Here is a 288,358-nt window from a genome sequence, read left to right as displayed (position 1 = left end):
CCTGAGAGGCCGGACTTGTTGTCTTCCAATAAAGCCAGTCTGTGGCAGCAGAATGTTTCATTTCCTCTTGGAGATTGCCTCAGTAATGCAGAGTGCTTATCATAGTCCTGGAAAAGGACTGCAACAACATAACATTCAGAGCTTGATACCCAGATCAACCTGAATCCAGTGCACACTGCACTTCTGAGAGGCATTTGGACCTTTTTAGTTTCACTGAACCACAAACACTTAAACTCAGAAAGCCTCTTCCTTTTAATTGTCTGTTTGATTTATATGTTAATAATTTTACTGTTTAACATTGTCAGTTAATATACATATTTTTATTATTTAAACCAATAATCACATCATTGTAAGGCTTTTATGTTAAGGTGATTTGTTTTTTGTTTTTTTGATGGGGTTCGGAGGGACGTGTGGTATTTTTGAATACTGTGAGTGGTCTTTCTTGTGGTTGTGTCTGTTTGTGCAGATGAAATGAAAAATGGTGTCTGGAAAGGACAGGGTTGTGAGGGGCCAAGCTGTCCCTGGCCATTCATTCTCTTTGGCCCCTCTGTCTAATTAATGGTCCACGTTCATACACGTTATTGCACCAGAGGGTTTGTCACTCATTAATCATGTGACCTTCTGTGGCACAGTTAATGACCTTGGAGGAGTAGATCAGCTGGAGATGGCTGAAGCTGTGGAATTAAATTGTTTCTGGAAGTGGTCATGGTCACATCAGGCACTTTAACTGCCTCTCCTGTTACACCTAGACTTGTGCCTCACCCACAGGTTCTTGCGGCCTCTGCTACAGGGATGGGTAGGGGGAAATTCAGAGGATAGGGCTCAGGATTAGAGCAGGCACAGGACTGAACCAATGTTGAACTCAAATCACTCAGTTATGACTTTATTGGACAATTTCCTGCATGACCACTGCCTGTCACGCTGCAAAAAATGGTTAGCTCCCACCAGTTTTATAAAAACAATTGTCTCATCAGAGTATTGAGAGTTTCAAAATCTATTTCTCATAATAATTTACACTAAATTTAATTAAATTGTTTTTCATAAAGGTTCATTATGGGCATAACTATTACGTCCCTCTGGAGTTTGCAGCTGCCTTGCAAGTTGATGTGTAACTTGTTGGTCTCGATTTGGTACAAAATAGTTTAATACAGCATCTAGAAGACGTGCATGCTAGCAGTCTAGCTGTCACGTGTAGTTTAGAGCTGAAATGATTTTTCGATCATTGGTAAGTAGAGAGAAACAAATCAAATGCACATTTTTGTGAACATTTTAATCATTTAAGTCCTTAATTAACCACACATTCCATGCCAGAGCAGAAAAAATAACAGTGCAATCAACATGATGAGTGAGTGCAGTATTCTGACAATTAATTGAAACACGGGAAGTATAATGTGCACACTTCAAATAAAAGCAAGTCACATTTTTAATTGAGACTTAAAATATTCAACTCAAGTGGCTTGCTTAATTTTGTCACGCAGGAAGGGGCCATTATGGAGAAAGCTAGCCAGCCTTAGCATTTGGATGGTAGAGCCCCAGCACAGGATTGAGACTGGCAGCACTCTGTGTTAACTGCCGATAACTGCAGATAAATGTATAGTTAATCAAGGGAACCATATAATCCATGAATGATTGTCTTGCAGCCAAAAGTATATTTGTCTGTAGAACTTTTTTTGAATTCTTCTGTTTCTTCCCTGAGAGTTCCAAAATCTGAACTAGTACAAAGTAGGACAGTATATTTAGAATAAAATAATATCAATAACAGATCAGGAGAAATCTAAAATAGTTCTTCCTTAAGCAAGGCCATAATAGGGAACCCATGAATTGGGAGGATTACTATACCGCCCTCGTCGCTGACGCAAGCGCAACAATTATATCTCGCTTGCCACCATATTTATAATTAACTAGTTTTGAGAAAAATAATAATTTCACCATGTGTCCAAAGTTTAACGACGATCTCGTTATGGCTGCCACCTCCTGTTCACAATCGCAGCATAAAAATGTTGGCTTTCTTCTCAGTGACATTGAAATGGAGGGATTTTGTTTATCCCCGTCTTTGTTTATTTAACATTTTGCTCAGCGGGGGAGTTTCAGATAGATTGTTTTCAAGACAGTCCCTGCAGACAGCGAGCAACACTCTACAGCTTCATCAACAGAACAATCTTCAACTTTCCCCTTCTGCAGTGTGCAGGGAAATGTGACTGAGAGGAACATCATAATGGAATATGATTGAAAATGATCGTCATAATTTTGCTTCTGAGTCTGTAACAATATGCTAGCACTGGTTTTTAGAGGATTTATTTAGAACCATGTGTAAGTGTACCCTCGCGCGCGCACATGCAAACACACTGATGGATGAAAACATTTCATTTTCATGTGGCAAACATTTGCAAGTTGTGTTATTAATGGATACGGGCTTGTGTGATTGATTGTAGATATGTAGATGGATTGTTTTATTTCCTCACTAAAAAAGCTTCGGCAGACACTGGGCCACATGAAATTCAACCTGGAATACAGAGAGGAAGCTAAAACAAATCTTTGTGAGCTGTGAAGTGAGTTTAACCCCGTATGAATGAGTTCTGAATTGAGTTCATTTCACATTTGTGACTCCTTTTTGTGCAAATGTGAACCTTTGAGTTTTGATGGTAGCACTGTAAAAAAAAAAAAAAAAGTTAAATACTCCCCCCCCCCCCCCCCAAAAAAAAATGTCATACTCAATAATGCATATTGATATTCAAAGCTTGGTAGGGACAGTCATGAGCCTTTGCAGCTGTACTCATTAAAATACATGAAACCAAGCAAACACACAAGCGCATACAGTATGGAGGGAGCGTGCTATTGTCCCCTCTCCATCTTTTACCACCCTGTATCTCGTCGCTGTCTTCCTTCTATCTCTTCCTTCCACCATCTTTTTCCTTGTTGCTGGCTGATTAATATTTTTCACTGTTCCGTAACCATGGCAATAAGGTCACTGCATATGATACATAATTGAATCTTCTCAGTGCTTTGTGTGCTCCTCCAGTGTCCGGACAATGAAAATCTTGCACTGATGACTACTTCAAACCCCCTTCTTTTGCCTCCACTCCCCTCCATCTTTCTTTCATTTTGTGCCCCATGAATTTATTCATTTGTTTCCTCTGCTACCTCTTTCTTGTACTCCCTTTCTCTCCTGGCCTCATCTTTGACCTAGTCTTCCTCGCTCTGTCATAGTGTTTTTACGCATTTTTTTCCCCCTCTCAAACATTGTTCTTTATGCTTTGTCCTTCAGCAGGATAGTGACATTGTTGTGGTGTAGAGCTAATCAGCTTTTTGTTTTGTTGTTGTTGTTCTCTCTTTTGTTTACACCCACATGCTGGAACAATATGCTTGATGAATTTGTGCTCTTTTAGTGCCAAAATATGCACAGTCCTCTTTCCTTGGCCTTTTTTTTTTTTTGTCCCACTCTTATCTTCTTTCATTGTATATTGCTTTTCTCCTTTTCCTCCCCATGCATCATTGCATACTCAAATCAGTCTCAGGCACAATCATTAAATTGATTTCAAAATGACACTGATGGCTGAAGTGGGGAAACAAAAAGCCTGGCAGTCATGAAACCACTGGGACACCAAAGTGAGCCACTGACACAGGCGGCTCTCTGAGCAGGTGTTCTGATTAATGCCTAACAAATTGGGGTCCTCTAAGATCTGGACATAAGTGGGAGACACATTTCCTCTTCACACAACACATGGACCAACACATAAACACATGCTGACTGAGTCTTTGTTCATGCAAGTATGGAGGCTAATCCATGACAAGAGGGCATACAGGTTCACAGGGAGAAAAAACACTGGAGTGATAAGAGTGGAGTGGTGAAGAGGAGGTGGTGGTCTTTTTTGGGAGCTGGCCTTTCAGCACACCACCACGGACACAGAAACGCACTTTATCGATGTCGATTGCTCTGAATTAGCGGCGGTAAATTTGAGTTTTTTGCACTTTATTATTCAGATTTATAAACAGCTCAGTCTGCGACAAAAAGAAGCATCCATTTGTTTATATTGCAGAGTGCAATAAATTTTATGCCACTGCTAAATTACAAACAAGTGAGTTATAATATAGTAAATTCTGCAATCAGTAATATATTCAGGGACAAAAAATGGTTTTGCAGCTTGTACTTCACAGGTCATTTCCCAAAAGGTCATTTTTTTTTTTTTCAAAGTGTTACTGGATAGTAAGAGCTTTTGTTTCCTTTTTTTAATAAATGTATTTAAGTGATCTTGAGAAAACAGAAAAAAGATACAGTGGGAGAGAGGATTAAAAAAAAAGTACACATCAGATGTCACATATGCGCCATAAAATAACCATTAACAGTACCTACAATCTGAAGCGACAGGCTATCAATAATGTCACTCTGAAAATTGGACAGGTTTGTTGCTGTGTTTAAATCACCAGAAACTCCACACAGCAGAAAAGCATGCAGGTATAAGAAAGGCATCATGGCTTGATGGTAATGGGTTTGGTGGGAGCAGTGGGACACGAGGGGCACGAGAGGACATGCTCATTTCTCAGTGAGCTACCAACCATCTAGCTCAGTCGGTAGAGACAATATCTACAATGACATAAACTCGGTTTGTTCAGTAACGCTGTCATTTACTGTCTGCTTTGATAAGATGTGTTTTCATCTCAAAACTCTCCAAAAATTAATAAGATATACATGGTTTAAAACTGTTGCATTCTAAATAAGCTCAAAATACCAATTGTATGTATGTTAACAAACAGCAGTGGCAATCTCTGTAAACTGTTAAAAAAAAAAAAGTTCCATTAAATTTCTTTATCCCAACCCAATTTAAGTGTGTAATCTCCAAACTCAACTCAGCCTAATACAATCCCTTTAAGCATACCCAAAGCAAATGCTGTCACTTTCAAAGATATGCAAACACGTATGCAAACACTCGCACGCAAATGCCCCCTTCCTCCCTAATGGGGCATTTGTGTACAATCAAACTTGTGTTGCATATGAATGGACCTATTAATGAAAGGGACATGCACACAGTGTCTGCCAGCTTTGAAAGCTGAGAGCAGAACACGCTTCCTTTCTGCTTCCATGTTTAAAATAGGAGCACGTGGAGACTATAGTATGCCCATCTGCTCCTCTCACACATCCCTCAGCTGCCCCAGTTCTACCATGTGCTGGCGTAACAGGCAAGCATTATAGCAACAAGTGTCTCCACATTACCACGCTTGCCAGCTCCCCTCACTTGGCAACAAGCCTGCTAAGCTGCCCGCCCCCTTATGAGAAAAAGACTTTATTGTGCCAAGGGAGAGAGCTTAGGGGGCAGAGTGGGGAGAGGAATGAGGTGGGGGATTTGATTTACATACTCCAGCTTATGTGACACTCATCTGATTTTAACAGCTCCGGAGCAATTAAGGGTCATTAGTCCTTTTGTTTTGCTTTTTTCTTGTTTTGTTCTGGCCCATGTAGCAGTGACGGCATCTGAGGCAGTGTCCCCTGTGGAGGCTGCCTGTGGGAAATGCCAGCACTATACAGGGTCTGTCTGCCGTCGTTCCTCCCCATTCGTGTCTGCTTTTCTGCCACCGACACAGCTTTCCTGTGTGTGTAACAAACATCTGCACCAGCCTGGTACTGAGAGGAAAGCCACTTTGGCAAAGATCCAGCTCTGGAATATGCAGCTAGCAATGGTGGAAAACTCAGGGGGGCACAGGCTGCTTAACCTAATTGTTCTAATCATGACAACAATTTCTTTCATATAACATAATCAAAAATTGTTTTTTTTCAGTAGAAGACTCATAGAAGCACATTGTAAATGGTAATGTCTCCATTTGAATTTTTGCATGTGCTTTAGTTTTCAAGCCACTCGCAGTATGTTGGATAATGTTCTATTAATCAGTTCAGATCAAATCAAAATAAGATTTAAATGCAAATAACTACACAATTTTAACACAAATAATGATTTAGTTTCTCTACATAGATGCAGCAATCATGTCTATTGTGATTGCTCTCTTTATGCTGACTATACACTACTCTGACAAGCGTGTGAGAATGAATACTGTGAAATAATTCAAATTGTGTTCCTGAATATAATAGCATTCCAAAGTGTGGATGTAATGAGCAGGTATTTTAAATAAGATATAGTGCAGAAAACAGCATTGCCTCAAGGTCAGTCGTGCAGCTGTAATGAAGGCTGGGATGTATTCTTCAATATGTTTATGTCTGTGTCTTCCATTACTCACCTAGCAGGCAGTGCTGTGTTAAGCACCTCCTCTACTGTGAAAAAGGTGTCAAAGGCAGCAAAAACATGTGTGGTATGGAATGTGAATGTTCACATGCCCATCTGTGGGGCTCTAAGACCCTCCTCAGTTGGTATAGAAAAACACTTACTGCTAATGTAAATAGCAAGGGCAGCATAAATCAGAAGACACGTGCGGCCCGGGAGAATATCGTGTAATAGTTATTGCGAAATGAAGTGGCATTGGGATCAATATCCCACTATATCTCACTCTGGCGTAATGGCGCAGAGGGAAGCTGGAGGCCAAGGGAGTCTGGTCCCTCCACCCCACCATGGGCCCATAAATCTGACTGACCTGCAGCCTGCTTATTAAAGTACATACACAATCAGCAGCCAGCATCCAAAAATACAAGCTTACTTACTGACCTGGAGTCAGGGGAATGCATGGCTTTACCTTGTCTAAGGGCAGAGGTTAAAGGCTGATTGGCATCATCACACTGCACTATACACAGAGGCAGCCAACTGCTATTTCAGTATTGATAATATCTAATAACATTTAAAATAAACTTTTAATGTCGTGACCCCCCCCTCGGGGAATTGCGAAGATTAGTTTCTGACCATTGTTGCAAGCTCAGTGTGTTGTGTTTAAGTTTTAATATTAAATTAATTTATGAATTAATTTGTTTTTATTCATAGTATCTTAAGGCAAAACGTCTCTGCCAAAGAGAGTAGAGCAATTATGCTTTCTAAGCTCTGGCATGCTCGCCAAAATTAAACTATGGTGTACTGTTCACTGAGGAATCTGCTGTGCTGTCAGTAATTATTTCATAATAAATGAAAGGAGAAAGAAAATTGTTTTCAAGGTTGTGATTCCAAGGTTGAGATTTTCCTTCTTGAAAACTGCCTTTTCAACTTCAAGTTTGGATTTCATCGCCACACAGACACAGCTTCTGGAGTTTGCCTTTGGCGCAGCGTTTGTGAGAAAGGGCACACGTCATTATCACAATTATACAACACAAACACAAAAGGAACGACATATAAAAGCTTAATGAAGAAGCAGTTTCTCTGATACCAGTGCAGAAAAGCCGTTATTTGAAACTGTTTGTATTCGATTGTGCAGTGTTTTGTGGGTCTAATCGAGCACAGTATACACTATAGAATGTCGAGATGAAATTATTTTCTCTGCTCAGAATTGCTAATTACAAACAGTCTGAATGGGAGACCTACATTTTAGATGACCAAGGAACAATGAGCTGGAGTGTGTTTGTGGTTTGGATGACAGGAGGAGGTAATGGATAAAAAGAGGAACAGTTTTTGCTTTCTCTTTTCGGACACTTCCTCTTTTCTGATATAGAGAATGCCTTTTAGGTGTCTTTTTATATATTTTATGCATAACACGTTTGCAGAGTGTCCTTTTCTGACCCCTCAGGTTGTAATGTAATTTCATAACAAACAGTATAGAGGCTGCAGACAAAAATGAGTGTAAAATTACAATGTAATGATAATGGCTGTCTGTGATTTACCAGATTATTCTGGTGTTATCCACACATATATAAGTTGCAAGCTTACTCCAGTCTTGGGGAGATAATCTTGATCACTAAGAAGGATGTTGGCAAAGGCTTATTGATAGTAATGGTAATAAACAGTGAGACCTGTGGTTCACTTTTGATGCTTTACAGATAAGTGTTTGATGGATACACAATTGAAGACTGAACAATAATGCACTTCCCTTGTGTTTTGCAGGTCTGTGAAGGAAGCTTCTCACTGCTTCACAGTTGGTAAGTGTTTCCTTCGAACTTTTTTTCTTTCATTGTAGTTTCAGTGCATGTATGAGTCTTTAGAGGGAGTACTTTCTTTGAGAAAAGTTCACATTTTTTATATTAAAAATCTCTGACTAACCCCTTTACAACTTGGCTGAAAAGAAGTATCTGCCAAAGCTTCGCGTGTTTAAAATGAGAAGAGAACGTATGCGGACTGTTTTGCTGACACATTCTCTACAGCCACATCTTTAATTAATTCTAATATATAATGTAAAATTAAAGTAAATAGGACTACAAAGCCTTCTCTTTTTTTGTTCCCCTCAATTACATTAAACTGTGAATGGAGAGTCCGTCATAAAATGATACAAGCAAATAATCCAAAAGATTGGTCAGCCTACATATTTTGTTGATTCTTGTGGTGAAAAGAAGTAAATTCAACCACTGCAGTAAAAAGACAAACTTGATGAGTCATTTAAATGTTAAAAAAAAGAAAAAAATTATCAAATATGTGGCACATTCAGAAAGTTCAAACTCTTGTAAACTCAGGCTTCATAGACTTGGCAGGCCTTATCTGACTCATTAGGACTTGTAAGGCAGGTGAAGAACTGTCCTTAGGAATTGTCAGCTGATGACAGTACAGAGCTTGATCAATTCTCTGACTGTTTAGACCTTGTGGTAACAGTCAACATCTGTGGGCTCCTCTGAGCAACTGACTGAGGATCTGAAAATGAAGCTATTTGATGTCTACAAAGCAGAGGAAGGCTATAAAAAATATCAAAGCACTTCCACCTTGCAATTTCCACTGTCCGAAATGTCATTAAGAAATTGCCGGAACTGTGGAAGTAAGAAGATCTTTAAGACCATGAAAACTTTCAGATAAAGCTGCATGTCTGCTGGGCAGAAAGGGAAAGCAAAAAACTTTGTATGATTGCAGAGGAGCTGCTGATACAGGAGGGGTGATGCACATTTCCAATATGGAGCAAGGATACACAAATATAGTCTGCTTAGAAGAGTAGAAAGAAACCTTATCATTTGAAATATGAAAAGTTGCATGTGAATAAGCCAGAGTCATTTTAGAAATAAGTGCCGGACAAATGACCTTAAGCTGAATGAGCTTTTTATTGATAATCACTAAAGATATGTTTGAAGAAAGAAAATATTAAGTTTTGGGGTTGTATGCAAGCTATTGGAAGGATGTTATGGAAAAAAATATTCCATAAATTTCATGTAATTATTGAAGAAACTGAAACTGACTGAATGTTCCAAAGTGTACCTCAAAAATTCACCGTGAACTACTTAAAGAATTATAAGCAGAACCTTTTGGACTGGCCCTGACAGTACCCTGGCATAAGTATCATTAAAAATCTGTAGATAGATCTTGAACATGCCGTGTGTGCCAGACAGTCTAAAAAATATGTCAAAGGTTGAACTGAACTGCAAGGAAGAGTGTTGAAATGTTCTAATTTTAGAATTGGAAGATTCCTGGCTTGGCTCAAAAAAATGTTTGCAGTATTGCAGGATTTGCATTTATTCACTCCAATAATCAGCAGAACTGCAATTTGACCAAACCTTTGCATAAAACGACTAATAGGTAAACTATATACACTCACCAGCCACTTCATTAGGTAGCAATCAAGCAACTGCTTGTTAATGCAAATATCTTATCAGCCAGTCATATTTCAGTAACTCAGCGCATTTAAGCATGTAGACACGGTCACGATGACCTGCTGAAGTTCAAACCAAGCGTCAGAAAAGAAATAAGATAATCCAGGTGACTTTGAATGTGGCATACTTGTTGGTGCCAGATCGGCTGGTCTGAGTATAACAGAACATGCTGATCTACTGGAATTTTCTCACATAACCATCTCTAGGGTTTACAGAGAATGGTACGATAAGGAGAAAATATCCACTGAGTGGCAGAGGAAAATGGCCAGACTGCTTTGAGCTGATAGGAAGACAACAGTAACTCAAATAATAACTGATTACAACCAAGGTATGCAGAAGATGCATCTCTGAACCTACAACACGTCGAACCTTGAAGCAGATGGGTTAGAGCAGCAGAAGACCACATCAGGTGCCGCTCCTGTCAGCTAAGAACAGGAAGCTGAGGCTACAGTTCACACGGGCTCACTAAAACTGGACGATATTGGGAAAATGTTGCCTTGTCTGATGAGTCTCGATTTCTGCTGCAGCATTTGGATAGTAGGGTCAGAATTTGGCATAAACAGAATGAAAGCATGGATCCATAATTTCTTGTATCAATGGTTCTGGCCTGTGGTGGTGTTATAATGGTGCAGAGGATGTTTTCTTGGCACACTTTGGGCCACAGAAGATCAGCTGAGCATCATTTAAACCCCACAGCCTGCCTGAATATTGTTGCTGACTGCATCCATCTCTTTATGACCACAGTGTATCCATCTTCTGGATAACATGGCATGTCACAAAGCTCAAATAATCTCAAACTGGATTCTTGAAGATGACAGTGAGTTCACTGTACTCAAATGGTGTCCACAGTCACCAGATCTCAATCCAATAGAGCATCTTTGGGATGTGGTGAAACGCGAGATTCATATCATGAATGTGCAGCAACTGTGTGATGCTGTTATGTCAGTCTGGACCAAAATGTCTGGGGAATGTTTCCAACACCTTGTTGAATCTGAGGCAGCTCTGAATGAAAATGTGTAACTAATAAAGTGATAAGTGGTGAGTGTATATATCAATGCAGCTACCTTTTTCCAGGGTTTCCAAGGTTGTTAAAAGAAACATCCAATCAAAGGTACAGAATTACTTCTTATTACAATGTAACAGAAACATATGGTGACATATAGTCAGTAAAATGTGCAGCTTAGTCTTAAAAAAAGACATATTTATAACTTTAAATCACTCATTTCAGAATTGGACTGATATCAAGGCAAGCTGATAATTATGTTAATAGAACTTATTCCCGTGAGATCATATATTGTTGTAATGTAAGTGATGATTTAAGCAGTTCCTTCTAATTCAATACCAGTAAAATTCTACTTTACTTAGTGTAATTCAATAATGGACTCAAGTGTAATTTTATAGCTGGGAAGAACACTTATTGTATTAACATGATCATTTGTTTTATTGCACATACATGCATACAGAATGGTGCTTTATGGATATGTCTGCTTTATTTCCAAAAGTATTCACTCACCCACCCAAAACATTGAATTCAGGTGTTCCAATCACATCCATGGCCACAGGTGTAAAAAAATGAAGCACCTAGGCATGCAGACTGCTTCTACAAACATTTGTGAAAGAATAGGTCGCCTTCAGGAGCTCAGAGAATTCCAGCATGGTACTGTGATAGAGTATAATTGATTATTACAAAGTTGAAGCAGTTAGGAATGACAGTAACTCAGCTATGAAGTGGTAGGCCATGCGTGGAGGTCACCAACTTTCTGCAGAATCAGTTGCTACAAACCTCCAAACTTCCTGTGGCCTCTTCAAAGTGGTTGTAGACAAAAGTACATGTGAATAATGTACGGTTTTCTCAGGAAATGCTGAAAAAATACATAACTATGGATTTCCTCAGATTTCTGAAAAGTTTATGCAGACTAAATGGCATGAGATACAACCGGAAAAGTTAAAACAATAAATAAATAAACTATTCTTTATTTTTTTATATAACGCTTGATCGCTCAAAGCGCTTGATGCAACATTCCTTATTCGTACAAGTGCTTCAGTATTTTGCCCTCGGATACTTTGGCTTGCTGACCGGAATAGCCTGGGATTGAACCATTCCAGATTAATAGATTACTGTTCTACCACCTGAGCTACGGCAACATTACCCACGGACATGACCACATGACATACGAAGCAACAGGTAGGAGCACTCATTCTGGAAATGTACACGTTTTGGATTGGAGGACATGTTGGGTTTCCATGGCAGAGCAGCTGCATCCAAGCCTTACATCACCAAGCACAATGCAAAGTGTCAGATGCAGTGGTGTAAAGCACGCCATCACTGGACTCCAGAGCAGTGGACACGTGTTCTCTGGAGTGATGAATGTTTGAAGGAGGGGGGATTATGGTGTGGGGGTTTGCGTTTAGTGAGTTTGGCTCAGCCCCTTAGTTCCAGTGAAAGGAACGCTTAATGCTTTAGCATACCAAGACATTTTGGACAATTTTAGAGCAGAGACTGCTAGCCAGGCCCTCTCATCCAACCAGGTCATCCAGTGTCTGACCTCACAAATGCGCTTCTGGAAGATTGGTCAAAAATTCCCATAAACACACTCCTAAACTTTATGGAAAGTCTTCCCAGAAGAGCCGAAGCTGAAATAGCCAACATCATATTAAATTGGATTAAGAATGGGATGTCACTCAAGTTCATGTGTGTGTGTGTGAAGGCAGATGAGTAAATACTTTTGGCTATATAGTGTATCTGTGAATGAACACTCAGTACAGAGCTATTTGATTGTCAGTATCTAAAGGTTTGCTTATAGTTCTTCAAGAAACTTGACCTATTAGAAATACATGCACAAACACACAGTATGCTCCTCTTGAACTCAGGGTTCTGTCACTGCCTTGAACTTGAACCTGGCTTACTGTAGCACTTCATAGGTCAAAGGTAAGGATGGTCTGATTGTTAAGATCAGAGCAGAGGCTGGTTTGCAAGTATGACATTATGAAAAACATTGAGGAAGTGGCTGTAGCCAGATCAGACTGCACTACAAGTCTGTACCACAGGTGATACTATTAACAAGATCTGATGTGTGGAAATAACATGTAAATGAGTAGACAGACTGACCTTTGCCCTTTGTGTGAGAGGATCTGTGACCAGTGGCTGACCTGTAATCCTCTCCTAAATGATTTGACAATAGAGAGATGTATTGATCTGGCCACTCTTCTGGCAAGTGGGTCAAGAGCCTGACAGACAGCCTAAGTCCTCTTGTAGGCAGAAAGGTACTCTTTAATTTTTCTACAGACTGTAGTCATGTGCTAATTCATGTGTGGATCAGTCTTCGCTTTCAATTCCCAGGACAGACAGGCTTCATACGTCGGATCCCACGTCACTTGCTTTGCTGCCTTAATTAGGATTACAAAGAGGCTATGTGTAAAAAGGGGAAAAAAATAACACATTTGGGGTCATATGACAAGCTCAGGAAATAGCTTCTTTTTTTCCCCTTTAAGACAGCACAAATTGTTTTAAGTAAAGCTTATGCCTGAGAGCTTTGGTTACCTACACGATCAAATACCCCCCCCTTTCAACAAAATAACACATGCCTGCAAACTCCCCCTTAGATCCCCTAGCTTTCCCCACTGCGCCTGGGCGGCTGCTCTCTTCTGAGTTCACCCAGAAAAGACTGGCCAGCTCCACATCTGCACAGACACAAGAACAGAGAAAACAAAAGGAAATTCTCCTGCTGACCACTAGTTCCACCATCTTGCATAATGAAACCATCCCTCTCTCTCTCTCTCCCTCCCTCTCTCTTACTTTCTTGGATTCTTTTGGAGTGACTGGTTAGAGAGCAACATCTGGAAGGAGCAGCAGTTTTCTTTCCCTGTATTTTTTTGGGGAGATTTAGGCCCCCGATAATCCGTCTCCCTGCTCATTAAAGGAGCTGAATAAACACTGGCCTCTTCCAGTTGTTCCTATGAATTTCCTCACCAGGCGTCAGGAGACCCAAGCAGGGGCTACTGGATCAAAGCAGCCAGCGGCCCCATGTGTGTAGAGAGTGAGAGTGCGTTCCGGGTTGGGCCCATTACCTTCTCCCTTGGAACCTCGGAGGCTCCTAGGTCACTGCCTGTCAGCTCTTTGGCCCAAGCTCAGCAGAGGAGGAGGAGGAGGAGGAGAGAAGAGGAAAAGAGAAGAAAAACTTAGAGTCAACCAGAAGAGATCAGTATATATATATATATATATATGTGGTATGAGGGAAGCAGAGGGTGTAGGAGAAAGCAGATGGAATGAGGATGCAGGTACATGAAAGAGAGCTGTGATGTCTTAGTGAGTGTTTTGACAATTTTTGGGTCAACACAAAACTACTTTTTAGTTGTTCTGGGTAAGCTTTTGGTTTCTGTTTTAATCTTCATCAAACAGAATCGTGCACTTTCAGTGCTAGTGAGATGTATAGTCATTACAAGTGCCTATGTAAAATTTAGTCGCAGGTTTTCCAACAATATGAAAAGAGCAGACACATTTTGAGTTCATGTGCATGCCACTCTGATGCACTGACCCCAGTGTGACATTAATTTTCTAATTCCCTGCACTTCCTGGCAATCAACTTAGAGGGGCAGTGGTTCGCTAGAAAAGTTTGTAGTGGAAGCAATTAAAGACAGAAATCTTAAAAGTGGCAGGAACAACAGAAGCAGCAAAATCAACGCAAGGAAAAAATGATGCCTTTAGCTATAATATGTTACTCACTTGCTCAGAAAGATGATAAAAAAAAAGTATCAAACTGTATCCGCTGCTCACCAAATAAAAAAAAACACCAATTTTAAACGGTCAGTGTAATTAACTTGCTAGGCTACTAGCTACATGATGGCTACAGCTGCTGCTGGAAATTGTGTTTGTGTTTGTATATGCGCACCGTGTGTGTGTGTGTGTGTGTGTGTGTGTGTGTGTGTGTGTGCATGTGTGTGTATGTGTATGTGTGCATGTGTTCACAAATGGCCCTGTGGTCGTCATCAGGCTCCCATCAGCCCCTCCATTAGTTACTGAGCTGTGGGTCCATGCTGGAGCTTACCTGCCCTGAATACAGATTAGGGTATGGGTAGCAAGCACAATGAAGACAAACACACATGCACGCACATGCTCACACAAAAGATTGCATTAACATATTATCTACTTTGACATACAGTGGCATATTTTGACACATACACTTACAATCAAAGTCACTGTATTTCACAAACCTAAATGACTGAGCTTTTGGATCATATGCATGGAGTAATAGTAAAAGCATTAAAATATTTCAGCATTTTTTTTTTCCCTGATAAAAGCATGATTTATATACTGGATACTGAAACACCAGCGCCTGTGGAGTACACTTCATCTGGTTCAGGCACATCATAGCTTACACATTCTAAAATAATGTCACACACAGCAGAGTACACACACTGTCAGCCCAGCACAAAGGCAAATACTGTTGCATAGTTCGCCTTCTGGAGTCGCAGACTCACGTGCTCCTGACAAAAAATCTGCAGTCAATCATTACAGCTAGCCAAGCAAACACACAGCCGCCATGTGTAGTGATAATGCTTTCACATCTGCCACTGTTATTGAGACAATTATGGCCTGAAAGGATTTCATTTCTTTTCATTTATTTCAAAATAATTAATTTGGGTTTTATTGGTCTGTTTTGTGGTTAATACTCCTGTGTGATTAAAATATTAAAAACTGATTTTTAAACATTCTTACCTGTGAGGTTTGAACAGATTAAGACGTGATGCTTTAGACAGATCAGTAATGATGCTTGTGTTTAAAGAGAGAAAAGACAAAGGAGTTGTGCAGGTTGAGGTCATGGCCGAAGACCAGGCCGCTGCCTTGCAGTTCAAGCAGGAGCTGTAGGGCATAAAGGTTGAGGGTAGGGGAGCGGGTGTGTGATGGCTTCTGCGTGTCTCTCTGGCAGCGCAATGGGACTCTTGGGAGACCTGGGTCAGGAGGCCTCCCTCCAGACCCCGCCCCGTGCCCCCACCCCACCGCATTACTGTGCCATTTAAAGCCACCCAGCATCTATTTCCTCCAATAAAAACTAATAACCTTTTCTGTCGGAAATCACGGCAGCTCTTGAGTGCTGGAGCAGAGGCCTGACTGGATGGCCTGTAATTGCGGTCCAGTAGTCTCCCTTTAGTTTATTTTTTGCAGTGTTTTGGATTTGATTTTTTTTTTTCCCCAGTCCTTTTGGTCCTCTGTGCTTTGCGGCTGATTGCCTGTGCAGCTCACCCCACACTCAGTAATCAGACAGGAGCTGGAGAGGGGGCAAAACAGCAACTCAAGGACCTTTTATAATTGGGAGGGATTTGGAGGGCAGTTGGACTTTACATTTGGTGTCAGAATAGGTTGTGATGGTGACTGTGCTAGCTGAATAACAGAGGTGCCAAAGCCCCCACTGCAGTCAAGTGGTTCATTGTGAGGCAGCTATGAATAGTCTGCATGTATATCTGCTCTGCTACTGTCCATTTGTCATTGGGAGTGTGGAATATTTTTGGAAATCAGCTTCTCCATCCACTATATTTTTAAAATAGAGCTTCACACACATTTTCACATGGGCTTGGATGTTATTCTAGCTATGTTATTAGATATACTGTATATGTCTTTAAATCATATTGAACAGAATAAGAAACCTACACTTTTGTTTCAGGTCTTTTTTAAAATATAAAATGTAAAAAATATAAAAAGTTACTAAAGCGGCTCTGGATCACCTGGAATAAACATTAATGTTTTAGTGTAAAATACAGCATTTTAAATTAGGTTATTTTTCTATATTACAATGACATGTAGAAAGGTCTCAAAGCATTTATTAATGTCTACAAACATGCTTCAAATTTAGAGTTTATGCAGTTTATCTAACGTCACAAAAACGCACAAATTTGATATCAAATCTAAATAGAAATCTGTTTTTTTTTTTCTCCTTTTGCATGGTCACAGCTGGAGACTGTCAACCATAAATGCATGTAAGTTACTCTCCTGTTGGGTAATTTATATGCATGTGGCTATATGATACAATATTTTAGTGAAAATATTAGCTAATTCTAGACCAACAGTACAAACAAGAAGTTAGAGGTCGTGGGCATTTGGGAGGTAAAGAAACACTACATTTGGGAGTGGTAAAAACTCCAGGATTCAATATACCATACTCCTAATATACTGCATTAGGAGAAATGTATGCTCAGGCAGGCGGCTGGATACTAATTTAAGGCAGCCATAAGCGCCCTCAGGTTCACAGTTCTGCCTTTGGGTCTCATGCACTGCACAAACAAAAAACACAGCATGATATCTCTGCTACAGAGTGCCACTCCCCTTTGGGACATAGAGTCCACAGCCCAGACTTGCTCTCTGACAATACAAATGAATATCTCTGGTCCAAAAGAACTGGCGTAGTTGCTTCCACAATACACTGAACTGAATGCACATATCTTCTCAGTTAAAAAGGGGCAGTGCTGTTCATTTGTGTTCTTGTGTCCTTCTGATGTTTTTTTCTTCAAGGTATTTCTGAGAATTAAAAAAAAGTTGCAAAAATATGGATCTCTTAAAGGCGAATGAGTATAAATGGTGCATTCACCTTGTATATTAATAGTTGATTATAAGTGAATGTGCCATCTGGAAACATTTGTTATGTTACAAAGCTAAATGAAATAGTGTTGTGCAAAGATAGCAAAGATAGAAATGATCAAAAGACCACTAAATATCTGTGAACTTTAACGTTTAAGGCTACCTTGTTTTGTAGTCTTTTCGTTTATCTGTACTATGTGGGGCATAGTCACTGCCTGGAATATTTTCAAAGGCAACACTTTTTCCTATCTTATTTTAATTTTGTTTTGTTTATTTTTGTTTTGTTTTAATGATCGAAGGGCTGCATTTATTTGATTTTTTGGGGGGGGGCTTCTTGGGGTTGATGGTAGAGCTGTGACTTCTACAAAAAGGCAAGCAGAGACAAGCCAGTTTGGACCAAATTAAAACAAACCGGTCTGACAACCTCTTGCCGCACTCTTTCTGGACGTCTTCGCCTTTCTCCACACCTTCCTTGCAGAAAAATTGTATTACTTCTATAGTTATCATCGATTCATTAATAGCTGACAATGACAAGTGGTGGAGGAGTTCTTTTTAGAACTTTTTTTTCCCCCAAAAGTATCAATAAAACATAAAACAGCTCACTACATATTAAACTGTATTATTTGCAAATTGTACATAAAGTGTCAAAAGTTAAAGTAATTGTTCTGCAGAAAAATATTTTCCATCTGTGTTATATGGATCAATATTACTGCTGAAGATGTTTCATCTAATTTTAAACACTTTATACTCTATTTGCTCTACAGTAATACATAAATGATATGAAATCATATCTTTTGTAGGGTCTGTCCTGTGAGGACCACTGATCTCTAAATAAATAGCTTTTAATTATCTCAGAAACACAGGCATACAGATTGATTTAAAAATGTATAATAAATATATTGATTAAAAAAGTTAAATAAAAGGCTTGAGCAGTTTTTGACATGGTTAACTTAATATCTACAGAGAGATTATAAAAATTAAGGTGATATTTTAGCAGAACAATTTATTAAACTTAGTATATTTGGTCAACCAAGTGATTTGAAAATGTTGGTGGTACCTTTTACCTGTTCAACCAGATGTGTCAGGAGCTGACGTCCCCTCTCCATCATTAAAGTTTTATTGCTAATGTGATGAACAACTTATTAAAAAATTCGTATATCACACCTTGGCCAAAGCGGTTAGCAAGAGAAAGCTCATCTGTTAGAATCATAAATGAGAGTGCTCATTTACTTACTAATGCTAACTGTTTCTATGCGCAGATGGTAACTGATCTTGGAGCAGTGAAAGCAGAGCCATTGGCACCTTGTCCAACACGCTAGCCTCCCATCAGTCTCCCGTCAAAACCTAGCGGTTTATCCATAATGCTCATTCGCAAACAATCTGAAAGATCTGCTGGCCTCTCAGCTTGACAAACTCCATTCATTGTTGACGGGACACGGACACGACCATGAGAACACCTACCCCATACAGATTTAGTGGCTCTATAATCAAGTGGTGTTAATTCTGCTTCCAGAGACAATAACCAACTGAAACCACAAGATGGCAGTAATGTTATGGATGGACGTAAATAGGCACAGACTTTTATGACAGAATGCTGGTTGAGATGAAAAGTGAGAGATTGCTTTGTTTTGCTGTGTTTTGATTAATGCCTATTTTTATATTTCATTAGCCAAGCACTGCTTGCCTTGCTTTCCATGATGAAACATGCCTGGTGGGTGTAGTCAGTCCTCGACTTAAAATGTTGAATTTTAGGAGATTAAAAAGCATGTTTACATTTTACAACAAGGTACAACATTTGTTTTGTTTGGGGTTTTTTTGGCCTCCATGGATAGCCTCCCCCTGTGTAACAGCTCTACAAGGGGTCATTTTAAATTTATTTGGTAGCTCATCTACCTGATTACTGGAAATGGGGAAAGGTCAGTTTTCTTGACTTAGGCATCTGGAGCTCATGTACCTGCTAGGCCTCACCTTTGCTTATTGGAGTCACTGAACTGGACCACTCTACTATGTTTGTGCTGTCAGTGCCTTTTGGAATCGTATTATCTGACTAATATTATGGGTTATTGTGCGGCTCACATCATCCAATCTTTTTTTAATTTAGTCTGTCTGTTAATTACCACTAATTAGCCAATATCTGTGTCTGTGTGCTGCAGTTTATGGTGCATCTTGCTAACCAAGCTTGCTAGTGTTTGCTGATAACAGCAACAACATGGCAACAGCCAAAATGCTAATGTTGGATCTGTAGTCTAAAGCCAATGGGTGACATCACAGTTGCCATGGCCATCTTTTATACTGTCTATGATTTACACTGACAGTTACAGCTACAGGTGTAGTGTGGAATACTGTACACATCTCGCCCTCATTAGTCCCCATCTTGGCTATGTAGCAAAGGGAAGATTGTCAGAACTGATAGAAATGCTAAAATTAGCCAGCAGTGGCAAAAGCTATCATGAGCAGGCATAACATGAACACCTACCTAATATTGTGTTGGTCCCCCTCTTGCTGCCAAAACAGCCCTGACCTGTCAAGGTATGGACTTCACTAGACCCCTGAAGGTGTGCTGTGGTATCTGGCACCAAGATGTTAGCAACAGATCCTTTAAGTCCTGTAAGTTGTGAGGTGGGGCCTCCGTGGATCTGACTTGTTTGTCCAGCATACCCCACAGATGTTCGATTCGATTGAGATCTGAGCAATTTGGAGGGCAAGTCAACACCTCAAACTTGTTATTATGCTCCTTAAACCATTCCTGACCCATTTTTGCTTTGTGGCAGAGCACATTATCCTGCTGAAAGAGGCGACAGGGAATACAGTTTCCATGAAAAGGTGCACGTGGTCTGCAACAATGCTTAGGTAGGTGGTATGTGTCAAAGTCATATCCGCATAGTTGGCAGGACTCAAGGTTTTCCAGCAGGAGATTGTCCAAAGCATCACGCTGCCTCCGCCGGCTTGCCTGCTTCCCATCCTGGTGCCAGGTGTTCCCCAGGTAAGCGATGCACATGCACCTGGTCATCCATGTGATGCAAAAGAAAATGTCATTCATCAGACCAGGCCTTCTTCCATTGCTCCATAGTCTAGTTCTGATGGCACAGTTCCTTGTTGGCACTTTTGGTGGGTGGCAGGAGTCAGCATGGGCACCCTGACTTGTCTGCAGCCCTGCATGCAACAAACTGCAATGCACTTTTATTCTGACACCTTTCTGTCAGAACCAGCATGAACTTTTTTGACAATTTAAGTTACAGTAGCTCATCTGTTGGATCAGACCACACGGGCTAACCTTTACTCCCCACGTGCATCAATTAGCCTTGGCCACCCATGACCCTGTTGGTGGTTCACCACTGTTCCTTCCTTGGAACAGTTTTGATAGATACAGAATACTGCAGACTGGGAACACTGGGTGCACCCCACAAGAGCTGCATTTTTGAGATGCTCTGACCCAGTCGTCTAGCCATCACAATTTGGCCCTTGTCAAACTCGCTCAAATCCTTATGCTTGCCCATTTTTCCTGCTTCTAACACATCAGCTTTGAGGACAAATTGTTCACTTGCTCTCTAATATAGGCCCCCTACTAACAGGTGACATGATTAAGAGATAATCAGTGTTATTTACTTCACCTGTCAGTGGTCATAATGTTATGCCTGATCGGTGTATGTTCACCTGTAAACTATACAAGCAAGGTAATTGTGTTTGTGTGTTAAGTACATGGATCCTAATGCTATTTTTGTCATTTTCAGTGTTTGGTATTAATATTTTAAAAATAGTTCCTGTATTAGATTGTTTAACCTCCTCTGACTGGGCAGCTTTTCATCTGTTCTGGCTTGGATTGGCTTTGGTTTGCCATCCCACAAAATATTAATAAGGGTATTGGAAATATTAGCCTTACCACACAATGCTAAAGAACTAGAAAGTAGTGGAAAGATATCCCAATATATTCCCTAGCGCATCTCAGTAGGGACTGTAAAATGATCTTTGCTGCCTTAACTCAAATTAAAAGTTGCTACCACCAAAAATAACAAGAGGTGTAATTTACCCACAAATGACAAGGTGGTTGCACATGCAAAAGTCCTCTACAAATACAGGCTATTCACTTCTCAAACTGGTTTAAGTTTGCAGTGATGTAATGAAGTCATTCTTGATTTTAGATGATCATACAGTGCTTGCAATTACATACTGTATGCCAGAGGCTTGGGGTTAAGTGTTGGAGCGTGACTGTTATAGCAAAAATATCCCAGTGTGTCCAAAGGCCTATCATTTTAGCTTGTGAGTCAGAGGCAGCATGTGTCTGTTTTCATTTATACTTCAAGGTGTGTGTTGTTTATTACATCAAACTATTTCTCCCCACATGAAAAGAAAATTTTAGGCTTATTTGGGAAAGGTGTTTCTTCTTCTAACTATGCCGCATGCCTGTAATAGTTTTATTCTTCCTGCTGTGCTCTCTTCACAGGTAAACACATAAAAAGTGGTTTGTATGTTCATTTTTCCAATCTAAACCTAATAACTAAAGATTGGGAACTTTGCTTTCTTAAGTATGCTTTACACACAGAGAATGTACATATATCTTTGTGTATGTAATTTTGCTGTATTTAAAGTAAAATGCAAGATTACACTCTTTCCTGAGAGAAAGCATTTCAGGCTTTTATGTTTACATTTTTAAATCACAACATAAAATAGTTTAGCACCAAAAACTAGAGTATGAAATGGAGTGGCATAGATAAAACAAGTAAGCCAAGAGCTTGCACTGCCTGATAATTTCTTGTTTTCCACTTGCCTTTTTTCCCTTTTCTATGTGTTCCTGTTTTTGTGTTTCAGCCTGTTACTGTATGTTTGTGTGCACACTTCCTTAATTGCATTAAGACGATGACGCACTTTCTTACTCTGTTTAAGCTCACTTTAATTGCCTCTGAATGGTGCACTGGGGAAGCAGGGACTGACGGTACAATGTGGACATGCAATTAGCTATCTTTCATAAGATGCTCAAGGGGAAAAGAGAGGGCTCCAATTCATAAAGGAATTTCACACAGACGGCAACAAATGCTATTTTGTGTCACTGCTGTGGTGGCATCTTGATAGAATGGCATTTCATTCATTAAAGAATCAGACTTTCAGAGAAGGCAAGACAGAGATATCCATTCAGAGGGGAAAAGGAAGGATAAAAAAAAAAAAACTGATGAAAGGGAAAAAAATGTGCAATGGTAGCAAGAGACACCAAGATATAGGTGAGGTGCAAATAAAAAATGAGAAGAGAAAGAAAGCATTATAGAGACAGGAGGAGGGGTGAGGAAAGAGTGATTGTCAGAGATTGCACTAGAGACACACTGAGATATGTGTGCCCTTGTGACTTTTCACTTCAGTTTAGAAAGAGTGCACCACTGATGGCACAATGACAGAATGGCTCTGGAAACTGTGCGGATTGAAATTACAGACACGTTTTACATGTAAGACACCAAATGTTTATAAAGCTGGTGTGAGGTAAAGCATTCAAGCACGGTATACAAAAAAATAATATTATTTTCAAAGGAAATGCTTTACTATTGATCAAGCAAATGATAAAAAAAAAAAAGTGCAACTGCTTCCTGGTTTTGTTCCATAGGAAATTAAAATGAATGTGAACCCCTTTGTCTTCTAATATAAACTTTTCACATGCCTTCACCAGTCATTATTGGACCTGCGATCCATAAAACGGTTATACATTGTAAATATTGCTTTATGTCTTTTTTTGTGATGTATCTGAAGTAGATTGACAATAATATGCTAAGTAGCTCTTGAAATGTGATATTAGTTTACGATCCTTTATTTCAGCTGAGACAGCCTGCACATGCATTTTTCATGTGTATAAATTTATAAGTGTAAGGCATTAAGTAAATTACGTCATGCATTAGGTTAATGGCATTGTTGCGACACATATCAGAAGCTTTTAATGCCATGCAGTGCATAGGTAGCTCAAATAGCACTACTATCTCTTCCTGCTGCCCCTCCTTTTCCTTCTCCCCCTCCTTGTACTCATTTTTCTACATTTTTTTCCCCCATTTTCATTTTTCTATGCCCCCCACTATCCCACCTCTGGTACCCCTACTCCCATCTTGGACAATCTCTCCCTGTCTCTTGCTGTCTCTCCTGTTCTTCCTCTCTCTCTCTCTCTCTCTCTCTCTCATCCCAACTCCATTCTCCGTATCCCTCCCTCCACTCTTCTTCATTTAATAGTGGACCTCAGAGTGGTTGCCATGTCGACCAGCTGGCATATTACTATGGCAACCAGTCTGAGCGAGACGAGGCTGCTGATTAGGGAGCGATGTCTAGTGTAGCCAGGCCAGCGGAGGGTGGGGAAGAAAAGGGGGGAAATGGTGTTGGGGTGCTAGAGGGGGGTTGTATATTATAGGTCTGAACAGTGTGTGTGTGTGTGTGTGTGTGTGTGTGTGTGTGTGTGTGTGTGTGTGTGTGTGTGTGTGTGTGTCTCAAAAAATAATGTGTTGTGCTTGATCAGTTCTCTTGTAGTAAACCAAAGGACATTCTACCTTAGATTTCAAATCACTCTGCTACCTGCAGCTATCTACTGTCTTAGTGTTTTGATTTCTTTAAGTATGACTTTCTTAATCTCTCACTGTTCTCACCATCATTATGTGTGGGGTTATATAGGTTCTGGCTCAGTCAGCTTGTATGTGGATATGTTTTAGTTTTCTTTTTCATCAAAAGCTTAATTATGAAAAAGGGTATATTTCCATGTGTATTATACACAAACTACCTTTACATTTCCCCCAAGGCCCGCAGTCCTGAGCTACTTTGTTTTGGTGTTTATATAGGCAAAACAGAGCCAGGCTGAAAATGTTTCTCTTATTGTATTTGGGCAGAATCATATCTGGTGTTATGACATGTGAGGGACGAAGCAGGCAGAGCTTTTAAAAAGCTGCACCCTCCTCCAAGAACACTAATGAACGCTGTAGAGGATGCCTCAGACCTCCCAGATCCATCAGAGAAACTAATTACAAGATCCAATTAAAGAGAGAGAGGAAGAAGAAGGGGAAGAGAAGAAAAAGAGAGAGAGAGAGATGGGGCGGTGGGGGGGTCTCTCTTTACCGTTGACCTAGCCAAGCCGTCAGCTCGTTCAAGACAGTAATTATAGCTTATTTATTATTCATCCTTGAGCTAAATAAGAGCATGACATTTCAATAACAATAATAAGGGCAGAAAAAAGGCAGCACAAACTACAGACTTACTAATTGCAGTGCTCAGAGATTAAACGACTGGAAAAATGTTGTTATTTACTTATTCATAACATCTAGACCAGTCATAAGAGCCTAGCAATGCACTTTGCTGTAAATGAGTCTAAGGGGCTCTTTCATGAGATCTCCCTGGTGGACATAATCCTCAACAAAATCAGGATGCCATGCTTCCCTTAACAAGTGTTTTTGGGGTCTGTATCACAGGGCATGGACATAATGACTTTTTCTGACTGTTTTTATTGTGACTACGGCTCATTAGGATGACCAGAGCTATTTAGTGGCTTGAGCTTAACGCTTTTCACAATCAGTTAACTTATTCAGGTAATAATTTCCCAAACATTGTTAGGGTTACATTTTTTATAATTTCTTAAAATTATCATTATTGCTACATTATTATCCAGCTTGCATATGGCCTAAATTCCTTTTCTTTCCATCCACCCATCTTCCCACCTCTCCTTTCCCTAAGCTGAACTTTGAGGCACCTCATTAAGGCTCCCAGCTCTTGGCCTCATTGGCTATGGCAGAGGTGAAGAATATCACATAATCATAAAGTGGAGATGGCATTACACTCATCACAAATTATAGATGAGTTTTACTGTGTGGTGCCCTGGCAGACTAGTGCTTAACTTAAGTGACTGTTACACGGGATCTACAGACTGTGTTTTGCCTCCTCTTTGAAACACTCCTTCCTCTTGGAAGTAAAATTTATTGAGACTGTCTGTACTACCATCTGGAATTTGTGCATTATATCACATATAACAGAATATTTTCTTTGATTTTTTTTTCTCTTGAAATGGCCCCTTCCTGCCTTGCTTTACAGAGACTTAGCCAGATCGAATGTCAGAAGTGGTTTAGTGCATTAATACTGAGACTCACAAGATGAGGTGCTATTTTATCCAAGTCAGATCATTAAAAAGGCACCTAAGCTCAGTAAATATGGATATTTTTTAATAGCATTGACCAGGCTCAATTAAAATCCATAAACAAAATCCATGAGTGTTACAGCTGATTGGGTGATACATACAGGGGTTGGACAATGAAACTGAAACACCTGTCATTTTAGTGCGGGAGGTTTCATGGCTAAATTGGACCAGCCTGGTGGCCAGTCTTCATCAATTGCACATTGCACCAGTAAGAGCAGAGTGTGAAGGTCCAGTTAGCAGGGTGAGAGCACAGTTTTGCTCAAAATATTGCAATGCACACAACATTATGGGTGGCATACCAGAGTTCAAAAGAGGACAGATTGTTGGTGCACGTCTTGCTGGCGCATCTGTGACCAAGGCAGCAAGTCTCTGTGATGTATCAAGAGCCACGGTATCCAGGGTAATGTCAGCATACCACCAAGAAGGACGAACCACATCCAACAGGATTAACTGTGGACACAAGAGGAAGCTGTCTGAAAGGGATGTTGTGGTCTAAAACCAGGTGTTTCAGTTTCATTGTCCAACCCCTGTACCTGTATCAGAGAGTATTTTGTTGTCTTCTGTTATTTACTTGCTTGCTAGACACTAAAAATAACTCATCATACAATTCCTATGTTGGGCCTTATGGTAGGGCTATTCCATTTTGGCACTTAGCTGAGGAATAATAATAAAATTTATAGTGATTTGCCTTTGATTTTATCTATTTGAATTTATATGTTCCTCCAAGCCTCTCTTGAAGTCTTAAACCGCTAATGGAGTAATGTATAATAGTACAATTTAACGTAAGCCTGCAGTTCACTCTTCAGTCCCCTGCTTCCTTTTCCTCTTAATGCCTTTGTCCTTGAATCCCAGAGGAGCCTTGTTAATATACTTCTGTTAGGTGTATCAGGCAGCCACAGACTTCAGCATAGATGAATAGTCAATATTTGGAGTTTGGTAAAGCATGAAAACATCAAATTCATATGTGCAAATTGGTGTTTTAACTTAGAATGTTTCATCTCATGAAAAATGAGAGCATGATGCAATAGCATGTTCCTTATATTTTACATACGTGCTGTTGCACATAAGCAAAGACAGAATGCACAAACCTTGACCTTGCAGAATCAAAATAAGGGGATTGCAGCCCAGTGACCTGTGGAGGATGGGGGTTTTTCATCCACAGGGCTGGAAAGCTAAATCCCCCCCACGCCCTTTCATGACTTTCCTCTTCTCCCTCTTCCAGATCCAGTTGTGTGCCTTTCTGTACCTTCCCTGTGTATGAGTAGAACAAGAGGGGGGAGGCTATGCCACTTATCAGCTGATATAGGACATGTCCTCAGACAGTGGCATTGATTTTATTGACTGATTAATCTGTGATTTTCCCATACAGTTGACTGCTTGTAGCTTTTGACAGAGGGACTGAGCTTATGTGGAGTTATGACATTTGCTTGCAGAGCTTGGCGTTTGCTGTACTTCATAAATGAAAAAGTTAAGAAAGCATAAGAGTCCATCTTATATGTTTGCATTTTTTTTTCCAAAACAGACTCAAGATTGATAAAACAAGAAGGCAAACATCAATTCTTCTTATTCTTCATCATCACGACCTTCACTTTGACCTCTTTGCCATGCAAATGATGCGGAAACTGTCCACATGATTACACACATACGCCATACTTACAGGATCACAACAGATACACAGACAAATGCACTGCCCTATTGCTCTCTCAACACACTAACAAACACATACACACTGACCAGATCACACCCCCTTGGGGCTGTGGGGCAGTGCTTGAGTGATGTCTCCCCAGGGGGCTGATATTTTATAGTTTGTGTCCATCAGTGCTGTAGCCCGGGGCACCAGGGTTGACAGTAAGTGCTCTCAACCCCGGTGACACTGATTCATCTGCGCTATGACACAGATGAGAGAGGAGAGAGGAGGGACAACCAGAAAATATTAAACACATAAAGTTTCTGTGTTCTGTGTTTACATGAGTGTATACTCTGTATACTTAATCATAATCCAGTCTATCATAATGCTAGTGAATACCCAATTGTCTTTTGTGGTGCTTGATTCCGGGTTGTTCACGACACACATGGTTGTGTTATGATATGGCGCGCTAATATGGGCTAGACCAGGCTAGACTAGAGTTATTGGCTTGAGGAAGGGACTGCAATCTAACATGGCATTTCAATTTCTCATTCTCCCTCATGGCTGTGCTGTGCACTGCTGCACCTCTTCTACATATATATAGGGAGGACGCCTCTGAACCCCAGCCTTCTGGATGCGCATACTAAGCAATCAATGTGTCACCTCTTCCTGACAATCCTATTTTTTCATATGGGGGCCATGCTCATTTTTTCTTGTCAGCAGAAGGTAATTTGCTGTATTGTGATTCAGTCCTAAAACTTGGTGACGAGGTGTCTGATAAGTCTCTACCTCCCCTCTGTCTCCCCCATTCCCTCACAGCATCCCATGCATCACCCACACTAAGGAAAAAAAAAAAAAAAAAAAATCCAAAAAGAAGCCCCCCCAACCCCCATTCTGTCTACACCCAACTGCACCCCCACAACCCTGTCCCTTCTTTCCACACCAAGCCGAACATAGTTGTATCTGAGGCGGGCTGCTAAATTAGATAAGCGGGGCTGTGGCGCAGCGCCCCTGATTAATAAAAGATGCAGTGCTCCCTGGGGATGGCCCCTCTGAGGGCCGAGCAGAATCTACCCACAGACAATGGAGTTTGCTGGCACACAATGAACAGGAAATGGAGAGAATAAACCAATCATGGAAATATAACATTTAAAGCAGGACTATCCTGTGACCCTCTCTAACATTATGCATGCATCATAATAGATAATAACAAATGTTGGAAGAGAAAAAAAGAACAAAATATTAATATATTCATTTATTTTGGAAGCATATCCTTCTATTGACATATGTTGGATAGACGGGCTGAGTTCCTGCTGTTTTAGGATATTCAGGAGAGCATTTGCAAGTCCTCTTGCAGAAAGCCTGCATGGTCAGTGTTGCTCTTGCCATAGATAGTGCACATGTAAAAACTACACTTAATTTTTTTTTTTTAATGATGGTCAAACTATAAAAATAGGGGACAGAACCTTAATAGCTGGCATCATTTGGTTTCAGACTTGTGCGCTGATAACGTTGTGCGTTTTCTGTGTATAAATAAGGAAAGACTCCTAATGAGTTCAGAGACAATCCTAAAGCAAACTCAGCTGCAGACAGCTAGAACAAATTGTTGTTCCATTTTTGTTTTTTTGTTTTTTATTTTAAGGATGATGTTTTAAAAATAAAAAAATCTGTAGTCTAAAGAAAGTCAGGCCAGTAACCAATGTTTTAAATGCCTTTGTTTTCCAAGTCTTGTCTTCAGTTCACGCCTGTCAATAGTTAACAAATGTGATAAATTTCAGTGAAGTTAAGTTTAATTCAAGCTAAATAACCATACTCCATGGCATTCCTAATTAAACGTGTTTTTCTTTCAGGAACAGTCATATGAGGTTCTGGTTATTTGACTACTTTTCAGAACAGCTTAGAGCAACGTTTTTGTAGCCTTAGTCATATCGTGATAAAGTGCCTACCACATGACATATAGGATTGTCTTTCTGTTTGAACAGTATTTTTTTAATATAGCGATTGATTGGGCAGGTTTGATTATATTAAGCCTAGTTACTTTCATAGAATATACTTAGAGAATTTGCCCAATAGGAGGAAAATATGTGCACTACTACATGTAGTTAATTGTTACAGCTATTAGTTTCTGTATATTTGGGGATTCTGAAAAACTAAGGTTAAAACACAATATGAAAAAGCACATGGTTTAAGGAAAGACTGGTTGGTAACTCCTTTGGCTAACATCAGGACATAAGTACACAAGTAAATGGATTAAATCTCTCTTCTTAAATGTTAGCTTTTACGTATATTGTTGGCCCACAAAATGCTGTTTACCTCTGCGGGAGAGTGTGCAAAAAGGCTAACACATGCTCAGCTACTTTTCACACCCACACCATCATGTTGTCATGTCATTTTGGTCTTACATCAGTTCCACTCGCGTTTGCCACCTAATCGCTTTGTTACCAGGAGAATATTATCCCTCTCACTACTCATGTTTATAAGACAGCCAGCAGTGATCCTGTTGCCTATGGAGACCACTGAAATCAAGGCTATATAACTATCTGTGTTTCCTTTCAAAATTTGTCCTCTAAATTGTGCATTTAATGCTGTTCGCAAGAGTACTTACATAATAATACAAAAGCATCCCCTGAAACCTGCCTTTCTAACACTGACAGACGGGTTTACCAGACGAATGCCGAGATAAATTTGCACTAAACAATCAACAGGAATCCATCAGCACACGGCCTCTTATGTGCGCATGTGCACTCACGCAGCCACCAGGCTTTAGCAGACGCGTTTCTCCTCTGCTCTGTGTTAGTGGTGATCCATGTGATTGCAGCATGGATCATGAACACTAAAGCATTTATCTTTAAATAACCTCCACCCCCCTGTCACTACTGAACAATAGCGAGACGCTTCTAATTTTCTGCAAGGTAATGGTAGTCATATTGAGATGAAAAAGGTCAGGGGTTGGCTTGTGAGGTTCTGATTGGTTCGGAGCATCATACTGCCCCTGGAGAGAAAAAAAAAAATGGAACGTGATATTTCATTAATCGCACCACCCTACGACACACTGCTTTGCAATTTTAGTTGTCGAGGAGGCCCAGCTCTGCAATGGATCTACCGATAAAAGACTAAACAAAAAAATTCTACTGTGAAGTCATGCATCAGCAATTTTTGCTGTTTTTCCATGATCAGTGACACACAAACTGGTTTTTAAAATTTAGCGATTCAAATGACCTCCCCCCCCCCCAACAACCAGCAGGGCTTGATAGGTTTTGTTGTGAATAAGCAGTTGAGCCTGCCTTTGACCTTCATCTGCTCACACATATTTACTGAGCTACTGTTATAACACTCTGCACTGCACTGTTTTAAAAGGGGAAAATATTTCTTGTTGGAGTAGATAATGTAAGGTATTACACACTGATTCCCCTCAATCCTCAAGCCGTTAGTGGAGCTGCACCAGTCACATGCACCTAATTTAGGACATAACTCATACACTTACATCTGTGTGATATTATGTAAATTCCCCAAAGCGTTAGAGATCAGCAGCGGTAAAGAAACTTGCATTTGTTTGTCATTTTTTGTTTTGTTTCTCCTTGCTCGTCAGCTTTTGCATAATCTGTTTGGCGAGGTGTCTACATATTTTTTTTTATTCCAGCCCGAGGGCCAAATGTATCACGCATTATGCACTGACCCAAACTGCATTCTCCAAACAGCAGTTCAGCCAGTGGGAGTGGTCTGAGCTTGTTGAGGAAGCTGCCCTTTAAGGTCATTACAATGGTCATGTGATAGGCTAGCAGAGCCCCCTGGGCCAGATGACAAACCGAGCTGCCAGGCCGAGGTGTGTGTCAGGGGTGTTTTTCCACAAAGCATTCCATAAAAGTGTAACTGGGCTGTATTTGCCCTTTCCTCCTGCTATGCGTTCAGCCAACAGGCCCCTGAAGATCTCTTAAAAAGTGCTGATCCAGAGAGCTGGGTTGGTGCTCTTGTAATCCTTCTAGCTTTGCTCCACCTCCCTTCACATTCCCACCCTCTATACCTCCTGCATCTTCCCTCACATTCCCTCACTGTCTCCTGTGGATGCATTGCTCTGGTGTGAGCGAAAAAAAAAAAAAACTGATTGGATGAAGAGGCTTGCTTAGGCCCCAAGCTAATTACCACACATGAGAGCATGACTAAATAAATCTTAAGTGCTGCTAATTGCTTGGCAGTGAAAACAATAACTGTGGTACTTGCCCAGAGGCTCCAGGGTAGTGAGGGGCCGGGGCACTGGGGACCAGGGGCCCTGGCACTGGGCCAGTAGAAGACACCAGTCGACTGCCTCACCCGATCTGCCTTCATGTTGAAGTCACACGCCACTTGGCACTGTCACTACATGCACCATCTGCCCCACACCCACCACTGAGACTAACACTAACACACTCCCTACAGCCCTCATCAGCAAAGAATAACCCATACATGACAGGCACAGACAAACTCAGTCTGTCTGTGGAGCCATCATACATCACTGCATTAATAAACATGAATTAGTAATGGCACAATTAGATGGGGTTGTTCTGACATTTACTGGTACAATAATGGTGTTCTCCTCTCTGCAACCCCCTTTAGCCTGTAGTGGAGCACCATCAGACTGCAGACATTTAGATGTGAGGGGTGAAAAGGGTAGAAATGTCCCCGTTGGTCTTTTTTTTTTTTCTTAATCAAAAGGATCTGTATCAGTGTTGTGTGTTTATATTTTATATTTATTGCCAGACAATGATACTGGCCAATATATTGGCTTAAAATCTAGTACGAGTCTAGCTTGACTCTTTCTCTCTCTCTAAGCATGTGTATATTGTGTGTGTTTGTTTCCCTATAGGTTGCATCCTGTGAGTGAAGAAGACGTTTGGTGTGGCCCAAAGGTATGTTCAACACAGACGTACTGGCAGCACTGCTGCACTGAAGTTTTTAGTTTTGCCACAGCACTCAGCAAAGATAAATGCCCTGCGTGACACAGTTAATTCAACAAATTCTCTGCACTATCTGAACAAGATTTGCCAAATGTTGTGTGACTGCGTTTCCAAGTAGTCTTCATTTAGAGTTTAGGCTCAGCCAGTGCAGTCATTGTGCACCATTATATGCTGTTAAATATGCACAGAATCAAGACAATTAGTAAAACACCTTTCCAGGTTTGATGCTCTTATTTAATTAAAAAATCTAAAACACAACAAAGCATAGTTTAATATGAATATTATGAGCAGTTTTTGACTTTATATTCAGTGTCCCCCATCAGAGGAGCATTGTGCCTTATTTTTCCACGTTTTTGAAATAAAAAATATTGCCCAGAAACACCTGCAAATGTCCCTATCAGACCATGCAATTTAAAATTTTATTGCAGCTCTTAGAAATTTCTGTCTACCATCATTTTTTTTTTTTAATTTCCTTTGTGAGTCTTTATACATGCCTTATTCAGTTTTTAATTATTTCATTTGTTTTCCTCAAAGATGACTGCGGTTCATAGTGATCTTAGCGCCACATTTACCTTCTGCCACTTTCTCATCCTCCTTTGCTAAACAAGTCTCTTCTCATTTGTACTGTCACTCTTCTGCAGTGTTTTACAGCTTTCCCAGGGGACTCGTGCGCTTTTGTTGGCTTTTCTGTGTACACACACAGCCTAATTGGTTGATTAGTTCAGGTTGACTGCCTTGTTAATTGAATAGTAATTTAGATTTGATGTGTCTAATGAAGACCCTAATTTATTGTTTGGCACTCATCCAAGGGTTTGTTTTTGACAGTAGGAATCAAACGAAAAGGATAAAAGGAAACAAGGAAATGACTGCAGCGTCCCAGCTCTGCTTTGATAGCACACAATGTTTGAGAGAGGTGATAAGACTTAAGTGTTTATCTTTCTGAAACTGAGCAGATGTAGACAAAAGGACAGCACCAATTTAAGTAAAAGCCATTAGTAATACTATACAGTCTTTTGGTTATTTGTCCTAATGGGCAAAACTATTTTCTTTATAAATGTTTATGTAACCACCCTGAATCGGGTAAGCGATGAAGATGATGGATGGATGGATGGATGGATGGATGGATGGATGGATGGATGGATGAATGGATGGATGGATGAATGGATGGATGGATGGATGGATGGATGGATGGATGAATGGATGGATGGATGGATGGATGGATGGATGGATGAATGGATGGATGGATGGATGGATGGATGGATGGATGGATGGATGGATGGATGGATGTGTAACCAAACACACTGACTTTAAAGTAATAATAATCATCATATTGATGTACAATGGGTGAAGCTCTAATGTTGAGGGTGTATCAATCAACTCTTGGCTTTAATCTTAGTTTTTAATTTTGTTTGTTTTACACACACAAACTGATTTAGGTAAAAAATAGATAATGCAACTGTAAGTATGCAATTTATAACTGTTGCTTGAGCTGTGACGGCTTTCTTTTGTCCACTCTTGTCATGGTTGAGAGATTTTTGTTTGTTTTTTTGCCAGCTAAGGTTATCCACTAATCAACTTTTTTTTGCATGTCGAAATAAGACTTTCATTCATTTGAATGGTGCCAGGATAGCGTTTCAGGAGGGATGCCAACATATCAACGCAGGGCTGTTTGCAGAATGACAACACAGTAATCCAACAATGGATTGCACTGGCCAGTCAAGGAAAGGCAAGCACACAGTGTTGGTGGAGTACTTTAAAGCAGGCATGTTGTAACTGTACTCTTTACCTTACAACTGCCACAGTTAGTTTGCACTGTTTCTATTTCAGCTTTATTTGAGTCCCATGATAATCAGTCACTGTGGCAGTGACGTGCAGTCAGGGGAGGCAGGTGAGGCACGGCCTCACCTGTCATCGTGGAAATATAAAATAAAAAAATAAATTAAATGGTTATATTCATTCAGTGATTTGTATTTTAAAGTTCTTTTCCATTTAACTACACCATTTTTAGATTAGTTTTTTCAAAATCGCTGAATTTTCGCATTTGCCGGTCAAATACTAAGAGACGAACGGTGAGGCACCAGCCCGGCGAGCCGCACCACGGATTGCGCAATCCGTGGTGCGGCTCAGTATAGTCATTGCCAATGACTACTAACTGTGCTGGCATGCTATGCAGTGAGACCGGATTACTTTCCCTTTGCATGTGGCTATTAAAATGTTCTAACACTTTTACTATATGAACTAAATTTCCATATTTTAGCTGGTGTATATAATGCACATTTTTTTTTTGTTTTTTTCATTAACAACTGTATGTGTGTGTAATGCATTCTTGTGTTGAGCGATCATGAAACTGCTGCGAAGAGACACTAGGTGAGGCACGCAGTTCTCGTGCCTCATGGTAGGGGGCGCTGGTGATCCCAGGGACTCTACGACTCCTCGGCGGCAAGCTACCATAAACAGTTAGCAAGGCCAGTTAGTTTTTCCTGTTGCTTGGCCTTATGTTCAACATTGAAGATTACATAACTCAACTGAAAGAATTTTCTAAACTGGACTTTCAATCGAAGCAGAAGATAATAATTAAAGGAAGACCAACACCAGAGCTAAAAGGTTTGCTTCAGACTATGTTAATGTTAAACAAAACAACTGTTGCCAATCAAATGGTGAATAAGCTATATGTTTGTAAATCTGATGTGATGACGTCTGTGCCTCACCAGTCACGACCCTCACCGCACGTCACTGCACTGTGGGGACATTTGTTTCAGAGAGCTGTGACCACTGCCCCCCCCCCCCCCACTATGAAACATCACCCCTGAGCTGAACAAGAGATTTTTATAGACTCTAAGCAGTGTGCATGTCAGTGTGCATGCTTGTTGTGGACATGTAATGTGTGCATTACATATATTGACAAAGTCTGATGCAAGTACCCTCGTCCTGTGTTGTTGACTTTCCTCTCATCATGTGAGTGGCCTGGTTACAGTACATCATCTGCTCTGTATCTGTCTTAAAAGTCGAGCTCAAGTGTAGTACAAGTAGTAACTCTGAGTCACAACAAATACGCCTTTAACTGCTCTGTCATTTTAAGAAGTATAGTCTGTTTAAATTCATATGAGATCAGTACAGTGAAAAAAATATATACATTCATACATGGAAAGTATAAAAGTTTATACATCTGTGATTTCATTTTTGCCTCATAATTAGAAAATGGTACAAATTAATTGAACTCTGTTGGCAACCACCCTGACACCCTTTCCCCTTTTTCATTCTGTTAAAGATACACATCACTGTCTTTGTATTAATATGAAGTATTGAACTAAGACACAGCAAAGGGGAAATAGTCCCACAGACATAGAGAGACTTCTATTGTTTACTGTGGTTTTTTTTGTTGTTTTTTTTTTAAATTTATTTGGCAGTTTATTTAAAAAAATGCACGTGCCTTTTGTCCTTGGTACATCACATTCGTTCTTAAGTCCAACTGATTGTTCACAAGGAACCTGTAGAGTGTAGAGGCCCTTTTCTCAGTGTTCCCACATCAGAACTCCAGTGCATAATGAGTTCAGAAGCATCATTGAGTATTTATCTCCCCTCAAATACACAGTTATGTGCAAGATAGTCACATTTAAAATCAATCAATGGAAACTTGATTTCCCTTTAGAATTGGAGAATGATCCGAAAAGTTTTTGACTCCTCCTGCAGTGCAGTTTGTGGCCTTAAATTGTGCGTACATTTTTACTGGGGAGCGTTCTCCACTAAGTAATCTCTTCTTTAAAATTCCCACACAATAAAAAAAAAAAAAAAAAATCTGTTTAATCCAATGATCTGTCAAAATGTGAAAACCAAAATCCCAAAGACAGCTATATCCGCACCACTTAAAAATTGCGACACTCTGCTTTTTTTCCATAGCGTAAACTATCTTCATTCAGCCATTTTGATTTTTTTGAACTGTATTGTTTCTTCCTCTGTGGGTGTGTCCAAGTTGCAGACTATTGCTTTCCAAGAGGTCCAGGATTTCCCAGGAATATCCAGTTTTGATTTAACGTCATCACCTGAATTTATGACAGCTAGGTCTGCTGGGCCTTCTCTGTCCCATGTTGTCACCAAGGAAAAGTGCAGAGCATTCCAACTACTACTTTTCAAAGAGAACAGAAGGTAGGGTGTTCCTGGACAAAAACAAGCAAACAAACAAAATAAAAACACAGTTAGTAATAAATAAATTAAGCCAATTATTTTCTTTGGTTTTGCTGTGCAGAACATCTTATTAACTTATCAGCAGGATTTCTCACCTCTCCACAAACTCAGTCTGTTTGAACCTCATGCAGTCATGAACACTGCACATGCAACAATGTACCTTAAAGTGTTACATACTACAGCAGGCCAAACTCATGCAGACATTAGCAATCTCAGGTGTTGGAGTCACCCCATTTTGTCCACACATATACACATTTCTTCACACTATTTCTACCCTTCCGTCGCTTACCCGCAGTAGTCATTAGTCGCCCTTACCCCCTCCCCTCCCATCCCTTAATGAGAAAGCAATTACCATTGGTTTCTCCCCAATCCCAGTGGCCTGGCAGCGTTTTCCGAAATCTTCCTTCCACCTGCCTTCAGCTCTGCCTCTGCCTCTGTCTCAGATTCCCTTCTCTTCCCTTGCACCTCTTCTCCCTTTCACTGTGGCTGCAGACTCTCTCTCTTTCTCCATCCTCTCTGCAGCCTCTCTCTTTCGCTCCTCCCATCTCTGAGCTCTAGGCTGCTCTGGGTTTTAGACGGATCACTCTCACAATGGTTGATCAATACAGGTATTGATCCACTGGCAAAATGTTTATAAAATCATTCTGGGCAGCTGCGGTGCAGCAGGGAAGGTAGGCGGGGCGACAAGAGGGCCAGTACGCCATGCCATTCGCCTGCAAGAGAATCAGCATGGCCCTGATTGGCTGTCTGTCTGATGCCTTGCCAGGAAGAAGGCTGGCATAGTCTGCATTTGTGTGATTGTTGCCTGGTATAGCACAGCCTTCCTTAGCTTATGCTGCTAAACTTTCCAGACCACCAAAGGAGAGTGCAGCTGTTTAACCTTTTTGGCATTTGATGTTGACTGCCTGAAAAGCGTTGGCATCAGCAAGGAAATTAATTTGCATAAATTAGCAAGCTGCAGTCTAATGATCCACTGTCATCTCACTTCCCCATCCTCCCTGGGGAAAAGACTCTTTCTACTTAATACCACCCTGCTTGTCTGCATATCCACATGCCCACTCTGGGAAATATGCCAACACAGAAGCCTTGTGTCGGTTTCACTCGCACAGAGCAAAACACTTACAACACCATAAATCCAAACATTAGTAAACACGAGGAACTAATAGTTTAGCCATGCGAGGAACACCTATTCACAGCATGTCCCACTTGTACTGTGGAGAGCATAACATAGTGCAGTTTGGGGACAGGACTTCCCCCTCGCTCTCATCCTTGCCTCCATCTAGACTCTCACACTTTGATGAATGAAAAAAGAGTCTTTTCCAGTCTTTGTCAGTCATTAACAACATTAGCAGCAGTACACCAACCATAACAGGCTGCTGTGTTTTTGCATGCAAAAGCATGCTGCGACTCATCTTGGCAATAATATACTATTAGGCCAGCCAGCTCAAACACTTAAATACTTTAGTCCCATACAACTGCAGATTCAAGTAGCATAGTTTATCAATGACTTTGTAATCCGGGGAGGGGCTTTTGCTTATGACTTGTAAAACGATGATGTATGAGATGTTTCATTGCACAGAGAATATAATTACAGTGGGGAGCACAGTGCGGTGTAACTTTTTCCAGAGTCACAACTCTCGTTGAATCAGACTAACATCTGTCAGCCATAAGAACAGGCAGCCAAAGTGACCGACAGTCAACCTCACATCTCTGGGTTGTGTGGCTTTGTCCGTCCCCCTCCCTCTTTGGCACTAACCCTGGACCCAGATGCCCAAACACTGGCCCAGACCACAATGCCTGTGCCTCCCCGTGCCCATCTTCTTGTGAGGAACAGTGTTAAACTAATTGTGAGAGATTATTCTTGCTGCATTGCATTTTAATTAGCTCGCTTCTGTTTGGTTCACTGTGGAAAAGACCTCTTGGATATTTTTAGGCCGTATTCAATTGACTAACCCTGGATTCCCAAGATTATGATGAGCACACATGTACATACAGACACATGGCTTTCGTAATCAAGTGTCACTCACACATATGCTGGAGAAGGGCAATTACTCTTAACACATCCAGAACTAGCCACAGCCCATTCATTACCATAACATGGCGTAATGAAGTTTAATCCCTCATCATGTTGTCTGTGGTTGGAGAGTGGTGTGTGGCTGTTATCCTCCACTCCAGATGTCTTCCAGGCTGTGTCTTTTTCAGTGCTGTGCTAGTCTGAAGACATAGCATTCAGTCCCCCCACCTTTAGACATTTCCTTCATTTTCATCTCAGCTTTTTTTTTTTTTTATTTTACCCCCTTTTACTGTAAATTCATTTTGACCTCATCCATCTTTGTTTCTTCCCTCCTCCGCAATCTCATTTTTCACCTTCTGTTCCTTCTTCCACATACCCTCCCATCTCTACAAGAGTGTGTTATTTATTTCATCTGAATGCAGGGGCTCTTTGGTGCATGCTTCTCACAGAAATCAATTTCAGCTCAGACAGCATAACCAAACAAAGCACTGCACTCATTTCAGCACGGGCATAGATGTAACCCATCTCTCTCATTTTCTCCCTCCTGCTCCTTTATTGGAAGACATTTTGTTCTCACTCTGATGCCATTATGTCAATCACTGCAGACATGTGGTGATGTGTGAATGCAGCTGCTAAATGAGTCATGGCAAGCAATGATCATTAGAGACTACAGAGTTTATATATGTGTTAATATATATGTCAGTTTTGTTGCATATGATTGTCACCTTTCAGTCTGTGTGAATAAATACGAGTTTTCAGCTTTTAGTCTGTTTTATGACTTTTAGTGTGTGTGTGTGTGCAGCATGGTGTAGGTGTGTGTGGCTCAATTTTTTCATTCATCATTTTCAGAATCTCCTTGTTCATACGAGACGACAACACCGAGTGTTGGTAATAAGCAGATTTCTCTCACTTTTGTATGAATGAGAAAGACTTGAGCTGCCCGCTCTCCTGTATCCTTTTCTCTGCCAGCCATCCTCTTTGTACAGCCGTTGAGACCACCAGTTAATGCAGCTGCTGGATTGGCCTCTTTCCTTGCTCTGCTTTTATTGATTTCAGCCAGGCACAGAGACAGACAGAAAGAAAGGGCCTTTTCAGGAAGAAGTTAAATGGTCAAGTAGCGGGTGGAGGGTGGCTTTCACCACTTTATTGACGAGGTGGAAAAATGTCACTATTATGGAGGCCCTTGCAGCAGATAGCGAGCTGATTGGATGAGTGCCCCCAGGTCAGAGTGGAGCACGTTCCCCCTGCAGCCAAACGAGAGCAAATAAAAGGGCAGAGGAATCCGCTTGAACTGGAGGTGAGGTTTCTCTCTACCAGGCCTCTCTTTAGGCAACATTTCTCAGGGTGTATGAGGCAAAGTGCTTGGAATTTGGACTGAGGGCTGGTCTCTGGTGGACTTCTTGCCTCTGAACTCTCTTTCAAAGCATTGTGGGTTTGCAAGATTTTATAGCTCTTGGGACTTCCATGTTTTATGTGTTACACAAGGCCGTGATACACACAGATGTTGAACCTGCCCTTCACTGCCAGGACCCCAGTTTCATAGCAGGAGCTGAGAAAAGAGGGAGAAGGATGGATTGATGAGGAATATATGACTATTACATGGGTCACACAGAGAGACAGTGTGCGCGGTGCAGCTTCATCCAAGATTCTAAAATTAGAAAGAAATTTGGAAAAATTGCACTAGTATTGTATAGTATGCACAACTGATGTGAGTCTACAGTACTGTGAAAAAAAATACTTGCCCACTTCCTGACTTCTTAGGTTGTTTTTTTTTTTTTTTTTTTTTTTTTTTTTGCTTGTTTGTCACACTTAAAAGTTTCAACTCATCAAACAATTTTAAATTTTTGACAAAGATAACCCGAGTAAATACAAAATGCATTTTTTTCCCCTTAATAAATGGTCATTTATTAAGGGGAAAAATGTCCAAACCTACCTGGTCCTGTGTGAAAAAGTAATTGCCCACTAAACCTAATAACTGGTTGTGCCACCCATGGCAGGAAGAATTGCAATCAAGTGTTTGTGATAGCTGGCAATGAGTCTTTCACATTACTGTGGGGGAATTTTGGCCCGCTCTTCTTTGCAGAATTTTTCAGTCACACTGGAAGGTTTTCAAGCGTGAACGGCCTGTTTAAGGTCGTTTAAGTTGGATTTAAGTTTAGACTTTGACTCGGCCGCTCCAAAGTCTTAATTTTTTTTTTTCTAGCCATTCAGAGGTGGACTTGCTGGTGTGTTTCAGATCATTGTCCTGCTGCACAACCCAAGTGAGCTTTAGCTTCAGGGCATGAAATGATGGCCGGACATTCTTCGGGATTTTCTGGTAGAGAGCAGAGTTCATGGTTCCAGCAAGTCGTTCAGGTCCTGAGGCAGTAAAGCAGCCCCAGACCATCACACTACCACCACCGTGTTTGACTGTTGGTATGATGTTCCTTTTATGAAATGCTGTTAATTTTACACTCAGACCTTCCAAAAAGTTCAACTGGTGTCTTGTCAGTCCACAGAATATTTTCCCAAAAGTCACAGGGATCATTAAGATGTTTTTGGCAAATGTGAGACGAGCCTTTGTGTTCCTATTGTCCAGCGGTGGTTTTCTCCTTGGAACTCTCCCTTGGATGCCATTTTTGCCCAATCTCTTTCTTATATTTGAATTATGATCTCTGACCTTAACTGAAACAAGTAAGGCCTGCAGTTCATTAGATGTTGTTCTGTGCCCTCCTGGATGCGTCGTTGATGCGCTCTTTGAGTAATTTTGGTCGGCTGGCCACTCCTAGGATGAATCGACACTGTTCCAAGTTTTCTCCATTTATGGATAATAGCTCTCCCTGTGGTTCACTGGCGTTCCAAAGCCACAGAAATATCTTTGTAAGTCTTTCCGGACTGATAGATGTCAGTTTCTTTAGATCATGGCATGATGTGTTTCTTTTTGAGATCTTTGAACTTCATTTTTTCAGACAAGTTCTATTTAAGCCATTTCTTGATTCACCGGGTCTGGAAGTGATCAGGCCTGAACGTGGTTAGTGAAACTGAACTGAATCTCAATTAATTTATGATTTAACAAGTGGACAATTGCTTTTTTATATATATATATGTTTGATGATGTGAAACGTTCAAGTGTGACAAATGTGCAAAAAACTACGAAATCAGGAAGTGGGCAAATATTTTATCACAGTACTCTATATTTGACCCCAAATTGAAAATATTTAAATTTTGGTTAAACATATACAGGAGAGAGGAATGCAAGGCTTGCTGTGTCATTAAAGAACAAGTAGGTGTCTCTTTGGACTTCCTCTCACGGCAGAGGAAAAGGATTATTAATGTATGAAAATTAAAGGGAAAAAATGTGATGGGAGATTAAGAAAGAATGAATTGGTGTACAGTAGTGCAGTATATAAATGAGATTAGACACTGAGTCTGACTTGTGACACCAAGAGCCCGTGACAGAGATGCGGTTGTGAGTCCTGACAAATGGCTGAAGGTTCAAATACAAGCCACTTTCATGCCATGCCTGCTGACGTCAATCAGTCTAATTAGCCTAGCACATCATCTGGTTGGCTCCTCCTAGCAGCATAAGACAGACCTCTGGAAAGGTCAGCATGCCACAGCAGAGACAGAGCAGTGCTTAATCAGAGGTGAAATGGTTTCTTTCCAAATTGATTCCAGTTAGGATCAGACAAGAGTGTACTGTGTTGAGCCACTTAAAGACTTGAGGGAAAAGCGGCAGGCGCTTTTAAGGAGGCTTTTAAAACAAGACATTAACAAATAAAAACTGTTCTGGTGACATCTGGATCGGGGCCCAAAGAGCAGTGGGCCATATGAAAGATCTGTCTGTCTGTCTCTATCTCCATCTCTTTCTGGTCTCTTTCCCCTGTTTCACTCAGCTCTCTCTGTCTATCTCTTTATCACCTTCTCTGCATGAGGCACAGTATACATTCACATGTGGATGCACATACTCAGATGAACTGAGGAAATTCATTCAGACTCCGCAGGAAACTTTGTCCCTCTGCACTGTAAAACTTGCAAAATCACTTTTCTAATGTTGACACAAATATGGATGGAATAAATATTTTGTCTTTGTGCTCACAAAGTAAACCAAGTACCATTAACACCGGACCCCTGAGGCATTATAACTTTTTACACCCTCTTTAAAACTCTTTTTACAACAGGCATGTCACAGCCATGTATACATAGAGGGAAACAGCCGAGGCTGCCCGCACCCACACACGCATCTGCACACTGCACAATCACCAACTCTCTTATGCTGAATGCATAATACATGTAATGAAATAATGTTTCCAGTGGGGATGGTTGTGGCTGGGGGATGGAGATGTGTGGTGAATATCAATGTGACTACCCCAGACTCCCTGGTTCAATTGGTGTGATGGTGGGGGGTAAATGAACATGTGGGAGTGAGAGAAGCTTTATCCCTTTGCCCAAAGCTACAGCGAGGAGTCCACACAGAAAGAGGATGGTCGCTTCTCTGGCTCACTCAGTCATTATGAGCTTAAGATTCATACATTCCAACTGCTGGTCTGTCCCCTGTTGTCCCCTGCATTGACTAGATTTAGTCAGCTGGCCTAAAAAGAAAGTACTAGTTTCTCCTGATTATGAATTTGGAGCATATAGACAGATACACAAGCTGATGGCAGAGAGCAGGTACTATCCTTTATACCATGGTCAGTCCCTCTGCATAACACATTCAAGCTACATGATTTTAACCTATTTTGAACCACATATTCTCCACAGAATTCCCATGAAAATCAATGGAGAGACAAATTACATTTTCCCCCGTGCCTCACCTTGACTGACTCAAGTGAGCTCATCTGTTCCATCTTGTCAGAGTGAAGATGCTGTGTCTCTGTCAGCCAGGGCTTTGATGTTTTAAACATTACCATTAATAATGTTTTCAGGATCAAAATTAATTTCTTCGCTACTGCGTCCTGCTCTCTTCATTCTATGTTAAAGCTTGCATAAATCAAGACCAGCTACTTTTGTCTTGAAATTTTGAGGTCAGGAATTTGGGATGAGACCAATCCTCAGCGTGGCCAAGTGGAGTATTCTTTGCGTGTATCTCTCGGTGGCTGTGTGCTTGGGCTGCACTTTTTACAGCTTCAGGAGATAAGTAGTAGTGTTTTTGATACTTGTGTTTTACATATGTACTGTCATTTAAGCTGAGTACATGAACTTGTAGCACAGCGTTGTTGCATAGTGCGACAGTCTGTGTGTGTTTGTTTAAACTGTCGGTGCTTTGACGTACTTTTTCATGACCTTTCAGTCTAATGCTAAAAATTTTAAAGAGAGGGTGCTGTATGGTCTAGAATGAAACTTTTCCCAAATTACTGAAATGTCATTCAGAGATGCTTATGTATTTTTACTGCAAAAGTTGGAATATTGGAACTGTCACAGAGTTAGCTTTGGGTTGTCGTTCAGTGCAGGATGTGGCAGCTTTTGAATTAGTCTGGATTAGACGCTAGAGAAGTATTTTTGTGACTTCCAGATGTTCTGTTATCTATAATTCCCAGCTGTGTTCTGAGAAGTTAAATGAGCTGCAAAGTTCCTGTCCAAGTTCTGTTATACTCATCAAACTCAGGGAAATGTAATTAGTGCCTATTTGAGTTCTCATCGCTTAGCAACTCCCTCCTAAATAAACACAAAAAAATTCCCTTCCATTTTCATTTAGCCACACCTCTTATTTGCCAAGCACCTCCTCTTGAGTGGCTCTGGCCATGCCCTTACTCTGGGGCCCAGCAATGTGAAGACAGGGGGAGGAATGTGTGAAGCATCCAAGGAAACATGAACTGCTATTTTCCCACAAGTATGAAAAAACAGAGGCTATAGTGGTGGAATCTTTCTGACGCAGTCAGCTAGTGGGATGGCTGCTGTACATTTGGGATTTGGACAGGGGCTCAGGTCAGGGTGTTTTTAAAGCAGTAGTCTTAGGGCTTAAAGATCTTAGCTGGGACTGTGTAGGTGAGAGAGCTGCTGAAGAGGTTAAAACCTGATGAGTAAACCTGGATGGAAAGATAGCAGGAGCTGCTGGATGGCCCCTTCTGGGAACACTCCTGCTATTTCATTTTTAACAGCTTCTGTGGGGCAGCCTATTAATTGTTTGTTGGCAAAACCATCATTAAAAAAGCAGACAGCAGGGTGGCTTTTACCGAGATGTGAGTGGGAGCAGAGAGCTAAAACAGGAGAGAGGATCACTGAAGAGGCCCCAAGAGGCCCTCATAGAGACCCACATGATTATCAGACTACCGTTGGCTCTGTAATTCTTCATACATTAAGACACAAGGTTGAAAGGAATTCCCAAACACAAAAACAGAGCAAACTTCAATGAGTCTTTCTTTCCTGATCTAATTATCGCTGCCCCCATAATCGCTGTTATATTCATCATAGCGGTCCGTATTTATGGGGTCTGTTTTCATCATAGTAATAATGTCACTCTGGAATTCCCATGCAGAAGGAGAGAGAACGGGAGAGAGAGCGAGTGAGAGAAAGAGACACACATCACAGAGTATATAGAGGATGCAGCCAGATATCTTTTGATGTTAAGGAAGCCACAACAGGAGGACCGTTCCACCTCCCCGCAAATGTCCCTTTGTTTTGTCTGCACATCCCCCTGCCTCTCCACTGTGGAGTCTGCATATGATCAGTGTTGAGTTCGGCCCTAACCTCTGATCCTTGTCTGGATGTAGACTGCGTCCTGGAGCTGGCACTGAGCCTACCTGTGTGTCTACGGCCCATTTGAGCTTAGAAGCCTACACAAAGTCATTCATCTTCCTTTCTTCCCTTCACGTTTTGCCATTTCACTACATCAAAGGCCTCTTTCTTTCTTTCTTTCTTTCTTTCTTTCTTTCTTTCTTTCTTTCTTTCTTTCTGTCTTTCTTTCTTTCTTTCTTTCTTTCTTTCTTTCTTTCTTTCTTTCTTTCTTTCTTTCTTCATAAATCAGACTTGTTTCCCCATTCCCTCTCTCTCAGCTCTCCATCTCTCTCTGCACCCCTCCACCCCCAACCCACTCCAATTCCAGTGGAGCCCACTACCTTCTGTTCTCTGCCCCCACAATGCTGCTCCCAGTATTTGGATATATATTTAACACCCACATGTGAGGCCTGGTGAAAGTGCCTGGGGAATGGAAAGGAAAACAAGCATGCCCTCTCTCCCGGCCCTTTAGTGCTGCCCTGCTATAAATACCTCCGGGTGGCGCGCCAGTTCCAGCACCAGTGGCATGGGAACCTCTCTCCCTCTTGTCGTCCATTGCTTGGCCACTCAAGTCCAGTCTGGGAAGGCTTTAGTCAGTAGGCTGCCCCGGAGGGTGGGTGGTGAGGTGTGTTCAGTGTGAAGAGTGTAGGGAAACAGTATGGAGCTCTGTGTGTAGTAGTGATGGTCTTCCTGTTTGTTTTGTCTGTATCTCTGAGGAGTATCCCTGTGTCTTTTCCCTTTCTGCCGCACTGTCATCTTCCTTTTCAAAAGACTTCATGTATACTGCATTTATGCTGTTTTGCCTTATGAAGATTGTATGAATATGTGCTTTTCAAAATGTTAAAAAAGAGATCCCCTTTTCTTCACTGCACTGAAGCGTTTGTTATGTTACTCCCCCAAAAATTGATTTAGACTTTTCAAAGGTTTGTTCTTCACAGTGCTGTCTCCCTGTGTCGATGCACGACAGCCTCGGCTCATATTTTCAGAGTTTGAGGTAATAGTTTTAAACTGACAGACTAAACATCTCTCTCCCCAGCTGTTCCACTTCTACAGAGTAAATAGTTTTAGGTGCACAAACACGCACGTGCACACACGAGCTGAATGACTGACTTAGTCTAATGATTATTTATTTTTGATTTTTTTTTTTGGGGGGGGGGGGGTGTTCAGGAGAATTTGCTGGATTTTCAATGAAAGGATATGAATGTGGGGCCTCTCAGCTCATTTTCTTATCATTACAGCCTGTGCCTATTTGAGAAGCAGTTAGCCATTATACATATATACAGTAGATGCAAAGCAGGAAAGCAGGGACTATGATTGCGCTGTACTATTTCACATATTTTTGGTGTTTTAGGCCACTGAGAGCTCATGGATTCAGTTATCAATAAATGTCAGCACTGACTTAGGTTGGGCCCGCTCCAGCATCAACTAAAAGAGGTGCTTGAGATCAAAGCTTTTTGTTTGGTCATTTAACATGCTGAGTCTACAGATTAAATGTCTCTGTTGTTCCTTTTTTCTTCCTCACACCTCTTAACATTCTCCCTGTGTCTCTTTTTCTATCCCTCTCTTAATACTCTTCTTTTCTCTCTCTCTCACCCCTACAAGGCTCACTTGTTATTTTTTCGTACAAGGTCCTGTAATTAAGTTTGACATAAGCACAGGGATTAAATATGCGGTTGAGGAGGGAGAGAAAGGAGCTCTGTTACAATCTCAAGGCCAGCTGTAAAATGGAACCAGATTGCGACACTTGGAGTTGGAAAGTTTGGGAAAGGAGCTTCAGAGCACAGCCAAGAGACTACTGAGACTCTGGCCAAAAGAGCTAATATTAAAATCCTTAGGCAGAAGACTAACACTCAGTCTGATCCAATGATAATTTCTTTTTCAGCTAAAAGACTGCCATCACCTCCAGCTAAACATTAACTGTTGTCTCTCCAACCAGATGATTGATACTTTCACCCCGGCCAAACTCTGCTGCCAAAATAATACTAGAGAGCTAAATACTACCTAGTTAACTGCACATTTACAGCCTATGACCATAATGTATTGTTTCCCTTAACAACAAAACAACTAATTTGTCTGCCAGTTTATATTTAGTCATCAAAGCCAATAAAGGAAACATTTTTATTAAAACCAGATGCTATAGTCACATGTTTTTATAAGTGTGTAAGCAGCCAAATGAATTTTACAAGTGAAGAAAAAGGAGCTCACCCATTACCTTTTAATTGTAAGAACGGAAAGTGATTGCAACTCTAAACCATAATGCAGCAGGGGAAACCATTTCACATGCTATCACTCAATCACTGACACCAAATATAGAAATATAGGCTAAGATCAGCCCCCAGTGCACCAAGCGTGTCAATCGGATTTTCTTCTGTTCTGAACTCTGAGAGGTCTCACATGGAACTTTGCATTCTTAAATAACTCTGGCAAAACGCTTTAATCTTAATGAGTCTGAACAGCAAATCTCTCATCTGCAGCAAAAAGGATTAGGAATGCAGAAAAAAAGACTGCCGTTCCACTTTGATGAATTGTGTTTAGAAAATCCCTGGGCATGAAGTTCCCCCAATGAACAAAGCGTTAGGCGAGAACGGATGCTTTTAAACAACACAACTTATCTGGGAAAAACAGAACATGCATTTAAGTGAAAATACAAAAGCAGAGCTGATTCGACTTCTCTGCAAATGATAAAAGTGACTAACTTTTTTTTTTTTTTTTTTTTCCTCCTCAATCCACTTAGCTACTTTTGGAATCAAACCTGGAGTAGCTTTGCACAAATTACGTGTATTGTGTTTTCAGTGCTTCATCAGTGTTTATTTATTCCACATGATGCCTTCTGCCATTGTTAAAAGTAAATAAATGAATTCATAATTTTTCTTTTGCCTCTCGGTAAAAGTTCTTGAAAATGGCTGATGCAGTGATGAAAAAGGAAGCTGATGAACACAGACAGTTAAGTGCCGAGAGGTGTTGCTTCCAAACCCACAGAACTCTGCTGCTTCCACTGGAGTTTGCTGCGGTTTTCCTCATTGCTTAAACAAGTCGAACTTTTTGAGTTAAGCATGGAAGCGTGGAAATGTAGTTACTTAAGTATGCTATTATGCAGAGGTGTTTATTTGTACTTGATTAATACATTATTGATAATATGTTAATGTAATCCAAATCAAAGCAGTTCAGCGTTTACTTGATTAATTATTACTCTGTGGTGTAATTCCCTCAAACACTCTCTGAGTGGTATGGGTTAGAGCAGTAAGCCTCTGGCTAGTTCAGACTGCTCAAACTACAAAGAGCCTCACTGCACTGGGACCTGATCTTGGTTCCCCCTTTCCAACCCTCCACCCACCACCCCAAATGCCCCCAGGCCTTTGGAGATCTACCCCGGCTGATTTTTTGCTGTATTTATTTTACCTTTCCTTCCAAATCAACGCCTCCCTTTGTTTCTTTTAATGGACGTAGGAAGGAGATATTGCTGATCCAGGTCAAACCTAAGTTCCATATTAATGAGAAAACACCAGATACAGTATACATACCCTCTTGAAGGAAACAAAACACATCAGAAGTGTGTGGGGTTCTTTTTATTTATTTATTTTAAATACATAATTTTCTTCACAGCACAAGTCTCTCTGTTGTAGAGACATCAGTGCCCTGTGTGTGCAGTGTAGTGATAAATATTACCATGTACTTGACCTATATTGATCCCCCACTACGATGTGTACCCACTCCACCACCATGAGCCTAAACATCTGGTCACCAGAGTGTTTCTTTGAATGACAGATAACATCTGGGAAGACTGCTGCTATCACAGGAAACAATGTTCCTATCTCCCCCTCCCCGCCCTTCTGTCTCTCCCTCTTGTCCCCCTTTCCCCATGTCCTGCTCATAAGCACATCCCTCTCATTGATTTCCCATTAACCCCTTCTAGACTGTGAGTATCTGCCCACCCAGACAAGCAGACACCAGTGGATTGATTAACAACATAATGGCATCACTATTGCTGCCTGTTCTCATCAGTCTGACCAGGTCTGCAGACCGGTCCTATCCGTGTCCAGCTGACTGTCTCAGTCCTCCATGTTTTTCTCTTCTTGTTATATTTTATATTTATGTATATTCCTTTCATCATATCTCCCTTTATTCCCCCTTACTCCTCTTCCACTCTAGTCCTTCTGTTGTTTTTCATCTTTCTTCTTCTTTTTTTTTTTTTTTCCATCTTTAACTTCTTCTCATTGTGATCGTTTGTCCTATGCATCTCTTTCCCCTTGCACAGCTCACTCTTAACATTCACCTGCCATTCAGCCTCGGGGCACATATGTAGAATCACCAGTCGAAACACAGTACTCAAAGCTCTCAATGTTTGCTTTCACAATAGCGCGATAAACACGCGTGTGTCTGTGCACAATACATCTCATTCTGTGAACTGGCAGTTGTGTGCTGATTAGTGTCATTGAGGACAGTGCGTTGCAGCTCATTTTAAAGTCTGAGATGAAACTGTGGTGCACCCATTTAGCGGCATCAAAAATAACAGTACAACTTGAGCTGTATTTACCATAAAATAGAGCAGTGTTTAAAAATTGCTCACTGATGTGATTGCAATGGATGGGAAAATAAAGCGTAATATGTGTGGGTGGCTGTTTTGATATCTATGTATGTTTAGATTTTTTTTTTTCTTTGTTTTTAAATAGACTGTCTGCTATAATATGCACAGTATACATACATGAAAGGATTGCAGTATCTGTTTCGGCATGTATTTCCTCCTTCACTTTGGCAACTGCTTTGGTGGCAGAAATAAAGTAAATGTGTGTTGTTAAATTGTGTTTGTGAGCCACAACGGAGGAAGTTAGAAAAAGCCCTTCATTTAAGCATGGCGTGCCTCCATCAGTCCCAGTCTCTGATGTACAAAGAGCCCAGAGGAAGGAGCTTCACAGCTGTTTGTAAACTATGAGAACAGGAAAGGTCAACAAAGTAATGCTGTGCGTTTTTTGTAACGCATTTTCATCTCTCTCTGTTCCATAGTGAGACAGCAGGGCTGCGCCCTGCTTCAGTAGTACTGGTGCATTTAAATTACTGTTCTTGCCTGGAGAATAATGGTGAAAGCATAACCCCATTGTATTCTTTGATAAACTCTGGAAAATGCATGGTATAAGCTGAGGAAGAGGCGCGGTTTAAGGGCACAATTGCCTTGCAAATCTACCATGGCAAAGTTTTTCTGGGGGAGAGAGAAAGCGACAGGGAGGAAGAGAGTGGTGAGAGGAAGGGGAAATGTGGAATTGAGGGTTGAAGGAGAAAGAAAAGTGAGAGGGAGATGTAGGATCCAGCATGTGGGTAGAGTTGGGGTTGGGGGGGTGGGGGGTGTCTGCGTTGCAGGGACATGTGTTATCTCTGGGTGCAGAGGTCTTTGTTTGCAGGGCAGAGAGGTATAGATTTCCTCTCCATGTCAGCGCCTTTATTTAGGGCTCAGCATGGAGGGGACAATGGCAAACTAATCCACTACTGAATCAGGATTAATATTCAAGCTGCAAATATTAATTCACAGCCAAAAGGAGGAAATGCAGAATGTGACAAAATACTCAAACAAACAAACAAAGAACAAAAAAAAAAAAAGCCAGAGATCCTTGACCAAAAATTCCATCTTGAGTGCATTATTTTACTACGTCCTACAGTCTCTTCTCAGCATTGTGTTTGATTTCTGTATTAATCTTCATAATGATTTTCTATAGAAGAGTGAGAGCTGGGGGAAGCTGAAGAGCTGCATGTTGTTTTTGGCTATTCTCCTCACTAAGCTCTGGATTTAAGATCTGGATTTGAATATTTATGATAGAAAATAATGGAGGTTATAAAAATAAGTCCCTGCAGAGCTGGGCTGTAAGTTATAGGGGTAAGCAATGCCTCCCACATCAAAGAAGCCTGGAGATGTTGGCCAGTAGTCTGCTGCCTGTTGAAGCCTATAGCTCCACAACCCACCCAGCAGAGAGTGTGGTTCTGCTGAAGATGAACGATCCAGAAGTGCCATTCAGCATCAGAGTGCTCATGAGCATGCAGAATTTACTATTATTTAAGTTATTCAGTTCAATTTAGTTTTGTCTGCCTCAAAAACAATAAGAGAAAAGAAATCTGCCATCAGGGTGAGATCATTTGACTTGCATCAAATATAGTTTTACTTGTTTTGAGATTGAAACAAGTGACAGCATTTTTTCAGCGGCAGGTTCTAGTTTCAACATAATATCACTTGATCCGAGAAGATGTTTTAAACATGCTGGTTTGCATTTGAAACAAGTGACATTTTGCCTTCCATTTCCAGTTTTTCATTTTTTTTTTTTTGTTGGAAACTTAGATGTTAAGATTCAGTACCAATGACAATAATATTTCGCAGAACTGTGGAAATAAAATGTTGTCTGTTGTTCTCCTTTTGAGTGTCTCACTAGCCGGGTGACATGTTCAGTGGAAAGGTTAAGCATGTATATATCAATATATATCAAAAACTGTTATATGGATATAGTCCTTTATGTATTATATTTATTAACAGTCTTTCAGCAGACGTACACACAAACACACACCCCAAGGCGAGGTAATCCCACACTGGGGGGTACAGGCCTGTTGTAAACCAGCCTAAAAAAAAAAAACCCATTGTGATGTTCAAAGGGACTGCAGAGAGGCGCTAGCCATTGATAAGGCCTAATGTAATGAGACACTGTAAACTTCATCTTTTATACATGGCAACATAATGTGAAAGGTCATCTTATCTTAATCCCCAAATCTGCAGCATCCAGGCCCGTGGCCCCATTTCATGAAGTTAAAGAAATAATCTTAGAGACCACTCTGAAGACGGCCCTTATTATCTTCTCCACAAGGTCCAATCAGAAGATGTCATTAGAGTGTTCTATGAATGCACTGTAAGGAATGATTATTTCTTTTTTTTTCTAATCGGCCCCAATCATATCATAGAATCAGCTGGACTGTGCGCTCATGGTGAGAAGCTTTATTATGTCCAATGATTAATCATCAAGCACTACCTTATCCCTCTTAGACACACTGCACACTGCCGGCCTGGTTCATACAGGGAAAATGGGAATGCATCACCTTCATCAGCATCCTGCCTACCTGATTGTCTGTACTTTCAGTTCACCATCATCAGTGGTTTCATACTGTAAAATACAGACGCATATCATCTCACAGTTTTAACACCCTTATTGGAAAGCAGGGGTTATAAAGAAGCATACCACCACCTTTTGCCCATTTAATTCTTTTAACATACCTTACAGTCGTGATTTGACTTACTCTGGATTTTTATTTAACTTATTGATCTGTTTCTACAGTATTTATTTTTTCATTTGATTAATCACCGACAGAGGTAACAGTGTGTCCTTAAATTCCAAACAAATTGAGGACCAATTACGTACACAGTCAAGCTGAAGTTACTATTGTGTGAATTAATTCAGGTCAAAAAGGTTATTGTCTCAAGGACTAAGTTTGGGCAATTTGTTGTTTCAGAACCCTTTGTTCTCAAACTGAAAGTGTGTCAAATGTAGACAGATGTGAAATATTTATTCCTTGACTGCAGATCATATTAGAGTGTTATTGTTTTGTTTCGTTTTGTATTCCACCCCTAATTTGCCAGTGTTACAGTTTTTTGGCAAGTCTAACAAACACACCTCAACTTTAACAAAGGTGGATCCTATCCTGTAACTTTAATTAGAAGGAAATTGTAAACAGACGCATGCCTTTCTTTTACGGATTATCTATACTTTATGACTGAATGTTTGAAGTTATGAGGGATTCTGAATCAGCACTGCTCGAGTGGTGCTCTTATAGGACATTGTTGTCTTCAATTATTTTCAGTTATATTCCCGTCTGTAAGAGGCAGAAGATCATTTATTATTTAAAGATGCAATCGTGCTGTTTATCTGGGATTTTTAAAACCGGGTTATCTTTTCACATAGTTTTTTTTGATTAAAGGGAACAAAGTGTAATAAAATGCAGTTTCAAATAGATGCTTGTCTCTCTAGCGCAAGAGCTCATCTGCCATTATTGTGATTTAATATGAACGGTGCCAAGCAGCTGCCGAGAGACGGGATCTAACGAGCATCAGGGATGCTTTGGTATGTACATAAAGGGTCTCCCACAGACAAGCTGCCACAGACATGCATGCAAATACACATATAGGTGCTGACTAACAATCTCATATATCTTCATCCATATGTAGTAGCTAAACATGGCAAACTGAAAGACTCGCAGCTAACTTTTGCAGCTGGATTAGTTCATTTTCTTAGGAACGTAATAATGATTTGAGTAAAGACTTCAACTTAAACACATTAGGATAAAACAGCAGAAATAACAACCTATAAAGCAATGTCCATGCTGAATTCATTCATACGCAGACTGTTTTGCATCCTGTCCAAGTCTGTTTATGGAGCAGACACCAAGAAGGAGCAGACTACAACGCCACACTACTGTACAACGGCAGTAGTGTGGCATTATTCCTTACTTCATTACTCCATAAAATTGGCATTCGCAGAGCTTCATTCCTGAAGAGCAATGCAAGAATACAACTTTTTCCCCCCATATTTTTGTGTGTTTTTTATGGCCACTAGTATCCAGTGGCTTCACTCCTGTTACTTCCAGTACTTAACTTTGCACTAAAGCCTTTGCCCCTGAGACCCTACTGTCGGGAGATTAGTCTAGCGTCAGTTGAAGTAGACAATCTGCAATCAATACCTGTGATATAAGCAGTCTGCCTGGGTCAGGTGACCTTGCTGTATGGGACCCACGGCAACTCTAGTAAAGTCCTTATAGATTCTGGGTGACTGACCTCTCGTGACCTGGGCAGATAAGGTCAGTCTGACCAGAGTGACCTAGAGCCAAGAGGCCAGTGTCCAGTCAGTCTAGCTGTCCTATAATGAAGTGGTCAGTATTGCCTTTCTGTCACTCAGCAATTACAGGAAGAGATATGGTGCCATAGATAGGTGCTAAATGCACATGGAGGCAGTAGCCACAGAATTACATTCACGAGGACCGGTAAAGTGACATGTAAACTACTCTAATATGGGACGGTAATTACCGGGCACAACATGGATCAAAAGAAGTCTGACAATTTCAGTCCAACTGCATTGCTTCCATGCATGCAGGCTCAGGAAACACATCTATAGAGCTTGTGGTCATTAGCTGCTGACTTTATGACTTTATGTTAAGCAGTATAAACACTATTCTGTGTCTTTGTCATTGGAAGCAGCTTTACTTACATTATAATATACATAACAACCATTGCTAATAAATTGCAAGTTGAATCAACAAACATTGAATTCATGATTAATATCGTTTACTAGAATGGCCCCAAACTATACTGAACTATCACCATTTTTTTTAACAATAGTAATATAAAGTGTTACCATGCCAGTCAACAGTAACCTTTACTAAATACCTAATCATGTAATATCAGTGATCATCCTTTGATTAAATATGTTCCCAATTTATTAACAACACAGGTGTGACTCGCAGAATGGAATCAGCATTAAAAGACAAACAGACAAACACATGTCACAGTGTTTCTGCCCTGCCCTTTTGTGCTCTTCGACACAGGTCAGGGGCTCGGAAATCCCCAGCCATCCAGCAGCTGCCATCACAGACTCATAGCATTCTTCTGTCTGCTAACTATTTAGTTGTCAGTGATTTGGTTAAGTGGAATTGACTTTTATCTGCGGTGTGCTATGGGGCTGCCACTGGCAATTCAACAATCCCCCTTCCTCAGCTCTCGTCTTAGCCTGGTGTCACATCCAGCACATTGCTATTGGCAGCTGAGCCAGGCCTAATCAATAGCCCAGGTCAGGGATGGCCCGCGGCTCTGCTGTGGGTGGGCTATTGATCCGACACATACACTCCCACAGGTCGCCCTGACAAACCGGAAAGTCGTGGCGTTGGACGAAGTGAGAGAGCGGGGAAGAAGGAGATGACAAATTAACAGTGCTGCTTTCTGACTGCTGTAACCGCTGACAAAATCCTGCCATAAAAATTATTTATTTATTGCGTAGCAAGGAGCGCACTGTTGTACTCTCGATTTGAGATGGCTCAACGGATTATTATTCAAATTGATATTTTAATGGATGTGATTGGATGCCGTGAAAGGCCCGACCGCACATTTAAATCAAGACCAGGAGAAAATGGTAAAACATTTCAAGTGCAAGCCCGTCATAACCGCACAAGATGTCTGCCCCCCCCCATCTCCCTTTCTTTCTCTTCTCTTTGCACCTTCATTTCTTTCTCTTTGCTTTGTGTATCCTCTGTTGACACTCTATCAGACCTGTGGCCAATGAGCAGGAGTCTAGTTATTTTTGTTGCAGTTTTAAATGTTGCTCCCCAAGCTCCTTATCAGCGCCACACTAAGAACTCCTGGGAACAATTAAACATGGGCTTTAACTCAAGTCTAACCACAGAGGTAAAAATAATCGCACAATGTTTCCAAATGGAAGTGGCTTCAAAAGAGCTATTCAGTTATCACAAGCTGTCTGCCTCTCCCGCCTGTATTCCCAAACTAAATCTCTGTCGCTGTGGAACTATTGGAACATATGACAAGCATATTTACTCAGCTTCACAAACCAGGCCCATGTGGAATTCAAAGGCTTTTTTTTTTTAACATGTTCCTTTTTTTTTTTTTCATTGCTGGAATTGACAGTTGAATAAATATGTACTGTCTATGAGACTTTGTTGTCATATACTGGAGATCTTCTGCAGAACAGGCAATTATATATGCTATTACAGGAATATGTCTTGTTCCGGTTACAGGGAAATTAAGTTTCTCAGGAAATCTTTTTCATTTTTCATTTTAAAGAGTCTTCAGTGGTATGAGAAGAGAAATTACTCACAGCAGTTTCATTTGCTATTAATGTAATCTTGAAATCATAAGAGGCTGTCCTGCAGTAGTAGCATACAAATAATTATAGATTCATTTTGTTGACTCTAAAACAGCTGATTAATTTTGAAGTCTTGATGGAAGTCATATTGCTCTGGTCTTTCTCTCTTGAAAGACATTTATTATGTGCTCATATTTCCGGGATGAGGTAAAGATATTGTGGGCGCTCTCAGAAGACTGTAGCGGCACTCTTTCTTGGTTGTGATTTTTAATTGTGTCCAGAACATGCTTCTGATATTCTTTCTTTCTTTGTTTTGTTGTTCCAGGTGATGGCATCATCGTGAGCTGCTCTTCTTGTGACCCGGGAGTCCCTAAATCCCAAAACGTATAGCTTTGGAAAACCCTGGAAATACCTGGAATTCTAGGAGTAAATCACCAAAACTTCTTCAGGTGCCCAGGCACCAGATCTATAGCTTTACATTCTCCTTTGTTATTTTTGTGAATACAAAGAAAGAAAGCCTGAACATTAGCAATAGCGGCTGGCCATCCAACCATTGCTTCGACAAACCTGCTGTGACCAAGAGGGTGTGACCTTTCTGCCTGCTGACTTCAAACAGACACTTGAAACGAAAACACAGTCAGAGAGGCTTCTGTGTGTTGGAAACTCAGACCAAAAACCCCATCAGGTAAGGCTGTGAAGTCCCCCTTGCTCCTGCTGTCCAAGCCCAAAGCCCTTTAACTTCTCCAGGGCTTTGAAGCTAACTTGTCCCCTCTGTATCCCCCCCACATGGTTAGCTCACCCTCAGATTTGGGGTAAAGGAAAGTCTGGTTGATAAATGCCCCGCTTTCATGCTCACCCTGTTTATTCCTCTCAGATTAGAGGATCTGAATAGATGGGGCTGCTTGGTTGATAGATGCTTATCCTGGGTTCTTCACTGGCCCCTCGCCGACTGTGCCAGTGATCAGCCAGAGCTTGGTGTTGTGTGTGGTATGTGTCACACAGGCACGCTGTACAGATACATAAACTTGCTGACCAACATATGTAAATGTGCAGACAGGAAATACACTTTATATTTTTACACAATGACACATCTATAGTATACCCTCTCTTGCTTTCGATTACAGCTATCAGTATTCCTGTCAGTAATGGGATGTGGAAATATTCCAAGATGTGGGTGTTTTGAAGTTTAAAGGGACAAAAGTGATTTCCTGGCTGATAAAATGTCACCGCTGTGTGTGTGTGTGTGTGTTTATTGATGGTTGTATACTGTGTTTTACTGCATGTGTATAGCTGTGTACAAGAATAGATATACTGTGTGCTTTCGAATCTTGTTTCAGAAACATGCCACAGTGGCGCATTTCTGATGTATACATGCATTTTTTGGGGCTTCGTGGCACACAGTGCACATAGTTTTTGACTGACTAAAATAAGCTTTCCTTCAAGTTTCATTAGGGCTCGGTTTCCCAGTTGTTTTTGCAGAAGACTGACAACACATCTTCAGTCAGTGATTAAGACCTGATCCCAGGTTATCTGGACTGTATTAAATTATTCTGCTTGATAGAAAAATATGCAATATGCTTGTAGTTTTACCAGGCAGTGATAGAGCAGCGTAGCATGAATCACATAGCATCAAATAGCAAATAGTATATATAAAATAAAGACTGGGGATAAGGTTTGTAACAAAGCATTTCCTTTTTGCCATGCAAAAGGTAAAAAAGGTTCATCTTAGTCTGTCACCCAAAATAAATGCATTTTCTACTCTGAAAACAATGAAATTGAGAATATGATTTATTTATGCAATCTAGTGAATATACTGTAGCAACAATAAAAGCAACAGGACCCATTGAATGAGATGAGTTATGTCTTAAAGGATCTCAAAAGATCTGTTTGAAAAGTTCAATGTAATTTAACAAAATTTGGGTCACTGAAATTTTGTACTTAGCAGCAAGTCATTGTTTTGAAAAAGAGAGTGAAGGAAGAAAAAATAAGTAAATGAAAAACATTTTTTTTTCCTCCTCCTGCATCTTTAAATGGTATTTTTAGCCCCGGTAAAAATAATACACTTGAAAGCTCATGTAACAATATTTATCATCTTGGACCTAATTAAGGACGTGATCTGAAATATATTTTCTATAAAGTCTGATTTAGGACCCAAAGGGTCAGCTGCCTCACAAATAGGGCAACAAAAATACAGCAAGAGTCAGGAGTGGAAAGGGCTCCAGTCTGGGGGAAAGTAACTCCCCTCCCTGGTCTGTGTGCCTGATGGAGCTGTGCTATTGCCCAGGGCTCCAGAGCTCCAGGGCTCCAACACTAGACCTTATTTTTCAAGCGGGCAGCACACTGTTCTGCTGCAGTTGGGGTTGCTCCCTTTGTGCCAGCCCTCCCCTTTTAGAGAAAAGACATGCATGATTTCATACATGAAAGATTATGTAATTGGACAGTGGGGCCTATGCAATACATTTACAATTCTAACCAGCTTCCACTTTCTCTCCCCCTTTCTTCCTGAGGAAATGTATTTGAACCTCTCAGAAATATAAGATCAGAAAACAGACAAAACACAGGTTGCCGTTCGTGTTACATGCATGTGATGGTGTTTTGTCAGTGTGTGGCTCAGGCAGTTGTCTTGCAGCTTTAATAGAAACACAGTGTATTCGGGCTCTTTTGCAGTGTTGCTTCACAACAGTAAATCTGAAGCTGCCATTACTGTTTCACTCTTTTTGGCTGGGGTTAGGGGTTCATGTCAGCTTCACGGAAAGTAGCTAACTCATGTCAGGATATATAATGGTTTAGCTGACAATTAAAAATTTAATCCGTTTTTTACTTATAAAAATAGAAACGAGAAAAATATTGATATATAACGTACACGGAATAATCATTTTAATCTGTAAATACAAAGCAAAAAAATGCAAAGAGAAAATTTGGGGGCTTACAGATCCTGGTTTTAGATAATGCTGGTTAAGTTTCTGGTGGACATTTTCAAATGAACTCTTTAAGACACTAAAACAAACACTGCATCACATTTAAACATTTCATTGTGCAAAGTGAACCGTGCTTACTTTGGGACCTAAAAATCATTTAAAATGGTTTACAGTCACGTTGTACAGAAATCAGTTGACTGGGCTCGAGTCCGTTTGCAAAGATTTACTTCTGCTGTTTAAAACTGATCATAAATTTCAAAGGATTAGTTATAAGCTAGAAATAAAAGCACAATTATGCATGAAATTGCTGAAACTTTAATTGTAAAGTTCAAGTTTAAGATTAGACTAACTTGGTGATTCCAGATTAATTTACAAACTGCCATGAAGTGAATTAATGTGTGTCTGTGATTCAATGCGCTTATTTTATCCTCTAAGCTATGAAAGAGAATATCACATCACTGTCGCTCATTTGACCACAGGGAAGGTATGACCTTTTGGAATTCAAAGACAGTTTTTCATGTTGATATCTTTTTGCCCTTATAAGCAGCAAAACAACTGTTTAAGTGGATTAGATTCAGTGGATACACCGCAAAGTTGTAGCGGTGCACAGCATTGCACATTATTCAGTAACTACTTATCTCACAGAAGTTACTGCATAGTTCCTAATTTCTGCTAGCATGTCAGTCACTCTCATGTGATTGCCTCTGTGATCGCCTGTGTGCCTTTTAACACAGTAAAAAGAGGAAGAGCCCTTTCCTGCCCCCCCCCCCCCCCCCCCCCCCCCCCCCCAAAAAAAAAAAAAAACCCTCCAGTGCCATACATAGTAGGCACACAACAAAACAAAAAGTGCTTGAATTAAGGGACATTTCTGCAACAGGAATGAGCTCAGCTGATTTTTACGCACTGCACAAACTCATAACACAAAAGTGATTCGTGTGAGATGCGTGATGCAGGTAGCAGGTGCCATTGTCGAGCGTCCTCCCCGTGACATATGCGAGGCTTCTGACCTTCTGTGTGACAGCTCTGAGTCCAAGTTGTGAAGTTCATTTTCATCTAAAGAACTGCTTTTATAAGCCATCCTTTATGGTTATTGCATTCTTATGCATATATATTTGCATATATAGTGGTAACATGACACCGGTGATGATAGTGCTCATGCAGACCTCCTGGTTTGAGATCTCAGGCCAGTGCTCCTGTAATTTTTCTGTCTCTGCAAAGTAACACCTTTACTATTAAATCCTTTAACAAGCTAACACCTAAAAAAAAAAAAAAGAAACAGCACCATTAATCACTTGTTTTTATTGGCTTCAGGAACACTCACCTCTGCTGAGGTATTTAGAGAATATGACCACAACCCTTCCAACTCACCACACACAGCAAATATGGGTGGGGCTGCCTGCCACCAAGACAAGGTTTAGGAGAGCTGATAGGGGTTAAGCATCCATAATTTTGCCTCAGTTGCTTTGACCAGCTTAAATTGCTTTCACACATCCAGAGGGCTTCTTCACAGTTCTGGAGGGTTGATAGCATGAAGCTTTGGATGAGTTTGTGGCTTTGTTTCTTAACTAGATGCAGCACAGATGCTGTCTCTGCCTCAGTGGGGCGTTGTGTGGAGTGGTATGATATGAGTAGTTGATTTCCATGCAAAATTCCCTGTGATCCCAACCTTGTCTGTATTCACTTCTCTCACTTATCTGAATAGCAGCCTACTGATTGGGTGTAGTAAATAGGTCCGTGTCACTGTCAGCTACTGAAATAGCCACTGAATATATAAGAAAAATCTAAATCTGCTATTGTATACATTGTAGATAAGCTGCACCTGTGCATTCTAATATCTGTGGATCATGATTCTTGAACTACCATAATGTTGTTAACATGCAGCACATGTAACAACGGAAACTCATTCTGTCTAAATCTTTCTCCAACCATCACCAATTGTGTGGTTAATTTGGCATATTTAAAGCCTTATAATCGAAGCTGCTGTGTGCTCTGTTATTCAGACTGTCTACCAGGAGTCCTTCCTTTGTGCTTCTTTTTTTTTGGGGGTGGGGGGGGGGGGGGGGGGGTCTGTTTTTGCGGGATTATTATATTTTATTTTCATGACTCATCAGCAGACGAACTTGAAATTGCTGTCTTGTTTGACCCGGGCCATTGTCTGCAGATGTATGGCGCAGCGTCCCAGAGGCTGCGTGCGACGCAGGATTTGGATTTGACCTCTGGCGACAGTCGTAGATCTGTATTTGCCTCCTGTGTCGCTTCCACCTGTCATCTTTCATCTCGTTGTGTTGTTTGGGGGCACTTCTTGACATCGAGGAAAATTAACTCTGTTTAAGTTTCTCCAGTTCGAGTGAAAATGGAGCGAGCACGAAGAGGCATTTAAATAAGTTTGGCTTTGTGAGGATCTGTGATTCTTCTGCTCTGTTCTGTTTGGGTCGGTTTACCACCAGCTAGAGTAGCTGTTGCCTGGAGTGGTCATATGGCTCTGATTTGGGATCCCTCTGTTTCAGTGAGCCTCTTTAAAGCGCGTAAAACCCCATGAGTCCTGCCTGTCTCACACCCTCACACATCTGTGACAGCAGCTCTCAGGATTTCTCCATTATTCACTGTATCCCCGATCTGAAACATGCATTATCAGAAGGCCTGGTCTGCGCTTATTTCCTCTTCTCTTAAGGGTTCATTTCTTTAAAACTACGTTGGATGGTAATATTGTGCTTAAATTCGTGACTTAACGCAAGCCTCGCCTTTATGTTTTGTTTTTAGCACAATTTGGTGAGTGTGCGTGTGCATGCGTGTTCTTGCTCGGCGGTTTTGATATTTGTGAGTTTGGAATTTATATCCGGCTACACTTGCAAGATACTGAGATCTGCACACAACCTGTTAAGGCATCTTCTTCTGAAAAATGCGGAGAGGAAAAAAATGTATGCGTATGAAGGCAAACATAACGTCTTTTAGTGGATATCTAATATAAATCGTTAGTTTAAAAACGAAACTGACTGAAAAGAGGTGAGGTGTGATGAAGCTGGACTGTTGAAGATTAGCAGTGCTCACATGCACTTTTGTGTTGTTGTAGCTGTGCGTGTTTTTGCAGTGGTGTGTGAAACATTTGTACACGTGCATTTCACTACTACTACTACTACAATAATAATAATAGTTATTATTATTATTATTATTTTATTTTCTGCTTGTAAAATATGATGCCACAGAGTGACGTCCCACCACACACACACACACACACACACACACACACACACACACACACCCACACACACACACACACACACACACACACACACACACCCACACACACACACGCACCAGACGCTCCTGTACACCATGCACAGAGGGGAAGGAGGTAGAGAAACAGGAGAGTGAGAGAAGGAGTCACGCCGCTGATTTTGGGGAATCTGTACGTGGTGTGTGTGTGTGTGTGTGTGTGTGTTGTGTGTGTGTGTGTGTGTGTGTCCGTGTGTGTTCTTTGATGCAAATCAGTCGCAGTGGTCAGGGTGAAATAATCTGTACAATCAAGTAAAGACAGCAAAACATCGGGGATTTTTGAATGTTTTACGACATTTTCCGAATATTGACAGAATAATTACGGGTTAACACGACCGTCTTTCCCAAATCCAAACGTCCAAACTGTTTCTGAATAATACATTTGATCATTAATAAGGCAGTACTGGCAGGGCGAGTAAATGGATGAGAGAGAGGAATTGATATGCCTTCTTTTTTTTTTTTCTCATGTAAATGAGGCAGACTGACCAGACGGCCGCTCGTCATTTATTTCATCCCAAACTCTAAAATCACAACAGCAGCAGCAGAAAGCAGGTCCTGCTGCTATTTTTTTGCCCCCTCACTTCAAGTTGCATTCAAAAATGTGATGTAAGCTTTACCTCCGTGTTGCTGGTTTGCATATATCTATCGTTGACGTGTAGGTACAAAACAATTTGACATTGTCATCAGAAATATTTCAGTCACAGCATGCAGTCTTAAAAGAGGTTAAAAACAAACGTGCAGGGCAAATTTTGTCCAGGGGTAAATGTTTTTAATATTAATATCGTATTTCAAGAGCATTGAATTAACAAACAAAAAATAAAAGATATCAAAAAATAAAAAATAATCAAATCCCATAATTTAAACAAATTGGCTATAAACAAGAAGTTATAAAAACAGGCAAATACAACAGCAGGTATAATGTTTCCCTTATAAGACATACTGAATGTTTCCATCAAAAAATACAGAAGCAAACAGATGAAAACACATTTAAAACATTTCAACAAAAATATTCACCAGTGTGGAGAGCACAGGGTTTAGAGCAGATTTCTTTTTTCCTATGGTGATATGTATCTCTAATAAACCTGGAAACCATGTGAAATATGAATAAATGATCTCATACACTACGTGATATGTTACAGACAAGAGTGTAAGTGAAAGAGCAGCAAAGACAACTCCAAACGTTACATTTGATTTTGATAAACAAAAGATCCACCACAGTGATCAGTTCTATCTACTCAAGAATATTCTGCGGGTGTCAAATATGGAACAAAAATGGAAGAAAAACAAAAAACAAAAAACTTGAAGCCACAGGCGCATGTAGTATTGGATATTTTTTTAATGCTGGTTTAGAGAATAAAGCTGAGGAAATACAATTCTTATGATAAGTAAAGATTTGCAAAAAGATGTTTTCCCCCTGTCCACAGGGCACATATGCTCCAAGGATGATGGTGGGAAATCATGTAGAGTGCAAAGCATGCTGCATTTGTAGTCACAATTTAAACGATTCTTTTTTTTTCTTTTTTTAAAATGTATTTTAGAAATGGAATATTTGCAATTTTGATGTCATAAAATTAATATTTTTTTCTTAAGTTATGTATCAGCTGATTTCCGTCGGACGCAGCGCTAATTAGGCCAAATTTAAGTTTGATCCGAGCTGGGAATGTGTTCTTTGTCACTCCCGGACATTCAGGGGTTATTTTCAAACTATGGCAGCTTTCGGAGAGTGCATCTCCTCTCTTTAATCTTTGGTGAAAGTTTATCTGAAATGTTTGTGATTTCCGCCGTGGATATCCCTCACCTCTTTCGTCCACACAATAACCTGATCGTGTCTGTAGGATTCGTTTACATTCGAGTCAGTTTAAGATGCAGCCACAGATTGAAAGGCAAAGGTGCGCGTTTGCAAAGAGCTGGGTCCGCAGGTGCTTGGCTTCAGTGAAAGAGCTGATGCGCTACTTGATCCCAGTGGTCAGGCTGAACATAAGAGGGCGCTCCCATTGCACCTGGCTGTGCTGCCCCTATCCACCCGAGACACACGGAGAGCCGGACACCAGCCTCTCGTGAGTTGTGTAGTGATAAACAGCGCAGCCTTAACTGTTATATTCGATTGATTATTGAGAGGGGGGGAAACAAGAAAAAACAAATATGATTGTAAGATTTATATTTTCTCACAATTTCAAATTGTTTCGCCCCAATATACCCTTATGAAAATAATAATATGTGGAAAAGTTTTTAAATGTCTCTATTTACAAATGTTAAGAAGGGTGTGCCCTTCACAAAAACTAGGGTCTTCCTAGCCTATTATCAGCGCAGCTGGGACCACTGAGCGGAGACTCGAACCTGCGGGCCGTGCATCTTCACTAAAGAACCCTACTAATTTAATTGTCGTCGTTTAAGAAATGCAACTTTTTTTTGTTTGTTTATTTGTGTTGTTTTCTTTTGTGTCCCAGCTGGAGCTTCGAGTCCACACACAATTTTTTGTTTATTTTTTTCACAGCATAATCTCACTCAGACCGCTTCCTTAAGAATTTCTGATGCCCTTTTCATATCTGTTTACCGTAGCCTGAACACATGACTGACACCCTTCTTGTTAATATTGCAGCCTATGAACATCTTAAATCCCCAAATCCTTCGGAATATAATGGTCGTTATATCTTTATAAAGTTATATGACTTTTCCCGATAGCAGCTTTCATCTTTAAATACTTTCACCCCTGCTCATTTCCTCTGTTTCCCTTTGTGCTTTGTCTGGGATTCCGAGCGCACGCGTACACGCGCGGGCACGCGTATACGCGAGCACAGCAGCTGATCTGTTAAGTAAAGTAAATGTAATTTAATTTGAATGCATTAAACTAAATATTCCTAAAAGTTGACAAGTGGTACACGTGGGTCGGTGACAACCATCACAGAGTACCGGTCCAAGCACGTTAGAAACGATTATGGGGGCTTTGCCCTCTGAATGCGCAGTTTTGTTCCTTGCAGTCCTTCATATGGTCAAGTACTTTCATGTGCCCCGCATCTACGGAGATTTTTGCATTTTAAGCTACTCTGCCTTTCTTTGTCATATCCACGAGCTGTCATAGCCACAGGTTGTGTTGAATTTGCAATGCCACTCATCGATGTATGCCTATTGAGGCTGGCACGTGGACAGTTATCCTTCCCACTGAGAGGCGCAATTGAATGGTGGTAACACAAAAGCTTCAGACCCTGTCAGTTCCCCCTTTTTCTCTTTTCAGTGATGCATAGGCCCTAAAAGCATCAAGGCCTCTGCCTGGCTGGTCTGCCTTTGATTTAGCCTACACTATACTCAATATGGTCGCTGATGGAGTAATATCAATCAGGCCTTTGCATAAATTTGTAAACTGAAGTTTGCATTGTTAGGCTTTAGGCGACTGACTGGCTCAAAGCTGCCTCCTACAAGCCTCAAATTACACCAGACTCTTTTATTATCTCGTAGCCCCTTTAACTCCTCTCGCACGCTGTTTTCAACCTATTCATTTTTACAATCTCTTCTTCCCGAGAGAGCAGACGCGTCGCAAATCCTCGAGATTCCTGCAGACTGCCTCTCACACTGCAAAAATGCGAGCGAAGGGGCGATGCAGTTGTCTTGTTTTTCTAAGAGGGGCATGCTATACAGTCGATGCCGCATTGCTTAAAAACAGGTATCAGTGCCTGCCGTGGCTTGTGGAAGGCAAGTGCTGAGGAAATGCCGTGTTACAGCACACCATATATTTTACCAGCAGGGAGAGAGAGAGAGAGGGAGGGAGGGAGAGAGAGAGAGAGGGAGGGAGGGAGGGAAAGAAAGAGAGCAATGGGGGGTGGGGGTGAGATGGGGGGTAGTTGGGTCTTGGCCATATAGGATACAATGTAAGAAGTTTGATTTTCATAGGCTCTTCAAAGGAATATATGCTATTGGATCTGTAGAAACGCCGGGTCCCATGGGGGGTTTCATAACCTTTCTAACCTTTAAGTCAAAGGCCTCTGGAAAATATAAAATATAGTCTAGCTATTTCATCTACTATCTTCAACACTGCACCATCACAAAAGGCTAAACATATCAGCTGTATGAGATCCTCGAAAAATAAAACACATTAGATTTGTCTGTGGCATGCATTTCTCTCCGACACACACACACCAAACAAACAAACAAACACATTTTTCGGTAGTTTTATTTACCCAGTTAAACGTCATTTCTTAAAACAACATTGTATACTGGCCACTTTTAAATCTGTGGTATGATTGGGAAATGTTTGGTCTGGATGATATTTGCCTTTTAACTATTAACTCTGCGTCTGAATCCGCCATATAGACCCAGACTAACAAATCCGTATTGTTTCAATAAACATAGCACGTTGTGTTATCAGTGAAAGCTACTGCTTGTATTCAGTGGACCAGGACTCTATATGGAAGTGTTTGCACAGAAAGTGTGCACACTGGGAGTGAGGGATTGTCCATTTCCTCGGAGAATCAACAATAAAATTATCATAACAAAGAGCAGTGAGAGACTCAAAGGTTGATATTTTGCAATACAGTCTTTTCATTCGGAGGAAGCGATGGGAAATCAGTTACAGATGAGACGTGCTTTACGGAAATATTATGAAGACAAACAAACGTAGAACCTCAACAAATTCGTGTTCAGATCGATCATAAAGGCTTTCAGAATTTCCTGAACACGAAACACCTCGAAATGAGATGAGACACTGACCACCTGAGCTTCCTGTCATAATATCAGTATAATTATCATAGTATAGCAAATTTCATGCACACAGGCCGGACTTGACCAACCGCCTTACACAACTCTGTCACCCTGTCACGCATTTATAGTGTTATTGTTATTTAAGAGAAACTGCACTCATTGACATGATGTTGCCACCACACAAAATCAGTTTGGTAATAGATGTCTTGATAGCCTGTTTCCCCATCACTCCTGTGTGTTACAGCAAGTCTTTCACTGATGTGCTTGGGTAAGAAAAAAACCTATTCATATTTTCTAAATACTCGCTGTAGGCCTATACATATAATAAATAACCCTTAAAAAATATTATTAAGTCTCCCATATAGGATTGTTGTGGCTTCAAGTATTTTTTAGGAGCTGGATTTTCTTTGAATTCTTTACGAATAAAAAACAGCTCTCAGGAGTTTTCCAGATTTACAGGAAAAAATATTTAAACCTTTGTGTTATATAGGGTCCTCCTAATGCATTTGGGGAAAGAAAAAAAAAACACTCTTTTATATTACAATATTGTTATAACATGTTGTGCTGAATTTTACTTAGGCTGTTATTTCGAGCTGGCTGTAACTGTAAAAACGACACGTCTTTCTTGTCTTCTCCGTCAAACTTTCATTAAGCTCTGCCTTACTTTATAAAGCTGAATTTTACAATTTCAAATTTCGTTAGGTGTCATAACTTTGTTGCTTTATTTCATTTTAATATGTGCATACACGTTATATGTGAGTTGAGGAAACACCTATTGCTCTAAGTTGCAGTAGACTTTAATATCCTCTTACCATTAAGCCCGTCACGGTTAATATTTTTTTATTATTGAGAATAAACATAAGAATTCAAAAGGATTTCCCTACACGTTGTGCACAGGTCGATCTACATGAAGTTTATCAAAGTTTCAAATTTTGAAGCTGCGCAACACTTTTTACTGTCAATTTCTGGCTCTGTCAGTGGCATTTGTCTTAATGCTCGAAATGTAGAAATTTACATGCACAAATTAAGCTGTTAGTTCTGATAATATCCAGGTAAGTGAGCTCGCTTTTTTCTTTTTTCTTTTTCTTTTTTTTTTGCCGGTTACAATAGCCTGCATACCCTGCATGCTGCTGTTACAGTACACTTTTTTGCATAGATGTAGAAATCGCTTTAAAAAAATGCTTTCTGTTTGTTTTATTTGTTTCTCAACACGACAGTTGATTGAATGGTTACAGGTAGGCTGCGCTGATGAATACAATGTCAACTTCTCTGGCCATTTCATCTGCCGAAAGTCAGTTTTGTTTTTCAATAAGTTGTTTAATCAGACTCTAAACTCACTAAAAAACACAGCCCTGTGTGCAGCTTTGACGCGACCAAATTGGCTCACATGGACTAAAAGAGACAGAATAAAATAAAGCCGGATCGCGTCTGTGCTGTAAGTGGCCGAAACATGTGCATATCTTTCATTTTTAAAAGCAAAAAAACCGCGACAAAAACGTTTCAAAAGTAAAAAAAAAAAAAAAAAAAAAAGAGCGGAAGAAAAGCTGCGTCCGTGGCATCGGGCTTTGCCTGCTACGGCTGCCTGCTCCGCTATTAACTTTCGCTGCCTTTCCTCTAATCAAACTCTTACTTTCCGCTGTTCTTAATTCCATATTTTCAATTCCTGATCATTACTTTCCTCTTTTTTCTACTTGTATCTATCCATCCATCCCTCCCTCCCTCCTCTTTCTCCCTCCCTCCCTCCCTCCCTCTCTCTCCCGAGCTCTCTCCTTTGCTGAATCTTATTGATCCAGAAGGCGGCTAATTAGCCCTTCCCTTCGTGCCTGTGTAATGAAGCACATGCGCACTGAATTAATCACAGCCATTTTTTGCAGGAAACTAATTAGCAGGAATAAAGATCCAAAGAGTTTTTTCTTTTCAATCATCAGATCTCACTTTCACCTCTTCCTCGCTCCCTCTAACACAAGACTCATCGCCTGCTTTGCATCCAAATTATTTTTATATTGCCTTTAACAACTAATAGTACCTACTTCGTTTTTTACACTCCGCAACAACAATGATCTTTCTTTTGCCACCCTAAGCGCAAACTGACCAAAAGGGGACTGCCTTGATGGGATCTTTAGCTAAATCATCTCAATACTGGATTAAAAAGCGAGGATCACAAACCGGCAGCGAGAAATTGTAAGTTTCAACTTTGCGTTTGTCTCTTTTCCTCTCTGTTTCAGCGATCCTATTCTTTTCGCTGTCTGACTTATCTGAATCTCTCCTCTATCTGTTCGTAGTTTACGTGTAGCGGAGCTGGGTTATTCTCACGTTGTGAGAAAAGACTGGCGATCACAAGTTCATTTCATGCAAGTAGTTTGGTTTATTCTCAATTTTTATTCGTATCGTTACCTGTGTTTACATCAGCGTCCGTCCTCTCCTCCTCATGAATGGAAGATAAGAAATAGGCAAGACAGCGATCCACTCCAAGCAGTTGGTCGTGGAAAAGCACGGTTTTAAAACAAATATGTGCTTTTCAGTGGGATCGGGAAAAGGTATAGAGGGTTTGTGGTTGTCGAGAAACGTGTTTTAAGGCACAAATGCGATAAGAGAGGGCTGTGTTGAGCGGCGGACGAAGGGCAGCGGCAGCTCCACATGAACGCTGCCCAGAAAAGGAGCTCCAAGTCCAGCCTGTGGGTCCGTGTGTGTCCGGCAAATGGGAACATCTCTCGCTTTCTAATTTTGACAGATTTGACACTTGCCACATCCAAGGGGGTTCAGCAACGTCGTATGCTTATAAAATCCTCTTCTGGATAAAGACATTTTTGTTCTTCTCCGACACGTCTCTGTCTGAAATGGGCAATCCCTCCGCCCTGCCTTAGTTCCTCTAGCTACACTTTCCCCCTTTACCCCACTTTGTCCATCTTTTCTTTTTTATTTTTCATAGCGGTTTGCCTCTTTGAAGCGTTGTTTTTAAGTCGATTCTCGCTCATTCACTGACGAAGTCACATGCAAATCGATCGACATGTGTGTGTGTGTATGTGTGCGTGCGTGCATGAGCGGGTTTGTGTTAGCGAGCGTGGTGTGTGTTATGTGAATGTGGTTTGTTGAGGAAAAACGGAGCCCAGGGTCTCCTTCATGACAGGAGCGGATCAGCAGGACCTTGTACACGGACAGCCTGAGAGTCTGAGCTGCGTTGCACCGAACAGACACGTATTTTAGGCAAGACGGAGAAGAGACTGCGTCTCCTGCCTCGAACTACTTTGCCACCGTATCTGACTTTCAAGAGAACACTTTTTCCCCGAGAAATGCTGACCAGAAAGAAAACAAAAACATTGCCCTATTTGACTGACCTTAAGCAGACACTATCATTCCAAAGTTACTGCCGGGAACTTTAAGCGTGGTCCAGGCTAAACCTGCAGGTCCACTGAATGCATTTAGTGGTCGCTTGTAGGAATAATAATAACAAAAAAAAGTCAAAGTGGATATCTTCAACATACCCTGAATAGAACAGGCTGCGCTCTGAGTGGAAAACATACGGCTTTTGCAAAGAGATAGTCTGAGCTGAAGAGGCCTTTTTCAAAAATATAGTTGGTTACAGCTTTGGTAGGCCAGCTGATCTCCCCAGAAATGAATCTGATCGGGGAAAAAATGAAGAATTCGGAAATTCTGGTACCTTGAGTGTAATTGAAAGATGAAAATCTCTATAAATATCATCAAAAATACTGAGTACTTTTCGGGAGGACTTGGTCTATATACACTCAGGCAAAAAAAAAAAAAAAAAACGGCGAGAATTATTAGGCAATCTGCGATATATTTCGCGACAAAGAGTCGGAAAAAGAAAGAGAGAAAAAGGGGTTTTTTTTCCGAGCGAGCAGAGGCAATGATAGGATATGTGTACCGTTTGGGGAAGCAGAAAGGGGGGTGAGAGGCTGTGTGTGGGTGGGGGGTGGAGGGGGGGGGGGTAGGTCAGACAGCAAGAAACAGGGGGAACAGGGGTCATGGAGTGAGTGCAGAGATAAAAAAGAAAGAGAGGAAACCCCCTCGCAAACAGCCGAGGGATAATGGGGAGAGAGTGGGTCTGGCTGGGAGAACACGGTGATGGTAGGCTAGTTGTTGGTATGTTTTGGGAGCCACACAAAGCGCTTGTGGTTGTCAGCATCTGCAGGATTAAGACTTATTTTAGGATGGGAGAAACAAAAATAGATTGGTAACAGGTTTAATAAAATTAAACGTTCACGCAGTCAAGAGGTTGCAAGAGAAAGCCCCCCAAAAGGGAGGGAAGGGGGCGGGGGGGTGCTGAGGGTAGGAGTGCAGAGGGGTCAGATAGCCATGGGCCATAGAGGAGCAATCAGAGGAAGAGGTCAGGTAAACAGATCCCTACCTTTCAGGCTGGAGAGGAGCAGACAGAAAGAGATTAGCTCTGCCAGAAAGAGGAGACACCGGCATTCTTATTTTTTTTTTGCATTCTATCAGGAATCTGATTCATATTTAAGTAAAAAAAAAAAATTGTTCTGTACTTTGTATTCCAGTGTCTTTCTGTGTCTGCAACAGTGACTTTTATGTGCTTAGAATCTTAAAGGTGTTAATATAGGACAGGTAGGCTGCTGTGCCAAAACATGAGTGATCTCCCTTCCTCCCCTGCCTGACAGTAACGCTGCACATCCTCCTCCTCCTCCTCCTCTCCCTCTTGCCTTACAAAACAAAGACAGCAGAAATGTTTACTGTCATCTCACCTGTCTGATTTTCCAGTCTTGCTTCATTGTCATATTTATGTTTAATTATAACAGTTCTAGGTAAAGGTATAGGAATGTCACTGGCTTTATTTCTGTGTAATCTATTTCACATATTGTCAGGAGCTGTGTTTGGTGTCGCTAACTGTAGTATCTCAAGCTCATCTCTGACTGTGATGGTGGAAGTATTCCACTCAAAGTGCTACCAGATTGATGTATTTACCGCAGACAGCTTTTATAGAAATATTTTTGGGGGGAAAAAGGGACGTCATATTTATTTTTGATTTCATTTCTTGTGGTCAGTTATTGCTTTCTCTTTGTTAACACATTTATCAAGACTATTTTTAAAAATTTATTAGTTCTTTTAATTTTTTTTTTTTTTTTAGCCAAAAGCTTTTTAATATTTCCATGAATCAAAAACAGTTTAAGGAAAATATAGATATAGTATATTCTTCTGTTGACAGTAAAAAAAAAAAAAAAAACAATCTCCTGGAAGCATTTCCCAAATTTAATTGTAATTATTGTTATCATTGTTTTATTAGCATTGTGATTTCTTTGGGTAGGATTTGAGCACATCTTTTTGACCTCACACAGACAATGTTGGTTTGTGGATGTGATGGACATATATCTGAATTCTTTGTTGAAATCAACAGGATTTGATTTTTTTTTTTTTCCCCAGTAGTGTTGTGCATTTAGTTTGTGACGCGTAATTTCAGTCATGATTTATCATGTATTTACACCTGGTAATTTCTGTGTTCTTGCTGTCGTGATTGTTATTCATAACATGAAGTGAATATTTGGTGTTGTAAAGCTCTGATATGATGTCAGTATTTGCCGTGGAGATGTGCACTTGCCATTGATCCTGCACAGCAACAAATCGGTTGTCCACTGTTTGCACTTAGTCCGTTCATTACAATATTTGATGACAGGTATATTCAGAGAATTCAGGTGTCACTCGACTAAATGAGTAGGAACAGCAGGTCCAGTTTTGGAAACGAGATAAAGGGAGTAACAGTCATCACAGATGGGCTTGTTTCGTGGTTTGGGGGTAGCACAGAGAAAGGGGAGACAGCGCCTCTGGCTGTCATAACCCCTTCTCCTCCTCTTACTCTGCCTCTCCATCTCCCCTCTCTCTCTCCCTCTCTCTTCCTCTCTCTCTTTCCCTGTCTCTCTCTCCTCCCTCTTTCACTCACCATCCCATTCTCTGTGTCTTTGCGTTTCTCTCTCCGTAACTCCCACCTTTCTGTGTTTGGGTACCGGTGCCGTGGGAGAGCTCGCTGCCATGTCCTCTGTCGGAGAGAGCCCTCTTTGGGTGAACAGTAGGCTTGGGCCATACAGGAGAGATTCAACACAGTTTCTTTGGCGTGCCAGACAGAGTGTATGTGTGTGTGCATACAGAAAAAGAAATATCCACACACATTTATGCTCTCATTGCCAAAAAATAAAAACAAATTGCAAAATAGAAAATTATTATTATTATTACTAAAAAAATGGTCACCAGACAGTTACTTCCCTTTTTTTTTTCTCCTGTGTATTGTCTGTATGTAAGACAGACAATAAAATATAACTAGGGGACAGCTGTGAACACAGATGATGTCTTTGAATTTGTAATTTTGAATATGCAAGGTTGTTGAACAAAGACCAGTTCTTGCAGTTGTCCTGCAGCCGAGGCCAGTATTTGCAGTATTTGTGTCATGCTATCATAAAGAAAGAGGCGGGGGGAGGAGGGTGTCTTAGTTAAACACAGATAGTGAGAAAGTGGGAAGGGAGAGTAGAAGTAGAAGAGATGTCATATGCGTGTGTGTGTGTGTGTGTGTGTGTGTGTGTGTGTGTGTGTGTGTGTGTAAGCATGCCTACAGTGCATGAATTCTCTACCTGATCCTTAATCCCACTGGCCCCCAGTGTCCGAAAAGGTTTCCTCTTTATCCTCAGAAAGCATCCCCCTTTTCTTTAAAATTCTCTCCCTGTCTTTTTATTTAGTTTTTTTTTTTTTTTTTTAGCTTTTCTTCATCTTCAGTGGCATCGTTTTATCTGTAAGTGAAATTGGCTGTGTTTTTTTTTTTTTGTGGTTTACTCTTTCACAATATGTTATCATGTTAACAATCTTGGTTAAATCATTGTGGTAGACAAGATTTATGACTGAGAAAGATGCGCGTGTGTCTCTCTGTGTGTGTGCACGCAGCAGCATTCAGATTTGTGGGCATACTGCCGTTCTGAAAATCTAATATCTTTTGAGTGTTCCCCGTCAAGGTCTTTATATGATACCCTTTTGTTTTTGTAGTCAATACTTTTATTAATTTTAAACAGTTTCCAAAAAAATTTAAGCCAGCGTTCAAATCAGTGCAGACCTATGTTGTGATAACACAACATCACTCTCTGATCATACAGACGTTAGAAAGACGAGGAGAAGGAGAAAAATCTTTTTCCATTTTTCCGTGTTTAAAAGCAAAGTGTGGGCTCTAGTTTGACTTTCTCTGCTTTAGAGAAGGGTATTCACTGTCTGCCATGGAATAGAGTACAATAATGTGTGACACAAATTTATACAAATTTTCATTCAATTCTAACAATAAATTAGTGCTGTGGAAGTCACGGAAAGGGGATTATAATGTGTTTGTGGATCTCCGTCCTTGACTAGAATCTCAATATTGCGTCTGTAATAAATGTACAATATCAGTTTTGTAGCAAATAAGGCTGCTTGTTAGATAGTAGTATTGTAACAGTGATGAAGACTGTTTTATTTTTGGGTTGCTGTATCGACTGTGAGTAGAAAAACCTGCGTGTTGCATGCCTGTCCCGGACTGCCTGTATCATAAAAGGTATGTGTGTGAGTGTGTTATGCGTGTGTGTGTGTGTAGTAGCTATGACTGACTGTGCATCCTATTTGAGGCAGCTGCAGCTAGCTCTTACATTCAGGGATGGGAGGAACAGCGGTTTTGCGTCGGCATAGGCTACATATGCCTACATGCGGGCAGAGCAGGGATGACAGGGAGCACTCAAAGGGCTGCAAAATTGAACTGAGCTGCACCCCCACCACCACCACCCCCATCCCATAAGCCCACCCTTCTCTTGGACCCTGGAGGCCAGCATTCCACCCTCCACGCTAGCGCTTATCATTACAAAGGACAGAATGCATAAAACATGGAGGACGCTTAGACAGAGGCAGCCCAGGTTGCCTTTCTCTCTCTACACTGAGCCCGGGAACAATACATGGGCCCCTCTGGCCTGTGACTCTGACGACACACACGCCGTCTTTTTTGTCCTCCCCTATTTCTTTGTCATCCTCTTCCTCTTCCTCTGTGTTACTGAGCTCTGTGGAGTGATAACTGCCCTCGCATTGTTTATCTGTGTCTGTGAAATCTACTTTGTGTAACTGAAATGTAAGTGTGTGTGTGTGTGTGTGTGTGTGCATGTGGGTGTATGAGGGAGAGGGAGTGACGGGTTCAGAAAAGTGACAGTGCATCAGCTGCATAGCTCCTGCTTTCAGTTCAATAGTGTGTGTGTGTGTGTGTGTGTGTGTGTGTGTGTGTGTGTGTGTGTGTGTGTGTATATATGTATATATACACATACATACATACATGCATTTTTTATTATTCATATCATTTACCTATTGAATAGATGTCAGCACAGCATTTAATAATAAAAATTTCTTTTATTTTGGATAGAAGAAGATATGTCAGTCCAGTTGAGTCATCAGTTTGTCATTTTTCCTTGTTGTCAGTTTCTAGCTAGGTCACAAAATGAACTAAAATCATGGCTTGTATTAATAGCAATTAAAGTGTGTGTGTGTGCTTTTATAATAACTGAAATTACTATGTGAAAGTAATGCTAATATTGTCTCCTTATTTGTTTCCCCATTCAAGTCAATCTCTCCTGCTACTATGCTGTGTGTTAACATTGTAGCACATGCATGAACAAACTGTGTTTGACATTTTTATGTATTTATTTACTGATTGCTTTATACGAGGTGAACCTGAAATTTTAGCGTTTCTCCTAATGCAGTGTTATTCTATTTTTATTTTCAGTTCCTGGTTGCAGCTTCAGTTTTGATTTCAGATTTAGGTCATAATGATTTTAATTCCCTTTCTGTGTGAGCATAGCATCTACTCTCCTCTGTGACTGTGACAAACAGTAGTTATGTCTGCCTGAGAAGGTTGTAGTCTGTATCTGTCTATGCATTATGAGTGTCTGATAGCTGGGCGGTAGGAATGTACTGCTGGGATGTGCTGGACCCCAGCAGGTCTATGGCACTTCCTCTCTATGTACCTCACAGCTTATCCTCCTCAGGATTATAGAGAGAAGAAAAGAAAAGAGTGATGGCAGGAGCACCCTTTCCCTCTCACACCCGCTTTCCCATTTTTACTCGCACGCACGCACGTATGCGCACGCACACACACACACACACACACACTTACAAATCCCAACAAAAAGTGTAATTCACTTGCAAATGTGTAGTACCCTGACCATGTTCCGTGTTGAAGGGAGAGAAAGAGGGAGAGGGAGGGGGTGGACACGGAAAGACAGAAGGCTGTGGTGTATTTCAGCATTAGACAAGACTGAGGTGAAGCTATGGACGGCTTCTTCCTGCTCAGAAAAAGCAGCCGGCTTCATCTGCACGCTGATAGATTCTTTTGGAGTTTGTGTACATCATTTATCGACTGTGTGAATAACTAAATGTGCGCATGTGTGCGTTTCGAGTTCTTATACAGAAAGTATGCATGTTGAAACTTGCTGTTTGTCATTACCCTGGTTTCTCCTGAGGTGGCCTGGTGTTGTTTTCTTGTGGTGCCCTAGGCGACTGATCTGCCAGCAGTGAAGGGGTTAAGAAGCAAGGATAGCCCTCTTTTGTCTCTGCGGCCCTCTTTGCCATTGTTGTGGTGGAATTGAGCTCAGTGCACCTCACTTGACCACAGCAAAGCAATAAAATGGCCTCTAAGTGCTGTAGCCTCCATAGTCTTCAGATGTCAGCCTTCTTTCAGCTTCTGCTTATATTTTCCTTTTTTCCCCTCTGTGTTCACTGTACAGTATATATGCATACCTAGTGTATATTATATTCTTAGTAAGGCATTTAACATAACATGGTGACACATTTTCATTACTCACATAGCTAGATTTTTTTTTAATTGTGTAGTGAGAATGACTTTGCCTTTTTTTTTCTTTTTTGTTGGAAGATGCATGCAAATCACAAACTAAATTTTTGAAATTGATTTTGGTTTATTTTGACTTGTGAAGGTGCTTTGCTTAATTAGATTATATAATAACAAAAAGATGTGAAGGTCCTGTTAGAAAAAATTCTAACTTCCTAGAAACGACATTAATGTATATGTTTTGTTTTGTTTTAATTTTCCATGGATATGAAGTCACCTGGAGCTTTATTTAATAAAGAATTCTTATGGAATTTTTTATACATATATACATGCGTCTGTGAATGCCAGAAATTACATACACTGATCTGACAACCACAAACACCACCTCCTAACAGTCACCACTGCTAAAGCAGCTGAATGATAACAGAGTTGGATACCTCAGTTTTTCAGCTGTACACTGTTTTATTATTTTACATTTTCAGTTATAACACTAGTAATAATGATGCAAATGCTGTCCATAATATATATATATATATATATATATATATATATATATATATATATATATATTTTTTTTTTTTTTTTTCATTTGACAATGTATCATTATAATGTGGTGTTATTGTGTTTGAATGCACAGATGATTGTTTATTGCAAAGTCCCACCTCGGCAGACATTGTAATTAAAAAGAAGATATAGTGCATGTGTGCCTGTCGCCGTCTCACCTCGTCAAATAAGCATCTAGCTCTTGCAATGAGCATGTCCATGGATTTATGAAAGATTTCTGATTGGCTGAATTATAATTGGCACTGTCCTGAGTTAAAACCATTCACGGCAGGTGTCATACAGACAACATTATATGTGACACCAACCTGCAATTAAAGCAACATTTCTTCAAAACCACGATATTACTGCAAGCCTCTACATTATTCTGAATGGTGTCTCTGTCTTGTGTGCCTTTGCCTCTCCCGTCTCCTCTCTTTGCTTTCCTCCTCTGAAGACACGTGTGGTTTTCGCTCTGGGTCTCACTGTACCAAAAACAAATGCTGTTTCTCATTTTCCCCGTGTTAAATGAACAAACATAAGGACTTCAGTGCCTCATAATAAATTGATTAGAGAGTGCAGACTCCCACACAGCAATACCGAAAACTGAAGATGTACAGTGTAACCGTGTGTGTGTGTGTGTGTGTGTGTGTGTGTGTGTGTGTGTGTGTGTGTGTGGCCTGTAGAGGAGGAGGCATGCTCTCCTTTTCTCCCTAAGCAACTATAAATGTGTATTTATCCAGTTTAATGGCATTTGTTGTCTGGTAGGCCTTATATTTCCACATCTGCTCTGATCGCTGTTTTGCGTCCAGTGGCTGACGTCTCATTATGGCAGCACCATGGCATTTACGTGTTTGATGCGGAAACCTGGTAGACTGTTTGGTTTTCATTCTGATGTTTAGTGCCACAGACCTGAGATCTGCCCTAAGCTGGAGGGGGTGGGGTAGGTCCCATGGGGCTGAGACAAGGCTATAGGGCCGTAACAGACTGGTGACCTCGGCATTGTGACGTCATTCGCCTCGTCTGGTCACCATGGAATTCATTTTCCCTACTGTTTAATGAATGAAGATAGGGGCCCCGGCTAGTTTATGGAGCTATTAGATTTTCTGCTGAATATGGAGACCAATGCAAGAATACGACAGCATAATGGCAATTTATAATAATGACTTTAGCTTAAAACATCCCTTTTAGAACCTCTTCAGAGGCTTAATGTCTGCAAGTCTGTTAGACTTCTAAGTTTAATTAAAGTTTTCTTTCCCTCTTTTATTAAACTTAATGACTTTTCTGTTTTACTCAGGTCGCAACATGTTGCAAGCATTGTCGTAAAAAGTAAAACAAAACACACCCTGACCACATATAGGAAGTCAGGCTGAGGTAAGAGCTAGGCTCAAAACGGATACTGACTGTTATAACAGTTTTTCTCCTCTTTACATGCTAGTGCCAATTCTTTGACAATAAAAGGCTCTACATTTCCCCTCTCATGCTATTATTCCCCTCTTCCTCAGAGCAACATTAAAGTATCTTTTCCCCTAGAACCACTCTGCATCATGCAAATTTGATAGAGATTTTAAAAAGGCATCATTTGTGTAATTTGGGCATGTCAGTACATCCAGTGCTGTCCTCGCAAATCAGACAAGGTATCTGTATCAGGACGAGGAAGGCTGTAAAAAAAAAAAAATGCTCTTCTTACTGCCTGCTTTTGTTAGAGCCAGGTGTTTCCTCATGTCGGATCATGCCCTGATGGGGAACAACAGGCCACATGGTAGGTGAGAACCAAGTGTTTAATGCTAACGGATAGCTTTTCTTTCTGTGGTCTTCCTGTGCCATAAGCAATGCTCAGAAAAACTCGCAAACAAGCAGAGTAGACTGGTAAAACCGCTCTCTGTGCTGAGGATTAACACAGGAAGTAGCCCTTGTATGGTGCAAGAGCTCTGTGGATGAACTCTTTCCCTCCCAGCAGCACCAGGAGCAGGACAAGTGTGTAGATGACACAGCTTTTGTTTACACTGGAGAGAATATGGGTTTGGAGGAAGGAGAGAAAAGAGAGAGGCGGTGGTCAGGGAAGGGGGGAGGGCAGACACCAGTCTCATCACTTCCTTCCTTTCTGTAATTTTTCATTTTTTTTTTTCATAAGTTGCCATTGTCAGAACAGCAGTAGACAGAAGAGGAAGTGTCGAACTGAAGCACAAGTCCTATTAAAACATTGTGCATGAAACATAGTAATGGAACATAATGTATGAAAACCTTTTGTTAACACTTAGTAAATGTTGTTAGGTTGTCTCTAATCAGTCAGGTTATATTAAATAAGGCTATATGTTTTGACTCTGATCAATGAAAAAAGATTGTTTCTAGTGCTGTTTTATGCACGTGACCATGCTGATTTGCATGGCTGTTTAATTACACATAGAATATCTGTATGAGCTCTTTCCTGCCTTTTCATAACAAAACAGCAGACTGACACCTGCACTCTGTGTCTCGTTGAGCCCTGTGGTCAGAGTAAAATGTACTTTCACATGACAGATGGGTATGCGGGGCCTTCAACAGGAAGCCTGGCTTCAGTGTTTCGCAATCTCTCCAGAAACAAGAACTGAGTACCCGCGCTACGGTGAGCCGTCCGCCTTTTTTGTAATGCATGCCAGCTTGCCTGTAGTGGGTACAAGCACAGGGTGGAGGGAGGGGTACCCCAACATAAGTGGACCCCTGAGACCTCCTGGAGGGTAGAGGTGTGGCGAACGTCTGTTTTGGGCATGGCTTGTGTCAGCGTGTTTAGTGTTTGCCTGTGAGGGCATTTATATGCAAATGCTAAACAACCTATTGGGGTAGCTAATTACAGCAGGGCCTTTGTGTGTGCCTGCCAGTGAGAAGCAGGGAGTTTCTAGCACGCCAGGCCTGGACTTCCCCTGCTTGTTTACTCATTGTCTTTCCTTATTACCCCCTCATTGACACTCCCCTTTTGTGTGGCTGTGCCGTTTGCCTGCTTGCTGGCTCCTCCCCTTGTGGTGCTGGAGTTAATGTAGCAGATTAAAGAGGCAGCACTCTGGCCCTGTTTATTTCCTCTTTCATCTGGTGGCCCAGCTCTTCTTTACTCTGTAGCCATCCCTCCTGTAGCTTTTGTTCAGCCACCACCCATTCAGAAAGGATTCAGCCACATAGCACTCTCGCTCTCCTACAACTAATGCTCAGCTAATTACGTTGCATGATAAAAATGCATTTAGGTCAGGTTCTAATGCAATGCAAATTTATGAGCAGGCAGAAGCAAATATTAACTTGTAGAGTCACTGATAGTCATTGGTTGGGGACAAAGGTACACCTCCTGTTAACTGCCAAATATGAAGGTTTTTGTGTGGTTTTACTGTCACTGCCTGTTTTTTTTTTTGTTTTTTGTTTTTTTCTGTGTTGTCACAGTCTTAAGAACAGCAGGATGCATTGCTGATTCTCCAAATGTGGAGTCTCCTTCTAGAAACCTGTGTAAAGATGTGCCTGCTGATAGAATCACAGTGCCTTAAACCATAATCAAGGGTAGCCTGGTTTTTGTTATTGTATAGAACTCAACTTTAAAACATGAATGAAACTGCATTCTGAGTCATTAAGTGTTTTGGAAAGAGAGGCCTTATTTCTCCCATTTTGTAGGAAAATCCAGACACCTGAATTATCTGTGTGTGTGGTTTTCTGTTATGAGTTATTGCTTCTTTAAAAGTGTGCGAACTGTTCTCCTGTGTTCTAAAATCGCTACAGAATATGCAGCCGTATCAGGCTGGCCTTGCTGCATTTCTGTGAAAATGTCTTGTGCTAAAAAACAAAGAGAGAGGAAGAGAGTACAAGACCTGGTTCAGAGATGCCTCTCACTTCATTTTACGATTTAAGTTTCACTGTTTGTTCCATGGTTTGCCACTACTTGCACCCCTTGCTACACTTATTACAACTCTCACAGGCATTCGCTCTGCGGCTGACATGCACTTACTCTTACACATGCATACATACAATGATACATACGTGCATATTTGTAAGTGTGTGTGTGTGTGTGTGTTTGTGAGTTGGGGGGTGCAGCTTGGTTGGCAAAGGAAGGCAAACTGGATCAAAGGCCATGTGTGAAGGAGCCGGGCTACCTCATAGAAAACAGCTGCCCCTTGCTGTCTTTGCCTCTCACCCTGACCTGACAGCAGCCAGAAATATGAGGCCTCTCCAGACCTCTGTCCTGGGAAAAAAGAACAGGACAGCACACATACACTCTGAAAAGCTTTTGTTTCTGCTCTCTCTCTCACTCTCACTCGCTCACTCAGACATACAAAGAAGAAAGAAAGCCGTTTGTCTATGCTCATTCACTCATTCAGCCACAAATAGAAATCTTCGTTTCATATATACACTCCCTCTTTCACCCTCACAAAACCATTAAATTATCACATGCTTGATTTCTCTTTATTGTCTGTTTGTTAAACTGTTTCATTAGCTGTTTTAGTCAATTTGGCACAATTTGTCTGTCAATCTTCCTCTTCCTGCAACTGCTTTTCTTTGCAATTCTCTCCTGCCAGCAACATTGTGCCTGCTCTTTCTGTGAGCTGGGCCTTCTGCAACACTGTCTGAGGGTGCTTTTCTTCCCCGATGCTCTTGTCTCCACCTTTCATCACCACATTTCTGGGATTTCTCTCCCTCTGCTCTGCTTTTCTGGTGTGTTCAAACTCTGACTGAGTTGAGAAAGGCATTCAGCTCCCTAATCCGGGCTCCCTCTATCAGGAATGCTAATACGTGTGATTGTGTGACCCGTCGAAACCCGGCAACATCTGCAGGAGCCAATGGCGAGCCCCTGCCCTCCCACACCCACTGCTGTGCCCCCTGCCTTTGAGCGTTCACTCACTGCCATTATTTCATTGTTTCACTTCACGCCTGTGACTGGGCAGTGCGGTTAACCCTCTGCTGCTCAGACCAGGCTAGATACAGTCCCTCACACAGGGCCAGAGGGGAACTGAGGGGGTGTATGAGTTTGGGAAAGCCCTTTCCCAGGACGAGTCCCCCTGTCAGCCCATCTGGTCTTCTACACGCAGCCCTACCCCTCACACTGTTTACTTATGCATTCCACTACTAGTCAGTGTGCATTTGGGTGTTCATATGGTTTGTTTAAAAGTATGGTCACTTGTGAGTTGAGCCACAATAGCAGGAATTACCATTTGTGTCACTAAACATTCTACATGAGTTGATTTTGCTCTCAGAGACATCAGGAAATGGAAACTTGCTCTTGATAGGGTGAGATCTGAAAGGACTGTGATGTTAGCCAATAAAAACCCGTTATTAAATTTTCAGGCACCTCTTTTGCCAGGTATCAGAGTTGAAAGAAATTATTGTTGAGATAGTGTCTGTTTTCAGAAAGATGAATTACTGGTAAAGCTCAACTGACAAAGTGAATCTGTGTCATGCAGGAATGCTGCTGATTGAATTACCCTTTTCTTCAGCCCTGGCTGTACTCCTGCATATGTATTCAAGCAAAGCAGTAGATTGGATTTCTGTGTGCTTCTTTCACATTCAAACATTTACCTGTTAAAGCTTTCAGATCATCAGACCTGTCAGAATTCAGTCCACGTGACTTGTTTTTGCTAGATTCCAGTCAAAATATGCATGCATATATCACATACGTTGTAGTGATAAGGCTGTAATACTCAGCTATTAGATCAGGAAAAAAAAAAAGCCAAAAACAAATATTTTATATTTGAGTTGCACATCAGAAATCAAACTATTTATTAGCTTTATCACGCATTCACTGATTTTTTTTCGGTGCTGCTCAAGTTTCACTGTGTTAATTTATTGATGAGTGCCATTATGTTGAACTTCTGGTGGTAGGATTATTTTTGGGGGGCAAAAATATGCCACTTTAGCAGTAGTAGGCGTAAATAAATGTTACATTTGCAGCAGCCTGCACCAAATAAGAGGTTCTAATTGTCAGCTAATTCAATGTGAGACAAAAAAAAAAGCAGCTATAAATTGTTCCCAATTTATTAGAGAAAATCAGCTTAAGTAAAAGAAGTACAGAAATAGTGTAAACTCTGTACTGAGCTGCAGTGTCTATAGTAACCCCAGAAGAGATCCATGTTCTGTGACCAATTTTTTTCAGTCCCTGGCGCTGGAAAACACACATTAACATTAACGCACGTTCAAGTTGCATCAATGATTTTGTCCTTTGTTATCAAAACCGTGATTAATCATTACATTTTTGCAAAACAGGGGTAGAGTTACCATGGGGACATCAAATTATCCATGCTGCTTTGCATGTCAACTGAAAAGTTTACAATTGTTGTACAACTCTGGGTGGCGTCTAGAGCTGCTGAAGGTTCGCATAGTTTTAAAGAGAGAGTCCACTCTTTTGGCATTCTTCCACTCTTCTTGTGAACTCTGTGGTTTAACTCAATGTGGTGCTTGTAGTGCACTTAAACACATTATTGAGCGATTCAGCAGGAATGGAGGTGTTGTGTTCCTGCATTTCCTTTTTGTGTTTAATGTCAGTGTAGATTTTTAGCCATCACTTTCATAAATTAGGAAAAAAAATCTCTGTTAAACCAAACGTGCCAGTCAACCAAAGTGCAAATCAGAGGACTCACTTTTTGTTTTCTATCAAATACCTGATATAATTATGATGATCAAATCAGAGTTTCAGAATGTTCAAATCAAGTTGTCCTGGATTTGAACCAAAGTGTTTTAGTTCAGGCTTGCTGTCCACTGCTTTGGTCCCTGCAAAAATATTTCAAATGGTTACGAGTCATAAGGAAATATATGTGGGCCCACTATTCCAGTTCCCATGATGGCTCATTGAAACCAAAGATGGAAGTATGTCATCCATTTGTGAGATCAGAACTTCACATCAACTGAGTCTTCCTTCCTTCCTTCCTTTATCTACACCAACACACTGCTTTTGAATGATAATCCACTTTGTTTTGTGTGCACGTTTTTTGTAACCTGGCCATTTCATATATATATATATATATATATATATATATATATATATTATTCTACCCATAGAGTATATAAATGTTTCACTGAACTAATTGTAGATTACAGCGCCCTTATTCCTTTGTTTATGGGCATGTTTCAGGGTTTCAAGATGGTTTAAAAGGAATGGGCTCTACAGAGCCAAATTGGATCTGGTATGTAAATACTGCTCTGATGTTTAATGAGAAACAAAGTTAGCTAATTATAGCAGCTCGGAGAAACATGAGGAGGACAGTGGGAAATGTTTCCATCACTCCCTAGCTCTATAGATTACTGCCTAATTGCCTCAATCGAATCAGGCGGAGACATTAGCCAGAGAGGCAGAGAGTGAGAGAGAAAAACATGGGGATGGGGCTGATTACACATATCCGTCGGTGGCTCTTTAGATAATCCAGCAGAGGACCAGCAAACCGGGCTCTCTGACTTGGTATGAGCCCGTCTGTCTTCTTTAGTCTGCATGTCTCCTGTGTTCTGCTCCCCTCCCCCACTGCAGTTTTGAAGGTGAGGATAGCAGGGTACTGTATTCTCTTCTGCCATGAAGCCAGCTGCAGAGGTGATTCATGCTCCCATGCGGAAGTTTTTCGACTATAATTACGTGTAATTCTGACACATGTTTATGCCTGATTTTACCAGACAGCTTCTCCACTAATGACAAAGTAGTACAGAACATCCGCCCAAACATTTGTTACAACAATATTTTTCTACCTTATTATCGTATGGTGTAATTTTAAAAACACGAAAAACATGAGGCGCTCCTTCGACCAACTTGTTGACAAAGTGGAAGAATGGTTTCTCACTTTTTTCTTTTTTTTTTTTTTTTAACAATAAATCTGCTTTGTCAAATATCAGGAGTGTGAGAGTGTGAAACCTGAGTCAAATAGAAAATGAAGTCTGAGTGTTTTTAAGAAAATCTTGGTGTGGGAAACCCAGTTTGCCTGCTTGTGTTTATTTTCTGTCTCACTGAAAATGATGAGGAGGGAGGAAACTGACTTGCTGACTTTGTTTATGTTAATTCCTGTAATTCCTGTTAATTGTGGTGCAGGAATAAAACTGAAAACGAAGTGTGTCCCACTTATGTTTTGTAGGCAGGGTGAGTGGAATAAGGAGCTCCACTGGATCTGTTTCATCCTCAGAGCACAGTGATATTGAGGTCAGCTGTCCAAAATGATCTCATGTTAAGGAATCGGCGAGTCAGCAGGGTCAGAGCAGAACCGCCATGACGACACTTTCTCCACGGTGATAACACTGCCCTCCTTTCCCTCCCTTTTACTTCCTCTGCATGGGAACAGCAGAGAGGAGTCTAAACTGTATCTGTGCCCTTTAGCTGTGAGCCAGAACGGTACTACCATTGCCCTCTTACAAATCCGTATCAAAAATCAAGTGTGGAGAGTTACGATTAACTGGATGTTTACACTTTCGTTCGATTATTCATCGCTGCAGCGTGACAGATCTTTCCGTTATTAAAATCCTCAACAAATATCCCAGTTTCTGAAAATAAAGAACACAAAATAGTTGTTTCCTGGATGTCATATAAACGCGTCCCTATAAAATTCTCCCATCAGTTTTCCCCGGCAGGATGGTATTGTGTAAAAAAGGCATGCAGGAATTCTGTGTGGGGAACCCAGACTCCGGCAGATTCTTTTTTAAAGTTCCTTTGGGAAAGGAGGCACTGTAAACAGATAGTGCAGAAAGAGCCGGAAGTGGGAGGTCTCACTTTTTCAGGCCTTTAACATGATCACTCTGGGTGCCACTCTTTGGAAGGTCATGTAAAAGTAGGTGAGCTGGGCATTTTGCGTTAGCATTGCTGGTATTTTCAATCCACTTCTCCCTGTCTGAGGTAGACTGCACTTAAAGCCCAATGTTGTCAAAGCACATTCTCAGGTCATGTGATCCAAACCAAAGTGAATATTACAGATCCTATCTTTATTCTATCCTACAATCGGTCAAATATGACCTAGCTCTTTAAATTTCTCACTCACGCACTACTTTCTCACCCTTTCTCTCTGTCTCCCCCTCGCTCACACACACATGTTCCCATAATTTATGGCTGCCGGGTCCTTGATCAATTGATAGCAGGGAATCCTTTGGTAAATAGAGTTTTAGACACATTGCCAATAGACCTGGGCTATTGATTGGAGTGTAAATTAAAAACTTAATCAGGTCTCCGAGATAAGATTTATCTCCGCTCCAAGCAAATTACAGGGCTGACTTGGAGACATAAAGGCAGGCCAGTGGGCAGATGAGCATTGCCCCTTCATGGGTGCCACGTCTGGCCACAATTCTCTGTCCTCTTTCACTGCTAGTGCCACCCACCTCCACTTCTAGGCTCACGCTTGTCTTGAAGAAAAGAACATGTGCACATTTGTGTTGACATAATGGACAAATGCTATTCTTGAAGTCTTTAATTAGAATGAAGACTGGCTTGGCTAACAAAGTTTAAAGCGTGTGGTGGACATATTTATCCAGTGTGTCTTACTGTTCCATTATCCGCTTTTAGTATAGCTGACCTGAGTAGGAAGTAGTTTTTTTTCTTTATCATTTTATTCTGTTTAGCTGTTTGTCTTGTTCGGTCTTCTCAATACCGCCTTCCTTTCTCTCGTTCTCTGTGTTTAATCACTCACTTTCATTGCTGCCTGTGATGAAATATGTAAATCATTACACCCAGCTTTTATTTCTTCAATAATATTCTCATCTTGTTGAGGTCATTTTCCGCTACAATAAATTCATGCACATTCATACGCACATGTGGTGTTGTCTATATTTTATATGTATTAAGACAATCCTTGGGATTGCACATTGATCAGTATATGGATTTCTGCGATAATTGCTGAGGGAAATTTTCTCAGTCTCCGCTCTTGTTCATTATTAACAATGGGAAATGGGTATACATTCAAAATGAGTATAATTTCATCTTAAAATAGCAAGAGCTCTTCTAATTCATGCTGGCTAATACAGAGCAGAGTGCAGACATGCAAGGTTTTCTCAGGTTTTACAGATAAGACATGCTCACTAAGGATCCTGGGATAGGTACCTCACAGGTATCTCTGTAGATCTTTTAGTCCGTAATTAAAACATATACTTTTTCCCCCTTGTGATTAAGGCTGGTATTAGGCTCCTCTCAGGGATTATAGCACTTCCCATTATCTCTGGTTATAGTCTTCATATAGAGAACCCATAGAAATGACATTGACCCAGAGAGAGAGACACACACACACAGTGAGAGAGGAAGATGGAGAGCAGATAGTTGAGGAGGTCATGAGTCCATTAGTAGATAACCGTAAATATACATATAAATAAAATGTGCAATACCCCTAAGGAGTATTATGTAGTGGTTATATGGACATCATTTTGGGTTTGCAAAGTGCTGGATAAGTGTTAGAGGTCTCCAAAAGTACGATACAACCAAACCCATCCAGTGGCTACATAATGGTGGTCACCCTTCCTCTTTGTCTAGTTGTGGGGGAGGCTGAGACCATCAGTAATAGGCTTTTTGCCTGATAAGCCCGGAAAATACTCGTTTAGTTAGTGAAAGTGCAGAGGGATCCTGGCCTGATAAACCCACTGTTTCCTTCTGTAATACCCAACAGCTAAAATCAATAGTTGGGATAATTCTCCTGCTAGTCGTCCAGTCTCCTTTATCTGCAGCCTTCTTCAACTCATGTACATGGGGGTGGTGGTTAGCTGGAGTAAACCTCTGTGCATATAATAGGTTATATAGTTATACTTAAATATGACTTACTTTAACTGCCACATTTAGGAGGAGTAATAGCGCTCCAAAGTATTTGGCCACATATGCTAAATGCTTACCTTAGAAAGTTGAATGTGTTCAGCTATTCACTGCAGTTTTCCAGGTATGACACTGGTGCATCAGGTACCTTATTTTGTCATTTTATTGGCGTAAGGGTTCTCATGATAAGGGTAGAACTCTCAGCAATCACCTCAGGTGTTGTCTAAGCTCGAGTGCACGTATAAATCTGGAGAGAGGAAGTGGCTGTCAGCACTAAATTCACCCTTGAGAAGAGCATTGTGCTCTGTCAACACAAGCTCTATGTTCTGTCACAGGTGCTTGATTAGACTTAAAAATACAGCGCAGGTAGAACATCAAACAAAGCCACAGGATTGAAAGGGTTCTGACAAGTGGCAAGAGTTTTTATAATGCACAGTTCCTGGAATTTTCTTCTCCGAGACCGCCTCTCATCTCCACGCGGCTTGCTCGGAGGTGAAGTTGATCAGTGTACAGGATTCCTAGCGCGTCACTCCAATGTCCCACTTTAGTCAGCATTATCATTTCGCTGACAGACTTTCCCAGAGTTAGTTTCTCAGTAATCTCACTGGCCATCACAGCACTGCTGTAAAATACTGCCTCAGGTGTTAGTAGCAAGGGTGGTTAGCCTGCGACACTGTTACCTAAAGTGCAGTGTATTAAAAAGCAGTCAGGGCCCTGGATCACAGTATATCACAAGGGAGAGGCAGTGATAAGGCCTGCCTGCCTGGCCGCAGATCAATGAAGGTTACTGACATCATATCACAAAGTGAAAGCAACTGCTGCACCCCTAGCTATTTATCAGCAGCAGATCGGGCATGAGGGGGTGGAGGGGAGAGAGGATGAGACGAGGCTGCTCTTCCCCAATGTTGGGGGCACAAGAGCTGACTCCTCCTTTTCTACCCTGTCACTGAATCCTTTCCTGGATCGTGATGCCACATATGGCATTTAGCCCATATGGTTTGGAGGGCGTAGAGAGACAGTGAAGTAGGCTGAAGTTAAAGGCTGACAATTGCTTTGTTTGGTAAGCACAAGCGCAGGCAAAAGTTAGCTGAAATATGCGAGAAAGTCATTTCAGAGACTTGTCTGCCTTGGGTGTGTCATTCACTTACATGCTTTCTATTTTTGTATTTCGGTTCATAAAAGTACTTCCTAGGTCCTTTGTTACCAGTTAAAATCATTGTTATTTGAGAACTTACAAATTGTGGACCTTGCTCCCTTTTTTAAAAAACTTTTATCTTGTAGTCTGCAACCTTCTGAGGCACCAAAGGCTCATGAACTTAAGTTCTTGTGTCATAGCTTAGAAAGATTTAGACACTATATAATTATTTGTAACCCCCCTTTCTTGTTCTCTTTATCCGTACACACATTTATTCGTCCATCATATTGTGTGCCATAAAGCCCCTATTCTCCTTAATTATGTCTGTATTAGTATGGTAGTACTGAGCTGTGTGTATGCACAAATGCACTTTGCGTGTCTGTGTGTAGGAGATCATGCTTACAGGTACTGTATGAGTTCCATTTATCAGCTGCCTGGGGCACAATGTGGAGGATTTCCCCCAATGGGTTAGTGTGTAACTACTCTGTCAATACATGCTTGTCAAGGCTGGGAGAGTGTGGAGGAAAAAAGGCCCCTCACTCCAACGCACTGAAGCCACTTATTGAGCAGCCAATAGCTATTTACCTCTTGATGGTGGCAGGCAGAGAGAGGGGGTCCAGCCAGCAAGAGGAACTCTGCAAGCGAGGAAGCAAAACCAGTGGCTTAGAGAGAAGACAGGGAGGTCTGTGTTTATATGGAGCAGGTTGTCCTCTCCTGGCTCCTGGTCTTTGCAGGTCCTGGCTGTGTGTACAGCTTGCTGCTGTAAAGCCCTGCTTCCTCTCTGGAATCTTGGTGTTGACAGAGAGCATCTGGGCCCTGGGAGAGCTTCCAGCCTGCTGGGCTTCCACACACACTCACACACACACACTCACACACACACACACAAATGTGTGTGTGTGAGTGTATGTGGAGAGAGGGAAAGAGAGAGAGGTATTAGAGGTGGAACACATATATACACTCTATATATCCTTGCATATTTTAATTTTGCAAGGACATATGTCTTCCCTTGTCCCTTCACCAGAAGCACCTAAAGGTGGTATGTTTTATGAATGGGTGCTCTGATGAGTGCTTCTTTTGTCCATGCCTGCTTTGATTTGACAAAGAAAAGAATGTTGTAAAAGACGTGTTCATCTTTCCTCTTCTCATTTTGTTTTCTTAGAACTTCTTGCTGTGGTGAAAATCACCCTTTTTGTGGGCTATGCGGTATGAGGTTCTTGAGTTGAGAGTCGCCTGTTAGGACACGTCCCATGTACCTGAGTCACAGAGGGATATGTTAACCCTCACAGTACTATTTAGGAAGAGTCAGCCAAATCATGCACAGCTGGGGCTTAGCTAGGAGACGGAGGAAAAGGAAGGAATGAAGTCAGCCTTTACAGGGATACACACTGATTAAGTACCCTTGTTTATATCAAAGTCCCCCTCACAGCCAAATTTGTACATGTATTTCATGTATATCAAACTGAAATGAGATGTCAGTTTTGTACAAAGTAAGCCATACAAGAGCAGACCAGTGAGATGACCCGCTGTTGAAGAACAGCTGTACAAACAAAGAGAGGGGGGAAAAAAGAACAAGAAAAACACATCATATCATCATTTAACAACAGTTGCTCTGTAATCTAGTATTACTTCCACAAGCAAAGGAGGGGCCCGTGTCAGGCCAAAATGAACTTGGATACTTTTGCGGCAGGAGGAAGCCAAGTGCTTTTGAGAAGTTAGCCCAAGATGTGAATGTCTACAGACTCATGTAAATCCAGAGGGCTTGTGCTTAATCGCTTTTGATGTGCATGTGAATATGACCACTTCAGGATTCCAGCCTTGACCATACCAAGTTCAGAAGACCAGAGCAAAGCTGAGCAGAGGGGGGAGGCAATGAGGGGAGAAGGGTGGTAGGGGTGGTATCTTGTGCTAATTGGCTGCCATGCTTGTCTATACGGCCTGGGGCAAAAGGAATACCCTTGCCCTCAACCCCCCCGATGTTTTCAAACCATCTTTGTCCAGACTCGTTCTCTTTTCCAGGCCCTCACGGGTCCGCATAATTTTATATATTTCTGTGTGCGTACTTATTTGTGCACGTGCTGCATCATATAAGCTGGCGCAATATTAAGGGGAATTCCAGTGAAAGAGAGAAGTTGAACAGAGAAGGGTCTGTCTTATTGGTTTGCGGTGGGTGGCATCCTAGCATTCTTCTTTGTGTGTGATTTCTGCCCACAGTGGCTCTGTGTATTTCTCCGGTCCGGTCAGTGTTATGTTACATACTGACGGCACATAATGCTCTTACATGGAGCACAAGAACACCCATCTGTCTTATGTTCACTGAACATCTTGTGGGGGTTTGAGCAGACCTGGAACTGTTGTCAAACCAGACTTTCGGCAACTAAGTTAGAAAGATTTGGCTGAGACACGCTAGGGCTTTTCAGCCAGGCAGTCATCCAGAGTGACAGAGCACAAAGATGGAAAGGGATAGACGAGGCTAATAGAAGCAACAGGGGATTAACAAATGAGAAGTCATGACTTGGCATCTGTGAGTGTAGTTCACACGTGTGTGCGCGCGTGCACACATGCACGCACACTCACTCGCTCTCTCTCTCTCTCTCTGGTATATAGAGTAGAAAAAGCTGGTACACTGTAATGTCTTGCCAAAGCATTGGAGTAAAGTGCAGGCTGTGTGCATGCCTCTTCCTGTTTTGTCCCAGTGTGTGTGTATGCTGTGGAGTGGTTCAGGTGCGGTTAATGTTGGCACCAGATCTTCACGCCAGCGGCAATAAACAACAGAGCAGGCAGGAGGCCAGATGCAACTCCACAAACTTTTAACCTCTCCCTCAGCTAATCCCTTGCCACACTAGTAACTCTTTCTTTTTTTAACTCATTCTTTCACCTCTTACTCTCTCTCTGTTCTTTATTTCTCCTCCCACTGCCTTTTCTTCTTTCTTTCTCTCTCTCTCTCCTTTAGTCCCACTCTCCTTTTAAGTGAAGTCAGCGTGCTGACCTCTAAATAAAGGCTGGAACACTACAGCTGTTGCCAACTTCAAACAGCCAATGGCTCAGAGTGGGGCCTGTGCGGGTGTTAGGGGTAGAAATAATGTGCCTATTAAAACTAACTTAGAGTCCTCTTTACTCTTAGGCTTCCTGCGTCTAAGTTAGTCACGGCGAACTGGACTTGACGCTTACTTAAACTCAGCTGAGACGAAACCCGCCCTATCCCAGCCCATTTACACTCCACAGTACCTGTATGAGATAAACTCTTTGATATGTTTTCATGTTGGAGAGCAGTAACAAAGGGTCACCCCCACTTCCTCACTTTAGGTGCCAGTTACATCATTTGACTGGAAATCACCTAATCTGGCCTCATGCAAATCTGTTAAGGCCCTCAAATGGCATACTTATGTTTAGCTCTTTGTTCAACACTGTGCTTTTATATTTCTCTTTCCTGGCACTTTAAATGAGTAAACTCAAAGGGAGTAAGGGACAAAAAAAAAAAAAAAAAAACTTCACCAAGCCACAAAAAAGTTTGTGAATAGATCAATGTGTACTGGTCATAGTTGTTAATTGGATAAATATTAATGGAAAAAGTTAAGGTTTGTATTCATGGAACAAGTTAGGCTGACAAAACCCAGGTCTGGTTCACAATGACTCATCCACCTCAGGCTCATATTAATAGAACTTGTAAAAATGGAAGCTGTCGTTTATCCAAACACTCCCAGAATGTTTTTATGAAATAAAGACGGAGCCAGAACTAAAATGGAAAGCATCAGGATTAGTCACCCCCGCTCCCATGTTTGTTGTCTCTTGTTACAGAGTAGAAGGTTTGTGATTTTTTTACTTACGTGGACAGATGGTTTTCGTACCTTAACATAATCCCCTAAGATATCCTACAGTAAGTAACTTTTAAATTTAGTTCATTCTTCAGAGTGCCAAGGTACCCTGTGGGGATGACTAACCTTTTACTGGGTTAATGTGGTTTCAATAGATGATTCCTAAATCCCAGTAAATCTTGTTACTTAGTTGGAGCGCAAACAGCATATAAAATAAGCAGATGAATATCAAAGGGCAGTTCAGTAAAGTTGTATAAGGTATATTCACACTTCTAATTTGTTTAAAACACAGCTTGAAGTGTAAGCCAACAATAAAATGACTATGTAGTACAAGTAAACATTAACCCATGTTCAAAACACCAAAGAAATGTCATGCTTGTTTTACTGCTTGCTTCACTGTGCTTCAAGCTAAATAATATGTTAAGGTAGTTATTATGATACTTGTATGTCAAACATGTTGCATATTAGTTACTACTCACCTTTTCTTGTATGCTGGTGTGTGTTTTTATAAGTTTTTTTTTTTTTTGCAGGTCCTCTTTTTTGTGTGGCTCTCTGTGTTTGTCCTTTTGGGAAAAATAATTATAAGTTGTATGAGTTGTCATTACTAAACTGGTTGTCCAGCCTTGCCCCTAACTGCATGGCTGCAATAGGTTAATTACACATCTGATGTTGATGATGTCACTATGATGGGAACTTTTCCTAAGCTTTTGAACACAGACTTTCTTAAACTGAACTGGACTAGGTCTTGATGCCGCCTTTAGTTTGTGATAACCAGTGCAGGTTTTGCCCTTTTGTTTTATTGAACTTGTTTCATTGGGAGGCCATAATATCTGCACTGTGTTAGCGATCGTTCGTTATGTCACACAACCTCATGATGTGTTGTGTATGGCTCATAGTGAACGTATTAGTACTATGCATGTAGTTATTTCAGTTTCCAGTTGCATGAAAATTATTACAGGTAACCCAGGACAGAATTTCCAGTGGGGGATAATAAAGTGTGCATGTTAGTCTTGTTAAGAACCCAGATGAGTAGTATGCGTAAAGCAGAGGAGCTGCACATACAATGCATTCCAGCCTGAAGCAGGTGAATGAGCAAGTATAGGAATGGGCACGGCATTCCTGCTGAAACACCTGAAAGGGTAGGCAGATGGTGACTGCAAGCTAAGAGAATGTTGAGTGCAAATCTCTGTCGACAAGTTGCGCCCCCTGCTCTGCTCCAACTGGGGAATGTGTTACTTAATGGGCCACAAACCAGCCGGGAGACCGCAGCTCCCTTATCGCTGATATTAGATGACCCTAAAAAAATCTGAGATAAAGAAAAAGATCCTGGAAAAAAAAAAAAAAAAAAAGCAGAATTGAAAGCTTTTCTCTTTTTCTGTGGACAGAAGGAAAGAATGGTAGGTAATGTTATCTTGTTCACAGTTACAAGAATCCTGCTTGCAGAGGCTCTGGGTTTCGAGTTTCTAATATGTATATAAAGTTTCACTGCACAATGGATCTTTTGTCTAGAGCAAACTGAACACTCCCCCTCCTTCTTTTCCTCCCTTCTCTTGTAAAAAAAAAAAAAAAATGCATTCATGTGCTTGTGGGGCTGTGAGGACTCAGGTTTCTGCTATCTTTGTGTGCCATGTCGTCACTCGCCCCCGCGAGCTGAAATGTGCATCTTGCACAGACAGGCGCACTGCCAGGGCTGCTTCCAGCCATGGATTAGGGAGAATCCAGGAAACAACGAACTCCTGACAAAACAGCAGCATGACAGGTAACTGAAGTTACACTGGGGAGAGAGGAGACAGACGATAATTACAGAGCTTTTTGTTTTCTGGGCACTCTTAGCTGGCTACTTAAGTGCCTGATCTGAAATCTGTGCCTTGTAATTACAGTAGTGGGCCCCATTAGGGCAGAGGTCTTGGTGGGGATTATTCTCCTTCTCTTCTTTCCTCTGTGTGTGTGTATGTGTGTGGATGTATGTATGTGTGTGAAAGAGAGAAAGACCTCCCCATCTCCTAATGCGTCATGTTCAAACCACAGCAGCCAGAGCAGAAGGAGGAGCAGGAATTAGCCTTCCCCTTGTCTGTCTGTCCTGGGTGCACAATCACATTCACACTTGCTGCTTGATCCCAGAGCCGCTGAGACTGTATCATGACCTGTACTTAGTGTGACTGCCTTTCCTTCTACCTCCTCTCTCTCTCTCTCTCTCTTTCAGCTCTATAATACCTTTACTCCTCGTGCTGACGCTGAGAGATTTGTGTTGATTATGACAGGGTTGTCACAGTGATGACTGTGCAGCGTGGCGTGTGTCATGTCGAGTTGACAGGGACTTTTGGCATTGCATCTGCGGAGATGGGTTGTGGCTCTAGGTGAAGCTGGCCTAAACACCACAAGAACTGTGTCACTAGGTTGATGGAAGAATGCCAGGAGATTTGCTTGTGAAGATCAGTGGATAAACCAAGCACTACCTTGGCAATACCTTGGCACGTGAATTTACTACTGTATCACTAGACAGAAAAATACAGAGATATGTGGGAAAAAGGACTAGTAGATGGGGTCACCATGGAAGTGACCATCAAATACATCCAACATTTACGCACACAAACAGAGATCTAGCAGTCAACCATAGATAGATCCTGCCTCTTTAAGCTGCTAGCCCTCCTAATAGTTTCTTAAGCACTGGCTTTAGTGCATGTTAAACCAGGATTACCCAATCAATTATGGTCAGTACAAACAAGGATTACTTAAAACAGTACATTTTTCACATTGAGAGGCTAAAAGCAGTGTAAATGGAAGAAAGAGCACTCAGAATGGGGTCAGGGGGACCCCAGAAATGGGCACCACATGGAGATAATTCCTCACTTTTAGTTGATAGTTTAAGAGACCGTTGTAAATGATCTCCTTAATTTTTTCAGATATTTCCAGTTAGGTAGACTTGTGCTTCCATTTCCGCATTTCCCGAACTTAAAAAGTAAACTTTGCAATCTAGTGAGCAAGATCATTGCCTTTATCTTCCTGTATGTACTGTATGTGTTTCTGATGCTGCCCAGCCATGCCGGCTTAAATGAAGAATAGGAGAAATTTAGAGGGCGTGGAGGACTGTGAGAGTTGATCAAGCTTCAAACTCGCATACTCGCCCTTTCTCTGAACTCGGCCTATGTTTACATTTTAATCACAATCAACAGCTGTAACCTCCTTCACAATACCCAGCAAGTAAGGACATATATAGTTGCCAAACCAGATCCTTGCACTCATGTGTGTCTATGTTTACACGTTTGATTCGCTCCTGCTGAACCACCACACACCCTTTAGATACAGAAAATAGATGACCTTAGAAGCCAGTGTTTTAGAGCAGTAGTTTGCATGTGATTGGTTTACTAGGTGCCTGCTGTCTGAGTCAGTACTACTATCTTGGAGTCCTGAGACAGCAGTAAATATGTGTCATTTGAAGGACATGGAAGGACTCTGAATTGGCTTACGTGTCATCACAACCTCTGCATGCGTTGGTCCGTCTTTAGAGAGCAGCCCAGGATGTGGAGATTTCTGGAAGATCTTACACAGCCAGAACTTCCTGATCCATCTCTCCACCCCACCCCCACCGTGTGCATGACTGCCCACACACACACACACACACACTTATATCTCTCTCATTCAGTTTTCCCCATGTTGTCAGTCAGTGCTGAGTGACTGGTGACTAACAGTCCTCTCCTGTGTAAAAGGTCAGCAGGCTCCTTGGAAAAGGAAAAAAAAAAAAAGAAAGAGTCAGCTGTCTTTTTGGAAAGCAAATGTTCCCACAGTATTCAGCATGTCAGTCAGTCAGCGATTTCTAATCAGAATATGTTTTTAATGGTGGAGATGAATGTTGAAACATCGAGGTCTAGAGAGTGTTTGTGTCAAAGGAAGCACAAGGATGACAGCGACTGGAGCTTTTCATAACAAACTGTTTTGTGACCACTGATAAACTGGAAGAGCAGGGTTCTCGCTTATGGCATTACTGCCCGCATTCAAAGTTGTTGTTTAAAAGAAAACTAAAGATTTAAAATCTCATTCTGAGCCTGTGTTCATGTTTAGGTTGAAGTTGTATAAGTCCCTTGCATTAGGTCACTATTGAGTATATGTTTGTTAAGTGTGGTGCAGCTAAGTGGCAGTTGTTTAGATTTGTAAAACAAACCTCACCAAGTAAATTAATTCAAACAAAAGTCAAAGGGAAAGCTCTCCTTTCAAAAAGTGACTGTCCCCATTTTGAAATGAATCTTACTTAATTAAGAAGCAATGAGAGTCCACAGATAGCATTCGTTAATTAGCTTAAGCTGGCTGCTGTAACCAGATCCACTGCATTAATGACAACACAGCCCCTGTGAAAAGCATCATTGTTCTCAAGATAATTGTCCTTTTAGTTAACGCGGCCCAGGAAGGGCTCTCCTTGTTAGAGGAGCTGGCTGGGACCAAGGACAGCCGGAGGCAGGGAGGGGACCAGGACTGATACTGGCCCAGTGCCCGTTGTGACAAGCCCACTTGTGCCCTCTGCTGAAATCCCCTTGGTATGCAGTGGAATTAGCTGTCCCCAGGGTGTGGCACCAGGGGGTTGGTCATTAATTATATGCCCTGAATCTTAACGAATGAGAGGCAATCAATAAAATAAAACAGATGTATGCAAATAGGATGCTGATTATACTGCCTAATGAGATGTCATGTTGCTGGCAGGAAAGAGCAGAGGGGGGAAAGGAAAGGAGGAACGAGATAGAGATAAGAAATGAGTCCAAATACCCATCTTGTCTCATGTTAAAAACATGCATGTGCTTAGACACAAACTTTTAAAATTATTTTATTACATTGTTAATGCAGTACATTTAAATACTGGTATTTGTGAATCAGCACCTTTTCATCTGCTTTTTGGGTTGTGTTTCAAATCTTATTGTAGTTTCATATTTCTGTCTGAAAGGGCAGACAGCCTGGAAATGGTGTAAGACTTAAGGGTTAGGGTGACTGGAATCTGAGAAAGAATAGGTCAGCTCTGGTGGAGGTGTAGGGATGTTAGTGGCACTTCTGTTGATAAGGCTGATAAGGGCAATAAGGCAAAGGAGGAGAGGTTAGTTCACCTGCTTGGAACTCTGCCTTCGCACTGAGTTCCTCATTGTATCAAGCCAGCTGGAGCTGTTGGAAACTCTATACCTGCCTTTAAGCAAAGAGGGAGGGCAGCCAAGAATTAACTGCTGCCTCATCCTGGCAGGAGCCAAGGATGCTGTCTGTCTCCATTCATGGCGAGCGTGAGAGGCCAAAGAGGGAAGAACAGAAAGATCAGTGCTGGCAATGTTTGTCACAAGACACTGAGAGAAATTAGGAAGAAAGTAAGATTAGAAGTATTAAGGAAAATGCATTCTGGTTGGTCACTACACAGCGTATGTGGAGTGTTTTGTCAGTTCAATAGAAGTACTATAAAAGAGGGCATGTCTGCATTTTCTTTTGAGGATACAACTCATATTGGTGAGCAGTGTCAATTTCATATCCTAGATATGTCTCTGTTTAGGCTGGACTCTGGTAAAGGATATTTTATTGTTTACTAGAGGGAGGCATCCTGAAAAGTGCAGTTACCATATTAATGCAAAGAAATTACTTGATATTAGTTGGTGTCAAATCAAGTGTCATCTACAGAGGAAGAAGATCCAGATTTGTAACCAAATGGATATTAATTGACAGCTGAGTTAACTGCATGAATCCACAGTGTAGTAATCACAGTCTAACTCTCCCAATTGCTGTCTGCTGATAGCTTGTACATAGCATTTGTCACCATAGTGCTTAACTAGATCTGAAGTTTGATTATGCTCTGCCACAGACTTCCAGTTTCTCTTTAGGACAGTGAACTCCAAGATCTAGGTACTTCACAGGGGCCAGGACAGTCCAAGGAGAGGCCAGGGAACAGGTGGTGACCCTGCACAGCCTGGGAGTATATTATTGACCAGGGTCCAGCGGTCAGATTGATTACTTTATTGTATTGCCATGAACCTCAGTGGCCAGAGACCTCTGGTTGACCCCCGGTCGGACAGACCATCGCAGTGACCCTCACCTTAGCTAAAGAGTTATGTGGCTTTGACCTGCTCCCTAATGGGGAGGTCTTGACCTGCTCAGCCACTGGCCTGAGTACAGCGCTAAAGTGGGCTCATGGCTCCTCCCCACCAATGTCAACCTAGGTAATTTAAAGGCTGGGGGTGGGCGAGGGTCTTGTGGGGGCCAACTTGTTTTTGGACCAATTGGGTCCTGACTTTAGACCTTCCTCTGACCCATCCCTGTTCATTGTGTCAGCAAGCTGAGCAGAGCAAGGCGAGATGTTAATTAATCTTCACCAAATTACGCCAAAATGGTGGAAAATCAATATATCTATCGGATGTCGTCACTTCTAGCGAATGGTTCAGATAAGTGGCTCGTGTTGTTCACTGTGAAGAAGCTTGATTGGTATGTATATTTACATTGTTACAGTGCAATGTAAAAAAAAAAAAGTGTTTGTTACTGATGTTATCTAAGGTTTAAAGAAAGCAATCTATTTTTTGGTTGTAGGTATGAAACCAATAGCAAGTGAAACTTCGAGGCTCCTTGTGCGGTGCAGCAGTTTTCTGGGCTGGATTCTACACTGACTAACCTCAATCACACTGTATAAACAGGGCAAAACAACAGGCAGCACAGGGGAAACAGTTTGCGCTGGTAGAGACTGTTTCCCTTACCATCACTTCCTACTTCCATTTAGCTGACAGACAGAATATCTGTCGGGCAGGTTTTTCCTGTGCTCTACACACTTTTTTTCATTGAGTGCTGCAGCTTTTCATCAGAAATAAACAACCATACACTAAACAAGCTGGGTAAACAGTTGACTCTGTCATGCCTTTCCTGCCCCCCCCCCCCCCCCCCCCCCCCCTTCATTTCACTGCTTTTGTTTAATTGGAAGTTTCTCATGATTCCCATCAAAAGATACCTGGTGCAAAAAAAGGATGCTTAAATGTTTGAATATGCCAGTTTTATTTTTAACAATGCATGATGCACTACATCTAAGCTGCTCTACCTGTGAACAGCAAAAACAAATCCAAATTTGTTTTCATTCTCATCTTCAGCAATTGTTTCCCCCCAAGTAAATTTGAGGCATGGCTGTTGAGTGAAGAGAAGATGATCTGCTTTCTGCTTGTAGAGGTTACTGTAGTTTGGATTCTTTTTTTTTTTTCTTTGTTTTGTTTTGTGTGTGTGTGTGTGTGTGTGTGTGTGTGTGTGTGTGTGTGTGTGTGTGTGTGTGTGTGTGTGTGTTTTGTTTGTTTGCTTTTTGGAGCAGTGTAGGGCACTTTTCTTTTGGAGCAAGCATCTCACAACTGAGCTCAAATCCATATGTTGGATTATTTGCAGTTTTTAACATTCACAATAGCATATAACGCTGACTATATTCAACTTTTACTAATTTCATTCCCGTTTCAAGTTGATGTCTGGTTTTGGTTGGGATTCTTTTTAAAGTTATTGCAGCTTAAACTGCAAACTTTTATAGAGAAAGTGATTATTTGGCGATCTGTGATTCTTGGATACAAATGTTAAATGGGAGGAGATGAGCAGCAATGAACAAGAAACAAGGCAGTAAGTTTAATGGGTGCTGTATTTGCCCAATAAGAGGAATGTATGACCTCACCTACACAACTACAGGGGTTGGCTAATTATTGCTAATTATAAGGTGATAGGCAAGAGAAACAGACGTTGCCTCAACTGCCTCCTTTTCTGCACCATGTAGCACCTCAACACACTCTAACCATTTCTACTGGTTATTCAAAAATAGTTCTTAAGCAATCAATTAAACAAGCATGCTGTCAACATTAAGCAGCTTTCAGCATGACCCTGTTCAGCATTTCTGATGCTTCTGCAAAAAGCACCTTGTGCTCCATCACCCATCCTCCTCTTACTTTGTCCCAATTAACACTCAGCCCCCATTACATTGATTGGTAGAGGTGTGTTATTGGCTAGGTGGACCATGAGCACATTGATCCCATTGACCCACCATGCAAGCCATGAGAAAATGGTGAGCTGCAGATTTCTTACCATCAACAGAAAACTGAAAAAAACAACAACAACAAAAAAAAAACTTGTGATATACTATGTGTGTATATATTGTTTGAGTATGTGTGCTTTTGTGTGCCTGTTTGCCATGGGTGTGGTTGTGTTGCTTCAAGTTTCGGTTCATGGGCTTTCATGTGGTTTTAAGGACCTAACAGGCACACGCCACACCTAAAGTATATTCTTTGGGGACCCTTTTTGTAAAAGTGTGCCCCCTACATCCAATCTTTGCTCACCCTATGACATGCATGAACATGTACACACACACACACACACACACACACACACACACACACACACACACACACACACACACACACACACACACACACACGCTCACAGTCAAAGGGCAAACCACTGCCCCACCTCCTTAGTGTGCACCTGGCATCTGTGAGTCCACTCCAATTACTTCTCCGCAATTACAGGTTATGAACCAATTAGTTGCCCTCTCGTTTTACACAGCCTCTATCACTCTCCTTCCTCACAACTCAAATATGGGGGCATCTGTTAGACATGGGGCAGATGATCCTACCATAAGGAACATTGTTGGGGTATTTGTATTTCAGTAAGCCTGGGGGATATTCTATTCTGTTTGGAGATTTTATTATTGAGACATGTAAAACTATTAAAGCCAGTCCCAACAGTCTGGAAAAAGAAAAAAAAAAAAACAGAAAGTAGTAACATAAGCTACAAATAACATCGACAAAATTTAGATTTTTTTTTTCCTCCAAGCTTTAGAAACAAATGTGCTCATCATCAAACCACTAAACCAATCTAGATGTAGCTTCTTTACTGTTTTTTTTTAAATGAAGAGCTAATGGAGACATGTAAATACCTCATCCAGAACAGATGTCTGGAGGCAGTTTCCTTAGCAAACTCCAACATGCATGTACATTGTAAGAAACACATACCAGGGACAGTTAAAGCTGTCAACTTGTAATTTGTAGTGGCACTCAACTTGAACTTTCAGGGTGAGCCAGTTGGCCCTGCTCTAATTCTCGCCTCCATGCTAACATGTTTTTCTTTCTGTGTCTATGTGAAAGGAGGGAAGGACAAATGTGGGTAAGCAAGTTGGCTCATGCACACGTTAATGAGTTGTTCTTTTGTTGATGTCTTCTGTTTTCATGGCTTCATATATATATATATATATATATATATATATATATATATTACTGTGTGTATGTGTGGGGGTGTGTGAGTGTCTGTCTGTTGAGTGTATTTGTCTGTCTGTCAAGTTCTAGCCGGCATGTGTGAAGACACGTAACTGTGTCCACTATGCTGGCATAACAGCATAGAACATAGCAGCCTGGAAAGAAACTCACCTTTCTGCTAAGAGAATCCATTCATAGCACCGTGTCTGGCTGCTATTTAGTCTAACATACATGCATATGACCTTTACACATGAGTGCTTGTGAGTAAAATATTCTCTCATCGTATGGAGGATTGAACATCTAAATGTCCAGGGTTAACATTCAAAGTGCTTTGGATGTGATCTCCCAGCTTTCCGTTTCCTTTAGTATTCTGATAGCACTCTTCCCAGCTCGAGATCTTGTTTATCTTGTTTGCTGGCGTGCTCTTTCAATGTCAAAACAATGACATCATTAATTAAATGTGTATTAAATGTCCCATTCTCAAGGATCACTAGGCAGTGCGGAATCTCCCGCCACTGAGTGAGGTTTACTTTCTAATGAAAAAATAAATAATCTTAGGGTTTTTATTCTTTGTCACTGCATAAATATCATGAGAATATTATGCAAATATGTTTTACCCGTATTAGTAAGTGACCACTCCATGTCCTTTTTCACTCATTTCATCTATCTCTAAACTTTTACATTTTGATGTAATGTGCCTTTTATTTGTATTTGTGCATATATGCACATGTGTGCATGGGTGCAGTAAGGAAATGTAAACAATGTAAGCAAATGAGGTTTTCACTTCACATAGCAACCCCAATCAGAAGTCACTTGTAAGACTCTGTTTTCTTTAACCCATGAATGATTACCATAGTCTCTCTAGTGTACCCAACAGTCTTTGTCCCATTGACATACACTCCTTCCAGCAGACTGAATTAATAAATGTTATGTGTCATAAACTAGTGTTGCTGCTGCTGTTCACATACCTGGTTTTTTTCCCTGCGTGAGGCATCTGTGTTTAACTTGAGGCCCTCGATCCTTGAAGCTAAATAATCGTTAATGTAAATACTTGTTGAAACTGGCTACTTATGTAGTCCCCTCATTCTTTTCTCTCTCCATTTTTTTTGTAGTCATCCCTTTGCACCACCTCAGCTCTCCACAGTGACTTATGGAAAGTAAGAGCAGGACATATCATCTATAAAAGCCCACAACCAAATCTCTAACAGAAGATTATTTTTCCCACACTCATTAGCCCCCTTTGTCACTGTACACTCGTTTTCATTTCTCTTTAAGCAGCCTGTCGTCATGTGGTGTGTGTGTGTCTGAGGAGTTATCCCAATACATCTAAAGCTCAGTGGAGAATATTTAATATTCAAGCAGAAATCTCCAGGGTATACGGGCGGAGTGGCAGAAAACTGGAGCTTTGGCTTCTTCAGTATGCTTATGCATGCATGCATCGGAGTTGATGCAAACCTACAAATGTTCATGGACTAAAGATGTGTGCCTGTCCTCTGAGGAATGTGTGGGTTCTCTTGCAGTCTTTGACCTTCAGCCTCCGGGATCACGTGACAGAAATTCCACTCAAACACACACGCACAAACACACACACATACATAAGAGTACATACAGTACGCTTGCAGGCGCTCAGCTACTTTTTATCTCCTTGCTTAGAAATAGAACCTAACCACTTAAAACCTGTAATAATACCCAGAAGCGCACAGATAAGAAAGCCAAAAGATAAATGACAGCAATCAATGCCCATTTAAATTGTCGCTTTTTTTTTTTTTTTTTTTGTTATAAGCTAGTGATGCCTTAAAAAAAAAAAGGATTTTTAGCCATGAATTTATGTAGCATGGGTGCTACAGGATTGCTTCATATTAGCATTAGTTAGTTGGGCTACAGTGTGCTCAGCAGGCTGCCCAGCTGGGGCCCAGATGTGGCAGCCATGTCATGCAGAGCTGTGAGGCAGAAGATAAGAGGCTGATGGTAGGCCTGCTCCTTGGTCTTGGCTCTGTTCTACAGCGGTTCAACTAGATGTTGCGGTTGGTGCGATCTGAACTTTGACAGCCCATGTCATGCTTAATGCCTCACTTCCCAAATACAGCTCAGTGAGGCTGATTTATATCTGCCAGGTGCTACAGTGTGCAAGCAACTCTGAGATGAGAGGGGGCATGTGGCCGTTTCATTAGGAAAGATGAACAAGGGCTGCAGTGTGTATGTGGGGATGAGGGGCTAAGGGGGCTGGTCTTTCTCAAATATAGCTCCACAGCACTGTAGCTGTCACAACACTCAGACCAGGCCAGGCGAGGACAGGAAGAAGAGGAACTTATTAACACACTCCACATTTCTTAAAATATCACAGCAGTTTTTTCCTTCTCCCTCTCCCTCTCATTTGTCTGTTTCCTCTGTCTTTTCCCTGTCCCCACAGGGATAGGATATTTTAATGTCCTTCTGCCACTGAGCATCTGCAACCTCAGCACCAAGTGAATGGACACTTGTAGATTGGACCAAACCCTGGCATGTTTCTATCACGGTGTTATTAACAACTTTAATGGTCAGGTCTTTGTTAATTTTACTGCAACAAGCTTTCTCTGTCCCTTCTTCTTCTTTGCAGCATCCAACAGAGGGCTACTTTTACCACCTAATCCTTACGTGTCTGTGTGCCACATACGCACACCTGCTTGCTATACTACACTGGGTCTGGCATTTAGTGCATATGAACACTTATTACTGTTGCAGAAGGAACTGTTGTCTTTTAGTCACATTTTTCCTGTTTATTTCCTGCCAAACTGAAGTGTTTCTCTTCACACAAGGGCCCTCTGAACACTGTGGTCGGCTCTGTCAGTGCTCAGCGTTGTTACAGAAATGCTGTTTGATGTTCCCTGCACACTACAGAGTCAAGTGCTGAGGTGTCTTTCGGCATTGCCCTCCAGGCCACCTTGTTATACACTTAACAAGTTGTTTTTCTTTTGTTTTTTTTCTTCTCTTTTCCTCTGTTGACAGTTCCTCATCACAGCTTTACTCAGAAGGAATGCACATCACCTTGCAAGGTTTGCCTTGGAAGCTGTCCTTGTAAACTGTAGGGCAAGCTCTGCTCTTCTTTTAAGATGACGATTACATCTAGATCTGATTAATGAGTGTTTTGTTTATAAACTGGCAGTGTACAGATTAGGCATCTCATCGGCATGTAAACCCTGCTCAGTGGGTTTGCCTGCCTTTTCTTCCTTTTTTGTCTCCTTGAAATACTCGAAGATTTTACAGCTGTATGCAGTGGAATTTAAAATACACACTGGTGAGTGGATTTTCTACTTGTCAGATTCTCTCCTGCTTTGATTGATCCAGGTTAGCCACACAGCCCACTGAAGACGTGACACATGCAGTGACTAAGCATGAGGACTAACTGGGGATCAGTCAGTTTGTTCATTAGAGCATGGTTCCTTCTAATCTTGCATTCATAGGAGGCTTGTTTTTAGGCTCTTTTTTCATTCAGAAATATAAAAGTCTTTGTTAGTTTAATAACATTGTCTGTCGTATCAAAACATTTCTTGTCCACTTCCCCTTTTAAAACACAGGGCGCATTATTCTTTTAACTTAATCAACCCTTATAATTCAGTAGGGAATGGGGCAATAGAATTCACTTCTCCCTTGAGGTTTATTGTTTAAAACGCGTGCAGTTCTTTCCCAGGATAAGGGCTTCAGCTAAGCAGAGAGGAATTTGGGCCAGGCCTCATAAAAAAAGTATTTGTGTACCAGAAAGATTTTCGCTTTTCCTTTCTAAATCTTTGTCATTAATGACTTTAGCAAATGTGAAGTGGGGAGTGAATGGTTCAGCTGTGCAAGGTCTTCAAAGCAACCCTCTAATTATTTATCCAGGATATCCTACTCTAGAATTAGAGGCCAGGTCGCCATTGGCTTTCATGCCTTTTTTTTCTGCAAAGAAATAATTTCCACAGAATGGTTTCACTGGGACACTCTTTAATCCCTGCTTTGTGTGTCTGCGTGTGTGTGTGTGTGCGCGCGCGTGTATGTGCGTGCTTGTGCTTACACATGATATGGTATATGCACATACAAGCTTATGTGGATGGGACTGTGGTTCCTCTCAGTATGAGGTGTGTAAAAGAGATAGTAAGTTTCCATTTTCCACACATAACGCTGCATGACTTTCCACATCTCTGCTCTCACCCCAGACAGCTTTCACCCACATTACTCGGGTTTCCTGGTCATTTGGCCTTCACATGCCTTCTAAAAGGGATCTTATCACCCTACTCAGGTTTAGATACTTAACCGAACACTGGCCCCTAACTCGCAGGCTTGTGGCACTGCCTCGCTGTTTTACTTCTGCACCTCTGTGTGACTTAATTCAGCTGCTTCTAGTTCTGCTTACTGTTTCATATCCCAGCTTAGCTGTGTGAACTTACTGATATTTTAGAGTGATATTATACATTTGCTGTTTTCTCTTTCCTCTACATTTTTCTTTTCTTAGAAAATGCATATCTATTTCATATATTGATGCCTTCTGAAATTCCCTTAAGCACTTTTGAGTGTGTCCCTTTAAGAATGCTCAGCGAACAGATATTTGTCTAATTCCAGGTGCCGGTGAAGCCTGTGTTTTACCAGGTGCAGGACTGGGTCATTACTAAGGTATTTGTTTTCCAGATTAGACAGAAAAGCCCAGCATTATAGACATGTCATCCATGTCTGCATGGAGCTGGAGTCCTGCGCTCACCTGTATGCTTCTCTTCAAAGTTCCAGCTTGATGTCCCTTAGACTAGATCCCAAAGCTGCCAGGTTGTTCTAAGGGGCCGGATCCCTTTTCTCCTCTCTCAGTCAACAGAGGCTCAGTATGCTGATCAGTGTCAGCTCTCCTTAATGGATGCAGAAGTAGTGGTAATGACAACTCCCTGTCCGCCCCAATCCCTCCAATCCCTCAGGTTTTGGATGGCAGGGTAAAAGAGCAGAGCTTAGTGGGTTGTAAGGTGTGTACGCACACATGTGCGTATGTATACATTTGTGTGTGTGCGTGTGTTTGTGTGGAGGGTTCATATTAATCCACAGCACATGGTGAATGAACATTTACATAAAGCCCCACAATTGTGATAATAAACCGTTTTATCATTGGGTCCCCAAATCAATAATGTGGCTTCTTAAGGTTTAATATTTCAATGGTATTGATCATTTTAACAAGTCTGTTTGTGGTTGCCTTAGTTGAAAGCTGCAGGAAGGTATGTATTCACACATGTGTGTGCATGGGTATTGCATGTGGACCACATGTCTATACAGCACCATGTGATATTGTCTTTAAGCTTTCTAAAATGACAAATGACTCTCCCGCCACTGAGGAGTAATTTGATGAAATATTTTACAATTTGCTCAGCCTTGCATTCTGCAAAGCAGTGCTCTGTCCTGTAATTTCACAACAACATTAAGTTGTGCTCAGTGGTTCTCGCAGCCTCCTTCCACTACCCTAATCCTGGTACTATAGAACAAATGAAATGGAGTAAGTGCTCATAGAACCTTTGAAAGCACTGTAGTTTGCAGATTTCACTTCCATCCTCTCTTGAGAGACCGTCTGCTTCCCGCAGATATAAATAGGGGCAGATTTGATAATTAGTAGAAATGAAGGTCCTGGGGCTCAAAGACTTTGATCAGCACATTTCCCCCTTGTCCCTGACCTTTCAGTGGACACGTGTCTTTAGCTCTCTCACTTTCTCCCTCTTGCTTTCTCTCTTTTCTGCTAATCTACAGGAAACACAGTTGTAGATCTGCAAATATCTGTCTGGGATTTTCTTTTTTTTTTTTTATCTGCATCTTCCCAAATCTGAGCAGTGTGTACTTCATTGATTGATTAGACCCTGAAAGACCAATGCACAAAGTGTTATCTGTCCTTTCAGCTTTTCTGCATTCCACACTATGGGAAAGTCAGATCTGCATGCCAAAGTATGTGAAGTTCCCTTTCAGACTGTTACAAATCATTCAATAACCATGTCTGTTGGTCGAAAATTGAGCAGAAATGAATACTGTATATCTAACTTATCTGATAAGTATTTGGAAGATATAGCTGCAAAGTTTCACTCGATCTCACTCATTCTCATTCTCTCTATCTGTCTATCTGTCTGCAATTTTAAAGACATCCTACCGTGTGTGAATGTACACCAATGCTCTGTGCACCGGGTTGCCTGGGGGCGAACATTAGTTTGTGCCCAATAGCCCTTCTCTTATTATACATCAATATCTTAATTCCAAGGATAATTTATGCGCTTATAAATTACAAAGCTTTCTTAACAAACCACGTGGGACATAACAGAAAAATAATGCAGTGCAGTCTTTCAAAATGAAGAATGATTTTGTTGCTGTAGGAAGTTGTTGCTTTTGTAGTAATTAGAATATTTTCTGTTTGCGTTGTGTACTTAATTTTGGGTGTTGCATTGTGTGCATCACCTTGTCATCTAAAATTCCAGTGTACATTGGCATTTTTCTTCAAAAAAAATTGTAAAATATTTCTAATATCATGCATTTTTTACCTGCTCTCACTTTCTCTTCCCATGAAATAATTCTTCCACATCCGTAAGAGTGCACCAGAGAAGCCCCCCCCCTCCTGCCCATGCTGGTTGCTAATTGGTGGGAGACTGGGAGCTTCCTGCTGTGTGTTCGCTGCTTCTCTTTGCTTTGCCACCCCACCAGGTCTTTCACTATCGCTCTGCAGAACCCAGTAATTAACCCACAGCTAATTAACTACTTCTAATTACACCAGCATGCTGTTTCTATCACACCGTCCAAAACTGAGGAAACACTCTAGTGCCATGTATAAATCCCTACTGGGGGGTTTTGGAATTCAGTCTGATCATTTAATCAGACTGCCCTGTATATGAGTAACATACAGTTCTGTGCTGTGATTTCACTGCTGATTTGTCTTAAATAACTTTTCTTCCGCTCTGCAACATGGAATGGATTAGCACAATTTGATGGTGTTGCATAAAGGGTAAAATCATTTTCAAGGTTCTATTTCAGGTCTGTTAACAAAGGAGGCAATTGATACTACAAACAAATCAATTTTGCCTTCACTGGCCAGTTTTGCTAGTGCAAAATGATTACTAAAATTGAGTACTGTGAAACTAAAACAATCAGCATATCACCTCCTGGGTATTTGAGTTTGCTCATATTGTAATAAGCAGGGATTATTTTAGCTGTAAGTTATACTTTTGTTCCAGCACTAGATTAATGCATAAAGTACACATAAAGAACTACATTAATGAGATCTGTAAGCTGTATGCTGTCTCTGGCTGCATGCGTGACAGAACTGCATGCCTCAGTTCTGCTGCCTTTGAGAAATACTCCCAGACAGGCCAGTGATCAGCCTCCCTTACTCTCACTCACTGATGTAAACACACAGCACTGTTCTTCCCTGCCTTAGACTCAGCACAGCCATGGCTATTTCTGTTAGACTGATAGCTCCTACTGAAGATCATTGATTTTACGGGAAGCCCTGTTTACAGGCCGAGTGCCATCGACCTGAGGTGACTTTTTGCCTCCTGCAGTTGGAGCAATACTGGTGTCTGCATTAGTAGAGAAGTAGACTGAATATTTACAGCACATAATAAATAATAGTGTTGTTCATGGTTAATTGTTGGTAATTGAGTTAAGCTGCGGGTGATCAAGGAGAACAAGACTTCACTTCCACATAGTTTACTGTGTGTATTCACTGTGCACAGTGATGGTAATCTTGGACTCTAAAAGATGATATGTTTCAGTTCAGACTTTTTTAATGAATGGCACTGTGTATTTTTTTTTAATAACGAATGACTAAAGCATAAAAGGTACATTTATATATTTGTTTGTATTCAATGATGATTTTTGCTGTGAGGCGACAGTGCTAACCACTGCACTACAATGTTGCACTGTTGATAATGTCATTTACATTTATTTATTCTTGATTCTGCACAGTTAATGTTCCTATAACACCAGCATGTCAGTCATAAACTCACAGTTTTGCTTAAGTTTAAGTGGAGTATAAGGTCTTTATATGGAAGCAGACACAGTAAAAAAAAAAAAAAAAGGGGGTACAAAAAAATTCAGTCACTAAAATATGATGGTCTTAAAACCAGAATTTTCTAAGCCATATCATGCATTAAAGTGGACATGTGTTAAATAGTGTAATGCATGCATGCATGCCTTTATTGGTGATTAATTGAAACAAGCTTATCAGATAAACCCATGCCTCACTCTGCCTGAGGACTACAATGGTTTCCCCATCAATGAGCATGTCCCTAGTGCAACATCAAAAGCCTTCCCTTGCTTTATCAATAAGAACCTTTCCTTCCCACATCTTCCTGTAACTTGCTTAGCGTTCATGCCATTGATTTTCCAATAACCGCCCCTTACCCTGCGGTGGCTAGCCAGGCTCTGTGATGGCGCAGAGATAAGACACAGACAAGGAACATCACTGAGGCACATTTGAAAATCAGAACTGGTCTATTGTGTGGGGTCTTCTTGGCATATTAACAAACTGTGTGCCCTCGTTGCTGATGAATATGTATATCGGAAGTGTCAGGACACCCCTAAGTAGCAGTATTTACAGTTTGGACTGAGTCTGAGCTAATTCCCTCTGGAAGCCCTAGAGAGCAGGGTCTTCTAAAGGGAAGGTTGGGCGTTTGGGCAGGTGATCAGGCATGCTTATAATCAGATGGTTCTTTAGCCTTTAATTCCTGCCTCAGTTGGCCAGTAAATCCCACCTAATGAAAGGACCCATATCTTAAAACTTATCTCATTTTGCATCCCTACAAACTGACATCCAGGCCCACTCTCTGACATTGTTCATTAAAACCAAGGCCTTTTCACAAGGTTCAGTCTTGTCTGCTTTGTGGTTAGGAGGAGGCTGAACATAAATTTTTATTTATTTATTTTTTTTTGGTCAAAGAGAAAAGAGAAGAGCTAAGAGACTCTGGCAAAAAGTCTTTGATGGCAGGTGGCAGCAGAGGGTGAATGCTGCAGTCAGGATCTGTGCATCATCATGCTTTCCCTGAGATCAGCTCAGGAATCCAGCCTTTTCTTCCCTGTGATTATCTCTTATTGTCAGCTAAGGCTTGTTTTGGCTGCGCACAGCCTGCTTATTGTCAACTCAGTGGACCCACATTCAGAATTACAATGTTAAACGAGGCCCGATGCAATGACAGAATTTTTGTAATGCCAGTATGCAAAAGACAATTTTTGTTTTTAACATATTGCAATATACATAATAACAGTACTAGTCACCTTTAGTGGGCTGCTCCATCATTTTGATTTGTGGGTATTAACGCAATCAGCACACATAGACACCAGCCTCCTCCACTTCCCCTCTACTTTGACCGCGTCTCTTTGTCTCCCGGACTTCTTTAGTGCCTCCTAGAGATTAAAGCTTTTCCTACTTTAAACAGGTGTCACTGAGCCAAGCAGACCTCCTAGAGACAAACAGCATTATATCAGTTGGCCCATCTGCGACTTTCCGACTCCAGACAATCCCATTGCTCATCAGTAACCACTGCAGGTTATTGAATTACACCATCTTGATTTTAAAGGCCAATCCTGTTTTCTGTAAGCAGTGGACACACCAAACTAGCTCAGAGCTCCAGCACTGATCAAGAGTCATCGTGTTATCCTGTCTATTGCTAATTGCTTGAAGAATCTTGAGCAGTAATGGGAATTGATGGGTACTGTACTCACCTTTTTTGTACCCAAAGAAAAGAGGAGTCAAGAGAACTTTAGAGGTCATTGCTGACCTAATCCCAATCTTCTCCCTTGACCCTAACTGTGTGTTTTACACACTGCTCCTTGGCTAGTGTTTCCCCTTTCTTTGGGGGATTGAGGGCTACTGGTCATCTAGTTTACCAAATGAAGCATGGAACGCCATTTAGAGGGCCCTCCAGACAATGTGAAATACGTGAAGGGTAGGGCCAGGTGGGGGGGAATTGGCGCTGGCCCCTTAAATACTCATACATGTGGTCATAGTGTTCCAGGCCTGGTTAAGACAGGCAGTGGAATTTGAAGGAGGGGCTAATAGATTACAGGAACAAAGTGTGAAAAACTCTGTGTTCTGGCAGGACACATGGAGATGTTTTCCTATGAGACAGTCCATTTAGACGAGTCACATTCCCCCCCCCCCCCATTTCATTTCGTACAGTTTATCCACTTGCTTTTAGTTTGAAGAATCACTGTCTGTTTGACATGTGGCGTGTTTTTTCTTGCATTACTCTCACTGCCCTCAGTCCATTTGTGTGAAATGGCTGTTGAGCTCATAGCCTCTTATTAATGGAGCAGATAATAAATACAGACTAGTAAGGCTAGTATCCCCTCACTCAATATGGCAGCCATCGCTAAATCATGTCTGGCTGTATAAAGCAATCATGTTAATAAGCCAGCCAGTCTAATATCTTTCATTTTATATGCAAAGTAACTTAAGGGTCACTGAGGTTAGTGTCTCTTGAATGTAAACAAAATAATCACATAGACCATGCTATCAGAAATATGTGTGCATTTATGGTTCTTTATTTAATTTTACTTACTGCCCACAATTGACTCTTCTGACCTATTAGTGTTCATTTTGCAGCCCAAATACAAATGCATATCTTTAAAATGAGGGTCTATAATTATTATTATTATTATTATTATTTTGTTGTAGTTTGAGTGCATTTGGGCTGGGGAGGTGTCAGGTATGTTGTATGGGAGGCAAGCCTCATCAGACATTCATGAAGAGGCAGACAGACATTATCAATCTCTCCTCTCCTTCAGTGCTTTCTATGTTAGGGTGTGGGGTAGACTCCATTCTGATCACAGCTGAAATTTGCATCCCTAAGTAAATAAGTAAATAAATCAAGTGCAAGCAGTGAATGTGCTAATCAACCAGGACATGGCAGTGAGCTTGGTGCCGGGAAACTTTGCTCATGTAATATTCAGTACTGTTGGGTTAAAGGGCAGCCCAGAGTTATTGGTTTCAGCCCGATTGCCCCCTTTAATCAATGTTGGCTGCATCCCTTTAATAAAATTATTAGCTCAGCAGTATCTTGCGCTATCATTTTATCTCTTCTGCGCTCTAAATTGCAGCCTGCGTTGGGTCTCTCAGATGCTCGGGGCATGGCCAGCTCCCGAAAGCTCAGCTCCCATTTATTATTTCAGAGGCAGAGGATGGCTGGAGTGTTTGAAACCAGGCTAAGCGTGGAGGTTATTGGATGCAAGATCTAAACACAGCTGCAGTGAAGTCTCAAACCGGCTTATGTATTTTTGGTTCATAGAAAATACTGACTTTTATTGCTCATGTTAGAGTCCAGACACATCTATCTCAATAATGCACATGAATTACATTCTTCTTATATGTACATTACTGAGGATGAAGTGGTAGCAGTATTACTATTAAGAATTTCTTTCTTTTTTTAGCTACATTTTACCTTTTTTTTCTCCTTCTAGTTATGTAAATGTAAGACGTGCTGATAGGTGGCTTCTCAATGTCTAATTATCTCACAAGGAATCTATTTGATCCATTAAGTTAGACTGTTGCTGCTTTTTTCTGACTGCAAGTTAATTAAAAACGGATGTAGGATTTGCAGAATATAAGATTAGGGGTGTTGTTTGGAAGGTGAAGATAAAAGATGGTACCTTTGTGATATGGCAGGAAGATGAATCATGGAAGTCTTATTAGTGCTTGTCTCAGGTATTGTGTTTAAGTGCCTAATCTAGCGTAATGAGCATGGTGTCATTTTTCTAATTATATCTCAGACTTTTGCCTCTCACCGAGTTTGCCATACATTTGATTTTTTTTCTTTCATCCTTCTTATACATTGTGCTTCTTTCATATTTATAAGTCTGATCTTTCCTTAATACATATAGTAATATAAGTTGTGTGTGTGCTTCCTGTCCCAAATGCAACAGTAACCACTTATTTCAACCATTTTGTGTCTCTGCAGGCCTGGATGCGATGAATGCCTCATGTAGGCATCAGCATGGACAGCTGTGAGTCTCCCGTGGTTTCTGGGACAGACGATGGGCTCGGCTCCTCCCAGCAGCAGCAACCACCTCAGCCCTGGAACGATCACACTAGCTCACAGGTCACCTGCACCAACCAGGCACCTTCCCTGGACCCTCTGTCTCTCTCTGGTCCCTACCCCTCTCAATCCCAAAACTCTATTGCACCTCATGACAGGGTAAGAGAACTACAGTCTCAGCAGCAGCAGCCAAAACAGACATCACCCCAGACCCACCGTGATAGCTCTGCCACAGGTCGGCTGCATCCCAGAGGAGAGGGTCTTGACGAAGAAGAACAAGAGGGAGTGAGCTGTGGAGAAGAGGAAGAATCTGAGGACTTAGATGAAATGGAGATTGACAGCTGTTTCCCAAGTCTTCAACCCTTTCCTGGGATGCCAATAGCTTCAGGGGGAGGTGGTATGCCCACTCTTCTGCGACATCAGCCCACACAACAGCAGGGACCACCAGAGAGTGGGAGTGAGGAAGGGGAGGAGGAAGAGGAAGAGGAGAGCAGTGATGTGGAGAACCTGGCTGGAGAGATAGTCTACCAGCCAGATGGCTCAGCCTACATCGTGGAGAGCCTCAGTCAGTTGATCCAAAGTAGTGGAGGCATGGTACCCAGCCTGCTTCCTACAAACTCTCTCTCAAGTGGGGGGAAACCAGGGGAACCTGCTGGGACTTCGTCCTCAGTTTACCCACAGATTATCAACACGTTCCACATAGCCTCGTCCTTTGGAAAGTGGTTTGGCAATTCAGATCAAGGTTTCCCCAATACCTCAACAATGGCAGGCCTTAGCCCTGTCCTGCACAGTTTCCGTGTCTTCGATGTGCGGCACAAAAGCAACAAGGATTACCTGAACAGTGATGGGTCTGCCAAGAAGTCCTGTGTATCCAAAGATGTTCCCAACAATGTGGATTTCTCCAAATTTGATGGGCTAGCCCTATATGGCAAGGGTAAACCCATTCTCATGTGTTTTCTCTGCAAGCTGTCCTTCGGCTATGCCCGTTCCTTTGCCACTCATGCTGTCCATGATCACCGCATGACACTGTGTGAAGATGAGCGGCGGCTGTTGGGAGATAAGCATGCGTCTGCCATTATCCAGGGCATTGGGAAGGACAAAGAGCCCCTCATAAGTTTCCTGGAACCAAAAAATAAGAGCACTCCTCTGCCATCTACCCTGCTCCCTCTTAACTCTGGACAGAGCTTCTATGGTACATTTAGTGGTGTCCATCTGGAGCCTGGAAGCAGCAGTGGGGGCAGCGAGACCCTCCTGAACAAAGACTCTGACTCTGGCCTCCAGCAACAGCAGCAGCAACAAACCCCATTAGGCTCAGTCCTGTCTCTTGGAGGGCTGAGCATTCCCAAAGCGTCCACTCTTACCTCATCCCCAGGCTCTGCCAAAGACTCCAGTGCCCTGCCCAAACAGGGAGGGAGAACAGAGGAGCCTGCTGGGAAAGAGTTGGCTTGCAAGGGAGAAGATGGGAACACTAAGGGACATGAAAGCAAGGCACACTTATCCAGCCAGACTGGGGGCTCTGAGGAGGACGAGGAACTGTTATTAGGGGAAGAGGAAGATGAGGTGGAGGCAGAAAGCACTGCAATGGCCTGTGGTGGTAACAGTAGCAGCGGTGGGGGTGAAGCGGGGGAACCAGCTGTCTCAAACCAAAGCATTTCCAAATCTCCTTTATTAATGCCTAGTAGCACTCTCCAGCCTTCTCCCTGCACCTCTGCAGTCAGTTCCACACATAACAGCAAAGCCCTTGCTTCCATTTCCTCCTCTGTTAAGGAAGAGGGTTCGGCTGCAGATAGTGGGGGGAGGACCTCAGAGCTCCCTCTGAGCTTTAACTGCCAGGGACCTGCTGTTCCCATGGCACTGGCGACAGCTGCCGTCAGAAGGAGCGAGGATGACACTTCTGGCACTTCCTCCTCGCCTCTGTCCACCAATGCTGCTGCTGATGAAAGTGCCAATCGAGATAGTGCCACAGCTCCAGAACCAAATGATTGCCCTGCAGAGGGAGAGGAGGAAAATGGAGCCCTTCTGCATCATCACCACGTGCACCACCATCATCATCACCTCCACTCTTCATCTCATGGCCACTTGCACCCCCTCCCGGGGGGGTCCTGTGACATAACAGGTATGGGTGAGTGTTCACAGAACCATGGGCCCAGTGGCAGTGGAGGTAGTGGGGTAGAATGCCCTAAATGTGACACTGTTCTGGGTTCCTCACGTTCCTTGGGTGGTCACATGACCATGATGCATTCACGCAACTCATGCAAGACACTTAAGTGTCCCAAATGCAACTGGCATTACAAGTACCAGCAGACTCTGGAGGCCCACATGAAAGAGAAGCACCCGGACTCAGGAGGCTCTTGTGTATACTGCAGCAGTGGCCAGAGTCACCCTCGTCTGGCTCGTGGAGAAAGCTATACCTGTGGATACAAGCCTTTCCGGTGTGAGGTATGTAGATGACTTTTTGTTGATTTAGTTGCATGTTAGGTGGCAACCAAGGATTTTAAATTAATGTCTGTATAATTTCATTGCCGTTCAAGAGAAACTGTCTTGTATTTTGTAGGTGTGTAACTACTCCACCACCACAAAGGGCAACTTAAGCATCCACATGCAGTCAGACAAGCACCTGAACAATATGCAGACACTACAGAATGGAGGCTCCATTGGTTCTGCGCAGGACCAGGTGTTTGGACATAACCCAGGAGGAGTGGTGGCTGTCCCGTCAGTCACCCAGGCCAGTAGCCATCACCCTCCCCATCACCATCCTTCACAATCCTCCACCCATATGTCCGGACCTTGTGGAGTCCCCTCCCCAACCAAGCCGAAGAGCAAACCTTCTTGGCGGTGTGAGGTGTGTGACTATGAGACCAATGTTGCACGGAACCTTCGTATTCACATGACCAGTGAAAAGCACATGCACAACATGATGCTACTCCAGCAGAATGTGACTCAGATGCAGCATGGACGACTTGGCTTGGGTGCTATGCCTTCACCCTCTGAAGCTGAGCTCTACCAGTATTACCTGACCCAAAATATGAGCCTTCCACCAAGCCTCAAGATAGACCCAGCTGGAGCTGAGGCCCAGTTCTTGATGGGGAGCTTTCACCTGGATCCAAACATGGCTGCCCTCGCCCCTGCACTTGGTAAGTCTTATTTTGTTCTCAAAAGTATTTCCCCACAAAAAGACGATGAGAAGGCTAGAAAAAAAATGTGGAATGTTTTTCAGTTGAACTTGATCTTGATTTCTAATTTATTAATTTACAGGAACATGTGACACTAATGTCAAATCTTATTAAATTAACACAAAATGATTAGCTGCAATTTCTATATTTTATCTCTCCCCTTCTATTCTATACTATACTATACTATACTATACTATACTATACTATACTATACTATACTAGGCATATTACTGATTTGTACTGATTTTGGTAGCTGCCTTGCTCTCATGCTGCCTTAATATGTGTATACAAGCAATAGTAAAATGTTCTAGTACACAAGGCCAGCATACCAAATATTTTTTCTTACAATAAATGTGCCAAGCAGCATGCAGAAAGCAAAAGATTATTTATTTTCCTGCTCACAGCCTTTTACAGGGCACTCAAATAACAGAGTGTTGATATAATTTAACAGAATTTTGAAATTCACTGTCTGATATCCATGCAAGGTGATTTAGAGGGCCACATTTGTATAGTCTGTAACACCCCCCCCCCCCCCCCCCCCCCCCCCCCTTCCAGAGCCAACCAGCCTTAGCTTTTTTTTTTTTTTCTTCAAACTGCTGCTGAACCTCACCACTGGAGTTCTCTGTTTCTTCCAAGTTAGTAATTTCAGCTATAAATTTAATCTTGGTCAAAGAAGGGAGGTTAGAGGCCTCAGCAAGGGTAATTCAGCAGCACAGCAAACTGTTTGTAGGACCAGTTACAACCACACAGTTTGTGCAGACTTGTTTCAACTGTCAACAGTTTGAAGACACAAACAAGAATTTATTGCTGTGACTAATTTTTTTTCTCCCTCTTCTGCCATCTGGTTCATTTTCCTGTGAGGTGAGTTGTAATAAGCATATTACAAGAGAGGCAATAATTACACAGTCTGAGCCCATAAACTGCAGTGGTGTTATCCATGGTCACACTTTAAGGAACTCTTAACGCCATCATACACAAACACTCTGATATTAGCAGTACCATATAATACATAAGGTTCAGTAAGAGAATCTGCCATCACTAGGAGATCCCCAACCAAACAACCACAAAAGTACACTTTATTTCTGCTCTCATTGTGGATTTTTTTAACTATAGGGCATATTTCTAAAGAGATACATTTTATAGCAACATGCTGACCTCACGTGATATCAGCTTCCTTAATATATAGAAATTCACAATGTAATAGTTTTAATATAAAACAGCCTGTATTAAACAAATGCAAAGAAATCACAGGATTTGTCGGATTATATACAATCAAAATTAAGTTGGTAGAGCCAGGTAGAAAGGGGAAGTGTAAGGTGCATGAAAAAAAACAAAAACAGATGGCTATAGAGAAATTTGTGTGCATCTGTGTTTTTGTATGATTGAATGTAAAGAACCATGACTGGGGAGCTGGGTCTGTGAGTGATTTCACAGGGTTTCTCAAAGGTCTCCCTCTCCTGGCTATAAAAACTCAGGTAATGGAGAAAAGTCCGAGAACAGGCTGCATACTGCAGCAATAAATAAAAAGGAGCTGCTGGAATTAATTTAGTGTAAAGCCAGGCAGGGTCAAGCCTGCATGCTCAGTCTGGGCAGTGAAAGATTAAAGATCAGCAAGCAAAGGCAAAAACACCGGCTCTTACCTCGTTTTTTTAGCCTTCGTTTTTAAAGCCAGCTTTCCCAGACTGTACAGACATCAATTATGTGGTTGGTGTCATAAGATATGTGCTTGCTGTGTTTTTTTTTTTTTTCCGCTCTCACCATCGTTCGACTCGGTACCAAGCAGACTTAATCTGTCAGGTGTTAGGGGTAATCTGGAGAGAAAGGAGGAAAATAATCCAAGAAGTGGAATTTTTTTTTTTTAAAGTATCATTATGTGAACAAGGGCGGTGGGGTTGGTTTACAGTATTTTGTGCTTGGGAACTCCTTGCTGTAATTATAAAACATCTTGCTTTTTCTGTTGACCTCGTGGCTTTTAGAGTTGAGGACATGAAAGAGCACCAGCTCAAACAGTGAAATGTGTATGTTCATTTTCTGGCATGGTGAGGCTTTTGTAGAAATGTCCAGGCGCTCTTGTTTTCTAGCTCAAAGCTATTTGTTAGCTAGAGACAAACAAAAATGAGCATTATCCTCCACACAATATCATACCAAAAGACACTTTTTTTGTTTATGCTTTTTTTTGCAAGCATGTATTTACTTGAGATGAAATCTTCTAGAGTATAAGCTTTGAATAGGTCTGAGCTAATGATACCTTTCTCTACTCTTTGTTTTGGTTTGTCTTCGTGTGTTTCCTTTGTTCTAGTAGGTGGGGAAATCCCTATGGATGTGCGGCTGGGTGGTGGGCAGCTGGTGTCTGAAGAACTGATGACCCTGGGAGAAAGTTTGTCGCAAACTACAGATCCCTCTCTCAAGCTCTTTCAGTGCGCTGTGTGCAACCGCTTCACCACTGACAACCTGGATGTGCTTGGCATGCATATGGGAGCTGAACGCAGTCTACCGGAGGAGGAGTGGCGTGCTGTCGTCGGGGACTCGCATCAGTGCAAGTTGTGCCACTACACTACTCAGCTCAAGGCCAACTTCCAGTTGCACTGCAAAACAGACAAGCACGTACAAAAGTACCAGCTTGTGGCCCACATCAAAGAAGGGGGCAAAGGCAACGAATGGCGCCTGAAATGTGTGGCCATAGGCAATCCGGTGCACCTTAAGTGCAACGCCTGCGACTACTACACTAACAGCCTGGAGAAGCTGAGGATGCACACTGTCAATTCCCGCCATGAGGCTAGCCTTAAACTGTACAAGGTCAGTGAGCCACACGTTTCTTTTTTATTCCTGTTGTTGCTGCTTTTTTTCTTTTTTTTTTTTAAATCAAACCCACTATTCAGCCTTGTCCAGACACCAGGTCACATCATTAATGCAGATATACACACAGATGGAGAAAGAGCATGCACATTAGTGAAGATTTCATAGAATGCAACTGACACTGACAATTATGTCATTACCACTCTTTTTGAGGTGTTATAATACAACTGAGAGAGTGTCATATTTGACACTATTATGTTCTTTGAACTTCTGAACTTTGTTTTGGGAAAATTGAAAAACAAATCTTTATTTCCTGGTTAACTCAATACTTCTCTGCAACACACAGTGCATTACTAGATGCACTGTGGCGGCATGAATGAAAGCTTTGTTGCCTTCCCAGTTATCATATAGAAGCAGGGCTCCACTGCTGCTATGAGAAGAACATGGCAGGCATAGCTGGTTTGGAAGCTTAGGCCTGAATCACTTGGAGACGAATGAAGAAGTGTTAGGAGACAGAGGTTTGGTGCTAATACTCCTCGGAGCGGGAAAGGCTGAATTGTTCTCGACAGCCGTATTGATTTTTGCTGGACTTGGAGCTTCACCTTCTTCTCTAATCATTCCATAATAGCCAGTGGATGAACACTCTCCGAACAAATGGCCATAAATCTAACAGGCCTGATTCCACTTAGGTACCTATCCTGTGTGTCTGCGGCTTTGGCCACTCTGTGCTTAACCCAAACTGGCATAGTTGTACACATGCACACAGATAACAAAACACATACCAACGCTGACGACACATATTTGCTGTAAGCAAGCACCACACACACAACATATAGCAACATGTAGCACTGAATTCTGCCTCTTAGAAGATGCGACCCTTATTTGTAAGTCAACATAAGTATCCTTATTTGACTAGTTAAACAACTCAGTAGCTCGACGGTTGTGTATTTATATCTAATGTAATGGAGGCATTAAAAGGAATGTGTAAAATGTGCTACTTCAAGCAGGGTGTTTTAACTGCAATAAAAACTAAGGTGAAGTGGTCATTTTAAACCTCTTCAAAAATCCTGACCACCCAGCATTATGAATGTTGTGACAGAGCTGCTGGCATGACAGACATATTTCCTGTTCACGGGTTCTTTGTATAACAGCAAAATCAAGAAATCAATTTTCATTTTTTTCTTAAAGGGAAAGTGTAAAGCGGGGTTTCTGCTGCAACTATTAAAGAGGTCAGGAGATGTTCAGCTTGTCAGTCTATGGTTTGCACCATGACAAGAGAGCTCTTGGGGATAGTTTTAGATTAGGTATTTAAAGACAACACATTATATTCATTTCCTGCCTCATATCTATATTTTTGCACTCAGTGATGGCATAGTTACCTTGAAAAAGTAACTTTTAGAAGTAACTAAGTTAGATTACAAGTTACTTTATTAGTTACATTCAACAGCTGCCGGTGTTGTGCCAAAAAGTGATTCTGATGTTTCTATGTCCTTTTATGTGTAATGTATTTGCTTATATTGGTAAATAGAGTACTGTTAACATGATTTATGAAGGGCTTATATATAAAATGAAGAAATAACTTGTTTTTCAAGAATCTTTAGGAGTCTGTGTTATTGTACCTACATTATAATCAATCCATTGCTTTCTGGCCACTTAAAATATCTTTATAGAACTGTGATATTATATTTGTTGCAATCTCTGCAGCCTTCTGAGCCAGATTTCTGTTTTAAAAGACATTTTTAATGTCAATGACAGTTTTTACCTTGATTTAAAAAAACAAACAAACAAAAAATATATAAAAGTCACTTTGCCAAAAACTGATTGCAGCCTCTACCTTGTGATAGAAATGCTGGTTCTCTCTCAAAATGACCTGATATCTTTCATGAGAGATATGTTTGACACATGTTTCACAGATTATAGGTCAACAAGTCATTTACAGCCGTTTAAATACAGGCAATCATTTTTTTTGGACAAACACCGAAAATAGCTTTTTGGCAGATGATAACTTTTTAGTGCAGCCCCCTCTCCCTATAAGACCCTGCTTACTTTAAGCTGACTTCCTTCTGATTGGCTGCTCCTTACAAACAGAAGGTTTAAACAGCAGGTAGGTAGCACTGCCGTGCTCTTAGCCAGAACTGACTTGAAGAGATGACCATATTAGAGACACATTGTACATATACTTACCAAAAAAAGAATAGATCCCATTTTAAGATACTGTATGTACAAATGCAAGCACATAATCTGTGAATTTGTTAAGTCAGCGTGTGTGTTTCCCAATGTTTGATACTCCTCTCTTGACCTTAGCTGCTGGACTTACCGGGCAAAATTCCAATAATAGTCTCCCATTAGACCAGAATAGACAGGATCTGACTTACTTTCTCTCTTCTGCCAACCTTTTGGGGAAAGAAACAAGTTTTGCCTTACTGCATAGAGTTCAGCTTATTCTACATTATCTTTGTGCTTCCACTTTAGTGTGAGCCCAACAGGCAAAAGGAAAAAAAAAATCTCCCTTCTCTCTTTTTCTGTGCAAGTTTTTAGGACAGAAGAGACATATGTCACACGGCTGTTCAGGCTGTGGGGGATTAAATATGTACAACACATCCAGGCATGATCATTTTTTATGACTTAAGCCTCTTAAGATGGCTCCATATTTCTTAAAACCAATTGATCTTCTGACTGAGAGTGTGTGCATTTGTCCAGAAATTACCTGCTCTCTCAACCAGGGAACATAGTGGTCTTTTTAAGCTCTTCTCATCCCAGACCCTACTCAACAACATAGATATTCACGAGTAAACAAGAATTAATACAGTATTTTATGACTCATCGATGTGATTAACGGACAAGTACATGCTTTTAAGGTTTTTTCACTGTACTGGCTCCGCACTTGACAATGTCAGTTTTCTTAACATTTTGGATTTACTGTCCTGGTAGAGATACTGACAGGCAGAAAACCACAGTGCCCCAAAAGCCTGTAAAACCAACTTGGTATATTATGCATGGACGAAAAAAGAAAAATCACCATTCATTTATGCTTCCCCAAAGAAATCTGATGCAAATAGCACCATTTTTAACCTTTTTGGGGCGAAAATAAATCATCAAGTCAGCATAAACAGGCTGTAAGATGTGGGAGATGCTTGGGACACTTCACCCAAATCAAACTGGTTTGCATTAAACAGGCCCTTTGTGTGCACAGCTCCATATAAATTGGAGTCTGTAATTACTGGAATTAAAAAGGAAGGTTTAAACTGAGGGCTAAGCTGGATGGGATAATTTGAGAGTCTGTGGTATGCGGCCCATATTAGGGCTTTCTAAAAATATCACCCCCACCGCCCCATGTATTGGAATGTTCCAAAAGCCCACAGAATGATCCAGCAAGTCATCCTGACCACTAGACCACCACACAGTGGGGGGTGATGCTCTCTTTCCCTGTGTACTGCACTCTCAATTGAGAGATACCAATTCTGAAGTCTGAGTTCTGCCAACAGTCCCCTGTGTTCTTTTTTTCCCATGGATCATGGGGATTTTAGTGGCTCTGATGACAGCGTGATGGTCACCCATCTACACACAGGATGGCCATGCCCCTAAGCAGGGAAGACAACCCTCCACTGGCTAATGTGATATGTTTTTAGAATAAAGCGCTCTGCTCAGGCCTCGGGGCTTCACTATGTTTTAGTGTAGAGGTGAGAGACTCATCCAGCTCCAGGCCCTGACTGCTTTGGCCAGACAGAAAGGGTGGGGACTAACCAGGCCAAGCCACAGGCCTCAGCTTCCAGTCAAGGGTTGGGGGAAAGGGGAGGAGCATGGGGGGGTTAGCTGGCTACCTTCCTTGTCTCGGGGGCCGGTGCAATCGGCGGTAATTGAGATTGATTGGATGTTATTTTTCCTCTTGCAAATGTAGTCCATTAGCTTGGCACATGCATAATCAGTTTAGAGCGCAGTTAGCCGAATGTAATCATGTTCCTCGGTGTCTGCTAGCACAAAATCCACTCCAGATGCCGCTTGGCCATGGAAAGACAGGGGGGAAAGTGCCGTCACTATCAGATGGGGAATCTTTAACCAAGTAAATCCTGAAATCCCTTCCCCTGTTCTGTTCCTTCCCTATTGAACAAACAAGAGTGTTGAAAAATTCAGCTCCTTCGTTCTGCCATGCACACCCAGTCACATGCAGTGTCCCACGCCTTACCTTTAAGAGCATGGCTTTTGATTGTATGCTCTGCCCATTAACGGACAGAAAACATCTGTATCTTGTATAGAGTTACTGCTCTTATTTTACCCCTCAGTGCAATCCAGAAGAACCAGTGAACACTGAGGAAAGAAAATGTCCACACTCTGCAGAGAGCAAATAATCACGATGAAACATAATAGAGGAAAAGAGGCTGTAATGTAAATGAAGGGATTAGTGGTTAGATGAAAAGGCATTAAGGTGTTTCACTGATGATCCTACTCAGCAGAAGCACTGGCTTCTCAGATGCGGGAATCCAAGCCATGATGACCGCTCCCCCTTAATGATCAAAACTACCAGGATTGACTCGAGTCTTCTTGGACTATGCATTGGAATGTAGTTAGAGAACAACCGCAAATAGGTTATGATTTTTAGTCTAAATCTGGAAAAATATTGCAGTTTTGCAATCAAATAATGCTGATATGGATTTTGGATGTGTGTAAGAGTCCAGCTGACTTGGTCTTGAGCCAAGTGCTCACTAATGGACAGCAAGGCAAGTCCTGGTTTCTTGGGTAAGTTTTTTTTAGATTGTTGTTAAGTTCCCTGGTTGCTGATCAGGCTTGACATGATTATATACCTCTCCCAGTCTATTAAACTTTTCTTACTAATATTTATTTTTTTTTTTGGGGGGGGGGGGGTTAAAGTGTGTGCATATGACTGCCCGAATTAAGACAAATTATAGCAGGTAACGTGAGATGTCCACAAAGTTGGGAAAGTGGGTGCCTCGCCTTACTCACTCGCAAATGAGACATTTCTAGGAGGGGGACTGGTAGGAGGTGGATAGAGAGACAGACAGGAGAGTGGGTGAGGGGTGCTGGAGGATTGGAAGCATAGATACACTGCTAATTATCATGGCTAGCCTATGATTGTTCAGTAATAGTGCTCAGTGGGAAAGGTTGCAGCAGTTCCAGGAAGAGCTGAGCTCTGATTTACTGGTACTACCACTCTAATAAAGCGCTCACTGCACATCCTGGGAGACAGCCCATTCTCTCCTTTCACATGCACAAGTGTGTGAATGCACACACAAAAACAGACAGATGAACAGGCAGACGCACACACAGAGCAACCGTGTCATCTAAAATGCCATAGGGCACATGAAAGGTATCTTTTCAGTAGTTCATAGAGAAGTTCTGTGTCGGCCCCTGCCTCTGTTTACTCCCCAGTTAACAATGTTATGATCCAGAACCCTAGTTACACTCTTTGTTTCAGGAGTCACCTGCAGGGTCTTAAACTCTTGCATCTTACTTCAAACAAATCTCACTTACTCAGTGGTGGGTGAAACAAGGAAGGAGCAGTACAGCGCAGAGAACCAGGGTGGATTTAAGAGAGCGGCTGTTAGGCATGTAAGGGGGGCTACTAGGGGTTAGTGTTTGGCTGTGTGCAAAAATTTCACAACTCTTCTAGCTCCCACCCCTTGAGAAGGCCAGAGAAAGGGTCAGGCTTTGACCCGTGGCACAGCTGTTGCTGCTGGTGGTGTTGATTGTATGTGCACAGACCCTACTGTGGGTGTTGCTGGGGCTTACACAGTGACAGTGAATGAAAGCAAAAAGGGGGAAAGGAGAAAGCTGCTTTGACAGGGGAGGCTAGACTTTTCTCAGCTCTCAGCTTTTTTCCACAGTTGCCAGAGTTAAGAATCCAGTGCATTATTAACTAGGTGCTCTGTCCTGGGTTTGTTTTTTGACATAGAGACACATTTTCTGTGCTCCTTGACAATTTCCTGTCTCCTATAGCTCTTTATGGGTTTGATTGTGTGCTGAAAGTTAGAGATCCTTTGTAATTATGCTATTTTTTGTTGTTGTTGCCTGTTGTTTTTGAGCATCACAGCACATTTTTGCTAATATCCAAGGTCATCCTGATATCTAGAATAGAATAGAATAGAATAGCGTTTTTATTGTCACTGTTAAAAAAAACAATGCTAAGAACAATGTTAAAACAGTGAAATGCAGTTTAGCATCCTCTCTGCGACAGTAATTAAAGAGATTAAAAAAAAAAAACTGCATATGCAAGACAACAATAAATAAGTAAATGTAGTAAATTAAGGTAAATATCTGATCTGTCTGATCAGCAGAAGTGAATGAAGTGTAGATTGGAGTTTGTTGAAGTAAACAGATACAAGGCAAGGGTTTTAAGCTCCACTTTGCCTCACTATAGATCTACACCATACACCACTGCCTAACGTGCCAGAAACAGTATGTATCTGCCACCAAATTTGTAGTTTTTTTAAACACTGTTGTTACTTTTACTTTGCAGTTTATTCTTCTTTTTTACAATTCTACCATGAAAAATTCTTTACACACACAAAAAAGAAAAGAAAGAAAAATCATAGACAGTTAGTGGAAATGGGGATTTGCATAAGGTTATTTATGTTCATATTTTTAATTCAACTCAGCTAAATCCTTCCACATCCTCTCACAACTAACTCTTAGCCTGTTAGAAATGTCTTGATCCTCACTACAGAACTGTTAACATTATTACCAGCACATTGATTCTCTTACTAAATCAAAAGGTCTGGCCTCCAAGCCCATGAAGCTTTCCCGGCTTAAATTTGTTTTTAGAGTTTTTTAATTATGACACACAGTAAAATGAAGTTCTTCCTTTAAAGTGTTTGTGGGAGATGGAGACATTATCGAGAGGGCTTTTACATCTTAGACAACCTCTTTCCTGCACCAACTCACTGCCTGCTTCAATCTTGTAAAGATAGTACTCCAAGCATGTCAGTCATGGTTCTGTCTTTTTCCTAATTCCACAAAACCTTACTGCAAGGCTGCCTGAACAATGGTATGCATTTTGTTTTCAAAATGACCTCATATCAGTCCATGTAATCAACAGCCTTTACAGTGTCTTTGAACGTATACATTTGGTAGTCAAACTGCAGTAAAATGAGTTTCCATGTAGACTGACCACCATATCAAAATAAGTATATTATTATGGATCACCAGTTTAAAATAAGGACTTTTTATATTAATCTCCTAAGCAGTCTTCTGCAGTAATCTGAATGTATTTGCACATTTCATCTGATTTCTGCAAAACATTAATAGTAGTACTGATCCTCACTCTTTTCTTTTTTTTTTTTTGAAAGATACGAGTCTACACAGCAGTTTAATAGAATCTATTTTTCTTGAATGTTGCTGTGCGTGGTTCAAAAAACCAGAATTTCCTGCTTATATCCTTGTAAATGATGTATTGTGAGTGTATGCAAACATATTATGTGGCTCATAGCTCGACTCAAACGAGGTTCAGGCTTCAAGGTCTTTAAGCCGAGTTGGTCAATGCATCAGGTGGCCTATAGCCACCGCACCTGAAAGACTAACAGTGTCAGTCGACGGGTAAATGCTGCTCTTCTGCACCACACCAGGGCTCCTGTGAATCTCTGCACCGTAACTCCTAAGCTGAAGGGATGGAGAGACCGAAGCAGGCAAGCTTACTGACTCTCTGCCATCAATACATCAGTAGCTTAGCCACCAGATTAATGGCCTTCGTGTGGTCAGGGCCACAAAACTACTCTGTTTTGAGGTCTGTATTTAGTGCAGCTGTACATTAAAGTAGGGTAAAGAGAGATGAGAAGAAGGGAGGGGGAATTAGGTGCCAGGATGAGCACACAGGGACCTGTTTGGTGTCTGTCTGCTCATTGTGTTTGGGTTTGGCCAGCAGGACACAGTCATGGGACTGTGTTGTAACATTTCCCTTACTTTGTAACCTTCCGGTTTTGAGGCAAAAAGGATGTTTGAGTACCAAATACGTTGTTATCATTAAGTAAGTATTTTTTATATATACTTGATATTGATTTATATACATTTCATAACATACAGTTATTTGACAGCGCCTTGTGAGACACAAGCTTTTCTCACTGTAGAGCAGTTGCTCCTAAGTGCACAGAGTATGTACTGCTTTTGTTTTTATTTGTCTTAACAAATCGCCCCCTAAGGTCTTTCCATTTTGTGATGCATTGATTACTGTTGGATTACAGAACTTCAGCAATTTATTACTTGGATTTCTGATGGGTCACAGGGATGATGCTGATACCCTTTGTATGGATTGTGTAGCACAAAATATGACGTGGAGTACTGACTGCAGTAGAAGGTCCGCTTCACCTCTCTGTGACTACTACCGAGGCTTCAGTAAAAAAAATAATCCATCTACCAGTTTCCTGGGACTACAGTTTTTATTTGAAGCTGTGGGACCTCAAGGGATTTTCCCCTTGGGCCAAGCGAGAATAGCCATCTCCTCCTGAAGTTCATGGCACTGGTTGTCCATCCATGTTTTGCCTAATTGCTGTGTGCTGGAGTCCAAGGTTAGAACTGGGAGCTGTAAATCCCTCAGTGTTATGCAGACAATGTTTTCTCCAGATGTAGAAGAAAAGATTTCATCCTTTTGTAATTAAGCGGTGCAGCCCAGGGTGTCATGCGGTTTTTATTAGTGGTTCTGGAAAAGATCATTTTGCACCTTGTTTTCTCATTATGGCTTTTATTCTTGAATACAAAAGATGGATAAAATGATGGGATGAAAACGAAAGAGGCAGCAGAGAATAGAATCCCCTGTTTAAATTATTATATGGAAATTACAAAGTAGTGATGTAAGGGGTAGCTATGGGTGTGTGGGGGTGCAGACACAAAAGGAGACAAAGGCATAGTTTTGAAACTCAGGCAGTAACATAGTGCCTCAGATGAAAGATACTAGAAAAAAGTTTGTATTTTTTTTTTTAATCCCAGGAATTTTCCCAAATGTTATCTCTCCCATGGGTGTCATCTTCTACACCTGTGTTCTACTTTAAACTTACTTCTGAAATAAGAGGGAAGGGTGGGTAGTGAGTTGGGGAAAATGATAGTGAATGAAAGAGAGAAAGACAGCTTTAAGAGTTGGGGACAAGAATGCTCTTCAGCTTCTCAAGGGCACTGATATTTTATGGCCCTCACATTCCTTCATGACACACTGATGCCCAGAATAGACAGAGAGAGGGGGGGGGGGGGGGGGGAGTTTAACTACCATGCCTTTAAACCCCACCCCAGCATATCATCTCTCTTGCCTATTCACCTTCACCTCACCCTGCTTCGTTTATGTGGCAAACCTCTGGGTCACCCTCACACTTCTCTGTTACTTGGCAAAGCTCAGCGTCACGTGGATTTACAGAGCCTCCTTTTCTCTGAGATCTCTGAGACAGAAGAGGAAGTCCTCATAACCACTGAACTCCTAAACTCACAGATCATATGCTATCATCCTTCACTGCCAGCCCCACAACTCTTTTTTTTTTTTTTTTTTAATTTAAATAATTTCACCACAGTCAACAGCACCCTTAAAATTAAGGCCTGCTGAATAATTCAAACTCTGATCCTTCCTTCAGATGGCCTATCTCTGTCACAAGATAGGAATTTACTTAATTTATGCTTGTTAGGTTGGAATAGTCATGTTAAAATAATTTGAACCATAAGGACTGTCTGTGCAGCTCCTGTTAAAATGAGAACTCTGGGAGCCGTTAAAGTTTGGACATGAAATTGTGAGATCTGGAATGCAAATGATTATTCAAATGATCAGTGTATTAATTTGCATGCTGAAAGCATGAGGGAGAGAGAGCATCTTAATAAGTTATGTAAAGCAAAGTATTTTATTATTTGTTGATGTTTCAGGAGTGAGGGCATATTAATTTTGCAGTTGTAAGTCCCAGTGTGACCTAAATCTCTCTCTTTCACTTTTACTCTCTCTCGCTCACTCACATGCACGCACTCACACACACCATTGTCGTTAATAATCACACACACACTCTCTTTTCTAACAAATTTATTCCGTTCTCTATATAACAGAAAGCCATATTTTTGATAGACCCCTGCCATAGACGGTAAATAAAACACGCAGCCATTGGTTTGTGAAGCCTCGGTGCTATTTTGACTGCTGCCATGTTGTGTTTTTTTTGGGGGGGTCCAAAAGTGAACATATTTATACAAGAGGGTGAAGTGCTAGCTTGGTTAGCATACTGCATCCATAAACTGTATGGGTGCATTGTACAAACACAAATACCAGCAAATTAATGCTATAAGGCTTCGGTCACACAGACCTAGAGCCTGGTCTGCATACCCCTGGCAACTGCAAGATGCTAGGGAAAAAATGTGCATGGTGAGTGGTCGCTGGAGGTTGCTGCCTGTTGCTAGGTGAAATTTGTCAAGAAAGAGGGTGCTGTACCAAAAACCTCCTTGTGATTGAATTGGCCACTGGCAGATTGTTGCTGTCACTAGCAGTTTGCATGAAAGATGCAGACTTGTTTGCAGACATTTGCCATCTACTTGCCATGTGGTAGTGAGACTGTGAAAACCACTCACTAAGAAGTTGGTAAGTGTTTGCAGACAAGTTGGCATCTTCCATGCAGAGTACAGGCACAGTAATCTGGTAGCAACCAAAGTAAGGAGGTTTTTTTTTTTTTTTTTTAGCACCATATGCACCTTTGCCACCAATTTTACCCAGCAACGTCCAGCCATCACTTGACAGCCAGTCGAGAAATACACATTTTTCCCTAGCGACCTGTGGTTACGATTGGTCACTGACCTATCTGTAGTCCTGCATGACCGGGATGTTTCCACACATTTCACAGCAATTTCCAGCAAACTCCAGTAACCACTCACCAACCAGTCAGAAAATACACATTTTTCCCTAGCAACCTGTGGTTACAAGGGGATCGCCAACCAATCACAAGGCCTATGTGACTGTGAACTAAGTAATAGACTAACGTTGGGTTACATAACGTAATCCCTGGTTCTTTGATAACAGAGTGAGGTGTTTCACTATGGGAATCGCCTTGGCGTGACCAACTACGGAAGCTCCAATGACACCACGTCTGTCTGCGACAGACCTGCCAAGCCGTGCTCAGGGCCCCGCCCCTCCTACTATCACGGCTGACCAGCTCCTCCCTACTCATTCTAAGCAGATTTCTTTCCGTGCCCAAGCAAGGAGGGAAGTGATGGTGAAACACCTCACTCTGTTATCAAAGAACCAGGGATTACGTTATGTAACCCAACGTTCTTTTTCTAACTTCGTTCGGTGTTTCACTATGGGAGATATAGCCCACTCCCGGATTGCGCCAGCCCTCCCGAAGCTGTGCTCCAGTGCTGCCCAGGATCTCAGCTCAGACCTGAGGCACTAGACTCCAGGACTGCCTGAGCCAGGGATGACTGAGCGACATCCAGTCTATAAAACCGCACAAATGTGTGTGGTGTAGCCCAACTCGCTGCTGCACAGATATCCTGGACTGACACCCCTCTGAACAAAGCCCAGGATGTAGCCATGCCCCTAGTAGAATGAGCTCGAAGCCCCGATGGGGGCTGAGTACTCTTACAGCTATAGGCTAGAGTTATAGCCTCTACAATCCAATGAGACAGCCTCTGGCGGGACAAAGGCCTGCCCTTGTGGGGGTGGGCCCAGGAAACAAACAGCTGATCAGATTTCCTGAACCCAGCTGTTCTGTCCACATATGACCCCAAGGCCCGCACAGGGCACAATGTGTTAAGCCTGCGCTCCTCTACAGAGGAAAAAGGCGGGGGGTGAAATGCCAGCAGTTCTACTGTGGGGCACCTGTATGATGACTCTATCACCTTAGGGACAAAGGCTGGGTTTGGCCTCAGGCATGCTTTAGTAAGACCAGGGGCCAACTGTAAACAAGAGGGGTGAATGGACAAAGCCTGTAACTCACTAACTCGCTTGGCTGTAGTTAGAGCCAGCAGCAGAGCGGTTTTAAGTGAGAGAAATTTCAACCCTACAGCCTCGATTGGCTCGAAGGGGTGGTAGGAGAGTGCATCCAAAACCAGTGATAAATCCCATAATGGGACCAGTGGCCTTGAGACTGGGAGCTTACGGCGTGCCCCCTTCATGAAGCGACACACAAGAGGGTGCTGACCAATAGGTTTATCACCCAATCCCACATGGCAGGCTGAAATAGCTGCCAAATAGACCTTTATTGTGGAAAAAGCTTTCCCTCCGTCCAGCAAATCCTGAAGAAAACACAGCAACTCCACCACAGAGCACTGAAAAGGGATAACCTGCCTTTCATAGCACCATTCTTCAAAAACACGCCATTTACAACTGTAAAGAGAGCGTGTGGAGGAAGCTCTTGCATTCTGAATGGTGTCAATAACCTTCAGAGGCAGACCCGCAGCATTCAAATTCGACCTTTCACGGGCCAGGCCCACAGAGCCACCCGGTCTGGGTGAGGATGATATATCTCCCCTCGCGCCTGAGACAGAAGGTCCCGGCGGATGGGGAGCGGCCACGGTTCGCCCGCCAGGAGCTGAATTATTTCTGCTAACCAGTGTTTCGACGGCCACCGTGGCGCTATTAAAATTAGCGACAGCCCCTGATCTCTCACTCTGATTAGGGTTGGAGAGATAAGGCTGAGAGGCGGAAAGGCATATAGCAGTGTGTCTGGCCATGGGTGGGCCAGAGCGTCCATGCCCAGTGGGGCGACTGGGTCTGACAGGGAGAAAAACAGTGGGCAATGTGTGTTTTCCTGCGAGGCGAAGAGATCTACGGCAGCCCGGCCGTATTTCTGCCATATCTGCTCCACCACCTGCGGGTGAAGTCGCCAATCTCCGAACAACGGGTTCCCTCTGGACAGGAGGTCCGCCCCCCTGTTCAGAATACCCGGCACGTGAGTTGCCCGAAGGGAGAGGAATTTTGTGCTGCTCCACACAATTATTTCCCTGGCCAGTCTGTGCAACTGCAGGGAACGAGTACCACCCTGGCGGTTGATATAAGCAACTACTGTAGAGTTGTCTGTTTTCACCAAAACATGTCGACCCTGGAGATACGGCAGAAAATGCCTTAGAGCTAAGCGCACTGCGTGCAGCTCCAGTATGTTGATGTGAGCCCGAGAGAGCCTCCGAGACCAAACACCATTTACTGCCCTCCCCATCATGGTTGCGCCCCACCCTGACAGAGATGCATCTGTGGTCAGGGTCATCCTGGATGACACCGCGCCCAGAGGTACTCCCGCCGCAAGAGCTGCTGGGTTCCTCCAAGGTTGGAGAGCCGCTATACATGACGGTGTTATTTTTACACTGCGACCGAGATGGCGGTGAGGGCACAGACGTAGGGACGTGACCCAACGCTGAAAATCCCTCATCATAAGCAGCCCCAAATGCACCACATTTATTACCGAGGCCATAAGGCCGAGGAGGCGGAGACAGAGCCGGAAACGCACGACTTTCCCCACTTGAAAGAGGGAGAGGCACTGAGTGAAGGATGCGATCCTGCGCTCTGAAAGCGTGACACGATAAGATCTGGAATCTAAAATGAGCCCCAGATATTCCGTATACTGTGCGGGTTTCAAGCGGCTCTTTTCCAGGTTGATTTTGAAGCCGAGCTCCGTAAGGTGGTTTGCCACCACCCTGGAATCTCTGATCGCCTGCTCCCGCGATCGGGAGCATATCAGATAATCGTCTATGTAAGAGAATATTCTGATGCCGCTGTTCCTTAACGGAGACAGCGCTGCCTCCACACATTTGCTGAACACCCTTGGGGCTAATGATAGCCCGAATGGGATAGTCTGAAACTCGTATGCTGCGTTCTGATAGGCGAACCTGAGATATTTCCTGTGTGGAGGATAAATGGCGATGTGAAAATATGCGTCTGAGAGGTCGATTGTCACAAACCAATCGTCTGGGTGAACGGCCCGACAGAGCGCTTTGTGTGTGAGCATTCTGAACGTGTACTTTCTCAAGTGTTTGTTCAATACACGTAGATCTAAAATGGGCCGGAGAGAGGAACCCTCTTTTTTTGGAATGAGGAAATAGCGGGAGTAAAAGCCCTGCTGAGCCTCCTCGCTCGGGACCGCTCTGATCGCCTGTTTGCGTAACAGGGAAGCAATTTCGTCCTCCAATACGCTTGCTGACTCTCCCTTGGCCACTGAAATCAACTTTCCGTTGAATTTCGGTGGTTTCATTGCGAACTGAAGCCTGTATCCTTGGGAAATGGTGGCCATAACCCAGGGATGGACTGCGCATGCGCGCCATTGCTCCAGCCGCGCAGAGAGCGGGCCCATGAACACGTGTGACGTCACCTCTGCCTCCCGCATGGAGGTGTCCCCCTCGCGAAGAGCGCCAGCTCCCTGCGCAGGGAACGTAGTGACATGACAGTGACTTTCTTTCATTTTTTTCATTTTCTTTAAACTGGGGGGACATTCTGCCCTTGGCAAACTGCCTGGTTGCAGGAATGCACACTTTATTTCTTTTTGAACCCCCGAAACACAATGAAGTGTCTGAAAACTTTGGGCAGTGCTTGGTGACACTGATAGATTGCTTTGAAGTGAATAATGAAACCGGGGAAGTGCATGGTGACACTGCGACCTTTGACCCCACATCTCCTCTCTCTGAACTAGGTGTGGGAACCGAGAGAGGGCTCCTGATGAACTGGGAACCCCAGGAGCCTCTGAACCATGAACCCTGGGAGGTGTGGTTGCCTCTTCCAGCACCTTCCTCCTCTTTGAGGGAGGAGAGAGAGGTGATGCACAACGTTGCAGGCTTGCTAGGCTGAACGCTTCTTCTTCCCTTCCCCGGGGTGTGACGTTCGGTTCTTTGCAGCAGCTGCTGCAAAGGAGTGTTTGCCCCAAGGCCTTGGGTTTTCTGCCTTGACCTGGTGGGAAGGCTGCAGTCTTGCCGCTTGCCTCTGAACTTTAGCCCCACTCTGCCTACCCCTCACGGCTGCAGCTGCTGCTGCGAAGCCTACTCTAGGCACCTGGTGAGATTGTGGGTTCACTTTTCTGGGTAAGCAGAGATTGAAAGCTTCTCCCTCCTGCTTTCTGAGAGTGCTTGTCTCTCTCATTTTCTCCAAAGCTGGGCCAAAGAGACCCTTGGCTGGGTCATAGGCTGCATCCATGATTTCAGCCTTCTGAGTGTCTCCCAATCCTGACAGGTTTAGCCATAAAGCTCTCTCACCTGAGACTGCAAGACCCATTACACGCCCACAACCCTGGACTGCTCCCCTGGAGGAGCGTAGGATGAGATCGTTGACCACACAGATCTCATCCCAGAGGGCCGGGTTTGGAGACCCCGAGTCCAGTTGACGGCCCATGTCCTCTAAAATCTCTGCCTGATAAGCTGACAGCAGTGTAACCGCATTAAGGGAACACACCGACTGTGCTGAATATTTGTACATCCTTTGATAGATGGATGCGGTGAGGCGATCCATCTTACTGGGCAGAGAAATATTAGAAGAAGCTGAAACTGACCTGCGGTTAGGGTGAAGGTGATAAGCCACTGAAGGCTCAACTGCTGGGGGTCCGGTCAGCCCCAGCTCACCCATTCCTTGCATCTCCAGCTTAGAGCAGCCCTGGGTAGGAAGCTTGCTCTTAAAAGGGCTAGACCAATAGCGACTCATTTCTTTCATGCAAGCAGGCACTGCTGGCAGAAGCTGCTTTGCAGGTGGTGAGGCTGGAGGGAGCCTCTTGCCATCATACAGGTCACGTTCTGCCCCTTCAGCCGCCTGGGCTGCTGGCCATGTGATGCCCAGCTTGGCAGCAGCCCGTTTGCAAACATCATACAAGTTGCTGTCCACTGGGGGTACAGCTTCAGCCCCACTTGGGGGCCTGGACTGCTGGGCAGGGAAGGTGGAGTCATCCTCCTCTTCCTCCATGTCTTCTAGGCCGAGGAGGTCGGAGTTGGCATCGCCATCCGCATCCTCATCCGCCGGCTCACCCTCAGTTGGGTCGAGGAGCCCCTCGAACAACTGGGGCATAACCGGGGACACTTCCTCCATTATGTCCGCCCAGCTCGTTGTGGCTGTCGGCTGATGGATATCAATCGTAGCATTGTTGGCTGACAGACAGGGGTCCTGGCTGTTAGCCACTGCTACTCTCAACCTCCTTTCCAGGATTTTCTCTGGCATCAAGGCGCAATGAGAGCAACCTTGCGGGTCCGCCAGAGAAGTTTGAGCATGCTTAGCACCCATGCAAGCTATGCACATCGGATGAGAGTCCCTGCCCGAAATGGAAGCACCGCATGATGCGGGGCATGGGCGGGATGCAGCCTCTTTGGCCTTCGGTTCTGACCCTTTGGCGGGGGTAGGAGCCGTAGCCATCGTGGTCGGAAAGATGGTGAGACTGAGCTATACAAGGCTCGTCGTGACACGTTAGCCTGTTTGTAGCTAGCGCTAGCAACGGGGTTAAGTCCGAGCTAGTCGCCGTGAGAGTCAGCTCGTCGTGACACGTTAGCTGAGCTCTACCAGTTGATCCAGCTAACAAATTAATGCTAACTGAAACCTAACACTGTTTAGGGTCGGTTAGCAAATTAATGCTAGCCAGACCTAACACGGTACTGACCCGCTAACAAGCTAATGCTAGCCGGACACCGAAAAGCTCGCCGTGACGCGTTAGCCCAAGTTACACACACACACACAACGGCTACCCTGCTAATTAAAACCAGGTGACCGCTGAAGACAGCTCGCCACGACGCGGTCGCTGTCCAGGGTGTATAACTACCAGTACACTTCTTTCGAAGGACTTACTCAGCACAATCCAGACTGAAAACTGGAGAACTGCGTTCGGCGACGTACTCCTCTACGGGACGCCTGAGAACTGTTAAACAGCTAACCAAGCCAGCCTGGGCGCGCTGAGGGAGCCCGATGTAGTTTCTCACGGGAAGAAAGCGAGAATGAGTAGGGAGGAGCTGGTCAGCCGTGATAGTAGGAGGGGCGGGGCCCTGAGCACGGCTTGGCAGGTCTGTCGCAGACAGACGTGGTGTCATTGGAGCTTCCGTAGTTGGTCACGCCAAGGCGATTCCCATAGTGAAACACCGAACGAAGTTAGAAAAAGAACTATAGTTTCACCGTTTGTTCAATGATGCGCACAGCAAACCAGAATTTATTTATTTCTATTTTGGGGCTTTTTTTTGTGTTATTGTTTTTGCTTTGTTTTGTTTTTTGTGGGAGATGAAATGCCAAAACGTCTGGAGGTTTGGGACATTAAACAGACTTAAACCACAGACTTAAGCTTTAAGCAGTTGAACTCGGTGGAGTGAGGAACTAAATAATGGTAAACCCATCAGAACACGAGATTACTGTTTTACAAAAAGAGAGAGATTTTGGGACCTGCTGTTTGTACTTTCTTACAATCTTCTCTTACACATCAAATAGAGCTTATCATTCAATTTTCCTCCATTTACAACGTTTTCTCCTTCTTCTTAGGCTCGATTTCTACTCTATGCTGTCATTACTGACTGGTTGGGTGAAAGGACAGAATAATTTGGTAATAGACGTTGTGATATTCAGGATTATCTTTGATCTTAGAGGATTTTTGAATTTCTTTGAGTCATCATATTAGATTATAAGTGTGTGAGTGAGCAGCCTGTGAGGATGTATTTTGTAAAATGAGACCAGAGACTAAAATGTCTGCATGATATGAAATGGAGAAAGCATATGTGTTGTGAATTCAGTTCTGATAATTTATCACTGAAGGAATGAGTGGCTTATAGCAGAATTCTAACCATGAGTGGTGCATGTAGTTAAGCGAGATCAGTCTTTACATCTGGAAGGGAGGTTAGGGCTTTTTAAATGAGAGAGCCAGCATTGGAGTATTCCCAGTATTCAACTTAACTTTTAAATCATTAAACATGATGAAGCCATCTCCACAAAGTCAGAGGTTTATATACGAAAATCAAACACCATCTGCCATCTCTGATCAGAAGCAACAGCCATCAGGCCAGGGTTACCAAGGCAGAACAGGAAAAGCCATTAACTGCCAATCACTGCATCGATCGACAAGCCAGTCCACCACTACCACCCCCCTCTACCCCCGCCTGCCCCTACCCACACACACACACACACACACACACACACTCACATATGGTTCATCAGCTTTTACTGTACAGTGGACACATGCACAGACATAGCTTCACTTAAACCTCAAACTTTTTCTGCACTATATGATAGTAACATTTGGTCCAATTTGAATCTTTTCTGCTTAGACTGCATTATCTTTTAAATGATCTCAAGTCTAGATTGCAGGATCAACATTCTGTTCAGTTTAGATAAAGGCAGTCTGACTATTTCTTTTTTCTTGTATTGGATCGGTAAATCCAATGTGTTACGAGAAGGACGGTGGAGATGCTGTTCAAAAGATATTTCTTTCTGACCGTAGGTCTGTAATCTCCTCATTACTGAAATGCATCTCAGTAAAAGTCCATTGCCCTGTCAAAGAGAGAGTGGACACTCTGTTTCGCTCGATCTACCTCCACATTTTTGGAGACAACTGATTTAAAAAAGAAAAAAAAAAAAGGAACTAATAGAGTCAGTGAAGGGCAAAAAGGAAAGAAGAAGATTGATTTTTTTTTCTCTCCTTCCATTTTTAATGGTGTCACTAGAACTAAGGGTCATTAGAAGAATATTTACCTACTTCCCAATTTAATGGAGATACTGTATATCAGAGTAATCTGGATCAGAGGTCAGGGCTGGGGGGAGCAATTAAAGCATATGGATCCAGAAGCTTAGGGCATGTTGTGTGAGTGTAAAAGGCACAAACAGACAGGTTAGCTAAAAGGAGGGTAAAGGCAGCATATTGGGAACATGGCTGTATTAATTTATTGAATTTTGTGGCTGATGAACTAGCGATGTGTTAGTCAGGGGCACAGATGCATGTGTGTGTCCACACACACACACACACACAGCACAAATCCTCACACTCTGACATTCATGGTGTTGAGCCTGACTGTGTACACACAGCGGACTAAAACTATATTAGTTCATCATCAACAGTTATAAACCTGCGAAAAGTGATATATGCTATTCTCTTTTATCCATAGTAAATTTGCCATCTTTTTCCTCTTACCCAGTTTGGTTGGTTCAGCCTTCTCTGGGGGCCACACAATAGCCAGAGACAGAACAGATATGATGGATGTGGCCTGAGGCCTATATGCTCGCTCTGCATCTGCGGTGGCCTCATCTACACATCAGCCATCAGGGGGAGGGAGAGAACACAGTAGGGAGGGAAGGAGGGCAGAGATACAAACCAGACCAGCCATTTTCCTCGTTCCGCTCATAAATATTTGTGTGGCTGATTTATAAACAGTGGAGCAGGAGAAGAGATCAAAGTGAACTGTAACGCTTATATATAAAACCAGGGGCTTTTTTTCATGACACTGTTCTACACACCATGCTCATACCTATTAAAGACAAAGCTATATATCACAAAGTATATTGGCAAGAGTACTGAACGGCCAGTCACACTTTAGGGCTCAGGCTTCTCCTAGTTGAGTCTTGTTCTTATAGCGTTACCCTGCAAGACGCTAGTGAACGGCCTTCAGTGTGTGTTGTAGCTAAAATTCAACTTCATCTCAACCTGTATAAACTGCCTTGAAGTTAGTGACCTCTTAGATGGATGGCCCTGAAATGGCTGCAGCAATGCTAGGAAGCCATATAAAAACATAGCAATTCAGTGCAGACTCACAATGTCCTAGTAATCATAAATAGCCTTCAACAGCTACATTTGCAGATTCAGGCAACCAGCTCGTTAGATGGTTAAAACATAAAAGCCAAGTCTTCTGTTAGGCAGAGAGGGTGGGTTGGGGTGGGGCCGAGACCCGTATGTATACATTTGGTATATACACTATGTATGTGTTTGCTGGGTTCGAGTACAGACTTTGTATACCTCCATGTATTCAAGCACTAGAAGAGACAGATAACTCACTCTCAACCGTCAACCCCCTCCCCAATCGTATATCTCCCGTCCTACCCTCGTACCCACCCCCACCATTCATTCTTGGCCTAGTGCAAATGTGAAGGGCAAGAGGTGCTCTCTTCTGCCACAAGCCTTCTCCCTGATTAATAACTCTTATAGCTGGCAGATGCAGAAGAGCACCATGTAGATGGCTGCTCTGTGACCTCTGTGGGAGGGAGAATACTATGGGTAATAGGATAGAATAAGCAGCTTTTTTCAATAGCCCCCACCACTACCACCACCACCTTTGTCCACCAACAGGGCAAGATATATTCAATGTGGAGAAGCTTGGGACTTTTGCTTTCAAGTAGCCCATCTTTCTGATAGTATATGTGCATGTGAGTGCCTGAAGTCATCTGCTTCTGTGCCTTTGGCAGCACAGTGGCACTTCACCTAGTGCTTGCATAAAACACTACTTCGAGCACGCATGTGTTCTCCTTTTTTAAGACTCCTTGAACATTTTTATATTTGGTGTGTATATTATGTAACAATGTATTTTCTCTGTGTGTATAGCACTTCTGTGAAGTCACCTAGAAACTATATGATGCTGATCTTTTCCCACCCAGTGCTGCTATGTTTAACAGCGGCTAGAGAAAGAATAGTCGGTCCTGCTCATCTCCCTAAAATCCGTATTTACACGATTCAGATCAGGAAAGCATTGGAGGAGGGCGATAGAGAGAGTATAGTGCAGAATGTTTTACCCCTGATGTGTCTGAGTTTCTGTGTGGGGAGTTCAAAGTCCTGCTGAACATCAGAGGGCTGATGCTGAGTGAGGCTGACTAGCTCCAGCCTGTGGTCTAGGAAGGGTTACTGAATTATTACTGATGGTTTCAGGGGTAACTGTCCGACCACAGGACTGGGGAATATTAATCATTTATTTGATTGTCCGCATGTGCTGATTAATCAATTTGAGTAGGATCTGCAGGATTAACTACCTTATTATTCCCCTGTAAGAACAGATAAGAGATAAGACTTTAAAATATCATATTCCATTTATCATTTATTTTTAGATCCCTGCTGATGAGGGTGAAATAAAAACTGAGGTGAGATTAAGCAGAACAGCAACATGGAGAAACTGTTGGGGGAAGGGGATGAGAGAAAGAAGCGTGAAGAGGGGAAAAAAAATATCTTAACTGCAGAGTTGATTATTTTTGAAAACGGGTAAGAGACGTAGCTTTGTAGCACTTCAAAAATGGCACAGAAAAAAAAAAAAAAGTTGTGCAGTGAGTGAGAGAGCAGAGAGAACGAGGGGCGGAGAGACAGGAGGAACAGGAAGTTGATGGGAAAGTGATAGCTGTCTCCACCTGGGCTTTAGCCTGAGCTGTGTGTTAAAGAGAGGAGGAAAAGCAAGAGAAAAGAGGGAGCTTCTGCAGTTGATAGTGTGCTCTGGTTTAGGTAAGTTTGGCTCTCATACCAAGTATTGTTAGCTAAACTGATCCAATAATGACACTATTCCTGTTTACCCCACTCAATATCTATTCAGTATATAAATTATCAATCTGCCAACTGTTTAATGTGTTATGTCATGTGGTAATGCCTTTGATTCCAACATGCCTCCGTTTGTAAATACAAGAGGCACTCAAAAGGCTGTGGTTTTCCTTACAAGCATGGCGCCCCCGGCACTTTGGTTGGGAATGCACTGAGAGGGAGAGGGACTGAAGGAGTAAAGGAAGGAGAGCGAGAGGTGGTTAGAAACTGTACACACTTCCCGTTGCTCTTCTGCCAACCCCTCTCCCCGCTGCCTCTGGTTGCGCAGGCAGGCAGAGAGTGAGTGAGAAATGTGAGAGGGAGGAGAATATCCTCTCTCCTGGCTGCACACAGCACCATAATTATGCACTTTTCAGCAGGTTTTACCTTTAACACTTTCCTCCCGGGGTTGAGATTAGTGCGCACCATGCTTGATTTACTGCACAATTACTGAACAAGAGCTCTGTCTAATCAATAAACAGGAAGGGGAAAAGTGGTGGGCTTTGAAGTATAGTTTGAGATTTTTTGCACGATTGAGCAGTGTATATGGTGTAGAAAGTAAGGGCGGCTTGGCTGCGATGCCAGGCTGTGAAATATCTGTTATATCAGCCATGCCTCTCTGCTTTACCCACTCTCCAAGTGTCTTTACAGTACTCAACAACTGCAGAGGGAAACAACTTTTTATGGCCACTGCTTAACACAGGAGGTCGGCAACAAATTATGTTAGTATAATAAGGATGGTCCTCCTAAACAATATATCAAAATCAAGTTGCCTTGTAAATGTATGAATAATTTAAATTCTATAACTTATGTGCACAAATTACATGAAAAAGGAGTGCTTGTGCGGTATCTGTCTGTGCCCTGTGTTAGATGTCTGTGAATGGGCAGCCAGCTCAATGACCTCTATGATGGCACTTGCTAATGGCACACAAAGTTATTTTGGGAAGCTCCAAAGACCGTTCATCATCAAGTCTTTCAGGGGCTTATAAAGCTTTTTGCCAGCACGACCAAAAGCAATAAGGCTCTCCCAATTAGTCTGGTCTTTGTTTGATTTTTGGTGATGACAACTATATCTCTGCTTTAATTATGCTGCGCTGGGAATGATGAAAGTTTAGGTTATTGATCCTCAATTGATCACCCTGATCAATGAGAACTTTTGTTTCTTTTTCATGGAAAGTGGTATTATTTTTTTCCCCCTCCCCATTGGCTAATGCGCGGCGTTAACAGTGACCCTGTTAAGAAGTCTGTCTTAGCGAGGCCACGTGAAGTACAGATGGAGTTGGCTGTAGGCATGGGGGGGTGGGGAGTGGGGGCATCATATTAAGCATCACTTTGTTTAACATTTTTCTGATTTAAAAAAGGGGATAGCTTAAGCACTGATTGCTGAACAATGAAGAGGAAAGTTTAAAGGATGTGTGGCAACTGTGTTAAACGTGTTTTAAAAAAGGCAACTGATGAAGTAAATATTCCAAATTATGGAAGCGATGGCATTGCTTGCACCACTTAGCGTTAAGCTTTTGAGTGTCTACACAAAAAAAGTGAAATGTCAGGCTTTCTCTCATTAAAGTTTCAGCTTTTAGTTGGCAGGTGAAACTGGTGGGTGTTTGGTGTATGAATTGCTTGAAGAACACTCAACAGCAGTTTCACTGCAACAAGGTACTTCATGTTCCATGCAAATAGGCCCACATATAGAGCTATTCTGTATATTCACCTCCACTCAACCCCACTCATTAATTTTCATTTTAAGACGAGGACCTCTCAAAAGCCACATTGCTTCTTTTGTTAGTGCAGTGCTACTAATAAAGATAGCTGCATAAGACTGGGTTAAATATTGACACGGGCTGAGCACATCATCACTGTTCGTAATTAGCTGGCGCCTCTGCTGAGCTTGTGTGAGGGCAGTGCATGAACAACTAAACATTTCCCCTTACGAGATCTCAAACACCCTCTCCCCAAAACACATTTCTATGAATTTTACATTAAAAAGGATACGGGGAAGCCAGATATATACAGTGTTACAGCTATCACAGCCTTATTGCGTAGCCTGAAGCTGCAACCAATTATGTGTTAATGAAATATTTACACTACCAAACTGAGAACGCCAGGGGTGAAAGCTAGATAATACAAGCCTGAGGAGACTTGATTCTGTGTCTCGTCTCTCCCATTACGTCAGTGCAAAGGTGCTAAAAGAGATCAGCTAATGACAATAGACTTGGGAAGAAGAGTGTCAGCACACCTACAATTTAGTGAGCATGGCCACTGGTCACCCTTAATGCCGTGAGGACGTTTAAGGCTTTTTCAGAGTCACAGTGGCCAACAAGGTGAGAAGGGGATAGATAACTGTAACAGTGACTCTGGATGGCTACTTTTAATTTCACCACTGGAGGCGTTTATTTCTGTTGGCTACTCCCTCACAGTGATATGGCACCGGATCTGCATTCACCGCAGAGTGTGATGTTTGTTCTTGTAGGCTAATTGTATTTGGTTATTGTTCCTGGATTAATCATTACAAGTGATGTTTGCCTGTATCTTAATCCAACCCCACCGCCCCATCCTGCTACTCTCTGTTTCCCTCATATACAGTACTCTTACAGCAGAGAATATTAAGAATATTCTCCTCCACCCTATCCAAACGCTTTCATCCTTCATCTCCATCTAACAAGCTTTCTGCCTCTCACGTTCGGAGCTGCTTCACAAGGCCACGCTTGCCATTGTGTGGCTGGCAAGTGACAAATGAGAAGCAGTGAGGTGTTGGAGACTTTTGTCAGCTATATGGGTGCAGCTCTGCCTCTGCCTTTTACACACTAACACATCAGTGACCCACAGCACAGCCAAGTCCAGATCTAGGTAGTCAGTCATCTTGTTCTCATCTAATATTCACACTTACTTCCATTAATAGGCCTATATTGCTCTCCTCAGACAACCTGTGCAGTACCTTTCATAAATTTTTGAGATTTCCCTATAAATTAGATGGAACTCGGTCTGTAGACGTATGTAGAGGCTGTTTGATTGACGGCTTTACTTGTCTGTAGCCTTGCTTCATCAGGTACTCCTGTGGTTTGCATTGCAAACATTCACAGGAAGCATTTGAAAAAGCTGAATACGCACAGGGGTCCAACATTTGTGTAAAGCTAGATGTGATTCAGATTTAAGTCTTTCATGTTGGCCCATTTTCTGAGCCAGAAGACAGGGAGTGGTTTTTAGTTTAATATTAGTGGCCTCAAGATGCTGTTATTACTGCTTGTGAAGAATGCTCAAAGACTGGGGTGGGGCATTAAGAAGTTAAGTTGTTGCTTTGGGTGCTGAAAGCAGGTGTGTTTCTTTTTATTCAAAATACCTGCCTGTTTTCTGTCTCTCATATGAAAATTGCATCGTGGCCCTTTCAGGTTGTTTAAGAGATGAACATGTTCAGGTTTTTGTATTATCTTTTGTCTCACCGGCACCTGTCACAGTCAGACGACTCACAACAGCACAAAACTATTCTTTTCCGCCCTGATGTCCTGAGTTTTTTATTTTACTGTAAGAAAAGTGAATTATTACTAAAACACAAAATCTGAATATCGCAGCTGTTTTGCTTAAATGAAAATCAAAAACATGTTCTTCCGCTGCACCTTACAAGTAATTATTCTCACCGCTGTCTAAAATGGAGGGTTATGTTGACACAGTACTCTGGATAATGGAGAGAAGGGCCAGGGCAGGTCCTGATTTGCCCCATTCAGCTTCCAGATGGTACCTTGCCAGTGCACATGTCATCAAGTGGCTGTAACAGTTGTTTGGGTACCCCCATGGCTCCACCCTGCTCTCGCCTCCTGCAGGCAGACTTATTGTACTGCAATTTTGGCAAGCTCCTCCCAGCATGGCTTTCATAAAAGCACCAGGAGGTTAAGCTGTTAATTAGCTACTGAAAGAGGAGGCCAACAGCTTGCTGTTAATTTGCTTTACTCTTTTTTCTTATTTGGGGATTGACATCATTTCCTGCCTGTTTTGGAGTCATTGCTGTGTGTCACAAAAGCAGGACCCAGCTCATTAAGAGGGGGAGAAATGTGTTTATCTGGCTATGATTAGAAGTGTGTATTATGTATGTATAGCCATGCTTATCCAAATGTTCTTAATGAGAGAGACCCTGGACGCCAGAGTGGGGCTCCTGTGGGCATAGGCCCAGGCTCGTTATCACCGCACAGGGCATTGATCTCCCTACTGCCTGCTTGCTTATCCTCCTCCTCCTCCCTTTTCAAAGACAGTGAGTCGCACATGAATTATGTGGACACATTGATCAGCTGATTGAGAGCTATTGTTTAGAGCCCTGGGTCATTATTGAAGGAGGGATTACCCAACTCTTGTTTTGTGTGTGCATGTGGGAGAGTGTATTACTCAGCTCCTTGTCACAGCACATACTCCCCTTGGCTCACCTTAGATTTGCGATGGCTGCACAAATGTGCACACTTTTACACACAGAGCACATGCAGCAGCCTACATAATCAACATGGCCCAAATGACTGCCTGCATTGATTGCCTTCCCTCTGCAATTATGTTCCCATTGTTTACTTTCTAGCATCTTACTCATTCAAATGGAATTCAATAATTATTGCTTTATTTAATGTTAAAGTAAGTAAGAGTGGTGGGTGTGGAGCACCAGTAGCTGCATTGTCTTTAAGTGTCTCCATGACCCCTCCCAAGCTACTTTGTTTTATAGGCCCATGTTAAGTCATCCTCTCCAAGGACACCTACAGTGATCCGTCTTTACTTTGCTGCCCCCACTTATGACACAGAGGTCCGTTTGGTTTCTCCCTTCCCTCCCAGAGACAAATATGCAGTCTGGTTTTATTCACCGGTAGTGATTTTTGGTAGTCATTTCTACAGCAAGACAGTAGAGGAAGCAACTTAGCACATTATGGGCTTTGAGACAGAGGGACAGGATGCAGTGGAAGGTTGGCAGGTATTAAAGAGTAAAGGAAAAGAAAGGACGAGGGTGGAGATGAGGTTCAGGAAGCAGTAGGTATGCAGTTAGGCCTGGAATATACAGTCCCCTTAAGCCACAACCTAACTCTTAGGCATGTTGCAACTTGCAGTGGCTAATTCAAAGCAGCCACCACACTTGGCACCCAGTGGGGCCTGTGGTTGGAGCTGTTGTTCGTGCTGCTGGCAGTCGGGGAATCACAGGCCAAACTACGAGCACTCGCTGACTCCAGTCACTCTCCTTTGCTTTGCTGAATAACCTGCTTCAATTCTAGGGGAATCCCAGAGTGCAGATTTATGAGAATGAAGTTCCCAGCAAATCTGCACATGTACAAATATACTTTGGCTGGGAAAAAAACAGGTCATTTAATTGTATTTTCTAGACCCTGAGCTCAAACTTAATCCCCATCATTATCATAATCTATTTTGAATCTAAGTTAATTTTGCTGTAATCTTAAGATTTAGGTTGCAACTGGCCAACTACCTTTTTAACTAGTCAGTTTGCATATTTACAGATGGCCTGGAAATACAGTATATTGCCTAAAGTATTCACTCACCCATCCAAATCATTGAATTCAGGTGTTCTAATCACTTCCATGGCACACGGGTGTATAAAACTGAGCACCTAGGCATGCAGACTGCTTCTACAAACATTTGTGAAAGAATGGGTCACTTTCAGGAGCTCAGTGAATTCCGTGATAGGATGCCACCTGTGCAACAAGTCCAGTCATGGAATTTCCTCACTATTCCACAGTCAACTGTCAGTGGTATTGTAACAATTAGGAAAGACAGCAACTCAGCTACAAAGAGGTAGGGCATGTAAAATCACAGAGTGGGGTCAGCAGATGCTGAGGCACTCAATTTGCGGAGGTTGCCAACTTTCTGCAGAGACAGTCACTACGAACCTCCAAACTTCGTATGACCTTCAGATTAGCTCAAGAACAGTGCGTAGAGAGCTTCATGGAATGGGTTTCCATGGCCGAGCAGCTGCATCCAGCCCTTACCTCACCAAGCGCAAAGCAAAGTTTTGGATGCAGTGGTGTAATGCACGCTTCCACTGTACTCTAGAGCAGTGGAGATGTGTTCTCTGGAGTGATAAATCACATTTGTCTGTCTGGCAATCCACTGGATGAGTCTGTCCGGGTTTGGTGGTTGCCAGGAGAACTTTACTTGTCTGACTGCAAGTGTAAAGTTTGGTGGAGGGGGGGGATTATGGTGTGGGGTTGTTTTTCAGAAGTTGGGATCAGCCCCCTAGTTCTAGTGAAAGGAACTCTTAATGATTCAGCATACCAAGACAAACTCTGTGGGAACAGTTTAGGAATGGATCCTTCCTGTTCCAACATGACTGCACACCAGTGCACAAAGCAAGATCTATAAAGACATGGAGTTTGGTGTGGAAGAACTTGACTGGCCTTACCTTAACCCGATAAAACACCTTTGGGATGAATTAGAGCGGAGACTGCGAGCCAGGCCTTCTCATCCAACATCAGTGTGTCTGACCTCAGAAATGCAGCTCTGGAAGAATGGTCAAAAATTCCCACACACATTCCTAAACCTTGTGGAACGCCTTCCCTGAAGAATTGAAGCTGTTATAACTGCAAAGGATGGGCCGACATCACGTTAAACCCTATGATTAAGAACGGGCTGTCACTCAAGCTCATATGTGTGTGAAGGCAAATGAGTGAATACTTTTGGCAATATAGAGTATCTGTCTATAACTAATACTTAAGCCTTATATATATTGCACAGCTACAAAAAACATAATTATATTTGCACATCCTGACACGAAGCAGCATTTTTGTCATTCACGGACTGCGATATCATTATTACTATCCCTAAATGTTCAGTGATTTAATATTGCCGGTCTGCATTTATAAAAACCGTTGCAAGAAACAGTCTTCATTTATCTGTCCCCAACTCTGTTGCAAATGTTATTTATGAATTTCCAAGAGTTGGAGTTCAAGGTGACATTTATAAACCATGTTTGATGTTTTAATATTGCCAGCTAGAGTTTATACACATTGTTGTAAACACATTTTTAAAACTGACGGCACTAGTAATACTAAAACACTGAATGTCAGAGAAAGTGTCATGAATATTGACCTAATCTGCTTATACACTGGTGCAATTTTACATCCATATTGAAACTCTGTTTTTTTTTTTTCTTCTCAGATGCTTCTTCTTCTTTTTTTTCTTTTTTTTAATGCGGTCACAAAGCTTTACTTGGTCTGTTTGGACATGATAATCCCACCCGCCACCCCAGACCAGGTTCTTGTGTTTCAACTGTTTGTACTGCTGTGCAACACTTTTTCTTGCCAGGAGCTGCTTCTTTGGTTGTCGAAACACGTGAAACTATTCGAGATTAGGCACAGGTCATCAAGTTGCCTTGATGAAAAAGTGATAGCATAAGGGTATTTTCTTATTCCTTTGCCTTTAGTTGCTTTTTTCAACCCAACAGGCACGTTTCATTGTCTCCATTCAGAGTGTAATATGGTTACCTCACTGGTTAGAATTTTTGCTATGACTTCACTGCATTTGAATAACAAAAAAAAAGAAAGAAAGAACAGTAACAACAAAGGTGCTGCATGGGCTTATTGTAACATTTCTCCAGTGAGGAAGACAAAACCAAACCTCTACTTCTGTGATTTAAAGGACGTAATCTTATCATAGATCTGCTCTGTTGGAGCGCTGTGCACTGCGTTGCTTCAGGTGTGAATTGCAGTTTAAACCATGTAGGCCTCCCATGAAGCACACATGTACACGCACGCATGCGAATGCCAGCGCGCGCGCACACACACACACACACACACACACACACACACACAGACAAGAGCTTTTAGTACCGAGAATCAGGGAGACAATTACAAAGCAATATCCAAGCAGATACTCACCAGCTCTCTCACAGAGGGAATTTGGCAGCTCTCTTAGAATTGATAGCTATTTAGCTCACAGATAGTCATCTGTTTTAATGCATTAATTTTGTATTAACAGCACTGCCAAATTTAATGTGGGAAATTAGGGTATGATCATAATGGTATATGGCTGTGCGTGTGTGTGTGTGTGTGTGTGTGTATGTGTATGTGTGTGTGTGTGTGTGTGTGTATTTGCGCATGCTTGTATGTGTACATTTTTGATGCTCTTTTTGTCTATACTTTTCTATGTGTTGTTACGTGTACATGTTGTATTATACGGCTCCTTTGGGAGCCATTCTTTGGAATTACCGGCTTTCTGTCTCCCTTCCACCCTTCCAGTAATGCCCACCTCCATCTTCTGCTAGCTGGACTCTCTCAGCAACCACACTGTTTTGTGTTAAAGGTCCACTTTTACTTTGCATTTAAGTGGATAGAAATGCAGATGTATGCAGTGCTCTGGGTGGGTGGTGAAACTGATACAGGCATGTGTTGCCCACTCAGAGGGCAAGGTGCATTGTAAAGTTGTGAGAGAGAGGATGGGGTGGTGCTCACACCGCCCCTGTCCCTCTTTACCTGAAAAAGCACAGAGCACTGCTTCAGCCTCCACAGCAAGAGGTAAGGTGCTCCATCGAAGAGAGAGGCTTAAAAAAAAAACACGATTGCATTTCATTTTTTACTGTAGCAACTGCTACAGCATAATGTGAAGCTTCAGAACGCTCATTTATTTAGGTGTTTTATTAGTTACTGCTTTTTTAGCACTTTTAAACATAATTAAAGGCGATCAATGTCTCCTAGTCACTCTTGAGATACTGCTGCAATATTATTAATATGTTATTATATAGGCAGCCACAGACACTTGCCCAGCTGAATCTCCTATATAACTGCTGTAAATTCCTAGACAGTTCAGTGGTATTGAATCCATGCCACTGACCCAGCCAGCTTCCCCCCATTATGCTCCACAGCTCCCCTGCAGTTGGGGCCTTGATAGGGCGGTTAGAAACCTAAGAGCCAGGCAGACCAACTCCTCCCAGCCCAACATGACTTTTTCATTAAGCTGCCAAATTCCTACACTCCAGTTGGAGGTGATTTATCAACTGGGGGCTTCATTGCAGGTTCATAGGAAACAGACATAGGCCCTGTCTCATGCATTATTATGTTTCACATTCAAATTGTGTATGTATGTGTGCGCACAATCAGAGAAGAAGCTGGCTTGTGAACATACTTTGTCCAGCTTGTTTGTGCATTTAGATAGATCGTAGTCTGTCACATGGCTCATTTTTTAGCAGTTTGGTCATAATCAGTGTTAGAGAAAGTCTGTAATATGATCAAAGGCTTATTGTTTTCACTGGTCAAGCTATGTTGTTCTGTCCATATTGCTTTTTTTTTTTTTTTTTTTTTTTTTTAACCACAGTCCCCTGAATGAGCAGGGACCACCTCACTCTTCACTGGTTTTATCCCCTCCTTCGTTCACTAGCTTTAAAGGGCCCCAGACCGCTTTGGGTCATGGCCAGTGTAGAGATGGTGAAAGTGTTGGTTTACAGGTGTAACCATTTGACATTGTAGACAGCTACAAACACCGGGGCAAGCCAGATTTGGCCCTGTTGAGGACATCTTCCTGGCCAGTCAAGGTTTATAGTGAATTATGGCTGATTCTGGGGCAGGCAGTCTCAGGTTCACTCCTATATAAACCCTGTGCTTTTTATGGGAAGCTATAAAACTCCCAGGACTTTTTTTTTCTACCTCATGAGACTTGCTTTGAAGTCTTGGTCAGGTGCTGTCATTTTTTTTAAACTGGTTTTCTTGTAGATTTTTGGAGCCTTGAGTCATTTGCAGCAAGAGCTCCTTTTTTAAAATTCAAAACATCTGCTATGACTAAAAGAAATTTGATTGATTTGATGTCATCTATAACCGAATCTGTCTCTCAGATTTCTCTCTACCTTAGTCCTGATGCAATATTTGTGCACAGAGGAAAAGGAGGAAAAGGAGGAGGGCTCCCCCAATATCCAGCAACACCTATTCATGACATCATGGATGGCTTAAAACGAGGCGAGAAAGGAGAGCACACAGAGCTTTTTACAATCACCTAATAACTCTATTACACTGAGCCGTGGGGCTCACAAAGAGGAAAAAAAACCTCCTATTCCTTTTCCTGGAAGCGGTGTCTTAATGCACATTTTAGGTGTAGAAGTGAGAAATATGAAGCCAAAGAGAATGAAACACAATAGCTCAGAAAACCCCATAGCAATATTAGAATATTGCCAGAAAATTAAACATTAGGAGAAAGGGACAAGAGCTTTTTAGGGAGGCATAATATTGTTATGACTTTTTTTTTCGCCAGCCTGTCAACACCTGATTTAGATGTAATGTGGTTAAATGTGTAATGTTTCCATTGCTTTTATGTCTTCCAGCCAGCCAAACAGGCCGTCTAGTACAGGGGAGGATAGTTCAGTGTCTTCTTGGTGAATGGTTCAGACTTGTGAGGGTTTCTCAAAGGAAACTGACACACGGAGGATTATACTCTTTACCTGTAGAAAAATGTTTAATACTTAGTATTCTATTTAAATGTAACTACAAGTTTTATCACTGATTAATCAGACGTGTGTGGCAGTGTATTCTGAGCAGAAGATATGCAACTAAAGCAAGTGAAATAATAGTGATAAACCAATCAGATAGTCCTGTTTATCCTGTTCAGTGATTTCTTTTTGCTAATACTACTCGCCCTCTCTTCCAGTTCCTAGCTTGTTCAATTTAGAGTTGTGTTTACAAATGGTAAATGACAATTGATGCATATTATAACTTTAAAAATGTCTAGAATAATAATTTACCTTTTGATGGATCCAGCAGTGTTTCATCCTTATTTTGGTCTTCAGTTTCACATGTAGTGTATGTTCAAAAAGATTCCCAGCACCTGCTTGCATCTCTGCATATTTATCCAACATCTCTCTGTATAAAAAAAAAAATACTGCAATTTACAATTATTTTGTCATTCTCTCTGCATGCCTCACAGGAGACACAGGGGCCAATAAGATCAGAGGAAAAATAGAAAAACTTTTGGTGATTGACATTGATTGCAGCCGCAGAAATCCACAGCGAGACTGCAGAGTTTGATATAAGAAACAGCACGTGACAGGCATGACACAAGTAGCCATACCCAGTCTGGGGCTTTTATTGTAAACATCGAGCAACAATCAGTGTGATGCTTTAGGATAATGGTCAATAACGCTGTTGCTCACACCAGGTACAGACATATTGTGTTGGCATTGCATCATTGATTGAGCCATGCAGGAGGTAATTAGACTTGAGCCTGGTGGTGTGACGAGAGGTTGTTGTGGCATGGTTCACTATAGGGTGTTATGCATGTTGTGACTCTATGGAGAGTGGGTGAAGGCTGGACCAGGCATGCTGTGGAGTCTTGGAGGAAGTGCTGGGGTTGACAGGTCAATACTGGTGCTGATTTCCTGTCCTCTGAAGGTTGTCCTCCTGTTGTGGAATGTTCCATTTGCTCTCAGAATGCACTCAGTCCCCCTCCTGCCTCACCACCGGCTGGCTTTGCCTCTCTTTTTCTATGAGAGAGTGAGGATTTAACTCACCATGATCAATATTTAGTATCCCATGCGTGAAACAGGCAGATGTTTGGAGTTTCCTTTTCAGAGACGGGAAGCTTCTGTTGAGTGAAGGGGATCAATGCTTCCTTCCGTCTGTGAGGCTGTAGACCCACAGTTTCTGAAGGGTGGCTGATGCGATTCCTGCCCACCCTTGGGCCCATGAGATTTGCGTGCCTCCCAGGCCTCTCCTGTCCTGTTAGCCCACTGATACAGACACTCACGCAGACAAGTGTGCAGTCCAAACAGTTGTCCTGAAGTGGAAGAGGTCTGGATGTTAAACAACAGGGCTGTGATTGGGAATTGATTTGTTCATTTGCCAGCTGTGTGAGTGAAAGTGAGTCGGTGGTGCCTAGCCAGCTATCTGCCATCTACAATAACTTCTTTCTCTTTCTTTTCCTCTCTCTCTTTCTCTGTGTTCCTTTCCATCTCTATCTTTCCCTCTCTCTCGTTCGCCTCCCACAGCACCTGCAGCAGCACGAAAACGCGGTGGAGGGTGATGCCTGCTACTATCATTGCGTGCTTTGCAACTACTCGACCAAGGCCAAGCTCAACCTGATCCAGCATGTACGGTCTATGAAGCACCAACGCAGTGAGAGCCTCAGGAAGCTTCAGCGCTTGCAGAAGGGCCTGCCGGAGGAGGAGGATGACCTCAGCTCCATCTTTACCATTCGCAAATGCCCTTCTTCAGATACAGGTCAGAACATACAGCTTGTTTCTTTACGTACATATGACTTTTTTTAAAATTTCTTGATGTCTATACCTGTGCATCAATGCATGCATTGAGCTGCTCAACTGAGAAGCTTGATTTACCACAGTCATTAAAATTTGCATTCACAATTGTTCAGTGGCTTCCCACTTTTACACGTACTTCCCGATAGATTGAACATTACTATTAATGGGTATCTTGTTGTATTCGTTTACTTAAAAATGCTGAAAACATTCATCCATAACTTATATACAAAAGTACTAAACTTGTTTGTACGTTGAGATCTTTTTTTTTTTACGTGCACAGAACTGTGTGACATAATTTTATTCTTTAAATGTAGTTGTGATTAAAATTTTGGTAACTACACTTTCTGCAAAAAAAAAAAAAAAAATCCTGCAAAGCGAGTGCTGTGCAGTCAGAACAGAAGCCATTAAAGCCACACTGAGCTATGGCAGGAGGAGCTGAACAACAGGATCAGATGCAACAAAAACAAGACCAAAAAACAGACTCCGCCACAACAACAGTTGCGTGGCTGAAACAAAGTGCCTCAATTGCCCATTTATTATGGACTGATTAGGAAGAGTGAGCTGTGGTCAATTAACACTCTTTCTTAGTAGAGATTTGGTTTTCTAATCACTTTAACTCCTGTGCCCTGACAAAGGGGCTCCATTGTGTGTCCTTCCAAGAGGGAACCATTACTTCCCTCGCACACATACTCGCTGTCTGTGTTATGTAGGAGGAAAAAAAGGCCAGCCTGTGAAGACGCTTTGTTCCAAGGAGGCAGGGATAATGAAGCCAGCAGCCGGGAAATTGCGCAAAAGGCAGTCACAGATCTGAAGCAAATCATTAGAGAACATATTTAGCCGAGCAATTAGGGACAATTAAGCTTTCTGCTCGCTGCACTCCAAATATGTTAATGACTACAGTACAGTGGACAAGCGAACATGCAAGGCAAGAGGAAGGGCCATTTAGGTTAAAAGGGGTGGGGGGTGGTGGTGGGGGCGGTTGGGATTTTCTTTTTTTTTATCAGACAGGAGAAGTTGTTTTGTTGTTTGTAAATAAATGTGTTTTCTGTTTTTTAGCAGACAGCGTTTATGAATCATATACGTTTTTTCTCTTTTAAGCGTTCATGTTTTAGATGCCCATGTTTGTACCAGGATGAAGGACCTTAGGTTAGGCGATGTGCCCCTGCAGCGGGGCTGTGTGTGCACAGTGTCATTACATGTGCACACACGTCAACAGTGGTTACTGCCTTGCAGAGCTTCATCAAATTACATCAACTCTCAGTTACTTGAAAAGACCACTGGCATTTAAACCAATTATCGAATATATAAACTTTTTAATATATATATATATATATATATATATATATATATATATATATATATATATATATATATATATATTAAAAAGTTTTAAAATAAGTTATTAGTGATATTTTAGTAGATTTTTAGTTGTTATAGTTCGAGTGTGCTTTTTAGTGACGTTGATGATGCTTGCTTGATTGTTTGGCTGTTAGTATGTTTTCTTGTTAGCGTTTAGGCTCCACCATTGTGAGCGGGTGGAGGTGTCATTCTGTTCCTTTATAAGACAGCTAACCATATAAAAGAAGATCTTTCAAACGAAACGCAGTGTGTAAAAATGTTGACCGAGCATCTTGATCACATTACCACTTTAATGATCAGACCTCTTTGTCTATAACCGTTAACTCTAAAATTGCTGACTCCACGCCCCTCACTTCTGCCGTTTCACACCGCAAAAGCATCAGCTGTGCTGGACTGCCAGCCCCACCTCTCAGCTAGGGTTGAACCATTCCCAGTGTAATATTTAATTTCCTCTTCTTTAGCTCTTCTGTGGCACAGGGCTCTTTTTGTGGTTGAGGCATAGTTGCTAAAGTGGTGGAACATTCCCTGGTCTGTTAAAACAGAGTTGCCCCTGGATTTCTGGGTCACCTAGACAGTAATTCCCTCGTCTGCTGCTGTTCTGTGATCCTGTGAGGGCTTTCTCTGCTGGTTTAGGTGCTGGGCTTGTAGCATTTCTAGGTTTGTCCCTCAAACATATAAAAAAATCCCACCCCCCCCCCCCCCCCCCCCCCCCCCCAAAAAAAAAAACTAACAAACAAACAAAAAACAACTCAACATTGTGTTCAAAGACATGTCAACATTACACAATGGTGCAATGAAACGATAGTCTGATATAACTCTTACATAACATTTTTTTTGGATATTTATATTTTTTAGTCATCATCATTGTAGTTGCCTGCTACGTTGCTATGACAGCACTGGAGTAAATTTAAATGCGATTTGGTATGTTTTACAACTTTTCATGTCTGTGCTCTTTTTAAGGATGCAGCAGACACTGACTGTAGGGATTTACTGCTGCAAATCTGCTCTGGGCTGAATGTCCAAGGAGAGAAAGGGCAGCAGAAATTAGGTTTCGTTTTAAATTTAAAAAAAAAAAAGCCTGCATTGTTTTAGTTCTTGTTCATACTTTAAATGTGCTGCTTAGGCATTTTGCTCTATGGCCCCACCTCCATTTGTCTTCTTTAACCCTTTATGTATGGCTAAACAAAGAAGGTCTCAGAGGGACCCCAACCCCACACAGCTGCCCGGTGTGCAGAGAACAAAGCTCAGCACTGACTTGAGCCAATGCACCACTTTCTGGTTTTAAGAACAGCAGCTGGCATATTTACATAAAAAATTGAAAAGATGTATGCATAAAACTGAAAACAAAAGATTGAAATGTTTAAAATTCCCATAACCGTAAAGTGTTGAGGTGAGTTTGTTATAACAGCAAAAATATGTTTTCATGTTACAGAGAAAAGGTGAAATCAAGTGTCGTTTACAGGTCTTTAGAGTGACTGTTGACAACTGTCAGTGTAAAGCATCAGGGTGTATATGTGTTCAAAGAAAACTGATATATAGAGGAAAGTCAGAAATGGATGCAGGATAATTTGGGGAGACAGGTTTTGTGAGCTAGTATTTGAAAGCTATGATGACCCTATTTCTTATGAATGATGTTCGTAGGGCATGTAACTCAATGACACATTTAGGTTTCTCAATTTTTAAGGACTAAAATTATTTTTTAAGTATAGAGCAAAATGAGATCATGCCTTTAATAAGGGCAAAGTTAAATTGTACTGATGGCTGAATGCCCTTCTGCTTGGGTTAGTGTTTGCTTAGTGTTTGTGCATGGATGGAAGAGACAGAGAAATGCAAAACAGAGTGTTTTACAAGGGTAAAATATGAGTATTTTTCAGTTGTAGTGAGTTTATATAAGTGTGAGAAGGAGGCTGAGATGGAAAACAAACATGGCTGACAGTGTGGATTAGCTCCTGCTGTAAATCTGCCTCAGTCACAGATGGCAGGCCCTTGATCGCTGGGCTGTGACGGCTTGGCTCTCATCGCAGGAGGAAATCCCTGTCTGTGAGCCTCGGAGGCTGAGAGGGAGAAGGCTGGAGCTGGGGCCACCTGGGCAGCCACCAGTCATTGTGTCCCGTCTGTGTGGACAGGGTATTCGAGGGCAAAGACTAGTTTGGGGAGGGGTTATCTCACTTTGACTCTGCAGTTGTTTTATCTACCACTTGAAAATGGAACATAAGCCTGCAGTTTAGATCAGCGTTACTTTTAATGACCAGTTTGAGAAACTGGGCAGGGAAGCTCTGTGCTTTATTAAATGGAAATGAGACGAAAGGATGCATACAAATTACTGCATAATAGTGGTATCCAGTATGAGATCCATTGCTTGTTTCACTAAAAGGGGTGCACTTTCAGGGTCACACACCTAATAGCAAGGCCCATCCTGACAACAGAAGCATTTCTCTTCCCTCCCCACATGCCTCCCTTTCTACCTCATGCATAATTCTTGAGACAGTCTGAGCTGGAAAATACACAATGACATGGAAAATGCCCTGATAGAGCAAAGTCTCTCATATTTTAGGGTTTGCACAACACTGTGCGGCTCACCTTGAGATTTAATGATGGCAAAGAGTGTGTTGACATCCCGTCTATCAAATTACTACAGTGTGTTCAGTATGCATATCACGGATCTGTTTTTTTCCCAGTCTACTCATTCTCATCGCTTTTTTCTACATATTATCAGGGTTTTACCTTCTCCTGCTATCAAACTGTAACTATCTTCATGTCCAGTGGCTAAGCTACAACTATTAAAGCTACGTAAAATCAGAGGTGAGCCCGGCCACGCTCTGATGGCATGCAATGGCTATGGTCTGAGCTTTTGCTCCCCACAGGCAAGAGCAAAACAGACGGTAGCCATTTCTGGAATGTCCTTCTTTATTCATGCTTGTTAAAATGCAAAGTAAACCTTTCCAGAAACAGGATATTATAGCCCCTAACCACCAGACCCTTTCTACATGCCACATTATGGCCAATCTGAAAGTAAGTTGTATAGACAGACACTGCTGCAATGCGCTTTTAATAAAGGCTGTTATTGCCTGGTGATGCAGAGTGGATATGAGGATGAGGACTGTGCAGGCCTGGATGAGCAGGGCCCCAGAGGGCCCACAGCACAGCCAGGCCTCTGTCAGTCGCCTGCCTTCTAATCCCTGTCCAAAGGGCATCTAGGCAGTAAAGGAAATTGTTTGCCGTCTGCAAAACGTGCCAGGAAATTCATAAATGCATTACTTTTCATTTTGAAAATATTACAAAAGACTAGACATTTATTAAAAAGCCAAAATGATGGCTTTATAGATTTTCCAGTTGTATTTTAGAATTCATGACCCTGCTGCTCAAGCTAACACAAGCAAGGCTTTTCTTTCCCTGTGCCCCCCTGCTTTACAGGCTTGGTATGAATTCCTCTCCTGGCTCATCCTGTAATAGCAAATTGACCAGAAAGCCACCACTCTATTCTGGGATAGGCTGTGAATAAAAATGTCTGGTGACTGAACCATCGTTCATGTAAATACTGGTTGGCTTTCCCCTCAGGCTGGAAGGTGGGTGAAGTCTGACTCCTGGTGTGCCACTCTGTCCAATACATCTGGCTTAGAGGCAGCATAAACCCAAAGATGAGCGTTTTATGTAAAAACTAGATTATCAGAAAAGCGATGAATTCTATTAGGACAAGCTGAGTCATGTTAAGACACCCAAAGCAATTGCTCCTCGAGATTGCAAAACAAATGCTTTAATGAAGCGTTTGCACTGGGAGACTTTCACACATTAGTTCACCCTGTCTGTGTTCTGTATGTTTTGCACCCTGTGTGTTAGTTATGTTATGTGGGTGTAACTATGCACCAGATTTTATTGTGCAAACTTGCATACCCATAAATGAGCACACACATAGGTGTCCACGCTGAAAATCAGGCCGTGTGGGTGCAAGAGGCTCTCCCTGTCATCAAGCCCATTTTCAGAGCAGGCTGGCAGCACATTATAATATTGGTTTCCCTCTCTCTTGTCATTACCACACACTCTCCTTGAAAGCTGATCCAAAAGATAGACAGTCCATCAGGAGAGAGTCATCTCATTTGTACTTACTAAACGTGTTAATGAGTTCTATTTTCAGGCCTAGCGTCTTTGCTGCTGGATATTGGAGCAGAGGTGGCGATCGGTGGTGTGAGGTGCTGGATTGCAGGATCAGAGGGCGCTCGAAGGGAGGGGAAGGTGGTAATGCAGTAGCCTCACTGCCCCTCATGTCAGTCACACAGAGTGACCACAGCCTCCACAGGGTCTGTCAATCAGGGCTGAAGGAGGGAAGTCTGTGGTTACAGACACATGCTGAGGAGGAGGGAATAGATTAGGTGCCAAAGACATAATGGTTGTGATGGGTTTAATTATAGCAGCAGTCATGTCGCTGCCATAGGTACATGAGATGAAGGAGAAACACGTTTCCACTCTTTAATGACGGGATCATATGAAATCTTTTTGATTAAGTCTCTTTGGCTTTTATACAGATATTATTTTTAGTTCAGTCAGAGGTAAAAGTGAAATGCATAGGTGACTTTTCTCATTAGACAATGTAAAAGAAGACTTTGGTGACATTTATTTGGGAAAAATACACATCCACAAGTATAAGTAGCATCATTTGACATTTGATTATCAAACTTTTTATAGTAAATTATATTTATCAGAGAATACATAAATGTATATATTTTTAAGAGACACGATAGTAAAATAATTTTTTGAAATTACTGGGCAATGTTAGAGCACCAAATGCAATACCGCCCAATACAATGTTAGAGCACCAAATGCAATACCGCCCAATACAAATTTTCCTCTTCTGGTGATACAAGCAGGTGCCAAATTAGAGTAAAAACCTAAATAAAGTGAGTAGAGAAAGACAACAAATGCAGACGCTTCAATGCAGCTGCAGAACATAGTACAATTAAGCAATTAGTGTCCAATTATGCTTTGTGGTGTGTATAATAATAATAATAATATAAAACAAGACCAGCGGATTCTGGTTTTGCATCAAGATACCAAGACGAAAAGATTAAAGTGACTTTGAAATGTTCATTGATCATTGTTGGGACAGCGAGGCCAGGAGCTTCAGTCACACAGACTGCTCACTGTAGGGACAGTGAACAAACTGACATTTGCATTTAGAAGTTAATAGAACTGGAAACTGCACATTTTAAGGCCAAGATGCTCATGCATTAGTTTCTGATATAAGAAAAAAACTCAAGAGCAACTCGTTCTTAGAGGATTGAGAATGTCAACGCAGGACATTATCAGAGTGTTTAAGCAAGAAGAGCCCTTCGACAATAACAGAGGGGGATATTATAGTAGGGCTGCAGTGTATAACCCTTCATTATAAAGATGAATACACATTTGAGTGTTCAGCGGTGCAGACCATGCTCTACAAAGATGTGGAAAAAGGTGATGTTGAGATGAGTCATCCTTTACCATGTTCTCAATTAGTCTGTAAGTGCATATGTGGAGAGAACAGTATAGGTCTGAATGCTTGACCCCTACAGGGAGGTGATCTGATAGCTCTGCTATGCTGTAGGTGGCATTTTGCCGCCATGGTTTGGGTCCAGTTAAACCCTTTAAGGAAAGGGTTGCTGCAAATTAATAGAAAGTTGTTCAGAGTGATCACACCTTTATCCTGTGAGGAAACATTTCTATCCTAATGGGAGTGGTCTCTTCCATGGTGATTCAAAGGGAATGTTTTGATGAAGATGAAAAAGAATCCATTGGCCTTTGCAGTGGCAGGATTTCAACCCAATCCGAACAAATGTGGGAGATTTTGGATTGGCGTGTTTGACAAAAATTGTGTTCCATCCCTCCAGTAGTGAATAGACTTGGAGAAGCAATGCAACGGTGTCTTGGTAGCATGTGGTGGCCCAATAACTTACTAAGTCACTTTTCTTTCATTTGTTATCTCTTTGTATCTAATAGTTGTAATGCTAAATCTTCTTCCGAAGTTTCCATGCACACTCCTCACTTGAACTTTCCCCTAAGGCTCACATTATCATCTTACACTCAGCATGCTTTTGTCTGTGATATTGATTGTAGTGCTAGTGTAATGCCAGGTAGTTTAGCAACTAGAAGCAATAAATTGTTAAAAACTTATATTGCTTCATTTGTTTCTGTGTTTTGGTATTGGGTGAATAGTGCGGCTCACTGTCAGAATTAGGCAGCTCAATTTGACCATAGGCAGCATCAGAGAGGAAGCTGGGGTAAAGTTTGGGAACTATCGAGTCGAGGCTAGGAAAGTTTTATTTAGCCATTTTTAATAAGGCTGTTTGTGCCCCCCAGAGGGAGCTGGTGGATCAAAGGGCATGATCTGTGCTATGGATGAGCTCACCCTGGGTCCAGCAGAGACGATCAGCCTCGCTGACAGCAAAACAAAACCAGAGAGTGAAGGATGCCCTATCCAACAGCATGTTGCCCTCACACTCTGAAGGCTCCATTAGAATAAAGGCACATGAAACAAAGACTAGCTGAAAGCACAGATGTTGTGATTCATTATCTACTGTCTGATAGATAGGCATGAGTGGTGAACAGAGTGTGCATAATTGTGTGTGTGTGTGCGTGCGTGCGTGCGCACAAAGCCATGTTATGTTAGTTACATCGGAAGAAAGCGTCCTTACAAGTAAACCAACATGCAGACTCATACGGGATACACACAAAAACGCACACATGCATTCATGTTTTGAGTGCATTAGTAAAAAGGGTCCCCTCCAGTGCCTTAACCACATCAACTAAAAGCAGCCAGGCAGATGGCAGCAATGAGAGAAGTGCAGAAATAATTCAATAGTGAACCTTTCTAACCTTTACCTGTGGGCGTGAGCACCAGTCATTGATTCACGCTGTGCTTGACAGTACACTACACACCACCTGAGGAGGGTGAGAGGGGGGTGGATGAAGAGAAATGGATGAGTTTGATGAAAAACACAAAAGGATATTATGTGTGGGAGGGAGGCTCTACTGTATGTTGGTGATGGTGTGTGTGACATTAGAGGGAGCCTTCTACATTTGTGTAGTTTGCACAAATATCCCCCACCCCCACCCCACCTCCACCCTTTAGCTGGCTATCGGCAGCAAACAGAAATTCTCACACCACTTTGAGTGTGATACCACCAGTGATGCCATGGTGGTTTCCCATTGATTACAAAGTGCGTTTTAGGTCTGGAGCCTGTGGCTGCATACTTTCAGGTAGTTTTCCCAACAGCCCTGATGCATGAAATAAGATCATGTTTTGAAGAATAATGCGATTGATTAGCAGAGCCCGTACAGAATAGTGTATGTTACCGGGTGGTGTATACTAACTAAACAATAATTATTCTGTGAAAGCAACATTTGGTAAAGAAAGCTTCTATAGATTTATTACATCCCAACTCTGTTTGCCTGTTTGATGTGAACGCCTGCCGAGTAACAATCTGGAACAGAATGGTTTTTGTTTGGCTCAGTCATATTTATGCTGTTCCTCTTTGTCCAGTGGATAGCCGGTCCCTCTCAGTTTCTATTTGTCTGGCTGGAAATGCTGATCTGCCGCTGTTATGTTGTTAGTTGGCTGTATTTATGTTCTTCCCGTTGTCCACTTGGAGCAAAGGATGGAGGAGCATAGTAAAGGATTAGAAGTAAGGGAATATAAATGAAAAGCCAGGCATCTACACAAATAAATACAGACTGATGAGAAAAAGTTTCATTGACCCTTGAGATGGAGAAGGAGTTACTGCAACAACAGGACTTTGACCAATTACCAGTTAATCAATGCCTAACAACAACAAATGTATATATACTATCATATTTGTTTAATTACTTACTTCTTGTGGAACTGCCTGTGTTCACTCTGTGACACAAACATGAATAATAAACAAGTTTGCATACTTGTGCCTCTGGTTGTCACATTTCACGCTTTTTATTTTACCAACATTAAAAATGGCACAGTGGTGGAAGAGTCTCATATGCTCATAGGTAAATTATCTGTTGTCTGTTTTGCTGTCTTGATTTAGACATTACCTTCAAACGGTTACTGTATCTTTAGTCAGTTGACGCGTTAATATTAAGAAAAGTTAGCAGAGGTCTGTTTTACAAAGGTCATTGTTCATTCTCAGTATGTCAGAGGATGCATTAAGTCAACTCAGCTGCAAAATAGAATTGCCCATAGAGGAGAGGACATGCAGGACATGGGGTCTATGTTTTGCATTCATTTGTTATGTTAAACCAAGTACTGCTATAATATTATATACATTATATTATATTATTATTGCAGTAGTACTGTACTACACATGAATATCAATTGGCGGTTTGAAAGCAGTGTGTTGCAGTTTGTCCAGAAATGCTCAGGTGTGCAATTGAAATTATTAAATAGGTCATCAACCGTTTCAAAAGAACATAGTATTCTCTGCTGGTGAAAATACATGGATTATTCAGTTTATATTAGCAACTCAAATCATTATACATGTATGAGTGTGAGTCTTTACAGGACCTATGTATTAATTTTATATGTAAAATAAATGTATCTGCTAATTTAATTTGGCTGAACCTTGACGATTTCAGAACATCTGTGAGTTTTAAGCCATGGTGGTGGGATACTTTATGGATTTACAAACATTAAAATCAATAGTAGTGTGGTATCTGTTGTTTCTTATAATTAGAAATGACCTCATCTATTATGTTTAGCCTGGTGTGGTTTAACACTTGTCAGAAATGATAATTAAATATGCTGTGCTAAGGGCTCTGTAAGTCAGGTCTTTATGTCTGATGATTTAACGGTGTCTCTAAAGGAGGAAAGAAAAACCCAATGGCTGCATTTGTTCAGTAATACAGATATTTGTATAGAATAGATTTATAGTGCCATTTGCAGTGTTTTACTGTTTTTCTATGACTGAGGGCCACACGCCATCAACTCATTTGTGGTTTTGCCCCAGTTTGTTATCTCTCTCTCTGTCTTTTTATTGCTTTAATTTTTTTTTTTTAAACAGCAGAAACATGCTGAGCAGTGACTATCTCAAGAGGCCCACATGTACTCTGATCTGTAGAGAATGGTGTCTTCTTGCTGCAGGAAACACATCAACCTTGAGCTGCATCAAGTCTGAGATCTGTAGCTAAAAAAAAGAATACAGTTATTTTTCAGTTAAAAAACTTGAAACGTATAAGCTTAGCAGTGCCTGGTGAGTGAGGTTTCCCTGGAAATTAGGCCCTCTCATGTATATGTTGAATATTTCAAGTACCTGGGAAACCCAAGATGGGGCGCATATTTGTGTGTGGGATGTAGAATGGAGAACACAGTGGATGTGTTTGAATCCATGTCACAAGTTGCTGTCAGTCTAGCAGATGGAGCTGCATTCTGAGACCTACTCGAGTTAAGGTGGCACAGGGGCCAGTATAGCAGAATTAGGCAAAATTGGCTGCTTTTTTTTTGTCATGTTAAACTGGGAAAAAGAATCTAATTGGGTGGGGGAGAGTGAATGGCAATGCCTTCTTTGTTTAAGGGCCCTCTGCAGTCACTTTTCAGGACCTTTGTGAATTGACCACAATAGCATTAGTTTGTGCTCTTGTTCTGAGCGCTTCTTTTCTCTGACTCTTTGCAGTCAGCTCCTGTCCGTTCCACTATGTCTCCATGTTCACTTCTGAGCTCCAGGAATACTCAGGAAGGGACTCAAAAAACATGCCCCCCCCCCCATCCTGACTACTTCAACCTTGCTTTCTTCCTTCACCATCGCCTACCATCATCTACTACCAAATTCCTCAGTTCTTCTCGTCCATCTTTCCTATCCTGATATTTCAAAAGGAAACAGACAATTTTATTAGTTTTCAAGAAATAAATCATTATTAAAGAATAATTAAAATCAGTCGTTGAATCAGTTAACAGTCTTGCCGCAAAATCACTGTAATAGGCAACGCGCGATTTGTAGTAATGAAAATACGTTTGTTTTCTGACATCATAAAATATGAACGGAACACTTAGGATTTAAGTTGTTTTGCTTATCCAGAATTATTTTCACGCCGATACAAAATGGCTGCAAATATGTCTGACTTATTAATCGATAAATCTTAAAAGTGGTGTAGTTCTGAAAATTACATTCAGCAGGCAACCAGTGGAGTACACCCCACTACTTATAATGTTTCCTCTCAGCTGAGAGTGCTTTTTTCATATTATTATTCCTAAAGATAGGGACCATCTTTAGTGTTTGAGCCATATTATGACGAAGTGCACTTACCTTTCATGATGTCTAAGAGCAAGCCAAAGCAGTTTTCATGTTGCTTGGTGACCAAGTCTGCTACTTATAGTGGATTGTAATGTGACAGGTATAAGCATGCGTGGCCTTGATGTAGTGCAGAAAGTGGATGTAGCCCTATATGAAATATTTCTTAAGTCATGCATCCTGAAGGAGATGCGGGTAGCAGGCAAGAATTTTGGTTTTAGCATTTTTCTACCTCAGTCAAATTCATGTGCAAATTCTATAACAATTAATCTAGGTATATTTAGTGCGCTGTTAATGGCCCTATGCCTCGCAAAGGTGTAATCACGCGTGGTAAAAACCTGAGCCAAGTTACTAACCTAGGAGCAATCTTGTGTGCATTTAAGTGTCCTTTTTTGTTGCAAAGGTCATTCATAACTTGGTCGCGCTGTTGATGTACAGTGAGAGATATTGATTGATTAATGCATTAAGTGCTCACAATCCATTAGGTTCTGTGAAAGGGACTAGAGAAAAGACTTCTCTCGCTATGTATTTTCACCTCTCCCTGTTGTTCAAAGGGCATGATTTTTTGCTGGCAAAGTTTAAGGGACAAAAGCCTGAATATCTGCCAAGTAATGCATTTAAAAGAACATTGGTTCTCATAAGTGTCAGTTCAATTACTCTGAAAAGCTTGACAAGGAATTGCTCTTACATTAGCCTTCTGCTCATCCTGACCCAAAACGAATATGCTGTTTCTGTTCTTCACCTACTGTAAAACAAGCGTACTTCAGCATCTGAAAATATAAAAAAGATTCACTGTCTTCTGTGTAATTCAAAGAAAGTGAAATGTTTATTTTCAACATCCAGCCGCTTCACCGAAATTATGCTATCTGCCACCTCTCATTGTTATCACAGTGATTACCATTTATTTGAGGAGTAGCAACAGACCACAAGTCACATTCATTGATGATGAGCAACATTTTCAACCTTGCCACTAGTTTGAACTGATTATGTCAATCCATTCACTGCATGATCACTGTTGATGCTAAAACTCTCTATACCTTCTTAGGATGAAGTATAAATGGGAGCAAGGGCTGTGCATGGGGTTTCTTCCTTACTGCTCAGTGACAAGGAATAAGAGACCTTTATCGCCCAGGCCTTAAGCAAGTAAGCCTATGAAAGGGGCCTGAGAGTCAGTCATTACCTTAGAAACATGGGCTGCATTAGAGATTCATAACAGTGTGCCATCTCTGCACCTTTCATCTCCACTAGGGCCAGCTCCATTAGGATCTTTTATCTTTGTGCTGATGGCTGCTCTTGATAATGGGGCTGCCGAGAAATCCCAAAAAGTAAAGGCTCAACTCTGACACTATCGGCCCTCCTTTTCTTCAAGCAGAGTACATCAGCTTACAGTAGTAGATATATGTGCTCTCATTTGCAGTCCTGAAGCTCGATTTGCTACATTTCTTTCTCTTTTTTGGGGGGAGGGGGGGCTGTTTCCTTAGAAAGTTGATATCCCATGCTAAAGTTTATTAAATGCTTTAAAACGTCAACATGCACAGAACTTGCTTTCTCCCTCATGTTCCACCACCTCTGAGGCTACAACGTGGCGATGATTACGATGATGTGTGCCTCTGCTCCCCATTCAGCTGGTAAAACCTTGTAAGGTTACAATTTAATAAAGTACCAGCATTGTTCCTACTGATGCCCCCGTGGAAGTGCATTAATGATATCCCATAGAAGCTTCAATGAAAACTTTGCTTTTGGGCAGACAAACACAACTTCATAATGTTATAGTAATTCATGCAAGCCAATGTTTTTCAAATGTTACAGTAATTATGAAAAATATTCATACTTTCCTCTACATAGCTGCAGCATTGCAAATCTCATTTCCAAGGCAGAGCGGAGAAGGAATACACTGAATAATCATTGTGTTTAATGCTCTGGTCATAATCCCAGGTTTTATGATGGTTTTCTAATGATTTTCTAATGATGTTAAATATTAGTAGAGAGTACAGCCATAATTTGAACACAGCGGTCCCCACCCCAGCCCCCCCTCTTTCTTTTTCAGTGTGCCATCAGCAGCACACCCAGTTGCAACTACAATGAATATTGCACCGGGAATGAGATTTAAGAGTCATCCCTTTTGGTGTTTTATTTTGCCATCTCCCCATCTGCCATAAATCCTCATTGCTGTGCTCTTGAAGCCTCCGCCCTTGCCTGCCTTCCCCAGGTGGGAATACAATTAGGTGCAGGGGCCGTTTCATTCAATGCCACTGTCCGTCCACCGCAGTCATTCGTAAAAAATGCTGTAGCTGTCCCAGTGGAGAAAACAGTGGACTCCTGGGAAATTAAAAAAAAACGAGGAAAGAAGGACAAAATGGAGAAGAAAATAGTGGAGAGATGAGCAAAATTACTGTGGGAAAAATCTCCAGAATTCTTGTCAGAGGAGATACAAACTTGGCCTCTGATGAGTGACAATGTTGTGGAAAATATGTATTGGAGACAAAGGCTTTGTCTCCTTCCTGTGCCTTTTCAATGAATTACACCTCTCCACCCCCTACCCCCAGCTTTTTAATTAAATGGCTGCAGCTCCATCTCTCTATCCGTAGCTCCCCATTACAGAGGCTAGATAAGGGATTGCTATCTGTAGCATGTTAAGAAAGGCTGCTGGGCAGCCAAGCCTCATGAAATTTGTCACAAGATCTCATTTTCCTCATTGCCAGACGTGATGCTTATAATTGATGTGGAGGCAGCAGTAATTTATTGGCCGTCCGCAATTATCATCCCCTTCTAGCAGGGGGATGTGACTGCAATTTATAAGTGTATGTGTGTGTTGTTGTGTGTCTGGGTGGTGGGGGGTGAGGGTGTGAGGGTGTCATTGTATCGTATAAATTAACGCAAAAACATGTTTCTCCTTATCGAATGGTAAGTGTGTATGTGTGTGTTTGCTCCTTCAGAATGCAAATTAATGACAGGCTCCATGTCATAAACAATATGGGGCCTGTAATGCAGCTGTCTTCAGCTGAGGTGTTGAGGCTGTCAGTCTGCCAGCTGGACTATCGCACTCAGCTGGAAGGGGGTCACAGAAAGTGGACTAAAGGGGCAGAAGGCTGGTGCCACAATCCTTTGTCCACTGCCTCTGCTTCTGTCTGTATAGTTTCTTTTCACATAGTAAACACAGAATCTCTCGAGCTAGATGGTTAGTAATGTGGTCCTCTGAACACTGAGACTGCCACACTTAATTGAGTTAATGATTTGCTTTCTGGATTTTAATCAGAAATATTTCTTTGTAACTTTTCATCTTCGTGTTCAGAATATCTATATTATATACAGTATATAAAGTACATAGTTCAATGATACATTAAAGCATCAGTAATGGTGGCTGGTATTTTTGTTTTGTGTGGGGGTCAGCCTCTTTCCCTCTGTGAATGAAAATAAAAACACATCATTTTCTAAAACCTTTTCTCGGTGTGTTATATTTTACTGTTACTTCTACACAATTACAATTACAATTCAGATCATTTTGATCTTTATGTTCAGAGACATCGTCACCACTTCAGCTTTACACAACTACTGTCTCACGCTTTGCACTCTTTATATGTTATATATTTTTCTGTACACAAATAAGAGGTTTAATGGTGCACAGATTTTCCTGTTGCACAGCAGTAAGCTCCGCGGTCAGAGTGGATTGCTGTCATGCCATGGTGGGGAAGAGAATGAGGGAGATGAGGGCTGTCACCAGTAGCCACTCTGAGCATGCTCTGTCTGTCTCGGGGAATGGAATCTGTTTGTTTTGTCTACCTGCACGCCTGTTGTGTGCGGTTGCCAAATTAGACTTTCAAATCAAGAAGCCAGTGGGAGACCAAGACTCTAGTTTTCTCCTTCCCTTTAATAATCATCCCTGTTTACTCTTCAGGGAGTCATCTTTATATATTTTTTTCTTAAATGCACCCTCTAAGCACGGAGAGTGTCTTTAATAAAGCAAGAAGGCAGAGCGCCATTCCAACATGTGAATTGCACAGGAGAGAATTGAGAGACGGAAGCAATAGAGGAACACCGGAGGAGGCGGGGTGGGGGGCTGCTGCCGCTGCACCCTTCATGCTATTATCTTTATGGCATAGCAAAACATGCTTCAGGCAATCAGCATGAAATTGTTAATTGCTCAGCCCACTTGTGTGCCGCTCAGGGGACAGGGGCCTTCAGGAGGTCCGCATTGAGCGAGTAGGGGCTGTCCGACCAACTGCCTGCACATGTGGTCTCCCGCTTGGCACAGAACGCTGTCCAACAAACGTGTTGTCCTCTTTCAGTCACTGCAGAGTTCACAGAACAGCAGTGGCAATCACTGGAGGCCCAGTCTGCATAGTGCATTTGATAAATTATTACAGCTACAATAGAACTTAGCCTCTAATATGTGAATCGATGATTCTGTGTCATCATCCTGCCTATGTTTATATTCTTACCCAAAGATTTGGCTATTCTGTGGATTCTTTTATAACTCAGCTAAAGATGTGTCTGTTTAGACGGACGGTTGGATAATGATGTTTGCTTTTGTGTATTTATTGCGCAAGTTTTAATTTTTCTATTTCTTCTAGTATCTTTTTCTTCTTTTAAACCCTATATTGCTTTTACTTTCAGTATTGTATGCCATTTAATAGCTTTTCTAAAACGCTTAAACTTCTAAAAAGACAAAACAAAAAAGAAAAAAACAATATAGAGAAATTGTGCTTAGCATTTAGACACACAAATATAAAAAAAGAAATAATTTTCTCCCTGTTATCATGTTGCCAAAGGGCCCAGGTATATGATCAATGTATGCCAACCTACATATGGTTGTTATTGTCCATGTGATATGTGGTACAGGTTGGAAACACAGCTGTGCAGGACAGTGTGAGTTATAGTTCAGTAGTAAGCAAACCCTGAGGGGAAAAAAACAGCCATTTTTGTGATTAGACACAAACCAAACATGCTTTCCTCTTACCCCCATTCACTAAATTTCTCCCACCTTTAAAGAGGTGGCTCCAGGTAGCTCAGGAAGAGGATATGTAAGATATCTTTTCAAAATGAACACCACCCCTCCTGTTACATGCTCAGTCAGTACATAATGCCCCTCCTCCTTGGCTATCAGTTTTGTTCCTGTTGGAAGAGAAGGAGAAAGAGCAAGGTTACACAGGGCGTCATATTAATGGGGCCTGTCATGCGCGTTGATCGTCTTAGGCGTGGAGGAGGATGAGCGCTCAAAAGGTGTTGTCTTCAAATAGGATTTCTGCAAGTGAGACATCCTCGTTGGGCGATATCCCCCTCCGAGCGCCACTTTCTTATAGAATGATCTGTTATTAAGCAAATGAAGTGCTGTGGGCCCAACGGTAAATCCCTCCACTTTGTCATGGTGTGCTCTCAGTTATCACACCCTACTCTCTCATTCATTCCTTATGTTCTACCCATTTCACCATGTTATGCCAGGGCACGGCATTCTTGTATTTGAAGTCAATCGTCCCTTTGGAGCACACAAGGCGCAGAGAGGATTCCAAGTTGTAATCAATGGCTTCTTAAAAGGCACATTGATCTTAAATAAGAAAAAGGAAGTAGGCTTTTCCCCCTGAGTAGAATAAAGTAAAAATGGTAGACCTACTACAAATGTGCTATCACTTTGATTTTTCTTTAATAAGAGGGCTTGAGCCACAACAGAACAAAATGTAAGTCTTAATGTTTTCAAATCCATTTATTTTTAGTCATAGTGTCTTGAAAAGCACACTAATGCTAATTTTCTTAAAAATTCTAATCCATACTTACACTGCTGGACTTTTAAATTGAAGCTCGGCAAGAATATTAAGTCACTGTTGTTACAGCACTTATGTCAGATCAGTTAAAAGGGCTCTCTCCCAGTCCTGTGTTGCTTGTATTTTGCGCCTCTCATTTGCCACAACACCCTAACATTAGCTCTGTCAATCTGCTGTTAAATTACCTCAACCATAGGAACAATTAGGAAATCTTTTAATGAACTTTTGTTTGACATGGGTCTTTTGTCTCAGCCATCCAGATACTTGATAGAGGAAAAAAGAAGGGCCGATTGTAAGAGGGTGGGGTAGACGGGGGAATGGCAACTGCTAGACAGGAATTGATTGCATTAATTGATATGCCAATATGTAAGCTTGTTACATCCACCATTGCTTAGGATGATGGCTAACAGGTCCTGCTGATCAATGGAACCAATAAAGGCCTCATCCATTAATGAGCAATGTGGTAATTAATGTTATCCCTAAACCAATTACCTCAGGCAGTGCATCTACAGGAAAGAACACCAAATAGTCCAACCAGGTTATCTCTGTCATACAATTTTCTCATGCAGCTTCTTTACTGCTCCGTGGCTGTAAAGCTATAATCTGTCCCAGAGATTTCACAGCCCACAGGAAAAAATAATTGGGTTCTTTCTCGAGGCTATCAAACAAATTGGAAATATTTAAAACATCATATTTAGTATAATGTTGGCTTTAAATTACTTGTTGCCTTAGCTTTGAAGTTATGGCATCAGCTAAAATTGTCTTCTTGCCTTATCCAGCTTATCTTGTTTCTTTATGAGGATTTAAGAGTTGAATCTTTGTTGTTTTTGTGAGGATCCTTCCTCTTCTCACTCCAACCTTTTGAGAAAAAAAAAAAAAAGCTTGGGAACCTTTAGAATTAAAAAAAAAAAAAAAAAACTTTATTTAACCAGATAAACCAGATTAAAATCTCTTTTTTAAAAGTGACCTGGCCAAGATGACAGTAACAGTTTCCAGAGTTGAACACAAAAGCAGCAGAGAATAAATAGGATAAAAATACACCAGGGAATGCTAAAATATAAGAACTGCATAACAATTAAAGCACAGCAAACATCTGCATCTTTGCACAGTCATATACAGGTTATTTAACAATTCCTTAAACTCTTTCACAGAGACCAAGTTCTGAAGTCTGGGGCTCTTTTGTAATTCATGCCGCGTATGTGGAGCAGCATATCGAAACGCTTTCTTGCCTTTCTCTGTCCTGCCGTGATATCTCGTAAAATGTGGCCTTCACTCCATCTAAAACAAAACTATAGACAAACACAATCCATCAGAACTAAAACCACACAACCTGTTGCACTTTTCATGTCTTGAATACACAACTGTAAATCTTCAGGGCTTCTGTTGTATTCTGCACTGTAAACAAAGGAGTTCAGTTACACAGTAACATTTCAGATGTCTTTTTACACAGAAAAAAAAAAACGATATTGACAGTGGCGTTATGACAAACGTGTCCTTTGGCCAGTAATTACAGAACTGTATAATTATTAATCCTCTAACTAAGTTATGTGTACTGTAGTTTGTTAAAAAAAAAAAAAAAAGAATATGTTTATGTGGCATCTAAATGGCCACAAAAGCCTGATTGCCTCGATGATTACAAAGAGCAAAATAGCAAACTGCAGCTCTGTCTGAAAGACAGACTCTGTGCATAAATATAATAGCAGTTTTAAAGTAAGATTTTTCTTACCTAGAATACCATAACTCAGTCATTGTTCATCACTTAATTTATTTCATATTCATATGGTGTAAATAAAACACATTTTACCACATGGTTATTGTTCAGGAACAAAAGAGAAACTGTAGCCTGACAGTTCGTGCTTTACTAAAAGTCTGACTTTGGAAACAGTAAAGTGTTGAATAGGTCATTCGTGCTGATCATCGAGCCCGGCCCTCCCTGTCTTCTATTACCCATTTACAGTAAATGATTTTCACTCACTAAGCATTACATGGCTGCTACATCTGGTTTCAATTAGTTATAAAGGGTTGTCCGAAAAATGTTAGTTGTGCCTTTTGAGATTAAATCACTTTTGTTTGTCATTTGTTATATGATAAATAAGTAGAAGTAAAGTGTGAGAATTCTGTACATTCACATCACTTGTTTACATTTATGAACATATTAAAAAACAAAGCGATTTACCTAAACTGCCTAAACTGATTTAACAAAGCCAGAAAGAGAACTAAGTGTGAAATGATGACTTATTAGTTGGGACAAGACCTTTAGACTAAAATCCTGTTTATGTAATGGGTGTTGCGGAAGTGCAGAAAGGCCCATCTGTCTCTCTGCCTATTATCCGAAGCCTTAATCGGGACTTACAGCAGGGCAGGGTAAATAAACAGTAAGTAAGTTGTCTTGGGTAGAGGAACGTCAATGCCTGCAACTTGCTCAAGCCTTTCCTCTGAATGGTTCTGTATTGACCCCTCAGGACCCCCCGAGAATTCCCTAATTGAAAATTAATATTGAATCAATGCCGCAGGCCATTTGCATATTGATTATAAACATCCAGGAAGGCACCAAGTATGTCTGGGATCAATAGGGCCCTTCTGCAGCAGGCCGAGTGCACTACATCACATGGCAGCTGCCTGCTCCTGAGGTTAATGACTGCTGCTTGTTAAGGAGCTCTTGTCAGGTAGAATCCAGCGGCAGGGTTTTTCTGCCAAAGCTGGCAGCAGGTGAACTGTGGAGGGTGGAAGAGGAGGTACGCACGAAGAGAAAGTAAGGTATTTAAGCACCCCCTTATGTTTTAGGCAATACAACATCCAATACGAAAGTCAAAAAGGTTTGACTTTAAACGTGTTAGCAACTTTTAAGCATCATTGTTGCTACTAAAGTTTATAGTCTGTTTGTGTACTCTGTTAGGTGTATTTTTGGAGACTTGGCAACCTATCGTTGAACCCTGACCGCTCCATAAAACAGCCTATAAAATATGTGTGTGTTTGTACTGTATACATGTGTGCGAGAGAGAATTGGGAAGGCAGGCTGATCAAAGATAACACAAACCATTTCCTGCCCCTAAAGGGAGAGAAAACAATATTAGGTAGATCAAAAAGGCCCCTTTTAATTTGAAATGAAACTTTCACAACATTATAAGACAAAGGAGACCCAGAATCTCCTACTTTAAGGCACCGATTAAGATTCAACACATGCATTCCTCTCCCAAACTCCCCATAATAGTTTCCACATGTTGAAGAGATGTTAAGAGTTGGAGGCAGGAGAGAAGGGAAGGGAGTGGAGACAATGGAATAAAAAGGGTTTGATGCAAATGGAGGAAGATGAAGAAAGAGATTTCCGTCAAACCACCTTCTCTGGTAAATTAAGCATGCAGTCCCACAGAAACCTGACTAGCTGGTTTTGTGGCAATATTGAAGCTTGGTTACACTAATGGAGCTCTCTAAAACCGGATGATTCTCTAAACCCACGGGAGACAGCAGACCTGGTGTGAAGCACATGTAAGAGCAGCTTATTCTCCAGTCTATGAAAGACAAGGTCTTGAATTAATGCTTCCATGCAGTTTATGTCCATTCTCTCCTCACGATCGCCCCCAACCCACACCCTGCACTGGGAGCTAGGGTCTGGGAGCTGAGAATGGAGTGCCGGGCCCAGAGAACCAGGCTGCATCTGATTGCTTCATTACAGGCCCTTTCATTGACTTGGTTGCACTGAACTGATGAACTGAGGCAGTGGACAAGGGCACATAATAGGAAGAAATGAATTCTTATCACAGCCTTCTCAGGAGGCCACTGGTCCTGACTCCTGGCAGGGGCCAGCAGAAGCCATGGCTGAATAAAGAGGCAGGGGCTTTATTTAGGCCCATTCATAAGACAGAAGCAAGCAGGATGGGGATACCACAAATCCACAGAGAACCATATTATTGTAGGGAGCTTGTTTTAATGATTAGTTTGGTGATTAGTGTTTGCTTTCTCCCTGTAACTGACACCCACGGCATAACATTTTTTCACTTGTTTATTCCAGCAGTCCTCCAGAGGCAGACCTCTGCTAGTTAGAGTCCCAGCTTTAGGCTCCATAGCTGCACCCAAACGCCAAAAACTGAGATGAATAATTAATTTTGTACCTTACTGGGCTATAACCCCTAACTCTCCAACCTCCAGCTAATGAGTGAGAAGACTCTTCTGCAGGAAGGACAATAACAGCACCCATTATAAAAACAACTGCAACACTAACAACCATACATGCATACAATAGAAATGCAAGACGTGGTATAGCACTGTATCAATTTAACAGTAGGCCAGGTCTCCATAGTGAAGAGGTTATTAATCCCTGACCATGCCTTAAGAGGCTGGAGACGCCACAACTCAGACCTTATCATTTCCATAGCTATATGCAAAGTCAGCGTTAAACTGAGAAGCAGGCGGGGTAGGGAAACCTGATGTTTTACAAATGGCGCTCTGTGATGTTTCAGGGGCATCCACGCAGGAAGTGACTAGAAGCAATCTGGCAACCAGAAATCATAGAAAGTCAATGACATTCAGCGAAATAACAAAGGAGATGCGAAGGAGAAATGGGCAAGTCCCAAGTTAAACTTTTCCAAACTTCGAGGCGAGCGACTGTCAGCGAGAGCGCTGGATACCCCAGACAGACATGTGACAGGGTGGTAAATACATTAGAGGGCTATCTAAGTAAATGGAGTCTGGAATCTCCACTAACAACCAGCTGTGAGCAATGTATGATGAGTGAATTGCTTCCTGTGTGGACTCCCCTTTAGATCATTAACAGTTCCCCATAAAAGTTAAGTCATCTGACATTATGTGATATTATATCATCATAATATTCCTCAAATCTACACAAGTTATAATTAGTGAAGTTGGTTGATAGACTGACTGAGCCCCCCATCCTCCCATACATACATACACACACATGCACACACACACACACACACACACACACACACACAAAATCATACCTGTTTTCCTGGCACAAAATGAAAGCCATTTAACTGTCCTCCAATCCAAGGACATTTGAAATGACTGTGAAAAAAAACTTTTCCTGATGGCCTTTTTTTTAAAAAGCATTGTCTTGTAGGCTGTGGACAGTCCGACAGCCCATATCCTAAGCATCTTTTGGCGTCAGTGATTGCTGCTTGGGTGTTGTGGGTTTTTCTTTTTTAGCATGCTACAAGAAAAGAATCAGACACTACTAGTCACTCTGGTCATTTTAGAACAGCTGGCCCGTGTTTTAGCCACATCATCAGTTCATTTTTTTTTTTTCTCTTTCCTGTCTCGTCTTCTCGCTCTCCTGTGGCTGAGCCAAAGATAACTGAGTAGCAGTGTTTGACTGTAATCACTCCAAGTCTTCTTCTCTGGAGAGCAGCACAGCGGGCAGCACAGATCCACCCCTCTAGGAGCTCTCAGCCCACTTTCTCAGTACTATAACATGTTCATGAAGAATCAGACATGCCAGGTTTGCATATGTAATGCACAAGCACGCCCATTCAACCGCAATAGTGTTGCTATGTGGATAAATATATATCATAATAATGCACGGCAGTCAAACTGTGGTTAGGAACACAGAGCATCTGACTCATTCTGAGAGGATACATTCAACTGAACAAGTAGTAGCAGCAGTCATTTGAATAAACTTTACAGTACAAAGAAGCCTTCATCCAAGGTAAACTGTGTGAGCCTGTTCTATTAAGTGTCATTCTGAAGCATTTATGAATGCCAGGTAAAACTGAAAGCGTTAAGCAAGTTGGCTTTCTAAACAGGAACAGATTAATGCCGACTCAACATACCACTGATATTAGAACGACGAGCGGCTTAAATGATGGTTGAGTTGGTGCGTTGCATCTCTTCAGCTGGCCACAATTCTGTTTTTGTAATTAAGGCTTTAAGGTGTGTTCATATTCAAATAAATAAATAATGTTGCCTGAATTATGTGATTAATAAATTAATACATTACAAGAGGTGCATAAAGAAGCAACTAATTGCACAAGATGAGTCTTTCTCATTAGGCTTTTGAGAGGAAATTTCATTATATGCTTCACAAGCCAGATGAAATCCAGTTTTAAAAGTATGCAAATAAGGATAATACCTAATGTTAGGAAAATCATATGAGTCATAACAAAGCGTTTGAATAGACACAAAGCTATGATTTTGTTGTCTAGTCTATGGTCTGTAGTATGTTTATATAACCTTCATTTATCCTCGTTTCACAGGAATGAAAAGGGTGGCATTGAATAGTTTCAAGAGAAAAGCCTCATAACTCATAGGAAGCTGCATTAACTGTGTAATATGACTGAGCAGCTTCACTTTGTACTGAGACATCACATATATGTATAATATCCACATAGAAGGTTTATATCCATGTGTGAACCAAGATATTACTGTACAACATTTTGCATACATGCAATGCAATAAAGGCTGTTTCTTCTTCTTCTTCTTCTTCTTCAATGCACCTTGCAAGATTAATATGTAGTCTTGTATACCTAGTGGTACAAGCAAAAGGAAAAAAAATGCAAAGTACTGCAAAGTTGGTAGATAATTTTGCAAATAATTGCAGTTGAAAACAACTTGTCTATTAAGCATTTAATGGCAGTAATATAGAAACCAATTACTGTTACTTTGCTGCTCACACTGAAAATAAAGATTTCTCTAAATTAAAAGGATCCTTAGACTACAGCTAAGGCTAATTGTGTGGGGTCTTGTGCAGGCATCTAGTTGTACATCATTTGTAAGGGCTAAATGCTGATCAGTTAGGAAGGCCTTTACAAGCTGTGTCCTGAGTGTGTGTGTTTTTGGGACTGCTCTGCTGCCAGGGAGTCTGATAGCTCTTGAATTATTTATCTCTCAGGCTGCTGGACGGTAGTCACGGCGACCTAGGCCCCGTAGTGGTTGTCTGGCGACATCTCCCTTCAACAGTAGCCATTAACGGACAGGGTTTTGGGTGCTAATGAGCACGGTGCAGTGTGCAAGGGACTAGAGTTTTCTAACCCTCAAACTCTTTCCAACATAAAGACTCTGCACGCTGAATAAAGACGTTGGAATGATTTACAAAGATGTGAGTGCAGAACTTTTTAATTAGGCAAAAAAAAAAAAAAAAGGTTAGAAAAAGAAAAAGATTGAGAAAAAAAAGATAGAAACAACCACCCGTTTTCCTATTAAGGAGAAATGTCAAGCGCGGTGGTGAAGCAATAGTCTGTGTGCATCCCTTTGTTGTCCTCCCTGACATTGAAGGCTAATTTTTCATGGTTATTTGAACTGGAAAATGAAAGAGAGGTTTGTGATTATTTCCTATAAATGACAACACAATTGCATTACGCTTCAGTACAAACACAGAGAGGATATTGCCTTTTCATATTTCATGTGAAAGTAATGGATGGGCTATGCAAAGAGGAATAGAAAGAAAGACAAATGGTGAAAGAAAGCTCCCTATGTTTGATTTGTATTAGAAACCGAATGGGTAGAGGTAGGGAAAGCTTTTTTCAATAAGTGGTCGCACTCTTGTGGATGTTTTAAAGTGCCTGTGCAGCGTAATCATTGGTTTTCTTTAGCAATTAGCTATGAGCAACCAGCTGGCTGGTTTTGAGAGAACAAGTTACCCTGTGCATTCACTGTAATCTCTACTAGAAAAATATAGATCAATGATCAGCCCCCACACAGTGTCCTACATATATCTGTACAGCTGCATGATGTAATAAATAAAAATAAGTGTAATAAATAGTAAGATAAAACTCTAGCACACCATCCTCCCCTTATCAACTGCCCTGAAAGATCTGAACTTAGCAGGCCGTTAAACCTTTGAGAGCAAACACACATCAATGATGGCCTATATTTTATATTTTAAATAAAATTGATTAGCAAAATTGGTATTCATAACCTTGTCAGATTCTGTTTTATCTCTGCGTACGCTTTCATAAACAAACAGACAGTCAAGCCCTGGGCAGTGGATGGAGACAGGGAGGCAGAATGACCGCAGAGGAGGATGGCGAACCAGCCCACTCTAGAGGGGCATGCTGTGTTTGTGTACTTTAAGTTTCCAAAGATTGAAGAACTAGCAGGAAAGCCTCTGTCGGCAGGACTCATGTAAATAGGACTCATGTGGGAGCTGTGAGCCGGACTCCTAACACGCGCCGAGGTAGGGGCTACATACATCCAACCATGGCAACATTGATTTTCTGAGCTAATACCTCCACAGAACGGTCCACAGGCAGATGGAAGCACTACAAAGATATGCAAATGGTGCATTCGATAAATCGACAGACAGAGATCTTTTTCAGACAGTCCACTGTACTGGTCTGCAGTGCCTAAAAGGAGAGATAAACAGATAAGTACCTGTTAATGGACACACAAACCCAAGTGTGTGCACTCAGACAAACATACAAGCACCTGCCTGTTACCTGGGAAAACTTAGATCGATAATAGAATTTCATGTTAAGCAGAAGCGCTTCAGAAAAGCACATCAGAAAAAATGCTGGGACTAACCACTGCAAGCTTTTAATATGAAAGTGCTATTTTTAATGTGGCACACTATATTTTCTAATTTTCAAGGTTTTTGTCAAGAAAGCTTTTTGCACAGTATCTTGTGTATAATAACAAAACAAACTGTGGGTATAGTCATATTCAGCACGCTTATTAGTCAGATATGAAACAAAAGCTGCTGGGTGTATGTCATATATAATAGATGTGGGCTGTCTTGTTAAGCCCAGCAGGCTGTGTGTGGCTGTGTCTCTGTGGAGAATGGCTCTGAAGCTCACTGTACCTGGTAATTAAAGAGAGTTTGTGGCAAAAGCCAAACATCAGGAGAGATGAGCTATGAACAAAAGAGCTGTGACAGTTTCAGGTTATGTGATTTTTGTGTCCCTTTTTGCCAAATGAAAAATCAATACATTTTCCGGGTTATACATATTCAGAGTGTCCACCGTGCTTCCGCCCTGATGGAGAAAGGGGCGGGGGACTGTGGGCTAGAGTGGGGGGGAGTCGCCTGTTCGCCTGTCATAACTGTACCATCGCATTTTCCAACCCACTGGTGAATATTTCAGAGTTGATGTGATTGCCCTTCATGACAGCAGTGGTGCTTTTTTTTTTTTTTTCTTCTTTTTTTTAAGGCACCCCTTCAGCCACCCCCACACTCCACGTCAACCCACCCCAGTTCTGTTTGGTCCTTTTGAATAGCTGCAAATAGGTGAAGGCATTGTAGTGTGAGCTGGAGGAAAAAGAAAAAGATGCATTAATAAAAGGAGGCTGATTTAAGAGGAGGCAGCAGTGGAAGACGATAAGCATAAATGCATGGCGGGGGGGTGGCAGTCGCAGAGAGGCAGAGTGACTCTTTGTGCGGGACATTGTCCCTGAGGCAGAGTAGATGGAAGAGCACATCCCAGTGATGCTTTTGCCCCCTATCCAGGCTTTTAGCCCTCTGTCCTAGCAGGGAAAAGTACAGCCTGCATCTTCCATTGTGGACATAATATGTGTTGGTAAGTAACCGTCATTTTGGGCATTCAAGGAACCCAGCGGTGTGTGTGTGTGTGTGTGTGTGTGTGTGTGTGGGTGTGTCAGATGGGGCAGAAGAGTGAGCAGTCCCTGAATGCTCAGTCCCTGTGTACCCACATTAACCTAGATCCTATTCTTCTTCATCACTCAAGAAAAACACAAAGAGAAAAGAAGTAGAGCAGCGCTCACTTTATCCACTTTATTTGTAATGTATCTAAACATGCCATTATCATGAGAAGAACTTCTAATTAGTATGATTTCCCGTGAGATAACACTTTAGGGAAAAATATTTAATACATTACTTGGTCTCAATAACATTTCCTAATTTACTAAGTATTGAAAGCACAAAAAGCAGCAAAATTTGCTACTTTTAGTGCATTTTGTGTCCTTTTTGGGGTTTTTTTTTTGGTTTTTTTTACAAAATACTTAAAAAAACAAACAAACTGACCTTAATACCTGAAAATGGCCTGTGACTTTAAAATTGGGGGGGCAATTTAAATGTTGTGTGGAGGACCTATGGGCTGTTTTGATGAGCATGTGCTACCAGGGAAGTTCTGGAAGGATGAAAGAAGGGATGCTGTGATATAGCCAGAAGGCAAGCCTGAACTGTCACTCCTGTTTGTGATTAACTTGCTGTTTTAAAGTTTTTTTGTTTTTTTTTAGTTGTTAGCTACTGATATACCCCTCCTCCACCTATCCTCCTTTCTGCTAACCCCCCCGCCCCTCTTCCTCCTGCCCTCAGCCCCTTGGAGACACAAAGTATTCATTCACATTTAGATCCTGAGGTCACAGCAGGGCCAGCAGGGAGAAGCCAACGAGTCCCCCCATAGACAGGTCAGGAATCTAACATGTAACTCTGACCAGCAGCGCTGAGGTAGCTTACTCTTCCTTTCTTGTGAAAAGGAAAGTGTGTGGGAGAGGAGGAGTGAGAGCATGAGTGAGAAGAGTACAGGGACAGATATGCTTTCATTTTGTGAGTATGTGGCAGGTCTAGTTTGATGCAGTTTCTGGGTTATACTACATTGATTCTTCTGTGGATTAATGCATATGTTGTTACTCTTATTAATTTTCAAACAAATGGATATAATGTAAATGCATTTCATAGCTGCAGTCTATATGAATCATTACAACCAAAATACTACATACAAATCAGTAGGAATATTTTGCAGCTCACTTAAAAGCCAGTTTTTCCCAGTATTGCACGTGTCCACATTTTAATTAAGCTTTATGTATTGTAGTGCAGAGGCCATTATGGTTACTGATAATACTATGTTGTGGTTTATTGGCCGTTCAAAAGCAAAAGCCCCGCTTGTCTCTGACAATGTTGTGGGCATGTTTTGCTCAGTTGTGGTTTTATGAGGTGCAGCTTCAGAGCTTCTGTGAGTATGTGTCGAGAGGGGAGTTACGAGGGGTGGGAGTGTTTTCCTGTGTGTTGTGCTTTTAAAGGGGGGTCCTGCGTATGGGGCACAGAGGTGCTGATATGAGGAGCGGACAATGCATGAAAGCCCTCAGCATGAGTTCTGTGTCTCATTGTCCCATGGTACCCTCCTGTCACTTTCATTTTGCGCCCTCTAGTCCAGAGTCAGGCCAACTTTGATATAAGGAAGGGGTGCAAGGGATGCTGGGGGAGCAAGAGGGGGATTTTTAAAAGAAGTAGTAGGGGAGAAAGATAGAGTCTCTGAAGTGTGAAATAAGATTGCTTTTTATCCGACAGTGCAGCGCTAAAGAAAAGGAAGCTGTCCAGCTCTGGATAAAGCAGGGGAAGCACACCTCTCTGATTTACAGTGCAGTCCTGTGACACCTGGTTAAAATGATAACAACAGCCTCAATAATCATAATGAGAGTAATGAGAGCTTAGACGCACGGCTCCACACAAGAGCCCAGAGAGAAGCGCAGCTCAACCCTCGCTTCCAGTACTCAAGAGCCGGGGAGAGGGAGAAGCTGAGCTCTGCCCCCGCGCTGGTTCTCCATGACTTACGAAACCCAAGCGAGATAGATAAGACAGTGGTGTTGACTGAGATACTATATATGCAACTAAAAAGAGCAGACTGTCACTGCTGTTTGAGGAACACTGGAGCCATTCTCAGGTAGGACTTGAATTCTGTACTTTAAGAAAGGCAGTTATCATCACAGCATTATATTCTGCTGAGGCCGAGGATGGAGGAGGAGCCTGACCTAGTCAAAGATATCTAGAGTGACTATTATTACTTGCTGCTGCTCTTCTCCACAGTCTGGGAAGAAATACTGGAAAGTGCAGTGGTTACCATCAATTATTTATTAGGCCGTTTGTGCTTGTCAGTCTGATTAGCATTAGTGTAATCACTGCTCTTCAGGGGAAAGGAAGGCTGCTCTCTCTCATCTGAAGGTAATCTTGCCATTTTCAGTGTCTCATCTTCACCAGACGGCTTTTGCATTGCATCTGCTTTTGTCATCTCCACATATTTCTTCCCTTTTCCCCTTCCCCATGTGTTTCTGTCTGTTGCTGCCCCCCCCCCCCCCCCCCCCCCCCCCCCCCCCGCACCTCATTAATGTGTGTGAGCAAGTTGCTCTCTCCCAGCTTGTATAGAGTGACACCTATGGGTCTGATTAAGCCTCTGCACTCTCTGGCAAAACACAAGAGAGGAAGACCGCTAAGCACCTACATGGTGTATGAGTGTGTGCGTACATCTGTATGTGTCTGTCTGTGAGGGAGCCCATGAACTGTCCCCACTGAGTGACTGGAAGAGCAAAGCTGATATTTTTCATGCTCAGAACAGATGAGTGTAATCTCTGTGTTGGCAATGGGTTTATTCGGCTTGCATGATTAGATTAATGGAACTGTTTCATATCATTGTATTAGGATGGTTAATGAAGACAATTAATTAGAAGACAACCTTCAGGCTATTGTCCTTTACATCTCTCAGATTTGGGTTAGAAATGGCCTGCTGCCATAGCTTTGAGTGTTTCTCCTAATCTATTTTCAGACTTAATCTATGGTTACAGTTTTAGTGTCTCTTCCATTTGCATCCTGCTCTTAGGCCACTCATGACCTTTCATTAATTATAGCTGGCCTAGCTTTAATCATTCTGTAATACTTGTTGTAGATGAGAGGAGAAATGGGCAAAGCCATTTGCCACTTAAAGATGTAACGGTACTCCTGGAATTAAACGTCTGCATAAATTATAGATGGGACTGTGTTCTGTGTGCCAAATGTGATGTGTTGATTAAACATCTAAAAAGAAAGTATGGAAAACATGAGTGGGAGAGGAAAAAAAAAAAAAAGGAAATCACTGCACACATGTTCATGTATAGCATGTGCGCAGGAAGTTGTGGGGTGGGTACAGAGAAGCTTAGCATTAGAATGCTGGCTGCCTATCAGAGAAATGTTTAAGCACAAAGTGTGTATTCATGTGTAGGTGGGGAATTAGCATCGCTACAAGTGTCACATAGCTAAGAAATGACACCTTGCCCCATTTTTAAAGGTGAAAAAATTTACCTGGGGATTATTTTGTAATCTGAGCACCTATGCAGCTGTACAGTATCCTAATTCTGACACTGTTGTAGAGATTTATGCAGGTAGGAGTTAGATAGGATTTTGGGACTCTGCAGCAGATCTCTGGTTTTCTGGGAATGTTTAAGATCCGCCTCACCAGCACGGGATGGGCTGCACTGGATGGAATTCATAGGCTGCCTTGGAAACATAATAGAAGCACAGTAATGCAATGGGGGGTTTTTTTGCAGCTGACTTTGATTTTATAAAAAGGAATAACTGCTTATTCCTAAGTGTGCAATTGTTCTTAGAATAATAAAATATTCTTGTGGATATAAACACCCCTTATGACTTTGCAGCTATAGCGTATATTCAGAGAAGAGTAAAACAAAGGCGATAAATTTAAATATTCGATGAAGAAAAGTAGCAAAAGTTCCTTATGCTACTACTACTACTACAAAAAAAAGAGACAAGCAGCACGAAAAGCCAAATAACAAAACAAGAATTTATTCTAATGTATTTTTTAATTTATAAACATGACTAATTTGCATAAGGCATTTCAAAACCCATTCAGCAGAACAAATTGAGATGCTTCTGAATATTTTATTTGTGTGTCACTGTCATCAGTATAGAAATAGCCACACAGTTTAGAGATGTATGGTTATTGAGTGTGTCTGTAATCATGACACATAGTTTGAGTTGGAGAAATTTACCTGGTGTCAATAGTACATACAGTGTAGGCTATGTTTCACGACTAACAGGATCAACAGTGAGTGTTGGGAAACGTCATAAAAATGGTTTTGGCTGTGGGTAGTCATGTGGTGAGATTAGATGTGTGATGACTGCAGGGCTGAATACTTGAACAGGATATTTCAGTAGCTGTTGTAGCTTTGTCAATATATCAATAGCTCATAGAGTAGAGACCTATGCGTGAAAGCATTTTCAAAAGAGCATTTAAGTACATTTGCTGAGAATTAGCTGACTTGTATAATAACTGATAGGGCCTATTGACTGCGGCCTAGTTTACTGTTGTCAAATCAATGCTATTCCATGCAAGTCACACTACTTTTAAACAAACTTAACAGGCAAAGGGGATGTTCAGGGGGCACTGGAGGGAAATAAACAAGATTGATGCCCTTTTTATTATCTGTTTTTGCTATCTTTTCCTCTGTGTGTTACTTACAAATGGCGTTATTGGATATCCATTGTTTGGACTTCGATGCTCTAAATGGCCTGATATATCGAGCTGAGGCTTTTAAGGTGGTTACAGGGGATTTCTGCCTTTGACTTGGCATAAAAATAAAATGAATTGTGGCTCTGAAAGTTTTAAATATTTATGATTTATTTTTTTTTGCTATAGTGGGATAGCAGAAGTGAAATGAGGTTTGTATTGGTAAGTAACCTAACAGATTGCAGCAAGTGTGTGTGTGTGTGTGTGTGTGTGTGTGTGTGTCTGTGTGCGCACTATGTGAACTATACTGCTCTCGCAATTATTTTCCCACCTGGCCATTTCAGGCCACGTGATTACTTTTAGTTCTATCTACACATTAAACATAGGGGATTATCCCTGTGTTTTTTTGTTGTTTTGAATATACACACAACAATAACAATAAAAAAGAGTGAATATTTGCCTTTCCTCATCCCTTATAATCCAGCTCTGATCTTTTTTTTTTTTTTTTTTTTTTTTTAAATTGAAATTAGAAATAATTTTCACAGAGATGATCAGACAGCACAGGACAGAAAGCAGATTCTGCCCTCTTTGTCTGCTAGCCTTGCAACTGTGTGTCAGCAAATGTAATTGTTGCAAGCTCCTATAGAAAAAAACGCTACCGCCCCTTTAAGTGCTTCCACCAATTCTGATGGCGTGGTGATTTACATATCCCCTTCTCCCTCCCCCTTCAGGAGAGCTGAGCGAGGATGTGGAGGCTGCTAGCGAGACCACCACAGACCAGGAGGACCAAACCAAAGACAGAGAAAGTGGGGGGGAGAAGGAGCTCACCAAAGGGACAGGTAAGGCTAATATTTACACACATTTAGGGAATACTGCTCACATGATTCACGTGGCCATGCAGCTGAACGTTGCTAAATAACATGCCTTTTGTCAAATTAAATTAAACATATTTTAACAAAGGTTTCAAAGCCTTTTTTTCAGCATTGAACATACTCTCTCAAAACTCCCTAATCTAGTTTTCAAAGGCTACTCTTTCAAGCTGCATGTTCCCAGGCATCTCATCAGATAGAGTTAGAATAAGCTGTCAATTTAACTAATATGTTCAGGTAACATGTGACCCATGTTTTGTCTTTGATCAGTGGGTGATGTGAAGAGCAGGGCCCACATGTGTAATTCCCAGTGTGCCATGTGCACACATCACACACACACACACACACACACACACACACACACACACACACACACACACACACACACACACACACACACACACACGAATAGCACTGCCCCCCTTCTCAAATTTGCTGTACACACAGAGGAACGTGGACACCACTTACCTGTCTTCTGCCTTATCAGATCAGGATGGTTTTATCTGTGGTCTTCTTTATTGATAGGTGGTGGTTCCTAAGCAGGGGGTTGGGCTTAGTGTGAGGGGAGGAGCTTTGGGCCTCAACAATCTCTGATTAAGGGAAGGTTGCATGTTTTCACATAAGGGGGCGTTTCTAGTTTAAATGAAGTTTATGATAATGCCTGTGCTTTTACTTAATTACTTAGTCATTTACTTACTTACAAAACGTATGTATTTTTAGTTGGACCAACAGTGATCACATCACATACTGAAAACAACACTGAAACTGAATCCTCAACTCTGCGTAATGTTGAAGTTGTGGAGTAGTTGGGGGCTTGTTATTTTGACAGATCACTGGCCGTAACAGATGATAGCACTCAGAACAAAAGTACACGACCGGTTTGTGTTCTTATGGCAGTTCCGATTTTTGTTGTCGGTTGTGTTGCAGTTAGAAGAAATGCTTAAGCACTGAAGTTGCTGTAAGTGCTACATTAATAATACTGACAATATGTATGGAATTGGATTAGTAGAAATGTAAAAATGAATGAAGCATGAGCTCAAACACAAGTTTAATGAGAAACAAGTTTAATATAAAACTCGACTTAGTCCCACACACCGTATTGTGTACATGCATCGCTGCATCTAATTATATATGGAAAGTTCCACTTACTGATTCTGTTTCTGGAAGTGAAAAATAGCCTCACTTTTCTTTCACATGCCCAGTTTATTTTACTTTTCTTGTCTGTGTTTGGGGAAACAATCCTGGCAGTTAAGACATCTCCTATTCAGCGGAGAGATTTCTGATAATCGTGACACTGAGCAGTAACGGGCTTGGATAGATGCTTTTCACTTGTCTAACTTCTTGTGTTACTGCAGGATGTTTTGATTTACACTAGTCAGGTTAAAAGCTGGAAAACAATTCAGACCTTTTGCATACCTAAGTTTTTATAAGGTGCAACGGGAAAAAAAAAAAAAAAAAAAAAAAACTCATCACAGTGTTTGAAGCCCAGGCTTTGTAAAATGTCTTTGATATTCGAACTTCTATTTTAAATGAGGCTGAGTTGTTTGTGCTCTTTGAAAGGGCGACACTCTTCTTTGATGGAAGAAATAATGATATGCATGCCTGACTGAATATGGCTAAAAGTATGTTTTAGCACATCAAAATAAAGCACTTTAAAAAGCATTAAAATGAGCTGGCCGATTAATAATTCACTCATACCTGTGGTGCACAGGAAGACGACTCCTCGCATTAGGATTCCTCCTTTTTGAAAGGCATGCAATTTGATACAAGCATATTCAGTTCCTTTCCTCCCCTCTGTCAGTCGCTAATCACCAAATAAGTGTGTTTCTGTGTTTTCACAAAGGAAATATGTGCTTGCATATGAAAAATTTACAGCTTCCCAGCAGCTTATTAGAAACGCTTAGTTAAAAATAGCATTGCATTAGGGAACCAGGTCTGAGGTTCTGTTTGATGTCAGTGAAAGGTGGGTGGGTAGATTGGGATGCTGGGTTCAAGGCTGTGTTGTCAGCGAAAGGTAGACAGCTGTAGTTTAATGGAGGGGTCTCTTTTTGTGCTTCAAACTTTTGGTGATTGATGAATACAATGCCCATTCATAGCGTGTACAGAAAACCTCTATCTTGTAGGGGGGGAAAGCGAGGAAGACCTCGGAATGCATTTGGTAAACAGAGGAGCTCTTGTTTGGGCTGATGATTGTCTGAAAATGTTGTGCAGCGCATACACAAGGGGTGTATATGTTAAAATATAGTGTATAAGCGTCTTGGCCAACCTGTTATTTATATGAAAGGTTCTCAGTCTCCCACTGTCTGAGGCTGAGCTGTTTCTAAAGTCCATCATTAGAACTACTGAAGTATTTCTTCTCATCGTTGTCATGTAGCTGTTGGAACAGAGCACAACATTGTTCCTTTACAAATGACAGTCACTGTCAGACAGACGGCATTAGCGAACGCAGAAAAAAGGCTTCCTCCTTTTTAAAGCCTCTGTCAATCTTATTTTTTCTTTCTTGTTCCACGGCTCCTCAGTATTCATTAAAGTCATTTAGAGGTACATCAGAAGCCTTTGTAAAATGCATATGTATTCGGCATGTCATCTCTTGGAAGATGCCTTCATTATTCTGTTGTTTTTTTGTTTTGCTTTGTTTTTTTGAATCTCAGAGATAATACATATATGTGCATGTAAAGGCATTCAGACATATGTAAATGCCATATGCTCCCAAACTCTGCATATGTGGTGCAACTTTTTATGATTATGCAGTTGACTGTCATGCACAGAAAGAAAGAAGAACTAATACACATTTAAAAGTAAATGTAATTAATACTATATATATATTTAAATGTGATGTTCATATTCGTACTAGCTGCAACTGGCACGATTAGTAATTCAAAGGGTCATTTTTAATGCCAGGTATGAAATATGTATAAATGGATAGCCATGAGCCTCTTTCCTCTTTCTCTCTCCACACTTCTTCACCCAGCTGAGACAGCACTGGCTAAAGTAAAGAGCTCCTTCTTACCTTCATTAAAGCAGGTGCTGTATTTATGCAGCAGCTGAATGTATGGGAATGCAGCGAGGCAGGAGGGTGGCAAGTATAGGGGAGAGAGAGAAAGATGAGGAGAGCATGGGGGGGGGGTACACCATCACACTTAGACACAATGGGATTTGGCAAATTTGAAAATCTGCTTGATAATATTTTATTTTTCATATCTATGCTTAAAAACAGTTTAATGGGAGCTGAAGTGAGGTGGTGGGCTGAAAACATATTTATTTCATATATTTGGATCATCCATATTCTGAGACCTGTGACACGTCAGAGACCAGACACCATTATGAGTGACATCTACTGTATTTACAGCGTTCTATTGACATTTTTTAAGCCACCATCTGAAAAATTCTGCCTAATTCAGATCATTTAGTGGCATCTTTGAATGTTTTTTTTTTTTTTTTTTTAACATTTTCCTCGACCTTTCGAGCTATTTTGACATTTTCTCTGTTTTTAACAAGTATGAAACATGAATGAAACTGTGCATCTGTGACTATTTGGTGATATTATTTTTTATAATTCTCTTAACAAAGAGTGCAGGAGTATTTCGACACAGTTTAGTGGAGCATTAATTAAAGGTGAGCTGCTGCACGCAGTTTTTACACTACGTTTGTACAAACAGTCACGGTATTTTTACCACTTCATTGCGCCCAAAAACATATTTACTCGACTACAAGGGAACACAGATATTAGTTTGTGCCTTCCTCTATAGGATGTGCCAATGCTGTGCCATTTCTTCTTCTTTTTTTTTTCCTCCTGATGCTTTTACAGCCAGTTTTCTCACATACGTGTTAAAAAAAATTGCTCTAAAGTATTCTCAGTTAAACATTGACATTAAGCCTGTGAATCTGTCAAAACAAAGACTAAGCCGCTAGAGGTTCCTGTAATATGCATTTGTAAGTGTGTGAATCTGTGTGCGTCTCGGGCTCCATATCCACCTGTTTTTATGCAAATGTGCAGCACGTGTGCGCACTCAGCTCTACTCTGCGTAAGAGAAGCAGATGTTGTGTTCTGCACCGGCTACATTTGATCTGTATAATGAACTAGATGATTAGCATCCCCTAGACGCGGCACTGTGGCATTGCAGTCTGCTTCTTTTTTTTTTTTTTTCTTTTTCTTTTTTGTATTGCGCTCCACATAATGCTGTTAGTCTTGTGCTGTTGCTGCCTCACAAACAGACATGCGCTAAATGTTATGAATTGTTTTCCAAATAACACTGGAAGCACACAGACTTAATGTTGGCTGCGGTTGAAAGTTGAAATTGCAGCCTTATGGTTAGTTGCAATCAAATTACTCACGTTTATGTTACTGTTACACCAAACTATGAGACAGTCAGTGCAGTGGTGATTTGTTATTGCTTTTAAACCTTGAGTAGTATGAGAAATAAGGAGGCAGAGCAGCGAAAATGTTTACATATTCATATCACATCCTTTCGGTGTTTGTCATCCCATGAAATTATAATTCCTTTTGTCTTTGAAGATAATAGGCCATAAATTGTCCTTGTTTGTGAGCCACCTCCCTGAAAGCTCAGTGTTTATGAGTTTTATCACAGGGTGTCTAATAGCCAAGCAGTACTGTGTCATTTAAAGGTGAACAACTTGTCATCCAGTTGTGGAGCGGTCTATAGATGAAAAGCACCTTTGCTAATTGGTATCTCCTCTCAGTTTAGACTGCGTAAAGCAAACTATTCTCACTCCTTCTTATACAATTTATTGTTTTGTCTTGTAAATGAAGACTTTATCAATAAATTCAGGTGCTTCAATGTCAGGTTTTTTTTATTGTCAAAGGTCCCGGTGTTTTTTTTTTTTTTTTTTATTAATGCAGAATAATTATCTTAGAAATATAAGGTGAGATGGAACACTGCCCTTTATTGCTCTGTGCTCTGACAGGGGCCGTAGATTAAAAACCGGGATAGAAATGGGAAAAAGAAAAGACAATATTCAGGTATTGTTTGCATAGCAGTGAAAGAAAATGACTTGTAGCATGGGGAGTTGAATCATCTCCATATTAATGGCCAACTTGCTGAGGGAATAGAGGGAAGGATTTTCTACGGTGCAAAAGGTAGAGGCAGGTGCATGAAGGTCTCAGCACTGTGAAGGTGAAAGGTTTCAGGGTGTTGGGGATCAGAATAAATACTTTTCGGGAAGAATCACCGAGTTTCACTATTCTGAGGAAATTGTCGGCTGAGCTTAAGTTTAAAATGATTGGCAGACAGTGGCTTTTCTGGGCAAAGTGACAGTAAAGTTATGCGACCTTGTTGGCATGGGCAGAATGGATAATAGGTTCTGTTTTTTTTATAACCGGGGCCCAAAGCTGCCATGGTGAGACAGGAACTATGGTAATGAAGGCGAGAGGCTCTAAAAATGATGGAGGAGCCCATTTCATTCTGTAGGAGGAGAATTCCTCTCCTAAACGCAAGAAACATTTTCCCCTGTCTTCGGCATCCTTACATACTGTTTACTGTAACTCACGTTTTAGAATATGGATAACCTTTCTCAAGGACAAAGATTAATGGCCGCCGTGATTGCACTCCTGCAAGAATTCAATGGCAGATGACCTGTTGTGGTTAATTTAGTCTGTGCTGTGTCAGTCACTCTGTCCAGCAGCCATCTTTTTTTTTCCCCCTTGAAAGCACAACAAGGCTATGATTGCTCCTGAGACTGGTGTAGTGTGCTGACAGCCTCTATGCTGCTTGAATAATACAGTCCAGCTATGGGGGAAAGACAAGGTGCCAAAGTCCAATTCACTTACGGGACTCGACAGCACAAAAGCCTCTGGTTTACGGAAAAGGGGCATGAATTAATAATCACCTAATTGACTCTTAGTTTTTTCTCCACTCTTGCGCTGCCTTTTGTGCTTTCAGACAAAAGCCCGCTCTGTGTATCTGTCAGAAGACGTTTGCTGCAGATGGGGGCACTGTGCCTAGAGACTGGGCAGCAGAGGTCAGGTTGGCAGACAGACTCCTGGCAGATAAAGGGGTCACTGACAGACGTGGACACTCTGTTTTATACACTGATGATCTGCACAAACTCTGAGGTTGCATAAATGTAGTTTTAGGAGCTTTTAAAGGTTTTTAAAGCTTTTAGAAGTTCCACCAACAACACTTACAGGGCCCAATAATGAAGATGTAACTTCAGGAGGAACGTTTTGTAATGACTGGAAACTTACAGTTAGCACAGTGGTGCACTGTTGCCTCACAGCAAGAAGGTCCTGGGTTCGAATCCACCATCCTCTCTCGTGGGTTCTCTCTGGGTACTCTGACTTCAACGGTCCAAGAAACATGCATGGGGTCAGGTGAATTGATGATTCTAAATAGGCCACAGGCGTGAATGTGAGTGTGAATGGTTGCCTGTCTCTCCGTGTTAGCCCTGCGACAGGCTGGCGACCTGTCCAGGATGTACCCCGCCTTTTGCCCTATGGCAGCTGGGATAGGCCGTGTGTACCTGTATTGGATAAGTGATGCGCTCACACCTTCTGGTTTAATATCACAAAGTAAACTAGACTTTGGCAGCTCTCTTTGACGTCAGTAACGCATCTCACCAGGGACTGCTCTTGTCTGTTTTTTTTCTCTCAACAGTATTTTCTTACTGTAACTGCTCCATCAGGAGTCAATGTTTCGGTTTGGATCACCTGTTCATATTGTAGATATGTGTGTCACATGTGTGAGCCTTGGACAGCAGTGTCCAATCTAACATGTTAGACTGTACATGACAAAAAAAAAAAAAAGTTTTATCTCTATTTCATACTAGTTTGTCAATGTTTCGGTCATTTTTTTCATCACCCTTGAAGAGGAAAAAATATGATACAGTAGTTGGATGTTAGTCACGGTGCCGGTCAAGGTGTTGGGGTGTACTAGTCTTAAGAGAATGCTATTGATTTATGGAGTCCTAACTGGCCGTGACGAGAGACTGCATCACAGTAAGCCTCCCCTGCCCTCCATCTGTCCCACTCTCACTTACACACTTGTGAACATAAAGTACCTGAACTAGAAAGCGGCTCCAGCAGCTCTTCAGCACCTCAACATAAACTGCCACTTGTTTCACCACTCTGGTGCTAATTGAGCAATTAATGGGAGCAATTTGGAAGTGGAATATGTTTAGTTTATGTTTATCCTGGTAATGATGAGAGGAGGATGTTTGATGCTTGGTCTCTGCTTACTTGCTGTACTGTATGAATATGTTTTATGGCTAAGTTAACTACTCTTATGCGCACGTGAGTTATTTTTTTTCACACTTCACAACTCTCACTCACTTAAAGAAGTTGAGTAATTCTTACGGAATTTCAGTTACATATCTAAATTGTATGAGTTGTTTTTATATGTTTCGTTCTCCGTCCTTGTGAAAAGTTATCCATCTTACCTTTATAAGTATGAAAATTGTGGTGGTATGTGGTATGTCAAGGAGCTGCTTATTGTATTAGGCCTAGGCGTGGAGATGGTATTTATAAAATATGACATTCAGTGCAGTAGGAAATGTAACTAGCTGTGTCTTTAAGGAAAATGGTATTACTGTTATTAAATGTAATTACAAAGCCATTTCCAGAAATCTGGGGGTGCTTGGTATATGGTTTGCTTTCACACCCTTTATCTAACTGAAAATGATACAAAGACATATGAATTTTATACTGAACCATTTTAGTGTTTTGTTTTGCTTTTTTAATGTCTATATGCTCATGATGCCATTGGGATTGACGGACCCAAAAATATATACAAAAATATACAAAAAAGCTAACTGAAATGTGAAGGTGACCACATATGACCACTTTTTTTTTTTTTCCCCTCAAGAGATGAGTTCAGGGGAAGTAGGAGTGGACTGAAGTGGAGCTGAGGATGAATTGGTGAGGACAGTGCCATGACTGAGAGGTTAATGTCAGGGAATGGGAGGTTCCTTTTGTTTAACATTCTCTTTGTTTATTGGCGGATGTGTTTAATGGGATTGACTGTGACTGGACCCTAATAGGGCCTCCTTTGCTGATCCCGGTGTCTCTGGGAGATCTTGCAGCCTGCTCTGGCCAAAACCAGGTCCCCCACTGGGTAATCAGCTCAACTGCCCTCATCCTGATTGGAGCTGACATTTTAATGTCTGGAGCAGGAGTGTGGTCAACCCTGCTTAACCTGACCCCCTGCCAAACCAACCCTCCCCTACCAATGCCCTCTGTTCTCAATTTGCCCTTCCAGGACTGTACAAATCAGGGCAAATTTAACTCTTTATGGGCTTGTTAGGGGTTCAGCACGATGACTCCTTAAGTTTCACAGTGAACTCTTTCCACTGGTGACAAAGTGTGGTGCCACTGCAGCTCCCTTATACAGGATTTAGTGGCCTTGCTGTGCAGATATGGTATTTTGGTGATACACTTTGCATTCAAAGTGTGTGAACAGATGGGTAGATAGGTGGATGGATACACGACTCTGGAACAAATACATCAACATAAAAACATATAATACATACAGACACCTTTATTTATAGGCTGAGCAGCCTGTGTATGTTTAGAAATTTGATGGCTAAAAGACTGAAGTTTTTTTTTTACATTTTTTGATAGCAATGGCACCGTGCACATGGCAGCAGTTTAAAAGGCAGGAGGCGGGTGGATGCCTCTCGTCACGATACGTTTTGCCTTCTTCCTAACACGGTGCCTATAAATGCATTCTAGACTTGATAATGCAGTTTCCAACAATTTACAGGCTGTTGTTACTGCCTCTCTAGCCGACTTTTTCTGTGCCTCAGAGGCATTTCCAAACCAACCAACCAGCCTACTTTGAACCAACATTCAAAGTAAATCCAAAAAAAAAAAAAAAAAAATGCACTCAGAAAGATTGCCAACCACTTCAGAATGGCTGCAACACATTTTGTAAGCACCAAAGTGTAGTTTAGTCCTGTGATAAAACTACACTTTGATATGACTAATCATCAGTCTGATGCCATCATTGTGTCCAGCGGCATGTTTTTTTTATTTAGTTTTGTTTTTTTGGTCTTGTGAAATGAAAGCTTGTTATTGTATGCATCCTAACTTTGGAGATGTATTTTCTTAGAGCTTTGAGCAAAGGTTTTCCCCATCTCGCCGTTCCATTTTCCTCTTTGTCACAGACTAATAACACAACCTACGATGCACTGAAGACATCTGGTTACAGAAATACAAAAAATCTTATTAAAACTAAAGAGCTGAGAAAATTTCCAGGCTTTGTCGAGCGGTAGAAATTGCTTGATTAAAATCTTCAATGAGACTGTGTGATCACTCCTTAAATGCATTTTCATTTGAAGCAAAACTGTGACTAATGGTTAGGTATCACTCCTCCCTCAGACACCCCCCCCCCCCCCCCCCCCCCCCCCGTGCAGCTTTTCGGTGAAAACGTTGTCAAAGTATAGTTAAAGCCAGAGATGGTAGACAGCCAATCATGAACATGTTACTTTCTTGTTGCTGTTTTTTTTTTTTTTGGGGGGGGGGGTTGTATCCAAATATTGCAATTTTAAGGCCATTTTACAAAAATAATATTGTAATATATATTTTGCATTATGTCAGATGTGACTGTCACATGTATGTTGCGCATGAACTGAAAAGTAATCACAGGAAAAGTTTATGTTTAGAGTAGTTTAATACTGATTTGGCTCTCATGGACTGAACATGCTGTAGTATGAAACCTAAATCTGCACCCTGCAGCAAGCTAATATTTTTATTAGCACTTTCTGGTGTTGTATAATATCCTTAAACGCCAACGCTGAAAGAAACAGCCCATGTACCGCTCAGCAGCAGCTTTGGAAGACAAAGTGTGGATATCTTTTCTTTTGTTTTTGTTTTTGTTTTTATGTGAAAAAATGAGATGTATAACAACAATCTCTCTGCTCATTTCCCATTAAATGCACTTATATTACATTTAAGAAAGACTTTCCAGAGCCCTTTATCCACATTGTTATTGATTGACCTGCTCCCAGGCTGCCAAGTCCTCACCTTGTCTTGACATATCTGCTTTCCTCTCTTTATCCCTCCCTGTTTGTATGTGTGCCTCTGTTCAGCTTTGTCCAGCCACTTGGAACGGCACCAGTCAGGTTCCCCAATTCCTTCCAAAAGGCCCTCTTCGCGGTCCGAGACCTCAGATAGCCCACTCTCCTCGAAGAGACCCAGGACAGCTGAGAAGGGTGCTGCGGAGCAGGTGAGAGTTACAAACCACCAAATTTTGTGAACATTGATGCCGTCAGATGTTCATAAAACTATTTTTCAGACTTTGAATTAGAGGTTTCTTGCTAAAGGTTATTTCATCCTCAATTACCAAGCCCTCATTAAAAGTCTAAAACTTACACATAATTTTTAAAAAAAATGTACAAAAATATACGAGTAATTTTCAGTTAATTATCGCACTGACCCTTTTTTTTATATATTATGGAGAAATTTTTTTTTCAAATATGCTCAAAATTATATTAGCCTTCCTGCTGCAGTTGCACTGCTAATTGTGTATAAGGTGGAAAATCAATATAGTATTTGACAGATGAGAACACTTTGAAGTGGGTGCCAGGACTCAGTGGTGCTTGGTATTACACACTTGTCTGTGATCAGAGGGATCTGCCTGCTTGAGGGAAGGGGCCCCCACTCTATCCCTGATCCGCAGCTTCTCTTCAAGCAGGCCCACCATGCTCAGAGCACCCATTTCACCCCATTAACTCTTTGTGGATCTGTGTTCTCTCCCCCCACCCCCCTCGTCTGTCTTTCTCTGTTCTGTCTTTACTTTCTGTCCAGATGTACCAGTGTCCCTACTGCAAGTTTACCAACACGGATCTGAATCGCCTCAGAATGCACGTGATGACACAGCACTCTGTCCAGCCCATGTTACGTTGCCCGTTATGCCAGGACATGCTCAACAACAAGATCCACCTGCAGTTTCACCTCACACATCTCCACAGTGTGGCACCCGACTGCGTTGATAAGCTCATTGCCACAGTGAGTTCTGGATTCTGTGCATTTTGCACGTGATTGCCTACAGGACGGCTCATTATCATGGTTTATTTCAAGAATTTGTATTTTTCAAGGTATATTGAAATAGTCCTTTGTTTTATTAGGGTGGTATGTATTATGTTGAGTATAGGAGTATAATTTTTACTATGGTCATTAGCTGCTATAGCAGTAGTATGCATTAATATGTAAGCTGGCTAAGGTAGTCCTTCCTACCTTTGCAAGCTATATTGTTTAAATAGCACCTATTCAAGTTTGATTCCAATTTCTCTACCCACACAGTCCAGTGTCTCTGAGTGTTATTCACTCTGCAGTTATATTTTTGTGGTGAAGGCAAGAAAACCACCGCTAATCAAAGCTCCAGGTCGAGAATTTTTCTACGTGATTACATTATTACCAGTCAGGACCCAAGCAGTCGGTCAGCTGAAGGACCAGCAGAAGGATTCATTAATGCTGACAAGAATAGCAACTCACTGTTAATGAATTTCTTACCCTGAAATGGCTGTGTATCTGTGTCATTCTTGCCCTCACTGCTCTAAATTGCTAGCATTCAGTCAACACAAAGAATGCTGTTAAGTGTGTAATGGCTACAGGCAATCCCATTGGCTTGCTGGAAATGATCAGACCTTTTAAGACGCATACTTTTCTTCTGTTTTTTTTTTTCTTCCTCCCATTGTCTTAATGTACCCATCACCAGAGAGCCTTTTCCTGCTCTCTTCTAATCAAAGTCATCTGGGGAGGGGAGCTTGTAATCGGTTTTTGTATTTTTTAATCATTTCAAGATGAGCAGGTCTCTTAGCTCCCAGTTCATTTATTAGATCACTGACATTATTGCCACGTCTATGATCACCTGTGTGCCAGTCAAAACAAGTCCTTTTTATTATTTGTGTTGAAATAACTGTGACACGGATTAATCAGAATGTAATGAACAGTCGCTGCACTTCATGAAATTTCAATAAAAGTAGCTGAGATGTTGCTGTTCACCATTAATCTGCCTAAATTAGAGCTTATATAAAAATAAAAAAAAACAGTTTAAAAATCTCAGTTTGCAGCTCCAGTTCTATAACAAATTTGTATGATTTGTAACTTGAGTACTGTGATCTTTACACCTGCTTTAGTTCACTGGTACATACTTTTGTACCTATGTAGAAATTTCCCCCTGCTTTTTTCAATGCTCATCAAGGAGAAGTAAAATTTTATCATCCCAGTTTTCATGTAAATCACTGAGCAAACCTTTTTTCTGTTCTATCCTGGTAACTAAATAGCTTGCCGGACAATCAGCGAATAAAACATTGCTCTGTCTGCTGCTTAACCACCTTCATCTCCCATCCAGAAAGTAAATGGCAAGCACATTAGTATGGTAGACGGCAGTATTTATTTCTTTTATAGAGGTAGTAATGTACTGAACCACTACAAGAAGAGATAGAACAGAGGTAATATAACACGCATTAAAGCCAGCACCTTTTTTATAACTAGTGAATGCAGATAGAAAGGTACTTTATCCTTTTCACATGTCTACCAAGAGGAGCCTAATTAATTTTGAAATAGGTGACTTTTATTTCTTGCCAAGCATGCATAATGATGCATTCATATCTCCCACCCTTCATCCCTTCGTCCACTTATCGTCTTTCCTTTCAGTTAATTTCCTTTATTTTCAATGTCTCTTATGCTTCTCTCTCACATTCAGTGCATACACACGATAGATAGATAGATAGATAGATAGATAGATAGATAGATAGATAGATAGATAGATAGATAGATAGATAGATAGATAGATAGATAGTAAATCCTATATAGGACATACACATACTCCTCCAATCCTCCCTCTCTGATTTTATGTCTCATTTTCTGTCTGTGGAAGATAGGGGTAATGAAAATAATTGTGCTTCATTAATTCGGAGTCTGACTGGATGATAGCCATTTTGAACTATGTTTGCCAATTAGGCTGTCCAAATTAAAAGTGACCTTGGGATACTCTGCTCTTGCCTGTAATCGCCTAATGAAGCAGTTGTCTAGAAACAGTCCACTTTGTAATGTAAATTTTTATTTTTTTTTATTTTTTAAACATGTCTCCATGCTGGTTGCACTAATTTTCTACTTTTCATTTTTAAGATATAAAGAGGTAAAATAAACAAAGAAGGGAATGGCCGGGTGTCTTCTAGTGAATGTGTGACCAGAGTTATCGCATAGTGTTTAACGCTGGGATGTAAAGGGTTACACCAAACCTCGGAAACCCTGCTGCTTCAGGGTAGATTCTGCTCTATTTGGATCTGGCCTCGGGGTGATGTGACATGCTACAGTACTTTCAGTTGTGTTCTCACTCTCTTATTAGAGGCGTAATTAGAAAGCATACACATTATGTACTGTGTATACACCAACATTGATACTTTCAGCAGCAAGTACGTAAGATCTCTTTCCCCTTTCATGTCCTTTATGCAGGGCATGTTTAATTGGTATTACTTGAAAGACCTACCAGTAAAAAGTGTCTTAATATAGAAGCGATGTAAATTGAAATGCAACTTGTAGACTAAAGATTATTACTCTGTTTGTAAAGTTAAGTGAAAAATGGATGAAAAAGGTAGAGCCTCATTACAAAATGAGACTCTATTGTTCAATAGGAAACTGTTTAATGAGCATTTTTAATGGGTTTGGGGGTGACAAGGGGCAATCAGAGGGAGCAATAGGAGCTAAGTTGGGGGAGAGCAACAAGAATAAACAGATATCGTGTTATCAGTCACTTGTGATTGACTATAACCTTTTGAGAGCAGGGAGAACCTAGGCTCATCTTTCCACTTCATTAATACATACTTGTTTGTATCAGTAGTATCGATTTAGTCATTTAAACTAAGAGATGAAGTTACCTCACCTGTTTGTTCATGCTTTTACAATTGTTTTTCCAGGTGACGACAACTGAAGCACTACCAGCAAGCATGTTCATACCTGTACCGAGTCCAGACAGAGAGTCACAGAGCGCCCCTCATGCTACAGCCAACTCTAACTCTGAAGAGACAAAGAAGCAAGCTGGTTAGTATTTGGCTGTTAAAAATGTCATCTTTTCTTTATACAGTAGTAGTAGTATTCAAAGTAGTTTCAGGTATGTGTTCTATAACGGGCAAATTAATACTCTCGGTAATCATTGGTATACATTTATGAGATTCAACTAAATTGTATGACCTTATACCTGTGTATTTACACTCTGGAGAAAAAAATCAGGTCTGTAGTTATTACATAGGCTGAAAAAAAAAGAGTTATTAAGTATTTGATAATATTACAAAAGGCATGTACAGTGAAAGAGAACGCAGTTCTCATGCTTTGGCCCACATTCACAACAACGCAATATGAACGTTGGTGTTTGCAGGTTTTGTAATTAATCGGTGCTTTTTCATTTTTGGCACCTTCCCATGTCACTAACATACTGAATGTACTTTATTGATATTACTGGAAAAAAATCCACTCAGCAAATGTGGAATCTGATGAATGGCTATCTTCTCTTGACCTGTTTGTCCACAGATGCGTCAGATGCCGATCCAGAAAAAGGGGCGTCACTCCCTCCTGAAATAGCTGAAGCTCGCAAGTCGCCTGCGGAAGATCAGCAATCAGAACGTGAGGATGCCACAGGATTCCTGTGCTGGAAGAAAGGCTGTAATCAAGTGTTCAAAACGTCCAACTCCCTACAAATGCACTTCAATGAGGTTCACAACAAAAGGCACCAGCTGCCTGTTTCAGATCGCCATGTCTACAAATACCGCTGCAACCAGTGTAGCCTGGCCTTCAAGACTGTGGAGAAGTTACAACTCCATTCACAATATCATGTGATCAGGGCAGCCACAATGTGCTGTCTTTGCCAGCGAAGCTTCAGAACACTACAGGCCCTAAAGAAGCATTTAGAATCCAGTCACCTGGAGCTGAGTGAAGCTGACATCCAGCAGCTATATGGGGGATTATTGATGAATGGTGACATTATGGCAATGGGTGATCCAACCCTTGGTGAAGAGCATGGAAGTCTGGGAGAGGACGACAGAGAGGGAGATGAAAGTGATCCAGAGGAAAAACAAAGTCCAACAGGCAGTGACTCTGGCTCACTGCAGGAGGATTCAGGATCTGAACCTAAACGTGCTTTGCCGTTCAGAAAGGGCCCTAACTTTACGATGGAAAAATTCTTGGATCCATCCCGTCCTTTTAAGTGCACTGTCTGCAAAGAGTCTTTTACACAGAAGAACATCCTTCTGGTTCATTACAACTCTGTCTCCCATCTACACAAGGTGAAGAGAGCTCTTCAGGAGTCTACTACTGGTCAACCTGAGCCTACCAGCAGCCCTGACAACAAGCCATTCAAGTGCAGCACTTGTAATGTGGCCTATAGCCAGAGTTCAACTTTGGAAATCCACATGCGCTCTGTTTTACACCAGACCAAAGCTAGGGCAGCCAAACTTGAAGCAGCAGGGGGAATCACAAGTTCTGCAAGTGCTACTGGTTTAAGCAGTGGAGGGTCTGGCGTGAGCACTTCGACATCTAGCCCAAGCCCAGCCAGCAACTCAAATACTAGCTCTACCAACCACAGCTCTTCTGGGAGTCAAGCAGCTCAGAATATTCTTGGAGGAAACCACACAAACCAGACTCACAGCACTGAAAGCCAGGGAAATTCCTCATTGAGCTGCCGCTCCTCACCATCTGAGAACCATGAAGTAAAAAAGTCCAAATTTTCAGATATCCTCTCTGCTAGGGGGCAACAGCAACAGCTTCAGCAGCAACAGCAATTGGCTCAGGCTCAAGCCCAAGCTCAGGCACAGCTTCAACAAGAGCTCCAGCAGCAAGCTGCTCTTTTACAATCACAGCTTTTCAACCCAGCACTTCTGCAGCACTTCCCAATGACAACGGATGCACTTCTGCCTCTGCAACAGCAGCAGTTGCTGTTTCCTTTCTATATCCCTGGAGCAGAGTTTCAACTAAATCCTGAGATCAGCATCAGCAGTTCAGCACTTGGCCTAGCTGGAACCACCAGCTCTTCACTGCTCGAAGATCTTAAAAACTCAGCCCAGCAGAGCTGCTTGCAGCAGCAATTGATGCACCACCACCTTCAGCAGCAGCAGCAACAGCAGCAGCAACAGCAACAGCAGCAACAACAGCCTCATTTGCAGGTTCAGAGCCAAATGGCATTGCTGCAACAAAGTGCATCTCTCCTCCAGCCGGTTGAATTAAAGCAGAAACCTCCCTCCTCTCAGAGTGAAAAGGACAGAGAAATACAAAGAGAGAGGGATGCAAGTGAAAAAAATGAGGACTATGTAAATAAAGATTCTGCAGACAGCAAGCCAAAAGAAAAGGACAGTCAGCATATTTCAATAAACATAAACCATGATACTGGCTTGCCTCCACCGAGGATTGCTTCAGATGCTCGAGGAAATGCAACTAAAGCCCTGCTGGAAAATTTTGGGTTTGAGTTAGTAATTCAGTACAATGAAAATAAACAGAAAGCTCAGAAAAAGACAGCTGGACCTACTGGATCAAGTGGTCCAGGTGGAATAACAAGAGTGGTGGACCCCATTGGGGGATTAGAGAAACTGGAATGTGAAGCCTGTGGCAAGCTTTTTTCAAACATCCTGATTCTGAAGAGTCACCAGGAGCATATCCACCAGGCTTTCTTTCCATTCCGATCCCTTGAGAGGTTTGCCAAGGAATACAGAGAACATTATGATAAACTCTATCCACTGAGACCTCCTACACCAGAGGCTGCTCCAGCTCCACCACCACCTCCACCTCCACCACCTCCTCCTCCGCCACCCCAAAGAGCTCCCACACCAAATATTCCTGTGTCTGCGGCCTCACTCACACCTCCAACCGTACCACCCCCACAGCCACCAGTTACAATGACACAGATACCCATGCCAATGGATTTGCCCCTCTTCTCACCGCTTATGATGCAGCCCATGTCCCTTCAGTCCTTGCCTACTCAGTTGCCTCCCCAGTTACCATCTGTTGAGCCAAGCCTGGCCTCAGACCTGGCCCAGCTCTACCAACAGCAACTTACACCAGCCATGCTGCAGCAGCAGCAGAACAAGAGGCCACGGACACGCATAACCGATGACCAGCTTAGGGTCCTACGACAGTACTTTGACATCAACAATTCACCAAACGAGGAGCAGATCAAAGAGATGGCAGACAAGTCGGGGCTTCCACAAAAAGTGATAAAGCACTGGTTCAGAAATACCCTTTTTAAAGAAAGGCAGCGCAATAAAGATTCACCATACAATTTCAATAATCCACCAACAACAACTCTGGAAGACACTAAAGTTGATTCCAAACCTCCTTCTCCTGAACCTCTGAAACAAGAATTATATGGAAGCAAGAGATCATCCAGGACTAGGTTTACTGACTACCAGCTAAGAGTTCTGCAAGATTTCTTTGATGCCAATGCTTATCCTAAAGATGATGAATTTGAACAGCTCTCGAACCTTTTGAGCCTCCCCACCCGTGTCATTGTTGTGTGGTTCCAAAACGCACGCCAGAAGGCAAGGAAGAATTATGAAAATCAAGGTGATGTAGGAAAAGATGGTGAAAGAAGAGAACTGTCAAATGACAGATACATTCGCACATCTAATCTGAACTACCAGTGCAAGAAATGTAGCCTGGTTTTCCAGCGTATATTTGATCTGATAAAACACCAAAAGAAGCTGTGTTACAAAGATGAAGATGAGGATGGACAGTATGACAGCCAAAATGAGGATTCAGTTGATTTTTCCAATGAATGTTATACTCCCTCTGGGTCTTCCTGTCACACCCCAATGCCCTCCTCTTCGAGTCTCTGCCCACTTCCACCCACGACTTCAGCATTCTCACACCTCCCTTCCTCCGAAAAAGACGAGGCATCACCAGCAACCACCTCAAACCTCTATGATGAGAAGCCCAAGCAGTTACCAGAAATAACTGCTGATCCGCGAGAAAACCAAACCTCCATTAAGCAAGAAATTGTGCACCAACCGCAGTCTGAGGCACAACACCAGAGACCTCAGAGAGAAGAGAAGATCCAAAATGTTTCTAAATCCATCAAGCATTCAACTCCTTCCTTTTCTCAGCAACAACAGCAGAGCGGTCTGTCAGCCTCTCAGACAAGCCAGGCTTCATCGCAAAGCTCTCACATGAGCCTCAATCAACACCTGGCCTCTGCCACACAACAAATGGCACAGCAGATGATCCCATACCAGTGTGAACAGTGCAAGATTGGCTTCCCCTCCTTTGAGCACTGGCAGGAACACCAGCAATTACACTTCCTTTCTGTGCAAAATCAATTCATCCATCCGCAATTCCTCGACCGTCCAATTGACATGCCTTTCATGCTTTTTGATCCCAGCAATCCTCTCCTGGCAACCCAGCTAATCTCTGGGGTGCCACAAATTCCAAGCAGTTCTGCCACCTCTCCGTCCACCCCAACCTCCACTATGAACTCCCTGAAAAGGAAGTTAGAGGAGAAAGCTAGCACTAGCCCAGGAGAGAACGACAGCACAAATAGTGGAGAAGAGCCACAGAGAGACAAGCGGCTTAGAACCACCATCACACCTGAGCAGCTAGAGATCCTTTATCAAAAGTATTTATTAGATTCAAATCCTACGCGCAAAATGCTTGACCACATTGCTGTTGAGGTGGGTTTGAAAAAGAGAGTTGTACAAGTCTGGTTCCAGAACACTAGAGCTAGAGAGAGAAAAGGCCAGTTTAGAGCAGTAGGTCCAGCTCAGGCTCATCGTAGGTGCCCTTTTTGTCGGGCTCTTTTTAAAGCAAAAACTGCCCTTGAAGCACACATTCGCTCTCGTCACTGGCATGAAGCCAAACGTGCTGGATATAATTTAACTCTCAGTGGTATGTTACCTGAGCAGGAGAGCATGCAAATAAAAATGGATGCTCTCGAGACATCAGGTTACTCCCAGCTGCCCCCCACTGCAAACAGCGATGGACAAAGCTCCTCCATGTCACCAGGGAACAAAGGCTTGGACTTGTCTCCCAGGGGTCTACTGAGCCCTTCATCCATCAAAGTTGAAGGAATGGAAGACTTTGAGACTGCCACCATGTCCTCTATGAACCTCAGCTTTGATCAGAGCAAACTTGATAATGATGACTGCTCTTCTGTGAATACAGCCATTACAGATACAACCACAGGTGATGAGGCTAATGCTGATAATGACAGTGCTGATGCAAAGCACAGCCACAATAGTGGAGATTACCTATCCAAGTCTGGTGGCACAGCCCCCATTCTTGAAAATGATGACCAGATGTCCTCAGGACTAGTAAGCCCTGCGACAAGCTATTATGCTAAGGACTATGAAAATGAAAATATGATTGACCACAGTGAGACGTCGAGTCTGGCTGACCCTTGCTCACCGAGTCCTGGAGCCTCCGGTAGCAGGAGCTTTGAAGATAGACCCGGCCAAAAGCGCTTCCGAACCCAGATGACTAATCTCCAGCTGAAAGTGTTGAAATCTTGTTTTAACGACTACAGGACACCCACTATGCTGGAATGTGAAGTACTTGGCAATGAAATTGGACTTCCAAAGAGAGTGGTTCAGGTGTGGTTTCAAAATGCCCGCGCGAAGGAGAAAAAGGCAAAGCTCAACATGGCCAAGCACTTCGGGATAAATCAGACATCTTACGAGGGGCCCAAGACTGAATGCACTTTGTGTGGTGTTAAATACAGCGCTCGCCTCTCTGTTCGTGATCACATTTTCTCCCAGCAACACATCTCTAAGGTGAAGGATACAATTGGCAGCCAGATCGATAAGGAGAAAGAATACTTTGACCCAGCTACTGTCCGCCAACTTATGGCCCAGCAAGAAATGGACCGCATTAAGAAGGCCAATGAAGTTTTAGGACTGGCACAGCAGCAGGCCATGCAGCAGCAGGGCATGTTTGATAGCCCTGCAATGCAGGCTTTAAATCTCCAGTCGGCTTATCCAAACCTGCAAGGCATCCCACCTGTCCTTTTACCAGGGGTTGGCAGCCCCTCTCTTTCCAGCTTTAACTCATCTAATTCAGGTACGTCACTGTTTGGCATTTATTCACCGCTATTCATGGCTGACATTTCAGGTGCAGAGTCACCTGAAAGTACACATTTCAGCTATTACTACAGGAAATGTTGTGTATTTCCATGAATCAGATATAACCATGAATCAGTCTGTCACATATATTCATTCGCACTGACACAAATATGCTTAATATAATTTAACAACTTTTGCCATTGTTCCCATTGTTGTGCTACTAGGTACCTGACCTGCCTCAAATGTTAACACTTTAGACCAGCAAATACCACAAGATACTGAACAAATGACATTACACAAGCTTATTATCATTCATGTAATGATTAGCTTTTGTCTGTTTTTCAGCTTTTGATATTGCATATTTAATTAGTTTTGTTACAGTTGAATATTCTTTTAAAAATGCACTGCAATTCCACATAATAAAATCCTATTAAGTCTTATTTTCTTGTCTGTTTTTGGAAAATTTCCAGCTTTAACTCCTCCAAAACCCTCAAACCTCCTGAACATGCCTGGTGCCAGTGTCCCCTCACCTAGTCTCCCCACATCTGGATTGCCCAACAAGCCTCCCTCCTCGTCGTCTCTTGCTGCATCCAGCCCAGCCCAGACCAACACGTCTGCTTCCCACTCAAACTCCACCTCCATCTCCAACTCCACGTCCTCAACCACTCAGTCTGGCTCGCGACCTGAACCTCCCAAAGAACGTGATGCTGAGAGAGTCAAAGAGAAGGAGAAGGCCAAGGAAAAGACAGAGAAGCCCTCAACTCCATCATCAACTGGAAGCACCCCTGCCCCTTCCACTTCTGCTGCCAGCGCCAAAAAGGAGAAACCAGACACAGCTGTTCCTGCCACGTCTATGCCCACACCTGGAATGGAGTATGTGGTAGATCCTGCCCAGCTTCAGGCCCTCCAGGCTGCTTTGGCATCAGACCCCACAGCTCTCCTCACAAACCAGTTTCTACCCTACTTCATGCCTGGCTTTTCCCCATATTATACCCCTCAGATTCCTGGGGCTCTTCAAGGGGGCTACCTGCAACCAATGTATGGTATGGAAAGTCTCTTCCCTTACAACCCAGCCTTGTCACAAGCACTAATGGGCCTGTCTCCAGGGTCCCTACTGCAGCATTACCAGCAATATCAGCAGAGTTTGCAGGAGGCACTACAGCAGCAGCAGCGGCAGCTTCAGCAGATCCAGCAACCCAAGGCGAGCCAAACTCCAGTTCCCCCTCAAACCTTGGGGGATCGCAAAGATTCTGCCAAAGATCCAGTAAAAACAGAGGAGCAAAAGGGCAATCTGCAAAGTGAACCCCCCACTTCCTCCTCCTCTTCCTCATCCTCCTCCTCCTCCTCTCATAATACAGTACCCTCCGAGCAGAATGAGATGGATGGCAAAGCTGTGGACACCCATCTAGACCAGTATATCGTCCCCAAGGTGCAGTATAAACTGGCATGCCGCAAGTGTCAAGCTGTTTTCACCAAGGAAGAAGCGGCTATTACCCACCTTAAATCGAACTGCTTTTTCGGTCAGTCTGTGGCAAACCTGCAAGAGATGTTGCTGCGTGTCCCCGGTGGCGTAGGTGTAGGGGCTGGAAGTCTCTATGACTGCCTGGCTTGTGACACTACGTTGGATGGGGAGAAAGCACTCAGTCAACACCTGGAATCGGCATTGCACAAACACAGAACAATCAAGAGATCAGTCAGAAATGCCAAAGAGCACGCTACTAGTTTATTACCTCACTCTTCAGCCTGCTTCCCCAATCCTAACACCGCATCTACCTCGCAGTCTGCCACTCATCCCATCAGCAGCCCTCCTCCCCCGCCAACAACATCAGCCACCATGCCATCCTCTGCTGTCTCCTCATCTCTGTGCTCCTCCTCTACTACCCAACTCAACACCACAGCTGCCGGAAAACCCTGGTCCCAGGCCCCTTTCCCCAGAGCTTTAGCTGGGAAGCCCAATGCTAGTCCCTCCTCTTCTTCCTCCTCTTTTCCTCCAGTGTCCTCACCTTCAACGGTTACCTCAAGTTCATTGAGCACCTCAGGAGTTCAGACCTCGATACCAACAGACGTCTTTACCGACGAGTCTGACTCTGACAGCAGTCAGAAGTCAGCAAACAGGCTGGGCAGGACGGCGGAGGAGCCGCAGCAGCCTGGCTTTGTCAAAGACAGTAATAGTTGTAGTAGTAATCTTGCTAGTGTAGGAACAGACTCCATCAGATTGTAAAAGAGCTTTCAGTGATGGACAATATTTAAAAAACACACTAAAAGACAAAAAAAAAATTAAAAAATGACAAAAAAAAGACATAAAAAGCAGCAATGTTAAAAATACATTAAAAGTATACAAACCAATTTCAGAAAAAGATGTGTAAAGACTAACTGCAATTCCAAAGCTTGTAACCAAAAATTTAAATGTTAGTGGATTGTTTTCCCATATCAACATGCTGGTTTTCATTTTTGTATTTTGTTTTGTTTTGTTTTTGTTTTTGTTTTACTCAACTGAGATATACCGATCAGCCACAGCATCAAAACCACCTGCATTATGTTGTGTTACGTCCCCACTGTGCCAGCAAAATAGTTTTGACCCATCAGGGCATGGACGCTTGACCCTTCGCTGTGTCCTGTGGTGTCTGGTACTGGGATATCGGCAGCAGGCTGGGATTGCATTGAGATCTGGGGAGGTCGGAGGCCAAGTTAACACCTTATAGGTTCTTTGTCGTGTTCCTTAATCCTGTTGTGTGGTTGGTCAAAATATCATCCGCATGAATGCCAAGGTTTCCCAGCATCACACTGTAACGAGGTTCACCTGTCAGTGGTTTTAGTGTTGTGGCTAATCGGTGTACAGGCATACTAATACGTGAGAACAGAACCGATCGCTGCAGTCATGTTTTGGGTAATGGTGGAGGAATGCTGTACTGTATGGCAATGGACTGCCTCAAAGTTGACAGATGGCCCAAGAACCCTTTTGAAGAAATGCAAGTCAACGAGCTGTCCCTTTGTTTTGTAATAATTTCTACTTAATAGCACAGCCACAAAAAGCCAGTATGTACTGTATGGGAGAATAGTCTATCAGTTTTCTTGCTATTTAAGCATTCAGATACCAATGGCTTGCAAAAGTGAAAGAATAATGTAATGTCTATTTTATTCTCAGGTCAACAGCTCACAGATGTTTTTCTGTTACAGAAATTCATGTTTTCACCTTGTGTTTCCAACAGGAGATGAGCATTATTTTTATTTTTTTTTTCTTTCTGAACTTGATTTAATAATAGAAAGTTTAAGTTGAATTCAATCTTGATAAGGCATTGTTTCTGGGCATTCAAATAGGGTCAAATGATTTGCTGATTTCAACATCAGAAATCCTTTCAAAGTGGGTAGGTTACAGTCCCAGTTATCCCATACAAGAAAAGCATTGCAGACATGATAACGGGCGATGAATAGTTTTAATTTAAAAAAAAAAAAAAGAATGAATCAGCCTTCTGTATTTATAATAGATACAAGCATTTTTGGTGTTAAGTAGGATGTTGCATTGGAAACCAATTTAAACAGTATGGTAGAATGGAAGAAAAAACCTTTATGTACATTTAGCTTTTGTATTGTCCAATTTTATGACACTTCATTTGATGTTGTCTTGGTCATTCCGATAGTCTAGATTATGGACAGGTAATTTATCGAAACTTTATTTCTGTCTTATTCTTAACTTCTTGGGAAACATTAACCCAAATGCCCCTCCTGACAAGGCAGGATCCTCTTTTAGCATTATTTAAATTTTATGATTTGGTTGGGATTGCTCTAACCAAAATGAAAAAGATAATGGGTGAAATATTGAAAGTTTTATTTAATTTAATTTTTGTGTTACCTTTGTGCACTTATCACTGTCTGACTCCTATTTTTCACTCTTTTTTGTTCCTTTCTTGGCACTTATTTTTCCTCTGCTCTCCTGTGTTTGTAGATATGTATACAAAGCAGGTCTTTTGTTCTTCATGTAGTGTGGCTACGGTCTCTCTCTTTTTTTTTTTTCTTTTTTTTTTTCATTTTGACATTTTTGTTGTCATAAGTGAAAATGAAAAAAGAATACTAATAATAATTCTCACGCTTTAAGACAAAAAGAAAATCCAAAGACTAAACACTTTCACCATTGGTGCATAAAGATGAGAAAAGAGGGTTCTTTATACTTGAGAATTTGTTGCTGTTTTTAGAGGAAAGAAAACAAAGTTTTAAAAGATAAAGGAGTACGCATCAGAGTTGCCGTTTCTGCTTCTTTGCAAGCAAACAGGTGGCTTTTTTACGTAAATACCAAAAACCAAAAAGGGCCCTTGTCCTTGCTTTGTGGAGTAGCACCGTTACAGAGCCATTGCAGTTTGTAAGATAGAGGTTATTAATCTTTGTTTGACTTTTGTCACATTCAAATGTCAATTTTTTTAAGAAAATGTATAAGGTCTGGTCTTCAAGGACATACGTTTTGCTGCTAATGTAGAATTTTGAGGAAAAAAAAAAAAGAGTACCTAGATGCATGCTCATTTTGCTTTTGGCTAAGCTTTAAAAACAAACAATAAACCAATTTCTTGCCTCTGCAACACCTTTTTTTTTTTTTCTTGTTGCAAAAACGGAACTTTGAAGACTGTGAATATATGTTCCAAAGGACATTTTGCCGATTTTCTTTTTGAATAGACCAATGTTTAAAGCCAATGATCTATAACGTTTGTAAAGAACAGTGCATTCCAAATATCACAATGGATTTTTATTAAGCAAGGACTGATCCTATTTCATTTGATTGCTTTTAATTGTCACAATCTAATTTTTTTTTTCCTCATTTTTGAAGTGACTGTAAACTGTTGTGTAAATTTTTTGCATCATCGGTTGCTGAAGAAAGTGACCTCCATATGTCATTTTGTGCTGGCATGGAACATTGCTGAAAATCCCTCCATCCAGTCAAGGTTGTTGCTCACTTGTTAAGCAAGTAATAGTGGTTACCAAAAAATGTATATAATACATCTGGTACTGATGCGTCTCATAGGTTTAGTAACATTTACACCAGTCAACCTACAACTAGTCTCAGAGGGAAATAATGGCCGTTTTGCTGAGGTGTTGTCGCTCCCTTTAGAGGGGGGGGTCTACCAGTCACTTGTCGCATGTGTCTGCAGGGTGCCACTTCCACACATAGATTACAGGTTTCTAAGGGACATCTTCATTCCAAAGCATTACGTCTGGAAAAAGTAGGAGGTTTTTTTGAAGATGTCTCTTGTTTTCAAATTGTTAGGATGCTTTTATGTCCAAAGAAGTCACTTACATCATTTTGTTGCAATGGAAATGGATGTGCATAGGTACCCCGCCCTTCTCCCCGATAATATGATGAATACATCATTTAATCTTTTTTTTTTTTTTTTTTTTTTTTTTTTAAAACCAAAACCAAGACATATTTAAATTTGTGAAGAACTACTTTTTGGCCACTATTGTATAGTCAATATATTTTTGCCCTAACAAATAAAAGGCACAATCTCAAAAGTGTTTAAAAATGCTTCATCTTGTAGAGAAATGGGATTTGGTGTTAATACTACAGCATGCTGTTGAAAGTCAGTAGATCTGGTCTGCAAGCTTGCTACTTCTCAAGTCCAGTTCCCTGAAATACTGTTCATGTGTACTTTCTTGTTTTGAAAGATCCTTAAGTTGTACAGTTTTTCCTCAAATATGTTTGCTTTATTTTAATTGTCAGACATGTATTGTTATTTTCTTATAAGTATTTGTATTTTATTTCAGTTCCTGTATATTACTTTTTTTTAATCATAAATTAACACTAGCTTTAAATTGAATTGCTGAAATTAAGAAACAAAAAACAAAAATTATGACCTGGCCACTTTATATTCATTGTCTCAATGATACTGTTTGCTCTTTTTTTTTTTTTCTTTTCCAAAGTGTAATCTTTTGGGCTCTTTTGTGGAAGACAGAGTTGAGGTCTCCACATTAGATTCAGCCAGCATGGACTCTCTATGAGTTTGTATGTTTGTGTAAGTGTGTGTCGTACGTTTGTGCACGCGCGCGTGCGTTTTCTAAGAGCCAGCATCAATTCTTTCTTCCTTGTTTGCCTTTTTTTTTTTTGTTATATGTTACTCACCAAAACAAGCTGAACCACAAAGCTGGATTGTGAATAACTCGAATTCAGAAAATTAAATTTTAAAAGATAACCATCAGAAATGAGAACGATGAAACCGAAGCACTGAGCAGTTTTTTTTGTTTTGTTTTTTTTAACTTTTGATTGAATATATGAATGTGGCCAAAGCTTTATGCAGTTGAAACAAAAAGGAAAAAAAAAAAAAAAGTGCCCCGAATAAGTGTATATTTTATTGTGGCACACGATGCTATTGTGGATACAGGGATCCACCTCCTTACATTGGGATACTTGATTTTAATGGACAATTACAAGTGAGAGATAAAGGCAAGGTTTTGCTGTAGAGGTCATCTTTTTGCCCACTGTGAAAACGAAAGTGTACCTGTATACAGATATAGATATATTTAAAACCAAGACATCAACTTTTTTTTGTTTGTTTGTTTTTTGAGATGAAGAAGGAATAAAAAGAAATGAAAAGGACTCTGGGAAGCTTTGGAGATCTTGTTGGGAGGACAAGAGAGGCTCTGGGCACACAAAACTGGGCATGGGAGCCAAAGGCAGGCTCAAAACAGCTTTAAAAACCACCTCCTTATTTGATTACTGACAACTCTGTAATGCGAATGGACTTTGGAACCAATGGACGTATGTCATACACAGAGGAAAGTCCTTAGAGGAAACTGAACTTAAGTGGCTCCAGCTGCCTCTTTCTCCTTTCTGTCTGTCCTTTATTTCTTCAGCTCTGCCTCTGCTTCTGCTCTTTGATGGACTTTTTTCCAAATTTCAGGACAGGATGGACAGAGATGCTTGCTTTCATATCTTCCAGTTCATGTTGCTACCCGTTTCATTTCCTTGTGCTTGTCTCTGGTTGACAAGTAAAGCTCTCCAGTCAAGTGGCGGCTCACCCCTCTCTCTGTTGGTTACATGTTCTAAATAGAGAAATTAACAACACAGAGAGGGGATGGGTTCTCAAAGCTGTCATTCTTAAAGAGGCAGTTACACTAAAAAAAAGCATATTAACCAAAATTAACAACCAAACTAACAACCAAACAACCATTTGCTCCAAACTTCAAAGACGAACTGTTACTTGGAGCTCTCTGTTCCTTTTGTGACTTCTGGTGCCACAATGTATTTTTTTTTTTTTTTTTAATCCTTTTAGAGATTTTTTTTTTTGTTTCTTTTTTTCTTTTTTGTTTTTCTTTTTGTTTCCTTGAATTACTCCTCCTTCGAGCCTCATAAGCATGGCTCTGTGGCTCCAGGCAGCCCATCTGAGGGTAGAAAAAAACAGCCTTGCAATGTACAAAAAAGAGCAAGTTAAACCAAAAATGTTGTTCTTGATGTCTTTTCTATACTGTAGTCTTGTTAGCTTTTTTGTTACTGTAATTATATGAAGATTTCCAAACTGTACCAAATTACATGGAAACTAACATACATACAACCACATGGAACTTCAGACTTTTAAAGAAACTTTTGTCACAAAAAACTTGTTGTCCTAGTTAAGTTGATTGTAGATGGTAATTGAATATACTCCTTTGAAAATATTTCATCAAGTATGTTTCTTGCTCATTGTGATACATTAAAAAAGTATGAGCATAAACTGCACTCGTTTGGACTCGTTTTTGACTGCTGTGGGATTCGATCGCTTGCTGTTTGTTTTTCATTACTGATTTTCATTTTCTCCCCTTTACTGAAAAGTTTTATGCATTCCATAAAAAGCATGACTTTTTGTTATGTAGTGGCCCATATGGATTCGATAGTTGTGTACACTTTCACCAGTAACAGAAAAAGTTCTGCGTCTCATATTCAAAGGTGCAGTAACAGCTGGCAGAGTGTTCAAAATTAATATTTCTGTTCACTCGTTTGTTGATTACATTTACAGACACACTGCAAGTAGCACAAACTACAGCGAAAGGCACTCGTCACCAGTGCTGACGAATGAAGGGACTGGAGTGGTGTTGGTAAATGAGCCAACACGCAAGTCATTTATTAAAAGGCCTGTGGCATGAGTCAGATGTTAATGCCTATAACTGTCATTATGCCCACAGTTTTTTAACTCAGTAGGCAAAGATACAAAGGTGTAATATCTGATGGTGCCCTGAGGGTGGGAGGGGCCCTCCTCTATATTATACTGCAGGCTTATGCTCACAACATTACGGTAAAGTGGACACGTGTGGACACGTTTGACTGTGATTAAGTCATGGTTCTATCTTGAGACCCAGAGCCTAACTTTTTTTGAGGTATACATTTTCCTTATGAATTGAATTTGAGCTCTGCAAACATTTACTCAATCAACTCTCCACTGATTAAAATAGGCACCTATTCTGAAAAGGTTTGGCGGCGGAGAGGCATGCTGGGAAAGATATTACTTGTACTTACCAAGTTTGTCCCTTGTCATTTGTGCAAAAATACCTGCGAACCTATAGGCGTCAACCATGCAACAATTAGTTTTTCGGTGAGTGTCTTACAGAGAAGTTAGCCAGCGCAGCAGCATTTTAAATGATCCTGTTTTATACGTCTTCTTGTTCAGTATGGTGACCCATCCAGTCAGCCTGTGAGCACCTGTGGTTAGGGGGCTTATGTTTTCTGTTCCACCTGTACAAACATTACAGCTGCCTGACTTATCAAAGAATTAAGGAATTATGCTATTGATATTATTGATTATGTTATTATTTTTGCATTTGCCATGTGTGTGTGAGAGAGAGAGACAGAGAGGAAGAGAGAGAGAAAATATGAGTTGCTGTGTTTGTTCCAGTACAAAGTGTCCAAAAAAAGTAGGGCCCTGGGGCCTATCACAGAGTTGTTATTCCTGTGCAGAGATCTATACAGGACAGTACTGGTTCCAAGTGAATAATTTTAAAATGTCTTAATAGTTATTTATAGTTGCCACAGGCAACAACCTTTCAGCATATTGTAATTCAGGTGGTCTGGAAGGGAACTAGACTCCTGCACCTGATCTCTGGCTTTAGAAAAACTAAAGACTTTGGCCAATCATGGATCTTGTCAGAGCAGATCAGATGAGTAGTATAAGGAGTATAAAATAAAAAAAAATAGAAAAAGAAAGGCTGCACAGATGTGCAAGGAAAGTCCCTTCATGTTGGAGAGTGAAGTTTGAATCCACGCGTGTGAAAACGAAAGTCAGCAGTGTCTGTGGGTGATCGCCTGGTGGTGGAAAGAAAAGGGGAGGGAGAGTTTGCCGTTTCTCAGTGTCTTCCTTTAAGCAGTTTTAAATGTTGGCTGGTAAACATGAGCCATGAATGGATTGTTTGATTCTGGTTGAAAAACTACCTGAGTGTGTTATGCTTTCTGTCCTTTCCTAAATGCTGCATGATGTTTTTCTCATTTTGCCACACAATATACGTATATTTTCTGACCCACTTTCATTACCAGATTGTCTTTTATCCTATTAAAGTTGTAGCATTGGATAATTTTCCATGCCCACTTTTTAATCTCTTGCACGTTTTAAACTTTACTTTTTACTTTTGAAACTTTTCCCATAAGTACCACTTGTATTACTTCCAATAAAAGTTTTAATTGGTTTCCAGGTTGAGCAATTGAGTCCTGTTCTTTTATGAGTCTTGAGAGCAAACAGATTGCAAGACTAGGCCCACTAAGAATACTTATGGATATTATATATATCAGCATATGAGCCATGGCTACATGAGCTGACATTTGTTATATCACACAAACAACCAAATTTAGACTTGGTGGCTAATATTCACGGCATTGTAGATTATTTACTTACCGAACAAAGTGAGCAAGTGTAATTTATATAGTCTAAATTTCTCTTTGCCATTCAAATTCAAATATATTCGCTCTCAAAGATGGTACACAGTAAGCACTGTGCAGTTATGGGGATGCTTCGGGAAGCCTGGGATATTAGACAATTCCCTCACAAAAGAAAAAAAAAAGTCAGATACAAGCTGTACTTGTTTAGAAAAACTAATTTCTTGGCAAACATTGAGGTACAGAAAAAAAGGCACTACAATGACTCCACTTGTGTGCTAGGCCAACATGTAACAGTAAGGCATTACTGGCTTTACCTTTAAAATTGTCTGTATTGTTATAATTCTAATGTCTTTACAATTTTTAATTAATACTTAGAGGGATCTTGTCAAATTTCTTCAGCCACTGAAATTCTGTGTGCCCACGCTTTATATTTAGACCTGTGGTTGGGATTGTTAGTGTGCCAGCCTAATTAGTACATGTTAAGTTACAACTGTGAGCTTCTTCCTAATTAGAGATGGCTCTGCGCTACCTGTGTGATCAGCAGATCAAGCTTGGAAAATGTTTCTGAGATGTAAGTAGTGAGAATTAATGCAAGAGAAAACGGCTTTAAATGACATCTGTCAATTATGCTTCACAAATTGCGACTTTAATGGCACTGACAAATCTAAATACAGTGTTTTTCATGGATACATAAAAAAAGGTCCATCCATTCATTCATTCATTCATTGAATCCCCTTTTTTTTAAAAGTCAGTGGTGAACTGCGCATTGCTAGAATTGTACTCATCAACAAATGTTTGATGAGCAAATCAGTGCAGATTCTAATGGAAACAGTCTCTCTCATATTTTTATGCAGATTTTGCCAGCTTGGCGTTGAATTTGAGGCATCACACCGCGTTGAAGCATCCGGCCAGGAAATAACTGCCAGTGATAGATAATAACAAGAAATGCTAAGGCCAGGAGCAAACAGTTCCTACTGAGCTGAATTACATCTATGAACTGATCTGTTTTGAGCTGTCCAGCTTTGTGATTCTGTAGTTAAAAATTCATTTAATGTGGAAAGTGGCAGTGATTATGGGCTGTATGGATGGTGGTTGCAGGTTCTTCACTGGCCACCAATATATGTGTCATTTAAAAAATAAAAGACATGGACATGAACTATCAGGAGTTCATTGTTGGGGCTCGAATGAACTTGAAATTGTAACCTAGGTTACAGCTACTTCATTAGTTAGTTCAATGTAAACTGTGTGAAATGAACTTTTAGGCAACACAGTAGATGGACAAGTCATTTTGTAATAGTAGTTTCTGGAATGAACTAATAGTATTTGAACTGCTGTATTGCGCAGACAAAATAACTGAATTGTTTAATATTTTATACTTCGTATTCCCAAAAACATTGTTAAAAACCTCTTTATGAAAAAGTAAGTTTAAAGAAGAGGACATCCTGTGGCAGCAACAGGCACAATTCATTGACCATGTTGAGCCAATTAACACGCAAGGGCACATCTCGAATGAATTAAAAACACCCTAATCCGATCAGTGTGAAAAGCAAGGCCATTTCCTTCACAGGCCTGGACCAGATGGCACTCACACTCAGTTGCTGCATTGAAACAGGCCAGGCCCGGTCACACAGTGTGAAATTGGGTTAGCGCCTGATTCTAACATAGGCCCTGGGCAATGTGAGCTCAGAAACCCACTCTCCCCTGGCCCAAAGGTAGAGGGGCCACCTTGCCAATCTTTGGCCCCATATTTAATTATCATTCTCAATGCACCTCACTAACTCAGTCATTTCAGTCCAAGGTGCAGCTGACAGCTTCCTAGAGTCATTTGTCTCTTTAGACGATTCAGCCTTTTACATGCTGCATCCCAAATAGCCCCTGACATACCGCAGAAATGTTCTCTTTTATAGCACAGAAGACAAGCACCGCTCCTCTGGATAGAATATCACAGACTTGACTTGTATACGCTGACCCAAGCTGGGTGGTGTTACCATGCTGAGGTCTAAGTTCTTGCTTTGTTGGAATAATAGCTCGCTGGAGTTTCCATTGCTCTTTAATACCAGCTTTCAACCTTTCCAGGGAAAAGATGGAAATGTTGGTGATTCATGTCAGAAATGACTTTAAAAGCTGTGGTTATGCTGTGTCAACTCAGGCATTGTTTTCAATTAAAAAAAAAAAAAAAAAAAAAAGCTCACCAAGTTTGGTATGATCACATGAGACTACAAAGGAAAAAAAATTAAAGGCATTCCACGTTCCACCCTCCTTCTTCACCAAGACAGGGGAATCACCCGTCTGTAAATGTGCCCTTGCACAGTGCTCACAAAGATTAAAAAAAATTTTAAAAAGTATAATCTACTGTATATTAAATTGAATACCGGCATCATACAGAATTTAATGAGCAATACCAAAGGCTTTAGGAAACTTTTTGACATAAACTTTTCTGAACTGCATCAAAGTAGCAAATTTAAGTGTCAACAGCAGATACTGTGGACATACTGACTACATTTACAACTAAGCCAATGAAAGACCTAGATAACCCGAGCTGTTTTGCACATGAACAGTTTGCACTGACGCTGTCGAGGGTTAACCCCTGACAGGGAGTCCGGTGAAATAACATTGTTGACCGTGAAGAACAAGAATTTTAGAATTTCAAGCCTGAGAGATACACAGTCCTCACTCAGCCTTCTGATTTTCCGCCCCTACTGTATACCCCTGCCTTGCCACATTGTCTTCTTAGCCATCAGTGTCAAAGGCAAATTAAACTGCAGCCTTGAGAACAGGTCAGGCTAATTCAGCCTGACTCATCAGATAAAATGGGTGAATATCAAAATTTTAAAAAAATGTAAAAATGAAATAGCTAATTTACTCATTTTCTTTTGGGGAAAAAAAAAAAGTTCCAGCTTAAACACGGGTTGAGATATGCTCATATCACACACCCCAGGAAAAAAAAAATACTACACAGTACACACATCAGTGTTAGCCCCCACCTGTCAAGGTTTAGTCAGTGTCCTACAAACTTGCTGGCTTTCAAACCTCATGGGATTCATGCTGGGGTAGGTGTGGAGGGTGTCTTGGCAGGCTCGAGGCCTTTCTGAATCATTTCCCATTCCTGAACACGGGATCAGGTGTCGCCATTTTCACAGCACCTTCTGGTTCTGTTTAATGGGAAATGAGGTCCATCAGAAGGACTCTGACCAAAACTGAGCCAGAATGGGCCCTGACAGGCAGGAATATTACCCTGTGACGGCAGTCAGTAATTGAATGATCGGCTCCCACCCTCCCCCCAACTGGTAATGAAGAGAATATGTGTTGGGAATGTGTCCATCCTGCTCTATCCTTTGCCTGCCCTTTGTCTCCCCCCCACTTTTTTTTTTTTTTAACATGTTAATAAATCATTTGTTGGGGCAGAAATAAGGGATAATTTTACTTCACTTCAAAGTGCTTCTTGTAGTGTCATTTCTGTAACCTCAAAGTGATGATGCATTAAGAAGGCTTCGGGTGAGCTCTGCCTCAAAGTGTTTTCGTCTTGAAACAAAGCTGCTCTGATAGTATCGTGAGAGAGTGAGCTGGAGTACATGAGAGATCAATTATCACACCTCATTTTGTTCTCATATGCAAAATGATAATGGGTGGACCATGTCAGACCTGAACCATCAGGTGGTGTATTCTTTCTCCATAAATGTGTTTTGCAGATTGTCTGAAGGGGTCTGTTAAAGCCCTTTAACAGTTAAATAGCTGAAGGAGAAGAATTTGGCTTCTCCTTGATCTGTCTTCAAATGTCCCTCTGCGGACAAGACTTAAGAGTGTTAAAGCAACAGAATAAACCTAACACTCAGCATGATGTCACCACACACTTGTAAACACTGCTTTTATATTGAGCGGTTTGTTAAAAGAAAGGAAAAGAAAAATAACAGTATCCTGTAGTCTTTCCGTTGTGTTTGTCGGCAAACAGTAGAACAACTCTTTATCTGTGCGTGTTCCAGTGAGGCAGAGCGCAGTGACCACAAAGGAAGCTTGTGTCCAAGGCATGAGTGAGGGAAGGTAATGTTGCACAGCTTTGAGATGCAGCGTCACATTTCGCAAAGCACCGGGGCGAATGTCAACTCTACGAAGAATTCTTAATATAATAATTGCTTTGAGATTTGTTTTTAATATTTCTTTGACTTTTGTATTTTTTTAAACCTTAACCAAAGTCAGTTGCAGTGTATTGCCGCTGGAATGCCTGTCAGACTGGGCCCTGACCCTGAGCTGGCTGCTATAATGATGGGAAGATGAAAGAGCCAGGCCCATTCCCAGGCTGCCCTGTTAGGGGGTGCAAGCCTGTGAAATGGAGAGATAATGGAGACCAGGTGTGCTGTGGATGCCTGAGACAGTCCTCAGTCAGTATGAGAGCTCCTCTCAGTGAGAGGGAGGGCACACTGCCCCTGCTGAAAATGGACCGGGCCACAGCCTTGCTTCTTCACACCACATTACACATATACATACTGTATGTGCTCAAAAATATACATGCAAAGCAAAAGTATAGTGATTACTCCAGTAGATGGGTAAGTTGGTGGAGCTGGACACCTACCAAGCATTGCACTTGTATTTAAATTGGTGCTCTTCTGTCTTTCTTCCAGCTCATAAAAAATACATTGTGGTTTGTATTCATAAAGCCAGAATGTTGGCTGAAAGTCAGTATTTTTGCATGAATTATATACTTGCGTGTGTCTCAGTGGTACTCATAAGCATGATAATTTGAACATTCAGAACCGCTTTTTTTCCCCTTGCGTTTGCATTTATTACTCGTGTCAATTCTTATAATAACGAAGTTTTAAAAGAAAGGTCAGGCAAACTGGCGTTTCACAGGCACGCAATTTAATTAGATGCCTGCTAATTAAATTAAAATTTAATCAGCCGGCATCTAGCAGAATCCAACAAGTCATGTGCCATCAACAATTTAACCCTTTTAAGAAAACCCCCGCTATGAACATATTTCAAGGACTGTAGCAGATCCTGTGGGAGAAACAGTCTGCCCCACGTCTGTCCTCTATGAGAGGTCAGTAAATGTCAATTGGAGAAAGAGCTCAAAATGTTGAAGAGGGACTTCAGTGAAGATAAGTCCTCATTAAAGCCTTCTGCATAAGAGCTTGTTGAATGTTAAATATTAAACACTGATTACATACAAATAGGAATGACTCTGTGCTCATTGTCATATATTTTTATCCTTAGATTAGCCCATAATTAATATTCCATAATTACTAATGCCTCTTTTTCAAATGACTGAATAGCTCATTATTCCCACAAGAATAAAGGGTAATGACAGCCATAAGAACAAGCATGCAAGGGTAGTTAATCCGTAAGGTATGGAAGATGATGCCGAGAGGCAGATTCCTGTTTGAACGGCAGTCATTCTGGATGGCTTAGCTCGTTATGTAAAATGCAGTTTCATATTCTGGAATTTAGCTTTGTGTAAATTCATCAGCTGTTTCAATGTACTGACGTACTGCTCTCAAATATTTTGAAATTTCAAATGCAGAAGTTCAAGGACGTTAAAGAGTTTGTATGTTGTCTATACTTCTGTGGTGGCGGGCTGCGGTTTCTGGGCTCAGTCGCAAGAGGGAGAGGTGGAGCGGTGTGTTTGGGGGAGCAGTGCCTGATGAGGAGGTGGCACACCTGTCGGACATGACTAATTAACCTCTCTTCTGATGGCAGGTTGATAGTAGGTGCAGGGCCGGAGACGAGAGGGACAAGATGCTCAGCAGTGAGCCATGCACAAAGCGCACAAGAGTGTACATAAAAAAGCGTGAAAAACAAAAACTGTGTGAGTGAAACACAGCATTCTCATACATCCTTACCGGGGAGGACTGACTGTGACAGGGGCAACTACTTCATGTTAGAGCAACTAAATTCTGTCAGGCTGAACAAAACAGACAACTTTATTTTCTCCTGTTAGGTGGTTGATGTTTCATTAGTTCACAAAACAAAATTTGCACAGTAACGTGAGTCCACGCACTGGATGCAACAGTTTGACTTTTAAGTTTGAGGATCTGTTTTGCTGCAATTGTGAATCATCACCTAATTAATCTGCAGCATCCTCCCTGAAGCCCATCACTACCCCCAATCCTCGTTGAGGCAAACACAGCCAATCTTTAGGTCTCTTTATCCTTCTCACTGTGTTCCTCCACGACACTCTGAATGTATCAAGCCAAGGTCACCGAACAGCCCTTTCGGACTCTTGCCTACTGCTGCAGCTTGAAATTAATAAGCCACCATTTAAATGCTGCACTTATCAAACTCGTATAACAAATGCTGGGCAATCTTCCCACAATGCACTCTTCCCCTCTCCCCTTCCCTTGATATACAAACGTCCCCGCTTGACTATTGTAATAAGGTATGATGTATTGAGCCTTGGCTGTTGCCATGGAGACAGCAGTCCCCTTTTACTTGTCATTAAAGCACAAACAAGCACTGGCATCTAATGTCATTCCAGTCAACATGAGGGAGAGCCATGAGAAATGGAAAGATTGTGCTGGATCCTTTACTGTCTTTCCCTGGTTTGAAATTTTTTATTTTATTTTTATTTTTGTGGATTATTTGGAGTTTATAGGATATCATGGGCCAGCATACCCTTTGCAGGATCAATGTTAGGTCATACACTGGGGAAAGACGCATTTATTCTTGCCTTTGGATGATTATCGCATCCAAGTAGCTTGATCTTGGCCTGCAAATGGAAATATGGAGTTTAAATGTTACAGAATAATTAACTGGCTAAGGAATGCCTCCTGCTTGTTTTGTCTTTTCCTTCAGCTTGGCTTACAAATAATTAGAAATTCATTCAAGTGTTCTTCAGAAGGCAAAGTGAGAAATGTTCATTTTTGAAAGATATTTATAATAAATATCCTTCCTCACAGGAAGTCAATTAGGATAGTATTGATGAAAAGTAAGATAGTGTCCTGGGGATTCCCATTTTGTATGATAAAATTACAGGCTGATTGGCTTGGGAGGAAAAAAAAAAAGAAGATAAATTCATAAGATCTTCAATACAAAAGAGGGTGAAAAAGGAAAATGAAACAAATGAGGCTCATCATATTTGGAACAATGGAACACAGCTTTCTCTCTGCTAGTATCATTTTAAGCTGTGGTAAGATAATGACATTGTAACTGAGTAATAGTACTGCAGCAGCTTTGGAATATTCCCGTCTATTTTATTTCCATTTACGATAAAGCTTTCTGCGTGTTGTCTCGGCATGAAAGCGTGCTTCATTTTCAGATGTTCTTTCTCCCCTCATTTCAGTTTTAATCAGTGACTACTTTCTAGTCCCGTTGTTTGAGGTGAAAGTGTAGCCGCATGCCTCCCTGTCTTTTCTCTGAACATAATCTCTTCCTCACACAGAACAATAATCCTACCTTATTTTCTCTCACAGTGTTGGTCTTTTATTACTTCCAGGTGTTATGGCTCTGTCTCCTTTGCAAGCAGATGTGCTTGGGGTGGGGGGTGGGGGGGGGGGGGGGTGCCCTTTGTTTCGAGTTGTGCTATTTCAAAACCAAATATTCAGCAGCCAGTGCTCTCTAATGGAAGAAGACATTCAAAAAAAAAAACAAAGACCAAAATAAAAACTAGGTGAATGAGATATTTGCATTAAAGAAAAGCAATGAAAGATGTGGGAGACTGAAAAAACAAATGGAATACAGATCAAACCTGCGTGTTGTGTACAGAGAAAACAGTCGCAAAAGAAGCCACAACTTGGCAGGAACTAAGTCAAAGAGAAAGAGTAGAACTTTTTTTTTCCTTTAAGCTATATGAGATTCAGTGATTCGCGTGGTCTGCTGTGTATTTAATGTATAGATAGATGAGTTTCATCTGGTATAATCTTCTGTTTATTTGAATGTCTGCTTTTACTGTACTTAGTTTCTTTGTTAGGTGCACAATAAAATTTTGACACTGGTTGTTTTTATAAAAGCTGATGTCTACTGAATATAACTTATGCTTAATGCCTTTTTTCTTTTTTTTTTTTGCTATATAAGTTTCAAAAACACATAAAAGAAACATGGGGAGCAGTTGTTTTGCAGACACTGGAACTTTCTCCTTCGCCCTGCAAGCAGCTAAACTGAGATCACATGAACTTGCAATAAAAAGTGACGGGAAATTGACTAAAGCATTGGAAATCAATGAAAAGTAAATGTGCTCCCTAAGTACAAGTGAACAGCTCAGAGCTGCTTTCTGTCTTCATCTCTTTCTTTACCTTTCTGTCTCTCTCATCCTCTCCCCTTCTCTTTAACTTTTTACCTCTTTTTTTCTTCTTTCACTCATTATCTAATACTCCGTGTCTCTGTCTCATGAGCCAGTAAGTAGACACAAAGTAAATACTACATGCCCAAACTAATAGGATTTCTTTAGTTTTCTGTTGTTCACCAAGCTTTAATCTGTCTCTGTCTGCAATGCAACTAAATTTCATATCACTGTGTCTTACATACAGACTATTAAAGTCACATGCCTAGACTAGGCTTCAAAGACAGGGTGGGACTTGCTCTATAGTGCATCATAATATTTTACACAAGAAAGAAAATATACAGCACTGTGCAAGCATCTTAAGCTACCCCTTCTTTATATTTTGCTTCCAAAGAGCCAGGCTTTCTTATATTTTTTCAAAATGGTCATGAGCAATAGTTCTCCAACATTTCTGGAGGACCTTTAATGTTTTTCTTTGGAAATCGACTGTTTTTTCTGTCCATTTCTTGTACCTGCCCATTTTCAGAGGCAACTTAACACAGACCAATTTTAAATACTATCTTTAAGCACTTTGTTAATTACAGTCTGTCACAAAAACATATAATTTGTTCCCACTGGATCTATGAAACATGCAAAAGATAACACAGTTTCACAGGCATAAAATAGTATTTTTGCATCAACAAGGTGATTCCTAAAGAGCAATTAGCTGAAAACTCTCTTGGCATGGTTTATAGTGTGTCCTTAAAACAAATTGAAGAAACGAGTGGAGGAAAATAGAAAAAGTGTCAGGCCTAAAAAAAAACTGCAGATGAACAGAATCTGAAAGTCATTCATGTCCTTAAGAAATGTTAATAAAAAAATCCAGCAAAGATCTGACACAGGACCTGAGTGATGCATCTGGCCCTTCAGCTGATCCATTTACTGTTCACTCAGGCCTCATCAGAAATGGTCTCAGTGGAAGGGTGGCTGTCAAGAAGCCATTCTTAAGAAAGGGAAACAGGGAGAAAAGGCTGAGGGATGCCAGATTACACAGGAACTGGACTGAAAATCAATAGAGAGATACAACAGTGAGAGTCTATGTCCGCCTGTAAAGCACAGTGGAGGCTCTGTCGTGGTTTGGGGCTGTATTTCAGCCAGTGGTGTTGGAGATCTTGTCAAAATTTATGGAGTTATGAATACAGAAAAGTACCATCAGATTTTGATCCGCCATGCAATACCATCTGCAAAGCATCTGATTGGCAACAGCTTTATTTTTCAGCATGACAGTGATCCCAAACACACTGCCAGTGCAGTAAAAACATACCTGGATAGAAAAACACACAATGGAATAATATCAGTCATGGATTGTCCTCCCCAGAGCTCGGACTTCAATATCACTGAAGCAGTGAGGGATCATCCTGACAGAGAACAGAACAAAACGCAGCCAACATCCAAAGAAGAGCTCTGAATGTCCTTCAAGAGGCCTGGAGAACTGTCCCTGAAGACCACTTAAAGAAATTATAAGAAAGCTGCCTCTTTATTATTATTTTCATCATCTAGTAGAGCACAGCATATATGCTACTGCTGGTTGTATCAGCATAGAGACATTTGTTGTGGAGTACATAATGAATGAAGTGGAAGTGTGATTCCAAATATGTGGATTGCATAATGGATCACGTGGATCATTGTTCTGTTAGTATCTTTTGTTTTATTTATTGTTTTCATGATTTTCTTGGTGAGGTTCATTGCTATGTTACATGCACTTTCCCTTAATAACCCCTCTTTTTTTTCTTGTTCTTGGAAGACTGGGAAATCAAGTTCTGGTATAATACAAATGTATGAAAACAAACATATAAACAAAAGCTTTTCCATCCCTCTTTCCACCCACACCTCCAGCCCGCACTCCTTCTGCATGCATAGGCTGGTGTGAGTGTGACCAGGCAGGGGTTAAATCCATTGCACCATAAAAAGGAGCTGTTCATAAAATGGTGGAATAAGAAGCAGAAATAATATTTCAAGTATGATTAGTTCATCCGCAGGGCACCTTGTGCGATTGAGAAAGGGGTGAGAGTGGGAGGGGGTATTGTGCACGGCAAGCAGTAAATTATATCTAGCCTTTGAATGATTCCTGCAGATCCTATTACGACAGCAAGGGGGACTGGGGAATGGTGGGGGGGAATGGGGCAGTTGGGAGAGAGAAAAGCAGCAGAACGAATCGGATGAATTCTGTTTCCAGCTGTCCGAATGATGGGGGAGATGAGGAGGTGTGTGGATGGAGGTGGGGAGGGTGCAGCGAAAGGACAATAAGACAATCATTCGTTCTCTGGGCTAAAACACTGTCATGTAGACATGCAAACATGCAGACTGAACGCTGCTTTTTAAAAACTTTTACTCCAACCATTTCTCTGAACACATTTTACACCATGTCCTTTCCCCAAATGGTGGAAAACACTATATCCCATTACCACCCCAGCACTACTCCACCCTGCCTGAATATTTGAGAGGCACTTGTCTACCATTTGTCACTTTGACTGGTGATATAGTAGCTGATAGTGGCATTAATGTGCTGCTGCAGCAGATAGTCCTCACAGGGGAAAAGAGATTCTGAATTTATTTACCCATCACCTCTTTTTTTTTTTTTTTGTCAGTAGATGCCAAATATTGTTCATTTTTCCATCCTGTGCCATATGTTTGGAAAAATCTATAAAATAATTTATATTATTTTTTTTACAATTTGTAAATAAACTTTAAGTTATCATCGTATTATCAAATATTTTAAAATGCAGCATTTAATGCTGGAATTCATTTCTCTTTCCTTCTTTATTTCCTGGTTTTGAATGTAATGCAATCCAACTATGCGTGTCATAAATCTAAGAATGATACATCTGAAATATTAAAACATTTACTTTTCTAGGTTATTTATGAAAAACCTATTGCAATTGCTTTTAATAAATCAACAAGATTAACAAATCCTGTTGATTTCTCGGCTGCGTCTAAAATAAAGCTGTGTGTAACAAGAAGAGTGTGATGTGCAGTATTATACCTGCAAACTATTTAATCTAAAGCAGGTGGTGAAGGGTTCACTTCATTGACACAAGTCTTGACATGTTCCACCTAAAGTTTCACATTTCTTGGATGTGAGTTATGCAAACAGGTGAAGTAAATAAATATTTCCAGCAGTCAGCTGCTTATTGGTGTTACCTTACAGTGACAGGCCTTTACCACTCAATTCAGACTTCTTAAAGAAACTAATTTCAAAAAGTTTGCAAGACAGGTAATAATGAAAAGTAAATTAGGCAGCAATCGCACATCTGAGGCCAGAATGTTAAAGCCAGAATCCCTTTTAATATTTTTTCTCAACATGATGAGGTGTTTTCAGTGATCTCATGAAATAAATCTAGTCCTGCATGGAATCCATGTAGTCCAGCATCTCTACAAAGAAAAAAAAAAGTTTGATTTACTGTATGTATGAGTTCATTAATTAAGCCTCATTTTGGCAAACTGCGTTAGATAGCGGGTGAGTGCCAAAGGAGAGAACAGAGAGCCTGGACATTCAATGCAGAGCATTAATAATAACAGGCGAGAAGGCAAGAGGGAATTAAAATGAAAGAATTCTGCACCCAGCCTCCCACTTTAATTGCAAATTTAAATTTCCTATAATGGATTCTGACATCTCAAGTCACCAAAATCCATCATTCTGAAGGGTATTATTCCTCAATTAACCTGTCACCCCCCACCACCACCACCCTGTGTCTTTCTGCAGGGCTTCAAAAATGAAGAATTCTAATTACTTTCAAATATAAAGCAGATTGATAATCTACCCTTCTATCTCTCACACACACACACTCAGCCACACAACATCCTGCACTATGCAAATTCTAGTAAAATATAAGAAGGTTGAAATGATAGTCAATACAAGTTAGCAATGTTTGCCTCACCCTAATCTGATGAAGCATCTATTTAACATCTAAGTGGGAATGCACTGTGAAGAAAGCTGGGAAGTGGCATCCAGGGTTCACCGAGTGGGACAGAAAATATGTCAACATATAAAAATTTCCCTCTAACTGCCAGATGTGTGTGTATGTATGTGGTGCTGATGATGTGTCTTGGTCAAGCTTGGGTCTTCTTTCAGAGAAATGAGAAACAAAAGGTTCTGTGCAGTGTTTTTACTGTTTCTGGGACCTCACTCTTCTGAACAGAGACTTCTGATGCTGCACATGGAAGTCACTCTTTCCAGTTTGGGGATCACAGCCTATACACTAACATCACCACTGGGACTGCTTTGGGCTTTACCTTCCACATCTGTTCCAGTTGTTCGTTCAGCTCCTTGATCTTGCTTCTTCTTTCTGATGCTAGGATTGCTACAGCTATCACAGCTGACTTGTTCTGCTCTTAGACTTGTTGGTCTGAAACTTAAAGTCTCACAGGATCTTAGCTGCTGTTCTCAGACAGTTTTGGTTGTGTTTTTCGATGCAACTCGGGGACTTGTAGTCCATACCAAGCACAGATGTGCTTGTACATCATCTCTTAGTTATGCCTTTCAGAGTACACTATGCTGGACTGGCACTGAGACAACTTTGCACAGCATGCATGCTGAGTCCTGTTTGCTGTGGTAGACCCCTTTCTCTTTGGATCTGATGCTTAAAGCTTGTTCTTCTGCATCCATCATCAGAGTCTCAGTGCTGGCCAGGCTGGCCTTTAGCCAATGGTAGAATTTCTGAGTGTCAGCCACTTCCTCCATCTGCTGATTTACAAAGCATAGCAGGTTATGATAATCCACATCGTGTCTCTTCCCGTTTATCGCTATTTTCATTGTTTATCTAATATGTGTGCTGACTTTGGGCAGAACCCACTGTATGACGATGTCCTGAAAAGGGTGGTATCTATTTTCTCCTGTGGCCAGCTTACAGTAATTTTAATGACTGCTGTGTACATATTGATGGCATGTTGATGATTTTACTCTTGCTGCTGAGCACACTTCTCAGCACCTGCCTTATCCTTTGGAGGTATTCAGCTGGGACTGACCTTCAAAAACTCCTGCAGTGTACTGTGTCTTTACATCTTTCTAGTTAGCATTAAGGTTTTACAGTAATTTATCCAATAGTAACTCTTTGCTGTTAAGTGAGCTTAGCGTTCACTTGTTTCCTCATAGAGCCCACCCCATTAATAGGTACTAGTTTAATGTGATAACCTGCATTATCCACTTCCCCTGTCAGTAGCTTTAATGTACCCAAATTACAAAGGTACATGGTGGCACAGGTGGGATTGTGGTGCAATGCTCATCAAGTTGCCTTGCAGGGAGAAGGTTCTGATTTGAACTCTGGCTAACTCCTTTCTGTGCATGTTCTCCCTGCATCTGACTGGGTTTCCTCTGGCTTCCTCCTGCAGTCCAAAAACATGTATGTTGGTTTAACTGGTATATCTAAAGCACATAAAATCCTTAAGGTGTATAGAATAACGCACGCTATAAACATACAGTTAAATGTGACATATTCAGAAGTGTTTTGAGTGGTCGATAAGGGTAGAAAAGCCTTATATAAATGCCAGTCCATTGCATAAGTTATTTAACCTTTCATTTACACTAAAATACAACTCTTAAACGATTAAAAAGTCACTGTTTAGATTCTGCTGGAGTTGTGTCTGAAGAAGATAAGAGTCTTAGATTGGAAACATAACAATCAACAATCACATAACTTCATAATGAGGGGACTCACTACAAAATCCAAAGCCCTGGTAAAACAAGTGCATGTACTGCATACCAAAAAAACTGGTACACATATATTTAATAACGCTTGGTGGAGGTCACAGGATGAATACAGAGGGAAAGAAAATAATTTATCCTCTCACAATCAGCCTAATGAATCAAAAGCATTTTGGACAACATTTTATGACTGAGGTGGACAACAATTCTAAACATACAGAGCTGAAAAGAAGAAGAAGAGTCTTCTTGACTGACCAAGTCAGTCGTCTGATTTTAATTTGACTAAGTTATATTCCACTCGCTCCCCCACAGTTCTTTCTTTCTATAATTAAAGCAGGGACTTTATTATTCACTTAAAATCAAACTTTCTGAAGGACAAAGCCCAAAGAACTAAATAAATAAAAACCAAAATTTCTACAAATTTTACTTCCCAGGCATGTAGTTTCAGATTCATGGCAATGGCACCTGCAACCACATTCCCACTTGTGACAACTGACGCCACATCTAACAAAGCTGCTGCTCATTCTGCACCCTTCAGCTGTGACTTATGTCATGCTCCTCTCTGCTCACCGCAGCCCGATCTTTCTTATGAGCAGCCAGGGGTTTGTTTGTTATAGCTGGCAAGCAGCAACCGCCACAGCTGATGGCTGCAAAAGTGCCCAAAGATGCAGTTCCTCTATTGGCAGCCAGATGCTTGCTCTAAAGAACAGTGGCTACATTAAAGTCAATGAGAAAACCCTAAAAACTTTTCTCTTTATCAAGAACATCAGGAAATCTTGCAGTAGCGGTGGTTAAATTTTTTTCCATCTCACTATTGGAAAGATTCAGCCAAATCTGCATTTCTCTTCCTCTCTCTGTATCTCAACTCATAATCTATCCCCTTCTCCAAAATATGGGTCATTTAAATGACTACAGTTATTGAACACATAGTCATGACTACGTAATGTTACAACAGCATTATAGGTGGTGTCACGATAGCTGGTATATCACTCTATCACAGACCTGGACTGCTCTATTCAACAATGCTGGTAAATGTTTGTGTGTATATGTACCTTTTTTTTTTTCACTTTACATTACTTCCCTCCCTTGAAATCCAGGAGGTAGCTGGGAGACAACTGTATTTTAAAAGTAGTGTGGACTGAAGAGAAATGTTCAAACCAATTTTCAAACCAATAAATCACCATGTAAACAAAAGGCAGTGGTGGGAAAAACAGCGTTTCAACTGAGGGTACCAACAGGGCAGATACTGACTGTGGCGTAGGAAGCTGTGTGAACATGGTGGGCACAAAACTACAAGTGAGTTTATCTTATAACTGAGGATGACCCACAAAGTCACCTGCCTTCTACCTGTATTTCACCTGTTGACCAGCCACAGATAAAAACAGTTTTTCTCTTTATTAATGACACAAATGTAAGATTTTGTTAGCACAGTAGATCTAAGTACAGATACTCCATAATGTGGCAATTTCACAATAATAGCCCACTTAAACATTATCAACTATTAATTCTTTTAACTGAGTCTGATGGCCTGAGAGAACAAACTGCTTTCTTTATTCTTCAGTGGTCTTTAGCACCTGCAAAACATTATGTTCTATTCATTCATTGGCAGAATATAAGATGTTTGTTATCTCAGCCATATACAAGAATATACAGAGAGATGAAATCGCAAGGCTCAGGGTCCACAGTGTACACATACACAAAGTGCAAATAAGACATTGTGCTTCGACATAGAGGACAGTGCAAGAACAAAATACAAAAATACAAAATACAAGGAAGTAGGCAATATGGCAAGGAAATTAAATTAAACTATGTGGTTGATATTTACAGAGAATATGGAATGATGCTTGTATTGACCAAATACTGTATGGACAGTACTGTGCAAGTTATAAGTTACATTTGCTACAGTGGGGAAAATAATTATTTCATCTCTTGCTGAATTTTTTAGTTTGCTCACGTCCAAAGAAATGATCCCCAAGCAAAACATTATTTAGTACTTGGTGGAAAAACCCTTGTTATCAAGCACATTTCTTGTAGTTGGTCACCAGTATTGCACACATCTCAGGTGGGATTTTGGCCCACTCCTCTTTACAGAAACTCTCTAAATCCTTTAGGTTTCTTGGCTGCTGCTTGGCAACTGGAAGCTTCAGCTCCCTCCACAGATTTTTCTGTAGGACTGAGGTCTGGAGACTGGCTCAGCCAATCTGTGGCCTTAATGTGTTTCTTCTTTAGTCAGCCCATCCTTTGTTGCCTTGGTGGTATGTTTTGGGTCATTGCCATGCTGGAAGAAGCATCCATGACCCATCTTCAGTGTTCTGGCTGAGGGAAGGAGATTCTCGTTCAAGATTTTATGGTACATGGCCCTCTCAGTTGGCCCCTGACTGCGGTGAAGTCGTCCTGTACCCTTAGCAGAAAAACATATGTTTCCACCTCCATGCTTGACTATGTTCTTTGGCTCATAGCATTTCTCTTCCTCAAGTTGATGCCAAAGAGCTCAATTTTCGATTTCATCTGACCACAGCACTTAACTAAACTTAAGACAGGCCTGTACATGTGCCTTCTTGAGCAGGGGGACCTTGCAGGTGCTGCAAGGGTTCAATCCACCACCTTTCTCATGAATATGTATATACACTATACTGCATCTCAGATGAAGCAGATGACTATTGTTCTGTCTGTTTTATACACCTTGTCCTTTTTAAATATGTAATTTCCTGTGACACTCTGTTCCTATATTGTATGTCACACTGCACATTGATCAGTGGGAACTGTTTATGCCTTACTTTTTTTTTTTTTATTGCTTTCAAAAGTTGGGATGGGATTAACAAGCATTCAGTTGTTACCTTGGCCACAGTTATCAAATTAGCCGGTATAAGGATCCATTAAAAATAGTTTGATGGTGAAAGCAAGGCTTAATAATATCTACCTGTTTGTTTCATGCCACTGCAGAGTCAGTGAAGTTGAAGAAGCAAAAGGGATAAAATAACTAAAATAAAGTTGTTTGCAATGAACATGGATGGAAAATAATCACTTCTGGTTCTTTTATTTCCCAAATATGACCAATATTGAGTAATCCAGGTGTTCTAAACATAAAAACAACACCTGCACACCTGCACTGTTCTGGTGTGATGTTTGCACCCTGTTCCTTTAATGTCCAACTCTCATTACAAAAAATGGTTCATGAGAACTGTCTAGGTATCAAGGCTTAATGTTAAGGTGACTTTCAAAAGTTATCTTGACATTACTTACTTTTACCATGACTACCTAATTAACTAATATTATAATTAGAGGGTTTTTTCTTGTTTTGTTTTGTTTTCAGTGTAAAGCACTATTATCAGGAAGTCAGCGGGAAGAACAACCTCCAACTCTGACCTTTGTGACATTCCTTTCCTTATAGGAGTGCAGTTGACACACTGACTTCTAATTGGACTTACAGCTAAAGTTAACATGCTAATAAATCAACATAATTGCAAACAATGAGCAGGCCTGGTTCTGTGGCATCATACAACAGTCCAGAGCCATGAATCTACAAATCATATGCTTTTAAAAGTCTTCCACCTTCATAAATTTCACAAAACATGTTTTGGAGGCTCTGACTTATAAATCCAGGAAAGACACATACTGGAAAACTGGAATATACACAGGAATAAATGTCAGCATTATAAAATCAGCAAGCACGCCAAGGAGGGTGCAGAAAAAGAAAGATTTAAAAAAAAAATGTCAATAAGTCATCTGCCTCCTGGCATTATGCAATTCTAGCTCAAAGTCATGTAGCTGTTGACTGTTCTGTACTTTTGTAATAATTCAAATTTAATTAAAGGCTTAAGGAGAAAATGGCCAGAGCTGATGGTATAATGTGTCGCCAACGGGCATAGTTTTAATAATCTTATTTTGTAACAAAGATGTTACCAAGTCACATTCGTATTATGAGACTTGCTTAGCCACTTTCACTGGACAGATAATTCACAGCAGCCCCGAGGAGCACAGTCCTTTTTACAAGCTGTATGACTAAACTGATAATTTCAGTTCACTCATCAGTATTAATTAACATCAACAAACAGCAGAAATTTTTAAATCAAACTGTCCTTATCATCATTATATCATACTTTAGTTTGTCTCTTTTTGTCTACAAATAATTGAGTCGTACAGATGCAGATTGTGATGTTAAAACTGTCAACATTTGCTTACATGTATTTATATATATATATATATTAAACCACTACCTTGTCAACAAACCAGATCTGTTGTGCAGCTCTAAAACATGAGATTAGCACCTGTGCTTTGGGCATAATTTGCGCTATTGAAAAATTGCATAGTGCCAGGGCCAAGAAGGACTGCTACCAAACTAACACAAATACAGAGCCGTCTGTTCCAAAAGCAACTGTCCTCTGAGTGATGATTACAGTCACTCTCTCAGTCTTTTGCTATAAAGCCCCACAAATGTGGTCTGCATTCCACATTCCATCCTGTTTTTTAAGCAAATGCTACATAATCACTCAACCCACGAACAACTCAAGAAATGTTTCACGATCCAAATGAAACATAATAAAATATCTGATGTCTGGTGCATTTCAGTGACCTTTTAAAATAGTTTTCACAGACTTTCATAATGTTTTAAATACAACATGCTTACAACATGTTTTCAATGAAAAGCTGATGACATTCAGTGTAAATTTAACGAATGTCATTTATCTTTAGCAAAATCCAATTTTCTGGGCATTTAAGTCTGTGTTGATGATTAACAATATTTCTGAAAGTGCACCATTGTGTGGTTTATGTGATCCTGATTACATACATTGTTCTATATTTTAAATTAATTTAGAGAGGAACTTTTATGGTTAGGAGTTCCCCAAAACATCTTTAGTAGTAGACTACAGAGGACTGTATTAAGTATAGTTATTTGTTATATGACATTAACAAGGGCCCTCATTTTTATTTTACAAAAATAATGCTGCTATACTTCTTTCCATAAAAGTAAATAAGTTTAAATATTACTAAGACATCAGTATGAATCAAGATAACTTCACAAGTTAATCCAGGTTTTATAAATTTATAAAAGCAGAAGTTATTAGCATTTTAGCCCAACCTCTATATACCCTTTTCTAAGGTTTCACACAGTATCTTCACAGGTTCTTCATAAATTTCGTGTGCCAAAACCTTTATTTGAAAAGTAATGATATTTTCATGTGAAATGTAGTAGGGTATAAGTATAAAGAATGGAAAATACAAGAACAAGCTGAAGCCACTGGGGTTTGGGTAAACAATGAGTACCAACCAGTCACAACAGAGAGGCCCTCTGCCTGATCCATCCGTTTTCTTCTTCCGCTTATCCAATTCAGGGTCCCGAAGGTGTTGTAGCCTATCCCAGCTGCCGAAGGGCGAGAGGCAGGGTACGCCTTGGAGTTCCTCCTCTGTTTGCTGATACAAGCATCAATACAGAACCAGTTAGCAGGTAAAAAAATATCGCAACTACATAATCTTTGCTTATTGACCCTCTTGTAATCACGTGGCTAACATGTGCACTGTAAGTTTTTCCCGTTTTTGTTTTTTTTCGCTTTAGCTAAGCTGTTTCTCCCAAGGATCAGAGTTATTTGCAAATATAGCTAAACAACATTGGGGGGTGGTGTTTTGTTTGTAGCTTTGAGAAGAAAGGACAGTGGTAGCATGTAGCTTTCTCAGTCACTCCAGTGTAGCGTTAGCAAACGTTTAAACTACTAGCCTATATTTTATTAGCTAATGCTACATTAGCTGTTGTTGATTACAAAGACCGCTAGTTGCCATAAACCTTTAATGTTACACATGGTTAAGATCAGTGGAGGAATAGTCCAGATGTGTTTTATCCCTGCTACTTCATTGTAAAGGAAAAATCCCTTTTAAGATGGACAGGTTGACAGATGAGGTTAAGCAGGAGTCTCCGTGGACTATGATGTTTGTAGAGGACAGTTTGATCTGTAGTGAGAATAGGGAGCAGGTGGAAGAGAGCCTGGAGAGGTGGAGGTATGCCCTGGAGAGAAGAGCAGTGAAAGTGAAAAAGAGTGCAGGCAGGGTGGAGTGGATGGAGACGAGTGTCGGGGTGATTTGGAGATGGTGGCACAGACAAAAAGGCAGGAGGCAGAGCTGGAGGTGGCAGAGCTGAAGATGCTCATTGGGCTGCCCAGGAGAGACAGGATTAGAAATGAGCATATCAGAAAATCAGAGGGACAGCTCAGGTTGAGCGGTTTGGAGAGGCAAGGCTGAGATGGTTTGGACATGTGCAGAGATGGACAAAGTACGTTGAGGATGGATCTGCTAGGCAGAAGGAAAGGAGGAAGACTGCAGAGGGTAGGTGTGACAGAGGAGGATGCTAGGGATAGGGTGACATGGAGGCAGATGATCTGCTGCGGCAACCCTTAAACGAAGCAGTCGAAAGAAGAAGAAGGTCCAATCAATGACCAAGGAAGTGATCTGAAAAGCATTGGAAGTGAGCTGGTGAACCATGTAGAAGTATCAGAGCAACAAAACATGTTCTTAAAAAAATCTATTACAAAGACAGCATGTGGTGGTTGTGTGCAATTTTATTAGGCTTCTTGCAGTTGTACTTAAAGATCTTGTCAGCTTGCTAGCTTCTCAAACTGTACCCACTGAGCAGCATTTCATGTATAACTGACTGCAATTTAAAGAAGGTATTTTACAGTTTAATCAAAATCAGTTTGATAAACTGTATTTTTGCCACGTGTTTTGAATTTTAGGCAAACTCAATTTTAATACATTAAACTTTGCTTGAGACTTTTTTCTTAGAGGACGGGTCCACCTGAAACTAGTTTGTGTGAAGTTTGCAAATTCAACCTCCATGCCTGATCATATATTACCTCTAATATATTAACATGTCTTCAGCATATTTCTACCACGTGCTTACAAGCAAATGTCCCAGAGAGCGAGAGTGCACAAATCCAACATCACTAAACCAAAACTTATTTGTGCTACAGTTTTCTTTGATTAAATGTTGTGATTTAGCATTAGCCTACAGAATTAGACTTATACTTTACAAAGTTAGTTTTCAAAAGTTAAATGCTTCCTTGTAATGATCTTAAACGTTCCAAGGTTAAGAGCTGATGTGTTGTTGTTTGCCACCTATTCTGTTGGTCTGCACACCCTGCCATCTGTCTGTACCATCCTCTCTCACTCTCAGTGGGATAACTCTAATCCAATCCCAAATATATTACTTGGTCCTCACTGAGATAAGGGCATGCTGGGGGATGTTAGTGTATCCATATGACTTAAATAGACAGCAGCTCTATCAAGATCAGCCAGTATGTCAAGGCTACTCTGCAAAAAATAAGATGTAGCCAAGCTGATTTTTTTTTTCCCCCATAAAGCCTCTCCTTTACCTCCAACCTGGGTTATTACCAGCCACCCACATTGAAGAAAATAACAATACCAGACACCCTCATCGGTGTTGTCTGCATCTGCATCCACAGTTTTATAATGGTAGGAGATGAGCCACTGCTTTTTTTTTTTTTTCCCTGAGATATCGGTGATGTTGACTCTCACTTGAGAGCCACTTTGATGCCCCTTATGTCACCACTGTATTAAAAGTTTAAATAATTTGAACTTTGCCCAGTGTCACTACTGATCTTTTAAACTGTACCAATCAGATTACAGTTGACCAACTTAAACTTGGAAAACATACACAGATAATTTTAAGTGATTTTAGAGTATTCGCTTTTGCTCTCACATTTCTTGGGTTAAGATTTGCTCATGGGAACAGTTCCTTTCACCTAAACCAGAAGCTGGTACAAAGGTGGATAGGACCTGGATAGTCAAATGAACATAAGCAGACCTAAATAAATTGACAGATTTTCAGTTTGTAGTATTGGTGGTTCATTACCCCGCCCCTGGAGGGGAGAAATGGAATATTATTTTTGGTATGTTTGTCTGCTTGTTAACAATATTACAGCAAAACTACCAGTCCATTGTCAAAATGGAGAAAAAAAAAAACTGTACTGTCACACGTGTGAATGTGCTGAAAAAAATGATACCAAACAAGGCAAGGTAAAAAGTTTTTAAGGTGAAATATAAAAGGAAAATCAAAAGTAATCAAAAACAGCCAATTATATCCTAGACTCCATATAGGACAAAATTTAAATAAAAAAAAAGAACAAAAAAACCCAATCATTTCTCCCTTAAAACTGGATTCACCTGATATTCGGTACACGGTTGTGGAGGGCCAAGAACCAATGCCAAACCAAGAGCCATCTGGATCCGATCCAGATTCTGGATTTGCAGGCTACTTGAATTTAACATGAGAAATTCCATTTAATGAATACTTTTAATTCTCCTATTATTGCCCACCCTATATATCGTGTATTTTTACATTATAAGAGATAAAGCTTTTACAAAAAATGAAAAATCACCATAAAATTGAAGTTATTTTAGTTCCAACTTTTTAAACCTTTGATAATTCTGGCCATGGACAATAGGACCTGCACATTCGTATCAGGGGCATGGACAGTGTTCAAATCAGCTAAAACGTCTGCTGGGGGGGCCGGGTTTGTTGTGCCTAGCACCACTTGGTTTATGATGTTTTTTCAGGAAAGCTGTGACACACTTTAGATTAATTGTTGCCAGTAAAGAGGACGCCAGGTGAGCTTGGAGTAGCTCTTAGTAGGTTCCAGCATGTAATTAAAAACAGTGACGTATAGAATAATGGCTGAGGACAAAGTGTTATTAAGGCCATTTATTGCAGATTCAGCTCCTTTGGACTGTTGAGAGTCCCAGGGAAAGATTCTTAAGCATTTCATGGCTGTGTAAGTCTTCTGTTAAGTACTAATACATAAATAGGATGCATGTTTTAATGATTTCTTTCTTTTGTGCTTTTGTCTTGATTTTCACACGTGAGATGTGAATGGAAACATTTTGTTTTATTTCAGAGAACATCACCGATACCTCAAATGCTCTTTTTGTGACCAAGAAACAAAGCAACAGTCTGAGGAGGATGGTCTTTGGCATGTTGACCAGAACAACCACACAGATGCTTCGCAGACAGTCTCACACAGGAACACTGAACTGTGTCACATATGGATGATTGAGAGTTTGAGTGCACTATAAACTTGAGCTCAGATTTCATTTGGGAAAACATAAACCCACACTTTCAGTGCACAGTCCTTTAGCACAAATTCTTATTAGAATGGTGATGAAACCTTAATGGCTCAGTTGGCTTTATTGTTGTGGTGTGTGCTAACAGCAAAAAACCCCCTTTGCAATAAAGATTGGCATAAGAATGTTAAATAGTAGTGCTTTAACAAAAACATGCCAGTGAAAGTATACATATTTTTTTAAAGGATTGAAGAAATAATGATAGTAAATTTCATTAAAAATGGACAAAAATACAATTACATAATGTTCTTTTGTCAAAATAAATAAGTAAACGCAGGTGAAGATATTGCAATTCACTGCTAAAGAATGCAGTGCATAGATAAAGCTGAGGTGACAAAATTGGGGCTGCAAAGGAGCGATGTGTACTTTCTGTTTTGTTTGGGATGCTGTGCTTGTCCACAGTGCTGTTCAAAGTCAGTGTGACACTGTGTTTGATGCAGACTTTTTTTTTCCCCCAGTGTAACTACGGTAGCTTTGAATTGGTGTTGAGGGTTATTCTGCCTCCAGAAACAGGGGCATGAGCACAGAAAAAAGTGCTGCCTTTCAGATATGAAACTTTATTAACCTAGCACATGGTTACTAAAAGGTAGTGTCTCTTGAAAGCATGACAGTTTCATCAGTGTTGTTTTACGAATAAGCATTGGTACATCAAAAAGCTTTTTGCCATTAGGGAGAATTCATTAAATATTTTCAGCTGTGAGGAAAATGTCCATTTTACCAAGTGCTTATCGGGAAAAATAGAAATATGAAATATTAGTGATGGCATAAAAGTAATTTAATTTTTCATTTTTGTCATTATTACATATTCATATATATATATATATATATATATATATATATATATATATATATATATATATATATATATATATATATATATATATATATATATATATATATATATATATATATATATATATATATATATTACATCTTATCCTGAACTTAGTTTAAACAAAAGCTTTCATCACTATTTACATTACGTCTGTTTTTTTTTTTCACTCTTTCTTTTGTGTATTGGAGAGCACAGCCAGAGACAGCTCAGATGAGCTGTTTGTGGTCAGAGGATGTGGTAGACTGCTTGTGTTGTGTGATACTTGATCTGATGTTAATGTGCTGCTGTGTGTGTGGGATGGAGTAAGTTGAAAGAGGCAGAGGGGAAGATGGGCAGATAATCCCGTCTGCCTGATGAGATTGAATGCTGGGATTGATTGATCGCCTAATCATAGGAGGAAATGGGCCTGAAAATGAATGGGACTCTGCCCCTGCCTTGCTGTGAAGCTGGGGAGTTGGGTTGGAGGGGATGTTAGCTGCAGAAAGACATGGCCTTAATGTGCATGAGACCTGATTTCATTTGTGTCTGATATACAGTTATATGATCCTGGCTAAATGATCAAATAAAAAAAAGGAAGAGGGAGAACAGTGAAGGGGATGTAAATCAAGCTTTATTGCTGGAATATTACTTTTTCATCTCATCTGAAATGGATGCATTGAGAAAAGAGCAAGAATAAAAATTCATCATGAATGTGGAATTGATGGAACTGTGTGTAGGTGGAGAAACCCACTGTCATGGATCTAGTTGACTGGCTAGTAATAGGCATTAGATTATAGAATTATATGAGGATTGTATGATTATTCTGTGTCATTATTTAGTCTTGAGTATTTTTTATTGAAGATAGATCTGCTCAGTAAAGTTGTTTACAGCTGCATTGGAAGGTTTTTTTTAATAGTTTAAAAGATAACATGCTTCTGCCCACATCACTTTGTCTCTGTCCTCACTGCCCCTTACTAGCTCAGCTGAAAATGGAACTGGTCATCGTGTCTCTGCTTGAGAGCCTGATATGTACTATCCTACATTGCAGGCATAAAGAGGGGTCCAACCACTACATTAATGTGGAATTTAGTTTTGCATTATGAGGTTCATTTCATTTTATGTAGAGCTCACATTTCAGAGTGACTACTGCCAGAACATATCGATGTGCAATGATTGATGCGTTCGACTGGGCCTGTCATTGAGGCAGAATCAAACCAGCAGGTTTGCCTTGTTGTTTAAGTTCACTTTGCCAACTGTCACTTTGAGTTTGTCCGCACCTTTAAAAATGCTTTGAAAAGGAAATACCTCTCAGTGTTGGAGCATTTATCACAATTTTCTACCTCATGGTTAATAGAATAGCAGTAAAAAAAAATTTTGCGGTGCTAAATGTGACTTAATTTAATACTTAAATGATAAATATGCTTTTGCAGGTGACAAAATCCTGCACAGGAATTAGCAACAGACTCATTACATGCTGCGTACACCAGTCGACAAATCATTAAAGCCACCTGCCTGCTGATGGACGTTTACCTTAGAGCACAAAACATCACCAACTAGACAGGGCATGGCCATGAGACTGGTGTCAGGCATCGCAGTGTTGACAGAGCGTGCCTTAGTATGCCTGTGGATGTTTCCTAGCGTATTGGAGCTTACTCATTTACAATGCTAGTAAGCACCCAAAGTTTCCAAAGAGGGCATTCAATTGTAATGAGATTATCAGTGTCATATGGTCTTATCTATTTAATGTCACTTAATTGAAGTTCTTGCTTATTGTTGTTGATACATAGTATTTCAGAAGCAGAAGCAAGCTTGAATAATAATTCAGACTAGTTTATTCTTTTTCTCTGACGTGTATTTACTTTGGCTGAAGCCAAGTGGCTCCTTAGCTCTGTTTTGGTCTCCACCAAATTCTATGGAAAATGTGTCACTTGTTTTAAAATAAAAAACAAACATTGATTTGTGTAGAAAAATATAGATCTAATTGGAATGCTTTCTTATTTAAAGAAATTACAGCGAGGACTCTCTGTAGGTGTCACTGCTGAAATTAAGAAGAAAAAAATACTGATACAGGCAGTCAATAGGTGTATTATATTTGTGTTCTTATGTATGTGTCTGTGTGTGGACATGTGTTTTATTTTAATATATCTTAACCAGGATCTATAAACTAAGCATAAACTTAGTGTGGACCCTCTTCTTTGTCTCCCTCTAGTGTGTCGGTTGCATTCGTATCGACTGATTAGTAACTTGTTGCGATCCGGAGCTTTGAAGCCTGGTAGTGGGATGACAAACAGTAATATGAGCAGCCCACACAAAGAAGTAGAGAATCTGCGGGCGACATGATCAATGGCATTGATCAGCTAGTCAATTGTCAAGTCTATATTCTGCTGTTTACTTTCTCCCACTGCTGCTGTTAAACTGAGCATGCTCTAAACAGCTACCATAGAGACCCCTCTAAAAGCTGGCCTCACTCCCACATCATTGATTGACATGCTGATTATCTTGGGAGCTGTTGACACCACACTTGTTAGCCATCTTAAACATTTATGATTATGGGAAGTAGTTGCTCTGTTACGCTCCTTACTAGGCAAGAGGGAGAAAGAGACATTAATTTTAAAGCTTTTAGTGAAGTGAAACACATTAAACTAAATTTTAATCAAAAAACATCCAGATTGTTATTGATGATGTACCAGCAGTGCTGAATATATCTGAAAATAGGTTGTTAAAGTGGTGTCATATGTTGAGTCGTGTGTTTTCTTTGATTGCCAACATACAAACTGAAATATATTTTAACATTAAGCGATAGATGGACTGTGAATAAAGCCTCTTAGTCATCCCTTCAGGATTTTAGGAAATGTGCTTTTTTTCTAAGTTGATAAAAGCAAACAGTGATTTTCTGTCAGTTTAAGTAGACATTAAAGTTGTGCAGTTGTCTGGTTTGTTAATGTTTTCCTCTACTTTGGTCTTTGATATGAAAATTCAAGAGATGAGAGATTCTCTCTTCCTTTTAATTAAATTAGGCTGACTTTTTCTGTTCCTATTTTCTTATGAAATTCAAACTTCATTCGTCTTTTCAGTCTTCATTTTATATTTCTGCACATTAGACAAAAACACACACACACACAAAGCATCATAACATTTGGTAGCGAGGCCATACAATAATACTGTACTAACTGGATGAGACATGCGTGAGTTTGCCGAATTTTAGCATTGTTTTAAGACAAGTTGACAGTTTATACAAATGATTTATGACGACATTTCTGTCTAAACAGAGTGAATCAGATTATTTTGAAACTGTTTTATGTTTGTCTGTTATTGTCATGGGGGTTAATATTTTGAAGATTTGTTAACAGCAAATACCTAGACAGCTCCTCGTGTATAATTAATGCCAGATTATGCTTTATGTGTATGTGCACTGGGAGAAAAAAAAATTGCATTAATTGTGCCATCTCATGCAAATGTCCTGAACTCCCAGAATGAACCTCAGACCTGTTTTTTCGGCTCGTCTTTAATTTGCTGTTGGTAAACAGTTTGCACAAAGTAATTCATGGATAATTTCTACAAGTTTCTTCAGTTCTCCTAATTATCTGCTTAATTTACACAAACTCTTTATCTTAGACACCCAGTAACTGTCTTTGCTGCAGGGACCAGTGCAGTGATAACATTGCAGAATTGCAAATTATCAACCTTCTGCATGATTTTCCACACACAGAAGAAGTGGCGGCCTCAAACAGATATGAGGTCTTTTTATGGGTCTGTGTTTTTTTAGTCATCATCACTGGTTTTACCTTCATTTCCTTCACACTCCTGCCAGCTTCCCAAGGCCTCTTTTGGTTGGTCAGCACATTGAAAAGTGTGCTGCGTCTTTACAAGATTGTCCTTAATCTTCTGCCAACCATGTCACCTCGAAACGTGTGAAGGCTGATATGATAATGATGTGGACCAGTGCAGGGTATTAGAGTTAAGCTGGGTGATTAGGCTTCACATCGATTACTCTATCATTCAGCACTGGCCCTGTCTGGGCATCTAAGAGGGAGGTGAATTGGTTAGTGGTGGGGTAGCAGAGGATTGACAACCATCCTGGAGAAATGAGTGAATCACAGATGTGCACTGGACCCATAGCTTGCTGTCAGTTCTCAAGAACCTCCTCCTGTAGTTTTAGGCCTGTGTGAAATTTCTGTATTTGCAGAATCAAACTAGATTACATGCAAATGGTGCAACAATGATATTATATCATGTTTGACAGCATGTATTATAGTATATTAGATTATATTCCAATGTTTGGCTCATCACGCCTTCCTAAACGCACAGAGTAGCGTTAACAGTGACAGGGTCTGTTGAATTAGACATTCAAACAGTACAAATAAAAAAGGGGGAAATAAAAAATAAATAATTTGTGGCTGTTGATGGATAATATAAGAAAAATATGGGTAAGAATAACCAAGAAAAGGTTAGAACCCTTGCCTGAACACTCTGAGGCTTTTAATCCCGGAACAAAGTCATTAGGGTTCACAGCTACAGAAGAGGCCAATTAAAAGCAGAGTGTAGGCATAAGTCAAGAGAAAGGCATCATTTGCTTTAGAAACCCAAGCCTTTTATCAGACCAGTGGGAGCCTTCCCTTATTCACCCAGAGAATCAGAAGGCCTGTCAGACATTTCTTGGAGATGTTTTTACTTCAAATAATTCACGTTCACTTAGAAATAGGGCAGTGGTGAGGGGAGGGAGTAGGTTCAGATTACCTAAAGGCCACCGAAAATCACGGCATGACAGTGTTTATGCCCCATCTGATACTCTTAATTTATATTACAAGATATAAAACAAACAAAAAAAAAACCCAGCAAAACACCACATGCTATCTTGACTTAGAAATATGTATGTGTTCTAATTACATTAGTATTTGGTCATTAAAAATGTAAATGTAAAAACATTTGATGTTACTTTGATGATGATGTTACTTTTCATGTGGCTCCGACAGTTGTGAGGATTTCCACACCCCGTTCCTCTTGTAAATTGACTATGTACTTACAGATACAAGTACACATGGTAAAGAAATCCTCAGTTATCCCCTCACAAATCTCCATTTTACTCCAATTAGCTGCTAAATTGGAGATTTAATACAAGGATTGAGTGGAGGGTGAGGCCTTGATCTGGACTTCCTTGTTTACTGAAATAATTGATATTATCAGATTCTTGGTGATTAATGGGCTTACTTACATATACCAGGGCTTAGCAGCTTTGCTGTAATGCAAAGCTGAAAGAATTACATATGTCCCTGGAGTCAGCTAATTGTTGTGTTGAGCTCAGCCTTCTCGTAGAGTAAAGACTAGAGAAAGACTGGAAAATTTAACATTTTCAAAAGTAAAATTTCCTGTTGATTTATTAAGATTATTACCATCATCATTAGCCTCTAAAATTTGCTACAGTATATTTACTTCAGATACCCACAGCCTCTTTTGAACAAGATACTGGCACAAACTCTTCTAGTACAAGTTAGTATGTTTGCCTCTGTGGTAGACAGCACTGTCAGCAGTCAGGCAGAACTGAAGTACCACTGGGTAAGAATCATAGACAGTATAAAAGATGGACATAGCTTCTGGGTCTGAAAAATGAAGCAAATATGCAAGTGCCTTAAACCTGCATTCTTTTTAATGGCCACCAGGGGCAATACTTTCCATCCATCCATTTTCTTCTGCTTATCCTTTTCAGGGTTGTGGGGCCTCTTGCCACAGGGCGGGAGGCAGGGTACACCCCGTACAGGTCGCCACCCTTTACAGGGTTGACACAGAGAGACAGACAACCATTCACACTCGCATTCACACCTACAGCCAAATTAGAATCACCAATTAATCTAACCCCATTAACTGCATGTCTTTGGACTGTGGGAGAAAGTTGGAGTATCGGGAGAAAACCCATGCAAACACTTGCAGTCCTGTAGAAGTCTGTGGGATGTCTCTGTCTGTCTTGACCTCTGTAAACACTCGGTGACTCAGTTCAGGTCAAATTGAATTAAAATTTAAGCCTATTTTGTAAATCTTGGTCATACTGTTTTCAAAGTGGGGATTGTCCAGAGTATGCTCGCTAGCTAACAAAGTGTGATTCACAAGTTGTCAGCCAATGAGCATGCGGCTTCACAGACTGACGGGCCCCATCTCATCACATCCAATTTCAAAACACCAAGATGGCTACAGTGGAATCTCAAGGCTTCAGAATAGGACCTCATTAACCAGAGGGTGTGTCACGGTAGCCATGTCCACAGTCATCATCTTTTATACGGTCTATGGTAAAAATGCAAATAAAAACAGAATAGTTACAAATTTTTAAGCCCCATATTTAATTGGAAATAGTACAAAGTCATGTCAAATACTGAAAATAAGAAATGTTCATTTTTAATCTGGTGCCAAAAACATGTTTCAAAAACACTGGAACAAGAACAACAAAAGACCGTAAAATTTGAGCAATGCTAAGCAATAACTAAAAACTAAATATATAAATGAAAAACATGTGCATTAGGGGTTATTGCCAGCTGGTCAATAACATAATTGGTTATCAAAAGAGTTCACCACTCTAGTACAATAAAATAGTAACAGCTCTTATTAAAAAAGAGTTTGGGGATTTTGTCACGTATTTTACACAAAATCATTAAAAGATTCAGAGAATCCGGAGAAATCTCTGTGTGCAAAGGTCAGAGCTGAAAACCAACTAAATGGCTATTATTTTCAGGTCTTCAGGTGGCACAGCATTGAAAATGGATAAAATTCTGTATTTCATGGGTGCAGGAACACTTCTGAAAATCACTGTCAGCAATTATGGGCTCTGAAACAGACAGAATTTGCAGTTCAAACGTCCCGTCTTTTTAAAATTCTTTGCAAACGATTGGCCTTTTTGCCTACTTTTTACACAAAATCACAACTTTTCTTGGAAACACGTCCAGGATGCATATTTTTTTTCACTTACACGAGCCATATGTATTGACAGAAACTACAGTAACAAGAGTGTTGTCTTAAATAAATAAAGAGCAAGCACATGGCAAAATAAATTACACATTCCTATTCAATATTTTGTCTTATTACTAAGAAATTAGTAGTGTTTAATTAAAAAACCTCTTCTTATCTCTGAAACAGTAATTTCTCATCCAGTTACAAATCATTTGTATAATTGGTATCATTGAGGAAGATGATATAATGTAGCGCAACCCTTGAATTATTGAGTACTTTTCATTATTTAAAACTGCATTGGATACAGCATTCGGCATCAGACTGCGTACCTTCAAGTAAACATACTATACAATAAACCCTTTCTCTGGATGAAAGGCTTCGGGCTGATGGGGGAGCAGGTTATAGGAGTTGAATGAATAGATAAAAACTGTGCGTAAATTGCACCAGGTTCATACCACCGTGGGAGATACAGAACGAGGGTGGATGAGATAAGCCTACAGTCTTTCTCAGCTAGTAGATCCTCCTGAGAACTATTAATAATAAAACAACATGCTGGTTTATACAGATTCACATATCATAAAAGTGTCTTTTTAGTAGATGTTACAAACCTTTACCCGTCTCTTCCGCTTACAGTTATTTGGAATTTTGTGAAAGGCACAGTGGAGGTTGGTGTGGGGGGTTCTTTGACCTCACTGGGGGCAAACACTCCCTATGAGTTACTGGTGTTTGGAGTGTACGGTACAGTATGTGTGGGGCTATAGAGATGCACAGAAGTATCAGCCGGTGTGGCAGTTCATTGGCCTGATTGTACTTGGGGCACAGAGCTGGTTGGATTGTTTCCCTGTGATGGAGCTTTACATTTACTTTTCATTTGAGGCTGATGTGGGACCTCTCTGGTGTTATTTGCCACAATGTCAACATACGATATGTTAAAAACGAAGTCGTATAGGATAAGACACATTACAAGTAATCATTTTATCTACTGAATACTGTAGAACGGTAGAGCTGAAAACATTTTTTACTTAATTTCAGAATATAACAGAACCTTCTGCGTCTGTATTCAGCTGACCTTTAGGGACCATCATTCTCTACCTTTCTGCCCATCCTCCATTAATTGCATTGCTGATTGATAGAGCATTGCCTAACTCCTGAGCCCACACTGCAACTGCATTTTGCTACTGCTGCTTTTTTTATGTCTCCTTTTGGTTCCTTTTCCTCTTCTGCTCAGCTTCTGTCGCTTTCTTTGTTTCTCTCTGTAGACTGTGAGCTGATATCATCCTTTGAAAAGGTAATGATCCCACTGTGTTGAGATTATGTATGTGTGCTGCACAGCGTAATGGCCTGGCTTTTTATTGCCTGCCGCATACTAATCCCACAACTGAAGGAATGAGATGACACCTGCAGTGAGCTGTGTGTGAGCGGCAGCCTCACATGAAAGAATGGCCATTAAAAATGATCAAAGAAATTACTGCACTCGGCTGCACAACATTGCTCTCACTCCTGGCTAGGTGTACATCTCTCTGCTCTAACATGCACATGCACAGTCATGCACTCACAGTCATGCGCATACATGGACTCACACTAATTAGTATCTCAGCCTGATGGATATTCTCCAAGTGATCCTCTGTGGAAATGTCTTGTGCATAGTTGCCTTAGGGTTTCTATAGTTGATGTACCCACACTTGCAGATAGGACATGGAGGACATGCAGGTGTTCAAACTGATAATCTTTTCCCCATACCTCTAACACAGACTATTCATTGACACATCAACACAAGTGTTTGAACTGGATTTTAGCTGATATTTGCTTGTGTGGTCTTTTGTTATATTAAGAAATCTTAGTCCTGGCATTTTATTCTACATATTTCGTGTTTTAATGACCAATGGTCGTTGTTCATGAGGACTGAAATAATGTAATAGAAAATACATTTGCAGCAGAATCATTGTTGAGTCATTTTTCTATTAGCAGATGTTTTCCCTGTTGCATCTAAAAATGCTGCAGTGTTTTACTCCTGTCTTTTTTTAATGATAATATTCACTTGTCCCCAGCCCCCTGGGGTGTGTTCTTTTTCCTGACTGAGTCTCTGTCTGCCTTTGCCCTCTTAACCAAATGCAGCACTTCTTACACACCTAGTCGAGTAGGTGACACTGGCACCTGCTCTTGTCAATTGGCCCTCTTTGTAGGCTAGCAATTGACATTTTTCTGTAGTCTGTTGTCTCACAACAATTTCACTCTTTGCACCATGACACAAATAATTTTTACTTTCCTCCACTTTATTGCTTTAAAGGGGATCTATTATGCGCAATTCTAGCTCCATATTTTTTTTCTTGGGCTTTGCCACCCTCCTTTTCTCTGATTGGCTGTCCCTTGCAAATAGAAGGTTTAAACCAGAGGTCGGGAACCTATGGCTCGCGAGCCAGATGTGGCTCTTTTGATGGCTGCATCTGGCTCGCAGACAAATCTTTAATTAAAAAAAAAATAATAACGTTAAAAAATATATAACATTTTCAAGTATTTCAATCCATTCATTTCCTACCGCTCATGTTCATGGTTGCGGGTGGCTGGAGCCAATCACAACTGTCCTCCGGGACCACACCAAATTTTTATTGGATAATGACTAACGTACGCGGGTCGTTGTGAGGTCAGGGAGTAAACTTCCCTCCTTTTAATCAAGTAGTCAGCTAACTAATTGAGGAAACCTTTTACGAAGAAGATGGCTAAAAGAAAAAAAGATGAGGAGTATCGTACTTTTCAGCAGGAATGGACAGATGAATTCGCCTTTGTGGAGAGAGCAGGTTCTGCAGTGTGTCTAATATGCAGTGATAAAATTGCATCGATGAAACGGTCAAATATAAAGCGGCACTTCGACACACGCCATACTACATTTGCATCGAAATACCCAGCGGGGGACAGCAGGAAGAAAGCATGTCAAGAGCTACTGTGCAAAGTGCAAGCTAGTCAGCAGCAACTTCGTGTTTGGACCCAACAAGGTGACTGGAATTCGGCTAGCTTTGCTGGTGCTTTAGCAATTGTGAGAAACGGAAAGCCATTCACAGATGGTGAGTATGCCAAAACATTCATGCTTGATGTCGCCAGTGAACTTTTTGACGACTTTTCGGATAAAGACAAGATAATGAAACGAATAAAAGACATGCCTCTGTCGGCGAGATTTTGAGCTACAAGTTGCTGACCTGAAGGCCTCAGACATGTGGGTGAATAAATTCAAGTCACTAAATGAAGATTTGGAAAGACTTGCACGACAGCAAGCAGAGTTGGCGAGCAAACACAAGTGGGGAGAAATGAAAAAACTTCAACCCGCAGACCAGCTGATTGTCAAAACTTGGAAAGCACTTCCCGTCACATACCACACACTGCAGCGTGTGAGTATTGCTGTACTAACAATGTTTGGCTCTACGTATGCATGTGAGCAGTCTTTCTCACATCTAAAGAACATTAAGACCAACCTACGATCACGTTTAACGGATGGAAGTCTCAACTCCTGCATGAAGCTTAACCTCACCACGTATCAACCAGACTACAAAGCCATCAGCAAAACCATGCAGCACCAGAAGTCGCATTAATGGTAAGAAGTACTTTATTTATCATTGGTTAGCAACAGCATAACGTTACTAAATGCAATTCAGACTTATTGTACTTTAAAAGTGTTGGCCTTACATAAAATGCACACATTTACTTGTATTTAGTGTTAAACATATTGTATGGCTCTCATGGAATTACATTTTTAAAATATGTAGCGTTTATGGCTCTCTCAGCCAAAAAGGTTCCCGACCCCTGGTTTAAACAGTAGGTGGGCAAGACTGCGTTGCTCACTGCCGTATCTATGCCTGATTATATAAAGCAGTGGTCCCCAACCTTTTTTGTGCCGCGGGCCGGTTTAGTGTTAGAAAATGTTTCCACGGACCGGCCTTTAAGGTGTAGTGGATAAATACGTCAAAATTAATTATACTACCGTAATCAAAAGTGTGATATTTTCTGAGTATAATAATAAACATGAATCCACTGTGTATTCGTATGCAACTCTATCAGGAGCGTCCTCGTAACATCACGCCACAGCATGAATAACACGCTCTCTGGCCGGGGCGCTCTCTGGTCGCCATGGTAACGTTTAAACATGCCTTCAAAATAAGATATACCGCAAAAAAACATACAGTAGAAATCGCCCCAGTCTGATTCAAATGGCCCAGTTTGGGGTTTAATATCGAATTTCGCTGCAATGGCTTGGCTTCATCTCTGGAGTCGCTTCTGCAAATTTTATAATCTCATATTTTGCCCTTAAGTGTGAGTTTGTAGCTTATGCTTGCCTCCTGCGCTGCCATGATTGTCTCCGGTGAAATGAACTGATATAGATACTAAAGCGATCTCCAGGCGTTGTTAGTGTGTGTAGTTGTGCATGAACAAGCCGATGTATGAAAGTGGGCGGACGGGAGCTGAAGAGGGCTTTAGCGCTAAACTCATCCGGCTTATGCAATCACATTTAATTGGAAATGTATTACAATGGGAAAAGATTTTTCATCCGAGGTAGGTGAATATCCCACTGATTTAGGAAATGATTATATTGGAATTAATGTTAGGAAAAATCAGGACCTGCAGATGCCAGCAGACTAGAGCGAAAATCCGATTTGTGCGACTTCGACTTAGGCGACTTTTACTGTATAAAAATGCATGAAAAACACAACTCACCATAACGCTGAGTCAGTGTGAACCCTGTGCTTTTTCTCTGCTGCTCATTTTTGCTAGCTTGTGGGTTGGCTGGGTCCGGCCGGCACACACCAATACAAGCTTTGATTTCACATGGAGAGAGGCTGCAGAGTCGCGGTGTTGAGCGCTGAAAACTGTCACCTTGATAGCTGGGTCCGCCTCACTGCTATCCCCCGTGTTGCTAAATAAAAATGGTAAATGGACTAGTTCTTATATGGCGCTTTTCTACTCTTGTTGAGCACTCAAATATTTAGACGAGTTAAACAGGCACAAGCTTCTGGGTTTAATTTTAGCGGTGACTATCACATGACAAGAAACATCTTGACGCATTAAGAGGAAGTCATAGAGGGGAGTAACAGTAAGAATCTGCCCATTTTTCAAAATAAAAACTCAAACTCATCGTTCAAACTCATAAGTAAAATGGAAATAATGTAAGTTATTTATTCTTTAAGTGCGGCCCGGTACCAGATGACCCACGGTCCGGTACCGGTCCGCAGCCCAGGGGTTGGGGACCTCTGATATAAAGGATACGGTCTATGACATCATAAAAAAATCCAAGGGAAGAATCAACTGTCAGAAACTAAGTATTAGAAAAGTCTGAAACCTGAACTTTTGTCTCTCGTACATGTGCTGACTTAATATACTATATATAATATATACACTCACCGGCCACATCATTAAGTACTGTATATCTGTTCAACTACTTGCTAATGCATATATCTAATCAGCTATTCACTTGGCAACAATTCAATGCATTTAGGCATGTAGACACGGTCAAGACGACCTTCTGAATTTCAAACTTAGCATCAGAATGGGGAAGAAAGGTGATTTAAGTGACTTTGAATGTAGTGTGGTTGACCAAAAACTGTCTGGTCTGAGTATTTCAGAAACCCCTGATCTCTAAGGTTTACAGAATATGGTCAGAAAATGAAAAAGTGAGCATCAAAAATTCCTTGTTGATGTCAGAGATGTGATGAGAATGGTCGAAGCTCTTCCAGTGGATAGGAAGGCAGCAGTAACTCAAATAACTACTGGTTACAACCAAGGTATGCAGAAGAGACTGAACACAAAATACATCCAACTCTGTAGCAGATGGGCTACAGCAGCAGAGAATCACACCAGCTGCCACTCCTGTCAGCTGAGAACAGGAAACTGAGACTAGAATTCATACGGACCAAAATTGGACAACAGAAGATTGGAAAAACATTGTATTGTCTGATGAGTCTCAATTTCTGCTGCAACATTTGGATTTTAGGGTCAGAAACTGGTGTGAACAAGATGAAAGCATGGATCCATCCTGCCTTGTATCAATGGTTCAGGCTGCTGCTGGTGGTGGAATGGTGCAGGGATGTTTTCTTGACAGACTTTGAGCTCCTTGGTACTAATTGAGCATTGTTTAAACACCACCGGGACTTTTACAATTTGACTTCTTTTTACAACTTGAGGGTTCACCCCCTGCTGGTCATTAGAAAGAATGCGGCTTTAAGTAACTTTACAGAGCTATTTCCATCATTCACATACAGTCTGTGGTTTGTACACTACAATAAGATTTTTGTAGTGTACAAACCACAGATTTCAGCCTTTTTTTTCATCATTTCTAATTTTTAATTGTTTTGTGTATTTATATCAAAATAAGTCAAAGCATTACAGGCCCACTTTAACTTAATAATAATAGTAATTAATAGTCTAGTCTTAAATGTGCTATTAAAATTGACACTTTTAGAATTGATAGGAAGAGTCTCACAGACAGCAAGCGTTCTCCAAGAATTAAGAAACTGTACTTGGAAACTTGCAGAGAGAGTCAATTTTCATTGTAATTGTGAATGATTATTGCAGTTTATATGACTTTTTTCTTGCATTGAATATGGGTCTGTCAGTGCAGAGAGAATGTGATTATCACAGGGAACCACTTTACTGAGAGATTCCTTTTCTGACTAGTCCTCCTTTCTTCCCATTAGCCCCTTCCTTTCTCTCCCTTAGCGGTCCATTTTAGAACCATGCGGCTGCGGCATGTGGGTAATTTCACTGCGTATTCATGTGTTGGAGGGCAAGGATTCCTCCTCCATTAGGTAGTGTCATCTTGTGATGTATGATGTATGCACAGAAAGGCAGTCCAATGTTTATTCATGACTTTCAAGGCAATGCCTCAGCTAAGTCCTCTGATTTCCTTTTAAGGAACAAAACTACGTAAGATTGAGACTTCAGTTTAAAGGCATACAGACCATCCTGCACTTCCTGTGTTTCTCTCTTCCCCTTTCTTTCTCTCTCTCTCTCGCTCTCTCTCTCACATACACACACATACTCTCTCTCTCATCTCTTGCCCACAGCTCCTTTTTTTTTTATCTCTTTTAAATTCTCCCTCGATATTTTTTCTGTCAGATTTAATTTATTTGACCCTTAGAAAAAAGATCACATGCAGTTATTTCCTTCTGATTTTACCAGACTGTCTCACCATCTTGCCTCTGTACTTAACTAAGGACTTTGATGAAGAGATGAATTTAGATCATTTTTTATAGTAGGCTGGCATGTTAATGAGACTAAAAGACCTTGTGAACACACACACACACACACACACACACACACACACACACACACACACACACACACACACACACACACACACACACATTATGCTCAAATATATTGCGTATGTGAACCGGCTGTGGCCATATTGACTTTTATCCTACTAATAACCACCACAACACAAAGAATAAAGTCTGCGTGCTCTAGCTGCTGTCACAAATGCAGATCTAAAGCTTGTATGTAATTCAAACTGCAGATTCAGTGTTTGATAAAGTAACAATAATTCAAAACTTGTTTTCCTATTTGCCTTGTAAATTACTTCTTAATGCTAATAAAACCACATCCATTGATCATGCTAGGACAACTCCATGCAGGATTTTGATGGGACTCCTCCTATGAGCAAATGGTAGCCATTAATATTCTCAGTGACCATCGTTCCAACAGCACATGAATCATAATGGTTGTATGTGGAACCTGCTGCTCAAGTAGCCTGGGACACAGACATTTATGATCATTAGGCATGCAATTTAGCTGTGCGTTTGCGTTTGAATTTTGTTTCAGGCTAAAATCCTATCAAGGCTAGAGACTGGTGGCAACTGTCAAGTGGCTGCCGCCTGCATGATTTTGGTAAATTACTATCAGGTATCCACACACACAAGAGGTGGGAATGCAATATGTAACCTAGGAACACTGCAGAATGTAGACCTGTTTACTTGGCTTTGAATGTTCACCATGAGCCATGGTTGATTAGCTAAAATGCAGAATTATCCTGTTACATTTTGGGAATGCATTTCAGCAAGAGTGAGGCAAATGGCTGCAATTTGTATTGAACATTTGTTATACGGCACTAATAACCACACTCTTGCCTTGAGTGATGCATATTCTATCCTTTTATGATAAATAATGCAAATGTAGCAACCTCTGCAAAAGCCTGAGAAAATGAGGTAGAAGGCAGGGAGAGGGCAAGAGAGTGAAGGAGAGAGTTGAGAATGAGAGAGCAGGGGCTAGCATAACTAACTGATTGTTGTGCTGTCAAATTGATTTGCATGAAAAAGGCTGGTCTAATTGCAACACTTAACTGCAGTGTATTGATAATACACTGCAGCATCACAAAAGGACACCGAGGAGCTTTTATTAAGACGGATTTTCAGGGTGTCTTTGAGAGGTGCACTACCAGCTTGTGTTTCTGTGGGGGCCATTCAAGGCATTATGTCCCCACTCTTGTCCTGCCTGACATTATATATCCATCATATAGATGTGTACACATTGCTGGCTCAGCGTTTGTTATCATATAAATCATCCTTATATTTTTTAAACTTATTAGGTAAACCTCAAGCTTGGCCAAAATTAAATTAATTTTCCTTCAAAAGAGGCCGTTTCCGTGGAGAAACAGTACAGAAACTCCTTACAAGTATACAGCAAAGATAAGATGCTGGCTTATTATTGTTAAAGATTATGACTGCCTGTGCAGCAAACTTGCTCAACTTGCATGTTGATGTTTCATGGGTTGGCCCTCCTTTTACTTCAGTTTGATATGAGATCCAACTATAAAATATCATTTGCATCATCAGTGATTGATCTAATTTATATTTACAGGATTTAGAGACATTTCAGCACCGCTGAGAACCTGGTGGATTCACTTTCATTTCCAATTATGTTTTCACCACCACAACAGGGAGACCAGTAGGTGTTTAGCCTATGAATCGTCTGGAGCTAACTTCTTACTTCTGTGCTCACATCAACGCTATTTTAATTCAACCAAATTCAAACTATGGTTGTTGTCATTTACACGAGCCCATGTTTTTATTGTGAAAGAACTCTACATGCATGAAATGGTGACACAAATGCAGCACATTAAGTCTAACGTAAACCAGCGTATACTTTCAAGTCATTTTCCATTCTGCTTCTCTTTACTGCTAAAGTCCCAATTTCATAACAGCAGAGTCATCTGATAAAACAGCTGTTACAGTATTTCACTTCTAAGTGATTTGGGCTATATTCACAAGTTAAATGACTTTTCAGAGAGAAAGTTTAAAGTCAAGCTTCTTGTTAGTGGATATAGTATACTAACAATATGCAGCTGACAGTTCTTTAGTGTGCTACGCAAGTTAGCACACCTAATGTTACCTCTTTTTTGAACTGCAAACTTTCTGGGAAACGAGAGTTAAAACAGAGACAAAGGGTAGAAGAACATCCTGTAGCAGTATAAAAACTAGTGTGTTTTTTAATGTTAACACAAACATATTCCAGTAGTCCCCCCAAAATAAAATTACGAGCCTTTAAAGCGCCAGTTCACCAGATGCCAGACGTCAACAAGCTCTCACTAGTGAGAAAATTAGAAATGCTTTGACAAGGAAGACCCTAAAACTCAAATTTTTAAATACAAAAAATTTAAAAAATCATATTTCCCCTGTAACCTAATCTGTAATACTGATACTGATCGATATCTGGACACCACCACACATTAAAACACCTGCGTGCTTTAACCTAACCGTTGCAAAATGGTTAAAAGTTCACGTAGTTACCACATAACACCACTTTGAGAGTTACCACCCTGTTAAAAAAGAAAAGGAGGCAGAGGTCATATATTGCAGTAAAGAGAAACCTACAATTGCACACCCCAGCATTTGGCACAAGCGTGTCTATCTCACATCCACCCTGAGCTAGGCTAAATACATAGGTTGGTGCAAAATTGTGGCACATAAAGCAGCACAGTAGAATAGATGCTAAACAGCATTGTTTAGACAACCCTAAAATGGCCTAAAAAAATGTCAGTGCTAATGTAGGCAGTGCAACAGTTGTATAATGTAAACCAGTGTTATAGCACAGTCTTTTTTTTATGTGTGTTTATCTGTTCATATGCATAGATCTGTACACTATCAACTAAAGAGGGCCATATCTCTTAAATGTGGAATGGAAAACATTTCCCAGTAAAAGACATGGAACAAGGATCTGTCACAATGATTAAGGTTTATCATGTCACATATTGTTGACTTGATGGGGATAACACACACACACACAAAAAAAAATACCAGTGCTCTCCTTCTCATTTAAAGCAACTACACATACTTATTCTAATAATTTAAGACTACATTATTGCTTGGCATCAAAAATCCTCTTGTGTTTGTGTCACACATGTGGTTGGCAGCAGGATATCTGTTGTACACACTGGCTGAGAAGCTGTTTAAATGGTTCGCAATCTTGGTGCACAGCAGGTGTATGCCAGCATGGTAATGATGTGGACCCACAGCTATTTGTGTTTGAGAGGGCAAGGCAGTGGAGAAGTTGGGTGGTGTTTGGCATAAGGCTTCCTCATGCTGCCAAAGGCAATACTTCCTTTTCTTCCCTTGATTTCCATCTTTAATAATAAATGATGGATGTTTCAAATTATGAAACTGCTGGGAAAATCCAATTTAGTCCTGGGCCTTGTAGGCCTGTATCAAAGGCTCTTATTTTGCTTTAATATTTGCAGTGGCGCCCTGAGTGAATGATGTAATGTACCATTTCATAATAGCTTGTATGTGCTTTTAAAAAAAAATCATGTTGCTGTTGATTTAAACTCTGTTAAACTCTGAAATAAAGAGTTATTTTTAATTATTTTAACTGATTGTTTTTTGTTTTTGTACACATGTATTTAGGAGAAATGAGTACATTTGAACTGTCTGTTAGAGCCCTCTTGTAACATGTCAAAGTCATTGTTTCACATTTTACTTTTAAATTATTAGTTCACAATAGTCATGTTATTAATGAACTGTAATGTATAGAGCTACCAAAATAAAAAATAGAAATGTCTTATTTATAAAGCAGTCAGGACCTTGGCTGTGACACTCCAGTCGCAGTGAGATGTATCCTCTTTATTTACTGAACTGATTGTGGGCAGTTTTCTGGTCCAGTCATGTCAGCATCCATATATAACAGCCGATAGTAGGTCCATAATGCATTCAAGGAAAAGTCCAAGACACTCTCTCTATACCTTTGTGCTAACACTATGGCAAGGCATAGATTAGGGCAAAGGTTAAAGGGCATTTTTAACCTTTTAAGCTCGGAGTGCTTCGAGAAGCACCATGATCACCTCAGACAGGCCCGGAGTAAAAAGAGCTTTGGTGATGAAGGTGACCTCACTCATTCACATTCTCACTCATTCACAGTTCATTTCTGAAGTCGTCTGGAGAGTTGAGAAAATGTACTGGAAGGCTGAATGTCTCAGCACGAATTTATTATTCAGGCCTTTATGGTAGAGCAGTCACTCTTAATAAAAGGATTATTACTTTCTCTTTGGAGTTTGCTGAATGCATATGAAGATAATGAATCTCTGGTTTTGATTAGTTAAAAATGCTGGTTAGGGCTGAACTGACATCCTGTGATGGATGCTTAAAACAGTGAATGCTTACAAAGGCAGAAACATGTAAAGGTGTTTTTACACATGTACTGCGCAGTAGAGTTACATGTATATCCTTAGACATTTCCTTTGAGGAACTGTATATAATATCCAAAAGTCGGACTCTCTCTCCCTCCCACCCAACTCTCTAGAAATAAATCTTTGTGATGTCGAAAAGAGCAAGTCAGTGGACATGCTGATTAGTTTTCTGTCGTAAGACTGGCACAAATCTATAAGAATACAAACATATAAGGCTGAAGATAATTCTTTACACAAATATGCCAGTGAAAAAGTTGGTAAAAGCAGAGAACATCAAGGAACAGGAAGGAAGAGACTTGCTGCTTTGTAGCTAAAGTAGTGTTTCTGCTACATACGTTTGATGATGCCTAAGTAGAACGTGCGGGAAGTGGAACGTTATTTCAGCCCTCTTATAAACAAAAAAACAAGTTCCAAATAACAAACTAAAGCGACCAAGCATTGCCTGTAGGACAACTTACTCAAATCTCTCGATTTGCAAGTGCTGACAGCAAAACTCAGACTAACTGCATATTCGTGACACATTCTTCACCACTGCTAAACTACAAACCTTTGTCTTCTATTGTAAATAGGTCTTTCCAAAAGGCAGGTTGGATAAATGTCGTCAATAGTTTTACATCCTCACTGCGTATAACTTTGGATACTGTGGCTCCTCTGAAAAGGAAAGCTTCAAATCAGAAGTGCCTGACTCCGTGGTATAATTCACAAACGCACAGCTTAAAGCAGATAACCCGAAAGCTGGAGAGGGAATGGCGTCTCACTAAATTAGAAGATGCTCATTTAGCCTGGAAAAAGAGTTTGTTGCTCTATAAAAAAGCCCTCCGTAAAGCAAGGACATCTTACTATTCATCATTAATTGAAGAAAATAAGAACAACCCCAGGTTTCTTTTCAGCACTGTAGCCAGGCTGACAAAGAGTCAGAGCTCTGTAGAGCCGAGTATTCCTTTCACGTTAACTAGTAGTGACTTCATGGATTTCTTTACAAATAAAATTTTAGACATTAGAGAAAAAATTATTCATAACCATCTCAAAGATTATTCTTCATGTTCGGCTGCTTTCAGCACTGCTGGTATTTGTTTAGACTCTTTTGCTCCAGTTGATCTTTCAGAGTTAACTTCAATAGTTACTTCCTCCAAACCAGCAACATGTTTATTAGATCCCATTCCTACTAGACTGTTCAAAGAAGTCTTTCCAATTATTGATGCTTCAATCTTAAAAATGATCAATCAGTCTTTATTAGTTGGCTATGTACCACAGACCTTCAAGGTGGCTGTAATTAAACCTCTACTTAAAAAGCCATCACTTGACCCAGCTGTCTTAGCTAATTATAGGCCAATCTCCAACCTTCCTTTTCTCTCAAAGATCCTTGAAATAGTAGTTGTAAAACAGCTAACTGATCATCTGCAGAGGAACGGTTTATTTGAAGAGTTTCAGTCAGGTTTCAGAATTCATCACAGTACAGAAACAGCATTAGTGAAGGTTACAAATGATCTTCTTACAGCCTCTGACAGTGGACTCATCTCTGTTCTTGTCCTGTTGGACCTCAGTGCAGCTTTTGATACTGTTGACCATAACATTCTATTACAGAGATTAGAGCTTGCTATAGGTATTAAAGGTACTGCACTGCAGTGGTTTGAATCATATTTATCTCATAGACTCCAATTTGTTCATGTAAATGGGGAGTCTTCTTCACACACTAAGGTTAATTATGGAGTTCCACAGGGTTCTGTGCTAGGACCAATTCTATTTACATTATACATGCTTCCCTTAGGCAGTATTATTAGAAAGCACTGCATCAATTTTCATTGTTATGCAGATGATACTCAGCTTTACCTATCAATGAAACCAGATGACACACATCAATTAGTTAAACTGCAGGAATGTCTTAAAGATATTAAGGCCTGGATGACCTCTAATTTCCTGCTTCTAAATTCAGATAAAACTGAAATTCTTGTTCTCGGCCCCACAAATCTTAGAAACATGGTGTCTAACCAGATACTTACTCTGGATGGCATTACTTTGGCCTCCAGTAACACTGTGAGAAATCTTGGAGTCATTTTTGACCAGGATATGTCCTTCAATGCACATATTAAACAAATATGCAGGACCGCTTTTTTGCATTTGCGCAATATTTCTAAAATTAGAAACATCCTTTCTCAGAGTGATGCTGAAAAGCTCATTCATGCATTTATTACTTCTAGGGTGGACTATTGTAATTCATTATTATCAGGCTGTCCTAAAAGCTCCCTGAAAAGCCTTCAGCTGATCCAAAATGCTGCAGCTAGAGTACTGACAGGGACTAGAAAGAGAGAGCATACTTCTCCCATATTGGCTTCTCTTCATTGGCTCCCTGTTAAATCTAGAATAGAATTTAAAATCCTTCTCCTCACATACAAGGTCTTGAATAATCAGGCCCCATCTTATCTCAAAGACCTCATAGTACCATATCACCCCAACAGAGCACTTCGCTCTCAGACTGCTGGCTTACTTGTGGTTCCTAGGATACTTAAGAGTAGAATGGGAGGCAGAGCCTTCAGCTTTCAGGCCCCTCTTCTGTGGAACCAGCTTCCAGCTTGGATTCGGGAGACAGACACCCTCTCTATTTTTAAGATTAGGCTTAAAACTTTCCTTTATGATAAAGCTTATAGTTAAGGCTGGATCAGGTGACCCTGAACCATCCCTTAGTTATGCTGCTATAGGCCTAGTCTGCTGGGGGGTTCACATAATGCACTGTTTCTCATTCACCTAATTTACTTTGTTTATACTCCACTCTGCATTTAATCATTAATTGATATTAATCTCTGGCTCTCTTCCACAGCATGTCTTTCTCTCCCCTCAGCCCAACCGGTCGCGGCAGATGACTGCCCCTCCCTGAGCCTGGTTCTGCTGGAGGTTTCTTCCTGTTAAAAGGGAGTTTTTCCTTTCCACTGTCGCCAAGTGCTGCTCATAGGGGGTCGTTTTGACTGTTGGGTTTTCTCTGTATTATTGTAGGGTCTTTACCCACAATACAAAGCACCTTGAGGCGACAGTTTGTTGTGATTTGGTGCTATATAAATAAAATTGAATTGAAATTGAATTGAATAAATGCTGCTTATGTCATATTAATTTACAGTTAGTCTGATTTTGAACATCTGTAACAAGAGAATAAGATAAAGTAAAAATACGACCAAAAAGCTTTGGCTAAGATGAGGTCTAGCTTTTTAGTGCTTGGAGAGATTGACCAATATTCCCTCTACCGTACAAATAATCATTTGAGCTTAATGAAACTTTTTCTCAGAGCTTACACACAAGTAAGCAAATCTGTGGTAGGTTCTGAGAAGTAAAAGGCATAAAAGACATATTTCCTTCCTTTGTTCTGGCCCTAATTGAGGCAGTTCTACAGATTTGCACTGAAAACACTGGCTAATGTCTTTGGCTTGCGGGAATAAGAGTGAAAATGGGACCTCAAGGTCTTTATTACAAGCCTCTTGTGTCAGTGATTTTTCAAACAAGGCCCTCATCTACAGTATTTCCATTCCCTCTCCGTCCTTTGCAGCCTTTATATCAAATTGTATCTATATGAGGAACAGACCTTGTGCTAAAGTCGTTCATGTTAATTTAAGATACAATAGATAACCAACCTTGTAACCTTCGTGCCAACTTCTTAACAAAAAACTGTAAATGTTGACCTCATCAGTAATTTACTGGAGAGTCATGAAAGTGAACAGTCTATAAGCACTTGCGTGTTTAGATTGAACAGCAGACAGCTCCATTCAAAAGTACTCTGCGTGATTGATACTGATATTTTTATCAGTAAGTTGACTAATGTGCTACTCTATTTAAGCAGTTACAGATTTCATGTAGTCTTGCTCAGAAAAAGCTATTTAGATTCCTACTTCTTTTGAGGAGTTCTCATAACCTTAGCACTAAGACTGGCCAAAAAGTCTTGAAGAAATGTCTTTTTCAGTCCAATTAAGTCTGTCATTGCCCTTTAGCCATAAAGTGTGGAGGCAGCAGATTTTTCCACTGCCAGCAGAGGTCATGTTCATGTGTGCTTGTCTAGCTCTATTCTTATAAGTGGTTTTTTGCCTTTTTCTCATCACATTCACAGCCTCAGCTCATTTTGAGTGGGAGGGACAAGGGAGATTTCAACCAGACAGGTTGTCTCTAGACAGTACAGTAAATTGTGAATAACATGTAATTTCTAAGGGTTCTCAGTGTCACAGGCTCATAGTGTTTTAGCTGGACTTCAGTATTATTAGGTGAGTATGGCATTCAGGAAAGGGAACATCCCGTTCTAGTAAAACTATAGCTGTCTATCCAACATGCTGAGCTCAGGGAGATCTGCTTTCCAGTCATAGTGCATTGGAATAAGGCTATCAGAATAGACAGAACCAGGGGAGCAACATTAACTAGTTAGAATCAGTATATTTTACTGTTGGCAGATAATGTGATACAAGAAAACCTGAGTAAAAGAGGTGGAGGAAGGGAAAGGTCATTGATGACGAATTTTCAGTACACTCCAAGAAGCAGGTTTTTTTTTTCTCCTAGACTAAATAAACTTAGGCTACGTTCACACTGCAGCCTGAAGTGACCCAAATCTGATTTTTTTCGCCCTCATGCGACCTGTATCCAATCTTTTCATGCCAGTCTGAACAACACAGGTCGGATTTTTTTCAAATGCGACCCAGGCCACTCGGATATGTGGTCCTAAATCCGATACATATCTGATCTTTTCAAATGCGACCTGAGTGTGTACGGCCAGGTCGCATTTATCCGACCTGCATGTCATTGATACTCGGACAAACGTCACTATTCTGCGTCCTGTTACGCGGACGCTGGAAGGAAAACGTGTGACTTCCGCAAACATTGAGCGCGCTCGCTACATGTGACGTTATCGCGTCCTCTACTACGCATGCGGGACACTTTCAGGTTTGTCTGCTGTTCACACACAGATCACATCCAAGTCGCATATATTTGGAAATGTGAACGACCACGCAAAAAAAATCGGATTTCACAAATAATCGGAATTGGGTCACTTCAGGTTGCAGTGTGAACGTAGCCTTAGTCAAATTTTCCTTTTTTTCACACAAGCAGTCTTATTCACTGTATGACCCCCTCTACCCCCTCTGCATGAATTATAGAGTGCTGTCTACTGTGTAGGGATGTGCGGACTCGTTGACGCTATTGTCACTAGTCGGTACCAGACGTACTAGTCAGTTAGCCTAACTGTTTTAGTTATATGTAGATTTTAATTAGTGCCGTAAATGGTTGACCTAAATGCTATGCAGCCATCTGCCACCAGATGGAACTGCAGCCCTGACATCATTATAGAAAAATGCCATAACTCTTAATCTTGGCCTGATATTTTTTATTAGGTCTAAAGTTGGTGGTTATTTTTAAAATTTTACAACGTAACCTGAAGCGCATCTCCCGAGAAACACCATCATTTCCGTGCATGCATTTCCGCCTACTTCCTGTCCAGTTTGTGCAAAGAAGCGAAAAAACTAGAGGGACAAATGTATTTGCCATAAAATAAAAACTGACCATTGCAAAGAGTAGGACCCAGGAGGAAAAAAAAGTCCCAGCATTTTATGTTTCTGTTGGCCAGCACTGCATGTAAAACACCGGGACTTGACTGAAAGGTAATTAACACAATCAAGGCACCTGCACCAGGGTTCTAGCCAAAAAAAAAAATTTCAGCCCGGTGGGCATGCGTGTTGGGGGATGGAGGCTAATTAGCATTAGCTTGGTAGATTGTAAATTGCGGTGAAATAATTCTATAGTGCAGCATTTAGCCAGAGGGGAAAAAAAAATCAGTCTGTATCAGTGACAGGGTGGCGTGCGGGGAGTGTGCATGGTTCGCACCAGCTTGGTAATTGCAGTGATAGAACAGTTCAAATAGATAGTGAACTGGTGAAATTCTCAGCCCTGTGCAAGAGGACCTCAGCATGGCGCAGCGCCAGGTGATCAACCACTGACTGGAACCCTGTGCACAAGCATAAACACCAGCAACAACATTAGCCACTTTCGTAGGTTACGGGAGAGGGAGGTCTGGGCTTCACCAATTGTCCCGGATATGCAGAAGCAAATGGATGGATGTTTGTATTCTATTGTTTTATTATCATTTTAGATTTTAACTTTTAATGAGATGCGTCCTGAATTTTAGAACGAGCATCGTTCATAATGTGCGGCACAATGCGCCACACATTTAAGTTCCAGTTTATTCATTTTTCGTTTTATTTTCTCATATTTTACTGATGCATAAACATTGTTTGGAGTAACACGTTTTCATATATTTGACATCAATTTATTTTAAGTTTTTTTCCTTCATTGTCTGTTTGGAGTAAAAGGTGCAGTGTTCAGCACCACACAGTTAAGCAGCATTTAAAGTACGATTCATTATTGAAAAATGTGATCAATGGTTTCACATGCTTTTGTTCTAGACAGCTTTGACATTGTCCATTAAACTAAAATTTAACTTAATATCAAGTGTTTCTTAGTTTTAGACTAGTCGATTAGTTTGTTTTTTCCTTGTTTAGTCGACTAAGAAATTAGTCGCTAAGAACATCCCCAGTACTGTGTTTATACATGGAGGCAGAGTCATTATTATAAAAGTTGTTCACTTGCACATCTAAAAAAGGGCCCTAATGCCAAAATCCCTGCACAGCGTTAGAGTAAGGCATCAGAAAAGAGGACTCACTGTATAGTTAACTAAAATGTAAGCTCAGGATGATGCTTCCCCACAACATCAGCATAAAATGCAAATTCATTAGTTACATTAAGTTGTTTATGGTGTCATCTTAGATGATGCAATTTTGTTGTTTTTAGTGTCTTTGTCCCGATATATGTTTGTACTTGTCTCTGCTAACTGGGCACTTGCAGTTGCTCCCACCTCACTGATACTCAGCATGCAACAATTGAACCCTTATTCAGCACCCTTATTCAGGTGGTGTTGCTACTGTATGTTTAGATTAGCCTAAACATTTTTTTAATCTAGTCAGGTGGTGGCAGCTCATTAAATTATAACGAACCTATAACTTTACTAACTCTGAATCCTTGGTAGAAGACTTAGTTTTTATGTTTGTTTTGAACCAAAGCTGTAGCAGTAAGTTTTTGTTTCATCTTTAAGAAATGAACTAGAACTAAACTGTCTTACTGCTTAGCTCTAACCTATTCAACCTAGTAAATTACCTTTTTAACAGATGGCAGGACTCTTGATTATACCACCTGGGATAACACCTACACCAATTACACTATTAACATTAAAAGATTTTATACCTGTTTAACCCTCAGTGGTGTCTCACTGTTTGTTTCTGAGTTCTTAAGGAGCATTTTGACCTTGAAATGGTTGTTATGTGGCGTGTAGCAAGCAAATGTAATTTGATGTTCTTATTATATCTCCAGCCTCTGCACTTTGCACATTCCTCAATCTGACTGGTTGTCATTTGCCTTTAGGACTATGTAAAAGCATTTCAGCAAATTAAAAGATTTTATATTTCTGAAAATGCAGTCTGACTAAACTATTTGGGACTGGTGCTTATATCTATTTTTAGGAGCAAAACATTCTCCTGATGAGTATAGACATACAGTATTTAAGTTATGGTTAAAGGAAAATGATGGGGTTGAAATTTACTTTCAGTTAATCTACTTTACTAATTAGTTGGCAACTTTATATGAAAACATTGTTTGCTGTGATGCCTGTTGTACTCCAGAATATTGTAAATAATAGAGTGACTCTTCTGAACAAACTGCAAACTACAGTCATGTGAAGAAAAAAGTTTTTGCAGGACTCAGGAAATACTAAGTACACCCCGTGATTCAGTAGCGTGTAGAACCACCTTTAGCAGCAGTAACATGAATTTATTTGGTCCATTCTTTACATCGTCGCTTCAGTTTATTGATATTTGCTGCCATCCGTTTATGCACAGCTCTCTTAAGATCCCACCACAGACTTTTAGTCAGGTTGAGGTTTGGACTTTGACTGGGCCAACACTTTGATTCTTTTTTTCAGCCGTTGTGTTGTAGATTTGCTGGTGTGCTTGTGACCCTGTTGCATGACCAAGTTTCAACCAATTCTTTAGCTGGCAGACAGATGGTGTTGCATTTAACTCTAGAATACTTTAGCATATAGAGGAGTTGATGGTCAACTCAAAATCTCAAGATGTCCAGGTCCAAATGTGGTGCTGTGCATTATGCCCAGACGAGGTCACACTTGCTAATCAGGGGCATTTAATTTCCAGCACTTGGCTGCTATTCAGCCTCTTACTATGGAAGCAATTAGAGTGTACTTAGTTTTTCACAGGAGTCCTGTGAAATTTTTCTGTTCTGTATTTGGTTTCTATATAGCTCCAAGCATTTGTGCTGCATTATGTTCATCATAGATTTTGTGTTGGGCAACATATATGATATGGATACATCTGTGATAGGGCCATATTACCAGAAATTTGGGCTCACTCCTCAATTAAGGTATTGAAGAACTTTCTGAATAATTAGCAGTATTTAATACAATAGTGTATCTTGATTCAAGTGTAGCTCTATAATTCTCTCTGTCTTTTTAAGTATAATTAATTTGGCAATATGTGTACATTGTGATCAACATAGTTCCACTATGGAGCTTATTTTCTTTCTTCAGATCATTTAATATATGTTGTGGGAACACTCTGAGTGTTAGAAAACATCCATGGCTACTCTAGTTTTTTATGTTAAGGCCAAGACATAGACTACGGTTCAGGCTTTAAGTGGTTCTTCAGAGCTCAAATTTAAAGTAACGTGCTTTGTAAGTAGCTCCCTTAATGCACAGTATATCAAAGCAGGCACTAAAACTATTAAAGTGTATTTGGGTGATGATATGGTCTACATCGCAAAGCTGGGGTGTAAGGATGGTGGTGTTAACTGTCTGCTGGCGTAATGAGAGAGTGAGCTGTCAGAGACATGCATGTAATGGCTCCCCTGCCAGCCGCCCAGTTCAGGCCCTGTGGGACATAGCGCAGACAAACCATTTCTTTCACACTGTCTCATCTCCTGCGTTCACTTTCACTCTAGCTCACTCGCTTTTTCTCTGTCTTGTCTTCTCTCCTCACTTACTTCTTTCTGTTTCTCCTTTGTTAAACTCTGACCTGGACAGGGACTATGCTGGCTTTCTAATATCCTTTGTCTCTTTCTGTTGCACAGACAGTAAATTGTACACTTACTAACAATCTCCCACACACGCACATACAGAATCTCATGGAGCATGCAGGACTCATGAAGGGCATTTAGTGACTGTATCCCATAGGATGGCCTACTCCTTTTAGTATACAGTGGATTTCTCATGGCCAGTGAAGTCTGCCCTCTCTGAAACGGGCAGCTTCTCAGTAGACCAAGCAGAATAGTCACACTCAGATGGTACATCTTTATATCTCTGACAGCCATGGTATGCTTTAAGCACTGCTCAGTTAGTAGAGTGAGTTCCAAGTCTTCTTTCTACAGGACATGTCTGCCAAGTGCAAAGTAATTTTACTTTAGTTTGAAGGAAGAGGAGTTGGCACCTTTGACATTAAATTGCTATACTGGTAAAGACATAAAATGGCTAGTTAAAGGTGTTGCTAATGCTTAATGCCACAGTCACATCTGTTGTCTCAAAGACAGGATTTCACAAATTGAACATTCTCTCTGTGACTGAGATTCCTCTTTCCCCCTTTCCCTGAGAGTCTATAAGCATTCATCCCCAGAGGCTTTGCTGTTATGACAGTTCTTTCATCAGCCATTACTGCTGGTGTTAATGGCATGCTCGTACTGACTTGACTGATTATCATATTGTGCAGGTTGATTGACAGTTGACCTTCACACCACTTTATAAAGAACCGGCCAGATACGGCGGGTCACCGCGATTGCCTCCATGACAGCATATTAATAATAATCTGATAGAATTACCAGGAACCAATTAATCTGCAGACTCCAGACAAGACGGTGGTTAAAGAGATGCTATTTCTAAGCTTGGCTGGGCCAATTCAGACGTATAGGTGCTTCATTCCCATTAATTACATGTCTATGTGATTCAGAAATGTAAAGTGTAATGGCTATGCAAATTCTTAGGTGAGGTTACACTGACCCAGTAAGTTATATACATAGCTGACTTATAAATGAAAGAAAACAGGTGGGTTTTCAGTTATTTAGCCTAAACCAATACTTAATGTTGATACATTTGTAAACATTTTTACATAAGAAAATGGTTGTGAAATAATGTTGGGGACTAATTATCAACTTTTTCACCACCAGTAGTCATGTGATTTCAATTTTATCTTTTTTGTTTGTTTGTTTAAAAAAAATTGGCCCAATAAATTCATTCATTATGGTAATTAAGAAAAAGCTGAAGATTGAATGCTTGCAAGTAAATGCACCTCGTAAGAGCCATTTTTTGTGATAATCAACCACTCAGTGACACTTTTCGGTTGTATTTAGGAAGTCAGGGTGATTAACTCCAGTCTCTTGGACTCAGATCCAGTTTTAACTGTTATGCTGAATTTTGATATGGAATTTTGGCACAATTTTGGCACATAAATTATGGAAAACAATATATATATTTAGCAAGTAAAAGTGTACACATCTAGTATATGTTGTGTAATTTGACTTGTTAGAAAACTGAATAATTGTTTGAGCAAATAGATGCTGCATGTGATATTACAGTTATTATGCAGTGCATAAAAGTGAATATTTTTTCAGAAATAATAAATAACTACATCTGCTACTGCTATCAAATAAATGAGTTCTTGATGCTAAAGGAAGCCATGAAATTACATTCATAATGTACAGACTATAACGTCTTACTGACAATTTAGTGTTGTCATCTTTCTTCCTTTCTGTGATGGGCCTTGTCATTTGAGATTCTGTTTCTTTTACAAATTGGCTTCGATGGATATGATCTGTAATTAAACATTTTAATAGGAGGGAGAAGAAATGAGGGCTGTGTTTGTTCAGAGAGAGATAACATTCTAAGAGAGTAACCAAAGCATGGCAAGAACAGCCTAGCAATATTACTGCATGCTGAGCTGCATAATAAAGAGGGCCTGCATGCATATTAATATCCGCTCCCTGCATAATGTCTAGATCTTATGACAGGCTCAGAAACACACTGACATCTCGCTGGTATTGCTTAACCTCTCCCGCTTCATTATTTGCATCCACATTCTCTCATACTGGGTGGGATCTCCCTGAAGCTTGGTCTCACCCGTATCTGCACCTCTGGCCCTGGCTGCCAGCCTGATTCCCACACTCCACCAGTTTTCACTCATTAGAAACGCATGGTGGAGGTATGTGATGCCAAATAAATTCCTCGTTCCCACTTGGTTGGTAGAAGCTTTTGGAAGAACTATAGCGACATCTGCATGTGCCATGGTTACAAAGCGCCAGGCTTATACCCGCCCACTTCACTGGGCTTCCCCTGCCAACCTGCTTCCTCATCTGTGCCACCCCTCCCCCTCGCCCCTGCGGCACTCATTTCTCAAATTGCTAAACATGGCTAATTGTGTGAGGCATGAAGCTCAGTTCATTTGAATATTCTGGCTTGGGGGGGATTTGCCTTGCGTAGGGGAAGAATTAAGCAAGGATGTGGAATATGAAAAGGGGAAAATCCGCAGTTGCATACATAGGTATCTGTGGAGTCAAATTTTGACTGTCGCTGGAATGTTTTCCCAGCTGTTAATTTTGTAACTCACTGGGATGTTGTTTTGTGATTTAAAAACTATTTGATTCAAAAAAGAACTGAACTTTAAATTTGTTACATCCTCTGTTTTCAGAAAGGTCACAATATTCAGAATCTTCTTTATGGTTCTTTTCGATTGTTTAAAAGAGGCTTTTTGGCTCTAATCTGGATATTAGAATGTAATACACTGGAATACTGTATTAGTGCAGTATGAGTCACGTTGAGTTATTTATATCTACCTGTGTCCTGTGTATTCTTTGTTATGCCTGCAAAGTAGTAAAAATGTTGTATCTCATTGGATGTTGTGCAAGTGTATGTACTGGGAGTTTTTTTTTTCCCCACAAATTAATACCAATGTAATAGGCCTGATTCCAAAGCAATAACCAGCTCTGCATTTAGTTGTGAGGAGTAACTCACAAGTAGTAGTAGTTTTCTGTTGTGTTAGATGATTATGGGAAAGACATGCAACAGATTAGCTTCAATTATTCCGTTCAATTATGAAGATGTTTTTAATTTTCTCCCTGTCACTTTGCCCATATCCAACTTTCGCCTGCTTTCACCTGCAGTGCTCTGTTCTCATTCATATAACACTTTAAGCCCTTGCATGAACTCACATTAAATTCACGGCAAATTGTTCATTCAAATAAGTTTCTTTCAGTCCACAACTTCGACGCTCACAAGTCTGAAATGGCAATTAAAAATCTAATTTCTGTTCCATTCAAAAATCCACAAACATCCATTAAGTTCTACAAGAACAGGCGTTCACTGTATCTGCGATGGCTTCTTGGCACGAATTGTAAGGTGCTCAATTAATCTTTGTTGAAAAGCTGAGCGCACTGACTTTTTTTTTTTTTAATTAATGTTGAATTAAACAAATTGACAGGTTGCCAGAAACCAGCCGCACAGCTTTGAAGATTGTTATCGCATAATGAGTTGCTTTTTTTTTTTTTCCTTTTTATATTTTATGCTTTTCTGTTTCCACTCCCTCTCTCGATGCTGCCATTTGCCCGTATGCCTTAGCGGTTTAATGATATGCAAATGAAACATGCATAAAACCATTCTGCTGTAGGATGATTAAGCACAGAAGACATTAGCCAATGCCTGCCACAGTGTCTGTTGTCTCTTCTGCATTCCGCTTCGGCAGGGCACCAACACCACTCTTACAAAGATTAATGCCGCTAATGCACTAATCATTTGAATAACACGAATAGCATCCAATTTGATTGAAATTAGATTCCAGGAGGGTTTCTTCTCGCTCCAGCTTTGTAAGATCCAGAACCAGACAAGGCAGATGTCTTCATATGTGAGAGTTGGTGCTCTAGAGAGCATGCAGAGAGCAAAGAGACCAGGTTTTCCAAGAGGGAGCACTTAAACATCACTGGCAATGCTGGAGCTTTTCTCAGCTTGTTTGTGAGTACTGTGGCATTATTTGACTACTGGCATATAACGAAGGAAGAAAAATATCTCCGTTCTTGCTTACCCTCTCTCTCTCTCACACACATGTTCACACACACACACACACACACTCTCCACCCCCATTTCCATTCTGCTCTCTCGTGCAAACCCTATTTTTTTTTTTTTTTGGTAATCCATTTGTGTGATGAAGAAACTGCACAATTAACATCCCCAGTGGAATTAAAGGGGTGATTATCCAAAGTTCATTAGCGCCGAAAGATTAGAATATCCATGTGTTTCCATGTGATGAATGGAGAGGAAATACGCCACCAATTATGAAATAAATTGTTAATCGCATTTCTTGCAATCATGATTTTTGCCTTTGGAATGCCCAAAAAGATGCCATCTTTCAAGCGGTCCTTCCTCAGTGGTGGTACTACAAGATTCAGACATCTTGGTAGTGCCAATGTTGGGTAGCAAGCACAAAGATGTTATAATCCCTTCCTTTGGATGACTTCCTTAATTATTCATATTGCACAACCATGGCTGTCTTCCAAATAAATCCCAGAGAAACAATTAACAGTAATTGTTGATGCCAGTGAATGAATATCCATGCGTTGCTAATTACTGTTTTAATTCCAATTGTGCATATTAATCGCGAAAACGAACTTAATGAAATCCTCCGTTGTCTTTGCAGCGATGCCCATCCTTGGCTCTGTGCCCGATGCCAGCAGACCGCGCTGGAGCAACAGAAACGTTCCTTCCAACCCAGAGAGTCCCCCAAACTGTGATTCAAACCAGTTGGTAAGTCTGCGTTGCATCTGTTTATGATAGTTTAGTGCGGGAGGGTAAATCCTCAAAGGGTGGAGTTTGTTCATTTCTTTTGGGTAGTGGGCAAGAAGGGGGCAAAAAAGTCGTGGAGATGTGGAGTGTGGGTGTGGAGGATATAATGAGTTCCCACGGCCTCACTACCCCCAGTGTGGCTGCAGCCAGGCCAGCACCTCCCATTCGGTGTTTCTTGAACTCGGGTTGTCTCCTTGTTCCCATGCCTTCTGTGCCCATTCCAATAAGTTCCAGTCATTTCCATGCCAACTCTCTCACTTGGCTCTCATGCTGCTACACATATCGAGCCTATAGGAGTATAAGTCCGTAACAATTGCTGGGAATGAATCACACAAATGACTGCATTCCTTTCTGCTATTGATTGACTTGCTACAGATGAAGAAATATGCAAATTTTTTTTCTTAGAAGTATAAAAATATTCACAAGGAAACAGGATGTGTGATTACTTTTGATAACCACAAGTTGAAAACAAAGAAGAAAAGGTGAATTAATTGCTGTCTGGCTGCTGATTATAATTTGTTTTGGCAGTTCATTAGTATGCACCCTCATGTTTGCATTTTTGTGTCTCTCTTTTGTGTCTGTGACATTGTAAACAGCTGCTATTGAGCTTCAGGCACAGTCCCTTAGGTCTGTTCTTTACCCCCTCCTCCTCTTGCAAGCGATTGGCAGATTGGTACCGTCTGTTGCAGTAGTAGTACTTTTCAATGTGGCTGCCAACCAGCGCAATAAGAAGTAGTAGTTTACACTGGAGAAAATGTTGCGTATACGGGGAAGGGAGTTGGCACAAAAAGAGGCATGCTTTTCACACCCTCTGCTAATACTTGAACAGTTCTCTGCTTTCGTCTGGCTTCATTTTTTTTTTTTTTTTTTGTTGTTCTTTGATCCGCGTTGTGGATTCTTTTGCTGATAATTGAGCTCGTTCCTTTGATTGAATGTGTGCCTAATTAACGTAGCAAATTTTACTTTAATTAGTGATATCTATTACCGTAATTTCTCTGTTTGTTCTGTTCTCTTTTGTTTTTGGCAGCCGGTATGCGAAGGGTATCCGATTGTGTTAAATTAGCTTTATTGTGGTATGTCTCCGTCGTCCTTTGCTGGGTTTCGTGCCAGATGCCATCACATTCCCGCTGGCATGCCACTTGAGACCCCGCAAGTGTCAAATTGCTCCTTGGCAATCCTCCAAACAAGTGACTTTTACCCAAGTCTATAAATGCCAACTGCGAGGTTGGTTTGCCATCTTCAAAAGATATATCCTTTACTGTTAAATGAACGAGTTGGCATAGCATCTCCTGCCCAGATGGCTGGCTGCCTGGCACAGAGAGCTGTGCCTCAGATGGTTAGAGAGAGCGAGAGCAAGAAGGAGCGGATGGGAGGAGCTTTTTCTTGTGCCACCACCACCACACCCCCGTTTATCACTAGAACAACAAAACATCCTCGAGTTCCTATTGTTTTTGTTTTCGAATTTCCATCTTCTTAATTAATCCCATGTGACACTGCCACCATTGCCAACTCTTGTGCACCTGGCACCAGTCATCTTGGATGGACTTCCTGTTTCACATCGTCTGCCATCTGCAGTTTTGTTGTATTTCAGAGTGCTAGATATCCACCCTTGTATTATCATCATGGTGCCGTGCTGCAACAACTAATCCGTCATAATGGTAGCTCCCTTAGTTTGTTTCAGCTCACGTCTTCAAGTCTTCATCAGATGCTCGCGAGGTCCTCCATGGATATTCTGAACTAGCGATTAATGTGTGTCTTAAGATCGTTATCTTCACTCCAACTTTTAATATTTGCTAAACAACCCATCATTAAAAAGAAAAAATAAATAAAAACATCAACAATTAAAAAAAAAAAAAAGTGATAAGACAGAAACTAGAACCCTATGATGCTACCAAAATGACAGCGGTTTCCTTCCGTCTCCCAGGCTACATCTAACTATCTACCCTAGAGAGCGAACAGAAGTCCGCCTTGGTGCTACCACTGAATGGATGGCACTGTGCCAACTTCTCTCTGCCATCAACCGCATTCGCTCCTTGTTTCCCTTATTTGCCCATCCCCTTTCTATCTCAGTCCCTTTCTTACTCACCCTCCTCCTCTCCCTAGCTTTTCTTCCACATGCCCAGTACACCCACCTTCCCTCGCCCTCTTTACTTCTGTGGCTAGACATTAATTAACATTTGAGTTAATTGATTCTAAAAGCTGAAAATTTCTTACAAGAGTTTCGAATGCAGGTTCTCTAACGGTTTTGTGCCCTGCCATGTAGCTCACATGCCAGGCATTAGTGTGCCTCTGCTTTGCCTTTCCTCTGCCCTGGTATTGAATGAAGAGAGAGCTTCGACCAACAAATAGCAGCCCTAATGTTGCGCAACAATACCAGGGTGAGCTGTGGCTATTTGTGCCATAGTGCATAGTGAAAAATCTCAATACCTGCTTATCAGCCTGTAGCTGATTGAAGTTGACATTAAACTGTCTGATCCTACTGAACAGTGTTGTGTTAACTGTGTTCTAGCATTTTATAAATAATCATTTTATAAATAATTTATAAATCACACCCCCCCACCACCATCCTTTAATTTTTATTTCTTTGCCATATTTCCCCCAATTTAGTCTTCATACCTTTCCTCCCGCTCTATGCACGTCTCCCTTTCCTCTCTCGCTTGCTCGGTTTGTAATTTTCTTTAATTGTTTCACGATCACTTATCCTGCATTTTACCATCTGCTTTGCAGTTATTTTGGTCGGACACGAATAAGAAGCGTAACAACCAAACGACTGTGTATTCCGACATTTTTGATAAAGCGCTGTTTAAACGAGCTCTAATAATCTTTTCTCTCTTGTTTGTCATTAGCGTTTTCATCAGCAGCGCATATTTGATTAAATAATTATCTTGGACACAGCTGCTTTCTCTTTCGTAGTCTTTTATTCTAGTCATTTGGTACGGCGCTGATGAGATTCAAAGCGGGAGATAGAAATAGCTTAATTATTTAATAAAATGACCCTCCCTTTCGTCGAGGGTATGTTCACTGCTCTTAATTAGCAATGCAGTAGCTTGCTTTAAGTGTTGAATAAGGAAAGACTAAGGGAGAAGTTTATGGACGCTTCGAGTGCTGTATGACTTTATATGTTTTTTTTTTGTTGTTGTTTTTTTTAATCTAAAGTACACAGTCTTTCTTTCTTATGTAATTATGTGTACTGCACCCAATATATCATTGACAGTTGCTTAGCTGTATGATCAAAGATGATCCTTTTTTGAAGTCTGATGTTTCAGGGAAGCAGTGGCAAAGTGATTCATAGGGCTCAAACATGCTGTTATTATTGTTTCACACTCTTTTTTATTATTAAATAAAAAGCAGCAACTGGGCAATTGAGGCAACAAGAGGATTTCATTATGCAAATTGGCCTATATTTGCATAATGTCTTATGCCGAGAATATGCAAATGAACCGTATAATTTATGAGCGCCTGCGTCTGTCTCATAGTGTTCCCATAACTTACAAAGAGTTTTTTTTTTTTTTCACCTCGCTTCTCCTCCTATCCAGGCTGGCACGACACGCACCACTCTAACAGACCAGACCCACACTAAACAAGCACACCCACAAAGGGGGTTGCTGGCTGGGTACTTTGACTGGGTGGGAAAAAACTTGTCTGGCAGACTGATGGGGGATAAGAAGGCAAAGGGAGGGAATGGGTGGTATGGGAGAAATGGGAAGGGGGCACATAAATCCCTCTACAAAGGCTCAGTAGCAGATGCAAAATCTCTAAAACAACTGCGAAACTAAATAAAATGAGAGGCAAAAAACAAAGGTGGAAGATTTCGACTGGGCGGAGCAAGGACAGTTTCTGACTATTCTTTTTGTCTTTTTGTGAAAGCGTTTGTTGTGCACTCTCTCTTTTCTCTGATGCCCGCTTTTGAGAATTCTTTTTTTTGGCCATTGGAGCTGGCAGCTTTTTCCTCTTGTGGAGGATTTCCTCATGACTCAGTTGGATGAAGGCAGCCGAGTGCTGGGTGGGATGGAGAGGAGAGAGAAACATAGAAGGAGAGAGAGGCTGCATCTCAAGGCACGCGTGTGTGGGCTCCAGTCAGTCTCCACTAGTACCCTGGGATGCCACCACTCAACCCAGCCAAGCCCAGCACAGAGCCATCCAGGCTGTATCCAGGGAGACTAGGACCAGCCATCCTCATGTGTGATACAAATTGCACACCATTTGTTTGGGCTTCTCATTCCCCAGCAGGATCCTGCTTGCTGCAATTATTCTATTACGACTCGTTTGTAACGATTGGCCTGCTTTGCATATTTGATATGAGGCTAATGGCTAAAGAGACAATTCTGCAGTATTCTGGAGGAAAAAACCACAAGGGACAGCATTGGATAAGAGACATCCTTCTCTGCACTCCAACTCACTGAGGACTAGAGTGTGTTAAAAAAAAAAAAAAAAAAAAGAGAGACCTTGTTTGTTTTCTGAATTCTTCTTCAGGGCCTGTAACCACAGAAATTCCAGATGTAATGTCGTCATATTTTGCATCAGCTGCCTCTGTGCTGGAAATTGGAATCTTGCTATGTATCCTCATGCTTGGACACTGCTGAATCTGTGATTGTAGAAGAGTGTTTATGCCAAGACCGCCCCATTGCACACATAGCACTGTGAGTGTGCCCACCTCTCCCTGAGCCCTGAGCCTGAATCTGTTCCCTCCTTGCTGGACAGTTATTGTGTAGCAGTGGACACGTGTGTGTGTGTGTGTGTGTGTGTGTGTGTGTGTGTGTGTGTGTGTGTGTGTGTGTGTGTGTCCACTATAGGGCACATGTGAAGCAGAAAGAGACAAAGGAAGTTGTGTTATGTAAGTCAGCATGTCTCTTTCCTTGCTTGTTCAACACATTTACACAGACATATACACAAACTTTAATGGATTGGAGTGTCTCACCGCCTTTGTTCCTGTATGACGACTTTGGGTTGATAGAAGATGAGAAGACCGTCCTGTTTCCATCATGTTCTGTAATTTCACCTTTTGGCTGTTAAAATTCTCTCTTGCATACTGTTATGGTTTGTTTCGCTAATTCAAGCTTGCACCTTTCCTAATTAGACTGTCAGATGATTCGCCGATGCTTTTTCACATTGTCAGGATTCTTGTTTTGCATTTTTTAAATACACTATTTCTGCCTTATAATGAGGCTGTGAAATTGCCAAGGTCAGATTTCAATATGCATGGTATTCATGCGAACAATTAATTGTTCATGTATAAACTGTACTGGCAGCTTTTTGGGATTACACAGAACATTTAGCAGGGTAATATTTAAACATAAATGCTGTAAGATGAATATGCATTGGAAAACTGCATTGGTGTTAATGTAGGGATGATCTGCTTTCTCTAATAAGCAGAGGCGATCATATTAAAAAATATTTGCGTAAGCATCACTGTCACTGCAGCTTGATTGAAATAATTTTTATAAATTTGTCCTCTTAATTAGAAAAGGGTTGTGTGATTTATCATTAACGTGTGTAAATGTGTGTTTCCTTCCTGTTGTGAATTGAACTGCTGATAAAAGCAGTAATGAAAAAACATTTGGCAATAAGAAGTACCAAAAACACTGAGATTTCAATAAAATAGACATAAAGCAATTTAAGCTTTTAAGCCTGAGAATCAATATCATTATCCTAACATAAAAAAATATGTGTTTTCATATGAAATATGGTTGAAATAGTTTGGCTAAAACATCTGACACATAAATGTTAACAACTGCTTTTTATAGGATTCAATTTTTTCAGATAAGGGTAAAAAGAAAAACAAATCTATTGAACTTGGTATGACTGACACTTTTTTGTCTTTGAACAGTGTTCTTATCAGAAGTATAAAATACATTAGAAATAAAATTTGTTCCCATCAAAGTTCCTGTGACCGTATAATATCCAGGAATATACTGAAGTAGCTGATATTGTCTAATGGTATTACATTTTCATGTACTTAACTTACAAACTAGCATTCAGTCATCTACAGAGATGCTACCTACACCGAGGAGGTACCTTCATAATTGGTACAATATGAGGTGGAGGATTGAATGGTATCTCTATACATCATTATGGGATTTAGTAAGTTACATCCCATCTGTACTGTTTTATACATCTATGATTTAAAGGGGTTTTGAATTCCCAGTCTGTATCATTAAATTATACAGTAATCATCTGTCTGCTTTCTAAAATTTTCTAAAATTCATATCCAAATCAGCTCATTGAAATAGTTTTCAGCAGGTTTGCAGTATGTCTCTGTGGGCTGAGCCTGTACTACAGCTTTCTAAAAGATATTTGGGGCCGCTGTCCCCAGTCAACAGACCGAATGCAGTTTGTTGGGTGGAAGCAGCAAAACTATGCAGGCAACTATAGTATTAAAAGTATTTGCTAAAAAGTTGTGAAATTTGGCACATTGATTTCCCTTTGTTAGCTTGTTGGCAAACCTAATGAGATTTAAGTGTCTCATTAGGTTTGTTGTCGCAAGAGATTTCGTGGTGGTTCCCCTATATTTATACTTTGGTGAAGTTTGTGTCTTCCTCACTCACGGTGAAGAACTTGCTAACAGCCACATGCTAACAGTATGTGAGCAACTATTTGCCTACATTGCTATAAAAAATGGACTAGCTCATAAATGGACATAAGTGAGACTGACCAGCCAGTCACCTGTTAGGGCCAAGAACACTGAAAATTGGCCAATTCTGGTTCCTGGCTGGTTGATCAGTGCATTTATAACAATAAATAAAAAATTATTTAGCCTGTTAGCCAGTGATATTTTTTTAATAAGCAAATCTTGTGTGGTAATACTGTCTCCCCCGGCTGAAACATGGCAGGTTGTCATATAAGTGTAGTTGGTGGGACCGTTACAGCTAATCCAAATTTGCACTGAAACCACTATTCTGCAGAAATACCAGCATTGGTTTCTGGACTTGCCACTACAATGCTTTGTTTTTTTGTTTGTTTGTTTGTTATTTTACCACTGGGGGGGCCACTGCAGTAAGAAAAAATGCATTTTTCCTGTCGGTGTTCACAGCCACACTGTTGACATAGTCGTCAAGTTGTCATGGCAACTGTGCCCAGCTGAAATGCTATGCTCCTTCATTGCTGTTTGCAGCTATATTCTTTTGGAGTCTTTGTTTGTGCTTGTTACAAACATAACTTTTAATGATCACCATTATGTCCGTGGCTGAATAAAATCCAAATAATTAGTCCATCTATTGAATGTATTATATAGTTTTTCTTTTCTTTTTTCATTGAGCAGTCTTATAGCGAAGCTGTTAAGTAAAGTATTGCCTTTTGTTCCATCTCAAAGGATCAAATTATACTCTTAAGAAAATCAACAAGGAACAGAGCAAGGTGTCTGAGGGGTATGATGGGTTATTTTTTTTTCAGTGTTTTCATACAGAGAACATAATCATATGTGAAAATACAATAACCTTTAACTAGTGTTGAGAATAAAGGTTATTACTAAGTAATGAATTTTCACAAGACAGAAATAAACATTAGTACAAAATAAAAACATGAGATTAATTAAAAAGTACTTTTTCCATTTCTATAATAATTAGTTGTCCAGTTATTTCTGCCAGATTTTGCTATAAATGCAATATATCACATATGGACTGACATGACAGTGTTTGATTAGATATATTAGTCATCCAGGTCAGTGTTTTTAAAAACCAAGATAAATTTAGAAAAAATTGTTGTGTTGTGTCAGATCATACATGGTTAAGTGATCTGTAAAATGTGTTGTATTTCTTAATACAGCTAATTCTTGAAATATATGATTTGTGAGATGAAATTAAATGAATTTTGGGCACACTATAAACCTGAATATTTATGAGCTTGGTGAATTTTATAGCATAGCAGTAGCCTGCGTCTACAGTATGATGGTACAAAGTGATTGTGTTTTAGAGGAAAAGCATAAATGAGAAGCAAGGCTAGATTGTTACTTTCATTGACAGCTCCCTCCACATTCAGTGCACCCCTTGATCTCTCAGCACACATTAGGAGGTGAGAATTTATTTCAGCACAAGACGTTCCCATAAAAGTGGCAATCTTGTTCCACTAACATGAAGGCTTTAGCATTCTGTTTAACAGCATCTCAAATCACAGAGACGCAAATGGATCTATCCGCAAATCCAGCCATCCATGAATAATGTCACCCAGCCTATGTAAAAGCACGCATGTTAAGAAAAAAACATGCCTGTTCTCTCTCAATTTAAGATATTAAGATATAAATGTTTTCCGTGTTAAACGTACTTTTCATTTTAGCCATAAGATTTTACGATCTGATGGGGGTTGAAAAGGTATCTGGGTTTAAAAAATGTTATAAGAGGTTAAATTTTGTTTTAGCAAACTGTGAGTATGTATTCACCAGCTAGTTATTGACTTCCTGGTGTGTATGAATGTTTCAAAGTGTTGGCCTTTCTCGACTGTCATAAAGCCCATGTACCATGTTTCTTAGTGTACTGATGCACTCTCCCTCTTGCTTAATCAGTCTTTGTCTCACACATTCTAATCAGCATGCATGCACCCAAATACATACATGCACGCATTAAAAAAACAAATACCTAAAAGTTCAGTCTTTCTGTAGCCGGATTTAGGAAACTCCAGTTATTATTATTACTCTGTTCTTATGTTAATAGGTGCATGAAGATAAAACCTTATTGGGAGATATTGTATCTGTGTATTTAACATTTGGGTGTTGATACTGGCTTAAGAGATGCCTTCATTTCAGTTCTGTGAGTAGATGTTGCTGTAAAGCCCCTCCAGCCTCATCAACATCAGGTCAGAATTTAATGTGCCTTTCGTGACTGCAGAATTAAACTACCCAGTTGCTGTGGCAAGAAAAAGAAAATTCACAGATACAAACTTGACACTAATATATGGCTACAGTATGTTTGACAGTTGAGCTTAGCCAACTTTAAATCTGCTTCTTAGATTTTTTCTGTCAGTGTTTAGTGAGATGTACAGTCGATAAGATCTCTGTCTGCCTGTGCCTGAATCAGCAGCTCAGAAAGTCTGCTTTGTCAACATGACAGCCAAGTTCAGTGTCATCTGTCATTGTCTAATTATATTTTCACATTCATCGTGCCAGTTATTGCAGTGCAGGTATTTGCATGTGTCTGTGTGTATGTGTGCATTTGTGTATGTCTTCTGCCTCACTGCACTTGACTCTGCTCTTACCAGCAGATGCTACCACAGCCCCCTGCCTTCTCACCCTTGATGAACCAGAGACAAGTGCCAGAGGGTAAACATGTCCACTGCCACATGTCTCTAAATGGTTGCATTTAGCATGCACCACATGCCACGTTAGTAGAAGCATACTCATCTGTGTGCTCACACATCCATTCTGATGAGTGTTAATCCTGAAATGCACACCAGTACAAAGGGGACTAAGGCTGTGTTAAGCAGTTATGTTAACTGCATCATGCAGTCCACATTATTGTAGTTGTAAGCAGAATTTTGCATTATTCAGAGTGGGTGGAGGGAGTGCAGTAATTAAGACTCTTGTAGTCCTTCCATAATTCATCTGCTTTAAAGCCCCAGCAGTTTTATGGGGATAAAAAGAGCTGGCACACAATAGTATGTAAGATGCGACAACACGGCACCTGTACATAGAATTGCTGCCTTTTCTTATTTAGCCCACAGCTAGCCTTGGTTAGCTTAGCTTTTGATTAAATAAATAGTCATTTTGCTTCATAATCTCCGCCAGCGAAGTCTCTCCTTCTGTGCTATGGTGGTTCTGATTTAATATTTGGAAATTAGAATTTAGTGAGATTATTTTATGCAAACTTGTGCTGCTGTTGAAAGATGTATTTGCTTGAAGAATTCCTCATGTGTTTATTGTCTATGTATGATTAATTATGATTACATTTAGCTTCAGACCTGTTTAGTTGAATCAACAGAATGATGGGCAGCAAAACTAGTCACTAAATATTGGAAGTGATGTAAAGCATTGAATATCAAATTTGTTGTGATTTTGATGAAAACAATTAAGAATGGCTGATATATATATATATATATATATATATATATATATATATATATATATATATATATATATATATATATATTAGGGGTGGGACTTTAACGCGTTAATTTCAAATAATTAATTACGGGGAAAATAACGAATTAAAAATTTTAACGCATTTTAATTGCGCTTTGCACCGTGGAATGTTTCTCAGTGCACGAGTTCCCGGCATACAGATTATATCGATGCACAATGTCCAAATTCAGGGGCCGCATCCTTCGAAGGACCCGGCCCCGACCCCTTCGCAGCCCACAAAGACCGCAAAGGCCAGAAGTGAGCGGCTAGCCTTCATATCAGCGTCACCTGCTCTCACCTCTGAGTAGCTCATGTCGCCTAGCAACCATGAGTGTGAAGCACAGCTGTGTAAAAACAGCTGGTTAAACGGAGAACGAACTTTTTCTCCTTTTTGTGATTTGATTTTCATTCTTTTATTCAAAATAAGCTGTTAAAATAAGCATGACACATTTCAGCATCAAGGAATACAGCTGAGAGAATGATTAATTTCCAACTATATTAAGTGAGACATTAATGTAGAATAAAACTGTCCAGTTATGATGTTTAACTTTAATTTCAGGAGTTTGTTTATCACAGGAGCACTTCCAACCTTCATTGGTCTGTGTAGTAGACTGGTGGGAAAATAAACAAAATTTTGAAGTTTAAGCTTATATATATATAGTTTAAGCTTATATATATATATATATATATATATATATATATATATATATATATATATATATATATATATATATATATATATAATATGAATCATGTAGTAAACATAAGTGTTAAACAAAACAATATGTTTCACATTTTGGATTCTTCAAAGTAGGCACCTCTTGCTTAGATGCACATGTTGGCATTTTCTCAGTCAGCTTTATGATGTAGTCACCTGGAATGGCTCTCAGGTAACAGCTGTATCTTGTCAAGAGTTAATTTGTTGAATTTCTTGCCCTCTTAATGTGTTTGAGACCATCAGTTGTGTTATGAAGAGGCAGAGTTGGTATACAGTGAATAGCCCTATTTGAGTAATGTTCTAATCCATATTATGGACTAGAACTACTCAACTAAGAATAGAAAAACAACAGTCCATCATTACTTTAAGAAATAAAGGTCAGTCAATCTGAAAAATTTCAAGAACTTTGAAAGTATCTTCAAGTGCAGCCGCAAAGACCATCAAATATTATGATGAAACTGGCTCTCATCAGGACCGCCCCAGGACAGGAAGACCAAGAGTTACCAAGAGGATCAGTGCATCAGAGTTACCAGCCTCAGAAACTGCAAGTTAACAGCACCCCAGATAAGCGCCCACCTAAATGCTTCACAGAGTTCAAGTAGCACACACATCTCAACATCAACTGTTCAAAGAAGATTGTTTGAATCTGGACTTGATGGTTGAATTGCTGCAAAGAAGCTACTTCTAAGGAAGAACAACAAGAGGAAGAGAATAGCTTGGGCCAAGGAAGACAAGGAATGGACATTAGACCAGTCTAATCTGTCCTTTGGTCTGATGAGTCCAAATTAGAAATTTTGGTTCCAAACTCCATGTTTTTGTAAAAAGAAGAAAAGGTGAGTGGATGGTTCCTACACGTGTAGTTCCCACTGTGAAGTATGGAGGAAGAAGTGATGGTATGGGGGTGCTTTGCTGGTGACACTGTTGGCAATTTATTCAAAATACAAGGCACACTTAACCAGCATAGCTACCAGAGCATTCTGCAGCGACATGCCGTCCCATCTTGTTTGCAATTAGTGGGACCATCATTTGTTTTTCAACAGGACAATGACCCAAACACACCTACAGGCTATGTAAGGGCTATTTGACCAAGGATGAGTTGGACTGCAGAGTGAAGGCAAAGCAGCCAACAAGTGCTCAGCACCTCTGGGAACTCCTTCAAGACTGTTGGAAAACCATTTCAGGTGATTACCTCATGAAGCTGATTGAGAGAATGCCAAGACTGCAAAGCTGTAATCAAAGCAAACAGTGCCTACTTTGAAGAATCTAAACTCTAAAACATATTTTGGTGTGTTAACACTTCTATGTTTACTACATGATTCCTTATGTGTTCCTTCGTAGTCTGTAGGAAATGTAAGAAAAAACGGAAAAAAATAAAAGCATTAAATGAGAAGATGTGTCCAAACTTTTGACTGGTACATACTTTGAACATATAGCAATAGTATAAATACATTTGTTTCATGACAGTAAGATATATTCTGAAGGATAAGTAGCTGTAGGTCAAGGCTACTAAAAGACAAAAAAGTAATAGAAGACAGAGAAAGCATGTGAAACAATCCCTTGTATTTCTAAAGAGAGATAGTGGCCCTATTCCTGTCAACTCTGCTGGGAAGGCTTTCCACAAGGTTTAGGAGTGTGTTTATGGGAATTTTTGACCATTCTTCCAGAAGCACATTTGTGAGGTCAGCTGAGAAGGCCTGACTCTCAGTCTCTGTTCTAATTCATCCCAAAGGATGAATTAGAGATCAGGACTATGTGCTCATGCATGTTTTTATGGTCCTTGCTTTGTGCACTGGTGCAGTCATGTTGGAAGAGGAAGGGGCCATCCGCAAAATATTCCCTCAAAGTTGGGAGCATGAAATTGTCCAAAATGTCTTGGTATGCTGAAGCATTAAGAGTTCCTTTTACTGGAACTGAGGGGCCGAGCCACCTCCTGAAAAAAAACTCCCCTCCACCAGACTTTACACCTGGAATGATGAATTATCTAATATTGTTTCCCATTTGTGTTTCTACAAAGAAATGTAATATCACAGCAATAATTCTATGTTCCTACACACTTATTGAGAGGTTCTTTTTTTAAGTGTTCTTTATAAATAGAAATAAATAGAAAATGTATGTGAAATGCTGAGATCTAATTTTATACTAAAATTACTGGTTTACCTGCTAGTGATAACAACCTGAACCAGCACCAGTGACAGTGCCTTGTAATTTATGCTATATAAATAAAATAAAATTGAATTCAATTGTCTTTTGTTTATAGATTATTATTCTAATTGTTTTCCATGTAGTGCTAATATTTGCTAGACCAATAACAAACACTTATTTCAGAAAGGACCTATCTGTGAGGTTGTCAGAAATAGCCTTACAGGCTCAGTTGATAATTTAATAAACAGAAGCACACAATCCAGGAAATTAAGATACGTGTGACCTTTTCTAGCGTACCATGGTTGTCCTGGCTATAGGACAACCTCAGTGTGCGTGCATGTGTGTACGCTCTTATAGCTCCTGCTTTTGCCTGTCTTAGCGCTCTGAAACACAGGAAGTGATCCCAGAGCTTTTTGAAAGGTCAGGACAGCTCTGCTTTTTCACAGCCATGACATTTGATTGGCAAATCTACAAATGTATGTGTAAACAAACAAACAAAAAAAACAAACAAAGTTTAACCTGAATGACCGCAATGAAGCCACCCACTTGAAATAATGCTTTTTTTTTTTTTTTTTTTTTTTGAAAGTGCACTTGTGCCACCTTTTGTTTGTTGATTGGACAGTTTAGGACAACCGGTTGGTAAAACATGCATTACAGCATAGCTGGTTGATGCAGAGGTATTAAGTCGTCATAAGAATTTCTTGGTCTTCAAGATTGAATGTTAATTACTCTTCTCGTGTAGTTACCATTTGTATCATACTGAGGACAGTGAGCCACTTGTGTTGGGTCATCCATGCCATACATTCAGATTGCCAGGCCCTCCTCCCTCAGCCCTCAACCCACCTCTTCTGCCTGCAGACTTGTGTGCAGCGTGCTCTGGTGGCTAAAGGCACTCGTTAAAGTCCATAACTTATCTCACGTTTGAAACTAATGGGAAGAATAGTGGCTGCAGTGAAAAATAAATTACATTTTTCCCCCCTCTCTCTTACTGCCCTCCTAACCTGTAGCGTAATATAGCAGCAGTGAGACTATGCATTACAGATCTTAACCATTAGAATTTATCTGTGCTGCATGACGCTGACTGATGCATTTGGAAATAATGTACTGGAGTGGAGCATTACAGGAACCCTTGTAACTAATGGACAGCTCTCGCCTATGCCTGGCGATGTATATCATTCAGCTGGACGAGCTCATCAACTCTAGCAGTTCTTTGCAGGGTTTCCTAGCCAGGCAAGTGACTCGGGGTTTGCATTAAAGACTCTGGCAGACTCCTCCTTTCCTGCTCTGGTCATCTTTCTGTCTCTGTCTGTCTCTCTCTCTTTGTCTGTCTGTCTTTCTCTTTGTCTGTCTCTCTTGCTCTCTCTCTCCGTCTGTCTGTCTGTCTCTCTCTGTCTTTCTCCGTCTCTCTCTCTCCCTCCCCGTCTGTCTGTCTGTCTCTCTCTCTCATCTGTCTCTCTCTCTCTCTCTCTCTCCCTGTCTGTCTGGATGTCTCTCTCTCCATCTGTCGCTCTCTCTCTCTGTCTGGATGTCTCTCTCTCTCTCCGTCTGTCTGTCTCTCTCTGTCTTTCTCCATCTGTCTCTCTCTCCCTCCCCGTCTGTCTGTATGTCTCTCTCCATCTGTCTGTCTCTTTCTGTCTGTCTGTCTCCCTCTCGCTCTCTCTCTGACTGTCTCTCTCTCCATCTGTCTCTCTCTCTATATGTCTGTCTCTCTCTCCATCTGTCGCTCTCTCTCTCTCTCTCTGTCTGGATGTCTCTCTCTCCTCCGTCTGGCTGTCTCTCTCTCTCTCTCTCTCTCTCTCTCTCTCCATCTGTCTCTCTCTCTCTCTCTGTCTGTCTCTCTCTCTCATCTGTCTGTCTCTCTCTCTCTCTCTCTCTGTGTCTGTCTCTCTCTCCCTCCCCATCTGTCGGTTTCTCTCTCCCTCTCCATCTCTCTCTCTGTCTGGATGTCTCTCTCTCTCCGTCTGGCTGTCTCTCTCTCTCTCTCTCCATCTGTCCTCTCTCTCTCTCCGTCTGTCTCTCTGTCTGTCTCTCTCTCTCTCCATCTGTCTGTCTGTCTCTCTCTCTCTCTCTCTCTGTCTGTCTCTCTCCCTCCCCATCTGTTGGTCTCTCTCTCCCTCTCCCGCTCCATCTCTCTCTCCGTCTGTCCGTCTCTCTCTCTCTCTCTCTTCGTCTGTCTGTCTGTCTCTCTTGCTCTCTTTCTCTGTCTGTCTCTCTCTCTACCTTGCTCACTCCCATTCAACCTATTTAACTTAGGTTGATTGTTGTCAGGTGAATTTTTATTAATAACATTAATGTTCCAGACTTTTTTTATTTTGAGTTTTAATGAAATTGACCTCAAAGGCTACTAGTGGTTCCAAATTAATAATAATTAATGAGCAAACTCTGCTAGTGTGGTCATAGCTATAACCTTCAGTGAAGTTGGGTAACTGCATAGGAAAATCCAAATAGGTCACAGGAGTGTTTCTTTTGTGAAAGACCAGCAAAGTCACAGCACTAAGACTCGGTTTGGGTCATGTTTGGAATCATTGATATAAATTTTTTGTTCTGTTTTATTTATTTTTAATTTGCAGTAAGTTTCACAGATGTGCCTAATAAAGTGGCTGGTAGGTATCACACAGACAGAAAAAAAAACGAAGTTGACATTGTACAAATAACATAATTAAAATCACTGAATTTAATATTGCAGCCTTTGAAACATCTTGAGGTTTTTCATTTCTCTCCAGTGAATAGTTACTTTCTCATATCCAAAATTTTCAGGTGATTGAAAGTAATAATTTGTCAAAATACATAGTTAAAATACTTTAAAAAAAATGTTTGTTGGTTTTTTTTTCAAACTCATAATCTACAGTTTGCAAGATTTGTGGCATTATATATCTGCTACCAAAAAAGTTATAGATATGATAGAATTATATTAAAACTACACAGAATCAGAATTTTATAAGAAAATCTTTTTAATGATATGAAAGAAAAATCTTCAGTTGATTTATTATTAATTTGTATATTTTGAAACATTCAGCACTGATGGTTTAGTTAGAAATAATCCTTATAACTACAAGGATATGGTTGTTCAGTACCCAGTCCAGTTAAAAATTTGTGATTGGTGAGGCATGGAGAAGAATCACAAAAAAATGATGAAATCTAGCTCTGAGGACCAAAGTTCAAAAATTCATAAATGAAAAAGTATTTGGAGTTGAGCGTCAAGACTTTGCAAGGTCCCGTGAACTTAATAGAAGTTTTTACAAGTTTGTGTGTGGTTTTCTTTTAAGGGAATCTATGACATGAACTTAGCTGAGGAGGTGCTTTGGCATGGAATGACCCCAATATTGCATTGGGAATAATCCAACTGATAGATTGCTTCTGTGTTTTTGTTCTAAATATTTGTATTCAATATTTGTATCAGTGGAAGCTGTAAAAGCTCTCTTTCCTGACTTATTAGTCCATACATAACATTACTTATTACGGAGTAGACCACAATTCAATTACACTAGACTATAGGCACAGCAGAAAGTCATTTTTTCTTTCTGCCTCTCTTTGGCTCTTTCCACATCCCTCACTGCTGCACATTTTTATTTAATGGTGTTTATGTTTTAATAGCTGCACCAGACAGTAGCTGCTTGTCTCCACAGTAATGTAAAGAACAAGGGATAGGCCAGATGAATTCCATCCACACAGAGGTCAGAGATACAGAAAATGAATAGCAATGTGGATCCCCCAGCAGGCGGTAGGAGAGTCAGACTAATAAG

General features: G+C 41.0%; 1 protein-coding gene across 1 annotated transcript; it reads left to right on the top strand.

Moving 5' to 3' along the window:
• The first annotated feature begins 68,458 nt into the window (after positions 1-68,458).
• Positions 68,459-210,912, top strand: zfhx3b (zinc finger homeobox 3b). The gene is made up of 11 exons (XM_030720437.1): positions 68,459-68,693; positions 113,625-116,141; positions 116,257-116,836; positions 119,175-119,671; positions 152,978-153,209; positions 185,437-185,544; positions 195,619-195,755; positions 196,337-196,537; positions 199,450-199,573; positions 200,060-205,567; positions 206,040-210,912. Exons 2-11 carry the CDS (start codon positions 113,640-113,642, stop codon positions 207,788-207,790), a joined length of 11,640 nt encoding a protein of 3,879 aa, XP_030576297.1. The 5' UTR covers positions 68,459-68,693; positions 113,625-113,639; the 3' UTR covers positions 207,791-210,912.
• The last annotated feature ends 77,446 nt before the right edge of the window (positions 210,913-288,358 follow it).

This window comes from Archocentrus centrarchus, chromosome 3 (assembly GCF_007364275.1).
Source record: "Archocentrus centrarchus isolate MPI-CPG fArcCen1 chromosome 3, fArcCen1, whole genome shotgun sequence".
Classification (NCBI taxonomy): Eukaryota; Metazoa; Chordata; class Actinopteri; order Cichliformes; family Cichlidae; genus Archocentrus; species Archocentrus centrarchus.
This window is presented reverse-complemented; position numbering and strand designations above follow the sequence as displayed.

Excerpts from the sequence above, each read along its gene's own strand:
- zfhx3b (XM_030720437.1), top strand. The coding sequence starts at position 113,640 with ATGCCTCATGTAGGCATCAGCATGGACAGCTGTGAGTCTCCCGTGGTT. Across the intron at positions 185,545-195,618 it reads GGAGCTCACCAAAGGGACAG|CTTTGTCCAGCCACTTGGAA; the intron begins GTAAGGCTAATA and ends GCCTCTGTTCAG. Across the intron at positions 196,538-199,449 it reads TTGATAAGCTCATTGCCACA|GTGACGACAACTGAAGCACT; the intron begins GTGAGTTCTGGA and ends TTGTTTTTCCAG.